The 235,086-nt window shown below is 39.0% G+C and overlaps 3 protein-coding genes across 4 annotated transcripts; all 3 read left to right on the top strand.

Moving 5' to 3' along the window:
- The first annotated feature begins 18,865 nt into the window (after positions 1 to 18,865).
- Positions 18,866 to 52,857, top strand: LVRN (laeverin). Its single transcript, XM_066339782.1, is given in 22 exon segments — positions 18,866 to 19,462; positions 19,818 to 19,859; positions 19,862 to 20,025; positions 24,856 to 24,998; positions 26,174 to 26,313; positions 28,434 to 28,560; positions 30,745 to 30,899; positions 32,147 to 32,260; positions 33,863 to 34,003; positions 34,337 to 34,402; positions 34,537 to 34,602; positions 35,667 to 35,836; positions 37,280 to 37,356; positions 39,257 to 39,390; positions 41,656 to 41,711; positions 43,207 to 43,360; positions 44,237 to 44,331; positions 45,014 to 45,121; positions 48,844 to 49,014; positions 50,501 to 50,641; positions 51,876 to 51,951; positions 52,622 to 52,857. Coding segments are annotated over 22 exon segments (3,084 nt in total). The 3' UTR covers positions 52,769 to 52,857.
- An 11,908-nt stretch (positions 52,858 to 64,765) lies between these two features.
- On the top strand, positions 64,766 to 67,276 carry ARL14EPL (ADP ribosylation factor like GTPase 14 effector protein like). The gene is made up of 3 exons (XM_066339161.1): positions 64,766 to 64,876; positions 66,283 to 66,422; positions 66,792 to 67,276. The coding sequence occupies exons 1-3, from the start codon at positions 64,766 to 64,768 to the stop codon at positions 67,012 to 67,014; spliced, it is 474 nt and encodes a 157-aa protein (XP_066195258.1). The 3' UTR covers positions 67,015 to 67,276.
- A 19,575-nt stretch (positions 67,277 to 86,851) lies between these two features.
- On the top strand, positions 86,852 to 194,612 carry COMMD10 (COMM domain containing 10). 2 transcript variants are annotated; one of them, XM_066338517.1, is made up of 7 exons: positions 86,852 to 86,903; positions 87,047 to 87,137; positions 89,930 to 90,040; positions 91,746 to 91,901; positions 108,966 to 109,076; positions 193,378 to 193,437; positions 194,068 to 194,612. In XM_066338517.1, the coding sequence occupies exons 1-7, from the start codon at positions 86,872 to 86,874 to the stop codon at positions 194,104 to 194,106; spliced, it is 600 nt and encodes a 199-aa protein (XP_066194614.1). In that variant the 5' UTR covers positions 86,852 to 86,871; the 3' UTR covers positions 194,107 to 194,612. The 2 variants fall into 2 exon arrangements, with proteins under 2 accessions (XP_066194614.1, XP_066194615.1); XM_066338518.1 differs by lacking the exons at positions 193,378 to 193,437; positions 194,068 to 194,612 and adding an exon at positions 130,450 to 130,529.
- Positions 194,613 to 235,086: the final 40,474 nt, after the last annotated feature.

Raw genomic sequence — 235,086 nt, 5'->3', positions numbered from 1 at the left:
GGCATCAAAACAGGTGATTCCTGAAGGTTCTGCATACTGTGAAGCTCCTACTGGCCTGAGGCTTTTTAGGGTTCACTAAGCATCCTGACTTGGGGTTTGGTCCCTTGCAAGGCCGACTGACAGTTGTGAAGGTAAACAAAACAGATTGGTTGGAGTGTCATATGAGCACATTAAAGGTGAACTAATATTTCTATCCCTAAATTAATATGAGTACATCTTAAAGAAATTATTCAAGTTGAAAAAGGAATGCAGACCAGGTGCATGATATTCGCTGTTTTCCTGTTAAATAGTAGTAAGTGAATGTCTGCAAAAGGGACAAGAATCCCTCTGGGGTTTTTTAGGAGTAGGAAGGCAGCTACATGTTGCAACATGCTACATGTTTTTTTCAGCTGAAGCCTTCTTTATTTGGATTTTTAAAATGTATTTTCCTCCTACTTTCCACACAGCAGGACTCGTGTATTGTTTCCTGGAACCAGAATATCACCCATTCTTATCCAGACAGATTTAGCCAAACTTTACTTTCAAGCAGCAATATCCCATGACAATGTAACCTCAAGAAAAAGAGAACCTGCATTAGAATGCAGTTCCTAAAAGATCAGAAATTGCTATCAGAACAGCAACATTCCATGTGCTTGCTGAGACACCGTAAGTAAACTAGAAGGAAAGACAAGCTATTCCATGAGCAGCAGAACTAGTGAAGCCTGATTTCCTCCAAAACCATGCACTCTGTCATCCAACACCAAGCCAGTTTCCCTTCCAGTATCCCAGGAGATGTGCATCTCAGTAACTTGAGATCTTGCCATGCTCAGAGTGTTTCCAGTTCACCACTTGCCTTTATATTCTTGTCTCTTTTCCCACCCCCTGTGTTCACCCTGAGGTAAGTGGACAAACACTGGCTACAGCTAAGAACATGCCAATGAGCCAGGCAGTGCCGGGTTCCCAGGGAACAGCCAAAGCATGTGGGATGGATGGCCTGCCATGCCATGCCATGCCAAAGGGTATGGTTTATAACAGTTCCTTCAGCAAGAATGCTGTATTTAATTTTCTCTCTGTAGATACAGACCACCTGTGTAATTTAATGCCTTGTGATGTCTGGTTTTGTCACACAGGCTGAAATGGATCAACAGATTCAAAGGTGAGAAGGAGAAACTGAAAAAGCTTTCTTCATTAGGTATGTTGATATTAGTGTATCTGCCATTTAGCTTTGGTAGGCATAGCTTTAGCTATTTGAGACATCTGGATGGCATGTAATGATTGTAGTATGGAAATCATGTAGATAAATAAACAATTAGTAATTTGGGTAACTCAGTGGGTGTGAAGTTTAGCATAAAAACCAACTGGCAACTTTCTTATGTTGTAGAGCTGTAGGGTTCCTTTATAAATCAGTAAATGTATGCAGTGTCAGCTCTTATTTCCTTAGACTTTATTATGTGATGTATTAAGAGCAAAAGTTGAGCCCTACAGATTCTCTTCTTCAGGTTTTTGGTCTGTTTAATAGAGCAACCAAATCTATCTAACTTCCCAAAAGACATATTATTTAGAATTGTATAAATGTATTTAGGGTTGGAGAAGTTTTATTTGCATGCCAACTGTGTTCTAACAAATAAACACAGATATATGAAGAAATTATTTTAAAAATTCTAATATGTTGTGTTTGTGGGAGTTATGATGTCATTAGCACGTTGCATATATTATTAAGATGAGACCATCTAGAGAAAAGAGTTCTTTAACCCTTACATAAATACTAAACCAGCTTCTGTTATGATTTTATTTCCTTCCATTATATGTCATTTTTCTTTCACTGTGGATCCTCACATAAACAAAGTGGCTTAAGTCCTTTCCAATATTTCTTACTAGGATTTAAAACTCACAACGTTATATTTTATACAATCCACATCACTGCAAGTGTTGTAACTTGATTACTTTCTAGAAGTCTTCTCAGGTTGGTCACATTGGGATAGCTTTCTTCATGTGGCTAGGTCAATTATATTAGTCTCAAGAACCAAGACTGTATGCTTTGGAAAGTGGCTGTTTTAACTGGACCTGAAATTATAAGCTATTCTGTACAAGTAAATGTCATTTAGTGGAAACATAAAAATAACAACTTGAAAGATTCAAAATTGTATGTGCTTTTCTTGCAGCTCAGAATAACTTTTACTAATTGCTGGTACAGCTGTTACAAATAAAATATGTTTCTGAATCAGTTGCTTACTTTTTTTGGATGACAGAGTTACTTAATAGACTGCCCTTTGCTGTCAATGAGATTAAAAATTCTGGCAAATTAAGTACCTATCTACGTATTTATTGTAAAGAAAATTAAGCATCTGTCTGTTTCAACTGAGATGCTTGATTCACTCTCTGAATGCCTACGGCAAAGTTTACTACTTTGTGGAGGTAAAAAATTCTGATTTTTTTTTCTATTCTTCAATCCCCTGTTTTATTCTTTCTTGTGCAGAATGCAAAAGGTCCATTTGTCTTTAACAAATGAATGAACTATTTACTGTGCATTGTGTATGTCCATTGTGCCTTTTTAGTAGCCGGTAGTAGTTTGTAATTTTAGTAGTCTCTAGCTATTCTTCTACTCATTATTTCTCAGAATCTTTAGTAGCCTTTAGTAAATGTTGCTACTCATTATTACCTTACCTTACCTGCCTGGAGAAGGGCTCTGTCTGTGTCACAAAAAGCTCTTGAGAGCTGGATAGACTATCAAACATGACATCACTCCTTTACAAAGCCTCCTTCTAGGTCTTGTCATTTGTGCATAATGGATTGCATGTTGTTCATCAATCTGAGATTCTGTGATGACTGCTTGTGGCAAAGTGTCTCCTGCCTCTCTTCTCCTGTCTTGGGAGGACTCAGCCTTAGCAATTGTTCTAGGTTGACCTGCCTCGGATCCCATATATCCCGTATCTTGGATACATTGTTGTGTCTGGCAGCTGCCCCTCTGGCGGGGCGGGGCTGGCTGGCTGGCTTCTTGCTTTGCTGCTGCTGGCTGCTGGCGCTGGCTTTCTGCTCTCTGCTGCTTGCTTCTGCTTTTGGCTTGGTCTGTTGTGTTTTTTTTTTGTTTTTGCTCTTTTTTTTTTTTTTTTTTTTTTTTTTTTTTTTTTTTTTTTTTTTTTTCCCTGTTGTTTCTCTCTCTTTTTTTTTTTTTTTTTTTTTTTTTTTTTCCTGCTTCTGTTTGGTTTTTTTTTCCTTCCTTCCCACCCCCCCCCAAGGTTTGAACCGGCTCCGGACCTGACCTGACCTGAGAAGCTGGAGAAGTCCTGGGTCTGCAAGAGACGTGTCACCGCACCCTCCTCATCACAGTAACCCCCTTTTCCCACTTTCAGTGTTGGGGAGTGTTCTTTTTCATTGTCAATAAACCGGTTTTTCCACTTTTCCTCCAAGGCATTTTCCTTCCTGAACCCAGGGCTGGGGGGGAAGGGGTGGTGGAGGTTTTGGTTTAGGGGACTCCTTTTGGAGGTTCTTCCCTAATTTATTCCAAACCAGGACAGCAATCCATTAAAAAGGGCAAGGCTAAGACAGATAAGCTGCAAGACAAAGCAGAAGTGAAATGGGCCTCCTGAGATGAGTTGCAGAGACAGATGCAGTGTAGAAAGTGTGAAAGTGTAATTCAAAACAACAACATTATGCTGCTTTTCATTTTTTTAGGACTTGGAGCATGCCAATACACCCTCAAATAGTATCTCTGCTTTTCCCTGACCTCTGAGCATAGAAAAGGGTTGCTGGCCAGTGAAACTGGCTGTGACCTACAACTGTATAGCTTAGCTGTGTTTTGATGGGTTTGGCTTTATTGGTTACTGACTAACAATAACAGAACATAAACCTTGGTCTGTGCTTTCTCCCCAAGGCTCTCTATTACCATGATTCCCTGTCTGCAGACCCAAGATGATGGTCTTACCCTCACTTGTCAAATGCAGATAAATTAAATACAGAATCACTGAACCCAGAGACCTCATGTCTTTCATAGTATTACAGTTGAATAAACCTGATGAGTACATCAGGCATTTACTGGACCAGTCTTCAGGTGTTTTCTAGATCATCATCTGCCCTGTACTCTCTGTTGTAAGCAACAACAATTTAATATGTAGAGTACCAAATGACAGGCGTTTTTGGATGCTCCTAGGCAGTATATACTGTATAATCTTTCTGAGAAGTTTGGGCATGCAGCCAGTTTATGTAAAGGCAACAAAGACTAGTATAAAGTTTTCCCTGTTTAACAGCCTAACATGATAAATGCTAAAGTGGTAAAATGCTAAAATTAATTTTCTTTGGACCAAGTGTCTCCAAACACATGGTAAAGTCAGCATTAAGTCCCTGCAAACTACTCTGTTTTTCTTACCATGTGCTGGCAAGGAGTCTGTGGCTCTTTCAGTATATCCTGTCTCTCAATCAAAAACAAAAGCTTGCTATGGCCTCTACATTGTGTAGAAGCTTTCTCAGCCATTCCACAAATCCTTTACATTTTTTTGCTTGCAGATGGTTTACATTTTCCATTCTCTCTTATATCTGCATTGGATAAAGCTTTTTATCTTAGAGTGACTTCAATTCAAAAAAAGGACCTATCTGTTATACCATTATACCATGTTTCTTTCTTTGAGAAAGAGTCAGAAAACTCTTCTAAGTTTATTACCTTTGCCTTAGAAATCTTAGGACTTTGTAAACTCTTTGATGTGAAGTATTTGTTGGAGGCTCTCTAAGAGTTAAGAATCAATTTATGTGGGATTTCTTCTTCACTTTCTAGTCAAAAACCTCAGAGGTGGAGGATAGTATTTTTCTGGGCTCAGAAGATACTGCAAATGATATGATTCAGAAAAAGATGGTTTAGTTTCCTTCCCATACACTTGTCCAAAAGTGCTTTCTTTGTTTTCATGCTATAATGAGTACCTTCTTCAGTCAGTGCTGTGAAGAAGAGGGTGTAGCCCCCATGCAATTCATTAGTTCATTAGTTTGGCAGTCTAGACACAAAGTTTAGAAGGCAAAGTCATATCACTTGCGGTTATTTGGCTTTATCCCAATATTCATGATAAGAAACAGTTCTATTATGCTAACCCAGAGCTTGGCCTGGCTTGCCAACCTTTGAAAATCTAGATTTTAACTAGGAAGAATACCATGCTAAATTTCACTCACAAAATGATACTGCATAGGCATTGACAATCTTTACATGGAATTTAGAGAACAAGTAATTAATTAAATATTAATGGAAAGGAAGCAACTATCACTTCATCATTGCTTCTCTTTTTCCACTCTCTGTATTTCTTATTCAAGGGGATGGGGGAGGTTTATATTAATTTTCTTTCCTCTCACAGACCATAACATTGTCTCAGCACAGGAGGGGGTGAACAGCTACATGAAGGCAGGAATAACTAGTCAAGACTGAAGAAGGACAGGAAGTTTTAAAACCAGTGCTGTCACTATAGACATGTAAGATGAAATCTCACCTTCCACAGAGCTAAAGATTTGCTAACATACCAGAACTCTTACAGAGATATTCTGTATATGTGTGTATAGCACAAGCCCAGAAAGCACAGAGCTGGCTGCAGCAAAAAAATCCAACTGGTGAGAAGTTCCAGCATTTCTACATATTTTTCTTTTCACATTAGTTGAAGGTTCTTTGCTGAATTCCAAATGCTTCACTTTTATTACCGCTCTGTAGATTTTTTGTGCATTTTGAAATAGTATATCTATTTTAAGTTATCATTTTATTGTATATATGTTAACAATTATTTTTTATTATACTGTAGATATTTTAGTAATAAGTATATTAAACTTTATTCAGTAAGTTAATGACAGAGGGTAGGAAGTTGTAGTAATTATTTAATTGCTCACTGTTTCATAACTGATGTTAAAATTATAATATGACTATATGAAATTAAGACATGAACAATTTAAAACACATTTCAAAATTAAAACAACTTGGAAATTATACAGTCTGATAATTTTGAAGTGGTTTGCTTCACATTAACTCAAAATAATCACTTTAATATTTCTCATCAATATTAAAGTTTCCTGTGTTTTGCTCAAGATACATGCATATTCTACCTCTGCCATGTAGCAAGATTTGCCTGGGTAGGTGTGCTAGCTAACAGCTCTACTTGTGAACTTCTGTCTGCAGTGGGCAAGAGTAAAGCTAAGGATACAGCCTTGAGCACACCATCTCAGTTGTGAGAGGCTTTTGAAGAGTAAGCAAAGAAAAAATAGAATTTGAAAAAAAAAAAAAAGTCAGACGAGAAGAAAAAACTGATACCAGCATGCTGGATGCAACCTCCTAGTATTGTTTTGCTACTTACAGTCTCTGTTGCTGTTTATTTAGTGCTTCCTTGTTTTTCTGGACATAAACAATCTGTGCACTTGCACAGCTTTTCTTCATTTCACCAGATGATTCCAGTGAATTGTATGGTCAAGATCTGATTCCCAGGGCTATTAGAGGGGCTGGTCCTTTCTGTATGGTAAGATGCTTACTTAGGTCTACCCATTTTCTGATACTGCAGTCATTTTTTTGTGGTAATCAATTTTATACAAAAGAGGTTTGGAAATGACCACAAAAACTTACTAGGTTAACTAGAGAGAAGTATGTTTACACAAAGCATTCAGTTTAAAAGTTAACATTCAGCCTCTAATAATATTTCTTTTGGTTTTGAGGCAAGAGTCTTTCTACGAACATTAAAACATCTAATGCAAAAAGGGATCAATCTTTCAGAATTTCCTCTTTTTTTTTTCCACTCCTCCTGTTGGAACTCTATGTTTCCAGTTCTCTGATCATTTAGACCATTCCTGGAATTCTTGCTTTTAGTTTAAAAAATCCAGAAATATTGTTGTGCAGCTTGTCTGTATCTTTTTTCATAATTGCAAATGAAATCACTTTGCTGACAGAATTTACAATAGAGAATAAGAGAATTTCTAATTGTCCTAACCAGCTGTGTGTGTTCACATTCAGTGTTTTTCTTTTGAATAAAAAGGCATATGCATAAGTTGTAGCATTTTGTGAAGGTATCCTGAGATCTATTTCCGTGTCAGATGACAGAAAAGTAATAATGTGCATATACTTAGTGCAGCATGGTGCCAAACTTATAAGGGATTATGAGAAATTTATACTCTTTTAATTGGTGATATATATTATATTCCTCAACTAGAGATAAATGGACGCCTTCCTTTTACCTGTAACAGTCATACTTTTACATGCCTTCATCCCACACTTCTTTCCAGTTCCAAGTCTGTCACTTCCCACCACATGACCTCCTTCCCCTGCCGCTAATTTCAGGAAAGCTTTTTTTTTTGGCACAACAATCATGACAATGGCAAGTGTTGGTGTGGCAAACCACTACACTGTCATGACTGGTGCCCTCAGCTCTCTGTATGTGAGGCGTTCTTACCTGTAGGTTAGATGGAAGATGAGGCAATAGGCTCATTTTCTTCAGACTGCTGATAAGTATCATAATTTCACAACTGCTGGATAGATATGTGAATGATAAAAATTGTGAGGTCCTCTACAGTACTGGATATATAAGCAACACTAACGAGAGTTCAGGCAGGAAAACGAATGGCTGCGGAAGTGATAGACGTCCCTCTAAGGAGAATTTTATCTTGGCCCTATCTCCCCTATGCAGTGGTTATTTGTCTCATTGAGCCAGGAGCCTCTGGGGTAGTGGGGAAACCTTCCTGAATTGGCTCTCTCTGATGGTACTAAGGGACACAGTGTGGCAACAGAGGTATCAATAAACACAGTTGTTAGGCAAAAGTTAGCAAAGTTAGCTTGTTTGCAGTTTTATGAGGACAGTCATGATGTTAAAATGAAGTTACCATTCCCCATGGAGGTCTTTTGCTCTTGCCTGCTATGATCACATCACTTTGTTTTAGGGTTGACACAATGAATTTGGGAAGAGTACTGAGATAATTCTTGGGATACACTCCAAACTTTATTATTTCTGCTACATACTCAGAGCTAGGAATCATTAAGATATTTGAAGCAATCCCTGACTGGCATTTTATGATACAATAAAATATGTTTCTGCAACTGAAGTGTCTATTATGTGAAAGAGGGGAAAAGAATTATTAAGTAGTGTAACAAAAGTGGCATACTTCCAGGACTTTGCCTCACTTGCACTTTTTATAAATAAAACTAAACTTTGAAAGTTAACTAAACTTTGAAAGTACTTTCAGTTTGAGACGTAAACCCCCCAAAAAGTGACTATATGCAGTACTTCTGGTTTTGAGATGGAGTCCTGAATAGTTGCCTTTGGTTCAAAAACTTTGTTTTGGATATTCCCCCTAATATTCTTTTGAAAAACTACTTCTTGTTGTAGAAGATTCTCTAGCAATGGGATTAACCCCACAGTATACAGATTGTGATTGGGGGAAGTAAAAAAACTGAGAATAGAGTAAGCCATTATGGAATTGTAACTTATTGTGTATTACCATTCAAACAGAATTATTTAAGGAAAGTTAATTACCAAGGAAAAAGAAGACGTGTGTCAGGAAAAGCAGCTACTGAAAAGGTAACGGAAGGGGTAGTGCTCATTCTTTAGAAGGTATATTGTCTACCGTGCTCTACATTGCTTTTTACACTTGTCAGCATCTTCCTGGCCCAGAGAAGTAGTGGTTAAATACTCTACTCCCGTGTAACACCAAATTAATTTCATTACTCTCTATAATTTCTGGACTAGGAGGCACCCACTCTGTTTTATGACAGCATTGGCCAGGGATTTTAATCCAGAGACTCACAGAAGGATGTGGAGATGAGATCTGCATTTTGTGCTTCCTGAGTCTAAATGCAGGCAAGATGATAGGGTTCAACATCTTAGATTTCCATGTATTTTGAAATTAAATTGGACAGATTGTTGCAAAGATTTGGGTTCTAATGTACTCTTGATTGGTCCAGCTTTAAGAAACTGCTCACAAATGTCTCTGTTCAATACAGGTGAGATGTCTCAGGCTTCATCTGCACAGTACTTGGGAGAAATCTTTGCTGAATATATTCAATTGTAATCTGCAATATAGGATTGTCCCAATTAAATGTTATGTGTCATCTTTACTTTGAAATGTGTTACCACTAGTCTGACCAAGGGTGCAGAACAGGCAAAAGGGGAATTAAAAAAGGTGTGTAATGTTATTCTGCACAGTGGTTTCTGAAAGTTTGCTGCAGTAGAAGACCAGCACTGGTGTCAATTTTTGGCAGCCCTGGAATTATTTTCTTGCCTTTCACAATTAATGCAAAAATCATTCTGTGTTTCAGTACTTTCACTTTCCTTTCTTCTGCATTTTGAAATGTCTTGATTTATGGAAGAATACTCTACTAAGGCTCAGGGTAGTTATAAAATATCTTAAGATGAGTAATTGTTGCTGATATGTACTCTCTATACTAAGCTTCATCTTTGTCTATCAACCACAGCAGGAAAAACCTTTCCTGTGAAGTATCTGTTTATAACCTCTAAGGTGCCATCAGCTGAAGCAGAGTATGGAACAGTAGTCAACTGACAAGGAAAGAGAACACTTTGTTCTGTTACTGAAAGGAACACTTTAGAGTTCACATTTTATTGGCACATACATTATTTTGTGCACATGGTGAGGGAAGAAGTCATGCAACGAGGGACCAAGGGAATATTAAATGAGTCAACAGATTGAGGAGGTGCTTGAAAAGGGTAATCAAAACCAGGAGGGTTTTTTACTTCAGAAAAGGAAACACTACAAAGAATATACTGTTCATCCTGGACATTATTTGAAATGTGCATGAAATGGGTGTGGGTTTGGTAATAAAACCTGAGCTTGCTTGACAGTCTTCCAATTGCTTCCCATTAGTTCCCAGAACAAAAGTTATTTAAAACTTCCTTTTTGTAAATGAGCCCATGGTAATCCTGGTATAATTATGTTGGACATCTGCTTGGGCTTTGAGATTTGTCTCTCCTGAAGTGTCAGTTTAGGGGATGGGACATGGATCTTGTGAGGTCCAGTTTTAAATTCTGGTTAAAATTGCCATTGGGGTCATTCATTCATTCCAGTCAGAAGTGACCTCAGGGAAGAAAATTAAGGCCCATTCATAATGCAAGGGACAGGAACTGAAAATGTGTGCATGTCCTATGATTCGTGATGTGTGCAGTGGTCCCTCCAGAATCAGGTGGACTGATGTGAGGATGAACATGGTACATGATGGCTTCAAGTGAGATTTAGTGATATGCTGGTATTTAAGATGACTGAGTCAGTATGATACCAGGATAGCATAAGAATTACAGTGAGCCAAAGAGTTCCTTCAAGATGTGAATGAAACCAGTATCAGACCACTGTGAGTTAAGAGTCTTAAGGATTAAAGTTCACCAAAAAGACATCAAGAGTTTTTCTCTCCAAGTTACTGAGTGTATTATATATTTTCCAGAAGTCACTAGCTAATGCTTTAACAAATAGTTCTGGCATGTGAGGTGCAGTCACCACAGCAGATCATCCTAAAAGCCTGCCAGGTGGTGGGAAGGGAAGAATCCTGGGGCCCCTCTTCTTTTGAGTGGCTAGCACTACAAAACCATGCTCTTTTGGAATGTCAGCATTGAGCTTCTCATGGCCTGAAGCTTTGAATACTTTGCCAGAATATCCTTGCTTTTCCATGGTATTTGTTTCAGTTTATCTGCCTGCTAGGCTCCTCTCTTCCCTTACCTCACAACTAGATTTGCTAATTTCAGTGAAGAATGTGGCTAGCAGCCCATTTCTGTACTTTATCAATGTAATTCTTTCTGTTTCCAGAACAAACTGATAACATATGTTGCATGCACCCAAACTTTCTCAGGTTGAACTTGTCTTAGTTTTTAGTCATTTCTCAGTTGTGGATTAGGTTTTCTTGGCATGGAGACTATTTTTGTCGCCTTTGTACCAGACATGAAGAGTGGGATGTTCCTTTTTGTGACACATCCCTCTGTCTCTTGTAGGGATTTGATAATTTCGTGGTTTAAATGGATCATAATGGCACAAGTTTCTCAAGTTGACTTTATAATAAAACGAGTATTTCTGCAGTTTGGCTTCGATGATTCAGAATTTATCCCCTGAATGAACTAGTGGTGTAGCCTGCTGTATTCTATGCCCTGTGCCTTCCTACCATTTCTCCTCACCTTGCCATCATCTTGGAGTCTTCTTCTCACTGATCTTTATGTCACTACTGCCATCCTCCTCAGAAGTGCATCCTGATTGTGCTCTCCTAAGATTTTGCCCATATCATCTCAAAAACGACCAGAGTACACTTACAAGTTGGTGGCATGGGTCAGCCTGCAGTCCCACACAACTCTACCAAAAGAAAGATCAGAAATACTTCCCAACTCAATTATTGTTACTGAGCTGTTCTCACAGGCATCTACTGTATCTTTACTCCTGAAAGAAAATCCTGCTTTTGCAGCTTTTGCTTTTCCAACACAGACAAATCCACAAGTGGTGTATTTGGTTTCTTCTGTGTTTGATTTTGGGGGTTTCTGTTGTTTCATTGGTTTGATTGTTTAATATAAAGAGATATCCAAAGGCTTACCCCCATCCTTTATTCTATTATCATATTTTCTGCACTAAAGACAGGGTCTAGTAGCTAGCAGCATTATTATTTTACACACATTAATTATAAGTGAAAATTGTATTCCTATTTGATTATGAGTAACGATTTCCTATTTCTGTATCTTATTGTATGCCACATTCTTTGTAGAAAACTGGTTTGTACAAGAACTCAGGGTACATTCCCTCCTCAGGTCCATCCATGGAAAAGATTCATTAATTATATTTTGTAATTTATTTACTTATTTAAACCCTTCCATGATACATGTTTTCTTGAGACAGGTCACATGTCACAAAGTGTAGAGATTCGACAAAAATATTGAAACTTTTTACCAGACAATCACATAGGCTTCAGAAGAGTTTTTTTTTTAATTGTCTTATAAGATCAGAGCATTTGGAGATCAGATGTGATCAGATTTAAAGTTTGTCAGAGCACACCTAGCAAGTACAAATGAAGACTGCAATGGGATTGCAAGCTGCACCACAACAAGAATTCTGAACAGGTACTGTGCTCTGAGATGCCAGAAGAACATACTAAGGGGTTAAATGGGAAACCTGCTTTGTTCCATTTATAAATCAGGCTCAAACCTTAGTACACTTCCGCCAAAGGCCTGCCAGAAAGAGGCCCTGGAAAAGAGGCTGTCTACGGTCTGTAGGGATATACAGAGCTCTGGCCAATTTGATCTCAAGTTGACACGTAGCCACATTCTGCAGTGAAGCACAGGTTTGTTGGACCAACAAAGAAGTGAGTGTTTTGTGAACTTCTTCAAGAAGTCTGTCTTTCAAAATATAGTACCTGGAATCTAGGGATAAAGATGATGTATAAGCTTTATATCTGTTAGAGTCTTCGGAGATTAAGTCTCTGTCAGCATGGGAATTCCCACCAGTAATCTTCAGGTCTGACTGGTTTAGTGAAGATCTTAATGGGGAAAAAAGATGGCAGGAATAATTGTACAAATTTCTCAGTAATTTTTGAACATTTGACACATCTCAAAATGTGGCAAACAGTTTATAATCTTATAGCACAGATTTAAAACAGTATTTTGAAATGTGAAATATATATGTACATTTTTATTGGTTTTTTGATGATGATGAGCCAGCAGAGCTTGCTGTAGATGTTTAGTAATAGGGCTCTGTTCAAAGCTAACTCCTAGTACAGAAAAAATCAAGCTTTTTCTTAGGAAAATGGGCTAAGTAAGATTAGCCCATCTGACATTTACAGATATGATGACTCTAAAGAAGCAAAGCAATCAGTGCAGAGGACCCAGTCCCCAAAGCCTGTGCATTTCCAGGGAATTAACTTTAGATTAGCTGTGATGCTCTGGACCTCTCTCTTCTGTGTCCTGGACTGAATGCCCATCAGTGGCTGGAGTGCACAGTGTGTCCCACGAGAGAGGGAGAGGCTTCAACAGTCCTGACAAAGACTGAGCATAGCCCACTGTTCTGGAGAGCTGGACTGGCTGGCACCAGCCTATGCAGACGAAGAGGTTATTTCCAGCAGGAACAGCCATGGCTTTCTTTTCTGCTATCATCCTGTCCTAACAGGAAAGCAAGCTGGACACACTGAGGTTCTGCTTATTTCCCTTTCAGCTCCCTCTGCAGCTCTAGGGCTGAGGTAAGCTTTGTAAAGCATTTCCTGTATTTGGCTGTTGCAATCTTAGGCTTGCACACCATCCAAGAGCCCTCCTTGCAATGATAGCAGATGAAATGAGAAGAGACACATGAGTTCTTGATCCAAATCCATTGGTCCAACTCCATGGGTGAAAAAAAGTTTATAGTATCCCAGTGTGTCAATTTTTCAAAGTTATACTTGATATTCCTTCTAGAGAGCTGATAAATTTCAGCACTCGGGGGACAAGTACTACATTCCTGGTTAATTTCAGTGAAGTTCCCAGAAAAATAATGGGCATCTAAAAGCTTGTAAAACATAAAATAAAAACAGCCAATGATTAAAAAAATGACACCATTCATCATATTAAGCAATATCAATCTACTAACCACTTCCATGCAGTCTGACAGGATGCAAGCCTGAAAATGGTTAGAGAAATACTTGGGGGAAAGCTGATACCTCTAAAGTTGTTTTTAAGTGCAGTAATAATACATTAAACTTCACAAGAGAAGAAATTAAACGGTGTCTAGAACAAAATTTCATTTCACTCATCCTTTTTTTATTAAATCTGCAACAAAACTTCATTCCAGAGTGCATTGTTCCAATGGGGATTTTTCTTGCTAAGCCGACTGATGAAAATGTGATGTTTCTTTGCCATATAGCCTCAGTTGCAACACTTAGTTCATCAGTACTATCCTGCCAAAACTTCAGAGCCAACTGATAGTATCACCAGCTATTAAAAAACCCAACAAACTTAGAAAAATGCAGCTTCTTTAAAGGTTATCTGCTCATATTCTGGTTAGCAGTTTTCATGTCAGCTATGCATCCTTCTTTTTTGCTTTCCATACTCTTCTGTGGATCTCTTCATGTTTCCTAGAAATGCTTTCCTGACGCTCTCTGAGGAGGAAGTGCTTTCCCTGTATATCCTACCTTCAAACAGGGCTTCAGGTCTTGCTGGCTTCTTTGAGCACCCTCAGCTCTTTGATTAATAAAACACCAAGGAATATATTTGAATTAAAGCAGGGGTTTTAAAAACCCTCCAGCTATAGATCATACATCATTACAAATAATGGTAGTATTTCAAGCGTGCTTCCCTGCATACAACTTTTAAAATAGATGTATAACTTGTGGTGAAAGCACTTGATTTGCTCATATAGTGACCACTACACAATAACACCTCACTCAAAACCATTACCTGTATTTTAAACTTTATGCTTTTTGATGACATTGCAATGCTTGGTCACATGTGACCACTTTAAATTTGAAATCTCCCAAACATTGCCTTTCTGTATTGCACTGTGCAGGCCAATTAAAACAGTCTTGTCAACACAAATACAGATCTATGTTCAGTTGCTACTGTGACAACTTTTAAACTTTGTATCTACTCACAGTTCTGTACCAGGAGTGTGCAAAATCTCTTGAAGGCAGAAAGAGTGGAAGGAGTCTGGTGATGGGCTTGGTTTCTGCGCATTTTTTGGGTTACTTGTTTGTTTGCTTTGTGGGTATTTTTGCCTTCGTTAGGTTTGTTGGGGTTTTTTTTCTCATTAGGGAAGAAGTGTCATTCTTTCAAGTATAATTCTAGTGACTTGATAACAAGTATCACCTGTGTTGAGTTTGGTATTGAAGATACATACTCCCTAAGGAATGACATAAAGTATTCATCCTGAGTCCATAGGAAGGCTGAGAACTTCTTAAACGTGTCTGGACAGAAGATAAGGTCCTCAGCTTCTCATGCTTTGTTCATCTGTATAAAACTTATTTGCAGCTATGCTAAATGTGTATGGACACCTGTAGCTCGCACTTCCTAATTCAGATACCTGTGAAACATCCTGAACTACATTTAGTTCTGCCCTTATTCAGACCTCCAGAGCGATGGTAAAAGTTTGAAACTTCAGCATCTTCCATGAAATAACTCCTACCACAGATGCTTCCAGGCATTACAACATTTTTTGGCTCTGATACATTATTGTTAAAGAAGAATAAATGATGCAAAACAAATTACACTTTGTGAAATGGGTAGACCAAGTTTAAAAAAAATGGGGGGGGAAGGGAGGGGGAAATTTCACCGTGCACATGGATTCCTCATGCCTAGAAGTTCTAATCTTGTAAATACAGAAGAAATAAGGCACTTGCCTAAAACCTGAAGAAGAAACATGATCAGATCTATTAAAAACAAAATTTCCAGAGTGCTGATCATCCTCAACTGAATGCTGGAATCGCCATATAAGCCATCACTCGTTTTCAAATTAGAATGAGCAAACCACTAAGAATGTGATTGAGGGGATAATCTTTCAGCATAAAAATTACTTCTGATTGCTTAAACATGTTATTGTCCTTTTTCTTGGTATTCAATAGACATGATTTATGATGACACTACAATAATTTTTACTAAAGCAATACTATTAACCTTAAAAAATTGGAAAACCTTAGGGGAGGGTCACTGTAACATTTTGCTACCTGAAATATGTCAAATTTCCTGGCCAGCTCCTGCCAGAAGCATTGTTTACCTTAGAGCACCTTAATAGATAGTAGATCCCATGCTGTCAGAGGTGACCTTTCTCTGTTGTTCCAAATATAGGGGACATCAGTAGTACTTTGAACAGCTAGTGAGCATGGCTCAGACCCCATAATCTGAAACAAGATAGGAAAGTTTGTCAGATGCTTTGGTGCTCTTCAAAGCAACAGAATTGTCTGACTTCAGGTGATTTGTTTCTACCTTCAGATATGTATTAAAGGTTCTTCTGACTTATAAATATAAGCATCCTGTCCCTGTCCAAGGTCAAGATTTGATCTGTGCTGTGGCCTGAATAAAAAATTGCCTCACTTGCCATGGTCAGAGTTCCTGGGTCAGAGTGTCTAGGACCTCCTGCATCTTCTGCTCCAGGAGCATGTCATTCAGCTGTCTTAGCTTTGCAAAGTTCAGCAGAAAAGATAAACTGTGATATTTGCACCAGAAGCTCTTCACATGTTTTGTACTGCGTGCAAACTGTTTTCCCAGTTCTAATATTCCTGGTGTATGTTTTCTCACCAGGAAGGGAATGTTCAGTTGTGGCCTTCACCCATCAATCTTCACTTTGTGAGATTATAAATTATTTGAGAGGAAAAAGTAGCTAAACAACATTTTTTAAAAAATTTATTCTAAGTCATACCCATTGTGGGTTTATTACGTGGAGGAAAGTAGCAGGTTTGGATTCTTCATTGAAAATAAGAGAAAATAAAGTGTGTTTTACAGACATGAATTGTAAACTTTAAAACATATCCCACACTGTTAATAAGAGCAGCCTTCCCATAAGGTTTGCACTACTTATGACTGAAAAGCTCTGCTTCTTTTCACAGGTGTGGAATGAAATGCCTCAGTTTTAATTTTGCCTGTGCATTGTTTTGAGGAGTTGAGTGGATGAGAATGGCTTTACTGAACAGTGTTGAAGATTAATAAAAAACATTTGGAAAACAGGACATGGACATCCTCCTTTATTTTCTACAGTATCCGTGCACTTTTTGCCATCATGTCCTTCTCTGCAGTGCTGTCTTTTCTATGCTGATCTTTCTGGGAGCACATTCTCCTTACCTAGTTTCCCTGGTGTGTCAGTGCTGCTTCCATGGGGTGGACCAGATCTTTGGACTGGCACAACGACTCTTCCCCAAGCTTACAATGTCAACAAAAAGGAAAAGATACTTTCCTATACACTTGAATACATTTTCTGTGAAATATTTAAGTGACATGCAGCAGGTCATACTTTTTGGAGGACAGTTAGTTCAGGGCTGCAGGACCGGCAACCTCCAAGGAGTTGGCTGGAGATTATTGTAAAGTCTTAACAGGAGAGCAATGACGAATATTGCAAAATATGCTAGAAAATAAGGAAAAGGCTGGTGATGTGTGCAGGATGAAGAGTAAAGTTATGTGAGGCATATGCAAGGATGATGGTTTAAGTGGAAAGACTACAGAGGCCTAAACCACGGAAATATAAAAGTCCCAGGTGTGGGTGGGGAGGACTGGGATAAATGAAAACCAAATGAGAAAAGAAACATCAAAACAGAAACGGAAACATACAACTCAAGCTGTGTGAAAAAAGGAAGGTGGGTGAGCCAGCACCAGAAGACAACATGTCATGAATCTAATGAGCAACAGCAGCAAAGGCATTGGGACTGGCAGTGGGTGAGGCAAGAAGAGTGGGAGAGACGCAGCCAGTGGAACAGGCTGTCAGAGGGTATTCCCCCATCCCTCAAGCGACAGGAAAACAGGTTATAGTCTTCTGCTGGAACATGGAATTTTCACAGTGCAGTGGCTTGGAGTTGTTTTCTAGACCTGGAGCAGCCAGACCAGCTGTACCCAGCATAAGGAAAGCAATACCTGTATTCTGTATAGGACAACAGGAAAAGTTATTTCTCCCGATTAACAACTAAATTAGCAGGAGGTCATTGGAATTTGAGTTAAATCTGGTGATCAAACAGGCAGTAATACCTAATCCAATGCCTTAATTTTGCAAACAGAGATGTTTGGTGTTGAAGGTGGCTCTTGCGCAGACTGCAAGCCCTAGGAAATTATCTTGGGTTCAAGAAAATGCAGGGGGTGTGTGTTGGTTGGAAGTAAATTAAAAGGAAGGAAAAAAAAAAAAAAAAAAAAAAAGACAGGAGAACCCTACTTGTAATCCTATTTACAAAGTGTCCGAGGCAATGGCACCCAAGAGCCACTGTTCCTGGTTTCTTCTCCTGGTAATGCATGGCTCAATGTGATTTAAAAAAGGCTCTGCAACTGAAAAAAAACGCCAGGAAATTTTACAAGGTTTCCAGTTCAGTCTTGCTGGCAGTCCGGCCCCAACTGGCAATCCCTTTGAGTATGTGTTTAAATGGGAACATGAGATTAATCCTATTGGTTGTAATTAAGTTAACTATGTATGGACAGCACAGTGATGTTTATAGCCTCAACTGAACTATGCAGGAAATGAGACTCTAAACTATCAAAAACTCACTTTGCTGACGCCTTTATGTACCAAAGACTTTTCAGACTCAGACACCTAACTTCGTAGATTTCCCTCAAGAACAGATAACAACACTTGTGGTCCTCAAGGAATGACCCCATCATTTTCTCATCTTTTCTCCTGACGCTGTGGTAAAAAACGAAGGAATATATGTGAGTTTTGTTGTTGGTTTGTTTGTTTGTTTTGGGGGGGAGGGGGTTGGTTGTTGGTTTTGTTTGTGGTTTTGGGGTTTTTTTTTCTGACCGGTGCATGGGGAAACCCCCATCACTGGCCCGAGGGTCACCTACCGAGCTTCCTGCAGCCCGAGCCGCCTTCTGCGCTGAGGCCACGGCCGCGACCGCCGGGGGCCCATTCCGTCTGTCCGGGCAGCGCCGTTATCCCTCATTCTCGGGGAGTCCTCGGCATCCAGCGTCTACCGCCCACGCCCGCCGCCGGTACGGCCACCCGCACGGACACAAGGAGTGGCTGCTCGGCTGCCCACCGTGGCGTTTTCCCCGCCACGGTGCTGAGGCAGACGGGACGGGAGCAGCCGGCAGCTTCCCTTGGCTAAGGCTCCCGCTCCCCCTCTGCCCGCCGCGCCCCGCTCCCCGCATGGGGCCGGTGTCCCCGGGCCGCCCGCCCCGCCGGAGAAGCCCTTGGCGGAGAGGCTTCCCCGGGACGGGGGAGAACCCGACTCCCTGTCCCGGCTCGTCCCGCCCTCGGACGCGCTCACTCCCCCGCCCCGTAAGTAGCGGCGGCCGCGGCCGTCGGGCGCAGAGCGGCGGGGATGGGGACCCGCGGCGGGGGGCTCTACGTGGGGCGGAGGGCGGCGGCCGTGGGGGCCGGGCTGCTGCTGGCGCTGCTGGTCGCGCTCCTGGCGCTCGCCGCTCTCTACGGGCGCTGCCGGCAGGAGGCGGCGCCGCCGCCGCCCTCGCCCCGCGCCCCCGGACCCACCGCCCCTCCGCCGCCCTCTCCTGCCGCCGGCTCCGTTCGCCGCCTGCCCCACCACCTCCTGCCGCTCCACTACGACCTGGAGCTGTGGCCGCAGGTGCGGCCGGGCCAGGCGGGGCCCTTCGCATTCAGCGGGCAGGTGAACATCACGGTGCGCTGCCTGCAGGACACGGACGCGGCGGTGCTGCACAGCGCCGGGCTGCGCAGCCGCGGGGCCGCCGTGCGCGGGCCCTTGTCCGAGCCCGGCGCCGCCGTGGAGGTGGCGGGGCTGCGGCAGGAGGAGGAGGGCGAGGTGGTGGCGCTGGAGCTCCGCGGCCGGCTGCGGGCCGGGAGCCGCTACGTTCTGCAGCTGGGCTTCAAAGGCCGGCTGGAGGAGGACCTGGACGGGCTCTTCCTCACTCGCTACACCGACCGGGGGCAGAGCAGGTAGGCGGCGGCGGCCGCTGCGAGGACCCTGAGCCCCCGCGCCGACGGCAGCGGGGATGCTGCGGCCTCGGGTCGGGTCGCCCGTGCCGTGGAGGCTGCGGGAGCTGGTACCGCGCCGTACGGAGCCGCTTGCCGCCCGGGCGCGGGAGGGGGAACTGCTCCGCACGGCGTGAGCACCTCCCAGGAACCTCAGCGCAGGCTCCAGAGGGAGAGCGCCACAAACTCCGGGCTGTGCCCCGTCCGGCCGCTCTGCTCTCCGGAGAGCAGCGGGTTGGTTGCCCTGGCTCTCCGTCGGCAGGTGACTTCACCTGCAGCACCCGCTGGACAGCTTCTGGTCTCTCAGTGCCTTTGACTGCAGCCAGGGGGTCAGACAGTTCCTGCGCCCAATGCCTGGGAGACGGACCCCGTCTCAGAATCTTCATCCCGGCTGCACACTTGTCCGTGTAGCGCTGACAACTCCCCACCTCTTCCACCTCTGCCTGTGGGGAGCATGTCTTTATTAAGAACTCGGGATTCTGGCTGTGTATTTGGGCGTGAGTTTAGAGACACTGACCACATGCAATTTCAGAAGCATAGTGGAGTAGGATGAGTGGCTGCTTTGAACAGATGTGCTTTGTAGGTATTACTGCACATGAACTTTTTAACCTGTCACCAAACAACCAGTGATTTGCATTGTGGTTGCTATTGGGATGCTTTCCTTCTCTTTTGAACTGCAAAATCAGTGCTGGGGCAGTGTGAGCTTATCAAATAGTCAATCATCTAGAACATTTTCACCCTCAAAATAATCTTTTCCCTTTCAATTTCCCTCTCTCTTTTTCATTTCTCTATTGTGAAACTTGCTAAAGAAAAGTTAAATTTAAGATTAAAATTTAAGCACTTCCATGGGAAGACAAGTTTCTCAAAATAGGAGTTTGGAGCAGAGGCAGATGAATTGCTTGCTTTAAAGTTACCTCTTTTTTAATAATTGTAGATGTCGTGATGTGCTGAGCAAACACTGAGTCAAAAGGAAAACTGGAGTTAAAATTTGAGTATTGTCTGCTCTTGTCTTAAAGAATCCACTAAAATAAATTCTATCTCAGCAGTTCATAGGCTTCTTGTTTGGGCAGGTAAAATGCAGTCACAAGATCCATACTTTCAAGACTCTATAGAGTAGTAGCAGTAACATGAAATCACAAAATGAAGTTAGTAATTTTTATTGAAATGGGGGATGACTGTGTGGCTGTTCTCAACAAGCTGGCATTTCAGCTGCCAGCTCTTGTGTGAATCTTGATACCATTAATTGTCTGCCACATCTGGAAAATGCAACTATACAGAACTTTTTTTTAGAAAAGGTGATAATTTGGTTAGCCTTAGAGAAAAGTGCAGTATGATAATAAGTACTTTAGGAAGCACATTCTGTTTTTCTTTAATTGCTGTTGCTTCATTTACTGATTGTTGTTCACGGGATTACTTGTGCAATTTAAGGATAAGAAAAATCTATGATCTTTTTATTTGCGTAAGTTTAAAAAACCAAACTAGAAAGGAAAAAGTACTTAATTCTTTAATACTGTGTCAGTGTGCCTTCCAATGTGTTATTAATTCAGTTAAGTCCTATCTAAAGTGATGCCTAAATATTTTTTCTTTTTAAGCATTTTTTATACATTTGTAGCTTTTTAGACCATTTATATGTGGTTATACAGATCCTGGTATTTTTCCTATCCTTTCTCTTACATTTTAGACGAATAAGCTAACCTACTAACACATTCCTGAAATACTGTTTAGTCTTATTTTTAAGTAGAGGACCTATAAGAACAACATTTTTTTTTCCAATCAGAATCTGAGAAGACATAACAAGAAGTGGGGCAAAGAAGCCCTGGACCAACTCCAGTGGGACAGTACCCAGGGGAAAAATTACCTGACCAACTGCTCTTCTAAATGGACAATATTTGTTAAATGTGATAATCTGTTAAACTTACAAAAATTGTAGAAATCCAATATTGGCGTGCCCACAGCCCGCAACTGTGGAGACATCTGGAAGCTTCTAATAAAGTGCTGCTTTTTTATCTTACAATTTTACTACTGTTGCAAAGGTTTTTGTCTTTTGATGGCAACATAAGAAACGCTGAATTAGTTGCTATTGTTTTTTTTATTCAGACTGTATAAAATTCAGTGTCTGGAAAAAAAATAGTTGTCATCGGCCTTGCTGCAACAGTAGAAAATAAGAAAAAAAGTTTTGAAATTATTCAAATAATGTGTATAATTAAATTTCCAGTTGTTTAGAGGGTTTATGACAAATGTTCCTTTTCATTCTTAGCTCATCACAAAGCACTAAAGAAATGTGAGATTGAAGTCTAGTTAAAAAAGATGACAGTGGTATTTAGACAATGGAATAAATCAAAGAAAATCCACTGAGTGCAGATGTAATGCATAGTTTTCTTACTTGTTCCTGCACACATAACTGATGTATTTAATGATTTTGTATGTTTTTTATGCTTTAAAAAAGGTTTTCTCTGAATTAAGGGTATGCAAGAGTATCTTGTTGTTTTTCCTTCACTAAGATTTAGGTCATCACTTTACCTTTAGCCATTTCCTAACTTGATGGGTTTCAGGAACACTGAAGGGGTTTTACATTCTTTTTTTGGAGAAGATATGTTGTGAATGATATGTAAGCTCTGTCAAGGTATTAATGATGGGAAAATTGGATTCTAATGGATTCCATAGATGAGGAGTGATATAAACTTTCAGTGCCCTTCAGCTGTTAATATAATGCCAGTTACTCTTCTGCAAGGAAACTTGCACCTCCAGCAAACTGTCCTGTAAATTTTTTAAAGTGACTTATACCAGTTTTCAGCGGATACTGAAGTCAGTTTCCTGCAGAGGCTTTCTGACCTCCTGACTGAAACCAGCAGAGCAGCTGTAATAAACAGTGTGACATCTGTCTGTGGTCATGCAGCCCTGTATTCTTGTGTGCAGTAGAAGCCTTTTGTGATTTCTGCTTGAGGAACTGCTGGAGACTTCTCATTTCAGAAGAGTCTGAGCAAGGCAAGCTTTGAGAAGTGGAGTCCCTGAAATGTTTGTTCCATCTGAACTTTCTTTTTCATTGGTCGTATTTCCTGGTCAGCTAATCCCACTGCTGTTGTGCTGGGTCAGAAATGTGTTCAGAGAAACAGCTATTTTCAGAAGTCTTAACCTTACCTCTGTGATAAAAGAATAAGCCAAAGTTTCAGCTTCACTGAATATTCAACACAGAAATTTTTTGTCATCTATTTGACCATTGATAACTATGTGTGTTCCTACTGTTGCTGACAATTTGTACTACCCACCTGATAATGTCCTACACACAAAAGGAAACGCCGAAAAATGGGTGCACTTGTTATGGATAAAGGATAGCCCATGTCTGCAGTGCTTGCAGGAACAAAGGAAGTGAAAAGGGAAGAAACTCACACTTCTCTAGCTTTAAGTGTGTGAAGGGTTTCCTCTTGAAATGGGGAATCAGTATTCTGCATGTAGCTGTGGTAGTCCATACCACAGCCTGAGCAGACAGAAACATGCAGAAACCAGTTTTGCTCTTCTTCTCCAGCAACGCTGGCTCAGGCCTACACAGTGCAGGGGTTTTGTTGTCCATCGTTCTGCACAGAGATCTTCCTGTGCTGCCATGAATGAGCTCATGTATGCTGCTTCAGGGTTAGAGGATCCCACAGGCTGTACTATGAAGTTCAAGCTTTATGCATGTCACTGTTCACATTAATATTTTGAAATCCTTTCGTAATTTTGTTTGGAAGCCACTCTGCACATGTCCTGTGCATGAAATACTTGACTGGATCGGGATGAACAGGCATTCCAAAATGTAACTGAACACAGTATTTGCATTGACTTTTATTAGTTGCTTCTGCACCAATTACTGGAATGCAATGCCAATCTGACTCATTACACGCTGTGGGTATGGGTATTGTCCTGATGGCTCCTGGCTTGTTTGGCATGCCTCAGTGCTAAGAATAATAATTTCTGACTGTGGTATATAAACTGTTGGGGAACACCTCAACTACAACAAGAAAAAATTTTGCCCTGCAGTAGTGAGGTCACAGAAGCAGGAGATTAAGCTGTTCTTGTGTGGCCAGCTGCTGGTGGTGCTTTGAAGACCACTGCATGTATATTTTTTCTAATTTTTGGTACGGATGCCCTCCTCTGAACAGCTCAGATGTACAGCTTGTTGAGAGTTCTGCCACAAGATGTTGCTTTAGCTTTTGCTTCCAGCAAGTGTGTGTTGCAGGAGAAGAGTTAGAGATCACCCCAGGAGTAAATTTAGGTTTTAATATTTAAAAATTAATAAGAATTAAGTACAAATAGATATTTTACTAAGTACAGATGGATTATAAGTCAGTGCTCTACAGTTAAAGTTATGATGGGACACAAAGATTATTGAGTAAGTTTCTTATAGAAGTTTTAAATACTGTGTGCAGGTAAAAAATGTCTGGTGCCAGGTAAAGGGTCTTACAACTTCAAGGGTAACCTTGAGAGCTGTACCTCCATGAGGGGAGATCACTGCCCTGCAGCCAGGTGCTGTGGAGGGAGAGCTCTACAGACTAATAGCTGTAGATAGTACAGTATAAAGTGATTGATTTGTAGTCAATTTTTCTGCTGCTAAGGCAGTTCCGGCTATTACCAGTCCAGTCCTGTCTGGTCTAGTCTCATCTCCAGTTTTGGTCTGCTGCTGAATTCTCACTGACAGCCTCACACAGTAGGATTGGACCTACTTTAACTTTGATTGGACCTACTTGCTGAGCATCTGAGTGGAGCAAAGCTCACTTGGTTCAAAAAGGAGGAGTGCATCTGTCACAGTGTGCCACAGAGATCTGCGCCAAGTGAGGCACAACTCCTTGCCTTAAGGATCCTTGTGAATATTATTCTGGGCTTGCCAGTGCACTGGGACAGCACTGGTGCTGTACTCCCAGTACTTCTCAGAGTTGCATGGCACTTGTCAGAGTTGTGCAAGTGCATGCATATGCAGTCAGTTAACAGTTATCAGAATGTTCTATTGAAATGTATGATAAATTAATAGGAGTGCATGCATTAGGGAGAAGAGCAGGTGTAAAGAGATGCGGTCTGCTGTATGAAAAATTTTAATTGACTCTGTTTTAGCAGAAATAGAAATGCTCAAATATTTAATCTGGAAAAGGCCTATGAGGAAAAAACCCAAATGCAATTAAACAAGACCAGTTTTCTCTACAAACATCCAAACTGAACTGGCTGTTGGGTATGGGGATTTAGTCATGACTTTAAATAATAGCTGAATCTTTTCCAAATCTGCGTATCTACATGCCTCACTTGCTGCTTTTTCTGATTTGTTTTCTCTATGTGTTATACATGGATTTTGATAAGCTGTAGTGCGCTGGATTAATCTTATTTGCATTTTTAATGCAGTATGATCATTGCCTCCCAAATGGAACCAACGTATGCCAGGAGAGTTTACCCATGTTTTGATGAACCTGCCATGAAGGCCACATTTAATATCAGAATTATCCATGACCCAAGTTATGTGGCTCTTTCCAATATGCCTGCTATTGGTAGGTAAACAATAAGTTGTTGTATGTTTTTTCACTCCCCGTACATTACTTTAAAAAAGGGTGCAATTCATCTGAGAAGTTCATGTCATCCAAGAAAGTATTCTGTTGTCCATTTGCTAATGTCTTCAAAAGGCACAGAAAATCTGTATCTATGAACTTAAAAATTTGGCCACTGTTATTCATAATTAATGTCTCTGATGGTAACCATTCTGTCAGACAATTTTATCAGGTGTAGGGTGCTCTCCTCTGCCTGCTGGAGGCTGCGCAGAGTTTGATTTCTGGTATTTACTGCCTAGTTAGTGTGTCTGTCTTACTGTGTGACATCATTTTAAAGCAAAATGGCAGCCCCAGCAATGCAAAGCCTGTACTTGTGAGATCAAGGGATTCCTTTAATTCTCAATAAATGTTGAGATATTTACAACAAACAATTTTTTTCCCAGGTAGAGACATTCTAGCCTCCTATGTACATGCAGAATAAGAACAGAAGGACTATAAGGCTCTGGAGAGGCTCCTTCTCTCCCTTGCTGGGATCTCATGTAGGGTGTTTCTGGGGTATAAGATTCCAAACGAATTTTCTAAATTAGTATTCCTAGAGAAATCCATTTGGTCTCTTGCCTCCTTCTTAAAAACTCTTTTTTCTGCAGTTCAATGCCATGAATCTTTATTTTTCAGCCATAAAAGTAAATGTAATAACATTTGCATGGAAACTAAGTTACTTAGGAATATGTGGGATTGCTGTGAGAATCAGTGGAAGCATTTTCTACCCCAAAGAATCTCGCCTATGTTCTCCTTGATTAGAAGGAAGGTATCTGATTAAGTATTTAATAATTCTTAGGCAGATCTGACCAATATTTTGATCATAACAGGTTGTATGTTTTAGATAGCTAGCAGGGAATAAATTGTCCTCAGCTTGCCCACAAATTAAAATTGATGGAATTTGATATCCTTCCAAAACTTCAGTTAAGAAGCCCAAGAGTGGATTTTTGCTGTTTGCATGGAAGGTCATAACTCTGATACGTGTCAGCAGCAGTGAGTCTGGCTGCTTTCCTTCTACCAGAAACATATGGCAGGAATACGCCATATTAAAGAAAGGGGTAAAAAATATAGAAAACACAAAATTCCTTGTTTATTATGGAAGAACTTTGGTTTGAATATTTCTTTGACTTTTATTCTAGATGTATCTGAACTGAAAGATGAAAATGGAAGCCTGTGGACAGTTACCACATTTAACACTTCACTGAAAATGTCAACTTACTTGACTGCTTTTGTGATTTGTGATTTCGATTATGTCACCAGAACTGAGCGGGGAAACGAGGTAGATATGAAGCTGCCTAACACCTTATAGAAATTTACAGCAGAAGTCGGATCTCTGGTACATCATGTGGTTTGAAGACACCACAGATATTAACTGTGCTAAATGCCATTCCCAAACTATCTGCTTATGTTGCAAAACTAAAAATATTTGTCCCATAGATATTTTGGCAGAAAGCTTTCCTTTGGAACAATTAGTTTATTGTCTTGTCCTGTTCATTTCATACAACTGCACAAGTAGGTATGACCTATGTATGCTAAAATCTAGGGGCAGAAAGTACTGGTTATAATTCATTATTTTCTTACTTTCTTAGTTGTCTTAGTTGGAAAACATACCCATTTCCATGAGGTAGGTGAGACAACCCATTTCCACTGCTGTGACAAACTACTGATGTCAGTTCTTCAAGGTCCTTTCAGGAGCCTCATGCTGACATCAGTAGGAGAAACACTGTGCCCCAAACTTTTTTTCTACTAGTATATTAACCTTCTATTTCACAGTGTGCACATTTTTTCGCTTCCAAAAGTGACTGTTTTGGGTTTGAAATTTCTTCATCTGTAAGTATTCAGTTTTGCTCTTAGACTAAAATGGCCAAGGCTTGTTGAGAGAAGATGTAAGCAAATGTACTGCATGGGCAGCAGTTGCTTCACTTTCTTTTTTATGCTTAAAGTCAACAGGGAAAGATGTATCAAGTTTTTCCAAAATGAATAGTAAGTTCAAGCATAAAGCTATTAAATGTACAAGTTACTTTATCTCCTTATTAAATGAGAGCACTTCATGGTTAGTTCACTCTCATCCTACTGGGGAAAGGTGGGACAATGTAAGTGTACCGTGCAGAGGTTGTTTAAGAAACACAATGTTGGCTCTTTTTAAAAGGGAAGATTGGATTTGGTATGTCAGACCTGCCATCTCCTGTGTTGAACTTGTTGGATACTTACAGCTATGGCTCTGGTGGCTTTTTCTTCGCCCTAGTTCTTGGACTGACAGGACTCAGCAGAGCAGAGTATTTAAGTGAGCTGTCTTTCAGAGGGAAAAGGCACAACCTGTGTCCTGTGAGATTGAGTGGAGGGGATATTTCACATCTTGGTTTTGGACGGAGATGCTCAGTTTATGCCTCCAAAGTATTTGTGTGAGCATGTTTGTTGTGCCTGTTTTGATGTTTCTGGTAACCTGAAACACTCAAAGGTCATGCTAGGATTAGGATTTTAAGATATTAGTTGTGTTTGGGTTTTGCAAAATGAAGTGATTGGGTCTTTCAATCTCTTCTGAAGTGTTGGCTGAAAAGATGGTTTCTGTTGACTGAATATGTTTTCTTTTTTATTGTGAATTAAATCCTGATCCTTCCCAATTATGCTCTCAGGGTTTGGCTGTGCAGCTCCTTGTGAGGTCATACATTGCATTTAGATGCAAGAAATGTGAAAGTTTTGAGCTGCTAGGCACCTGGCAGGGGGGTCTCTTGTTCAGAGATACATGATGGAGATACAAACTTTTTCTCAGGCTACTCCATCACTTTTGGGCAAGCAGCTGCCCTTTTTAGTATGAGGACAAAGTCAATGGGCACAGAAGAGGAAAGATTTCTTGCTGCTGTGGTCTTCATTACTCAGAGGTATGGATATCATCTGCTCAGATGTCACCTGTTCTCTCCAGCAAAGGGGAGGCCAGTGATCCAGGAGAATGTTCAGGAGGAGGGATGTGCATGTTAGGACTGCAAACGTTCTCTGAACATCTATTTCTCTCTCTTCAGGCTGACTAAATGCAAGCTTGCCACCCAGACACACTCACTGGAATACATGGGGTTAAGATATGTAATTCTAAATACTTTGAGAGTGTTTTCCACTTAAGAAAATAAAAACTATGAGTTTATTTGTTCCTGCAAGGTATAGTTGTATTCAAACATTTGTCCTTTTGAAGTACTGGAACTCTCTAGATTTTAGCAGGATCAGGGTTTGTGCTGCATTTTGTTAGGTCCAGTAAAACTTCAGTTGGATTTTTTTTTTAATTAAGAGTTTCATTGCATGGTCTGGTGTGGACAGACAGCATTTTTCCAACAATGACGCACAGAAGAGAAGCAAAGAAAGGGAAACGTGCGTGTTGTTTAAAAGTAACTCTTCCTTGTTTTATTGCAGATACGAATTTGGGCCCGGAAGGAGGCAGTTAAAAATGGATATGTTGACTATGCTTTAAATATCACAGGTCCAATATTTTCATTTCTGGAAGACATGCTTAATGTCAGCTATCCTCTGCCAAAGACAGGTGAGATGACTTATTTTCTGAAATGGATCAGAAATGGCTGCTGATGGTGTAATGTTCACAGAAGCTACAGGGTTTTTTCCCCCAAGATTCTTCTTTGACAGCTTACCACACGTTCTTGGAATAAATCCCCTAAATTTTAAATCACTGAATTCTCCTTTCTGTCTCATGGCTTTTATTAACCTGGAAGTCAACACTCTTACCTCACATTCCACTCATTCTTTTAAAGCTTGTTTTCCTAATAGAAGGGGTAGGTGAGACAGCAAAGTGGATAGAAAGGAGTAGTTCAGTCACATAGCTGTCTTTGGGATCATAGACCACAACATGCAAGGATGTTGCAGTTCTCATGTCCTCCTAGTAAATCCATGCTGCCTGTAGGTAGCCTGTGTCCCTGCAAAGCGTTCTTTGCTTTCTTCACTGTCTTCCTGTCTTGCCTTGGGTGTATGTACATTCCTCCCCATAAAAACAGGGAGGATTGCCCTGCAGGAAAACTTGTTTCTACTTCAAATGGATATTAGGTAAGTTGGTTCAGTCAAACTTCAGTCAAGAAAAACAGTGACACTATGTAGTTTCACTGTATGGTTCATTTGCTACTTGTACTTGAATTCCCAAGGTTTCAGCATTAATATTATGGGAAAATGGGTAGACTATTGAGAAAGCAGAAAGCAGTTCTTATCTGAAATTAATTTTGGACCTTCCAATTATATTATTGGATTGCAGGACTGGGAGAAAGGAATTTCCCTCTTTTCTTGACTGGATAGTTTGTTGATTTGTCAAATCTGTATTTTGGCACTTGAAAGAAATAGATGCTAATATGTGTAAATGTATTATCTCCCAGTATATTTCTAATAACTGGCAGAATTACTCACTATGTTTCTTTTGGGAAATGCAATACATGCAGTCTTCACTCTTTAAATTTTCTTGTGCTAGTAATCTTGCAACCTAGTCAAGGGCTGTAAATTATTCTGTTTCATGCTTGTGTTCTTCCGTTTAGCAGCAACGTTGATACATCCATTCATTAACATAAAGCTATTACACAGCAGAAGTAGAGGAACAGTGTTGTAGACTTCCTGGTAGGAAGGGTTTCATTTTCAGAGAGGGCTGTAATACCATTGCGATCCTCACTATAATGCCATGCAATATCCACTGGATTTCCCAGTGTCTTTCTTTGAAGTTTCACTTAAAAAATAGTAAAATCATAAAAATAATAAAAATAGACCCACCAAGACTGCCTCCTTGCAAATGCAAGTGATTTCTGTTGCAAACTCAAAATGTGAAATTAAGAATAAACACAAATAAACCCGGGGATCTTTAAGTGTCTACATCCAGTGTCTACACCGGATTTTAATGCAGTTGTAAGTGAGGTCTCTTGCCCCATGACTGAGTAAGAGCTGCCTCACCAAAAGTGGAATACCTTTGCTGTAAAATGGAGGCAATAATCTCATCTGAGATGCGACCTACCTGTGATAGGATTCAGCACCATGCTTGCATTAATTGTCTTGCTTTTGGACTGCAGCTTTCTTGTGGTCAGCTGCTTCTAAACGTTCTGTATACCTTTTCCAAGTTTTGATCTTTGCTGCTGAGTTTAAAAAGCATATCTTTCCTTGAGACCCTGATGTTTTGTCTGGCTCTCATATTTGAACTGGAAAACTAATGCCTGCGCATGAGGCAGAAGGGACAGTACAGAAGTGACAGTCTTACTACGTAAATAAAGAGATGATGTTCTTAAGGCACCTTTGAAACAAGGGTAGAAAAGATACCTCTGTTCACCCAGCTGAAAGAGCAAGACTTCTTTTTTATTAGTTGCCAGGCAGAAGAAAAACGTAATTATTATCTTGCCCAAAACCAGGAGAAACTTACAGAGAAAGATTTCTGACAGCCAGGAGTAAGTATATTCTCTTCTAACCTCTATTTTCATTCAGAACATTTGTATGTAGAAGATACAGTACAGATGTGGACTTTGTGGGAATTGATTAGTGGCTTCCTGAAAGAACAGCATCATAGGTGAAAAGCATGACAAGAAGTTATCATTTGCAAGTGTCGCTGTAATACCATAAAGAAGCACTACAATGTAGTATCCTTCAGTGGGGTACTGAGCCAGTTGGAGCATTAAAATCATGTGAGCATTTTATTTATGAAAATATTTACGATAACATTTTGTGTGTGTGTCTGTTTGAATCAATTTAGATCTGGTTGCACTGCCTGATTTTGGAGCAGGTGGTATGGAAAACTGGGGGCTAATGATTTTCCAAGAAGCATCATTGATGAACTTCCCAAGTGATGAATTCACAAGAAGAAAGGCAATGATTGCCTTAATTGTGTCACATGAACTTGGACACCAGGCATGTGGTAAAAAATTCTGTACAGATGTTTGCCTATGACATTGTTTCCTCTTGGTTGCTGGTGATGCAGTTACTGATTATGAAAAGCAAAATAATCACATAGCAGTATAGAGTGTGAGCACTAGAGCACTGAAAGCCTGTTTGATCATGTTCTGATTCTGAAGCAATGTTAAAAGTAGATTCTGTCATCTGACAGACTGCATGCTGATTGTAGAGGACTCATTGATACAAAACTGTTAATGGGATACTTGGGCTTTTTCTTACAGACTACTTGAATGCCATGAGAGAATATAATCTAGGGATGACAGTACTCTCTATACAATAAACTTAGTACTTTGTAAGGACACTCACACTGAGTTCATCAATATTCTTTTGTAGTGGCAATACATGTACATACTGCAAAAGGTGTTTGTTTTTCTGTAAGACACAGTCCATAGTACAATAGAACAAAATTAACATAAACATTCTATGAACTGGATCTTTTCCCAGCTTTCATAAACATTTCCAAATTGTCTATGTCTGTGCACTTGGCTAGTGCACTTTTGTGCCTTTCTGACCAGGTCTGCAACTTTGCAGACCTTCCAATAAGCAGAGTGTTTTTACTGCAAACCAATTAAATAAATGTCAGTGCTTAACTAAAATCCATTTTATAATAAACTTGTAGTTCTATTTCATAAGAATTAGCAAATAAAATATAAATCCAGAAATTATCAGGATTTTTGTTAAATATTAAATGCTAGATATGATTATACAGCAGCTGTTTTAGAAATTTTGTGCTTGCCGTGAGAGGGATTTGCTGGTTTTGGAAATGGTTATTTCCCCTGTTTTGTGTATTATTCCTCTGACAATTTCAATTTTTTAAGTGCATGGAAAAATAATTTTGTAATTTCTTGATAAATGCCGTACTTTTAATCACAGCCTGATACAATATTTTAGAAATCTAATTTATATTGAGAAGTGTTTAAAATTAAATATTTTCTAAGAATGATGTGATGTACTGATATTGACACTCACATTATGAAACTGTAGATGAAGCAATTTTAAAATAACAGCACTGAACCTCTGACTTTTTCTAAAGTACATCTTTTTCTACTGAATTTTCACTATCTGAAGGAACATTCAGCATTTTATTCAATTTACACGTAGACATTAAATAAAGTTACTTCAGCCTGTGTTTGTTTAACCTGCAAAGAACTGTGAAAACCGCACTCCAAGGAGATTTTGAGATAGTTTTCTTTCAATTTAAGTGGTTTGGAAATCTGGTTACAATGAACTGGTGGAATGATCTCTGGCTTAGTGAGGGCCTGGCATCTTACTTTGAGTACCTGGGAGCTACCTTTGTCGAACCCAAGCTTTCACTGGTAAGTGAAACAAACACTAGCAAAGTTCCATCACGTACAAAGGAAAAGAAGGTGCAGGAGATGAGAGTTAGTTAGACAGTGCTATTATAAACTTCACTCCTGGGAAAACGACCATTAGGTCTTTATTATTTCCTTATAGGTCTCCATCTATGGGGGCACTAAGATCATATCCAGCTCTCTACAGCTGGTGCAGAGGACAGGTGGACAGCTGGGATTCTGCAGTGGCAAAGAGTTGGTGTTTTGCCCTAGATCTGTCATGTAGCAAATCCCAATTTCTCTCCTGGGTCCTGTTGTAGCTGATGGTTTTCCTCCTCACCTGCCAAGCTCTTTTCTAATTAACCCAGTCCTCAGGTATCTTTACCAGGCAGAGATTAGGCTCGGTCATTTTGAGTCTGCTTACCACACTGGGTCTCTGGATATCTAGTTGTAGATAAGACAAATATAATGCACATAGCTAATCCAACAGCAGGGTAAAATTCCTTCCTATTCTGCCCAAATGGCAATTAGCATAAATCCCATAGCATATTCTAAGACTCCATCTGTTGTTAAACTCAGAGACAGATGGGTAGGGGCTGCTAATTGCAGCCATGAGATGAGGTGCACTTGCCTGTGCAATCTTAAATGTCTGTACATGGTGCCTTCAGCTTCTGAAGGAAGAAGGAAGGAAGGAAGGAAGGAAGGAAGGAAGGAAGGAAGGAAGGAAGGAAGGAAGGAAGGAAGGAAGGAAGGAAGGAAGGAAGGGCCTTAGGTCTGGGCAGTTACTCCAGGGTGCTTTTTATCTGGCTAGGTTTGAGCACCATTTGTCAATTTCCTTTTCACAATCACCAAAGCTCACCTGGTGTTCAGAGAACCTCTTGTGTTTCAGTGTGTGCCCATTGCCTCTGATCCTGTCACTGGGCAGCACCGGGAAGGCCTGGCTCTGTCCTCAGCTCAGCTTTCCTTCAAGTATAGACACTGATGAGATCCCTCTGAGCCCTCTCTTCCCCAGGTGAAGCAGTTCCAACTCTCTTAGCTTATTCTTACATGAGAGGTGCTGCAGTCCTTTCTCTGAGCTGTTGACCATGGCGCAGGTGGTGTTTACTCAAGAAACATTTTCTGAGGAGCCATTTTTCTTCCATATTTCTTATTGGGTGACAGCAGCAATGCCACACAGCTAAAGCCTGGTACCTTCAGTAGCTTAGGTTTTAGGTTATTGCTCAGGGTTGCAGAATAAGAAACAGGGAATTTAGGAGAAAAATGCTGTCATATTCATGGCAGAAATAAATGAAATACAGGCTTTAAGTTTGGCATTTGTTTGGTATTTGTTCATTTGCTGTTTAATATAGTCGATTTATTTTCGCCTGAGGATTACACTGTAACTGACTGTGAGACCCAAGCCCACAGCACTTTGAAAATGTTACATTTTCACTGGTCACATGGTGCTGCATGTAGAAAATGTTAGGATCAGGTGTATGGTCCCTTGTACTTCATGAGAAAGTTAGGGAGTGGGAGAGTTTGCTTATAGACAAATTATTCATAATAGTGCTAATTCCATCCTTCTCATTCTCTCCAGAAAATTAATATCTTCTGTTCAGCTCACTTAGATTTGTCTTCTTCTTGCAGGATAAAATCTTTTATGCTCATGTTGTACAACCTATCTTAAGGGAAGACAGTGAAATAGCTCGATCACTGTCAGAGAGAGAAGACAACATCAAAGCATCATTTTCTTTAATGTTTCTGTTTGACAACATCACATACAGCAAGGTAAAAAAAATAGAAAATTCTTCCTACTTTGTACAGATTCTAAGCTAATGGTGCAAGGTAGGTTTCAGAGGAACTGTTGAACAAAACTGTTTTGTCATTCAAAACGTGATTCTGCTGCACACACAAATTTATTGGTTGTTGCAAATCGACTTGGCTATGAAGGGAGTAGTGAAAACATTTTTAACATCTGTGAAATAAGAAGTGTGGGTGTTGACCAACTAGCATCTCTGGAATATTTGAAAAAATATTGCAACAGTAATTGCAGTAATAATTTGTTTTCTCTCTCTCTCTCTCTCTCTCTTTTTTTTTTTTTTTTTTTTTTTTTTACTCCAGGGGGCTTCTATAACTGGGATGCTATCTGGTTTCCTGACTGAAAAGTTGTTCATCAGGGCACTTACTGTAAGTTTGAAAAAACAACCCCCTTCATCTTGGTTTTATACACTTGAAAATGTCAGTTGTAGAAATTGCTTGCCTTGCTAATGATTTCCATTGAACTTCCATGAATTCTGATGTTTTTCTTTGTTTCCTCACAGTCGTATCTGAAAGAATTTTCCTTCTCAAATGCTAATCAGGATGATCTCTGGACCCACATCCAGATGGTACTCATTTTATGTCTCTAGTACTCTTTCTCTGGTGTTTGGCACGGTCCAAATTTAAGCCATAAACTATTTGCGGAAGACTGCACTGAGATGTGGCTGTTTGTAATGCAGTGTTTCTCCTGCATAGAATTTGCTTTGCTGGTTCTTTCAGCTAATAACTTCTCAAGTGTTTATTTGGCTTCTTTGCTGCACCAGAGATCAGTGGGACTGACTACAAGCAGCAAAAAGATGAGATAGGAAATCAGGACCAGGCAAAGTTTTGGGTTTCATGGTGATTACATAAGCCTACATGAAATTGCATGGCCTATTGTTCTGGAGGTTAGGTTTTGCTAGATCAGAGTGTGTGATGCCTTGAGCTTCATTATCAAAGATGCTGGTGTGTCACAGATCCAGCAAAGTCTATACCCAGGGCAGTAGCTCAGCATTTCACCCTTAAATGGTTTTGGCAGAGATCTGACTAAGAAAACAGATGATAATATTAGGTTGTTTTTTTTTTTTAAATCCACCTTTCTGGTCCTCCAAAGAAGGCTTCTGTTGTGTTGCAGACTCTGTCTAAAGAATGGGAGTGCTAGAATTTCAGATATGCAAGGTTGTCACATGTTTTAAGCCAGTGAAAACTATATCAAGTCACACTAGTTGGGACTCCAGCTTATTGTCTTTTTCAATTTGTCTTCACTAATTCAGTTTGTTTATTATATCACTTAAAAATATATCTGTGTTCCTTCAGTTTTATTTGAATGAAATGAATCAAGTCTGTCATAGCCATAGAGATGTGTAAATACATTAAAAAGGGAAAGGTTAGCAGCAGGTTGTAGAATGAAAAATGTCATCTCAGTATTTCGTAACTCCTGAGATAGGCTTATGCTTGTATTATGTCTTTATTAGAATGTCAAAAAGTTTCCTTGGACATTTTTTACATTGATTTTTTTGCACGAGTCGAAGACCAGCAAGCTGCTAAGCGTTAATTTCTGTACTATGTTATAAACATTACCAGAGATTCACAGAAGCAGTATCAGTAAGTACCTGTTCATCATAAGTATTTCTAATTTCTGCTTCTCTTTCAGGTTGTAGATGCACAGGATGAAGTTCAGTTGCCAGCATCTGTAAAGCAAATAATGGATTCTTGGACATGCCAAAATGGATTTCCGGTTTTAACATTAAATCTAACTACTGGAACAATCAGTCAGGAACAATTTTTTAATAAAAAAAATAGAAAGAGTACTGATTCTTACAAGTATGTTTAGCTTGTGTTTTTATTGTATGTTTATACCCTGTTTTTTACAGGAAATGCTTCAGCTACAACAATATGTTTTGACCATCTGATTTTTTAACTTGTGGTTTTTTCTTGTGACAAGCAGTCAAGTAAAATCTGTTTGAGATTTTGCTGGAATTTGCAGTAGTTCTGCAAATTCTGCTTGTTTTGCCAAAAAATTTCTTTCCTCTGGAATAGTGACTTTTCCAGCCACATGATAATAAATACAGATACGGGTGATGAGCGTGTTGCAGGGAGGATTTTTGCCTGGGATTTTCTTCTTTCCTCATTCCTCAGGTCTACACACTGGGACCTGGATGAACCATGCTTAACTACTTTCAGTGGACATATTCCCAGTCTCTTCTGTCTGACAAGGATAAAAGGGTTGCATTTAAATACTTAAATAAATGACCACTTTCTCAGAAAGTACTGAGACACTAAACAACAGTTTTAACTTCTTGTCAGTGAGCATTGCTAAGTGTCTGGGGCATTTGAAAACTTATTTAAATGTCTGAAAATGATCATAGAATTGCCTTTTGTCACCCACTTTGTAAACCCCTGGCTAGGGTTTCAACACTTATGAAGGAGCAGTTGATATGAGTTTTTGGGTTCATGGTTGGAGCCTGTGAGATGAGTTGTCACATGAGGAAAAAGTGTAAAGGGGAGCAAAATCCAAAGCAGTTTTTTTCTTGGAAATTGTTGCTGGTAATACACACAGACAAGAAGAATTTTGACAAGGCCCACGGGGTTTCCTTTGCTCCCGATCTCCAGGAACTGCAAAGCATTATTCCATTCAATATTCTTTGTTAGCTCAGATAAAGGATTTCAAGTCACAAGTGTGAAGTCAGTCCTTTACAGTTACCAAGCACAAATTGCCATGTGAAAGAAAAAAAGCCCAGGACTCATACTGGAGAATTTTTCAGGTGTTTGAAGTTTTCATCTCTTTTACCAAAAAGGAGTTTTACACTCCCTTGGAAAAGAAATTACAGCTGCTGGAATGACAGTTGTATTGCTTTCCTGGGACTTTCATTTTTTGTAGATATGCTTCTGAAAAGTAGCTTTAAGGTCTCCAGAAGTAGGGCGAAGTATAATAAGAAAGGAGAATAAAATTACTGCCTGGGTAAGGAAATACAGAACAGAAAGACAACGGTATTGAAATACCTAGCACTGAACAATATTCTTGTTATGAGTGTATAAAGTGTATAGAGTGGATGAGTGTATAAAGCCATGCTAAAACTCCCTTTTGGAGAAGGTAACTGCTGATCCAGCAGAAGTACCATTGTCTGATGAAGTCGTATGCATCAGAGAGGACAGAAGGTAGATGGATATTCTTGTAAGATGGAATTAATCTGCACTGTAGTTTAGCATCAGCTAAGAAGGATTTTTAAATATAAGAATTTTAATAATATAATTTTATTTGTTAAGTAACACCTGGATTATTCCTATTTCTTGGATGAGAAATGGATCATCACAACCCTTAACCTGGCTAGATAAAAGCAGCAGTAAGTAATGTAATTTTTTGCACATTCTAAAGCCAAACTGATGAGAACACTTTGAAGTCTTTTAAAAAGAGAGGATATATTTGCACTGAATAGGGAGATAAAACTTTAATACAGAAATGTCTCTGTTTGTCCATTGTAATGATTTTGTGTTACAATAGTGGTAGATTTTCAATTAGATCAATATAATGTTATTTTCTACGTTGCATCAAACTTCAGTGTAAGCTTGAATTTTTAATAATATGAATTTTTAATAATACAACACATATCATCAATAGAGATTTCCACAGAAATTTTTATTTTATAATTTTAAAATCCAAATTTTTAGGTCCTCATACGTCTGTAATATTCTTCTCCCAACAGATTTCATTGATGTTAAAACCAGCTTTTGAGTATATACAGGATCTCAGCTGTGAAATATCAGAAAATTATTAGCTCAAGTAGTAGATAGAAGACTAAAAAAATTAGCACTGGCTTTGGGAAGTGACCCAAATAATGTTACACATTAAGATCTGTAACAACAGAAAATTAATGTTTTCAACAGCATTTAATTTGTTTATTCAAATTAAATTTTAAAAAGAAATCATCATAAGAATAAGATTTTTAAAGTTTTAAAGTCTTATAATATAAAGTTATTTTATGGGCATCTCCAGCCGAATAAAAAAAAAATAGTTCTTTCTCAACTCTGCTTTCCAATTGCTTTTTTGCCTTGTTTGTTTGTTTTGGTTTTTGTGGTTGGTTTGTGTTTGTTGTGGTTTTTTTTTTTTTTTTTTTTTTTTTTTTTTTTTTTTTTTTTTTTTTTTTTTTTGCTTTGAGAAAGAAGTATAGAATTAATAGAATGGGGTAATCATTTTGCTTCGGCAAGTCTGCCATGCATCAGATTTTAGATGAGTCAAAAGAAGATGTGGTAGAATGCTTAAGAGCAAATCTTCAACATGGTGTGCACATTGCAGCTCTACACCATGTGATTGCAGTGGTTAGAAGTTACTTCCTCTCTTTTTCAGGCAGTAAGATAGCTTGAGTGATAATTAATTCGACTCTACACAGACAGACAAAAAATAAAAAATGCATGTGTATTCCTCCGAATACAGGATGAATCTTGCAGTACTTGCTCTGTCTAAATGCTGGAGTCTCAGTCTACTCTTCAGAGTAAGGCACTGATGGCTGTCAACTGCTCACCAGTATTGACTTACTGTCTTCCCAAATGAGGACATGAAAATAGAATACTCTTCTGATGAGGCAGCTTAGAGCCTTCAAGGCTGCACTGGCTCCTTCAACGCACAGTAGGCTCTCAGGAGCAGTCAGTCAGGGAAGGACATATGAATAAGTGAGATGGACTGCAGGAAGAAGCTGTTAGTGAGTGATGTAACTCAAAATGACTATGTGACTGTCTTTTTTAAAATAAGCATTTTCGATTATTTTTCTCTTGGTTAAATTTACCTTATTATTATTATTATTTTTTAATCTGCATTTATCTGAATATTGGTAGGTAGTCAGTTCTTCTGTGAGGTGCTGAGCACTGTGTTTTGGAGCTGGGAGCAGCTGTGGGTCCATGACCTACAACAGGAATGGGAGGATATTGCTCCTCATTCTGAGAGCTTACTCTTGGGTAAACTTTCTGAACTCTCACAGCTGCCTTTGAGCTAAAAGGCTGGAACAAAGTGGGTTTTCAGCCTAACCTTTAGAATCTCAGGGTGCTCAGTACCTGAGGAATCACTGGCTTGTTGAAGTCATTCTGCTGTGCAGAGCAGAGATCTCAAGTCCACTGAGCTTTTGGAGGATTCTTTTTAAGTCCAGCCTCAAACTTGGTTTCATCTCAGAGAAGGACAAAATCCATTGTTTGTAAATGAAAAAGAAGCAGTGCATGGAAAACAAAATGATACATTCTAATGTCACTTTACAGAAATCTTTCCTGAAATGCAAGTATCAGAATATGACTGGATCTTGCTTAATGTAAATTTAAGTGGATACTACAGAGTGAACTATGACCAAATAAACTTGAAGAAATTAGGACGCTTGCTTGAAAATGATCCCAAGGTAAGGTCATGTTTGTTTTCTCAAACTTATAAGCAGACTCTTTCCGTGTATTTTTTCATGCAGTTTTTACCTGGAACCACATTGATGAAAACCTGGAATGACAAACTCACCATTTCCCCACTAAAGTCACTAGTTTTTGTAGTGGAAGATGACAGGCCTGAACAATTTCACATAAGCATGAAAAACAACTTTACATGACATTTTGTCTTCAAATTCATGTTAATAGCTTGTGATTCTTCTGCTCTCTTTAAATCTGGCTCAAGGAGGTTTCAGTATGAATGTGAGACTGAGCTTTAGCTGGTAGAAAGTAATCATGAAGAAATAAAATTGTGAGAATTTTTTTTGTTTTCTCATTCTATCAAACCACATTGTTTCTGCCTGTGGAATTAAAAAAAAAAAAAAAGACTTTTTTTTTATTTTATTTTTTTATTTTTCATTGTTTAGTTGTTTGGTGGATTTTTTTGTGGGTTTTTTTTGTTGTTTGTTTTGTTTTGTTTTTGTGGGTTTTTTTTGTTGTGGTTTTTGTTTTTTTTTTTTTGGGGGGGTGGGTTTTGTTGTTGTTGTTGTTGTTGTTGTTTGTGGGGTGTTTGTTTTGTTTTGTTTTTTGTGGATAATTTTCCTAGAAGTTCAAATCAATTCTATTTGAGCTCTTTCAGTCCTCTGTAAATGGTGACTTAGAGTAGATTTCATCCCACCTTTGACTTGCCATAGCCTGACCTGAAAGTGGTACAGAACAAATGTGACTCTATATGGGGTTGCTTGGTTTCAGTGTTGCCTCATCTTACAGTGAGCTAAAGGCTGCAGTAGAGGTGTCAGTTCATAGGTTTTGGCAACAAAAGTGAGGAACTTTAACCTTTCAACCTAATAGTAATCAGTGCAATCTACCTCTAAAGAGTCTGGACACAAGACTCTCAGAGCAGGCTAAACCTTCCTACACCACAGTGGCTTCATTTCTTCTAGGCTTCTTTCTTTCATGGTGAATCTACATTATCAGGACATTGGCTGTGCGCTGACTTGAGGCCTTTTTTTTGGCACCATACAGTGTTGCAAAAATGTAACTATGAGGCCACACAGGAGGTGCAGGAAAACAATAGGTTTTATCACATTCAGACAAGACAGGTTCAAGAGTAGCGTAAGTTATTAAAGACAACAAATTAGTGATTTTGGATTGGCAGTGACACATGCATTAACTGCAAAACAGCTATTGATAGTTTTAACAATAGGACTGCAATCACAAGCCTAATTTCTTGAGTGAAAACATTCAGCAAGGATGCAAGCCTTACCATAAGGAATCCCTTCTGGGAAGGCTGAGGAGGACAGACACATCGATCTATGCATACAATTTTGTGTTAAATTGTCACAAACCCCAGTCGTGTACAAAATCAGGGTGCATTCTATGCCTCATTAAGTAACTGCAATAATGCAGAGTGCAGTGGGTGGCACTGTGGTCAAACCATCTGTACTTTGTGGTAATGCTTCCTGGTAGGAAGTGTTCTTGGCAGCAGTTGTGCAAAACCATCTGTTCCTTCTGGTCGCGCTGTATACAATATTTCTTGGCATCAAGAGATGGAACAAGAATATGCGGCTTCCACCCTGCTTCACATTCCTTCCTGGTGGGTGTCAGCCCAAGCCACCTGACCTCTGGCTGCTTTCAGCATCGTGTGCTGAGCTTTGCATTTCTGCCCTGCTTTATGCTTCCAGCTGTCAGAGGGAATGCTTGCTCAAGCAGTGTCCAAACTGCAGGGGCGTGGAACAGGGAGGAGACAAGGAGGAAGAGGCCTCTTGCCACAAGAGTGTGAGCTGTAGGCAGAGGCACACCCATGTCTGTGCCCAGTGATTGATTTCATGGTAGTGCTAGACAATCTGCTCTGCAATGAGCACTTAAACCTCAAAAGGAAATAATGTACCAAAGTTGTGTAACTAGGATATTTTTAGGAAATGTGGCATTTCCATGTTTTAATTTCAATTACAGTATCCGAGTAAGAGGGTGTTTGAAATTCTCCAGTTAATATACCACAGTTATATGTTTATATACAACATAATATATAACTATATTATGTAGTTCCATGTATAGATGTAGAAAAACATCTCTTAAAGCACATAAATAATTTCAGTTTAAAATTCAGGATCCATTTTGCAACGTTTTGTAGGCTGTTTTGATTTAGAAAACCTGCTAGGAATCCTTCTGAAACATGGTAAAGCTTTTTTGGTAAACTCTCAATGGCATGTTGAAATCGACTAACACTACACAAATGCTTTTTGCAGGCTATTCCCACTGTCAGCAGGTTCCAGCTGATAGATGATGTTTTTGCACTGACAGAGTAAGTATGTTTCCAAAATGTTACAGAAATTGATTAAACATTATGATGACACTGAAGATTTCTAATTCTGCTTCCTTCATTCCAACCTATGTGTGCCTCCTAAGAATTACTGCTTTGACAAAAGGGTGGGGGAGTTATTTAATCCATTCTTTTGTCAGCGCTGAGTGATTTACTTCAAAATTTCTTTTGTTCCAGCTCCGAGGAAATTATTTTAAATAATGGTCATGAGTTCTTTAGGGATTAACCTGCATTTGTTTTAATGGAAAAAATATTCCAAATGAAGATTCTGAATCTTCCTTCATTTATCCTGGGCTATCTCAGCTGTGCTGTGCTGCATCACTCAAAACCTCTTTAATTTCTCTTGCTGAGTCATGACTTGGTTGTTCAGGTATGTGGTGCTAAAGAGGTCAGCAGTGGTCTACAGAGCTGAGAAGCATTAAGTGTGTCTGTACCTCACATGTACCAGAGGCACCAAAAGCATCAGACAACTATGATGACCGTGTCCCTGTGATGAGGGATCTCAGGGATGAGGTGGCCAAAGCACACTGCCCTGCTTCAGGGCCTCTGGAAGTACCGCTGAGAGGAGGAAGTAAAAATTCATATTCCTCCTCCCATAAAAATGTCCTTTTTCATAAGACAGCTCAAAGCTAGTAGCTAACAAGGAATGTAACTGTGAAATACAGAACTGTGCTGCTACATTTGTACACAAAAATTTTTTTTTTTTCTGGAGGAGAGGGACTTGAATTGGAATTTTGTTGTGGAAAAATTAATTCCATGCTTCAAGAGACCTTGGAGGCCAGATCTCATGCTCTTGGCAGCATGTCTTTCAGCGTGCTAAGCCTGGTGTAGGGTGGTGTGCTGACCTTCAGATAAGGAATTTAATAAACACCTTTCAAGACTGAGCAGCAAGTTCCATTCTTCTTTCACACTCTGGATCAGGACTTTGAAAAGAATTGGAAAGAAAAAAAAAAAACCCTAATTAGTGGGATCTTGAACTTGAAATACAAGAAAGTAGTAAATGTCACAAATAGTGTGCATGTGAATTAAAGGTTTTGATTTTTACAGTATTACACAAAAGAACATGTAATGAAAATAAGTCTTTTCATAATAAAAATAAAGTTGCATCATAACTAAAGCAGTGCTTTTCTGCTTCATTTTTTTCCAGTGGGACAGATACATGTTGTTAATGTGTTTGTACCATATTCTGCAGACACAAGCAGATACAGTGTGCGTGCTGCCATACTTACTGCCATGATTGGCTATTGCTTTCATAGTGGCACAATGCTTCTTAATAGAAGCTTTGAGAGTTCATCTCCTAAAATCACCAATTGTTTATATTTCTTGTATTTTTTTCAGTGCCTTTTCTAGGTTACTTTCCACACAGAATCCAGATGTTTTATTGCCTGTTTAATAAATAAAAAGATATGTGTGGTAGATAATTAATGTGAATAAGTATGCTAAAATGTCTGGGTGTTTTTGTTTTGTTTTTACATAGCTTTGGATATGTTCCAATTGAAACAGCACTTGAACTAACGAAATACCTTGCCAGAGAAGATGAACTTTTTGTATGGAATGTGGTATTGTTAAACCTAATACCTGATCATTTGGAAAGTACATTGAAGAACCATAAAGTATATCCACTTTTAAAGGTATGACCATTTCCTTAGTTAACAAAGATGTTAGACCATGCAAATACATTGGTCTAACATTAATGCTTCTAAAATTCTCAAGGATGTAGTGGTGACTATGAGTCAGAGTGCTTGTGATTCCTTTTGCGTGACTTTATCAAGTCTGTTTTCTTTAAATAGGAGGATGTACTTAATTATACATATTAGTCAATGATAAGTCTCATTGAATCTTGAGTTGATTCTTATTGAAAAGCAGAAATATGGTCACATTCTTTATATTATGCCTCATCCTTGGCTTTTTGAAACGGTGAATCTGGAAAATAGAACTATCAGTCAGCAGTAAGTGAAAAGACCAACACTGCTATGTATAAAAGGCATATAGTATATTTGTGCTCTGTGCTTCATACTGCTTTGCATTCACCTTCATGGAATGAAAGAAATTGTGTTTAGATACTAAATTGAATTATTCTTTCCCATATTTGAGTTACTTGAGATACTACTGTCACATTTATCTCTTTGACTTGTATTTGAAGATTTCACTTATGTGAAATCCTTATAATCCCACAGTAATAGTTCTCTTAGGCTGTAAAAATTAAAGGTATGTTAAAATAAGTGAGAGGGAAAAAAAATTCCTATTAAGAAGTGGTTTTTCCTGTTTCTCTGTGAATTTGTTGTCTTTCATAAGAAGTTCAAAGGTCCTAGTAATGTGAAATGTTAATGTGCCAGTTTGAATTGAAGTACAGGTATATTGAATTTTAGACTCAGTTTATATTTTACTTAATGTCCTGTGTTTTCAAGACATTAATAGTGGTAAATTTATAGGATAAATCTTAATAAATAAAGAAAATAAAAACTTGTATCAAATAAAAGTAATTTTTCTTTCCCTTCTTTTAAAAGAAATACCTTTTAAAGAGAATGTTGCCAATATACCGTTACTATGCAGGTTTTATTTGGCAAAATGTTGATGCTTTGGAAGATGACTATTTTGCCCAGTAAGTATTCTTCTTTTCTTAAGAGTTTTTTCTGGTGTGATTGGATCTGATACGTTGCAGTTTTCTCATGTAAATTTAAATACAATATATGGGAATAATTCTCTAACTAATGTGAATGTAACTGAATTGTTATTTTACTGTCCTGTAAGTGTGTATTCTTTATGATCACACCTCCAGTCAAAGTGCTGTATCAGGATAGGAGCATAAAGGATGATAGTTTAAGGACCTTGGTGCTAGCTCCTGTTTGACAGAACAGGCTCAACAGGCTGCTGCTAGTTGAAGAAAAACTGACAGCAATGAACTTAAGATATGACTTTTGGATCAATTAATAAAAAACTTTAAAATACTTCATTCTGCAAGGCCACTGCAGCCACAGGCTTAAACATGAGAGTGACTTGGACTAGACGCAACCAGAACCTTAAAACTTCCAAGAGGAATATAAACCACACAAAAATTTACAAAAAACATGGAACATTAGTTGCCTTACTAAAATCCACTAGTATTAATGTCTGGAAACCATTATTGTTTGTTTAATTATTTTATTAAAACTCAGTTGTTCCTAGGAGAGGTTCTTGTGGATTAATGGCGTCATGTTCTGTAACTGTGGTGGTCAGGCACAGTTCAAATACTCCAAATGTGGTATGCATATCTTTTACTCTTACTGTTTTAACTTTCCTTCAAGACTGTATTTGGAAAAATTTTTGGCAACAGCATGCTGGCTGGGCCTCCAAGACTGTTTGGACCTGTCATCTGAACTGTATGCTAAGTGGAGGAGCAACCCTGAGTACAAGTAAGAATGATGATCTGCTCTTAGAGGTGGGCATGTCTAAGGGAGGTGGAAAGTTCAAAGGCTGTTAACAAGCTGAGGCAGAATGAGAAATGCCTCTGTACACTGCTCTTATTTCTTGACAGAATGACAGAATTTAAGACAGCTATGTCTACGCAACCTTCCCCTCTTCCTCAAATCCCAGCTTTATGGTGGGATAATTGCTGCTTTTTACATAGACTTTACAGGCTGGAGGTTGCAAATTTTGCCATAAAGACCAAAACCTGGTTAGCCATATAACAGGTGAACTTCCTGTTAGTACTAATATCCCATGTGGCCCAGTCCCTTTGCTGTAGTACAGCCTTGGGGTTGTCACATACACCAACTCAGCTTTTAAGCTTCTCTTAACAGTACTGAGTGAAGTGATGTTTGCATGATACAGCCACCTGCCCATGGTGACCCCATTAAAGTGCTTTGCATGTTCTGTGTTCACATAAAGAGGTGTTGGGAACAGCCGTCTGTTCTTATGCTGGCACTGGAGCCTTGTGGCCAGGGGTCTGGTCTGTGAGAATGGACTCTGGACTCTACCAGGAAGAGACTTTCTGTATTCAAGTATTGCATCATTAAAAAAAATACAGTGTATTGAAATTCTTATTCTCTTTTCCTCTCTTTCTCCTCTGATGCCTTTCTATGCAATACTCAAATAGTGTTGGCACTGGTGAGTGAATATTTAAAGTTCATTTTTATTTGCTATAGTTGTGATAAATATTTTGTTTTTATTTGGTATATGTTGATACATGTAGTTGGCTAAGTAAACTGAACTTGTATTATTATATTTGAGTTTTCTAAAATAGCTTTATAGTGATCATCCCTATAAAAGCCAAACTCAGTTTTGCAGTTGGACTGAAAAAATTAAATAGCCCACATACATTTTGTTATATTCTAGAGAGAATATTCTTGCAATTCCACACTGAAAGCAATAATGCTGTACTGAATTGTCAGACTGTTTTCAAAATAGTCATCTTTTCCTACTAATAACATTTGAGGTGATGGAATGCTACATACCTTGTTTGATTTGAATAGCTGAAAAGTCTGTGAAATAGCTGATTTGGTTTAGAATTTGATGAAGAATTATTAATTTTGTTGTCCTTCTTGGCACTGAGAAAAGTTCCAGTGGATTTGACTGCTCTATATGTGTGGAAAAAATGAAACTCTGAAAATGGTTAAATGAAAAAATGATCATGTTTCAAGGGGAAAACTCTAAAGAATTCAGGACACTTCTTAAGGTTTCAAGTGGCAGGTCACTGTTCCCATGCATTTAATGAAAAGATTTTACACGTGCTGGGTAGGAAAGGAAACATACACAATACAATTTTGACCCATATTTCAGAGACTAATCCCTTTAGATGCTCTTAGGTTCTCCATGCTGAGAGCAAATTCACAACAGCACACTTCAGCTGTTTCGCCACAGGTGGAACCCAGAAGGATTCTCACATCTGTGGAACGAAATAATGCATTTATGTTTCAGACTGGGTGATCAACTTTCAGCTGAAAATTTCCAAACTGTTCCTGGCAGAACACAACTGGACTGGATACAGTGCATTTTAATCTGTTTAGTGGAAACAATTAGAGCTATAATGCCAAGCCAGTTTCTCCATTTTACTCTTTTTTTCATTATAAGAGTGTAGTGAATCTTGCTAAATTAATGTATTCTCTTAGGTGCTGCAACTGGCTTGTCTTTTGAAAGAAGTAAACTACCCTAGGGGGAGGGATAGCATTTCTGTCCATTTTACTTTTTTACTGAAGATTCACATATACTGCTGCTACCATCAAAAATTAAGAAATCACAATGTCATTTTTTCAATCGGTTCCAAAAAAAAAAGAGTAAAAATAATGTACCTGCCCTGTAGCTTTCCGCATCTTCGCCAAGATCCAGAAATGAGGGATCCTGGCAGGCCAGTAATGTCAAATCACACAGCCACTCCCAGGAAAAACATTAAGATGAATAAGTCACCCCTCACTTAATATAACCTCAAGCTTCAAAGCCCCTCTGGACCATACTGGACACCCTCTAGGAACTACACAACATAAACCATTTCAGGGCCACCATACATGTCCTGAGCCAGCAAACCATTGCCCCACAGTACGCTGCCTGTCCAGCCTGCCTCGAGTGTTGCACAACAGAGCTGCAGCCAAATGATACACAAAACCTGTCTATTGACTCACAACAACTTTACACTTAATAATATTTTCTTTCAACTACTGGAACTTCAGTAGCAAAACAAATAGTTGTACTTCGGCCAAAATAGCTTTACCCTGCTATCATCTTACCATGACTTCTTACTGCAACACTATGAAAAGATTATTAAACAAAATACCAAACCCTGTAACTCAAATCTGTCAGAGAAGGATTCCTCCAGGACAATATTTTAGCCTGACGTAACTACTCTACATGTCATTGGTAGCAATGGTGGCAAATCCCTTATGTCCCAGCAAATATCTAGGTAAATGAATCCAAACTAAATTTTTAAGTAAACATAGAACATGCGCATGCTTTCTGTTAGTATGACAGTGAAATCCCTGACCTGCAACAGAACTGCCACAATCCCTGCATCTTGTCTTTTTACTAACAAGTGTTGTCTGTCATGTAAAACACCCAACTAGCTCCCTCTTTCCTACTAGTCCTTTGTTTCCAAAATTTATAACTTCCTTTTCTCTACCTTGTACTCTAAAGAATGATGTTATATATCCTTCCTCCTGATTGACTAACTCTGTTGGCATCATTCTCATTTTCTCCAGGATAGTCTGCTGAAACTCAGGAATTTTTCTCAAACTGTATTTAAATTTGAATTTGCTGTTTCCAGTTTTGGGCCTGAAGATTGTTTTTTCTGACCAGAAACTTATCTGTTTTTCCAAATGTATCCTCTGATCAAAAAGAAGATAATTTTTACACCTCCACTTACGATCTTGGCTTAATGTAATAGTAAGCAGACTAACAGTATGACAGAGGGAAGTCAAATGTTTTGCTTGTAGCTACAAGACCCATTCTTCTGTAGGGAATTAGTCCAAAATAGCATTATTTGAAACTGTTCTCAGATAGTCTACATAGTAGAATATTGCTATCACTGGAAAGTGTTTACAATGTCTTAATGTCAGGGACACATACTTGCTACAGGAGAAATTTCCTGTTCTGCCTTTGCATATGGAGCATTATACTGGTAATGTTTGCATTTAGTTTCTGCTATGAAATTTACTGCTGTGTTGAAGAGTCTTCCCTGAGGTGGGAGTAATACGAGGCTGCCTGTTGCACAGAAAAATGTCCCTTCTATTTCCTTCTGTGCTGCAAATGGCCGTTCCTACTGGATGCATTCACTAAATAAACTTAGAAAAGGCTTGTGTGGGATGATGCATATACACATTAATACACTATTTAATGGTGTGATCCATTTCCTAGGCTGTGATGGGGAACAGTGGCATTGACACTGTATGGCATTGACACAATATAATCTGATCCAACTGCTCTAAAAATGTTGGGGGTATTGGTTTCCTTTAAACTGCATGCTTTTTAAAAGCTTAAATCACAAATAAAACAATCGGATTTCCTATCCTTATCTACACTGCTATTTTATATTTGCACTGTTGTGTATCTTTTAAGTGTAAATAAACACTTGATTTCAGTTATGCATTAACAACATGGTTTGCCTCTACAACAGTACAGTACCTTTAAATTGTATTTTGCCTTGCAGAATTCCCTTTCTAATTAGAAGAACAGTCTGCTGCTATGGTGTTGCAGTGGGAAGTGAGAAAGAATGGAATTTTGCATGGGAAATGTACAACCATACCAACTCTGTTGAGGAAGATGATGACATCCTGCTCTATGCCATGAGCTGTGCCAAAGAGTCATGGTTACTCTACAGGTGACCTTGATCAAAGTATATATTTGTACATAGAAGTAAATACTAACAAAAATACTTTACTGTGCAAAGCTGGTGGAAGTTTACCTGTCTTGCATGTGTCTTGTCAACCACTGGTAAAGTTTTAAAGAGTTTTGTTAGGGAGCAAATATGAAAAATGGGACAAATACAAATAAATAATCCTTCTGCAAAGACAACATGTGGGTCATCAGGTCTTAAGTCCTGACTCCACATGGGCCAACCAAAAAGTTAAGAGCCTTGTCAAAAGCACAGTTTGAAACACTGTGTTTATTTGGTTTTACTGGTATTTGTCAGTAAAAAGATGTTGAATTCTCTAATCAGTCATGTTTCTATTACTTGAAGCATTGGTTAAGGGATGGAATTTTGGCAGTGATTGTCTAAAGAATTATCATCTAAACATTCCCATAAACTCCATGGGTCTAAAGGTGTGCAAGTAGCATTTTAGTCCTTCCAGCTACCTGCTCCAGTGTGGTGGTCATTTGGGAAGACAGAAAAGTATGACTGAAAATAAGACAAGAAATGTTGCAAAGAGATGCCCAACCAGCTATACTATTTTACCTCTTGAAGTACAATCCTTTATTGTCTTTTTCTTGGACAGGCTAGCACCATTCCCTGATAAATCAGGCAGTTGTGATGAGCTTTTTTTCCTCCATTTACTTAAGTAGCTGATAAGCTGATCTGTTCTTTGAATTGCCACCCAGGGTGTGTTTTGGGGTGAAGAATGTTGCCCTTTTCCTGGCCCTAACAATTCTTTGTCCATTATGTTAGGCATAGTGATGGCATGAAAAGGGGAGAAACCCAGCTCAACAACTCTACCCATAAAGCAGCTGTCTGCAAGACCCTATGAGAAAATAACTCTAAAAGGGTTCATTTGGAAGTAGGAGTGTGCAAGGTAAAACACTGAGGCAACAAAGAGAATAATCACTTTTCAAGATGCTCAGGCATTCACTGCCACTGACATCATTAGACGACACTTCTTGGAATACTTCTGAAATCCTGCCTTAGTCCTCATGAAAATCTTACTGAATCTTGTTACAGGGGACCCTATAAACAGGTCTTTTTTGTGTGAAAGTGTCTCACTCTTGGCATATTCTGTAGGCTCCATATGAGTCACAGTGAAGTGAATTGCCTGAAGGTGAGGAGAGTCTGCCCTTCCACAAGCTTGTTTGGTAGGAGCAGTTGTCTTTCTGATGCAAAGATAAGAAACACATCTATGTCTATTTGATATTCTACACCCTCACTTTACTAAGGAGTGAAGAGTCAGTGTGCAAGAAGTAATGTTAAGGACAAAACCCAAGCTGAATACACAGCTCAGAGTGACACCAACTTTGGTATAACCTTCCACATGCTGATATTTGTTGAGATAGGAATTTTTGTGAACTGGATTATATTTCCAGATTGCAATACTGTATATTTCTGTTGTAAAACAGCAAGAGACAGGTTCATTTCTTTCCTGCTTTTCTAACAGATACTTGCAATATGGACTCAGTGACACATTATTTTCTTCGAATCGTACTTCAGTCATCATCTCACATGTAGTGACTAAGGATATTGGGCAACGTATAGCCTGGGAATTTGTTATGGAAAATTGGCCACTTTTAAGTCAAGGGTAAGCAACAAGTTTTGGCTTCCTTTAATTTCTGTGGCTCTTGGGCTTCTTCCTCTATCTTTATGTTTGAGCTGTAAAATTCAGGTGCAGATTTTCCTTCCAGTGATGGCTATTTGCAATGATTGATACAACTAAGTAGGCAGAGCAGAGTTTTCAGAGGATTTGATTCTGATCAGGGTTTAATGCCAAAGAATAGCTCATCAAACACACAAGACTTTAAAAATTAGTCTGTTCATGACTGTTTCTGTACTTTTAAGTCCTCCTAGGAATTCTGACTCTAGAAGCGGGTTTAACCACTAGGATTTTACAAGTGGGTGTAAATGCTGCAAATTGTGGGTGTAGAATGCTGAAGTAAAATCCTCACCTTTTTTTCCAAAGAGAGTATGAAAAGGTGGGCTATTAGAGCATGCAGACATGCAAGATCTGCAAGGACCAACTACAGTGTTATTCCCTGACTTAGGTCTTAACCCATCACCAGCCTACCTGCACAGCTGTAAGGAAACTGCAAGTGAGCTTGGGCTATATGTTTTGAGCAAAGCAAGTATTTTGATGTCTGTTTGAAGACTCCTTCTCTCCCTGGCAATTGTGAAAAGCAGCAGGGCTATGACAGAGTACATTCCAGCTGCTTTTGATGGCAGAGGACGCCATTGTGATCCATCCGTGGCAGCATCACCAAAATCAGTAATTTAGGAGCATTCAAACGTGTAAATTATTGCTAACACTAGAAAAGGCAGGTTGTAGCAGATTTGGGTCATATCAACTTGTTCCCTTACAGAGCTTTTCTATGTTCTAAATTGATGAGAAATTTTCTGGGAAGTTGCCCCCTTAATTTCAAACTAAAAGAATAGTGCAAGTGTTTATTTATATGCCACCCAAGATAGCAACAGGAACATCAGGTTGTTAGATGTATTACTGGTTAGCCTTTTTGGCTGTATGGGCTTAGAGAGATTATCTGTTTCATGCAAAGAATTCACATTACCAAAGTACAAATATCAGATCTTACTGGGAAATGAAAATGAAAGGTAATTATTGTTTGTCATGCAGCTCAAATGTCTAAATTGAATACTAATGGTAGTTCTTTAAAAGAAGGAGAATAATCCATAGTTACAAGCTCCAGCTTAGTTAGTATTTGCAGCATAGTAAATACTCACTAAATAGTGTGAGTATTTTCAAATGAGATGAAATTTAGTGTATTTGCTAATGTATTTGAAGGACCTTTATCTCAATTTTACAGATATGGGCATGAATTATTGCATGATGTACTAAAAGTCATGGGAAGATTTGTCAAAACAGATGTACAGATCCAAGAGGTAAACCAGAGAAGCATTTAGTCTCAACTTCATTGCTAGTTTGTAAATACAAGCTTTTATTCTTTAAAGAAATTGTTAAACATAATGTTGATGTCTTTCAAGCATTCATGTTTGGAGCAGAGTGCCCCCAAATTCTATCAAAACTGTCTCATTTTCCTCAAAATCTGTCTGTAGAGACAACCTCTGCCATATCTACTGAAAATGTACCAACATTTGGGCTGCTGGCCTGTTAGGTTTTCATACTGACATCTGTTTAATTTCTCATATTGTTCAATCACTGCTTCCCCAAAATATTTATTTACTGTTCTTCAGTCCTCTCTTGTCTTTTGCCTTTTAGACTGATGAGAAGGATATCTTGTTCTGTGATTGTAGAACAGGCAGCACAAAAGGATTCTTCTACCCAGCTAGTCCTAGACAGTGTGGTGCCACCAGTACCAGTAAAGTTAGCTGCATTTGAAAGAAATTTTAGAGGAACAGCAAAAGGGCACATTCTTGATACTTAAGGAGATTTCCCAGTTAGTGTAAATCAGTAACTTTGCCCCACCCCCTCTTTAGTCTCAGTCACCTGTCCCTTTTCTGTGCACTTCTTTCTGAAGCACCTGTCAGGCACACAGTTGCTTGCTGCAAATGAAGTTACACGTGAACTAAGCTCATGTGTTTACTTCTTCAGTTGCAGGTTTTTTATAATGCCACTTTGGAAGAGGATGAGAGAGAGACTGTTACTATGCTACTGGAATCTGCAAAGATTGAAAATATTGAAAGGAGAAAACTACTAAGCAAAGTTGCCAGCTGGTTAGAGAATAATGTAGATGATTGACCAGGAAAACAATTTCCAGTATATTATATATGATTCACTATCGTATTGGTTTTCATTATAAGCTGTAATTAAAGGCAAAGCACACTTTATGAGTCCTGTGGTTGCCTTCCCGCTGGAAAGTCTGTGTAAAATAATTCACAAAGAAATCGAGCATTTAGGAAAAGAAGTAATAAACATATTTGCATCTTATATATAAAATAATTCTCTGCTGAATGAGATCTTAGAGATGCATTGCTAATAATAATCTAACAAATAGATACAGTCCTGAATCATTTGGGGGTTTTCTTCTGAGTAGCCAAATGAAAGGTATGCTTGCATGTTTGTGGCAAAAACACATAAGGAAGCTGAGTAAGTTTATATTCTGTTTTGTTTCATTTGCACAGTGCTCTATAATCTGTCTGTCTCCACTTCTATATTTTTAAATTGCGAAGATGACAATTATTTAGAACAGTTCTGTGAAACATAAACTTCAGGATTACTACACGCTTGTAGGGAGGAAAGGACTAAACAATCCCAAATTGTAATTTTAATCAATAAATTAATTCCTTGTCATTCAAACTATTTTTTCCCTCAGCAGATCTGTACTTAATGTATCTACATTTGTGTTTGATTAGGAACTGCTTTTGAAGACCCCCATTTAGCACGCTTCAGCCCCCAGAATGGTCTTGGAGTGTGTGAACTGGATTATTTTTGTATAAAATTTATCTAGGAGATGATGAGCTTCTGGTGTGTGACATTTGATGGTCATTTTGTCCGTCGCACTATTGTGTAACTAGTCTAAAGTAACCGTTCTGGAACATTGTAGCAATGGGGAACAAAGCGACAGGGGGCCCTATGCACCTAAAGGTGATGGGTTTATTGTAGAAATCGCACCCTTTTTTTAACACCTTTAATCTCCACCCGACATAAGCCAAACCCTGCTGAGGCCTAACAGAGCTCAATCGAAGGAAGGCAGCGATTGGCTGGCAAAGCTGCAGTGCTGCTGCCCGTGCGTCCTATCATCCAATCACCTTTCTGCTTATACGCTGTTCACGCGTCCCCCCGGCCAATCACAATCTCCCTTCCAGCTGTCACTCAGTGAGTCTGTCAGCCGTGCGGGCGGCGCCTGCCCACAGGGCCCTCTCCTGAGGGCCGCCCCGAAACGCTGCCAGAGTAACTCCACATCCTGCAGAACATCGCTCTTCTGATCGCACTGAGGTGCTCGTTGGTCACCGAATCACTGGATGGATTGAGTTAGAGGGGGCCATCAGAATCACAGAGCCCAACTCCTGTGTTGTAGATACACGGTTAATCACCTTGCTTACGCACCGCGTGTTGGAGGAGAAGGACATGTTTCAGTCCATTAATATTAGCAAAACGCACTAGCTTGTGCTTAAAAAGAAGAATGGGATCCTCAGTCCATGCAAGTAACTTATTTGTGGGGTAACGATATTATGACAATATTACAGTACTGGTGATCAGTTAACACGTTATGGATCAGGAAACACTATTACGTGGGAATGCAGAAGACAAAATAGATTAGAATACTGCTCTACAAAAAGACAAGAATAAACTCCAGACATGTTAATGCAAAGGAGCTTTTATCAGCATCCTCTAAATAAATTTAGGAAAAGTGCTGCCATGATGACTGCACTGAATGTCCTTTGCTCGCCATGATTTTTTTTCCAAAGAAAAATTCAATCTATTTTCAGACTGCTTGAGAAGCCCTTTACTGTATGGGAATTACAAGCTGGCGACACAAGTTTGTGCTGGAAACAATTGACCTTTTAGCATTTGATCTAGTTAAGGACAATATCAAAGAAAATTGCATGCATTCTTGCAAGTCTTCTTCAGCTTGATTGAGAAAGCAGAGGAAGTTGTCAAGGCTGTGGTGAATTACAGGGGCTTTAAGATAAAATCTATAGGACGATTTGGAAGTGACCTTAAGATGATGTAATTCCATCCCCCTGTGATGGTGGAATCTTTTCACTAGATTGGGTTGCTGAAAGCACTGTCCAGCCTGGCCTTCAACACCTGCAGGGATAGGAAATCCACAGCCTTCTTGGGGAACTTGTGCCAGTACTGAAGCTGTTTTGCTTCAGTATTTTCTGTGATTTCCACTAGTTAATCTCTGGCACTGTATATCATCATGTGAGTTAAGCAAAGCTAAAGAAACATCCCATAACTTCACCCTACGCCCAGTAGGTTCAAACCATTTCTCTCCAACCATGAGCAACCACACTGCCTTTCTAACCAGTCTTCCATGCTTTTGTCACTTTTTTCTTCATCCTGCTGAACAAAACTTTTAATTTGAACTGCCAGTACATAATTTTTTTTTCTGGAAGGATTTAAAATAAGAAGTTATTTTCATATAATGCCTGCTGGCTATGTATTTCAGAATTTCAGTGCAGTTCTCATGGCAGAGGCAGAATAGTGAAGGTGATTGCTAGGCAAACTGCCTGAGTAGGAGCAGATCTGAATCACTTCCAGAATCCACACATTTGCACTTGATGGCATTTATCGGTGGAAGCTCTTGCTGCTGTTGAGTACAAGCTGAGTGCAGAGGTTTGGAGAGTGGCAACTGGGAAACACAGGAAGAAAAGAAGAGGTGAATGGGAGAAATCTGGGGAAAGTTGCTTTATTGCAGAGAGAATTGGGGTGAAAGAAAGTTCATCAGAAATGAATACGAGGACATCAGGAAATCAGCCTTAATTGTACTTATGCAGACTGTATAGGTGTTATGGGGCATGAAATTGTGCAGGTGTTCATGCATGGGGCAATTCCCAGTAAAAATAGATGTGTCATTCATTGATAGATAAGAATGCATTCAGTAGGCCCTGGAGGGGAGGGGGGAAGTAGGTATGATATGAAGAGACCAGATTTTTGCTTTAAGTTCTGCCTTGAGAAGAGGGAAGTCAAAAAGTTACACTTATTCTGCCCATACTATATGTATGTGTGACAGGGCAGCAGACTCGTGAGCTGGCAAGAATGCACACCATGCCCAGCAGTAGAGGAAGATTTTAGACCTGTTTAAGTCAGGGTTCACTATCTTCTCCTCTGCATCTTCTGGCACAGTTGTCTTGCTTCCCCACTTTGGCTGTTCCCCCTTTCCCTCTTGGCACCCTGAGAAACCTCTCAGGCAAGTGAGGAGAAGGCAGATGGTTGTGGGGCCTGGGTGGCCAAGGCGCAAACCTCACGCCATCTTGGCTGCACTGATGCTACATTGATGAGGAGCAGCCTGCTGCTTCTTTCAGGGTTGTTGGAAGTCTCAGAAGAGTGAGTATAGAGTAGTGAAAGGGAATGTGGGCTAAAATGCCAAAAAATGGACTAGAGATATGGCCTTGCCACATTTCTGCTGTGCAGTAACTCAGAAAAGATAAAAGGAGCTGTCATCTCTGCATACCCTGTCTCAGAGATGTAGAGATTCTCTGGCAGCCTTGCAGGAAAAGGGTGATATGGTGACCATTAATGCTACACACTTGGAAACTGGAACTTTTGAATATGTGATTAACACAGCAAACAGACTCATTTGTCAATGAACAAAGGGGGTTGTGGGTACAAGGAGTCTCACCTTTACCTTTTCCATCACTTGTAATTTGATTGTGAGCCAACTGCTTTATCCCATAACTAATACAGCCTGGGTGAGCCTTCTCTCTTCTATCTGCCTGCTAAGCAGCTAATGGCATTGGGGTGATCTCCATTGGAGCTAGGACAGTTCTCAGGATTGCTTCTCAAGGTCGAAACACCCTTTACCCACTGAATTGGTAAGTACCCAGATAGTGCATAACCTTGTATCATAGCACACTAAGACTGTGCATTGGTAACTTTGAATTATTACTGTATCTTCTGTGCAGTAAATGACAGAATGAATCTATTGTTAAACAACCATTTCATAAGTTTCACTTTCACAATATCTTACTTCAATAAAACCATTGTTGCTGCTATGATTCTTTAAGTTGTGGAAATCTTCCCTGCGTCAGAAGGACAGTGGGTTCTGGTCTTTGGGGGGGTCACTATTTGTCATTCTTTGTAATGGGATGAGACAAGGACTTCAGTGGGCAAAGGGAGAGGCTGACCTTGGCTGGCTGTGGGATACCCATTGTGATAGAAGAACATGAGGTGGAGATCACTTACCGACTATCATCAGGGCTGTTGCAGTTAAGGAATGGCACTTCCCAGTTTAATGCTCCCACTGAGATTCCAAACTAAATGCTGCCTACTCACTCCCTCCTTCCTCCTCCCTCTGCAGCTTGATGAAAAAAAGGAGGCACAAGAGACAAAAATTACAGGTTGAGATAGGGACAATTGACTGCAAACAGCAATGAGATATAAAACCAGCAGTAACAGAAACAATACTAATGACTGACAGTACAAGAAAGAGGCAAAGATTCACATAGAAACACTTACTGACCTGTCCTTCCCACTGACCCTGGAAGGGACATCTTCTCTTCAGAGAAGACTCCCTTCCCTGAGTCAGAAAAGACTCCCTTTTCTTTTTCCCTAAGAAAAGCCTTACAGAATAAGGACCTTTTTCACCTTTGTTAAATCCTGTTCACTTTTGTTCACCAAAAAGCAGTCTGGGAAGTGTTCAGATGTGGGTGGGATGAATGAGTTGATAGTCACCTCCTGCGTAACGCAGTGCTCAGCTGGGGAGACACATGGACACCACGTGATCAGAGAGCTGCCTGGCTAAAGGGATGTGTGAGCAGTGACACCACAGTGTCAGCAAATGAATGCTTGTGTTGGCAATTGATGGAGACAGGACCCCATTGCTTGCATGCAAGAAATTGATTAATTGATTCCACAGATCAGTTTATATACTCTTATAACAGCTCAAATTAGTAACAATAACAACATTTATGTTTCTTAGTAACATTGCTTAATCATAGCGCTACATAGACTCAAATTATGGCACTTAAGGTCTTGCATGATTCCTTTCAGACAGATCATACCAAGCACGCTGTATCTTTTGCTTCCTTCTTCAGGGTTCAACTTTTTGTTCACAAGGCTTTAGGCCTACCAGGGTTAAAATATCCATGTTGGTTACAAGCTGAGCAGTACATTCAGTCCTCCTCTCCAGCTGTATTCCCATATGCTTATTTCAGTTAAATTTAGGCTAAATTTCCAGTATAAAAAGGCTTGGTTCTTTACAGTTAACTGTCTTCTTTGGAGCAAACATGGATGTCTGTGTGTCTTTGTTCCCTGTTGCTATACTTCCCCTGTCCCTGGCAATGAGGTGGTGGTACAAAATAACATCCATATCATCAGTGTCCTGGACGTGCCTCTTCGTGGTTATTGCAAAAATTAACCTGTTCTAGCTGGAACCAGGGCAGGGCAAAATGGACTTCACTTGGGGAAAATAATTTAGATTTGTTGCTATTAAAATAGATGCCTAATATTTGTTGTCTGTTAAAATAGCCTTTGATAGTGAGAAACAAACCCCAAAATTAACCATTCCCCCCCCCCCTTCATTTTTCCCAGGCTCGTCTTCATTCCCAACTCCCAACATTTCACCTCCGCTCATTAAGTAGACCGGCGGGAAGGAGAAAAGCGGGTTGAGGTCAGTCCCGAAGTGCTCCTTTCTGACATTCCTTCCTCCTCACTGTTTCTCTTGCTCCAGCGCGGGGTCCCTCTCACCGACCGCAGTTCCTGCCGTGAACATCATCCACCTGCCCAGCCGTGCTGCTCTCCAGGTGCCTCCCCGCAGCCGCCGCTCATCTCGGTGCTTGCACCGCTGTTCGTCCCGCTGAGGTTTCCCCTTGCTCCTCTGCTCGCCGGGCCCTTTGCTCCGCAGGCTTCCCCGGGCTCCGCCCGCCCGGCTGCGGGGCTGCAGCGGGCAGGGCGGGACGCCGGGGCCGCCTCACGAGGTGCGAGCGACCCGGGCGACACGGCGGGAACGGGAGGCAGGCGAGCGTGGGCCCAGAGGGGAGGGAGCAGGCGGGCAGCTCCCGCCGGCAACCCCGCGCAGTGGGGCTCAGGAAGATGGGAATGTGCTCCCGATGCCGAGGAAGCCCTGTGTACACGGGCCGCGGAGGGGGTGCGGTCACAGCTCTGTTTAGGGCTCGGTCGCACGGCGTGGGTCTGTCTGTGGGAGATGGAGTCATGAGGGGTGTGTCCGCAGCTGCAGATCCTCCGGCAAGGAGGGTTTGCAGCCTTCTCTGGACAAAGGGAGTTTGCTCTTCCCTGGTGCCTAGCACAAGCCTTGCACGTTTTCTTCTGGCCATCTCGGCCACTAAAATCATCTCCCGAACTTCCATGTGCTTCTCCCCTGTCTGTTCCGCCCCTTCCACCCCACCCCGTCCTTCCCAGTGACTTGCCGATTTGAACATGAGGGAAGAGGCAGAAAGACCTGATAAAGCTGGTTGTTTGGGAAAAAAAAAAAAAAAAAAAAAAAAAAAAAAAAAAAAAAAAAAAAGTAGTGTAAAGGGAGGAGGAAGAAGAGGAGGGGAAAATCAATTTTAAAATGGGAAGAACAGCACTCTGTCAAAATTTTAACAATTTAATCATAGAGATCTAAAGAACTGTTTGCAATAGGACAAGAATATCACAGGTTACTTGTTTACGCTGAAAAACTTGGGTTTTTTCCTCTTCAGCTGCCCCATTTGTCTCTCTGTAGGTGCTACTGAGGACATTGCATGCAGAGTGTGTTGGGGTGTTCGAGGAACAATTAGCCTGACCAGGAAGTTCAAGAAAAATGTAACATATCTGCTCCCCTGCACCTCCCTCACCCCGGGTAGGGGCATTTCTATTGTACGTACTCATGTGTATTTAGAGTCCCATGCTCATGGTGGGGAAGACTTGTCCCTATAGGAGCCCCTAGGAGTTTCGCTTCTGAAATCAGTCTCTCTAAATGTCACCTGAGATTTTAATCCTCCTATGTTTAGTTTACATCCTTATAGCCTGACACCTACCCAGAAAGAGTTTTTTCTGAGCATATTGCAGGCTACATGTTATCACGTATGCCATGATAAACAAATACAACTCATGCACAAGCAATTCAGAAAAAATTCAGGTATACAAGTATAATTAGCAAAATGGAAAGAGATATTAAGCATAAGATGGTTTATTTGCAGTTTTTGTACTGATAGAGTTAATTTCTGTTTTCTTCATCAAGCAGAATATGTGATGCCTTGGGAAGGCTGACCTGGAACAGAGATGGAACAGAGCTAGAGAAAAAAGTATGTATTTATTAAAATTCCTTTAAGGGTACACCTTGGACAGCACAATAGCCTGGCCAGGGCTACACTCAGGGTGGACTTAAAATGATCACAAAATAGATGACCAGTCATGAGATCTTACACTTTCATAAGTTTTGGTCCATTTGCATATTGGGTTTAATTGTCCAATTACAGCTTCAGGTTATGAAGTCCCATCCTTCTTATTATCTCTCTTCAGTTCACTGTTTATGCTTTTGGATCTGAAAGTTGCACTCATTTGTCCTCTGTCTTCAGCAGGAAAAGAATTTGTCTTGTCTACTTGCTCTGTGAAGAGAGCTTACTAACACTTTATCTGAGGCTCAGAATGACACCCCTGGGAAGCACAGAATCTAAAAACATGACAGCTGAAACTTAAGGCATCATATGGAGGGAGAAGAACCTTGGAAAAAATTATGAGAATAAAACGAGTTGTAGGATTTTTGGATTTAGGTTGTTGTTAGATAAGAGAGAGACTGTGATTATTTTTCTCTCTTTGAGTGATTTCTGGTTTATTTTTTCACAATAAAACCCCCCAAAACCACTCTGTGAAGCAAAATGAAGATGTGTAGCAGCATCTGCATCACCCAGCTAAGGTCTGATGCTTGAATGATGTATTAGCTTTTGGGTTTAAAAATATTTGGATGGAAGGAAAAATATGGTAAATAAAAAAATCTACTTGCCTCTATATGGGTTATAAAATACCTCAGAGAATGGGTGGACACAGCTAATTAAGATAAAAAGACATGTTGGGCTATTTGTCTAAGCCACAAAAGGAGAATTTATAAGACTTGACAGTTTATGAGGCTTATTAGGATTTAGCTGTGCTCTAGAGAAGAATAATAAAAGCCATTAGTGATTACAGCATGCTGAAAATTGAAATTGGCATCTGGAAGTATCAGGAGAAGGTGGAATTGTCTGCACTAGTGCAACAAATAAACTTGAAAGGCAGCAAGCTGAAACATGAGGTTGCACTTGAGTAATTGGAGAGCATATTTATTTCTGCCTAGTGGAAACAGTGAATAGAATCAAGAACATTTTGTCAAAAATGGTAAAATAATTTCTTACTACATTCATGTCCTAAAAATATATCACTTTTAAAATTTTTAAAAATAAAAAAATACAGTAGTTTATGACAGGATATTTTTCTTTACTTTCCTTTAAGAAAAAATCAAAAAGCTCTAAGAAATACATTTGCTGTGTTGTTCACAGATGCAAATGAGAAATTAGAACTCTCATCCCAGTTTATCCAATTTCTTTATTCCCACTCTTTGTGCTAAGTACTATAAAAAAGCCATAACTAATGAGACAGAGTGTGTGAGGTCCTTTAAGACACTTACCTGGCACTGACTTGAGCCTGCTCCTCTGGGAGCACTGTTTTGATTATTTGTCTTCTGTTTCAGTCTCTCTGGGGCTGATGTCATACTTCCACTATCAAAGAAATTGTGCACCAGTAAATCCAGGCTGTGCCATTCCCCTCCTCTCTTTGGTAAGTACAGTTTAAGATTATGAGGACCCTCCCTCCTCTCTTGCTGTCTGCTCTGAACTGAACACACACCCTTCAGAACCACAGGTTTTCAGAAGGTAGGTAAGTACTTTTCTGCCTATTGCATGACAACCAGAAGTTGCACATGATTTTATAGTTAACTGATTAACTTCAGCTACAGGAGCCATCACCTCCAGATACAGCGGAAAGTGTCTGGGTTTGGGAGAGAGAACTCATGAGATTTGTGTTATTTTACTTGAAGAGGGATATATTTGCTCTGCCATACCATTGTCAAAGAATGGGCCATTGCACTGTCACCATGTTTGTCAGGGTTCTGGAAAACCAGCTGAGTTACAAGAGATGAGACTTGTCTGGTCTGTGTTTCCTGCCTAACTTCAAGACTATCCTCTGAATAAACATGCACATTTGTGGCTGTGAAAGAAGGAACAGAATAGATGCTAAATATTCTTTCCACAGCTTTGCAGTTCAGTCCATGGTTGCTCTGAGAAAGATTTATTTATTTTCAGTCTTAATGTGGCTGATGTCAGATGTGCTGTAGAAATTCCAAGATCTATACTTTAATGTGCCACAAAATTGACTGTTGGTTCCTGAGCCTACAGACATCTCTGCAGAGCTAGGCTGTGAGGAATGTGGGACTATTGCAATAGGTCTATAATCCATGAGTGCCTAGGGGGATTAAAGCCATAGGGGCAGCATCTCATTTTGCCCTGGTGAAGATGATGAACATGAAAGTCAGCCAGAATGTCTCCAATGGCATAAACAAATACAACTTGAAAACAATGTGGATTCACTCTGGCAAGCCCTGCAGAGGTTTTACGCTGCTGAGATCAAACAGCCTGATGTATCTGGAATGCCGTCACCACATTTCACGCCAGCTGGAATATTTAGTGGTGTAATCTGCAGGGATTATAAACGGAAATATTAAATTCTTGAAAAATCAGATATAGGAAAATACTTCTTTTATGAAAATCATAAACAAATGTAATTCTTTCCAAATCCCAGCAACTTCTGAAACTGTTCTCTGAGCAGAAATATCTGTATATAGCACAGCCTCTGATTTTCATCTTCCCTTACTCTACTTTTAGCCTGGTCAACTGTTTCAAGGCTCTGTGCTGAAATTGCCAGTTCATAGCCATACACTGTAGCCACAATGGGATAGTCAGCTGTGGGTGATCGCTTCCAGAAAAGTACTTGCTGTATTCAAAAAGCATGGGAGAATAGAGGTTTGGGTGGAGGAAGAGTGCAGTTGATAGTTATCCTTAGAGCTGAAATTTTTATGGAAGAGACCAGCGTTCGATGTGTTGCTGCTGGATTAGCACTACAGTCAAACTAAAAATACCAGAAGAAAAAAATCTGTTTCAGGACTAAGAATATTTTCTTTTGTATAATTAGGTTCTCCAGACTTCGTAGTGGATGTCTGTGTCTCCCTCATTTCCATCTCTCCTCAGAACACACTGTGGAGGATAATCAGTCCTGCTCACTTTCCTAGACACATTCTGATTAATTTTTTGTTGTCTCTCTTGGACATTAAAATTCAACATTATATACTTAAAGTATATGTATGTGGAGACAGAAATCTGCTACTTTCTCTGTGTAGGATATTTTTGCTGAGATGCGATGGCATTTGGAACACATCTGTTGAACAAGATGCTTGTTCTTTTCTGTTAGTATTTAAAATGAGGTCTCTGATTTAGTGTGTTTGTTTCTAGATAACTGTTAGGATTTAGTTGTCAAAGCAGTCAAATTTTCACATCACCACAGTATACATGGAAACTGCATGCTTACACTGGTAGCTGCTGATGGCTTTTCTGCTCCTGAAGCTAGCATACTGTGAAAAAACAGGCATGGATGATGGTCATGCATACGTATAAAGTGCTTTAACAGTGCTAGGTGCATGGTTGGACTCAAGAGGAAATGTAGGAAGCTAATCCTTACAAGGACTCCAATTTGAGTGCAAATTAAGAGTAATGCTCACCTTCTTTGGAGTGTTGTCCTTCATTATTTATTCATTTGTGGACCCCTAATAAATTTCCAGTAGGAAAGCAGGCTCCCCCATCCAGTAAATATTAATTGCCTGGTAATAGAATTCGTTTTCTAACTCTACAATGACACTCAAGTCCCAGAACTAAAACAGTTGCTATCAAGCCTCCCATTGTGAACAATGTGACATCTGTCATTCTTCAGGTTACTGAAGAGAACAGAAATCCCCTTCTGAAACAGGCTGAAGGCTGTTTTACGTCTCTAAAAGACATCCCCTCCAGGTAATACAAAGTCACTCTCTTCTGGTTTCTATTCTCACTTTGACTGTCTCCCTGCAGGAAGTGGCTGCAAGAGAAGAAACCTAAGGCTTGGACTCCTCCTTATCTTAGAGCGGCGCTGGTCCTTCATCAGTGGTGAAATGAAGATCTTCTCTGGGACAGGGTTGGGGCAACAGTCCTGAAGTACAGGGTAAACTGATAGAGGCCACTGTGCTACCTTTCAGAGGTAATAGGAGAGACTGGGCAGCACGTGGGGAAGGTTTGGAGGAAGTCCAGAAATCTTGAATTATTTCTAGTTGTGCTTGGTGCTAAAGTCTGAGACACTGGTACTGTACATATCGCATAAAATTTTTTAACTAAATATCTACACAGTGTTGGTAAGAGGTAGCTAATATCCATCCTGAACCTATGTTGACGGCAGAGAGGTGATGGATGGCATTTGTAGGGTAGACTCACAGAACTCACAGACCTCCCGGAGGTCTGTGTGTTAACTTTGTTAACAGAGTTTTAGGTTTCTATTAAACCTAAAAAGTCCGCATTTTATTTTAAAAATCTTTCGCAAAGGAGTGAGATTCAAAACCCAAGCACCTTAGGTTTATTCCGTTGGTTGGAATCTCCGGGAAGAACGCCGTGGATCCGCGGGCAATGTCAGAGACGGGCGCAGCGCGTCCCGGGCGCACGGCTGGGGCGGCAGCGCCACCTGCGGGCTGGCGCGGGGACTGCGTGCGCGCCGCGCCCAGGAGCCCGGCGGGCAGCGGTTACCTGGGTTACGGGGCTCTGGGTTACCGAAACACCGGCGGCTCTCCGGCGTGTGCTCTGCCGATTTTGGAGTGGCTTTGATCATACAGCTTCTGTGTATGCTCGAGGAATTATTTTAATACAGTTTTAAAATCGAGCCTGTTGCTGAGCCACATTTTGTTCCGCATGTGCTGCTGATTAAGAACACATAAAAGCTTTGTGTAGACATCACCTGCTTGTCTTGAAACTTTAAATTACAAGTCTGTTTATATCATTGTATATGTTTTAACAAACAGGTGCGTATTTCGCAAGGGTGGGTCAAATGGGTGATCTCATGGAAGAAAACTGCAAGAAAAGCTATTCTTCCCAGGAAACATCTGCGGAAAACAAAGTGTCTCCTGCTGAGGACTGCTCAATAAGACACAAAAATTTGGTATGACTTCTCCAGTACTATTTTATTATCAAGATGCTTACAATTGTCTTCAATTTATTCAGACCTTACAAAAATAAAGGGCTGGAGTCAAGAGGAAAGTATCAGTAACAACAGTGAAATGGATCAAGTTTGTAGTGCAGTGATTTGGAGGGCTAAGAGCAATTCTAAGTAAGTAGGGAAATAGAAGAGTAGTCTTAGAGAAAGAACTATCACCATGTCTTATTATTCTTTTTAAACTTAAAATTTCATTATTTATGGTCGTGAATGGTGATGATGCTGAAAATTGCCCCTGAATCCAAAGCAGACATGTCTGAATAAGGTACATGAGATTGCCCTGTACATTTTCAGGAGGATGTAGCTGAAGATGCACAGCTTGTAAAAAAGTGCACTCAAGTGCATGGATATTTTTGAATCATGTATCAGCAGATTAGGCTGAACTGCCACTGCTTTCCCCTGAGAAATCAATTGTTTGTGGAAAATCACTGTGGACTCTGAAAGGAATGACACCCTCCAGGGAAGCTAAGAGATGGCAGGGCAACTCCATTTACATAACAAGAGAAAAATATTAATTTGAATGTATTTTTTTACCTTTACATAATGAATGACAAGCATATGGTCAAAGTTCACAGTCATTGTCCAACGGGAAATTGTTTGACATGATGCTTATGTTTGTTTGCAATGACTTCAGAAATGTCTGTCAACATACATGGACTATGTGGAATGGTCATACACAGAGATAAAGTTTTAGCTTCCAAAAATACTCAGCAGTTTTAGCTAATTGCAAACATGATTTCCACAAAATTGGCAGAAAAATGCATCCTCCTATTTCTTAGAAAACTGTACTCAGCTGAACTTCTTTGTTTTTGTGTGTGTGTTGGGTTTTTTTCCCTCATACTTTTCGCTTGTGCAAATGCTTCCTTATTGTATTAGTTGCTCCTTCAGACATTTTTCCTGCCCTCAGCTTATTTGGACAAAGATAGTTTCTAGGCACCTGAGCGAACAATGAAAGTAAGAATGAATCCATTTGGGATGTTTATCATTGTAGTACTTGTTTTTTGCATTTTAGATGAAGCTGAAGAACAAAACACATAGTCCTGCCTCTCACATGGCAACTTGCAAACTCCATGGCGCTGTACCAGAGTCATGTGCTCAGAGTCATGATTGTTCCATCTCCAATCAGGATGCACAGTCGGTAAAAGGAATACTTGATTAATAGTTAGACAAGCAAGCATTTTAAACAACCAATTTGATCCTATAAGTTATCAGGAATATTAACTTTAATGTCATTCAAAAGCCAGTGAGGACACTTGGCAGCATATATTTTATATATATTTTATAGCTAATATACAAAAATGTATTTTCCAATTTTACTAATTACAAACTTTCTGTTATTTATTTATTTCTAGCAAAAACTGGAGAAACAATTAAAATGCTTAGCCTTTCAAAATCCAGGACCTCAGGTAGCTGACTTCAATCCTGAAACTAGACAGCAGAAAAAGAAAGCATGCATGTCACAGATGAAACAAAATTTTTTTAATGAGTCCAAGTAAGATCTCTAATTTATTGCTCGATTTATTTAAAAAAAAAAAAGGCTGGTAGGCTGTTCAGCGACTCTAAATGAATTTAATAAAAGCATTGTATTTTGCAGAGTGATTTCTTATTACCCTGTTGGGAATAAGCTGTGTTGGGAAAACAAGATTTTTCTATGTGACTTTAAGGGAGTTTTTATTTAGGATGGCATGCATTCATTTCTTAATGCCAATGGCTGTTGTAATTAGGATATAATGCTGGTATTTAATTTTGCTGAGTTTGTTAAAGACTAAATACTTGTTATACAGATGTCTTCCACGTGTTTGGTTTAGTCTCTGAATGTATTGAAGCATTGTCTGAGAATAACTTTTTTTCTCTTTCACAGATTTACAAAGAAGTATGACAAACATGGCAGGCTGCTTTGTAATGGCATAGATTTATGTGATTGCCTGGAAGTGGACTGCCTGGGTTGCTTCTATCCTTGCCCCAAATGCAATTCAAACAAATGTGGACCAGAATGTCGCTCCAATAGAAAATGGGTTTATGATACGATTGAGACTGAAGCTGGGGATGTGATCAGTGTGCTACCATTTTTTGTCCCTGACTGATTATGTTCTGTTAGCTTTTGTGCCTGAACGTTGTTCTTTTTTTTTTATGTTTTGTTAAAGTAAATCTTGGTTTATGCATTGTCTCTAATGAAGAACCTGGCAGTGGTTTTTTAGTTGTGCTTTCTTACTGCTGCCTACCTAGCAAACTTTACCATTCCCCATCAAGTAAAAGTATGTATTTCATTCTTCCTCATCCTTGTGGACTTTGCTGAGGGACCTAGTCAATCCTTTCTAGATCCTGACTTTCTAAAATTGAAGGTGTGTGAATTGTAATGGGAAGATAAATTTCTTGCCCTGGGAAGCTGATCTGCATTACTTATAATGAGGGTTTTTTTCTGTTTTCTCTGCTTGTTCATTTACTGATGTGTGACACAGCCCTTTCTTTTCTGTAGGTTTGTCCAAGAGCCTTTTCATCTTGATGCATTCATTCCTCATATAGGTGAGGCAGGAGGCATGTGAGAAACACTGTTCTTTGAAACTAGGTCACCACTTTCCACATTCGTCTGTATATTAAGCAAAATACAGTGGAAACAACTCTCTCTCAGCAATTCTTTCTTGCTGCTTAGGCTGAAAAAATGAAACCAATATGTTCAGTCAGCACTATTTTTTATACATAATATGTGGCACATTAAATGTCCACTGGTCATTAATTATGTGGCTAAACAGAGTGGATATTTTTCCTTCTGGAAAGAAAAGTCTCTTTAGTTCCAGAGGTTTCCTCTTCGTGTAAAACATGAAAGATTTTAAATGCAGTATCTTACTCTCAGTCTTCTTATGAGGTAGGTGCTCTCATTTGTGGTAGGCATCCATACCTTTTTTGAGGAGTGAGGGTCCCTCTGGATCTTGAAGGCAAGAACACTACAGATAGTTGCAGGTGATTTCCAGGAGCATCCTGCTAGTGGGGGAATAATTCCTTGGGCCTAGTGCTTGTTTGTTTTTGAGGAGACTCTCCCAGTTTTGGATGTGGCACCATTTTTCTTTCTCCCTTATCACAGGCCATTCTGAGACAAAGACCTTTTGCTCCAAGACAAAGGTATTTCCCAGTACAAGAAACTTGGGAACACATCCCAAAAATGTCTTAATGCCAAAATCTCCTTCTGACTTGCTACCTTGGAAAGATTTTTTATTCCTCTCAACTAATTACACCTTGCATCATGCAGGCAGCATGGGCAACAAGCTGGAGGAGCTGGAAGCCATTGTGCAGTGGGAATGCTGTGACAGCATCACCACCAGTGAAATGTGGTGGGACAACTTGCACAACTGGAGTGCTGTAGATGGCTGCAAACTTTCAGAAGGGATGGGCAAGGAAGGAGAGGTGGGAGGTATCCATATATGTTAGGAAGAGGCTCAAGCTCTATGATTGTGACAATAAGATTGAGTGTTTCTGGGCAAGAATCAGAGGGAAGGACAAGGCAGATATCCTGGTAGGAATCCATTTTAGACACCAACAAGGATGGAGAGGCAGATGAAATATTCTATAAGCAGTCTCACAATCGCTTGCCCTTCTTCTCTAGGGGAACTTCAGCTTTCCAGATACCTACTGTCACTACAATATAGCAGAGGGAACACACTCCACAAAGCTCTTGGAGTATATGTAAGACCATTTTCTTACAGAGCAAGTCAGCCAAGGAGAGGCACCTGTTGTGAAATGAATAAAATGTACACAGTCTGTCATTTGTTAAAAAAGTTGTACTGTTTCAAATGTTATGCCAGTTGTAACCTGTCTGTTAAGCTGTTTGTACCAAAGTTTGTACCCTCAAAAACCTTATTCTAAGTTGTATACCCCCTCTAAAACCCTGGGTTCCCTCCCCTTCCGTCGGGCTAGACTGTCGCCATTCCCGCCGGCTCCTCGAACTGCTGGCCCCGCCTAATAGGAAAATCCAAGGACTTCCATGGTGCACCGCTCCAAAACCGAAGTGCAGTTGCCGGCAAACGGACCCAAAAGCCGCGACCCAGCACAAAATCCAGATAAAAGGGAGACACTACAACACCGAGAAGACCCTCAGCTACCTAAGGACTGAATTCTGCTTCTGCCGCCTCGCCATGACCACAAAGAGACTGGGAAGAAGTGACGCCCCTAGACCACACGAGCCCAGTTGAGTTCCTGGGGATTCCTGCGAGACAAGAACTCCCGACTCTGTGACGAGAGCAGCAGATTCGTCTGACACTTCCTCAGCGGTGGCCGGAACGAGAACGGCGATGGGATCGAGAACAACGACAGGAGCGGCGACGGCGCAGGCGACCCCTCGAGTTCCCCCTTAAAAGAGCTGACTAATAAAGGCTTTTCAAAGGAGCAGGTGTCCTGGCCCATTTATAACAATTTGGGGACTCGTCCGGGATCTAAGCCACGCCCAGAAGAGGACCAGGACGGGAAGGCGCAGCCCGACCTCGGACCTCCTGGACAACTGGACGTCCCAGACCAGAGGACAATGCTTGCCAGCCTCGTGGGACGCCACTGAGGAGCGTCGGTAAGAACAACCGGTGGCGGGAGTGGAGACGAGCGAGTGTGGAGTGAATGAGAGGGGGACCGGCAGCTCGGACCTCCCAAGCGAGTTTGGACTGCTGAGTACCGTGTTTCCGCACCCCGGCAAGGGGGCCGGCCGGGAAAAGCAGGAAGCGAGTGAACTGAGAGTGACTGAGGCATCTCCAGGGGCATAGGCGCCCCCCTCCGGCCGTGCGGAGAAATTTAGAGAGTGAGTGGCACATCAAAGAAGTGGGTGGCAGAAAAGGCTTGGGCCAATTTCAGGCGTGCGAAAGGGCTCGATCAATGTGAGGCACGCACCACAGTGGCTGAAGTCATAGCCCAAAGTGTCACAAGAGACTAGTGCTGGCTGGGGTAGCGGCTGGAACACTAAGGGCGGGTTGCCCAGGCTACTTTCGGGGCTTGTGAGTTGGCACTGGCTGGGGTAACTACCGGGGTGTGGGGAGAGGAAGAGAGCGCTGGCTGAGGCTACGGCCCAGAGCGTCTGAGTACCGGCTGGGGTAGCAAAGATAGGCTGCTTTCGGGGTGCTTTGGAGACTGGCTGGGGTAGCTGTCGGGGTGCTGGGATAAAAGAGTCTGCATTGGTCGGGGGTATCTTGGGTACGCTTTCCGTGTTCGAGGGTGTCGTATTGGTCAGGGGTGCCCAGGGAAGAGGTACGCTGTCCGGGTGCAGGGGAGTGGAAGTTAGGGGAGTCCCAAAGTGCGAGGGACTTTTAGGTAGGGTGAGTGAGTACATTGCATGCTGCATGTCCAAATCCTGGCAGTAGGTGGTGGCTGGAACCCTGGGCCCTGGTTGACTGGCCACTTACGGGGATTTGCCTGATGTACAGGAGAGAAAAGGAGTGCTGGCTAAGGGGTAGTGGCTGAGGCCCTAAGGGTGGGTCACCAGGCTACCTGTGGAGCATTCCGAGCACTGGCAGGGGTAGTGCCCAAACCCTAAGAAAGGATCCCTGGGGCTACTTACGAGTGTTCAAAGAGTGAGTGAGAGTTAAAATTTGAGTTGTCCCTCTTTAAACTTGTGTGTGTGTAGGGGCACCTTAAAGAAGTTTAGTTAAAACAAAGTCAGATAATTTTGCTTTGTGTTGCCCTGAAGTAAAGTTCCTGTCAGAGTAGGAGCAGCGTAGTTTTTATTTGAGACCCAGTGAAAATGGGGGCGTACATAAGTAGAGTGGAGCCAGTTGAAGAGAAAAGAGAGAAAAAGATAAGAAATATTCCACCAGACAGTCCACTAGGACAAATGTTAGAACTATGGGAGTTTGATGAAGCCACTAAAAGCTTGGACAGAATCAAGATGATCCATTATTGCATAGAGGCTTGGCCTAACCTAGATTTACCTGAAAAATGGCCATGGTGTGGAACTAGAGACCCCTGGATGTGTTCACACTTAACTCAATACCTGAAATCTCGAGGGGATTCAAGTACCGAACAAATACTCTATGCTGTCTGTTGGCAGAAACAAGGAGTCAAAAATGAAACAGCAAAATATGTAAGTTACAGCAAGAGAAACAAAGGAATGAAAAGCAAGAGAACCAAGAAGAAGCTAGCCATAATTTGGACCCCTTAGAACATTTGCCTCCTCCTCCAGTTTATCCCGAAGTACTACAAACTATTCGTACTAATCCTCCAACCTCATCTGAAAATCATATCCCACCTTCCCAAACTGTAATCCCTGTTCTTTCCCCAACTTGCCCCCCTCCAGCTTATAACCCCTCTTACCCTCTGCCGTTTCCTAACACTGGTCTGGCCTCCTCTCCTTCACCATCCACAATCCCTGCACCCCCTCACAGCTGGGAGCTAGGTCTGGCAACTAACAATGCATCCTGCCAGGCAATAAAAACCCAGAAGGACCTTACAGTAACACCAGGTCAAAAACCAAACTCTTTCCCCTAAGGGAGGTCCCGATGGGTGGGGCTATTGGAGGAATAGGGTTTGTAAATGCACCTCTAACAGCGTCAGAAGTCAGAAATTTTAAGAAAGAGCTGGGGAATCTAGTTGAAAACCCAGTGGGAATTGCCAACCAGATTGACCAGTTTTTGGGCCCAAATATTTATACATGGGGAGAACTAAACTCCATCTTAAATATACTATTCAATCCAGACGAGGTTCGTCTGGTTAGGGCAGCAGGAATGCGCATCTGGGAAAGAGAAAACCAAATGGGCCCCCCCGGTGACCAGAAGTTGCCAATAGCTGACCCAGGGTGGGACCCAAACAGAGGAGAAGGGAGGAGAAATATGGAAGATTATAGAAACCTAATGATAAGAGGTATTAAAGAATCAGTTCCTCAGAGTAGCAACACCAAATTAGCTTTTGACAGGGCCCAAGAGAAAGATGAAACCCCAGCAGCCTGGCTGAGCAGGCTCAGACAGAATTTCCAGCAATATTCCAATTTAGATCCAGATAGCCCAGAAAGACAGATATTATTAAAATTACAGTTTGTCACAAAATCCTGGCCAGATATCAGAAGAAAACTTGAAAAGATGGAGGACTGGCAAGACCGAGAAATAAATGAATTATTAAGGGAAGCCCTAAGAGTATACCTTAGGAGAGAAGAAGAAAGAACAAAAGGAAAAACCAGGATTATGGTAGCCGTGGCCAGGAAGAGTGTAAGAGATCTCAAAGAGGATACTAGGGGTGAAAGAAACACAAAATCTTTACCAGGAAAGGGAAGAGGAAGGAACCCACCACCTTGGGTTACTCCTCAGAGACCAAGAGAGACCTGAGCCTGTGGAGAAATAGGACACTTTAAAAAACATTGCAAAAAATTGTCATTTGATGAGACTGTCGTGGGGGAGCAAGAGGCGTTGGAAAAATTATTGAAAGGAGAGGTCAAAGAGGATTAGGGGTGTCATGGGCTCTATGCGTTAAGGGACCTCACGAAACATCAGGAAGGGCCCATAGTAAATTTTGAAGTAGGTCCCCAACATGAAGAGTTTGAATTTTTAGTAGATAGTGGTGCAGATAAATCATGTATTAACCGACTTCCAGTTGGAATTGTGATTGGAAGAAAAACTTGTAAAGTCCTAGGAGCAGAAGGGGAGCCTTTCAGAGCTTCAGTTATAGAAAATATAGAAATTAAAGGAAATTCCAAAAGATGTGTCACTAATTTAATATATCTATCCAAAGTAGACAGTAACCTGCTGGGAAGGGACCTGCAAGTTCAGTTGGGAGTAGGGATTCTTCCTAGAGAAGGAAGAATGGTGGTACAAATGATGAGGCTGACTATTGGAGACTTAAAAGAAATCAAGCCAGAAGTCTGGGCCGAGGAGGGAAAATATGGATATTTAGATATCCCACCTATAGAAATAAAAATGCAAGAAAAGACACCTCCTATAAGGGTCAGGCAATATCCTATTTCTCTGGAAGGGAAAAAAGGACTAACCCCAATTATAACCCATCTACTCACAGAAGGAATATTAGAACCTTGTATGTCACCCCACAACACCCCTATTCTGGCTGTAAAAAAGGCAGAAAATAAGTTTAGATTAGTGCAAGACCTAAGAGAAGTAAACAAAAAGACAGTTACCAGGCACCCGGTGGTACAAAACCCCTACACACTCCTGAGCAGGATCCCTAGAGAACATTCCTGGTTTACTGTAGTAGATCTAAAAGATGCTTTTGGGGCCTGTCCTTTGGCAGAAGGAAGCCAAGACTGGTTTGCTTTCAAGTGGGAGTGCCCTGAAAGTAAGAGAAAGCAGCAACTAAGATGGACTCGTCTTCCTCAAGGGTTCACTGAAAGCCCAAACCTCTTCGGGCAAGCCCTAGAAGAGTTACTAAGACAGTTTATCCCTAAAAATAATGTGCAAATCCTGCAGTATGTAGATGACCTCCTAATATCGGGGAGAGAGAAAGATGAAGTGAAAAAAACCAGTATTAATCTCCTAAATTTTCTAGGGGAAAAAGGCCTCAAAGTGTCAAAGAACAAACTGCAGTTTGTAGAATCACAGGTCACCTACCTCGGACACCTCATTGGGGAAGGGTGTAAGAAATTAAGCCCTGAGAGAATCTCAGGTATACTCTCAATCCCAGCTCCAACCACCAAAAGAGATATAAGAAAATTATTAGGACTATTTGTTTATTGCAAGCTGTGGATAGAAAAATATTCCCAAAGTGTTAAATTTCTATATGAGAAATTAGTCCAACCTGAACCTGTGAAATGGACAGATAAGGATGAAGAACAATTGAAAGACCTAAAGACAAAATTGTCTTCAGCCCCTGTCCTGAGTCTCCCAGACCTTAAGAAAAAGTTTGACCTATTCATTAACTCTGAAGGGGGAATAGCTTATGGAGTATTAACCCAAGAATGGGGAAGACACAAAAAGCCTGTCGCATATCTTTCCAAACTTCTAGATCCAGTTGCAAGAGGGTGGCCGGCTTGCCTCCAGGCTGTAGCAGCCACAGCTGTTCTTGTGGAGGAAGCACAAAAGCTGACACTGCAGGGAAAAATCATTGCACACACACCCCATGATCTCAGGGCAGTTTTGAGCCAAAAGGCTCAACAATGGCTGACTGACTCTAGAATTTTAAAATATGAAGTGATTTTAACCAGCACCAGTGATTTAGAGCTAATCACATTAAAAAGTCTAAATCCTGCCCAGTTCCTCTCAGGGGAACCCACACCAAACTTAGAGCACAATTGCCTGGAAATCATAGATTTACAAACAAAAGTAAGGGAGGATCTTGAAGATACACCTCTACCATATGGGAGGGTGCTATTTATTGATTGATCATCTAGGGTGACAGAGGGAAAAAGGATATCAGGCTATGCAATAGTCGAAGGTACAGAAAGGGACAATTTAAAAGTTATAGAAAAAGAAAAACTGCCCCCCCCCATTGGTCTGCCTAGTGTTGTGAAGTCTATGCCCTCAAGAGGGGATTAGATTTATTACAACAAGACCAAGGTACAATCTACACAGACTCGAGATATGCATTTGGAATAGTACACACATTTGGAAAAATCTGGGAAGAAAGAGGCTACCTAAATTCAAAAGAGAAAGATCTGATACATAAAGAATTAATTAAATTGATATTAGAATCTCTTATGAAGCCCCAAGAAATAGCAATTGTACATGCCAAGGGACATCAAAAAAGGGACACATTTGAAGGAAAGGGCAACCAAGTAGCTGATCAAGCAGCCAAACTAGCAGCTCAAAAGCTGGGAGAACCAATAAAAAATCTTACTTTAAATGATGTACCAGCTAACAAAGTTAGTGAACCCATGTATGATGAAAATGAATTAAAAGAAATAAAAAATTTAGGTTTACACCAAGGGAAGCGGGGGGAATGGCTGACCTCAGATGGAAGAAAATTCCTAAATAAAGCAATAGCTCGAAAAATGCTGGCAGAAGTCCACAGCTTAACCCACTGGGGCACCCAAGGGTTGTGTGATCATTTCCTGAGAGAACACCTATGTGTTGGAATCTATAACCTGGCTAAAGCAGTTACTGAAGGATGCCTAATTTGTCAAAAAGTAAATCAAAAAGTATGAAAAAGCCCACACCAGGAGGAAGACAAATAGCATTAAGACCCTTTCAAAGTATACAAATAGACTCCACAAAAATGCCTCCAGTACAGGGATATAAGCATCTTTTGGTTATAGTTGATCACTTAACGCATTGGGTAGAAGCCTTCCCTACAAAAAAGGAAACAGCACAAGTGGTAATAAAGACACTGTTAGAACACATCATCCCCCGGTATGAACTAGTAAATAATATCGATTCAGACAGAGGCCCCCACTTTGTACCACAAGTCCTGCATGGTGTTGTTAAAGCCTTGGGAATTAGGTGGCAGTTACATACACCCTGCCATCCCCAAAGCTCAGAAAGAGTTGAGAGGATGAATAAAACCCTCAAAAATGTATTGACTAAATTAATAACAGAAACTGGAATGAATTGGCTAAAATGTCTGCCCCTAGCACTCTTAAGAATCCGAGTTCGGCCAAGGTCAGACATAGGGGCTTCACCATATGAAATGATGTTTGGACTCCCTTTCTTACTAACTCCTTACAGCACTGCAAATTATTTAGAAGGGGAGGCAGCCATTTAAGAATATATTCAAACAATTGGAAAAACATTGGCCGATCTTAAAAGAAGAGGGTATCTTCCTCAAACCTCCCCCTTAGATGCAGATGTACACCAAATAAAGCCAAGGGACTGAGTCCTAATCAAATCTTGGAACACCACTCCACTAACTCCAAAATTCGAAGGTCCATTCCAGGTCCTGCTCACAACCCACACTGCAGTGAGGACCCAAGAAAAGGGCTGGACACACATCTCCCGAGTAAAAGGACCATTGCCACTTCCCAGTAACTCTGTTACCCCAGCCAAGACTCCCTCTGAATGGACTACCATTAGAGATCCAAACACACTTAAAATAACCTTCAAGAAACAACCAAAGCCCAATTAAATCATAGAAAAATGTTCTCTGTAAGTTGTTGTTCTAAGTTATCATGAAGTGTTAAAAGGTTGTGATAATAATATCATTACAGATCTCTTATAGGCCACACCACAGAAAGCCTAATCAAAAACTGAAAAAGAAGTGGGAGCACACTGAAAGGAACTCCATAAAGCCAGCTAAATAACTTCCCCAACCCAAGAGGCAAGACCAGGTGAGATCGAGATAATGGTTCATACTGGACTCTTGGGAGGATTAATTTTAGTCCCATTAATAAGCAAACACGCCAAAGGAACATGCTGTAGGGACTACCATCTCATCTATGACGGAGAGAATCTGCAGTCCCTTATAAGAGTTCACACTCATGTGAGTCCCACATGTTTTAATATAACCAAAGTATCCACTTGCCAGAAAAATGAAAAGCAATATTGGATTGCAAAAATTGCTGCGACATTTATGCAGCACCTAAGTGGAGAGTGCCCTATAAGAAAATGGTTTTACCCTAAAAAATTAGACAATCCAAAGAGAGTTGCAAATTTAATAAAAAAAAGGCCACTGATCATGAAGAATGAAATAGATGAACCCCTTGATAAAAACTTACCTATTGACTTATTTATTGTAATAAGCATTCTTGCCAGCCTTCTACTCCTTCCCTGCATACTCCCCTGTTTAATTCGACCAATAACTGCAACCGTTCAAGAAGCCCCAAAAATATCCCAAGGCCCACAAATATAATAAGACTAGAACCCCAAACTGAAGAACTAAATAAAGCCAAAAGAATATATAACCAGTACCAAAAATTAAGAAAGATATACTCCCATGAACCAAGAACTGCCAATTGATGCAGGCAAAGGCCCAATCAAAGAAATAAGAGGGGGGACAGAAATGAATAAAATGTACACAGTCTGTCATTTGTAAAAAAGTTGTACTGTTTCAAATGTTATGCCAGTTGTAACCTGTCTGTTAAGCTGTTTGTACCAAAGTTTGTACCCTCAAAAACCTTATTCTAAGTTGTATACCCCCTCTAAAACCCTGGGTTCCCTCCCCTTCCGTCGGGCTAGACTGTCGCCATTCCCGCCGGCTCCTCGAACTGCTGGCCCCGCCTAATAGGAAAATCCAAGGACTTCCATGGTGCACCGCTCCAAAACCGAAGTGCAGTTGCCGGCAAACGGACCCAAAAGCCGCGACCCAGCACAAAATCCAGATAAAAGGGAGACACTACAACACCGAGAAGACCCTCAGCTACCTAAGGACTGAATTCCGCCTCTGCCGCCTCGCCATGACCACAAAGAGACTGGGAAGAAGTGACGCCCCTAGACCACACGAGCCCAGTTGAGTTCCTGGGGATTCCTGCGAGACAAGAACTCCCGACTCTGTGACGAGAGCAGCAGATTCGTCTGACACCTCCTCAGCGGTGGCCGGAACGAGAACGGCGATGGGATCGAGAACAACGACAGGAGCGGCGACGGCGCAGGCGACCCCTCGAGTTCCCCCTTAAAAGAGCTGACTAATAAAGGCTTTTCAAAGGAGCAGGTGTCCTGGCCCATTTATAACGTGTTGGACCTGTTCTTTTTGAAGAGAAAAGAACTAGAGAGTGATATGATGGTTTAAGGCAATCTTGGGCACAGTGACCATGAAATGATAGAGTTTTCAATTCTCAGAGAAAAAAGGAAGGGAGTCAGCATAACTGCCATGTTGGGGGTTAGGTTTCTTCCTTTTTACTCTAAAGAATTCCCCCCCCCCCCCCCCCCCCCCCCGCCCCCCGTAAGTTACCAAAGAGACTAAGTGTTGTACTTAAGACTATTTAACAAAACAAAGGAGTGGTCAAAGCTCAGAGGGGGAGATAACAGTTTTGGGGCAGGTAAAGGACAGAACTTGAGGCAGCTTGGCATTCCGTTTTTTCAGCGTTCGGGGAGAGAGAACGGCTGGATTGCTGCTCCCTGCTAGAGAGCTGGGACTCTCTACTCCCTACTCACTCTCTCTGGAGGAGTCCAGTCCTGGAAAATCTACCATCATCTGCTTGCCCTGGAATTCTGAGCTTCTTTGCTGCCCTGCGAGAGCTAGGCCAGCCCTGCCTCGCTGTCGCAGCTTCGTCGGCACTGCTGCTCTTGCTGCAGTGTGACTCCACATCGCCCTACCGGCACACCCTGCCCCTGCCCTGCCGGCACACCCTGCCCTGCCGGGACACCCTGCCCTGCCGGGACACCCTGCCCTGCCGGGACACCCTGCCCCTGCCCTGCCGGCACACCCTGCCCTGCCGGGACACCCTGCCCTGCCGGGACACCCTGCCCTGCCGGGACACCCTGCCCCTGCCCTGCTGGGACACCCTGCCCTGCCGGGACACCCTGCCCCTGCCGGGACACCCTGCCCTGCCGGGACACCCTGCCCCTGCCCTGCCGGGAAACCCTGCCCCTGCCCTGCCGGGACACCCTGCCCTACCGGGACACCCTGCCCCTGCCCTGCCGGCACACCCTGCCCTACCGGCACACCCTGCCCCTGCCCTGCCGGCACACCCTGCCCTACCGGGACACCCTGCCCCTGCCCTGCCGGCACACCCTGCCCTACCGGGACACCCTGCCCCTGCCCTGCCGGGACACCCTGCCCCTGCCCTGCCGGGACACCCTGCCCTGCCGGGACACCCTGCCCCTGCCCTGCCGGGACACCCTGCCCTGCCGGGACACCCTGCCCTGCCGGGACACCCTGCCCCTGCCCTGCCGGCACACCCTGCCCCTGCCCTGCCGGGACACCCTGCCCCTGCCCTGCCGGGACACCCTGCCCTGCCGGGACACCCTGCCCCTGCCCTGCCGGCACACCCTGCCCTGCCGGGACACCCTGCCCCTGCCCTGCCGGGACACCCTGCCCTGCCGGGACACCCTGCCCCTGCCCTGCCGGGACACCCTGCCCTACCGGGACACCCTGCCCCTGCCCTGCCGGGACACCCTGCCCTGCCGGGACACCCTGCCCCTGCCCTGCCGGGACACCCTGCCCTGCCGGGACACCCTGCCCCTGCCCTGCCGGGGCACCCTGCCCTGCCGGGACACCCTGCCCCTGCTCTGCTGGGGCACCCTGCCATCCCAGCTACCAGCCTGGGATTTCTCCACTGTTCTCAGTTTGGTGCTCTGAGGATCGATCCTACAAAGGCACCGAGACCAAACTGCCCTGGGTTTTTGTGAAGCAAAGTCCTCGAGGTTCTTAGTACTGTTTTTGTTATCAATGCTGTAGTTGGGTTTTTTTTTTGTTTGCTTTGTTATACATACTAGTAAAGAACTGCTATTTCTGTTTCCAAAATCTTTTGCCTAAAAGCTTTTAACTGCAAATTTATAATTTGAAAAAAAAAAGGGTGGTGGTGGTTTACATTCTCCATTCCAAGGGAAGTGCCAGCTTTCCCTGGCAGATACCTGTCTTCCCAAACCAAGACACTGCCGACTTGGATTTAGGAAGATCTGTCAAGGGACCTGGTTGTCAAAATCCATTAGGAGGCAGTCCTGAATCGCAAAAGAGTCCAGGTTTTTCAAGGACATCTGCAGGGTGCAGTCTGTCCTCAAGTGCCAAAAGACAAGCTGATGTAGAAGAAGGCCATCCTAGATGAACAAATAGCTTTGGTTAGAATTCTGGGCCAAAAAGAGAATATATCACTTTTGGAGGAAAGAGAAGGCTTAGGAGGACTACAAGAATGTTGTGAGGTTATGCAGGGAAGGAAATAAAAGGGACAAAGCCCAGAAATTAATCTGGCTACTGCTGTAAAAGACAACATAAATGTTTTTATGAATACATGTTTTCATAAATATATAGAGAAGTGTTTGGACAATGTTCACAAGCAAGTGAGAAGTCGTGTGCAGGACTAAAAGTTAGACTTCATGAGCCTTGTGGATCCCTTCTGATTCAGCATATTCTGTGATTCTCTGATCATGAAAAAAAAAAACAAACAGGGCTAAGGAGGATCTCATTATGTCATGAATGTGGGGACATGCATTATGACAAAGGATGATGGAAAAGCAGAGGTACTTAGTGCCATCTTTGCCTCTGTCTTTAACAGCAAGACACGTTGTTCTTTGGGTACCCAACCTCATGAACTGGAAGAAGGGGATGGGGATCAGAATGAAGGCTGCATATTAAAGAGGCCATGACCATGGACCTGTTACACCACTTAGAAGCACACAAGTCCATGGGGCTGGATGCAATCTCCGGAAACTTACTGAGGGAGCTGCCAGCAAAGCTAACCAAGCCACTTTCCATCAAGTACTAGCATTCTGGATAACTAATGAGGTCCCAGATGACAGGAGGTTAGGAAATATTATGCCAATCTACAGGAAAGGTTGGAAGGAGGATTCAAGGAACTATGCACCTTTCAGTCTGGCTTTGGTGCCAGAGAGGGTCATGAAGCACACACGTTCACTTGGCCTGTTATGGGGCAACCAGAGCACCAGGCATAGCCAGTTTAGGTTTAGGAAAGGCAGGTTCTGCTTGACTCACTTGATCTTCCTTTGTGACAGGATGACCCAGCCTAATGGATGAGGAAAAGACAGTGGATGTGTCTACCTGGACTTTAGTAAAGCCTTTGACACTGTTCCCCAACAGTTTTCCTCCTCCAGCATTCTCCTGGAGAAACTCACTGCTCATGGCTTGGACATGGGCATTCTGCCCTGGATTAGAAACTGGCTGGATGGCCAGGCCCAGAGAGTGAAGGTGAATGGAGGTACATGTGAATGGAGACTGGTCAGCAGTGGTGTTCCCCATGGCTCAGTGTGGGCCCAGTCCTGTTAAAAAACTGGTTTGAATCCCTCCTGAGTCAGTTCAGAGGTGACACTAAGCTGGGTGGGAGTGCTGATTTGCTGGACAGTATGAAGGGTCTGGAGAGGGATCTGCACAGGATGGATTGATGGGCCAAGGCAAATTGGGTGAGATTCAACAAGGTGAGGTGCTGAGTCCTTGGGCCATAACTACCTCATGCATGAAAGAGTGGCTGGAGAGCTGCACAGAGGAAAAGGACCTATGGGTGCTGGTCATCAGCAGCTGAACAAAGTTGCATGTGCACAGCTGGCCAAAAAGGCCATTGGCTGGTGGTGTATCCACCAGCACCAGGACAGAGATTGTCCCCCTGTACCAGGCAAAGGTGAGGCCACACCTTTTGTGCTGTGTCCAGTTTTGGGTTCCTCACTACAAGACAGATATTGACTCTGGAGCACGTTCACACTCTAGAGTGGGTCCAGAGAAGGGCAGTGGGGTTGTTGAAGGATCTGGAGCACAAGTTCCATTAGGAAAATCTGAAGAAGCTGGGGGTGCTTAGCTTGGAGGAGGCTCAGGGAAGACCTTATCTCTCTCTACAACTATCTGAGAGGGGAATGTAGACAGATGAGTGTTGGTTTCTTCTGGGTAACAAGTAATAGAATGAGAGGAAGTGATCTCCATTTGTACCGGGGAATTTTAGATTGGATATTAGGAAAAATTTCTTTACTGAAAGGGTAGTCAGGCATTGGAATAGGCTGCCTAGGGAAGTGGTGGAATCACCATCCATGAAAGCACTCAAAATACATGTAGATGGGACACCTGAAGACACGGTTTAGTGGTTAGACTCAGTGATCTTACAGGTTTTTTCCAATCTAAACAATTCTATGATTCTAAAAAAAACACCCACTACCAAAAAAATTCATAGGAATGTCTTCTATGGTGGTTAAAACACTCTGGTAATTGTATCTGGTGATGTTCTCTCATATACTTCACCGGTCCCCAAGTGTCTTTTGACTCCTGCCAGGAGTCCAAATATCTGAGCTATATTTCTTAAGGTAGGTGGAAATCCTGCTGATGTGCCAGGAGTTAGGGATTGTTTCTTGTTCCAGATGTGCCATAGACTCATTCTAGTTTTGATGGAACAAGCAGCTCTTTTAGAAGATAAATTTGATTTATATTGAGAGGGAGATGGCAGCCTTCCTTTGACATAACCTCAAGATGTGAAATGGACAGGTTTGAATTAGCATCTATTTCTTTCTATTTTAAAGCAAAACCCTAAATTGTTTATTATGTGGATTCCTGTGGTAAGGCTACATCCTACATTTTTTGAGTAATGTGGTTAATACCAGATTGATGAAAATCCCATTGTTGAATTCATTTGTGTTACTCTGTTGTTTTTAAAATGGACTGTGACTCAGTCACCATCATAGCTAAATGCAAAGTCTAAGAGAACTCCATCACAAATACACCAATTGCAACTTGGAAATAGAGCACAAAACCTGAAAAGAAAAGAAAGGTGAAAGCCCAAATAAAGAAATTATAGGGCAGAGGCTGTTCTGCTGTGGTCTGAAAATTACTCTACCATTGCAATGATCCTGTTAACTTTTCCCTAAATTCCAAATGAGCAGTTCAGAGTGCACAACTATAATTCTATTAGGGTAGATGTACATGGGGAAGAAGAAAATGTGTTATACATATTTTTATATGGATTGTGAAAGTTAGTGGTAGATACAAATAGCAACACAGTACCCATATCTGATATTTTTCTTGGGCAATTACATAATACCACACTGCATGACATGTTTTAAATCCCTCAAGAGAAATGAAAGAGAACACTTTGTAGTCTCTTGTGAGATTGGTTAAACTCCAGATGACATCAGATCATCTTACACCTTATAAATCAGTTTAAACAGAATATGATTTTCCCTATGGAATGTGTTTACTCTAGAAAGCTATTTAAAATAAGGGAAATCAGATCAATTAATTATTACTTAAGGGCTGTGTCCTTCTTCTCTCTATTTCAAATTCCTCCCCTCCTCCCCAGATTATGCATGTTGAGCAATTTGTGACTCTCTGAATTTACTTTTCTTGTCTTTTCCTTGTCCATGTGGCAGCTTTGCTCATGGCTCCCAGTGATCCCACTGTAGCTTACGGAAAGGGAAGGGTATAGATAGATATATATTAAACTACACTCTAAACTAAGATAGTATCTCTCAATCTCTTGCCTAAAAATTGATTCAGTGTCTTTAATTTGAAACAATTGTGTCTTCCACTGTATTTCCCTTGTTTACAATCATTATCTGTCTGGAAGGAGACATTCACCCTCTGCCTTATTAGATGTTATTACTGCAAAGAAGTCAATCTCAGGGAAATGAACAGTGTCTTCTCATATGATTTTTGCATAAAGATGCTTCTTCCCCTTCTAGCTTCCTATGTACTTGGGCATTGTCTTATTGGAGTTGTTTTAGTTCCAAAGACTACACTGCCTGCCTTTTACTAATTTGAAAACTCAGAAAATAAAATAAGACCTATGCACATTATCTTGTTGTTTGCCTTCATTGCACTGGGCTAGACAACAAGCTAGAAATCTATCCACTAAAGACACTCTCTATTTAACAATGTGTCTATCTCTATATATCTGAAGTTGTCACAACTCTGAGGGAAAAGAACACAACAGCTGTCCTTTCATATTGTATTGGATACTTACAAATGCTTCTACAACAAAGGCCATTTGAAAGGAAGTATTAATAGAATTATTAGCATGTGGCTCAGAAGAAGCAAAGGCAAGAGGCATTAAATATTAGGACTTCTAAGGTGTGAAGTTATGAAAGACCTTGAACTTTTGAGGCTTTATCGGGTGAGCTAACAGATGGGAGTTTTGAATACAGCAAGCCAAAGCTGTATCGGGGCACAGGGCTGACTAGCTAGCCAGCTGTAGCAGGACTACCACTCTTGTCTACCTCTGTTTCTCTGCTACTAAAAAGGACACACAATGCTGATTTTTTCCCTTGGTCAGTATTTGCAAATCCTTAATACAAAGTTCCACAATGAAAAATTCTGCAATATAGCACTTCTGAAACATAGACTAGGAATATGATAGATCATAGCAGTGTAAAACAACAGGCAGAAAATTGAGATCTTCATTTTCAAAGTAAGCTCCCACATTTTTACATAAAAAATGTTATGAGATTCCTGTCCAAATGGGTACTTGACATTAGACAACTTAAGTACGCCACAAGGTATTCAGTTACCTTCAGTGTTTTAAAAGCTATGAAGAACAGTCAGTCCTGGGAAAAGTCAGATCTATGGTTCCAGAAAGTCTACATATTTCAGTTACAAGACCACTAAACTGTCTTAAAACTGGCTTAAAATGAACTTCTGCATATGGCAAAGTGCCACTTGGTCCCACTGCATCATTAAAAAAAAAAAAAAAAAAAAAGGAAAAAAAGAAAAGGGAGAGAGAGCGAGAGAGAGAGAAAAGAAAAAAAGACACATTTTTGAATTATTTTTCAGACAACTTTCATTATCCTTTTAAAGACCTTCTATAAAAGCACAATTGAACTTTGTCTATATCCATCCATGCTATGGTAGAATACAGATTTGACTCACTTTAGGGCAAAAAACAAAAGAGATGGACTAAAGAAATATAGATATTTTCTGAATAAAAATTCAAATATCCTTAAATACATATTTGCACCAAATGCATTACAGTTGCTACAGATCTTTTGAGTTGGTTTGGCAGGATGGGGTGATGAGGGGAGAGAAGTGGTCGTTGTTTACCTCAGCTTCAGCAAGGATTTTGACATTGTCTCCTATGGCATCCCTGTAGGTAAGCTCAGGCAGTGTTAAATGAAAGAATAGCGAGAGGGATAAAGAAATGGCTGAATGGCAGAGCTCAGAGGATCATGATCAGCAGAGTAGAATCCAGATGGAGGTCTGTAGTGAGTGGTATTCCCCAGGAATCACTACTGGGTCCAGTCTTACTCAGCTTGTTTATCAATGACCTGGATGAAGGGGTTGAATGCACCCACAGCAAGCTGGCTGATACAAAACTGGGGCGAGCGGCTGATCCACCTGAAGGCTGTGCTGACATTCAGTGGGACCTTGATGGGTTGCAGAGCTGAGCAGAGAGAAACCTAATGAGGTCCACCAAGGGCAAGTGTAGAGTGCTGCTCTGGGGGAGGAATGACCCCAAGCAGCAGCTGGGGGCTGACCTGCTAAGAAAGCACTGACTCTTTATGTCTGTGTGCATACAAGTATGCATGTGCTATACCAAATGTGGGAGAAATGCTGCTCTCCTAGATTTTCAAACTTAAGTTGTTTAAGTTTTAAATTAAGTTCAATGTTGTAAAGTTGATGTACTGTTTTAAATGCTATTAAGTTAAGTGCTGTTGGACCTCTGGTCTGTATTCCCCTTAATCCTTCCCCTTCCTATCCTCAGTGTGCCTTGACCATCTTGTAGGTAGTAGAGAGGACCTATAGAAGCTTTTTTATTAAACCTGTTTTTACTGATACTTTTGCCAGTGATTTCTTAAACAATCTTAAACACCCATTCAAGACATGGGTACAAGTGCAAACCAGTTATAGATGAATGGATGTTTGAGAAGTCACAACTTTTTAGAATTCTTTTTTAGTAACAGAAGAGGTATTAGGATAAAAAATTGTATAATGATGCACTTGACAGTACTTTGTCAGGTTAGCTTCATTATTTACTGTTTTCAATCAGGTGCTTTCTTTCCTGTGTTGCTTCAGTAAGGGTCTGAACACAGAATCATACAGGATAGAAGAAATTTCCACAAATCAAACCTCCTATGTGAAGCAGGTCCAGCTGGAGCAGGTTGCCTAGTTGACTTCTTAATATTCATTCTCCTGATTGTTCATTTTAAATATTCATTTGATGCAGCAAAGTGTGAAAGAAAGCACTTTAAAATAGGTCCAGGTTTTAAAACCAGAGAATTGGCAGCAAACCTGAGCAGCACATCCAATACCTGTATCAACTGGAACTTTATGAAATAAGTAAGGAATTGTCTAGACTTCCAATCACCCTTGCTCACTTTGCCTGAACAAACTTTATAAAATTCTGCTCTCAGGGGAGATTTCCCAGAACAAAAAGATATGTTTGGTTTCTTTTCAGCGTGGAGCAAAGCACTCATTCTTCTTTTTCAGCCAAGAAAATTTCTTGCAACAATTTTTTTTTTTCATGTTCTATAAGAGCACAGAAAACCAGATTAAATAGTTGAATATAATTGTATTTCATCCCAGAACAATAGTTTGGAAAATGTAATGGCCATTCATAACAGTGATTGTGGGTCTAACTTCTGGTAAAAGTTTGTTTCAGTTTAAGACAATTTAAAAAGTGGACACTCTGAAATTAATAACCTCCCCTTACAGTTTTAACCAGTCCCTTTCTGCCATAAGGAGAAACAAATATGAATAGATGCCAGTGAAAAAAATAACAGTTTACTAACATGCGAAACAGCAACAGGCAAAATATAACAGTGAATAACCACTGGATACAAAATTGATAAATCTTAGTTGCCTTCTAGCAAAAAGAGAGAAATTTAAAATGGCGAAGTGGCTGCTCCTCCAGAATGGCGGCCCCCCAGAGTAGATCCGAAAGCCAAAGGGCAACCCCCTCCTGAGAAGGTAGGAACTAACGAAGCAGTTCTGGAGGCAGATGGAAATCCCGGGCGTTGCTGGTGTGTGGCTGCGGCCCCGCGGTGTCAGGCTGCCAGCCGGAGGAGCTGAGGAGTGCCGCCCCGCGGTGCGGGCTCAGGGGGGTGACTCAGGGACGGGCACTCGTCCGCGCTGCCCGCCGCCCCGGGGCGGCTGGCACCGTCCCCGCCGCCGTCCGCCGCTGCGGGGAGCGCCCTCGGGCCGTGCCGAGGGTCGGCCCCTTCTCCCAGGCTGCCAGTGACAGGGAGAGAGGACATAGCCTCGAGCTGCGCCCGGCGAATTAAGGCTGAACCTGAGGAATTTCTTCACAGCAAGTGTGATTAAACATTAGAATGGACTACCCGGGGAGGTGGTAGAGTCACCGGGCCTGAGAGTGTTTAAACAAGGACCGGACGTGACACTCCTATGCCATAGTCTAACTGATATGATGGCGCCCGATGATGGGCTGGAACACAACGATCCCAGACGTCTTTCTCCACCTGGCTCATGCCGCGGTTTTGCGAGTTGGCGCTGCCCTCGCTGCGAGCGGCGCGGCAGGGGGCGGGCCAGGCCGCCGTCGGGGGCGGGCCCGCGCTGCAGCCATGGCGGCGCCCATCGTGCCGGAGAGCGACAGGTACCGGCGCTCCGGCGGCGCCGCCGCTGCCGCCAGGCCGGGCCGGGCCGTGCGGGGCGGGGGGGCGGAGTAGAGCAGGTCCCGGCAGGGCGCCGGGACGCAGTGGGGCCAAGGTTCCTCTGACCCTCCCTCCTTTCTTCCAGCATCCGCAGGGCCGTGTCGCTGCTCAACGCCGTGGACCCGGGCCGGTTCCCGCGGCTTCTCTCCCGGCTTCTCCAGAAGCTGCATCTGAAGGTTGGCGGGGCGCGGGGAGCCGGCTGGGGGTCGTGTCACGCCGGGCTGGGCGGGGTGGGAGGGAGGCTCGGCGGTGCGGAAGGGCGCGGGGCCGGGCCCGGCCGGAGCTTGGGCTGCCTGAACGCCCCTCCGGCCCTCCCCTTCACCGCCCTTCTTAAGGATTTTAGGTCTTAATTTCATGCATCACTAGTTCTTCAGAACTGTATCGGGAAGATGAAATAAAAGCGGCTTACGGATGGCGTGAGACGGGTGATGTTTGTTGTAGTCCGCTGACTCCAGGTGCTGGTGCCTCCGAGAGTGCTGTCTGAGGACATGCGAGTTGCTTGGCCTTTTGCACAAATTCGTCCTCTGCCCTCAGGAATGTCGTCCACAAAAATCGGATTTGCTGTCCGGTTTGCAAAAAGACAGTGCTTACACACTTGAACGAGACACTGATTGTTCATTTCAGAATTGTGCAGGCCCAATTTTCTGTGGTAATTCCCCAAGCCAAACACCCCAACTATCAAAACTTTTTACCATTTATACGTTTTAGCAAACAAAGGCTTTAATGTTAATTGGCAACAAGTTTCATAGTTCTTATTAGTTAAAATTATGTATTCTACTGGTTAATTACTCTCTTGCTTCCCATGCTGATTAGTCTTCATGCTCAGTCTTCCTCTTTTTTTGGGTCAGTGGGCTTCTTGGATTGGTGGTTGGTTAATTGGTGGTCCCAGATTCTGCTGCAGGAATTACCTCTTACCCGGCTGAAGCTGATTTCAGCACAGTTGCTGAATTGGCTGTGTCAGTTTATCCCTTATCTTGGGAGATCTGACAAATGTCCTAGAGGCCCATAAATTCTGCGTTCTTTGTGTTCACTATCAGTGGATAAAATATTCCCAAATTTTGTTAACCTTTCCCTAGGTCTGAGTTCACTGATGTATGTCAAGCCATAAACTTAACAAGGCAATTCTTCCAACAAGTAATTTGACTTTCTAAAACCTGCGTATCATTAGAGCTTGTTAGCTGCTCTCTGTTTCATGGGTTAAATCACCTTTCTTATTGATTAGGCTTGAACGTGTACAAAGATCAACCATCAGAGAACATCCTTTCTTAAGAAAATGTTACATATTCCACTTTTTACAACACAAAGGAAACACTAAATGGGTGTTTTATTTATTTTTCTACATTTGTGAATGTCCATCAACTAAAGACACCTGTGGAATTGAGGATAAAAGTGAAATGCAGAGATTTTCACGAGTGTTTTTGTCATCTTTGCAGAAGAAGTTTTTGATTGCAGAATTAAAAAAAAACCCAAAAAAACAGGAAAAGTAAATCAGTAGTCAGTTTCATTTCACAGTGCTCAAATGTTAAATGTAGACTAACTCTAAACTCTGTATGAAATATTGCACAGGAAACTGTAAAACGAATCATAAACCAGAAATTATTTTGTTAGTTTCATTGTCTCACAGTGTCAGATTTTGTTCATTCCATTGTTTTGTGTTAAGAAAAAAATATAAAAACAAATACGAAATTTGTTTTCTGTATACACATACATATAGACTAAATGATAAAATATTACAGGAGCAGCATGCAAAAAATGCAAATATATTAAAGATTATAAGTGTGAGAATGTAAGGATTCATTTGGTTCAACTGCTGGTTGGTTGTTTTTTTCCCTATAAGCATCACTAGCTTGGATGCTGCTGATATTGCAGAGAGTTTTCTGAGTTGTTTTGTATGGATATTAACTCTTTGGTAACTGGAATGTTTCACCAACTTTTGGTTTGTTCTTTTTACTACTCCGTAGCATTTTAGTAGCTCTTCAGTTTTAGTTGGCATTTCCATGAGCTGAAGTGAGTGGTTATTGTAATTCAGCCCACTCAATCTCATTAATAATTTTACTTTCTTAAGTACGTAACTAAATAATTAGTTAAATTGCTGGAAGCTTGAAACTGACAAAGCAGAACTACTTTGTTAAGGCAATGAAGTTCTGTGTGTTCTGTGTGCAGTGAAGTTCTCTGTGTTTCCTTTTAACAATTAATGATTCAAATAATGTTTCCATTTTGATACTCTCGTTTTAAACGTTGTGATCATTGAAAGTTTTGTATATTTGCCTTATTTTTTCTATTTGGATAGCTAAATTGTTTTGTTTGTCTAGCTTTGCAATTTTGGATTACTAAGTGATCTAAATGGGATGTTTGTTAGTAACTGGTTTTGAAAAGAAGGCAAAATCTACATTTTAAAATACTGTGTAATTTCCTGTAGTATAGTAAGTACAGCTGCTGTATTTTAAAAGTACAGCACATTCTCAATTGTCTTCAGTAACACAGTAGGCTATAGATTCAAATTTGACTTTCAAAATATACATTAGACTTTTGTTTCCTTTGCAACTGCATGGGTGGTTTTTAGAAAGATACTCAGAATGGAAGAACCATACATAACTAACTTAATTACAGTTTTGCCTTCTGTTTTCTGGGGTGTGATTTAAGTAATACACTTCAAGTAATGTACTTGCCTTATTTTTATTTATGTAAGGTTGTTGGAGATATGATCATTGAAAGAAGAATATTTCTGTAGGTCTGTGAGGTACAAAGAGAAAGCTTTTTCTTCTAATGTATGTCGGGTAATCCTGTGATATATGTTGGCTTTTAATTTTGATTTTCAATGAGAGGAATTGCATTTGCTTTGTGATTTCTATTTAGAAACAACTGGATAGCCACTGTGTTTATGAAGGTGAGGAGAAAGTTTTTATTTTGATAAGTATGTTCTTGGTCCTTAAATGAAATGCCAGGACTAACTGTTTTTGTGTTTCAGGTTGAAAGTACATTCAGTGAAGAGGAGGAAGAAAAGCTTCAAATAGCTTTTTCATTGGAAAAACAGGATCTTCATCTGATTCTTGAAACTATATCATTCATTTTGGAACAGGTATTTTGTTTCCACCAATAGGCATTGATAAATGCATTTTTTTACCCAGCTATAGATTTCAAAAAGAGGACAGCGAAGTTAAAAAGGAATTAGTGAAAAGATATCTGTGATATATTCTCTATATTTTGGGGTTATGATTTAACTGCTTTTTGTTTCATACCTTTCAGATTTGGATGGAACTAGGTGCCTTTGTGCCGTGTTTTTTTAGCGAATGTAAATATTAATACTAGAAGTGAGGTCTGCATGACTCCAGGGGAACTCTTAGTAACTATGAGATATGGTATTATCTCTTATTCATTGTATCAAGCGAAACATGCATTTTGTAAGTTCTTGTGAGGAAAATCCTAGACAATATTACTGAGTTTAAGTTATTTTAAGAGTCAGTTACAGAAAATTTTCATGCACAGAAGCAGTCTGTACTGAGGTGAACAGGTACAACTAATGTAGCTGGAGTATTTGGAGGAGGGGATTACTGCATGGTGCAGTGTCCTTGTAAACAGGGAAGGTTCTCTGATTACTACTAAAGCTGAGGAGCTGTTGTGTTACCTGGTAAATATGGTAACTGTTTTAAAAATTGTTAAGCTGATGATGTTAACCATCCATTTCGTGCAAATGTATAAAGTGGAATCTTGTGCAGAGGGCATGCATAGTTATGGTCTTTTGATGGACTTAAATTGGCTCCTTTCTTACACCTGTCAATTTATGATCAGTTCACTTAATTAACACATTCCACTTCATTAGGAATAAACAGTTCTCCTCCTGGCTCCCATCCAGCAAAAAAAAAAAAATCAAAATGAAACCCGAGGTCACCTCCAGACTGGAATTTTAATTTCTTCTCGGCAAAACAGAATTACCTGTTTACTGCCTCGTCCTGATTGCCTCAGACTGCTCAATTTATATTACAATTATTGAAGAGGAACAGGAAAAACAGTTAATTATCTTCTTGCTTCTTTTGCATTAAAAAAAAAAAGAGGGAAGAATATTAATATCTGCCAAAAAAAGGAGAGTCCCAGATGGACTACATATTGTATGAGAACTCTTTGTTTTCCTGCTGATAGCTGTGCTTCTTGGAGCAGCTGCTTATTCTGTCAGATAATAGCTGTTTTAACAGCCCTTTAGTCTGGAGGCATTATAGGTAAAAAAACTGCCATACAGTCTTTGCCGCATATGTTGTTTCCTTTTTTAACCTGACCTGGTGGTGCCACAGTGCTCTTTTCATAGAGAAGATCCATATAGAGTGTCTTCACAAAAAAATTGATGCTAGTGGGAGGTAACTCACTCAGTTTAGGCAAACTATTCTTGGTTTTTCAGAATATTACCTCCATGTTTGGGTTTGTTTGAATAGTGTGAATTTGGAAAAGTTCTCCGTTCTTGATGGTTACAATTGTCTTCAAAGCCCATCTTTTTTCTTTATATAGCTGCTTTGCCATTGTGTACAGTGGAAACATGTACATATACTCAAATCTGGCTTGTGTCTACTTTTTTTGTAGTTGTCTATCTTGAGAAGCATAATTTGTAAGCCTGCATTTTGAGATAGTTACAGTTTTCTGTCTAACGAGTAAGAAGGTTAAGATGAACAGGATGCATATAATTCCCCTAATGGAGTTTGTAGAAAAATCTTGTGTGACCACAGTGGCCATTTGTGCTAGAACATGTCTGCTATGACTTATAGAACAGCACTTAGCAGTGATTTTTCCTTCAACAGGCAGTGTATCACAGTTTGAAGCCTGCTTCATTGCAACAGCAGCTACAAAGCATTCACCTGGATCAAGACAAAGCAGAGGCATTTGCTAGTGCATGGGCGACTGCAGGTCAAGATATGATTGAAAAGTTCAGGCAGAGGGTTTTGACGCCTCAGAAGGTAATGTGTGTTGTTTTTCTTCTGAGAGAGAATGAAGTTTTATTAGTTCAGTTTAAAGCAAGCAGGTTAAACTAAGGTGCATAGCTTGTGACAAGGTACTTGGTCAGTTACAGGTACTAGATACATTTGATCAGGTTGAATTCTGTTGTGATAAAGAGATGCTACATGTTAGCTGAGGTGCTGTAACTGCTGTAACCCGGCTATTTATGCATTATTAGCAACCCGCATACTGTGTGTGACCAGGCTTTATGACATGGCCGGGGGACAATGTGTTCATGAGCGTTGGTGGTGACGAGCTCATCAGGCTGGTCATTCTCTGCACTTGTATCTGAGCTCCTGCCAACTCTGATTACAAAATCTCTGATTTTGTAAGCTGCATAGTCAATTTTGTGATATATTACAATTTTGTGGTGTTTTTCTACAATGGAGTATAATCTTGCTTCCTATGTGTATATTGCCAATTAAAACTTGCTGTATACTGTGGAAGTCTCATTGTATATTTAGACATAGATGTCTCTATCTATGAGAAGGTATAATTACATAATTTTGTTGATTCATAATAACTCTTCAAATGCATAAGGAATTGTATATAGAACACACCAGTGTCAGCCAGGATCAAATTTTTAGAAAGAATTCTGAAACACGATTCAATTATTCTTACTTTATTCTTATCATTGCTTTATATCTTGTTGGGATAAATTCAGTTTGTTAATTAATGGTTTGGTGAGTAAGAGAAACATAGAAAATAAGTTGTGTATATTAAGTATACATGATGCACTGAAAGAACTAGAACAATATAATTTCTATCAGCCTGCTTGCTCCTAAATAAATCTAGAATTTCACTTAGGTGTAAAATTCACATTTTGAGAAGAGGAGATATATCTATGGAACAGATATTAGAGACTCTGAATTGCATCACAGTTGATTTTTTCAAAGTATTTAAACTTGATCCTTTGTGAAACTGTAATTTTAGGCGCAAAACTTACAGAATTCTGATATGCAAAATTATAATAACTCATGAATCTTAGAGAGTAAGTGACTGATAGTGTAAGTATGCAAAAAAAAAATCAGCATGATATCTTGGGTTTCTTTTTTTTTAAATAATGTTAGCAATGCAAAGTGTACAAGTCCCAAAGTTTAAATGGTTTAGTGGTACAGTATGTATAGAGCCAGATATGACTGTCCATTGAAGGAGGTAAGTGATTTGAAAACCTAGTGAAATAAAGATTGTAAGGTAAACTTTTCAACATACAAGGTGTATGTGCAGAATGGAAGGCAGTTCTGAAGACAGCCTGCAAAACAGATATCTTTAAAAATTTTCTTCAGGCAGACTCCCCAGTAATACTTATTTTACCACTGACTCCTCAGCATATGAGAAACTAATAAAAACGCCTTTCATCGTCTTTCATTTCCAGTTTGTACCATACATACCTGTGGTCATTCTGGTGCCTGGTTTGGGAATGGCATTACTCTGTTACTTGTCTCGAGTTTTGTGAGCTCTGTAACATACAATGTTTCTGTTTTATGCCTTCTAAATTCAGCACCATCTGTTAATGGAGTGGTGGTTTCCTACTATATTGCATCCCATATAATGAAGTTTTAATCTGCAGTTTTAATTGAGCTTGGAGGAAAGCAACTGCGAAAATATTGTGGTGCCATTTACTTGCTTTTTTTAGTGTGGAAGTAGGTTTAAATACAGATGTGTGCCCCTACATATGCTTAAACCACCATTTTTCCTCCTGCCTTTTTGCCCAGATAACAGGTTGAGTATCAGTTTGAGTGTAATTCGAGTTGAAATATGATTTGCTTTCTCAGTTTGTTTTGAAAGTCTCTGAAATATTACTCCTGTAGACTTGAAGTTCGTGAGAATTTTCTTAAAGATTAAGTTCACAAAACTGATCGCTGGATAAAGAATTTATTCTGCTAGCAAGAAGTAAAATGTTTTTAAAATTGCATTGTGATGGAAGAACAACTTCCTGTGTCCCTGTAATCTTCTGAATCTCTTTGTAATGTCTTAGAAGTGCAGTAGGTGTCTACACTGTTTCATTCAATATTGTGAGTAATTACAAATCTGCATGTATTTTCTGTATTACCTTCAAAAATGGTGAGCAAAATATTCTCTTGAGGTACATTGCTGTACTAGGCAATTTTCTGTAAATGTTCATCATCACCCCTTCAATTGAAGGTAAAAAAAGGTTTATAATTCTGAGAAGTACTTACAGAAGGTGATTGTTTTTATTAGATTAGATATATAAATTAGGTATTTATATTGATTTAGAGATTATATTAACTTACTTTTTTTGTACAAAGAGATATGTATTGAATTATTCATACACTCTTCAACATGTAAATATGGGTGTAACATATTAAACAATTGATCCTATGAATATGTCTTCTATATCAGTGCTAGTTCACATGGCCATATATGAATTCCCAGTTTACATTGTTCACTTCTCTTCCAGAAGCAATATTTTGTACAGAAAAAGAATGACATATTATCACAAGTTACAGCAACATAATCACAGAATAGTTGAAGCTGGGAGGAACCTCAGGAGCGTGTCTGATGCACCCCCTCTGCTCAAGCAGGGACATCTAAACCAGGTCCTGAGTTGCTCAGGACCATATCTAGACAGCACCCAAACATCTGTAAGGATGCAGATTCCACAACCTTCCTGGGCACCTTTTATCAGTTCTTAGCCACCCTTGGAAGTGCCTAAATGTTTTCCTGTGTTCAGAGAGAGCCTCCCATGTTTTAGTTCATGCCTGTTGCCACTTGTCCTGTTACTGGGCATCGCTGTAAAGAGCCTGGCTCAGTCTATATAACTTCCCTTCACACAGGGAGTTGAAAAGCTCTCTTGTGGCTTCTTCTCATATATGAGGAGCTCCTATCCCTTCATCATCATGGTGTCCTTTCCAGTACCTACATGACTCTCATACTGTGGAGCCCAACACTGATTATGCTACTCCAGGTAAGGCCTCACCATTGTTGAGTGCAGGGAAGGATCATTTTCCTCAGCCTGTGGGCAGTACTCTTCCTAGAGCAGCCCAGGATGGTTCATGGTTTGACTTGGTGTCTACCAGGAGCCTCAGGTACTTTGTCACATGGCTTTTTTCCAGCTGGTACTGGTGCATGTCCTCTCCAGTGCAGGACATTTCACTTCCTCTTGTTGAACTTCATGAGAAGAACTGTCAGACCATTTCTCCAGTGTTCCAGTGGAGGCAACACAACCCTTTGGTGTACCAACCACTCCTCTCAGCTCTTCTCAGACCTTACCTGGAGTATTGTGTGAGGCGCTGGCTGAAGGGCCCCCAGCATGAGACAGACTCAGATCTGTTGAAATGGGTCCACAGGAGGGCCACTGAAGTGATGCAAGGGCAGGAATACTTTTACTGTGAAGACAGACTGAGAGTAGGGGTTGTTCAACCTGCAGAAGAGAAAGCTCCAGAGAAACATCGTTGTAGCCATTTAGTACTTAAAGGGGGCTTACAAGAAAGATGGAGAAGATGTTTTACCAGGGCATGTCTACCAGTGGTCGGGACAAGGGGCAATGGTTTTAAACGGAAGGATTATGGGTTTAGATTGGATTTAAACAAAGAAATTCTTGATGAAGATGGTGAGACACTGCAGCAGGTTGCCCAGAGAGGTTGTGGATGCCCTGTCATTGGAAGTGTTCAAAAGATTGGATGGGGCATCGATGGACCCATGATCATGATCTAATCATGATCTAATGATTAAGATGTTCCTAGCCCATGGTAGGGGAGTTACACTAGATGATTTTCAGAGCCCCTTCCAATCCAAACCACTCTGTACATTGATGAATGCTAGTTGTTGGTTGTTTTTTCTTTTCTCTTTCATATTCTTTTAAAAATAGGGCTTTTTGGTTATCACTGCATGTTTGGTAGGGACTTTTGCTGACTGTTGAGATGGTATGCAACACTACATATGAATTCAGAATTTAGAACATATGTGATTCTTCTGTAATTTCACTTACCGTGTGCTTCCTGCACATCAGTAACTCTGAGTTTTCTTTACAGCAGCTTTAGTGGGTGTGTAAAGGGATTGCTTGTGTGGATCCAAGTGCAGAATTAGGGTCATGATAAGCATTACTGAGGTCTTGATAGTTCTGTTCCAACACAAACACAGTGTCCCCTGCACGCACTCACAAGACAGAGTTTATGAAATAACTAGGAAAGATATTTCTAAAATTTTATATTGTTTTTTATTAAAATCTGTATGGCAGAATAATTCTAAATCTTTCCTGACACGTGGTACTTAGAGGTTGTCTGTTACTGAGGTATCCAAATGCTGACAGTACAGTATTTTCTGTTGTGTACACAAGAAGGACTGGGCAGTAATCTTCCATTTCTGTTTCAAAACAATAAGAAATAGCAGACAATTTTAGGGTTTATTTTGTCGGGGGTATGGTTTAGACATTAAGAAAACATTGAAACCTGTGGGATTGATTATCTTATGGTCAAAACTAGTGGGTAACTGACTGTCCAAGTTTGTTATTTCATAATAAAGCTTAAAAAACTGACTTCTGCCATTTTTAAGAGTAGGCCAGTGTGTCTTTTGGCTTGCAGAAGTGTTTAGGTTTGGACTCAAGACCACTAGTTCTTATGCAAAATAATTTCTTACAGATAATTAGTCTGTATTGACATGTTTGTTTTCTTAAACCAGATTGTTTTCTTGCCTGCAAAGTACAAGTTGTTAAAAAGTAGTATTCTGGTTTCTGGGTCTGTCAGTTCTGTGCAAAAGGTGTAGGTGGTAGTGTGCTGGTTGATAACTTCATTAGGATGACGAGTCAGATTGTGTTTGTTAGAACAGCAGAACAAGTATTTCCTATAATACTTGAGGTGAAGTTTTGTGTGGCATATTGAACACTATTTCTAATTGTTTGAGAAAAACTATTCTTTTTTGAACATAGGTTTTTGAAATTTTTTGTGCAGACTGCTTAGTAGATAGAGATGTTATTGACTTGAGAAATTAATAAAAACTGTGGAGTTAAAATAAAGCTGTACTCTTTAATACTATTTCTCATTTCGTCTTTTCATTTTTCTTTGCTGAATTATTGGGCAGCCTTCAGCTGCACAGAGTTATTAATTATGTATATTCTGCTGCTGCATTAATTGGTTCTCTGGTCCTTACTCATATGGCAGTGCCTTTATTATTTCTGCTGATGATAATACAATCATAGTTAATTAAGATTATGGTATTTGTATGATTTTTTCCTTTGAACACATTCTTTATCTGGCCTTTAGAATGACAGGCCAGTGATAATAGTTTGATATCAATCTGATCCAGTTTTTAAGTCTTTTCTTGGTAGTGTATAAGTTTAGAAGTGAGGACACACTGATCAGATTAATTTTTTTTTCTCCTTGCAAAGAAGAGCTAAATTTTTGATAGGATTCATTCTGAATTCTCATGGCAGTTTTACATCAGTTTTGTTGCTTTTCTCCACTTCTCTTCCCCCTAATATTATGTTCTCTGTATGTTTTCTGTATTCTGCACAAATCTCTCTTTTAGAGGCAGATCAAGTGAAGTCTTCATAGCTTTCTAGTTTTGGAAAACTATTCAGGGTATTTTTAAAATATATGAAAAAGATAAAAGTCCTATGTTGCCAAGCAAAAGGAGTTTTTTATAGCTTTCAGACAGCATTGCTTAATATAATGATGCGTGGGAATGCAACTAGTGAAGTTATGTACCTAAAATTCTTGACAGAGCTGTCAGTTCTGTATCTTGAGTGCGTATTTGAAGCCATATGGGAAAAAAACTCTGAAAGTGATTTTCTCAGAAACTGGCCTTCTTGATAATGGGTGTATATGTAATGTTAATATGCTAAATTCAAGCATAAATTCTGCTAAATGCTGGCACATCTACAGAAATACCCTGAAACACATGCATCGTGTGGTTATGCCAAAAAAAATGAGGGAATTGCTGTGCTCTGTATGTCATGGCAGAATTTTTTTTTCTGATAACGGAAGAATGCAAAATAAGGAGGAATACAGCTCAAACGATAAGAGAGAATTTTACAGTTTCTTGTTAGTGTGTGATCAACTAATCATTCTTACAGTGACAAGCTGAGGTCACAAAAACAGTATTTTACCTACGGGCATTGTCACAGCGAAGTGTGAACTAGCTTGCATTATGTGATGCTAATACACTCACAGAGACAAAGAGACTGCAAATGATAAAATACAAAGTAAACCCACAGTTTTTTATACCTAGTAAGATTATTTTAATTACCTGCTACAGCACAAATGAGTCTTACTCTTTTACTCAGCTTTGTTAGTAGGAATTTTAATTGTTTGCAGTTTTTAGGTACTACTACTTAAGAATTTTTTAATGAGTTGCTTCCTATCCTTGCCCTCTTCTGTCTTCTGCCAAGAAAATATAAGTTACAAATGTTAGAAGAAAGTGCATTTTGAAAATGTTTAGAAAGATCTGTAAGTTTTTTTCTGTTTCTGCATGCAAAAGAGCATTTTAAAAGGTTGTAAAAATGAGTATTCTCCTCGTCCTGTGTAACTTCCTGTATAATACAAACCATAATTTGTCCTCAATATGTAAAAGGGCTTCTGGAATAGGGGTTTGGTTGTGATTTCAAGGCTTGAAATGACAGGTAACTTCCGGATTTTTTTTATGGTTACTAAAAGTGCTTGCCTTATCTCTAATTAAAAACTCTCCAACTTAATATTTCCTCTGTTGGGTCTTGTTATATTTTCTGCTAGATAAAAACACCAGTCAGCCATGACTTATAAAAGTGGTCATAGACTGGTGCATTTTTACTGCAACTTTGTGCCCACAAATTTGGCATAAACAGAGCACAACAGGACGTTTAAATTTTGCACAGTGAACCCCTAAATGCTACAGTTTTTGAAACCGAAATACTGTTTCTAATGTTTGTCATAGAGTCTCTTTCTGTTTGCTTTCAAGCTGGCTGTTTATCAGTAAAAACCAGTTAAAGAGGAAAACTTGCAGTGTCTTTAATGCAGTCTCTTGAAGTTGTGCAGCTTAGCAGTAGTCTTACTCTACCAATTTCATGTCATGTTATTTGTTTGTTATCTTTCCTTTTGAAGCATACTGGTTCTTTTTGGAGTATGTCTTTTTCTTGATCTCCAAAGTTAAAGAGGTGAGGGGGTTTGATGTGAATATTGAACAGAGAAATCTGAAAACACTGCTTTTCTTGGTATGCATGCTAAGTAAATTTTGCTGAAGAGAAAAATTATTTTATCCTTGAAGGTAAAAATGGGAAACCAGAAGAAATTAACCACCACCTAGTCTCAATGATGACTCTAGTTAAATTTAAGTATTTGCTAGTAAGGTGAATTTAGGTGCATAATTTGTGCGTATTTTCCTTTTAGAGTTAAATCTTAGTGTCTTCTATTTTTAATATGCTCTTAATGCGTTCTCTGAGAGGTGAGTGAGATACTGGCTCTTTGTTTTGTTTGTATTGCTTTTTCTAGCATTAAGTACAAGCTGAAACAAACAGCTTATAGAGTTAAAAAACTTACTACTCTTCATTTTAATTTTTTTGCTGCTTTCTTAAGTTACTATTGTTATTTGGGAAAGTTATGCTGAGGGGTCCAAGAGCTGCATGGCAAACAGGATGTGTTTGTTCACATTAGTGAAGATCCTTCACATTCAGTGCCTCTGTCTTGCTTGGTTTAATCACTTGACAGAGTCTTTGACCTAACATGTTTTCGGTCTATTGGTCCTAACATTGCCTTTTTTTGAGGCTGAGATGCTTTTCTTCCTCCCCGGGAATTGTGATCCATTTGATCAATATTTTACATGATTCTGTAAATTCATTGTCTGTCTGCCTAGCCAAGACCAGCTCTTACCTTGCCTTTATACTACAACTTTGTAATAATAGTTGAAATAAGGACCGTTATTTCTAGTTATTCTTCTCTAATGGTGAAAAACATAGTTCCTAGTTCCTCCTTTCCTTTGTTTGTTTGTTTGCCTGTTTGCTGATGGTCTCACAGTATCTACAAGATTAAGGCAGTCTAGTTTGACATTGCATTCTAGTGTTGTGTCTAGATAGGATCCATCCAGTGATTCATACTTTCTTTTACCGTCATGACTGAGAAACAGCAAAAATATCATTACATTTTCTATGTCCAGTCTTAAAAATTTAATGAGTCACTGTAGACTATGCCACTTCTGCTTAACTTGGCTGTGCAGATGTGTTGACCGACTATAACTACAGACTTGTAGTTCATAAAAATCTTCAGCCAATTGTATTGAATCTGTTACATGTGTGAGTGGTTGTACCTACAGTTTTGTTGGTAGTTACATGCTATTTTTATGGGGACTACTCCCAATCTTGTGTTTAATTTGAAGATTTGCATAATACTGACAGCTGAAGATGCTAGTCACTTAGTTTGTAATACATGTATACAGATAAAATATTAATGTGACAATTTTTAAACCTGTCAATAAAGAGTACTTCTTGCTGAAATTGCAAAATGCTTCAGTAACCCATTTATGAAATGGAGTTACTGAATTGCATTGAAGTTGAGTAAGTTTGTCCAGTAGAGGGACAGATTTTTAACTACTGCATACTTTATTTTCTATTTTCTGTTAAAAAAATAGAAATGTTTTACTATTGCTGTTAAAAATATGGTAAAGGATTGCAGTCAGAAATTTCATGCAACCATATGAAAACCCAGGTGTTTCACTGCTGCATTGCTCACCTATGGAGCAATTGTTGCAGCAAGACCTGCTGAAAAGAAGCTGCAGCATCCAGAACTTCCTTCAAAGATGTTCATGTCACCTGAGTCCAACTGAAGTCAGTAAGAACAATGGAGCAATGGAGAATAGAAATCAATGTGTTTGTGCAGTCATCTCCCATGCTCACAATGCTTAAGTTTCACATCAGGGGAAAACTGGTGTTTGATCTAGGGCTTACCTTAAAAGAAACACACTCTTCCTGATGACAGATTATTTCTGTGATGAAGATCCTACCTGTGGTGATTGGCAAATTTTGCCTGTCAATCATTGCCTTCTCTTAAAAATTTGCCTCTTTTTTTCTGTTTTAATATTTATTTTCTATATTGAATGCACCTTTGGCTATGTCCTGCTGCTGTCTCTCATGCAGTAAAACTGTTTTCTTGAGCTGGAGAGAGTTTTTGAAGGAGTTCATAAGCAGGCATGTTTTGTCATGATTAAATCATTCTTAAATTATTTTCATCACCACAGCAGGCAAAATTTATATTTTCATTTCTATAATTTTGATTTATGATTCTGGAGTGCTGAGTTTGCTGATAGAAAGTGTAAAAATACACCTCCGGCTGTAGATTTTAGAGAGAAGAATAAATGGTTTCCTCTAGTTTTATGCTGTTGTGATTACACAGATAGGAAGTTAGAGTAATGCATTGTAGACCAAATTTTTTTAACATATGTAATACACATTTAGTCTTCTCCTATCATAGAAAACTGACAGTTGGTATTGCAACATGCATGTATAGTTTTAATGTATTTTAAGTGAAAATTATTTATTTAACTGTGACTTAGTGTATTTTTTTCTAATTAGTTATTGAAAAATGAGGGGAAGAGCTCTGTGAACTTTGAACATGAGTATTTTGGTTTTTATTTTCTACAATGAATTTTGTAGAAGGCATATTTTGTCTTCAGTGCAGGAACTAAGTATGGTAGTCACTCTTTCAAGAATTAAACTGAGTGAAAGGATGGCTCTTCTCATTACCTCTAGGTTATTTGCTTAGAGCAACCAAAAAAATACAAGTGGAAGAACTGCACTAGAAAATTTCTTACACTGAGGATTATTTATTTTCTCAAAGTATCTTGTTGAGTGGAAAACATTTTAAAAAGTTTTGTTATCAGTGTGATATGTACTGCTCTAATAATATGAGAAAAAGATTTCCTGAGGATATCTTTCATACCCTATTATCTCTTTACTGTTCATAACAGTTTCAGTTAAGATAGTATGAATGGCTTAAATTACGTAAACAGCTCTTTCAATTATTCCAGGAAATGTTTAATTCATAAAGTTGGGCCATTCCGCTCAAATTAGAGGGAAAAATAACTGAAGTGAATGAGTTAATATCTGAGATAAAATGACAAAATTCTGATTTAATTTGTTAAAATAAGATGTAATTTCTCTCTTTCTGTACTTATTGTATTTGGGATGCTATAGGTACCGTGCTAAGGTATATGTGGACAGAGACACTGAGTTGTTAATTTTCCTCAGTACTGCAAGCAGTGACATTTTGTAGTGCACTTTTTCAGTTTGACAGGCTTTATTTTTATGGTATAGTTTTTGCTCACACTGGGGCTATTAAAGGGTAGTTCCTTTTTTCTTCAGCTGTGAGAAATCTGCTTCCTCAAGAATAGGCTGAAGGTTGGGTTTTCATCTCCCTTCTGTGCACTCTTCTACAGTATTATGTACTCATCCTTAACACTAAAATAGTAGGTGGTTAGACTTTGCGATCTTAAGATGTCAATATTTACTTTTAACTATGAATTAAGATAGCCTCTTAAGTAGGGAGCAGCCAGCATTTATGTGGTGAAGCTGAACTTACCTCCAAGAGTAGGTGCTGTGTGTAAACTGATACATGCTCTTACAGATACACCACATGTAGTAGAAATAGATAAGGAGACTGTAACTTTGAAAAATAGTACCATGCACTTGTTCATTATGATGTTTTTAATAGAAAGAGCTTCAAGCGTGTCAATTTCTTTCTCAGGCTATGAAAAGCATAATCTGATGTTCATTAACACTGAAGTTAACACAAATACCAGATCATTTTGAACTAAATGCTCTCTCAAAATAAGGATTAAATTATTTGAAAATCAAAGGGGTGGATCTATATGCCAGTGGAGCATGACACTAATTTCTGTGTTGCTGTAACTGACTTACTTTATGTGTAGTAGTTTGTTAGGCTTAAGACTAATGGAAGATTGTTTTCTCTGGTACCTGTAAAAAAATGAGCCAGTAAGAAGTTATTGGCATTCTATTTCCATTATGCAGTTTCTAAAAAGCTCAGAAAAAATGAAGTCAATTTTATTGCTTCAGCTTGTCCTCAAATTAATCAGGCTGTTTGAGAATGGAAGTAACTAGATGCACTTAAACTCCCCTGAAGTTGATCTTTGAGTATAAAGTCAGGAGCCCTGTATGTTATTTCTTAGCTATGCAAGTCTACAGAAGTGTTCTGTGCCATAGAAAGCTGCTGGCAACCAAAAAGAGGGTTGTCCATGTTAGTCGAGCACCACCAGTGCCAGAAGGGGTTGACCCTACAAGAGAGCTGGAGAAGAACTTTTTACTCAGGGATGTAGTGATAGAATGAAGGGAAACATCTGAAAACTGAAAAAAGGGTAGGTTTAGTTTAGATGTTAGGAAGAAATTTATTACTGTGAGGGTGGTGAGGCGCAGCAATATGTGGCCCAGAGGAGCTACGGATACTCTGTCCCTCAAAGCGTTAGAGGCCAGGCTGGATGTGGCTCTTCTTAACCTGGTCTAGTGGAAGTTGTCCACATGTGTGGAGGAGAGGGGAATTGGAACTAGATGATTGTTAAGATTCCTTCAACGCAAACTGTTCTATGATTAGAAGCACTTAGTTTTCTGCCAAGATTTGAATTTGCAGAAGGAATGGTAGGATTTATTCTCATTTGTGCTCATGTTACTGGCTTTTAATTCTGACTGTGGGCCACAAGCTCAGTTTGCTTTAAAATTCTCCTCAGTTAGAAGGCTTTAGCAGTTCCTTAGCAGCTTTGTGGTAATCTTTTGCTACCTAAAAAGGGAGATTTGTTGCTTTAAAAAGTTCAAGCAGATGAACTAAACCATAGCATGTTGACAGTGGATGAGATACTGAATTGAAGTAATACTGTTGAAAAACTGTATTATACAGTTGATTTTCAAAGATTACAGTTATAGGTAGTGTTATCACTTTTATTTACCAGTTACATTTAAGCTATAGTGAAAACATTTGTTATTGTACTAGTAGTAGACTTCTACAAATTGGTTATGTTAGTTTGCTTATGGTATATGTTCCTTTCCCATCCAGGGCTTTCATAACCTATTGTCCTTCATGAGCATAAAACTACAGGACACTTGCTGCTAGTTTAGAATTGCTTCTGCATCTCTTGCCCACCAGGCTTCTTAACCAGTTCAGCCCAGAACTGTGTTTTTCTCTCTTTTTAGATTTCAAGAGGAAACACTGGTTTTGAGCATTTTTCTTGCTCTTTGCTAACTGCTAATCGCTCTGCCTGTAGAAATGCTCACAGTCATTTGCTTGGCAGAGAGCCCAATACTGGATATGACAGGATCTTCATACTCTTTCCTGTAGCCAGGTTATATGTAGCAGATTGTTAAGTAGCATTTAGCCTGTAATTCTGATTAATTGTCCACATATTTTGAATCAAGTATATTTTCTGAATAGAACATTTTACTCTATTTAGTAAAAGCTAGGTGTTCTGAAAGCAGCAAATCTTACCAAGAAAATGGAGAACAAGAATCTGAACAAAACAATTAGGTCTTCACAACAGGTTAAATTTGACCTGTAAGGTAACTGGGCTGTCTCATAACTGTCTAAATGCCTGATGGTTATAAAAACCTCAGTGCTGTTGATTTTATGTGTCCAAGCAGTATTTCCATAGTGTAGTTCTTGCAGGTTCATTGCTGAGCTGAGCAACTCATTGTTGCTCTTACTTTCTGTGAATCTGTGCTTAAAGTGCTTTCTAAGGGACAAACATGGTGCCATATTTGTGCTTTCTAAGGTCCCAAATCACGGCTAAGAAACCATGGTTTGCATGGTATTATGGCATACTGCTGGCACTGTGGAAAGAAGTAAGCTGCTGCATCAGTGACTTCTGAGAGCCATACAATACTAATCTTCTGTAGATTCTGTGGTGATTTGTTACGACTCTTCTGGAATCAGGTAATTCACATGAAGATTCCAGTTTTCTGCTTTAAAATGAAAAACTTCCAGTCTTTATGGGTGTGGAGACAGACAGGAGGTGTGATCTCAGTTTATCAGCCAAGACCAACTGAAAAATACCCCCTTTTCCTCATCTGGTATTGACTGAGTATTTAAGCCCCTTTTTTCTGTCATCTTTTAAAAATACTCGATCCTGCTTCAGCAGTTTCACTAAAGTTGGAGGTATTAGGTAAGAAATTTTAGGTGAGTACATATTTTCTGAAATTCTGTTCTACTTCATTGTCCCTGTTTCACAATACTTCTCCTTATTTTGTTTCTTCAAATTAAATACTTGCCAACCATTTTTTAGCGTCAGGTTCTTGTTCACTTGGGCTCTGTCCTTTCTCTTTCAGGTTAGAGCCATGCAACATGCCTGTTATTGACATTTGTTCTGCTTTCCTTCTCAAAGTTGTTGTTCTTCATTCTTAGTCTAATAACCTGGTTCTTGTGTGGTTAAGATGATTAGCCTGAATTTCTTTGCCAAAGAAAATTTACTTGATTTCTCATTGAAGAGTGTAAAATAAATACATCTGTGTAGTTGAGAGAAGTAATTTTGACAACTAATATAGAAACTTGTCCTGCTTGACGGACTTGAATTTCTTCTCGGTTTAGGTTTAATTTGTAATAAAGTTTATGGGCAGCAGAAAGTAGAAGTAAGGAACTGTGGTGAAGATATGCTGGGAAGAGACAAAAGAGTGTGTGAAAACACACTGGGCTGTAAGAGAAATGGTGGATTCTGTGAGTGTTAATTTTGACTGTGTGAACCTTGGTTTAGCTGAAGATTGTGTTTGAGGTTTATATCAGCTGTAAAGGCTGCCTTGACATTCAGTGCACTGGGCTTTCTCAAGAGAGTGACTTTCACCCAGATGTTTTACCATAGTTATGTTAGATTGGCAATGATCTTGTCTTACTGTGTAAAATACAACACTCTATCATTTAGCATTGAAAACAGTCTGCTGGACAGGGCTTGGGTTGGAAAATCTGATGTTTTACACTGGAACAAAATTACTGTGGCATCCCAGACAGACCAGAGGTGATTTTTTTATGTTAAGGTGCTGGTCATCTTGAGTTGAAGAGTCAAATCTTCTTATACTAGGGGAACTAGCTGCTTTCTACTGTGGATCTGCCCTGGGACATCTGTGGGTGGCCACTGAGAACAGTGTGTGTGAGGGAGTACAGAGCTGGTTCAGCAGGCAATGTCACCTTACCTCTTCTACAGCTGGTGCTGAGTGGGTGCTGGAAGGGAGAGGTGTGTGAGTTCTTCCCTGTCTGTTGGTCCTGAGTGCCATGGTCATCTCTTCAGAAGCCTGAATGAAACAAGATGGACGCAAGAACTGAAGGTTTACAGGGGTTGAAAGCTTCCTCATATTTTTGTTGCCCTGACTTATTTCCCAGAGGGTTCATGGAACACATCTGAAGCATTTTCGTACTTTCTTACTGCTGCTTTTGTTTAGTACCTGTGTTTATTTCCCTTAATTTTTTTCCAGCTTGCACCTGTTTGCTAATTGTTATATTTTTTTTCTAAACATAACCTTGAAGTTAAATAAGTGCCAGAGATATCAGTAAGAATTTACAGCAATAAACAGTATATTTTCAACAGTGTTTAGTGTTGCAGTGACAAAGTAGCTTCCTGATAAGAAATTGTGAAAAGAAGCTAAAGGTCTACAATAGCTAAAAACACAGCTTTGTTTTCATGCTAGGCATGGAGAAATAGTTTTCCTCTGCCTCAGTAAGTGCTTTTCAGTTAGTATATCACAGATTCTGGTATTGTTCTTCCATCATTCTTTTTTCTGTAACAAGTTATATACTAGAAGTAAAAATAATTTTATAGTCCTTTCATATTTGAAAAAAACTGCCCTGAAGTATGTACCACTTGTGACTAACAAGTACTTTGCCTTGACACAAATGCCATGCAGAACATGTCACTACTCTCAAAAGATTAATTGACATTGCAGGATGTTGAGTTTCTTCTAAGTAAACAAACACAACAATTTTTCTTTCAAGAAAATGGACCATTTTGATGCCTTAGGCATCATGCTATCTGTTAATTAAAACTTATTCTTATCCATATGACATAAACATATTCTGTGTTTAAAGTAGAAAACAGACATTAATTGTATGGGAAAACAAAGTAATTTTTAAGGTAAAGCAATATAAAACAAGAGTTACAGCTGCTCTTCATCTATAAACTCAGGTGAGTGTGCTGCCACGAGTATTATATTTGTTCCGAGCCCTCTACAGTATTCTTGAATAAATGTGTATTGAAAGTAAATTAGAAAACACAAACTTGAATTTCTTTTTCTTATGGTGGTTTGTTCTTCATGCCTCACAAAGTATTTAACAGCTTCAGAAAAGTCATAAAAGTCAGGCTCCTTTGGATATTGTTTTTGTCTCTAGTGGCCTTGTTTTATGATCTTGGGTAACCTGCTATCCTGTCTAAGGTTTGGTTTCCATACTACAGTAATAAACTGTTTAAGTAGCTGATAGAAAGTCCTTTCTGTCAGGGATTACAAGTTAGGATGGGCTATGCAATATTATTTTCAAAAAACAAGATACAATCAAGTTAGAGAAAATGAAAGCAGAATTATGATTAAAAATTAATCTGTTTTTATAAGTTATGTAACTTTTCTTTAAGGAATCTTCTACCTCATAGACTGTGGGCCTGCTGTTATTAAAGATATGCTCAAAATGAGACACCAGACCTGGAACATCTTCACTCCTTTGGGTGGTCTGCGTGCTTTCATGGATTTGATTAAATGTAACCCTCCTTATTTTTACAACAAATTGAAGTTTGAATGATGCATTGATTGCAGAGCAGCTGGCAGATTGCAGGCTGACCTGCTGAAGCTCTTCCTACTGTCCTGTTCCTACAGCTGCACGCAAAGTCAGTAGGAGATGGTGTCTTTCCCTTAACTGTGGCCTTGACTAAACTCCTTAACTGTCTGGTACTGGCCTTGGTGGTTAAGATATGTCATGATACATAGTTTTCCTTCTGGTATGCATAGTTATGTGATGGCCAGTGTTTGTATCTGGCATACAGATAAATGCAGTGTAACATACATTAGTATGTAAGTGTAAATTGTGTAGCTGCAAGAAATTTTGGAAGTTTTGTCTTTGAGGTGTGTCCATGGAAGAAGCTTTTGCCATCCTTTCCTATCTTTCATCTAGAGATTAGTGTCATTGTAGGATGCATGCCATGTATTGCTGTTGACAATACGAGGCCTTTGGCGTGGCTTTATTCAGTTTATGATTTTAGCTGAATTTCACTGTTAGATTGGCAAGAGATTAACCAAGATATGGCACACTTCCACTTTTACCAAGTTAGCCACAATATTTACTAGAAGAGGGAAGGCTCTAGATTAAAAACAATTTGTGCATAAATTTTCTTGACAGGTGGCAAGACTTTGTATTTCGACTTCCTTTTATTCACTAAGGCCAGGAAGATCATTTTGTGGAAGTCTTGTGATTCTGTTGTTGTGTACTTCATTTGTGCATGATCAGTACCTTAATAATGCTTGAATATTACTTCAGATTAAAGATGAAAAAAAGGATTTGAAATGTATTTTTTAAAAATTTTCTATTAAAAATTCTGTTGCTCACATGCTTACCTGGGTTTCGTCCTTTCAGCATTAATGATTAAAAAAGCAGAATTATTTTTGTCATTAAGATCTGTGTATGGTGTAAGACAGATGAGTAGATCTGTGAATTAAGAAATTACCATTTTTTGGTGGTTTAGTATTTATTGGTTTTTGGTTTTTTTTTCTCTTCCCTAAAAGTGAAAAAAAAAGTGAAATTGAATCTGCAGCTTTGCAGATAAACTGCCACAAGAAGAGGAAGCTAAACTATTCTGAATCCATAGTTGTGTTTTATGGATTGGGTGTATCAAATCTGAGATGTAAGAAGTTGCTTTATTTGAGTGGTTGTAGACAGTTTGAATCATGATTTTGACAAGAGAAAAGTAAATCTGCTTTGGAGTCCAGGATAATTTGAGGGAAATGCATTGTATACAAATGCTCAGCATTTGTAAAGTGTGACACTGTGTTCACTGACACAGACCACTGGCAGTTTTGAAAGTTGACTTCAGTGCTTCTGTACCATCTGATTGTCATCTAAACTTGTGTTTTATAGCTTGAAACAATTGGATGGCAGCTTAATCTTCAAATGGCAGAGTCCATGCAAGCAAAGCTGAAGTCTCCTCAAGCTGTGCTAGAGCTGGGAGTGAGCAGTGAAGATTCAAAGGTAAGAAATAAAAGTGCAGATTTGGAATAAGTTGTAGTGATGGCCTTATGATAATGTTCTATAACAGGCATCCATTGGAACTCTTTAATTGTTGTTGTTTTTGTAATTATTTTTGGTTTTTTATTTTGTAAAGTTTATAGTAAACACTTGGAATTGTGAAATACTGATACAATAGCATAGATATTCAGTAGACTGAGACCTGTCTTACCAGCTCTTTGGACTGTAAATCCAAATCAGGAGAAATCAGGAATATGGTTATTTTAGGCCTCTAGAATGTTTTTGTAGAGCGTTTATTTTTATCACATAGCATATGATTGTAGTTCTTATGCTTTTAATACATAGCAGGTTGCAGCCTTCTACCATGTGTATAGTTATGTAAGACATTGCTCATCACTTCCAATCTTTCTGTGCTAATGATGTATTTATATGAATGATGACACTACGTGAAGCCACAGAAAGCCAGTATTTGGAGGTTTTAAGGTAGAGTCTTAAGTTCAAGGACTTTAATGACTTGGTGGCATATCAGAACCCAAATTCACTAAAGAACATAATTTTTTGTTAATAAAATCTGTCTTTGTCTCTGTCTCTGTTCTCTGTTTCAAATGAGACATATGATTTGTTTTTAACCTTATTTGCTAATGGAAATTGAAGTCTTTAGTCTGTGGTATCTGTCAGAATGTTTACCTATGAAAAATACAGTATAAGGAGTTTGAGGGGAGAAATCAGAAATCAGTGATGCTTTAGCATTGCATTGAATTCACAGTAATTTTACTAATGTGAGTGAAATTTCTGATTTATGGTGAAATAAAAGAGTACACATCTTCTCACTAAGACTTGCAGCAGTTGTATTTTTTCAGCATTTCATTGCTGCAGATACAGGAACTGGACTAAATTTTATGCCAAATGTGCATTGGTGAACATTGAATACAGGTTCAGTTCTTAAGGCAAAACTATTAAAAATATAGAGGGAAAAATATCACTTTCATGTAAGACAGAAAGTTCTTCTGTTTCCTGTACAAAGAGAATTTTTCTGTTGTTTCCTCTCTGGCTTCTTTTTGTGGACATGTTTAGATACCAAGATAGAATTACTTGGCAGTAATTTTAAGCCTAGAATATACTTGTGGTGGGCATTTAGATAAAAGAGTGCAGCAAGAAAACTGATGTTCACAGTACAGACAGTACAGACTGTCACTCCACATTTGAAAATCTGGGGTGATGTGAAGATCACAACAGGATTACATCCTAGTACATGAGACGCACTAATATTTGCTTAGTGTGGGCAATTTTTCTGGTGTATCATGCATCTCTGTGATCTCTTGGTGCATTAAGTATTGTATCTGAAAATCATGGCTACTAGATACCTTTTCCTCTACAAAATTATGCATGTGCCTTTTGTATGAAATGTGGTGTGAGTTTAAAGTATAAATTCCTAATGATTGTATAATTTTTTCACTTTTCTTTTTCATAATTCATGAATTTAATGACTTGAAGACAAAATGCTGTTACAGGGGAGCTTTCATGGTCGGGCTCATTAGGGGGCAGTAGTGCTGTTTGTCATGCTGGCTCTTTGCTTTCTTTGAGATAATACTTAGTTCTGAAATCAGTCATTGTGGGAAGTGTTTAAGTGTTTACATTTCTAATCTGTATATGACAACAGAAGTTTCTCTTGTGTATATAAAAAATAAAGCCTATTAATAAAAAACCATTCTGAGCAAGGTAAATGAAACAGGCTATTATTTTCAGTTTTGCTAACTAAAATTAATTATACTATTACATTAGTGTTTACTACAAATCACACTACTTAAAGAACATTTAAACAGTTCTTATTCACAAGATGACATTTAAAATTAGTATTTAAATTGTCTCTCCAGGAGAGGTAATCATAATATCTGTGGCTATATGGATGTTGCTTGTATGTTGAGAAATAAAAAGAAATATGCTGTATAAATACTTATAGAGTGCATTTTTTCAGCTTCAGATGAAATGCAGAGTCCCAGAGGAATAAATCTATCGAAATGCAAAAGTAAGGTGCCCTTTAGTTCTTTCAGGTGGTTCAAGCTGCTAGTGATATTTGCATTTGCCAGGAAATACACTGCTTATGACTAGCTTGAATTGTGATCAGAGCTCATGATTTTTATTAAACTGTTTTTTACTGGTTTTTGTAACAGATTTGCTGTTTGCTTGTACTCAGACATGGAATTATGCTTGTGTGAGCCCCTGTGTGAGCAGGAGGGTGGATCAGGTGGGCTGCCAGACACAGCCTTCCAGCCCAAGTAGTCATGTAGTCCTGTGATCCAGGCTGCTTTGGTTGCTGCTGATGTTTTTTATGAGAAAGAAAAAAAAAGAAGCTTCCAATTAAAAATCCAATTCACAGTGTTTTATTACAATGATTAATTTTTTCAAATGTTTAATTGCATCTCAGAATCTGAGGGAAATAAAATATCTATGAACTAGACACATAAAACAAACTAGTATAATAGGAAACATATTTTTGGTTTGCAATGTCCCTTTGCTTCCCTTATGACATTTTGATGAGTTTAGGTGACATTTGGGAAGTGATGTGTAACATATCAGCTGTCTATAAGGGTTTTTTTAATAGTATATTTGGTTTCAGGTTTTTGGACTGTTGACTGCGACTTGACAATCTGGAGATTCTGTACAGAGTATCATTATTTTTATGGGTTTGGGTTCAATTGACCAGTAGAAGGAGCACAAATTAACAATGCTGACAACCTATGTTGCTAATTTAGATTTTTAATTTGCAAACAAAGACTGATCCCCAGAAGTGCTGTGTTTATTTAATATTTCTTTCCTCTGGAAATCTGTTTACTGGTATCTAGTTACTGAAATCTGGTAACTATCCACATAGACACAGCCTCTCACATTCCTTTCCACTGTTAACAGCAGTAATTCCTTAGGCTGTCTATTCCAGACTTTTTTAAACAACTGTGATAATTTCCTATAACCATAGGAAGAGCCATATAAATAAATAAATTAATATCAAAGTGTGTAGAAAGATTGAAGAGCTTCAGAAATGTCACACAATTGGTGCTGAATATCTTCAAAGAGGAATATGAGAAGTAGGAGTGTGTTCTTAAAGGGTTGTTGCTATTACTCATCATTAAGAGGATCCAGTAAGGCACATTACTATATAAGGTATTTGTTTCTGTGTATTTTCACACATGATCTGTAGTTACCATTTATGCTTGAAAATCGTTAGGATAAATAAATTATTCTTGCCCAGTGTTGTCTCTCGATAGTTATCCAATTTTCTTCTGTAAATCCACTCTGCAGATTTTATTAGATTCAGTTATCTAATTGCAATTTTTCCTATGGAAGTCTTTGCTCTTTTCTTGGTTTTCTTTCTCCTTATTTAATTTGTGAATTTATTCTTAATGATAAAGAACTTCTTGGGGGAGCTCTATTTTTCAGTACAAGTAGTACTTAGAGATGCCTTGTGAAAAATCAGTATTTTGCTTCTCTTGTTCCTTCTTTATAGATGTATTTGAAGAATTTTTGCAGGATTTTGTCTGCTAATGCAAGACAAAAAGTAACTGGTAATTGTGCTGGTTTGTTTAACCTGCCAGTGTAATACCTTTGGTGAAAGGCACATCATGTTAGAATTCTGTTATCCAGATTTGCTTTTATTTCCTTTTAAATTATTTCCCCTAACATCAAGATGCTTTAACAGGGGAATGTAACACATGAGAGACTGTGACAAATTAAAAGAGATGGGCGATCACTAACCAAATTAATTTTAATCAGGACAAATGCCAGATTCAGCATCTGGGGTGGGGCAACCCTGTATATATGGGCACGCTGAGGAATGAGATGCTGGATAGCAACACTGTGAAAGGTGATGTGGGGGTTGATGGTGAGTTGGACATGAGCCAGCAGTGCCCTGGCAGCCAGGAGGGCCAAGTGTGTCCTGGGATGCATCAGGGCCAGCATCACAGCTGGGCAAGGGAGGGGATTGTCCCCTCTGCTCTGAGCTGGGGCAGCCTCAGCTGGAGTACTGGGGGCAGTTTGGGGTGCCACAGTATAAAATAGATACTAAGTTATTAGAGAGTGTCCATGAGAGGGTAACAAGGATGGTGAAGGTGTAGAGGTGAAGTGGCGTGAGCTGCAGCTGAGGTTGCTTGGTCTGTTCAGCCAGGGGAAGAAGGGACTGAGGAGACATCTCATAGCCAGCCCAGAGCTTCCTTGTGACAGGAAGAGGAGGGGCAGACACTGATCTCTTCTCTGTGGTGACCAGTGACAGAACATGAAGGAACACCATGAAGCTGTGTCATGGTTGTTCACCCAGCAAGTATTTGGGCACTGGAACAGGCTCCCCAGGAAAGTGGTCACAGCATCAAGCTTGAGAGAGCTCAAGAAGCATTTGGACAATGTTCTCAGACACATAGTACAACTCTTGGGACTCTGAAGGGCCAGGAGTTGGAGTTGGACTTTGCTGATCCTTGTGGGTCACTTCCAGCTCAGAATGATTCTAAGGAAATCAAACTGCAGTCTAATTACATTTGAAACTGAGCTGATACTACATATTCATCCTTCTACAGAGTAATTAGAAATCTAGAAATCTGGAATTGTTTTTTACTTGTTAACAGCATATGTATTGGGCCTTTTTTTTCCTCCTGATTTTTGCAGACTTTCTATATATTTCTGGACAGTGAACAAAATTTATACCTTATTGCTCTGTTGACTTCAATAAGTACACCATTCTGCTTTCTGAGTTTTCCATTGTCATTATTTTTCCCATCAAATAAGAAAAAACACACCCAACACAAATAAATGAGAAACAAATCTATCAGAGCTCCATCAGTTACTTAATTCACACTATAGATTCTCTGCAACCTGTATGGCATGCAGGCAGGACCTGCACATTGATCAATGTTTAAGGAAATATGGTGGTACTTCCTCTTCCACCTCAGTTTAGCCCTTTGTTTTTCTCTGAAAAGAATTTGTGTTTGTGGAGTGGCACAACAGTGAGAGTTGGTGGATGCTAATAGTATGATCCCACTTCTGAAATGTAGGAGGTGGTAGAATTGAGCATGTACTCCTTTCATTTGTCATTTCAGTCCTTGCCTTTGGTGATAATGCATTTAGTTGGCCTTTTTTTTTTTTTTTTTTTCTCCAAAGTAGAGGAGTAATTTTTATCTGTGGGGCCTTCAAAATGGAGGACACTTGAAAGTAATAATGCTGAAAGAACTATGATGAGGTCCAAAGATGAAACAATTGTAAATTGCTTCCCATTCATCAGCCCCCTCTCAACCACTTTCTTTTCTGATGAGGACATTAGCCTTTTTCTCCTCTGACCACAAACAACCTTGTATGTACAACCTGGAACTGAGCTTAGTTTTCTCATCAAGCTTATTTGTAAATCTGTAACAATTGCGAAAGAAAAAAAGTAGGACAGGCCTTGGATGAATGCAAAAATGTTTAAAGGTTAGATTGAGAGAAAGGGGTTTCTTCATTCTTGTTTGGAGGAGTTATTTGGAGACCTGAATAGCCTCAGACAACACAGTCCCGATTCAAGGTTTTTCTGTGCTTCTGAACAAGCAATGTTGCTGCTTTTGGCAAGATGTACATAATGAAATGAGTTTGTTCTGAGAATTAAACCCTAATAAATAGTGCTACTGTTAAGAAAGAAGAAAGTTTCCTGTGAGGAGGTTTCAGAATATGAAAAGCGTCCTCATAGTTGTAGGAATAGTAGTTAGAATGATAGTATAATCTTGAGTGTGTGGAACAACTCAGGAAAGTGAGGCTGAAATTTATAAGTTGATTCCAGCAGTCACATTGCTGTGGAAAGATGACAGAAATTTGACTAATTTGGGAATAGTTTGACATTTTTCGTAGTAACCATTTACCAGGTAGTGTGGCTCCAGGAGTATGCACTCACCTCTGGCAATTGTTCTGCAGTGTGTAGTTAATGCTCTGACTTCACTTGTGATTTTATGTTATTTAATTATCCAGCTTATAGTAAGGATCTCTTTACTTTTTTTACATTTTTTACTTACATTTTTTTATCTGGCTATATGCACAATTTATTAATACAGACTATTTCACATAAATTTACAAATCCTGTAACTGGTTACAAGCTCTACACATACTCTGTTCATGGCAGAACATTCTTAGGACTTTCTCCCTGGCTCTTTGTGTCTTGGAACTGAAGAAGAAAATGAAGTCAGTTGAGTCTTTATAGTTGGTTGCAGCCTTGGGCAACCTCAGCCTGCAGCTAGAAGTGAAAGTCTTGTTTTGTGCAGGAGTAAATTTAATTGTCTGTAATGTATAGCTGTACTTTTGTCTGTCCCAATAAACAACAGAAAAGTAGTTCAGATACTTAAGTTTAAACTTGGTGGCCCATTTCATTGCCAGACAGGATTAAACTTCAGGGCTTTGAAGGAATTTAAAAATAGAAATATCTGGTGAGCTTTTCTTATTTAATGCAGTTGTTCATGGCATCTTTTCTTTAGAAGGCATGTTTCCTGTTTCCCCAAACTGGTTTTGTAGGCTTGGTACTTCAGTCTTTTCAGATGAAGAAGACACATCCCTGGGATTTGTGGTGCATTCTCAGGAATTTATATACTTTCTTGCCTGTTATTCTCAGAAACTGCAATGCCTTAACAGATGAACTGTTGCTTTTATTTGTGTGTAGCAATGGAAGATATCCTGTTTGTTTGGTACTTTTGCTATGCTTTTGCAGAGCCTCTGGACATTATTTTTCCCCTCTGCTTTTACTGAGGCATTAAGCTGTGTGGTACCTTCACAAATATGTTAAAAACCATCATCTCTCCTATGTCTGTTTCTTACTGACTCTATGGGAATAAAAGGTAGTCTAAGGAATGGGTGACGTTAGGGAGAGATTAATGTGAAAGTTGGACTTGCTCTAACAGTGAATCTAAGGTTACCGATTTTGCTGTTCTGTCTTCTCTTCTGTCACACTGATGTTGACTGTTACCTTTGAGAATTGGAGGTGAAGGCACAAGGTATATATATGTATATATATATATATCTTGGAAGTAGACACAAAGATAAAACAAACAAAAGGTCAACAGAGCAGGTGAAAAGTCTGGAGTCTGATGGGGAGGGGCTGAGGAATCTGGGGATGTTCATCCTGGAGAGGAGGAAGCCAAGGGGAGACCTCATGGCCCTCTACAACTGCTTGAAAGAAGGTCATAGCCAGGTGGGGGTCAGTCTCTTCTCCCAGGCAGCAAGTGATAGGACAAGAAGAAATGGTTTCAGTTTGCACCAGGGGAGGTTTAGACTGGATATGAGGAAAAATACCTTCACTTAAAGGGTAGGCAGGCATTGCATATGAAACTGCTTAATTTGGGTTAAGAAATTGCAGATTCTATTACTGTGTAAAAGAAGTAAAGTAAAAATACTGCGCAGCCCAAAGGAAAAAACTGATTTGTGTCAGAGTATTTACACCTTGTCGAGATCAGACGCTGGGACTACCTTGGGGCTGTGCATCCTATACCCAGTCGTGTTCCCTCCTTCATACACTATGTGTCACATGTCTTGTGGAAGGATACATGTACTTACCTTTTCTTCCTGATAATGTCAATACTCATATCAGAAGAGGCTGTGAAAACAGATGAATAGGTTGACAAGGAGCAGGTGCCAAACCAATTCAGTACTGTGCAGATCACACCTTGCTTTTGTGTCATGTACCTTTAAGAAACATTATGGAGGACCATTTCCAATTACTCTGTTGATTCATACCTTGCCAGCAGTTCTGTATTTAGCTTAGCCTATTACTAACTAATTAGGTGTTTTATGTGACAGGCATCTCACCAGGTCTGCTCAGAGCAGTATAGAAGGAGCTCACACTTCATCATTTGCATTCGGTTTCCATTTGTGTTCACCACTGTAATTCTCTCCTGTGCTTTACTTTTTCTTTGTGTGTTCTTTAAATTCATTGTTTTGTGAATTTTGGTACAAAATGGTGCTGTTAAGGAAAAGTAATCTTGCTTTTGAATTTAAAAGCAATTTGATTTGCATTTAAAATTTAAAAGAAAATTGATTTGACTTTGCAGAATTGTTGGACCTGCTTTCCTGTTACTTTTGGTAATTTTTTATCAGTTTGCAACTAATGTAATTGCCAAATCTGGTTTTCTGAAGAAATAGTATGTCTGTTCTTGAAAGAGTAGAAGGTTAGCATTTCCTGCATTGCTAACATCTGTCCTGCTCCAGACAGTAAGTATGCAGTACAATGCTGTTGAACAGTATCAGCAGTGAGCGTTTGACATCAAACAGGTGTCTAACAATGCTGTGACTCCCTTTCCAGTTCTCTTCAGGTGGAAGAGGGTAGGTCATCACCTCAGTGAATGCAGAGGAGACAATTTTCACTCGTCTTACTTCCTCTTGTTTACCAATGACAGGAGTCTGGTATCTGAAACTGTGTGGCATCTCAGTTTGTGCCACTTGGCTTTGTATGAATGTTTAACAAACTTTCAAAGCATATGTGACAAGTGACCTTTATCACTGGTTAAAATGAAATATCACCTTTTTCACAGGAGAGCTACAACCCACAGCATGGCCTACAGCATCTGAAAAAATCTTGTTCAGTATGATTGTATAAAATCACTACTAATGAAATTAAACATATTTCTAGAAATGCATGGTCAGTGGCAAGACAGTAATCGAAAGAGAGAAAAATATTTTTTACCATATTGAGGCAGATCCTGTTACTGAGAATACATTTTGAAGCCTTGGAGTAGTGAAAGGATAATACAAAAGGCAAAATAGAGCCAAAGCTACTGAAAATACTTGTGTATCTTTTTTAGTAATGCCTGATTTGCAGCTTTTTGTGTTACCTCTGGTGCATAGAGGCAGGCAGCAGACTTTTGAAAAGGTTAAAAATACTAGATAATTTCTCTGTCCTCTTTTGCAATGTCAGCAGAGACCCGAATTTGGGAGATGCCTACTCATGTTATGAGACTGGGAATTATACAGCAAAACAAGTTGCCAATAGCTAGATTACTATGAAGCTCTACTATACTACTACTACTACTACTACTACTACTCCTCCTCCTACTCCTCTGCTCTTGGTGTATAGTTCTTTGGTTAGGTACTTCAGCACTAAAGGGTTGACCTGTATGCTTCATGAGTTGGAGAAATATGTTAAAGAATCATAGAATCCTTAAGGCGGGAAAAGACCCCAAGATCATCAAATCCCCAATGCCACATCCACATGCTGTTTGAACACTTTGGGTATAGTGATTCCACTGTTTTTGTAGGCAGCCCATTCCAATGCCTGATCATATCAGTGAAGAAATTTTTCCTGATACCTTTAGGAGAGTTACAGACTTAAGCTTTCTGGAGAATGGGCACTGTACCTTAGGGGGCTGCCAACAGGTAATGTAGAAGTGTCATCATACCTAGTAGTTCTGGAAGGTTTGCAGCCTGGAACTGAGTATAGGATTGAGTAACTGCACAGAGGATTTAATATTTTCCAATTTTTCAAAATTTTTCAAAATTTTCAAAATTTCAAATGTCATCTTTACTCCATTATTCTGAATCCCAAATAAAAAAATTTCAAAATCTAACCATACACACATGAAAACAAATATATCTTTTGTTCGGGAACAAGTGCATTTTCAGGGAAACACTGCCTGAAAATACCTGAACTTACTACTGGAAAGTAAATGCATTTTATTAGAAGATTTTAAGAATAGTCAGTTGTCTTGGTTTAGATAGACAGGTATTTGCCAAGGAAGATTGGAATTTCCTTTGGAATGTAAGCCCCCCTCCTCTCCTTTTCCAAATTATTATAAATTTGCAATCAAAAGGCTGTCAGGCAAAGATTTGAGAATAGGTATAGCAGTTCTTTACTAGGGATTTTAAATATACAAATGTTGTAGTACAGAAGAATAAACAAGCAAACAAATAAGAAATCTTAGAAAAACTCTGAAAGAGTCAGAAATACAACCTTGACTCCCTGTTGGCCGGGGTGTTGGAAACAGTCCAAAAAGTAAGCCCTCCTGGAGAGGCAGATGTGGACTGTTGGAAGCAGCAATGATCCTGTTGAACCAAGTTTCCAGAGATGGGTCTTCCATTGGGAGTTCCATGGGAACACTGGATGTCTGGTAACACTTTTCGCTCCTTTTTATCTAGGTGAAGATGGTTTGGCTCCTCCTCCTTGGGTAGAGTGTCTTACAATAGTGTGATGTAATGTGTCATGTCGTTGATGAGCTTTAATGGTCTATTAACAGATGATAGCCCCGTGGGGGTAGTGGAAGAATGAACAGAGATAACCAGCACTGCACCATCTGATATGCAACACTGCTCCACCCCGTTTTTAACAGCTGGCCTCTTATCAGAGAAGGCAGTTACCCCCTCTCTAACAGATAAAGAAAAAAATCTCCCCAACCAGGTTTTGGCCACCTCTTTGTTTAAGTATCCAACACTTGTCCTCCTTGGTAACTTATGGGGAAAAAATTCTTTAGAGTGAAAAAGGAACAAAACTAACCCCCAACATCATGAAGAGAAGGTTTATTTGAGGATGCAGTTAGAGACAGGAGGAAAACCTTCTGTAGATTCAGGAAAGTCCTTTTGACTACAGAGAAACAATTCCTGAGCTGTTTTCTTCCTTATCATTTCTAGATCACTTTGCCTCTTCACATTCCTATTTCTTCTTCCTTTTTGTTAGCTCATCTCGTCTTTATAGCAATAAATGCATTGTTCGCCTATCAAAGAAATGCAACAGATTCCAAAATATTTTTGAAATTCTTCAAATATCAGAGTTGCCATTCAAGTGGGACAGAATTCCTCAGTTTGATACTATGTCTAATAAATTCAATATAAGCTCTGAAGTGCTGCCATGTATAACTAGTAACTTTTTTAATGGTTGTTTCTGTTTCTTGTGTTGTTGGATAATGGTGATTAAGTAATATGTAATTATAATCCTTTATTAGATAGGTTTCCTTTGTTGTTGAGGCCTTAGAGCTCTTTTTATGCTGTAGGGTATCTTTTGCTCCTAAAGGATGTGAAGCACAGTGTTCTATAAATGCAAGATGTTTAGGCAGTTTTTACACAGTTCTAGAGTTCCTGAGTGGCAGTATATTCCTGACTGTACTTTTGAATGCTAAAATTTACCAAGCTCTTGACTGAGCATTTTAGTTTCCTCTTTCTTAATTGGTATCGTGTTTAGTGAAAATGTGAGTCTTTCTTGTGAGGATCAAAATGTGTTGGTAATAATAATATTGATGAAATGAAGACCATCCAGGTTTTAGTATTGAAATTGATTTCTTTGATTTCTTTCCAAGTGCAAATGTATTTGAGACACCATGCAGGAGGAAAAGGTAAACCTTTTCAGGAGAAGTACTTTGCTGTAGCAGCAAGGAGTTGCTCTGCTAGAGTGCATTGATTTGCCAAGGGTACTGTAGCCAGGCAGATTCAGGTAAGCTGGCACAGTGATGTTTAAAAATGGTGTAATACAGAGCAGAAGTGCATGAAACAGATATGGAGAGGTGGAGACAGTAAGGGCAGTGAAGAACATAGAAGTACAAGAAAGTGGTGTTCATTGGGAGCTACCTGAAGTTGAGTTGAACCTGAAGAAGTTTTTTGGAGTAAAACTGAGGATGATTATCTTGCAGGAAAATGATGCACTCTGACAAAGGTTATGCAGCATGATGCACGTGCTTTGTTCTCATGCATTGAACAGTCATTCTGAAAAGCTCTTGAAAATTCCAAGTAAATCACAATTCAATTTTATTTTTTTAGTGGAATTGCTTTAAAATTCACATTATCTTTTCGAACTGCAATTGTGTACTTCTGTTGCCTTCAGGGAATCACAAAGCACTTGAAACCATCCTTGGCTTTGACATTGAGGCCTATAATGCTTATTTAGGATGATGTATAAGTTGTGTTTGCTAGTTTCAGAAGGGAAGAACCTGACACATTTTTATCTGAGGGACTGCATTCTAAGGATGAGCCACAGACTGACAGCAAATCTTTTGAGGAAATGTGGAAATAGTAAGGCAGAGGAAGGATATGGCAACAAAAAACTCCAAACCCCCTCCCCAAATTACCAAAAAAGGCATCTGTCTGTTCATTATGGATAAATAGATGAAACATATTTGTCAATGCACAGCATGCAATGTGCAGTGCTGTAACTTAAGCACCTCAGTGAGGCATCAGGTTCTGGATACTTGTTCTGAACTCCTTCTTTCCTTCTTTGCAACAAAGTAATTTATTTTCTAAACATTACAGTCCAACTTGACTGACTGCTGGCTTTTTACAGTGATGTGGCTTTAGACTCTGGAATAATAAATAAAAAAGGGAATTCTGTTCTTGCCTCTGTTTTATGAAGCAGTTCAGTAATGTACTTTCATCCTTAGCCTTTTCTCTTTTCTTTTTTTCTTCTTTATTTTTTTAATAAAGATGGGAATAAAAATTGTGGCTCAAACATGAATCTGCCTATAAAACTGGAAAAATAGCTTTGCATGTTGAAACCAAAGTGCTGTTATTTTAGTATGTGTCTTTATATGCAGATAAGCACGTCCCATTTGCAGAGTTATGTGAAATTGCTGTGTGTTTAATTCTGTCAATAAAGGTTGCAGAAGTAGGGCAAGTGTGAATGTCAGGAAGACTGCACATTATTACCACTGGACACAACATCCAGTTATGTGCTGTTCTAGCAACAGGTCTTGAACAAGTACTAAAATAATCAACACATGTATTTGTACATGTGTTGATACCTTCATATTACCTCAGATCTTGAAAAATAAATTACTCTTTGGCTTTGTGGAAGCAAACCTGGTTTTTTTCCTAAAAGTGCCTGTTTGCATGGAATCACTGTTTCCTTATCTGCATGTAATTCCTAAACTTCTGGTAGAATGCTGTTTTTAGTCGTGGGGTTTTTGTGTGTATGCTTTCTTGGTGTTTTGTTTGTTTTTTAGAACTTTTTTTTGTGGGGGGAGTTTGGGTTTGTGTTTGGGTTTCTTTTTGTTAAAGACTACTGGTGTCTTTACTCTTTACTGAACATAAAAGTCTTGAGAAGAAAGCCTTTGTGCCACAAAATGCCTTTCAAGCTTAAATTAACTAAATGGTATAAAAATTACCATTCCATTTCTGCAAATGATTTCTCATAGAACTCTTGGATTTTTGCCTAAACACTAGGTCATTATCACCATTCTGAGTTAAGGTTCAGCTTTGACGTCTTTAAACACCACACTCTTGAGCACTGAGTGTTGCTGAAAATAATGCACCTTGGAGCAGAAGAGGGCCTAGCACTGCTTCCTTCCTGCCTGGAATCTTAGTACAGGGAATCAGTTGCATTCCCTCCACTTCCTGAAATTGGTATATAAAATAACGTAGAAGATGATGGCTGATATTCTGATAGGTGGGTGAATGCTCTATGGAAAATAAAAACCCCTAATGTTTTCAGGGAGTATAAAATAATATAATATAAAAAATATAAAAAACACTCTCATGCTAGCAGAAAGATGGGTGAGGTGACCCAAAGGATTTTCCCTGTTCTTCTTTTGATTGTAAAGAAATAATTTCTTAACAAAAATTTAATGTGAAAGTAGTAATGGACTGTATATGTTCTAGTGACAATAAATATGTGTTGCTCTCACTTCCTCTGTCTGTGGCCTGCATGGCACCTGGAAACTAGTACGAAATGAGATGGAATTCTAGACCAAGGAGAAGACTGCCTCTGGAACTGGCATCAAGGACAATACCCATTGTGGGGGGTTTAGTTTCCTTGACTATTCTTGTTAGAATGTTGGAGATGTTTTTAATCCTTCATGATATTTAACTTAAGTGGTATTGTTTTGAATGTGAAAGTAGATACCTTTGTCAGCAGTTGTCAAGTATCCTTCAAGGCTAACACAAAAGCAGTAGAACAAACTGTGATTGTAGATAGAAACTTTGATTAGAACCTGCCGCCTTCTGGCAGTTGACAATTGCGTTGATTCTCCCTCTAAATACATCAAACCCTGAAGTGTGTGTTTTCTTCTGTAGAGCGTGAATGAAATTCACATTCTCACAGTTGTGCCTGTATGTTTGTAAAGCTTTGCTGCAAAACAGAGTCAGGAAATGAATTAGAAAATGAAACAAAACTGATGGCCTGAAAGTTTTTAGAAATTATGAGATCTCATGTTTCTGGTGGGATCTACAAAAAAATTGCGCTGGCACTGCAAGGAATAGGCTGATCTGCAGGTGGTTGTGAGTTGTTAGCATGGGGAGGGGTGTGACATAGCAAAGAAAATGTGTTTTTAACTGTTAACACTTCTTTTTCACAAAACAGCAGTCATCTCTCAGATTTTAGTAGGCATTGGAAGGCTATCATTCTGCTTTACAGATACAGATACAAGTGAGGCTCTTACATATGTATGTTTGGCCCTTTAGTATTGCTACTAATGTAAGGATTAGGATGATTAAAAGTCTTTTCAGAGGCAGGAAAGATAAATTACTTGCATGGAATTTCTTGAAGTTGATGCATTGCCATTTCTTTTTAATGAAATCAGTTAGATGGAGAGAAAATTAAATATTTTAAAAATTCCCACAAATTAAAAAAAACCCAGGAAATTGCTTGCCTTTTTTTTTTTTTAATCATATTTGTCCTTGTTTGTCTGAAGTGCTATTTGATTAGATGGTTTTTCTCTTATTAATAGTGTTGCTCATATGCATAACCTTAAAATGACGTATTTTTTTACCCCAAGCAATTCGGTTTAAAAGAGCTGTCTGTATAAAGTTTGTATATAAAGTTTTAGAGCTGAATATCTGTTGTGCTACCATAGCTGTTTTGAAATAATTTTCCATTGCATCCAAACATTAGCAAAATAATAAAATAAGAAGAATTTGATATGTAAGTGAAGTACATAGAACTAAAAGGTACAAGTATGAAATAGCAATGATAGGAAAGAAAAGCTTACGTGGTTGTAATCAGCATGTATTATGAAAGAGAAAACAGGAGAGGAAGAAGAATGGTAATTGTGGAAATGTTAGTGTGGGCCACATTTAAAGTAAATATCGGGTAAATGAGTAATGGATAATGTTATAAATTATTAGAAGCCAATGCAAAATACAAGAACTTATTTAGCAATTTTTCCAAAATCAAGTTGAAAGGCCGCAGTAAAATTGGACATCATTCGAATGCTGGGTGGGCAGAGTGACAGTAACAACGGTACCATCCAACCTCGACCACGCACACTGGGTCTTGGTGTACGGGTTTTATACAGTTTATTTATCCCGAGGCTAAGTCCATTGAAAGTCCAAATATTCGTGTATTCCTTTATTTCCAGTCGAGGTTTTGAAAGGGGTTCCTGTAAGTATGAAAAGGTGATTTCATAGTCTCCTGGGATTTCTTTTTTGGGGTGTTGATTTGATCATCCTCTGGATCCCCCACCGAGATTGATATCAGATGTCGAGGAGCCGTGAAGTGGAGGCCCATCCCTGATGAATGGGCCATCTCCAGTCTGGCTATGTCATTTCAGTTGCAGATTTTGTGGTTTCACAGCTTGCACAGTAGGCCTTGGAATCTCAGAGATGCTCTGGAGTAGCTTTTAATAGACCATACTTTTGATACAATATTATATACATGAATTTATACATTACATGTACCACAGATAAGATAAAATGAAGCCTAAATACCTTTGGCCAAAGGATCAAGAGTGACATGAAGTGTATGAAAACTATCAAGACAGAAATGAATGGCTGAGAATCAAACTCCTCTTTGAGCTGCAGAAATTAGCCTACCACTTTGTTTTTGCAGCTAATAATTGATGTGTATCGAAGCGAGCTAAGGAAATCATGTGTGAGAGGGATACTGCTTGTAATATATCCAATGATTAAAAAAAATTATAAAAGTGTCAAAGACAAGGGTTACAGTGATCAGGGCAACAGCAACTGAAATGCAGAGATTCTTGTCTATAGTGATTGTTTGATTATAGTGATTGTTATCAAAAGGATTTCAATGTACTCCTTCAGTATTTTAAGTAACATTTTCAAGGAGGGGAAAAACTGAGAACATCACTGGTAATGGATAAATATGGTTTGGAAGAAATGGTTTTAAACTGTGGAAAAGTTTGAAATTTTCACACTTTGAAAGTGCTGTCCTCAACTAAGGTGTGAGAAGTAAACATTTATGGGATATATGTTAAAAATTCTCTGTAATGGAAAATACTTGGACTTGCAGAGGTATCCCTGCTTTGGGCAGGGAATCTGGGGATGGTTGGGCCAGATGCCCTCCTGAGGCCTATTTTCAAGGTAAATTGTTCTGCAGTTGGGCAGAGATTTTATTTATGGGAATGTAATAGACTCTTCTAAAGAGCCCTGAAAAAGGCACTGAAGAGATTAATGATAATTTTGTATTTAATCTGCTCTGTTTTGCTTAAACAAGAAAAGTGAGATAGAGTGCCTGGGTTCCAAAGATGAACCTTTTGTGGATGGTTCCTAATTAGTCATGCTGTACTCGTCAGTTGGTCACATTTTCCATTTTGAGTTTTATGTTAAGATGTCCAACTGAATTTTCACTGGAAATGCTGCTTAACAGGACATGTAAAAAAACCCCATAGCATTGCAAATAAGTTCTTCAATGAAATAGAGCCTCATTAAAAATCACTCAGTCTCTATTAGATAATAGAAAATAACAAGTAGCTCATTACCTGGCAGACTTGCGACCTATGTCTAACATTAATCAGTAGTATGATAGTTAAAACAGCTTGGCGTTGTAGTAATTATGTGAAACATGCACAATAAGGGGCAGTTTGACAAGAATGACCACCAAAATGGGGTAACAGCTATTTACAGGATAAAGGACCAAGGACAATACTTGTTCTTTGCCTAGAGTGGAAATACTGTGATATCCCATATTTAATGTTATATGAAAATAGCATTTGGGTATATATTTGTGGCTGCAGTTAGTCTGGGCATGGCCCGTAGTTTAAAAAACCAAACCGTTTGAGACCTGGATTCTGATCCCTTGTGACTCTTTGTGATTATTGACTTAGTTTATTTTTACTAGAGTAATACTGGAGATTCAAGTTTGTTTAGTACCAATAAGGGGAGTAGCATTATAGGGAAACTTTTTAAAATTTCTTCCATGAACCTGTAATCTGGTTCTGCATTTACAGTGTAGGATTTGGTGAGTGAGGCATGAAGGTTAAATGTTAAAATTAATTAATTTTTTTATCCCTGAAAAGCTTCAGCATTTGAAATGTTGACCTTAATTTTTCTGCATATTCCTTTCCAGATTCTGCAATGTTCTGTGTGGAGAAAATACATTGTTGTAGTAGATAACTTACATGATTAATTTCCCTTGGAAGGTTTGAAATTACCGGTAGATTTGTTTTAACTAGTTACTTTGTGTGTAAATAAGATAAGCATTTGTAAATTCCTTGCAGCCATGATCCATTTTTTGTACTTAAAAATGGCAGATTTTTGCTGCTATTGGAAAATGTTCCTTTCAGACTACTGCTAAAGGCAGTTCTTGATTTTAGTCTAGCACTTTCATATTTCCTCATATCACTATTCTAACCTGTTTACTGTTACAGCTTGAATTCTCTCCACTGCTTTCTTTAGATGCTAATTTTAATACAGTGCTAATGCTCTCTAGAAAAAATAGTGGAAATGCTGTGGAAGCTTTGGATTCTGTGTAGCTTTGCTTCTCTTTTTTGCAAGTAATGAAGAGCAGTGTTCTTATTTAATACACTGGCTGCTAAAATTGCATCTTGAGTGTACTTCAGTTTGACGAGCTGCATACCCAGTTAACACCTCTGCCCGAGCTGGCATTGGTGGGGCAGCACACACCTGTGCTCCACTGCTGGCTCAGGGCTTTGGTTGCTGAAGCCGTCGGTGGGATGGGCAGTCCCAGCACATCCTGTGGCACCTGGCGCTGCACCTGTGTTGCAGTGCCTCCACAAGCAAGTCAGGTGTCAGGGTTGTGGGGTTGAGGTTTCTCTTAGAGGTGCAGCCAAAACACGTCACTTCTCTCAGTCCACTACAAACACCACTTGCATGAGGGTGGTGAGTGAGGGCAGAGGAGCTGGGTAGCTTGCTGGGGAATGTGGATGGTGCATGGCTTTCTGCATTTCTGTGGCTTTGCTGGGTGGTGTATGTAGGTAGGATGGCTTTTTAAACCTACTGAAGGTGTTTGTAAAATGAAAAATACACAAGCCAATTGTTGGATTGAAACTCACATTTAGTTTTTGTAAAGTATAAGGAACAGAGAGATGGTAATAGAGTGTTACATTGCTATAGTTAATAAATCAAAAAGGTTTTTATGAAGCATATTACAAAATAAAAAATATTGTTTATTATTAGGCTAAGCTTGGAAGCAGGATTTGCTTGGGTATTCTTTTTTTCTTTTACAATGGTAATCTGCCAGTAGAAGGTGCTCATCCTAACATGCAGTGCTTGCTGGTGGTAAAGGTATGTTGTCCTTGTTACAATACATAATGGTAATAGTAATGCTGTTGCCTTCCTCACTTATTTATCCTAATAAAAATTATGCTTTTATTTGAAGTTAAAAAAATCACACACTGAAATATGTGGCTTACTTCTCTTTGGGTCTTGTTTATTTTATTGATTAAATTCTGAAATTAGATTTGTGTAAAGTTTTGAAAATGCAAAATTAATCCTTACTTTCTTTATCATATGAAACAACCATTTCAGTGAAGGAGGAGTTGAGGTTTTTCCTCTCTTTTAATGTTCTTGTGAATTAGGAAGGGAATCGTTTTTGTCTGAGAATGTATTTTCATATAAAGTCACAGATTCTGCTGTAAAATTTTCTATATTCTTCCTATTTGTAAATTGCTAAAAGTTTTAAAAAAACCCAACCCAAACCAGAACAACCAACTTGAATTCTGTAATCTGAAACAGGCTAATGCACACAGAGGTAACATATTAACAAAAGGTAATGCTGCACTTTGGTGGTAAGTTCAGGAATAGAACTCAAGGTCTGTCTCCTGAGAAGCAAGATGTCTTAATTCTGCTTCTTGTGAACAGGAGGGAACAAAAATATTTGTGATATGTTCTGTAACAGTCGATGAACACAGAGCAATTCTTATATTATTAGATTCTCAGAACTAATCAGTATGTCTAAGGCCTGGCCACTTAAAATAAGAAATTCATACATGCTTTTGTTGTCTGTAATCCTGTGCTGTAACCATTCTGTAGGTGGGGACTGTATTGTTGCACCTTACTCCTTTGTTTTACTTCTAGCAATGCAAATATGACATGCAGAGCAACATCGTGGGGGAATAAAGGAGTGTTTTTTGACAGTCATGATGTTTATGGCATGGTTAAAACAGTGTAAACGAAACTTTAGATTTGCATCTCACTGGGGCTATATGTTGTAAGTAAGGTTTTATAGAAGTGAATAAACTGAAGAAATCTTAAAATCACTGGGAAGTGTTGCCTTGCTTTGTCTAAGATTTACATTTACAGAGGCCTTTTGTGCCTGCCTCAGAGCAGGAGCTTTTTTGCAGCTTCTTGTGGCACGTGAGTTGTGGTAACTTCTGACAAAAGTAAAAACTAGGCATAATTTTTAGACTATATTTAACCTAATAGTCCTGTCTTTCAGGTCTTTGGGTCCTAGACATACTCATTATTATTTGAATAATTTATTACAGGCACTCTTACCAGGATATGTTATACATTATTCTAGTAATTTTTTTGACATCATAATTTGATGGATAGCTTGCTTGTTGAAAGGAAAAAGCTTCTGTATGTTATTTGCTTTTTCTTGATTAAGTTTTTTTTTTTTTATGAGCAAGGGATTAATTAATTCTTTGTGCTTTATCAGTCCACTGGATCCTGTTTATTACATTATGTCCATGATAGCCATGACCTTGGAAAAGCCATAAAAATTTCACATGACCTCTCTGGTTTGCCCATGTCACTCTAATAGGGTAAATGGCCACAAGCAGAAAGAAATGTGCTGCATGACAAACAAATACATTTTTCTTTCTTGCTTCTATATTTAGGGTGGAATATTTAATTTTTATTTTCAGACACCAGACTTTTATAATCCAAATAACTTAAGTAAGCTGAATTCTGCATTTGGAACATCGAATTTAGTGATTGACATTTATATTCATTTCTAGACCACATTTTGGCCTTGTAGCAGGAATCAGAGAACCAAGAGCTCCTCAGTGCAACAGGTACTATGAGCGTAGTACACAATCTAAGTATATTTGTGGAGCTGGTGTTATAGCTGTGTGTTGAGGAACACTGTTTTACTTTGTCCTTAAAGATACTTTTAATTGGTGTTCAGAAGGAATAAGCCCTTGTTTCCTAAATTTCAATATTTGTAAACAGGATATTGTGATTTAGTGGAACTGTGAGTAACATGGCAGGCAGTAATTTAAATTCTGGTTTAGCAGGCATTTTTGCCTAAAGGCCTTTTTTTTTTTAATACAGTTTGATAATCAGTGATTCATAAAACATAGATGGAAGTTGAAGCAGAATTTTTGTGCACTATGGAGATACCCAAATATAATGTTATTGCTGTCCAAAATCATAGGAGTAGTCCATTGAACAGAATAATTGCGTGCAGCACTGACCCAAAAGAAGACAGTCCAAAAGAAGACAGTTGTCTCTTGTTTATCCTTTTGCTGTGGCCTCTTTTTTTCAGTAGCAGTTAGAGAATGTGTTAAAATCAAGTGAAGTGCATCAATGTAGGGCAAATATGGAGACTTTCTTTCCTTAATCAAATGCTACAGCTTAGCAACTAAAGCTGCATAAAAGATTTTGTCATTACACTGTCTCAGACTTACGTTTTAGCTTTTTCTGGTGTATGAGCACAAGACTTTACACCCTGGTTTTGTTTTCTTTTTTTTTGTAGTAGTAGTGGTAATATAAAAGGTTAAGGAACATTTTACATCTAAAATTGTGTTTCTGATGAATTCCCATGTTCCCATAGCAATTTTAGTAACCACACGCTGTTTAAGTAGAAGAGTGACTTGAGGATACTGCCTAGTTTCTCTCTACCTCCCATGGTAAACCTTCTGTTTGTTTTGTGAATTTAGTAGTCAGAGGTGCGTGGATAAAACTTGCATCTCCTGCTTAATGACATTTCACAGCCAGTAAGGCTGCCAAACTGCTATACAACATTTTACTTCATTAAGCAACATAGAGGAACAGATCACAACAATTACTTTCTACCATAATGCCTTGTGTTGACTGAAACATTTAAGTCTTAAAAATAGAGCTGTACCATAAAATAAAAGGCTTAAATGTGGCATGAACATCCTCACAACTCTAAACAGGTCTAAAGGGAGAAAAAGTGCAGAGACCCAGGTGAAGAAAATTGAGCTTTTTTGCACGAGTGAAGCATAAGTTGAAAATGGTGAGAAAAGGTTAAGCTATGCTTATCATAGTATATTAATTAGAGGTAAAAGTTAAACTTCTTTTTCAGCAAAACCACACTGAAGAAACAAAATGGAGCTAAGTGTTTCTGCTTTCCTTAGTGGCAACACTTGAACTGTAGTGACACTTAAAATTATCTCTGTGCTATTTTGCAAAGAACATGACTGTATCAAAAGTTCTTTAATAATTTTCTGACCAACTTGCATTTGTGATGTTTTAAGGGTGGGGCAGCAGTAGTCTGATAATCCTCTTCAGAGACCAAAATGGCTTGTAATATGAATTGTTTGCTTATAGAATGTGTGATTTCATATGTGTTTTTTGGTTTTCAAGAACTCTAAATAAAAACATGTTTCCTTCTTTCTCCCTGTCTTCTCTCCAGCAGCAAAAAAAAATGCCTCCCCCCCATTCATCTGTAATACTGTTTTTGGCACATGGTGTTTTTATTTGTTAAAACACAAATAGACTCATTGCTTGTGTTAGCCTGGCTTCAGGGGTTTTTTTTCCTGAAGCAGCAGATCAGAAAAAATGTTTAAGAAGAGAAGGTGGAGCAGTAAAGTGGGCAGTAAAAAAGCGTTCCATGTGCAAACCACTGTATCTGTGGAAAAGACCCCTTCTGTGGTCTTGGGAGAGCCCTGGAGGTCAGTTAGAATAAAATTTGATCTCCACAATATGTGATGGCAAATTGTTAGTACATATATGCGTTTCAAAAGTGTTTCTTCTGTTGTGGGTGGGCGTAGATCATGGTTAATGGCTAGACAGTGGTGGTGGTGGTGGTGATGTTAACTGAGCTTGTGTCTTGCTGAGAACTTAATTTGCTTGTGAGTTCAGATTTCACTGGAAATTTGGCAATTGTTGTGATGATGCATTTGCCGAAGAAAATTTGCCGCTTTCAATAGGCTTGCAGTGTGACAAGTTGTGGACAGCACTTGGGGGAGGGGTGGGAGATCCCCTGCTTTTGTTTTGTGGTTTTGCATTGCTTTGGGGATAGATAGATTGTTACAGCAGAGGATAAATACCTAATTACTTTTTTTTTTCTTTGTCTTTTGTCCTATAAGGAGAATAGGTTCTGGAGCTTTGTCCTTATAATTTTTATAATTCAGTGGTAGAAGACCTGTGTTACTACTTAATTTATATATTGATGGAACTTCTCATAAGCTGTCTTCAGAGTTAAATCAGTAACATGCAAATAACTTTGATAATACTACCTGAAAATATTCCAGAACACACTGCTGTGGGATAGAAGACACTGAATTAATCTTGCACTTGAAGTTTAGAGTGCTACAATTCTGATTGTTTCTGTCCTTCAGACAAAGCAGGACAAAGAAAAAATAGGAGAACTGACTCTTGCAGAAAGCAATTTTGAATTGTTGTCCCAAATTTCCACTATTTCTTTATTTGTGTTTGTTATTTTTAACTTGCTTATCAGTTTAAATTTAGGTGATGATTTCTAAAGTAGTGTCTAGGCTGTCGGATCCAGTTTTGGCTTTTTGATAAAATAATTTTAACTCTAAAAATTTGACATTTCCTGAGATTCTGTTACTTGTTCTGGCTTCATAAATTTTACCCTGAACCTCTGGCCATTTCAGCTTATTTTTCTAACACAAACCTGAAATAATGAAAATATTAAATTATTTGAATTGAAAATGTTGTCATTGGGCTTTGTGCAGCAAGGCAAGTCGTGATTTGATAAGTAATCAATTTTGCTAATTCTGCATTGAATTAATTGTAGAGGAAACCACTGGGAAATCTATTCTGCTATATTTTAGGATTTTCTCTGCATGATTTTCTGTAAGGAACCCACAGAGATCACTTTTTTGAGTAATGGGTTAATGTTATTAGTCGTGTAGGCATAAATTCACCTTCTGCATTTAAACGAATGAAACTATAAAGAAGCTGATTGTATTCCTCTGCTCAACAAGCAAAGCCAAAAGATTTTTTTACATGATTTTGATGAAAATGAGTAAGTGCAAAACCTCATTTCTGTTACTATAAACAAGGCATTTCAGATGCCAACTCCTCATTAGGATGATATTCCATAAAGCATACAGGTATGTCTGTGTGTGCTGACTGACCCAGTGATAACTTGGAGTATTCATACAGTGTCCCAGAGCTGCGGTGGATAGAATGGAAGAAGACAAAAACAATGGAGATTAAAAGGAGGCAAGTTTTTTTATCAGATGACCTACAAAGCTTCTCCTGTTAAAATACTTGGGTGTCATTTGCCTCCTGTGTAACTTAATCCACTGCAAAATGAACAGTCCTGCTTCTTAAGAAAACAAAAAGATGCCAAACCAGAACCAGACCTACCACTGGTAGCTTCTGGATTATTTTATTTTCTTGCTTCAGGAGGTTAAAAAAAATCAGCTACTCCTGCTTCTGCAGCAGGAAACGAACCTATGGAGACAAGTATGCAAGAGCCAGTAATAAGGTTCCGCAGTACAGTCTGTTAAGTGACATGAGAGATCAGACTGAAAATATTAAGCTTTTTAAATAGAACTTTTATTATCCCATTTTCTTGTTTCTTAATTAGACTTTAAATCAGGAGTTGTTTTAATTACCACTAGAGGTTTTAAAGAAAAAGTATGAGCTGATGCCGTAATTAGTGTTGCTGTGGTGTTCGGCAAATCTGGTAGCATCAAGGACAAGTTGTAGAACCCTATTCATTATTGAAGATAAACTTAGTAGATCATAGGATATTGTAAACACACTACCAGTTAGTTTCCTTGGTTGTAAAGTTCAAGTGTATTCATTGTGCATGTTAGAAGTGCATGTCTTGGCTTTGATTAACACAGCCTCTAAGGGTGGAAAAAACTGTGAGGTAACCGGAACAAGTATACAAGTGGTTGCTCACAGTTGCCAAGTTTTTCTCTAAGTGCTAAAGCTTGTTTTTGTATAAACTCACAGAATGATTATAAAGCAAAGGCTAAAACTGAAGGCTGAAAGGGTGTCTTCATGCTCAGACTTGGTCTTTCTTATGAATTCGTTATACTGACCTTGAAGTTTTCATGTTTTTAGAAGAGAAAAGTGGGAATTTTTTTTCCACATTTGCTGGAGTATTGCATTATCGAAGTACTTTCTTTAAAAAACCCAGCCCTATGAGAGGTAATTGGACATTGAGGACTAAAGTAACATTTGCATCACTGATTTTTTACTTCCTTTCACTGCATTTGGATTTGGAGACATTTCTGAAAAGCACTGTATCTGACAATCCTGGAATATTGTGCTCTAATCTGATATTTGTTCAGTGCTTGCACTGTGCAACTGAGTGTGAGAAGACATGATTTTGGGATACCATGCAACACTTACATTAAGAGCTTATAGTGCTGCAAGCTTTGGTGTTTATAGCATCAATTTTTCAATTTGCCTTTATTCTCACAGATTTTTTGTGAGAATCCTAGATTTCATTTTGTCTGAGAAGGAGCGAGCTCATTTTGAAATGAAACTTAAGTGCCTTTTCTTCAAACAGAGACCCTTTGCCACGGGTGCCAGATAGAAAGATGACAACCTGCATGCTTGTTTACAGTGTTTCTTTTAATGTTGACATCCACATAGCTATAATTGAATTACTAATAAAGAATAATTATTTGCTGGGAAATGCAGAATATTTTCTTTTATGAGGAGAATGGTGGGAAAAAAAAAAAAGGTAAAATTCAGATGAGGATTTATTCCAGCCTTTTTAAAAGCTTCAGTTTAGAGATTCTGTTTGTGTGTTATCTCTGAGTCGATTCAAGAAAGAAATTATGTGTTTATAACATCTATTAATAAATGTTTGATCAGTTGAGCATTGTAATGTCTGGAGGTTGGATAAAATACTGAAACATAGCTGGATAGCTATACAAACATTCTTTATTTAAAGTTTTAAGTGATGATGTTTTAAAGTGCAGATAATCTACAAAATCTGTTCTTGTGGAATAATGTAGTCTTTTTGAGAGAAACAAATTTATAGTGATGTGTCAACACAGTATTGAGAAAGATCCCAGCCACCTTCCTTGAAAAGTGAATAATAAATCACTCAGTATTACCACTTTTTAAAAAGTGAAGACAGATCTTAAACAATGCTAGTGTTCAGATCAAAGTGGGAAAATTCACGGCACGTGTGGCCTAAACGTAAACAGCATCTATTGTCTGGTTTCTTCTACTTTCTTGTATTTGCATTTAATTGGGTTTAACATTGTGAAGTGTAAAACTGGTTTAGGTATGAGGGACTTCTTACATACTGTAATTTTGAACTGCACGTGGGAATACATAAATTGTATTTAAATACATAAATACTGAACAATACATAAAGAAAACTGCATCTACAACCCATTTACTTTACTGCACCTTATTATTTGCAGATAAAAGGAGCAGTTTTCGTCTGGAAAACTGGTATTCACTCTTTCACCTCTGTGTGGTGAAGAACTGTCTGCTGTTTCATTAATGCCTGTTTCAGACAAACATTTTTTTCTCCTTGTTTTAGCCATTACTGTCACTACACCACAGGTGGTAAAGCACTAGAAAGTGAACTTTTGTCATCTAGAATCACTAAATATAGGAAAGAGAGAGATGCATTAAAAATGCTCCTCTTTAAGATATGTAAAACAGAATTAAATTTGGTTTCTTATCAAACTGTAAGGCTTCAGCACCTGAACTGACTCCAGAAGCAAAGCAGGAGTATGTGAAGCAATGTCACTTTCAGGGAGGTTTAGCAACACACATCCAAGCTTCTTATCTTGGTGTCTGTCTTTCACAAATGCATACAGTGGCCTACTTAATTCTTCCAGTTCTTTTAACAAATTTCTAAATGCCTGTAAGCAGTGGCTGCTCTGTGGGAAAAAATATTCCCCCACGGCAAACCCAGCTGAAATGCAGTTACAGGTTCATCAGCTTTTTCCTGTTGTAGCATCTTTTACAGTATTTCTGCTTAATTAGTTTCAGAACTCTGTTTGAAAGAACACAGCTATATTTCATGTCCATTGAAGCTCGTACATTTCTTTGAAGTTTTCACAGTGGCTATAAAGAGTGGGAAAGGAAATACTTAATGAAATTTTGCAACAAGAATGAAATATTAAAAAATGCTTTATAAGCTTAATAATAAGCTTTCATAGGCAAAGGGATTTTTTTTTTTCCTGTGGGGTTTTTTTTTTTCAGTTTCATGTGTACATTTGAGAATTATTGTTTTAACTTCCACAATGCTGTTATTAACAGAGTTATTAAGAATGTATAATAAACTATTATACATTAAGAATGTATAATAAACTATTATAAATTATAATAACTAATGTATAATAAACTAATTATAGTATAATAAACTATAGAATAGATTTCTGAAATACAGCAAGGACATCCAATGTTCAATACAGTACTGATTTTAATTATATAGTGTTCTTATTATGCATCTTAATCCAGTTTAGCTTCTTATTAATGGTGTATTTGTTGGGATCTAGTGCCACAGCACATTTTATTAGGAAACATGTTGTTGATTTTAGAGGATTTTTTTGTTTACTGTCTATGGAATCGTTTGGTGCTCTTAGTCAAATTTCATAGCTTCCAACTTAAATTTCGTTTGAAATGTGGGGAGGAAAGATAATTATGATGCTTTTGTTTTCAAAAGGAAGAAGCATAGGAGGGAAGCCTCTCTTGGTAGCATCCAGCAAGCAGGGAGTATTGAATGCGCTTGTTCTGTATTGTGCCGTAAACCTTTATTTGTTTTGGTATTTGTTGCCACACAGTGGTGATCTCCATCAAGGGCAATGATTTAAGGTTACTGGTCTGGATGCTGTTTGCAGCATATTGTTCATCTCTGTTCCCTGCTATCTCAAAGGTATCACACTGGTCTTTACGTCAGAGGAATAGTCCTGGTCAGTCATTGTAGGAGGCATCATGCTGTCTATGCAACTGCCTCCCAGTGAAGGAGTTGTACTGGTGCTTCTTGTGCTTCCAGGTAATGTCTTGGGGAGCTCCTCTGCCTAGTGGTTTTCTGTGCTTTAAGGCAGTGCTGTTTGGAGCAGCTTTCCTGCTTCTGAGATGAGATTTTGTCCTTTTATATTCCAGCTTAAGGAAAAGGAGTACTCCAGAGTGGAAGTAATATATATTTAACTTCAGGTTAAATACTGCACCATGATCTGTGTAGTAATTGTGAGTTGGACTCTACCACACATAGTCATGTTGGTCTTGCAGAAAAAGGACATTATGAATTCTTTCTGGTTGTGGTTTTGTGCTAAGTTATTTAACAATTGCTTTGGGTACAATAGCACTAGACCTGGGCACTTTGCTGTGTGTTTCTATTGTTCGTAACAAATTGTCATTTTATCTGGGCCACAACTTTATCTGAAAGTAATATATTTTATTTAAGCTGAGGATTGAAGTGGTATACATAAGGTGGTACCTACTTGGGTGCCTTGAGGAAAGCACTAAAACTTGAAAATTGCAGTTGAGATATAGACAGTTTCTCAGAACATTTTTCTGGAGTGTTTCAAACAGGAGTTTTGGACAGAACAAATTTTATTTTGAAAGAAGAACAAAAAAAGGCAGTTTGTTGTAAGATTGTCTGAGGTTGTCCTATACGTAGCCACCAGTAGCTAGTGGATCTTAAAAACTTGGCCAGTTTTAACAGATGCTGTGATCAGATGAAGCCGTCTTGAGGTTGTATTACAGTTTTTATGTCACTGAGAAATTGAAACACATGGAAGAAACCACCAGAGGGTGAATATCTCAGCTCCTGATGCCCTACAGATCCATACTGTGATTTAAATAATTGTGCCTAGTTGAATTTCCATAGGAGAAGCACATGTATAGCCTGTGTTTTTAACCTTGTGGTTCTTCCTCTTGTGTAAATACTATTCTTTAGTTATATTCTCTTGTACTGGTATTTTCATGTTTTCTGTCTACAAATGTGTGATATGCTTTAGGAATTTAGGGAAAGAGCTACACAAAGAACTATGAGATTTTCAATGTCACATTTGATTTAGATATATTATTTTAACCATTTTCCTCAATCATCACCTCTTTTCAAAGACTGTACCATTAAAATAAAACCCCTCTTCTTGATCTGTTTCAAAACTGATGGACGAACCGTGCCATAGGAAAATCACATATTGTCTTTTTGTAGCTGTAGTAGTGTAGGTAGTTTGTAGTGTACACACTAAGTAGTGTAGACACTAACAGGAATGTCTGCCCCAGGTTAGCAGCAGAAGGAAAAATAACAATGTAACAGAAAACTAGTGATGGTGTTACTTTTGAAAAGTAGCTTTAAAGCGACAATTTCTACAAAAGCCATTTGAATTTAAATTATTATTATATCTTCTTCATTTGTTGTCATGGAATCCTTCATGATGAAGGATCCTACTTGATGAATCAAGTAACTTCAGTAATCAAATATTTCTTGTCAAATGAGTGATCTTTAGAGAACCAGTGGAAATGCGAGTGTCTACTGAGATTATTGTATACTTCCAAAGATGAGTAAATACGTTTAAGCAGAGAATACTGTTTAGCTTGAAAGGACAGATCTTACAGTGAAAGGTCATTACCAAAGATACCTAATATTCTAGTTACAGGTGAAGGGCTGCATGCTGGCAGAATTGAAAAGGAATCCAGCATACATGCTGGTCAGTCTAATTATAACATTACAGATGGCCATTATATAAGGAATGCCTCCAAATCAATATTATCCATGCAGAGAGACTTGTAAGTGTATACTTGATCCTGAAAGAGGAGCAGCTTGCTTTTTTTCTCCGGGAACGTAGCTCTTGAAGCAGCAAGAAACACCTTCCCTTCCAAGTTACCGTCTTGGTTGTGCTGACTTGGTATTTACATTTGACTTGCCCCCCAATCACCATGCTACCTTTCTTAATATGGTTTTCTTTTTATTGAATGCATGCATCAGACTGAACCACATATTACATGGACACAGTTATGCTTTATTAAAAATGAATGATGTATACCCTGGTTAGGATATTTTCATTAGAAGGAAGAGTGTGGTGATGCAGAGACTAAATTTAGCTGAAAGGGAGTAAACCAAGCTAGCTAGGGAATAATGTACAGAAACCATAATTGTCCATGCTAAATTTGTCTTCAAGTGCCTACAGAAACTGGCAGTGAGCTTTCAATAGCAGCAGTAATTAAGTGTGTTAGCGCACTATCCGTAAGCACAAGCTCTAGCAAACTGGAAGGAAAAGTAGCTGTTCATGAGAGTAATATAACAGTGGTGGGAATTGGGCAAACAAGTTGCACAATTTACATGATGTTTATGCCTAATACAGGATTAGACATGAAATAATCTATCCTGTTTTCATACTGAATGAAAATACTTCCCCATCCCTAGATAAAGAGCTCATCACCTTTCCTGCCAGGCCTGGACAGCACACAAGGAGGATTGTGTGTCATACCAGTGGTTCAGATACTTCACATTTGTAACTAAACATATACTTCCATGTTTAGTTATGTTCAATTCTATTACCATCCACTTTTGAAGGGCAAGAATACATGCTGGTTTGATGGTGCAGTCTGCACGGGTTTGATTAGTGTGGTTTTCCACCTAGAACTAGGATACACTGCTTTTCTGCAGCTGACTGGGTAGAGAATTTTGAAGGTTTCTGAGCACCAGGGATTCAGGATGTGCCTACACATCTTCTTGCTGGATGCGCATTCATAAACTAGCCAGACTAATGCAAATAACTAATGTGCTAGATGAATCAAGGTCATGTATTGCTAGTCTGCTTGGATTTCTGGACATACATCTTTTCATAGCAGAATACTCTTCGTTAGGATAATGTGCAACTTCTGGGTAGAGAAAGCAGTATTTTTATACTCAGCTGACCCCCTATTCAAAAATAATAGGTGCCCTGCTATGTGTAGGTCCAAATAAGTATTACAGGTCTAGTATATGGACTAAACTGGGCATACGTTGTCATGATACAGATTGCAGCAGCATATTTCAAGATTTTGTCAGGTCCCAGCATGATCTCAGCTGCTTCTTATTGTGAAAAGTTACAAAACAGCTAGTATACTCCACACATGTTACAATTTTTATGCACCCTCATTTATTTATTTATCATTAAATTGGGACATGATTTTTAAAATTCATTATCTTTTTAGCATTTAAATAATGCAATTTGTTATCATTATGATACAGTCTTTATACCTAATGACACATTGCATGACAAAGTTACGTTTCTTGAAAGATTGTAAGTCTTACATAAGGTGCTCACCCTGCCGTGAGCTTGCTTATATTAAATAGTGTGGTTAGAGGGCTTGGCTAGTTGATTTAGTTTGTTCTGCTTTGCCGTACAGAACAGCTGTTAGTTTATTACTGACACTCTCTGAGATTACAGTATCAGGATGGGGAGAAGAAGATGGAATTGGTAAACTGGTTAATTATGCAAAACAGCACGAGCTACGAAGTTGTTGTCTGATGCTGGTGCATTGGGATGTCTTTCAGACATCAGAAGTACCCATGGCTTTTGTTTACACATGAATCTGACAAAACCACCTCTGTGCCTTTAGGCGCACTAGAGGTTAGGTCAGAAAAGGTTTTAGCCCTTCAACTAGAATATTCAAGCTGAGGAATACCTCAGAGTGAGGTTTTGTAGGAAAGTGTGTGCAAATGGTTTTCCACATTGTATGCATGAAAAGAGAAGATGTGAAATAAATGACAGTCAGAAAAGTGGTGTGTGAGCTTGGAATATGAGCAAGGCACAGACCTGTAGAAGAAAGGACTACAGAGATCTTCTGGCTTTCAGCAACAATAGTACTGCTTATAACCAAACAAAAAAGGCATCTTGCTCCTGTTATGTTCCTTGCCTTGACTACTGGCAAAAACCATTCAGTGTATTGTTCACCTGTTGATGAAGACTTCCAGTTCCCAGCACTGCTTGTTTATACCCACTTCTTGTGTGCCAGTGTTGCCTATAGCTTAGAGTTTTTCTGCTTCACTTTTCTTACATCCCTGGTTTGTTTATCAAGAGTACTTATTGCCTCTCAACTTTCATTTTACTAGGCTAATTAAAACAGGCCTCCTTTGGTATCGTCTTTGTACTGTCCTGTCCTCGCTTCTGTGGTTATTCTTGTAACTTTCCCCTGAACATGCTGCAGCTTAAATCATGAATTTTCTAAGATGGGTGATCAAAACTATTCACAGAGTTCCAGATGAGATCTAACCAGTTTCTTGTAAAATATCCCCATCTCTACTGAAGATTTGTCCCTTGATATTGTCTGATTGCATATGGCTTTTTGACAGCGGTAGCTCTTTGAGAGGTTGTATTCATCCCAATTGATTAATACATCCAAGTCATTCTCCTGCTCTATTATTTTGACTTGATGATTCTCTACTAGAATTACAAGTAGAAATTTGTCCCGTTCCCAGAATGCTCGATCTTGTCTTTGTGCTATTGTATTTTGTCATTACTATCACTTTGGTCCTTGAAGAGTATTCACTTCTTCCAATATAATATTCTGATTTTACTCTATATTGATACTAGTTCCAATTTTATTCTTTTTTAAACCATCATCAAGTATCATATTCATGATTCAGGGCTTTTTGTTTATTTTTGCCACGAGGTCATTTCTCACAATGGTTTGTAAGGAACTCCACTCTTAATCTCATCTTTCAATAGTTTCCTTCCGCATTGTAGCCTCACTTTTTTGAGTAAGATCCTTTAATAAGATGCTGTTTTGCATTCAGATTGGTTTTTTGTATCTTACTTATTAGTCCCTACAATATGGTATTGTAACACTTAGTGTTACAATATCGTGAAGTACCTGTTTTTATAAGAAACATTGATTTCAATTGTCTAAAATTTTAATTACCTCTACAACAACAAGTTACCCTGGGCTATTGTGCTTCTGTATGTGAACATAACTAAGTTCTGCCATTTTTGTTTGGGTGAGAATCTGTTCATTAAAATGCCATATGAAGTTGATGAAAATGCCAAATGAAGAAAATTAGGTGGTTCAGAAGAACCATTAGTGACTCTTAGCAGTCTCTCTGAATTTCTTACAAAGTTTTCTAAATGTAAAATATGCTTATTTATAAGCTTGTCTATGCTTTTTAATGAGACCTTTATTTATAAGATTCTCTAGGCATACTTTTCAAAAGTGTATTAGGTAATTGGGAAGCCTGGTGACATTTCATTTTTTTGATTAAAAAATTAATGTATAGGCTCAGAAATACATTGAGTTCCTGCTTGCTTCATGCTGTGAGAAAGAGGCAGAGCATTTTACAAAATTTTTTTGTAATATACTGAATTTTCTTTTTAATGAAGAGAAAGAATCCCAAGGATCTTAAAAGAAAAGCCATTGATGTTCCACTAGCCACAATATTGCAGAACATCTTAATGAAATACACTATTCATGCCTGTCTTTCTTGAACAGAAACATACTATGCAAATCTGTAGGAGGAGGCCTGTATTGGTGTATGCCTGCCTTAACCAACAAGGCTGTTAGACATGATTGTTAGATCTTAACTGTGTCAATCTTGCGAGCCTTCATCTGGTAGTACCTGACTGTCTCCTTTGTATTTAAAAATAGAAATGACAATCTCTCTCTCTCTGCCTTTTTAGCTTGATTAGTTCATAGTTGAAAGTGTGAGACACTTGAGGGAAAAGCTAAATTGAAGGGTTGAGGCTCCCATTCTGCACGTGGTTAAGATGCATTGTTCTTCCAGGGGCTATTGCTGCCATCTTGTCTTTTGTCACAGTCACATGAAAGTCTTAATTTCAGTGCTTTCTGTTGTTTGTCAGTTGTGCTGGTGTGGAAGATTATGGCTGTTGTGCTGATGGAGTAGGGAATGGGGAGGGAACCTAGCCTTTCAGCAGCCAGTGCCTTATGAAACACTGAGAGATGCTGAAGGCTGTGCTCAGAACACAGCAAAAGCTACACCAGAGCAATGGCTTCTCACCTTCCTGGCATTTAAGATTTCTAAAATAATTTACCTATGAACTGTATTTCTGATAATCTGTTCACAGTGTTTTTTCACCACGATGATTTAAATAATTCAAGGTGGTGATGAGGTATATGTGGTACAGTTTGTTTTTTCTCTATTGTGGGCAATGATGGAATGAAAGGTTAGTGTCTATCAATGACTGAGTGATTTTTCTCCTGTTTTTATCTTAGTGTTTAGTGACACTGACACCATCAACAATGTGTGATGCTAAGGAGCAGCAAAGAAAACTACTGTAGATGTGTCTATGAAAAAGCTGTTTCGGTGGTTATACAACAGAAATTGATGGGATAGGCTTTGTGCTAGGTAAAAAGACAGTGTTTGGACTGAATAGTATTTAAGGGGAAAAGTAATACGACTTCCATAGGGGCATTAAAATCTCTCTTCCTTCCCTATGCTGTATAGATACTATCCAAAGAAGATGAAGCATGCGCTTAGTTCTTTTTAATGATTCCTCAAAATTATTTTTAACACTGGAAATGACACTTCCGTGTCTGGCTCTCTGTCTGGCTGTATTCAGCACTATTTTAATTACTTGATGTAATTGATGTTTTTTATGATTCTATAATTCTGGGGCAGGAAGAGTCCTGTTATTTACATAATACAAGTAGTAGCTTATGAACAAAGAAAAAACAGATAAATTTATAGATAAAGCTCATTAATACATTTTGAGTCCTCTATATTGCAAAAATGTAATCCAGGGTTTTATCTTATTGGTAACTGAAGCTGTTTAAAAATACATGTTTTTACCTTGATAGCATCAGATGAGATCAAATGCACCAGGGTGAGTCTGTGCAACTTGGGGGACGTGGGGGACAGTGTTTAAAAATGAGACAGTTGTGAGAAAGAAACACTAAGAAAATGTGTATATGTCATTTCAAGCTATGTATAAAAATGCAATCTATAGAAATTCATCACCTCCTTCAACCAAATATGCTTTTTTCTTTTGCCAACAGAGGGCCTTTAAGTAGCTGCTACATTTCAGTGTTGAAAATTATCCTACCCAGGGGCAGGTTGATATTTCAGTGGCAATTATAAAATGCAGGCCAAAGAGGGAAAAGATAAAAGAAGAGAACTTGGTACATTTTCTCATGGGAGATAGGACCCAGGGCACAATGGAAGAGGCATTACAGTGATGCCAAACGAATTTCTGGAGCATTCAAGCTCGATTTATCTCCTGTAGTAACCCTGCTTCTGTGAAAGAACTCATGAGTGTAGCAGGGAGGGAGCATGGCCAATTTTCTTTTCTGGCATGTTTGGTTTAGCCACTGGAATTGAATGTTAATAGGTTAATTTGGAAACCTACTCAACCTGAAACTTCATCTAAGAGAAAAAATTCAGAACTATAATATGACTGAAAATATTTACTCTGATAAATGTTTGCAGATGCTGCAGCTTAATAACCCTCTGAAAGCGATGTATTTAAGCCTTGTATACCTAAGTTTCATACTGTCACAGACCTCTAAATAATGAGGCAGTCCTGCCCTACAGAAATATCCCTGTATTGTCAGAAACACAGGATAAAAAAAGAGAATTCCTTGAAACCATATTAGCCTCTGTCTTGTGTAAGTTAGAGGATTTTTTTTAAAGGATTTCAGAAGGCATAGGAAGTTGATGCGCAAAGATAAATATGGGGTTTTGTTTGTTTATTTTGGGCTTCTGGGCTTGGGATTTTTCTTAAAATGTGAAACTTGATGTTTGTCTCTACATTTTTTTCTACTTGAAAAAAAAAATAATCCTCAACTTAATTGCTCAAAGATGTCTTATATTAAGGGTCTTTCTTTTGTGTTGTGATGTGCTTGAAGGCTGTTATTTTTATCATTAATAATTATTGCTGTTATTATTCAGATATGCTTGAGCAACAATAGCTTAGTTCATCCCATTTCAGAGTTACCACTGTTTGCAGTTAAAACAGAAGTAACCGTATATCACTTTTTTAATACAGTAGCATCTTGAATCCTTCTGTTATACCTAGGTCATAAAATGAAACTTGTGAGAATCACACATAATGAAGAAAAAGGAAAATACAAAAAAAGAGAGCTCATAAATAAAGGAGCTGGATGTGTAGAGGGTTAAGTCTGATTAGTAGGAAGGAAATAGTGGAACACCCTAAGATTCACTTCTCAGGCTCTGTGTGCTTTGGAAGAAACTAACTTAATGGTGGTAGGCTGCAAAATTCAGGAAGTAAGTGTGGACATCAAATAAATATGGAAAGTATTTTAATTTCCCCAAATCTTCTCATTGTAGAATACAACTAACATATTAGAGTTACTGTTGTAAGACTGTTGTAGCTCAGAAGAGGCCCCTGGTATTTGTCTGTGAAATCAAGGACTAGAAACTCAGAAGTGTTGTCACTCTTCATATATCTAGAAAAGATAGAATTATATTTCTGTCTAATCCTATACACATAGCAGAGTATAGCATTTAAAATCATAACTGCATTCATAAAATCCACTTAAAAAAGCAGTACAGCACGTACTTTTATTTTTATTCCTCTTTTGGCAGGTCCCAGGATCAGTATTGTCCTTGGTCTTGGTGTCTAGTCATCCTTGCAGTTGATATTTAGGATATTATTTTCAGAAATATTTAGTAACTAGAAATACATTTCAGTGAAATTGCAGAAATATAGCATTGAGAATTAAGAGATGTAAAAATAGGGTATAATTGGAGGTTTATTTGGTTTTGGCTTAATCCAAATGTAATTAATTGTAAATCTAATATGCAGATAAAATAAACCCTTACTTAGACAGAAGATTTAATTAGTCTAGCAGCAATGTATTTATTTTCAGATAAGTGTTACAGGTATATTTGTGTATGTATTCTGGGCTGGCCATATGTTTAAAGTATTCATTAGTATTTTATATATTTAAATACTTAGTACTTGTAGGCACTGTTAAACGTTCCTATATAAATTCCTTTGTGTAAATGTAGATGGAAAAAAAAAGACTAGCTTCCAAGTTGCTCACTAAATTATTGATATTAATCTAGCTATTTGCTGATCCTGCATTGTACTGTGAATTACGTGACATGATTACTGCCTGCCATTAGGTTGGAGCTGCTAGCAGTGATGTAATTTCATCTTTGTGTCATGGAATCAGATGCAACTACTTACTTTAATTGTGGGGTTTTTTTTCTCAGTATAGCTGAAAAGTGCTCCAGGTTTGATTGCAGAAAAATGCCTACTTTCTAACAGTTTATTTTAATGCATTAAACTGAAATTTTCTTTGTTTGTTACTTGAATCTGACCACACTGATGTGGTTTCTTCATGAAGCTTCTGTCACCTAACCCTTGATTTGCAGAAGACAGAAGTACTGCTCCAGTCTTTTTTTAAAAAAAGCTTCCTAGGTTTTTAAAGTATTCCTTTAAAAAGGAATAGTGTTAAGGATTTAAACCTTCAAGGCTTTAAAAACTGCTTCCAGATTTTAAAAGTTGTCTCTGTGTTACTCATTAATAAGTTATTAACAAATAACTTTGTTCATTGCCTGTATTTGACACTGGAAGAAGAGAAACAGTAAGGATTTTTTTATGGTTATAATTTATTTTTCTTTCCTTTTTTTTCACTTCTCAGTACAAAAATACTGGTAAACTATCTCCTAGAGAGCACCAGCAGCCTTTTATTCTTAAGTACATCTCTAGATAAATAGATGTACAGCCAAAATGAAGTCAAGGTTCAAGTATAGTAGACTGATTATCAGCAGAAGGTGTGACAGGTCTAATGGGGAAAGAGAGTTACCATTTTTACATGAACGAGTGTATGCTAATTTGTCTGTGACATTTGTCACAGCACTTTGTATATTTTTTATAGCATGGTAGCAAATGTTCAATAACCTGATCTGTGGTGTTTAGGCTCGCTGCTACCAGTTTTCAGTTCAGAAAAATCAATTTCTGGTTTTGCAGTCTTGGATTTCTTTGCTGCTATGCCTTCATCCACAACACATACACAGAAGTAAAGCTTAGTCTATTGTAATCCAGATTCATCACTATTTGCGAACCAGAGAAACCAGACATTGTTCTTGGCTGAAATCACTTATGAAACTCAAGGTCCTCTTTCACCCTACTAATTTGATCTTCTATAAATGTCACCAAAACAAATGACAAAGTAAAATGCCACATGCAAGATGCACATATATGAAAAATAACTGCAGATAAGACTGACTGCAGTTTTTTTGCCACAGATGCCAGCCTTGAGAGTCAGTACACTTGTTTGAAGTGTTGCTGTTTGTGAGAAGGAAGATTGAGCTGTCATTTCATTGAATATCTAGTTGTGGATTGATGGGGGAGCAGTCTGTAAAATTGATGCATGGTTCATAAATGATCCTGAGTTAATTACTTGTATAGCATTATGGAGTTAAAGGCTGCAGATACCGGCACAGACGTTAAAGGGTACATCTGTGTAACGTTCTTTGATTACAGGACACTGTGCTTCTTTTTCATAGCATTTCTCTCTTTTGTAGAAGTTGTGTAATGATGTATGCAAAGGTATCAGTGTCTTAGTTTGGGAAGACAGGTATTTGGCAGGGAAAGCTGGAGCTTCCCTTGGAATGGAGAATGTAAACTACCACCACCACCTTTTTTCCCAATTATAATTTTTTTAGTTAAAAGCTTTTAGGCAAAAGATTTTGGAAATAGAAATAGCGGTTCTTTACTAATATATAACAAAACAAACAAACATAACTACAGCATTGATAACAAAAACAGTACCAAGAACTTCGAGGACTTTGCTTCACAAAAACCCAGGGCAGTTTGGTCTCGGTGCCTTTGTAGGATCCTCAGAGCACCAGGCTGGGAATAGTGGAAAAAGAGTCTCGGGGTGATAACTGTAGAGTGGCAGGATGTCCCGGCAGGGCAGGGGGATGCAAGGTCATGCTGTAGCAAACAAGCAGCGCTGATGGAACTACCACGGTAGGGCAGAGCTGGCCCAGCTCTCGCAGGGCGGCAGAGGAGCTCAGAATTTCAGGGTGAGCAGATGATGATAGATTTCCCAAGACTGGACAGCAGGAACACCAGTGCTTTTCACCCCGGACGTCAAAAACCAGACAGCCTGGCTACCTGAAGCTCTGTCCTTTTTTCTGCCCCAAAACCCCACCGCCCTCCGAGCTTCAACCATCTCTGTTTTGTTAAATAGTCTTAAGTACGACATTTAGTCTCCTTGGTAACTTATGGGGAAAAAATTCTTTAGAGTAAAAAGGAACAAAGCCTAACCCCCAACAATCAGAAAGAAGAATAACAGTCTTGAGACAAAGAAATTGGAATATTCTTTGAGAATTTTTGCAAAAGCTGCATCAATGTTTGCCAAAAATTAATTAAATTAATTTAAAAGCCCGAATGAAAAGCCTGAGGTAGACAACGCTATGGAAATTTTTAACCCAATAATTGTTTTGGTAATGTTGCCAAAATTCTCCTTAAAAAATTCCAGAAATTCTGTGTATATTCTTATGAAAACTGGGATTGGATGAAGTGGTGTAGTGTATATGAAGAGACTAAATAGCTTAAATGTATGTATATAGTCTTAAAGAGAGTTAACTTATTGTTTCAAAGGTCAGTGGATCTGCAGTAATTTTTAATTAATTTCTCATACCTTGGAAATTTATTTTAAGTTGTGTTAGTTAGAATCTTAGTTAAAACAAAAATGTCTTGGATGCTTGTCTACTTCCTAGGTTTACTGTTTTGGATGCTTGTCCACTTCCTAGGTTTACTGTTGCACGTGTATGTGTTACTCTGACCATTTTTGTTTCAGTTAATACCTTAATACATCTACTGTAGGAATTATCTTTGCATAGATGGCATTAAGTGGTTATCTGAAAATCAAACTGATTTGTCTCTCTTTTCCTCTATTTAAATATATAAATCCGACTTTTAAGTACAGCTGTCTTTTTGGAAACTATCCTTTCTTTATTGTTTTTTATTTATACCTTTTTCACAATTTACCACTAAAATAAAATCTGCAGTCTAACAATGCACATCATTTCTAGACAATAAATCAATATTTTGAACTACCAAACTCTAGGGACAAAATCGGAGAAATATGAAAAATTAAATAAACTTTCTCTGTTCTCAATGCAAACTCAGCAAGCATCCTACCCCTTAACTGACACTGATCTGTGTGTACCGCAAGGCAAAGGCTTTTTTGCAGAACTTTTTGGATACTTCTCCAAGGCTTACTGTGATTTGACAAAATATGCATTTTAGAGAAAGAAGCTGTTACTTGTTAGGGACAATACAACATATTCTGCTGACAGTTGGTCCCTTGTAGCTAGTGACTAAATTTCAGTCACTTCTAAATTTGTTCACAAAAAGTTTCAGAAATATTTACATCCTGTTTTTATTACTCCAGACATGGTTAAAGAAAGGCATAAGATGCTTAGTTTTAAACTGTGCTCATGTTTTATTTTATCTTATTTTTGAAAGGGCAATGTCCTGGGGTAACTATGATGCTTCTGTATCCCCAGTCATCTGTTCTGTGTGTGCTCTATGTTGTGTTCTGTACCTTTAACCGTGGTTCTGAGGGTGAGCAGGGAAAGAAGACGCACACAGTTTGTTTTGAAAAGTGTTCACTCCTCTGCATTTTTCTCTCTCTCTTCCTCGGGACTGTGTTCATTGGATACACGGACAGTGGCCAGAGAGAGGGTTTTTTTCCTTTTAGTTAGTTTAGCTAGCTGAGGCAAAAAAGCTTCCTGGATTGGTTTTTTTTCCTTTTCTTGGGATTGTTTAAATCTGCTCTGGACTGAAAACCCAGAGGAGGACCAGGATCTGGTACCCATAGCCCACCGGGGCCTGGACCTCGGCATCCCCAAAGGGACTGGGACTGATAAGGGACTGAGAGAGCTGAGCTAACTCCTGCCAAGGACTTCCTCAGTTCTGCCATCTCTCTTTGGAGCAGCAAGAGGTTTTATTGTTTCATTTTTTATTTTTTTTTAATTCCTCATGCTTGTGGGCATTTTCTTTGTTAAATAAATAGTTTTTTCCACTTTTCTCTGAGGAAGTTCTTTTTCCCAGAGCAGCTGGGGGGAGGAACCGTTTGGGTTTTGCTCTCCAGAGGAACCCCATTCAGAGGTTTCCTCCTAAATTTGCCCTAAACCAGGACAGGCAAGATTATTTTAAAAAAATTGATTGTTTTTTTTTTTTTTTTGCCTTCACAAAGGGAGTGCTATGCACTAAACAGAATCTCAGACTTTGTAAATTTGACTTAGTATACAAGAGATTTTAATTTGCCTTGTGATATATGGGATCTGGTATTTTAATGTGGTAGTTGTTGACTAAGCATTTTAAATACAAGTCTAGGATGGATTTAAAGCTGAGAGTGATAAAATACTGCCTGTTATTAAAACACTTTTTAATAGACACTTTTTAATAGATACGCACCTATAAATATAGCTGCCTTTAATTTTTTATTTCATGACTATTGCATCATTCATTTTTATGACTTTTATAGGACAATAAATTGCAAAAAGTTTATCACTGAAGTCAAATCTTCCTCTAAAACTCTCTCTGTACACTTTAAGGTAATTTAATCTTTGTTCTTGTTGTGTGCGTTTTGGAATACTTTTTTGACTGCACAATTTGTTACATTATTTTAAAACATACTAAATTTAATAAAAAGTGAAAGTCTCTCCCTGCAGAATTGAAAACCCAAGTAAATTATAGATAACATTTTATACAGAACAGAGTTAGTGATTCTGTTATAATCTGTGCATTGGCATTTTCTGACATTGGCCTGTCTTTATTTTGTATTTAAGGCCAGTGCTTAGACTTAAAATGCATTACATCACTTATCATAATTTTGCAATTATATTGCACTGATAGAGGTACCTAAAACATAAGTTGACTAACCAAATACAACAAGTTTACAAGTTACGATGTTGGATAAAAAATACCCCAGGCTTTCTTAAAAGTCTAATGGAATTTCTAGTAATGCCTGATGCTGTGGTCTCATTGATGTGACTGGACAGCTCTTACATGTCTAGAGGCAGTGTTTGGATGTTTAAAACACTTAAAACAGAATCTGTGAATTGGATGGTAATTCAGACTAAGAATTTCATAATTTCAGCAGCTAGACACTGGGATATAGAAAGACACGTTATAGGAGAGAAAAATATCTAGGGACATTCCTAGGTAGAAGAGATTACAGGAGAACGAAAATTAGAAGCTGAGTTAATTAAGAAGCAGCTCAGCTGTATTTTTGAATTGTATGGTGATGTGATAGAAATCCAAGTTATATTTGTGATCTGTAATTTCGGATTGATGGAGTCCATTGTGCTTGCAGTATCTTGGTCCTGAGTAGATTCACAAAACATTATCTTTAGAATTCTTTCATTATTCAGTTGTAACGAGTTCTTGCAAAAGCAAGGCTTTTCTTTCCAGGAGCAGAGACTACTTTGCTTAGGACAAAATGTTGTATACCAGAAAGGTACAACGCTTGTTCAAGAAATAGTGAAAGTGCAAGACAGCTCTTCAACTTCCACTCGGGTACAACTAGAAAAGCCCATAGAATCCTTTTTTAAAAACTTTTAAATTCTGTAGTGGTTTATTTTGTCACCTGTATACAGTGTGTGGGAAACACAATCATGAACAAATGCCTCATTAACACTTTTATTTGCTGATCAGTTCATATGTTGCAGCTTCCTATACTTGCAAGATGAGCTGCTTAAGCTCAGATGGTTATTACAGTGTTGGAATGATCGTGATGTTAAAAGCCAGTTTGTGAATACAACTGTTTGTGGTGCTGCTTTTTCACTGAGTTTTGTTGGAATGTAAAGGAAATGTGTTGTTTGCTTTCACTATGTTGTTAAAATAGTTTGGTTTTCTTTCTTTTAGCTACTGGTCATTCATTTAATCAAACACAGCCTGAAATTATTGCCTATATGAAAATGCATACTGATTTGGGGAAGATACTTCTCTCATAATGACTCAATTCTTCATAAGGCATATTAATAAATAATTTCTAATTTATTAACTAAATCCTTAATTTATTCAGCAAACTTTTATTTACTGTTCCGTTATGGCGGACTTTCAGTCAGGTTAGGAATGACCAAATTTGTTGAACACATAGGTCTAGCCAGTTTTGACAGTGTAAAACCTTCAGCAGGGAGTTTGAACTGTATGTTTTTCAAATTCCCTTTTGCCCTACCCAGTTTCTAAATCTGGAAAGGCTTCTTGTATTGCCTGCTTAGATGGAAAAGTGTAAGGAAGGAGGTGCAAAACAGGATCCTGCACAATATTGCTGGATTTGCAGTAATTCTGCATTACTGCAGGAAGATTACTGATAATTGTTTCTCTAGATACAGGAGTAGCTGGCTAGATGTGTTTTGGGTGCAACATGTAGTGGTCTGGCCTGAAGTGATGCAAAGCAACAAGAGTCTTTGGGCTGCATATGAAAATACCTATGGTAACTGCCCCAGCTGTTCTGGAAGCTACCCTACCTTTGCACACTTCTCTCAGAGAAATGCAGAAAGTGGCAAGTAGGAAGTAATCGCCGGCCTCACTACCACACTACCTCTGTTTGTCTTTTTGAATTTACAGTGGAAGTGACGAGCTGGAAAACAAAAGCAAATTCATGGAACTTCATGCTTAAGCCTTTATTGGGAAATAATTCTTGACTGTTGTTTGCATTTCCCAGTGGCAGAGGTTCTTAAGTTCCTTCTATACATTCTGCTGGGGCAAATTTTCTTTCCAGCTCTATGGATATTGACACCAAATCTTTGTAACTGCAGTTTTTTCTGTTTAGTAGTTTTACCATGAAAAAGGCCACAGAGCACAGATGTCTCTTGTAACAGTCTTCTGCATGAATTAAATTGTGAAAAATATGCCCTTGATCAATTTTTTTATTATAAACAGATTATTTTTTCAGTTTTTGGTTCATGGTGTTCTCTGAATGTTACTTCATGCTGCTGCTTTTTCCTGAATTTATTTTATTTTGTGCATATTTGAAGTGAAGTAACTGAAACTGGACACAGATGATGCTTTTTTCTTCTACAAATAAAAAGCCCTTAACAAAACCCTCTGGGTCTTGTATTTAGCACTTCTGTTAATGCACTAGAGGGGGCAGCATCATACCGCTGTTGATTCAATTAGTGGTCTGAAATTGGTTCAGGATCCTTTTCTACAGAAAGGGGTCACCTCTGAACATTTCAGCATTAAATTTCTTTCAGTGCTGGTGGCATAGTTCCTTTGTTGGCAACAGCTTTGTTTTTGTTTCCTCCAAATCTGGGGCCATTTTTCATTCTGTAGCAAAAGAAAAGGAAGGAGAACTATCTGCATTTGAAACATTTGATATTAGAGTTCTGAGAGGCTGATTGCTTTTTTTATGTTTTTCTTCCTGTTTCCGCTCTTCTCCATCCCTCTCACCCCTACCTCGCAAAATCTGAGACGCTGAAAAAGAGATTAAAGAACTCTGAGGAGTCTGACTGCAGAGGTCACTCTTTTATAGAGAAAAGAAAAATCTAAGTGGTTTTTTTTTTTTTCCAAGGAGAAAATGAAAAAGTTTCAGGAAAGAAGACCGTAATGCAAATCTTTCCATTGGAAAGTCTCTGAAAAGAACAAAAGCTGGCTTAGGAAGATCAGAGAATTCTTCATTCATTTTATGGGAGCAAGGATGGCTCTTTGGTCTTGGGGCCAGAGATTATGGAGAAGAATACAGCTTTTTTTTTTTTTTTTTTTTTTTTTTTTTTTTTTTTTTTTTTTTTTTTTTTTTTTTGTTTTTGTTTTTGTTTTTGTTTCCCTAGAAACATTTAAATCTATTCCTTGGGTTCTGTTTCAGATCCCATTTCCCAAAGAAACGTATGAAAAAGGATGAATACATCTACATGTAAATCTGTCGTTATTGTCATACTACCAAACTGTCATTAAAAAGAGTAAACACAATCAACCTAACAGTTTGCAGAGCATCTAGTATTTTCTGAACCCTGTGCAGGTCTTGTCTGCTGTGACTAAATGATGCTCTGTGGCTGGAACCTTGGAAAAATAAAAGTGATGAAATGTTCTGTGTTTTATAGATACTGCCTGAATGAGGGAAAAAGGAGGGAGGGTGGAAATTGCTTGTGTAAGTATCTTGTCTGGATTGCACTTCAAATATACTGTAAGCCTAAAGCAAAAACAGTGATGCAGATTTGTTAGTTCCAGTAAAATTAATATGCAATTGACTTCACTTGTGTGCAGCATTGTATTTACTTTACAAGATGTTTTTCCATGGAGAAGTGATACGAAACAGTGGTTACAAGGCACATGTCATTTTTAGTTACTCATGTTTGTACCAGTCAAATGTCTGAGACATGTCAGTGTAAATGTTGTTTTGTCTGAGCCCTCATCAGAAACTTCTGTTGAAAGAGATCACTTCAGCCCCCAGTGTGGGTGGGTAAGGCACACTGTTAAGTACTGTTAACTTAGTCTGGATAAAACCAAAATGTAATTGTATTTGGAGTTTTCATGACAATTACAATAAGATGCTACACTGCCTACTGTTATCATGTTGCCTTGTCTGTGGCCATGAGCGCAGGATTGTGTGAGGATATAAAATTGCTAGGGTTTTTTTTTAATATGGGAAAAAAATCTCTGAATACTGTCCTTTTACTGAAAAACCAAATAGCCTTATTTTCTTCCCCTCTTACAAACTCTTTGCATTTCCTAGTGCTTAAAGCTCATTATCTAGCTATAATCACTTTAGAGACTAGTATTAAGGGTAGGATAAAGAAACAATGGCATTGTTATATTAGTAAAATTGTGTTAAGAATAAAGATGGTATTTATTGTAAAAATAAACTCAGTTACTGGAAATTGTTCCCCCACCCTTCAAGCTTTTGCTGACATGCAAAACAGATTTTAAGTAAGTAAATTAATTAAAATGTAGAACAAACAAACAAACTGACATATGCCTGTGGCCTATTTTCAGTTTCAAATCATTTCTGAAATTTGAGATTGAATACACTTTCTTTCCCAGAAAATATTTAGAAAATAACTTATAATTTATCATTTGTAACAGCTGCTAGGTTCTGAATTTTCATAAAGCCTGAATGCTGTGAACAATGCAATTCTGGTTTTTGAAGGTTAATAAGAGGTGTTATTCTCTTCAGTCTTCATGTTCTTTCATTAAAGGCAATGAAAACACTAACCTAAAAGGCCGTTTAAACATTTAAAAGGCCATGAAACATTTAAAAGAATGGTGAAAAGACTTATCCTCATGCTACTATTCTGCATGTTTAATTTGCAAAATAGAGTCTTAGTCTGTTTCTCAGAGCAAGACCTGTTTTAAAAATCACATCTTTGTCTTTTTAGTTCTTGACTGTCTTTTATTACATATTGCTGTTGGACGTCCCGTCAGGATGGAGTTAAACACTTTCTTGACAAAGCTGAAGACAAATACTATCTTTCTTTACTGAAGTATATTTAACAGTGAATATTTATGGACCTATCTTATTCAATAGGGCAGGCTCATTCTGAAGCAGACTGGAATTTTCACATTTGAAGTAATCAGTGCTCTGGTTTTTGGTTTTTGGTTTGTTTTTTGTTTGTTTGTTTGTTTGGGGTTTTTTTGATTCTACATCTTCTTCTTCAAAATAACTGAAGAACACCATTATTCTGAATTCCTCTTCTACAACTTGAGTCCATTGTCAGATGTTAAACTGTGATCCTGCTGTCACAGGAGCTTTTATTGCTGTGTCTGTAAACACAGAACTCTTGTAGTAAGTCAGTAAAGCACAGCCTGGTACCTCGGGAGGGGCTGTCACACCTGGTGCTGCTGCCTGTTGCTGCAAGGCATGGGAGTTATCATGACCTTGCTGCATACTGTGCCAAGGCCAGCTGAGTGCTGCTGCTGGACGAGGAGTTGGATTCTGCTGGCAAGCAGGAATGCTTGCCCTCATCTACAGAGGTTGTTTACACAGTCCCTTGCGTGCTTCCAGTAGCAGCATATAGGTTAAACACTCTGCCAGTAATAACCCCCCACAGAAAGAGCGTGGATTACCATTGTTCATTAGTAATTATACTGCAAAGATTTTTTCCATCTTTCAGAAGCAAGTTGAAATACGCTCCTTTTTAAAATTGCTGAATTTTACAATTCAGAACATGTATGATATCCTGATAATGGAATTATTTATGTGACATCTCAAACCTTTGGTTTATGTAAATCATTTGCATTACCAACTGCTGTGGGCACAAGTGTGAGAGAAAGAGTAATACAATTGTTACCAAGCAGGGAATTATATACAAGAATTGGAGAGACTAGGAATGGCTAAGTGGGTCCACAAGGTTATTATACAAATCTTGGTCTTGAAAGTTTGTATTTCTTCACAGAAACTGACAGCAAAGAGATTTCATATGAGTTTTTATTATGACAGCTGCCACGCTTGTGGTTTCATTTTGTGAAGCCTTGCTATTTTGAACAATACTTTGTATTTTAGTTCTGAAAGTTTAACTCAATAGTGGATATTTTAGGAGCTGTTCAGCTTTTTGTATGCCACTCCCAGAGGAGAAATGTTGGCTGGTATATCTGCTGATTAATTAGATCTAAAATAGTACAGATGTTGGAATAACACTTCTCATTGCTAATGAAAATCTGTCCTGACACCTACTCTGAAGGGGAATCTTCTGGAGACTTTGGTATATAATTAGGGGTTACTTAGTAGACCTCTCTGACCTTTTTTCCGTTTTCTATGTTTAAAGTATTAACACCTCACATTTTAAAATTCATTACCAAAGTTAGAGTTTTCTTTCCTGCCCCCAGTTATTTAAGACCTGTAATTTTTGTTACTGTAATTCTGGTTTTGTAACCAGATTCAAGAGTTATTAAATCATATAGTGAAATAAGTTATTTTCATCTTAGAGACTACTAGTATAGCATTTAATTATTTTCATAGCAAAATAATATACTGTATTATTATTTGGTACTTTAACATATTTATTGCTGCAGCTGGTATGGCTATGTGTTTGAATTTTTATGCTGATTACATGAATCTATTTTGGCATATAAATACTTTGACATATAAATACCTGAGCGCAAATACAGGCTGGATAGAGAATGAGTTGAAAGCAGCCCAGAGAGGAAGGATTTGGGAGTGCTGCTGGATGAGAAGCTGGATGCGGTACAGAGAACCAGCTGTGTCCTGGGCTGCATCAAAATCAGTGTGGTCTTCAGGGTAAAGGAGGGGATTCTGTCCCTCTGCTCTGCTCTGATGAGACCCCACCTGCAGTGCTGCATCCAGCTCTGGGGTCCCCAGCGTGGGAAGGACATGGACTGCTGGACTGAGTGCAGAGGAGTGTCACAAAAATTGTCATGGAGCACCTCTCCTGGGAAGAAAGGCTGAGAAAGCTGGGAATGTTCAGCCTGTAAAAGAGCAGGCTCCAGATAGACTTTAGTCCAGCCTTCATGTACCCAAACAGGGCCTATAAGAAAGCCAGAGAAAAACTTTTTATGAAGGCATATAGTGACAGGACAAGTAGGGATTGTTTTAAATGGAATGAAGGTAGATTTATATAAGATATTATCAAGAAGTTCTTTACTGTGAGGATGACCGGGCATTGGCACAGATGGATGCCCCACCTTTGGAGATGTTCACGTCAGGTTCGATGGGGTTTTGAGCAGCCTGGGCTGGTGAGATGTTCCTTCCCATGGCAGGGTACTTGAAACAAGCCATACCATTTTAGGATTGGATATTGAAGACAAAGTGTCATCTAAGGGGAAAAAAATAGTAGGTGTGGAATGAAACTGAAAGACAACTTGAGCTGTATGATTATTGTTATTATTATAAGTTTTATTGTACTTAGATGGTTTACCTTTGCTATTGCAACTAAGTTTTTGACCACTATCTGTGCTCTGAGAACAATGAAATTTTTTATTTGATCTCTTTTCAAAGTCTTCCCTCCTTGTTTTTGTGTATGTGTAAGACTTATCTTTCATCCTAAGACTCTTCTGTAATGCTTCCTCTGACATTTTAAGAGCAAATTTTATTCCCTAATTGCCATTGTATTGTAATCCTATGCAAGACAGGCTACTTTTGTTGCTAATGTAAATAAGCTTTCCATTCCCAGAAATTCCTAGCATCCTTTTCCTGTTTTTCTGCCAACTTGAATCATATTTTCTGCAAATGGATCACCGGATTTGCCTGTCTCGATTCTGATGAGGTCCTACTGGTACCCTGTGCTGTGGTTTGCAGAGTGTTCCAGCAATTTAATGGCTGCATTCCTGCTCTTGTCCTGTCCTTTATAAGACAGTAAAACTTGTGTCATCTGTGTAGTCAGTGTCTGTGTTCCCACTGCCTAGCAATCTGAACTTCTTATTTGTTTACTTCTAACTTTGGGAAAAACAGCAGAGGTATCAAAGATGATTACTTTCCTGCTAATCTTGAGAGCAGGATGTAAAGCATTCTGTAAGTCCTTGACTGGATGAAAAGCTGCAGAATGAGTTTACATACCATTTGGCAAAGAGAGTCCACGTAAGAAAGAGAAGTCATAAATGCCTTATCTTACCTAGACCACACAAGTGTGTGCACACTGGTGCATAGCCTATTAAGGGCTGTACTTAATTATTATCAGTTCATTAGCTTTCCAGGTTTTGTTTTGTTTTCTTCTCCAAGAAAATTACATACTCAGTAATATGAAAGATCTGTTTCCTTTGACTGCCATACAAGTTCTCAGATTTTTTGGTTTTTTTCCTGGTATGTTTTAAGATAGTGTCTTGCCTTTCAAGTCCTGAACTATTCAATAGGATTTCACTGTTGTTCTTACATGTTACTGTGTGGAGCTCTGATCCAACAGACTGTTTATATGTGGTACAAGTTGCACCTGTGATACTTCTGTTTCCTTTCATGGGACTACTCAGATATTTGAAAATTATTGGATTTGTATATTCTGTTGAGTTGGAGCAACCAGGGTCAGAAGATAAAACTGCATCTGCCTCAAAATTGCATGGGGAATTTATGTTCGTATTTTCTTAAAAGTTTATCCGTTCATCACTGCAGTGGAGTACTGAGGAAGATGACTTACACGTTCTAGCTTGTTAAGTTTTGTTTTGCTTGTTGTTTTGTTTTGGTTTGTTAGTTGGTTCTTTTTATTTTGTACTCTTGTTGGTACAGCTTGTTGGATGTGAGTTTACTTCCATGCCTGAAAGGCAAGGAGTCTTGCATGCTAAATGCATATACTTCAAAGCATTCTAGGGTCACCTGAATCGTTAGTTTAAGCAAGTGACAATATTAAATAGATGTATACTTTGATAAAAGTGGTTTATTAGCTGGTAGAAATCTTGGAGTATTGAAATCTGTCATTAATATACAGTAGTATTACAGGAACAGAAACTGCATTTTTTGAGTTCTTGCACATTTTGTCACTTTTAAAATGATCTTCTGAAACTATGGAATAGCTTCATTTTCAGAAAAAAATGTCTTCGAGTAACATGTCTCTTGATAAAATTCTAGTTGTGCGTGAGCCTGTATTGACTCATCAAAGACATACAGAGACTCAGTTCTTCTCTCTGAAATTGCTGAATAAATGAACAGTAATAGGTGACTGATCTTGTTTAGGGTTTTTTCATCTTTAGTAAATGGATCAGTATGTAAAGTCCACTTGGAATATATTGTAAAGCAGTCTAAGTAAAGAAGTTAAGCCATTTAACTGAAATGTGACTGAAACTGTTTACTTCAAGTATAGACAAAAGGGATTATTTTTGGTCCTAGGAAAACAGCCTATATGTCAGGCTGGCAATTTTACAGAAGTGACATTTGTGAACAGTAATGTTACAAGAATGCCCTTACGAAATAAAGACATGTTAGCACATATGTATTTTATGGGTATCATAATGTTTAGGGAACGCTTAAGCATAAGTGTACAATCAATGTTTCAGATTTGCCCTATCACCTTACTGAAAGAAAAGTGGATAACAAAAATAGCCCAGTTATTTTAGTGTTAAAGTAATATATCCAGTGTCCTCTGAATGCTTTCCTTTTTTATTCTTAGCATTTCTTTGTATTCTTTGTTTTTGACATTTTGTATATTGACATGATATTATCGGTATTAAGACCTGGATTGTTAAGAAACATGAATTTACCTTTATGGAGATGTTATGTTAAGAAATAACGCCTTTCTTTAATAGCTGTAAAACCCAAGATCACCTGATTTCTAGCACTTAAATTGTCTTTCACTGTGCACTTCAACAGTTGTAGGTTCCATGATTCTCATGACATATTTTGTTTTATTTAAATCTGAACAGAGGCTAGAGGGCAAAACTATTATTTAACTTTATGGGGTGATCTTAAAGAAGCTGAAGCAGACTGAGTAGACGAAGTGCTATTGTTACTTGTTCTTGAAAAGGATACCTCTTTAGTTTTGAAGATAAAAGATACAACAAGGTGCAAATCCAAAGAAACTTACCTGTGTGGAATGAATGATTGGTGTCTGTTAACTTTTCCTTGGATGCTTTCTAAGAATGTTTTATGAAAGGACCACCTTTCTAAGAATGTTTTATGTGATGGGCTTTGTGATAAAATGAAAATGGAGATCCAAGAAATCCTACTTTTAGTGTGCCTTGCCAAAGTGTGAAAAAATTCCTGTTTCTGAATTCCTTTGGAATCCCCATTGTGATTCCTCCAAGTAGCTGGAGACACACATGGCTGATGGCAGCAGCCTTTGGCTTCAATCCGGCTGTCAAGGAATGCATCCAAGTTCATGGGATAAAGCAGTAGGAGCAGTATTTCATAAATACAGTGCCGCTCCTGCCTCAGCAAGCCTGAGTGTCCCCTTCTGTGTTTCTTCACTCCTTCTTAGCCACCCAGCAGCTCTCAAGCCTCCACTGAGTAAACTCAGGCACTGGGATTTTCATCTTCCTCCAAGCCCATGTATTGCTTTATAGTGCTGTGATGATGAATCAAATCTTGATGGAAGCTTTTTTATAAAAGTGAATTTTAGACTATTACTGACATGCTGAAATGTAGTAGACCAAATCTTAGAATTGGGTATGACTGAGTGATACAGAAATGTAGCCAGGACTATAGGGATGGCCCTAAAAAGACAACTTTTTACTCAAGCAGTTAGTGTTGTGAAGTAGAAGAAAAGTACCTTGGGAACAGAAAAAATTTCCCAGATTGAATGGAAGAATAAAGGAATGAGAAAAATAATGAACATTTCTTTAATGAATTGCATTTTGATGGCAGTTTTGCATTTTTATAATGTGTCCAATTGTGACTTAAAAAAGGACAGTAATCTTCACAGGAGATAAGATTTGGTAGGTTCTATTACGTGTAATCTTTTTCTAGAATTGTGTCCTTTATGCTGACCAAGTGGAATACTGCTTTCCATAATGCTATTTTATAATGGTAATTATAAAAGTTTTCTGGAAACTCTATAAAAGAAGTTATCATTTGGATGAATGTGCCATATTTTACAGGAATTATTCTTTCTTAACTATTCTCATTTGAAAGTTCAGGGATGCTGTATCCTGCTGAGCGACTGGGGTTTCTATTTTCAGTACTTTGTGTGCTGCTTGACTCATATTGATTTCCAAATACTTTTATAGTGTATAAGACAGGAAGAATGTAATAACCTCATATGGCAGCTGAGATGTTGGTAGATTATTTTCCTAATTTAACTATTTATTAAAATTGCAACAGGAATTGCTCAATGTAACAAGAAGCTGCATTTTCTCTGCTTGCAACCCAAGATACTGTTTGAACTGATTCCTGCTGTTTCTTGTTCTTGTTCAAGTGCAAGCATTATCTGCTGTGGAAGAAAAGTAAGGGAGATGCTTTATTTTAATGCCTTTTCTAAATGTAGGAACACACAGTTTGTGCAGATCAGAAGTGGTGAAGTCTAACAATACCAAATTACTGACAAAATAATATTTTTTCCTTGTGTTATCATTATTTGATCTATTTATTTGAATGTTATTATAAGAATTAATATTATGGAACATCAACCTCCTGGTAAATAGGGTACTTTTTGTTCCCTAATTTTTTCACTTCCTTGAATATTCTAAAATACACAACTTGGATGGAATTTTGGTTGTGAAATAGTCTTGCCAGTTCACATTTGCATGTGGGATTTGTTTTGGTTTTTTTTAGTGAGATTGCCTGCAATATTTTTACTTTTAAAGTAGGTTGTGAAAGGCAGGAACGGTGTTTTGTGCTTCTCATATATATGGGTAGCAAATACTTCCCCTTTTTTAGGGGAAAAAAAATATCTGTACAGCACCTTTTTGGTTCCTTTCACGAGTTTTTTAAGTTCTGAGATTTGATGGTTCTGTGTAGCTGGTCACGTCCTAAGAGTGATCAACAGTCTGCCGGATTTCCTGCACAGACATTAACAAGTCTGGTGGAAATCATCCGGTAGGATTTATTTTTGTGCTCGTAAGAGACTTGATTCATTTTTTCCCCTCATATACGCCTGTCATTTCTCTGAAGGGCAGGGACAGATATCAGAGGCTGAAGCCATCCTCATCACATCAGTGTTCACCTTCCTCCTGGAGTACAGAAAGCTTGCCTTTGGCTGGTTGCATGGTCTCCATGCTGGAAGAGAAAGGTGGGTTCACATGTGACGCTCAGTGTTTTGGCTTACAGCATTTTGCAAATGTTCCTCCAGTTTTCACATACAGTTCCTGCACTGAGTCACATGGGGTTAAACATATCTATTGCATCCGAAGAAGGGCATCTGAAATCATTGCCTCTTAGAAGCTTAGGTCCCACAGAACTTATCCTTTATTATTACTGATGGAATTCTTGGTTTAAAGAAGGAGAATATCAGCAATAATGCTATTTGTCAATATATAGGCTTTCTGAATCAGAGGAGTGCAGGGTAGTTTGGACCTTACCCAAAGCTTGATAAGGTGACTGGGTTATTTCTGTAGTTGCTTGTGAACTGTAACAATAGCAGCTTAAACACAGGCAAATCACAGGATAATTTTGGGCATAGGTAAGTTTTAAGCATTTTGCCCCAAACTGCATAATGAACTTGTAAGAGCAGAATACGAAGTCTGAATTTCATAAGGCATAAGCCCTGCCTTATCCATCTTCCTCTTGTGCTTCTGATTTAATTAATAACCTTTTAATTACAGCCTTTTTGCCAGCAGGTCCTTTGCTATTTTTGCATTCTCTGCTTTTCAGTTCTCCATACCTTTACTAAGATCTCTCTTTCTGGGAGAATACTTCAAGAGTGTGAGCCAGGCTCTGCTGAACAGCAGAGAAATGGGAAGATGATGTAAGGGCAAAGAAAAGGGTAATTAGAGCATTCTGTATTCAGAAGTATCTCCTCAAAGAATTCACATAAATGGAAAGAAGGATTAGGCTTCTGAATTAAGGGTCTGCCAGGAAATCTGTTGCTTTGAAGACCAAGGAAATAAATGAATAAAAGCTTCACTAACATGGGGTTAAGATTATTCATTGGTGCTCTGTAGTTTTTGAGGATGTAGAGAATAGCTAATACAAAGACTCTAGAAACCAGAAAGTGCATGATTTAATATGTTTGGCTTCCACTACAGGATTTTAATTCTGAATTTCTGGAATCATGCCTTGCTCTGTCTTCACAAGCTCTACACAGCCTCTGCAGGTGCTCTAACAGCTCTGGGCACAGAACACCTAGGCTCTTTGCCTGACAAAATTTGGATTTTTAAATAGGTATGGTAAGTAGAGGCTTTTCCCAGCACTGAGGTTACTTTTCACAAATTACAGCTGGCTTGCCTGGGGTTTCATTCTGAGATGCTCCTTTCATTTACCCATTGCTATACTTTCAGGATTCATTGTCATATATGCCAGTAGGCTATTAGTAATTCCATGACACGGAGGCATTTTTGTTCATCTCTAGGGAACTTTTCCCACACAATCAATTCAGTTCAGCCCTGAAAGGAGGCATTCTTGATTCTTTGGAATAAATATATACTCTTTTCAAATCACAAGATGCAGCTCCTCCAGGCTGCTCTCACTAACGACTCCACTGGTTGCTACACTGAGTGTTAACATAGTGAATGCAGCTGGAGTGTTTGCAAATATGTGCCGGGATGTAAATGTGTGAATACAGCATAAACAATAACACATTCGTTCTAGTTCATTCACGTATCTATTCATGTATCTTCTAGCAATTTTCTGGCCCCTGAGAACCGTCATCTAGTCTGGCCTCCTGGCTATCTGTTCTGGCTGTGGATTTCTCAGACTGTAGCTTTCTTCAGAAGTTCATCTTCGAGCTCCAAAGAAATCAAAAGATGGACAACCTCTATTAATAGCAGAAGTTTTCCTATCCATGGACACTTGTCACTGAACCATTCCAAGAGACTGTTAGCTGGTCCTTGACTTCATAACCAAGATCTCGTGGCTGGTGATAATTTTTCATTGCCTAAGGCATAGTTTAAAAGCACCTGAGACACCAGTGGCACATTTGAACTGCACTAACTAAGCTTTGTGAAGAATCAAAACATACAGAGTTAAACAGTGTTGTTCTTTTGTCATATTTCTTTCTGTTTTAGCTTTTCATAGAAGAATGTGGAAGAGAGCACTAGGCTTCTTAAAATACACATTTTAGGTCCAGGTGTAAGATTGCTGAGGTTCTCCTGCTTCATTCCTGTGTGCAGGACTCCGCAAGTCCGTACAGGCTGAAATTCAGATGAAGAGGAATTAGCACATGAGTTGCATTAATGGCAGATCTTAAGAGGAGCCAGCTGAGGAAGAATACTTTAGTTGAAAAGTATTTGAATACTCACTAATGCCAAAATATAACAAGGGTTTGTACATTAACTTGTGGACTGTGGTTTTTTCAGAGTTTTGGCTGTGCCCTTCCTCTGTTAATTTTCTGTGTGTGATTGAGCTGTGTTTTGGGAGATCCATAGTCTCTAAAGTGTTAACACTTTGTGTTAATTTATCCGTGGTACTTTACCAGCTTATTATGAGAACAGCGCTTGCCAGTGCTGCTCTCTATTAACTTTCATAGTTATCCTTGCAAACAGTAATTGATCTTTTGGTGAATTTAAATATTCTTCTTCAAAGGCATGCTGGGAGATTTTTTTTCTGTAGCTGAGCAATAATCTTTTTATATTTACAATTTTTAACAAAGCTCTGGTTTCTCAGCTAATTAAATTGTACAAGGTTTCTTTCTTTTTACTTTTAATAGAAATACTTTCATCTTCACTGCTTTTTTACCTCTTGAGATATTTTTAAAATTAAAATGATAATATGAAAAAGCCACAAGACATATGTGATCCAATCTTGGTTTAGACATTTGTAATGGATTCTTGAGCCTCAAGTGAGAATATATCAAGAAAAGTTTAATTCACATAACCAGAATGCTGAAGGAAGTTTGTTCATTTTGGCACAATAGTAGTCACATTTTAATAGAATTAACTTACGATCTGTTGATTGTGAGTTAAGATTGTATTAATTTCCACTTCCATTTCCTCTATTTCAAATACAATTTTTAAAAAGTAGCTGGTGAGAGGTGCTATATCATGCTTCTCTTCTTTCGTCCTGCATGTATGCTGCAATATAAATTGCATTAGTAGAACTTCCTTTATTTGAAGTAGTGTCTTAAAATCTAGAGTAGCATACCTGTGTTTCAGAATGCTTATTTATATATATACATATATATTTTCTTTCCTTTCAAATCATTGCAATGATCACTACTGTCAAACCAGGTTAAGTCAGTAAAAGTTTTTTCAAATTTATTCTGGGAAGAAAATGTAATTAGTGATTCTTTTTCTAGATAAGAAAACTATTTCTTAGTGCAAATGTGAGTTCTGTCTCACGTCAATATTCTTGTATCAGTTTTATGTGGATTCAGCAATCTAAATACTTTCTTCAGCAAAACAAATCAAAGGTTTTAATTAATAGTCTTTAGGGCCTTTTCAATATTCCATCCTCAGAGTTGTAAAGTGGAAGTGTTTTATTGGGGTTTTTGAATTAAGAAAATTAATTTTGTCTTAATCTGACAACATATTTCACCCATGACATATTGCGTAATTCCATTTTATTCTGCTGATAAGTAAGACATTCCAGAACTTTCTTACGTGGAGTCATTTGGCTTTGTTAAGCTAAATACTTTGAACATATCAATATGTGCTTTGTTCTCCCTGTTCTGTATTTTGAGGAGAAGTTCAGAAGCTAAGGCATTTATGGGCTCCAAAAAGTAGAGACAGTTTTCTCAGACTTTTCCATGCTGGGTAGGGCATAAAGATTTTGGTTGTAAGTATTTGGAATGCTTTAATTTCAAGGGTTAAATTTTGTTGGTGTGTTTGGTTTTTTTTTTTTTTTTTAAAATGAATTGTTACATGAGCTGGATAAACAGTAGAAGGATGATGGTATTCCCTTTCTGGAAGCTGCATTTGAGAAATTTAGTGGAAATACGAGCCAAGTTTGCTTATGTTGGGAATGGAGGAATAAGATTTTTTTGGTGAATTGCATTACTGAGGGATAGTGAAATGTTGCATCATATTAAAGAAAGAGTGCTAGAAATTGGAGTTTTTTTGTATTTGGATGAAAGCATATTAATGAGGGCTAAGCTGCAGATTTAAAAGAAGGGACCCAATTTTGAAATGCTTTGAGATAAGTTGCTCTTTACCATCATGTTCCAGGTAAGCATGCTTGCTAAGGACAACAACCCCTGTGGTGTAAACAAAAGTGTGTTGTAATTAGATATACATATAGATATACCTTGGACTCTACAGTTCATAGCAATAAATGTGCTTTTCCTGATCACAGGACAGTGATAACGTGTTAAAAGCTATTCACACTTGTCTTATAGAGCGAATTCATTTATAAGTAGCTAGAATTTATTATTCTTCTGCAGCGTTGGATGGGTGTCTGAGTAATGTGATTTAGTTGGAGATGTTGGTTCTCATTTCCAGGGGGTTGGACTAGATGACATTTAAAACACCCTTCCAGCACAAACCATTTCATAATTCTATGATTTCTTCTCATCAGTAAGGCTAGAATTGAAAATATTTAAAAATCAGACTCAACCAGTCTGACTACAGTATACTACACTACTTTCATCCAAAAGAAGCCTGGAAATACCTTTTCAGCATCTGTAGAGTGTAGGGTGGGAGAGGGAATGAAGAGACCACTGTTGTTTGTTTGCTTTTGGAGTTGGTTTATATTTTTTTTGATGGTTAATCCATGAAGACTGTGTTATGATACAGGCTTTGTATGGGCTGCTGAGAATGTATGGCTTGTGGGATAAGCAAGTGTGCCTGATCTCAGGCCCTGATTGTACTTTGCAGCATGTGCGGAGAGTGTACTGTCTCAATTTGAACATGTGCAATGCTTAAATAGTTGTATTTTGTGTTTATTTTGTTTTCTCAGAGAAAGAAGAAAGCCTTTTACCATTTTTATGGTCTTTATTCAGAAATATTTTGAGGGAAAATATAGTCTGTGATCAGCTGTCACCTAGGCAGTGTACTGGAATGTTCTCACTCATTGTATGGATTTAGAAGTAAAGAAACTGAAGCTGAGGGAGACTTTGAATTTTATCAGTGCAAAAATATTCAGCGGTTTTTAGCCAGTGTACTCTTTTGAGCTGCTTTGCTCAATTTGATAAGTTATTTACAGATGACTGCAGATTCTGGCCAAATTGCTTATCTCAGTGCATCATTACTGGACACCACAGCAGCATCTCATCCATTTTCAACACAGTGTACTTCTACTTCGTTTCAAAGCTTATTTTGCTTAAGAAGCCACTCTGTTTTTCCTGGTTTACTGGCTGTGCTCAGAAACTTACGATTTTACTACTCTTTTAAAGCTGTTTATGTGTTGCTCACATTGGAACAGATACAATGGTTGACTGTAAGGCTTTTTTTATGCTTATTTGGACCAGTTTATATGATAATGTTTAAAGTAGTCTGTTATTTAATGAACAGTTGTTTATTTGATTTTACCCTTCAGATTTGGTTGGTAGATGTTTTATACAGAATGGGTCGGTATTTCTGGATCCAAGATATCATTGTATGTGTAGTCTTTTGCTATTCAAACATTTTAGCTATAATGTAAGTAAAAACAGCCTGAATTTTGTGTCCAAATCCAAATTTTAAGGGGCAGACTGATTCTCTTGGGTAATACCACAAATGTGGTTAAATCAATAGCCTTACAGAGTACAAAATCAAGTCCCAGTGAAGGGGCAAGAGAAAGAAAAGATTAATTTATTGCATTTTATTTTAAATTGGTTTTGGATCGTTAGAAACCCCACCAGCAACACAGATGAAAACCAGATACTTACTGTGTTTTGTCCTTTGCAACAAAACGCCATTGCCTTTATCAAACAGGCTGAGGCTGTAATAACTACAAGCCCTCCCACACCTAACAATAGATGTGGGAAAGTCATATACGGATAGGGATCTTGGTTTCTTACAAAGGAACTTATCAGATGCCAGGACAACCTGGAAGATATTGTAGGCTAAGCAGTCCGACAGACTAGCATTTGGCCAGCTGCCACCCAGAAGCACTGGTAATCTTGAGGATCCATCTGGCCACCAGACAACCTGTTGGCCAGAGCTTCCAGCAGGCCCCAGAGGTGCTGCCTTCAGCTCCAGAGCTCAGAAACCCCAATATCTTAATTTTCCACAAGCCAGGGCTGGCACCAGTTTGGAAATCCCAACCTGCAGGTGTGTCAGTATTTTTTGCTCTGCAGCAGTCCTCTGGACAGACCAGTGGTAGAAAATGTGAGAACCCTTGTGTCCTTGATAGTATTCAGGCCCAGAGAAGCAGGCAGAAGAGGAGGCATGTTCTAGTTATACCTTTGTTAGAATTAATTTTTTTTTCAGGGACATGTCAAATTCAGCATTTTATACCTGAAAGTTACTGTAGTGAAACATTCTTGACTGGCTGTATTGAAAGCTTAAATTCTTTCAGCCTGAAAAAGAAAAAAAACAATTAGGGGGTTGGAAGTTGGCGGTATCTTGGCATCTATGTGTCTACAATACTGTTTATGAAGTCAGGTCAGAAAACTAAGTTAACCAGAAGAAATAAAGATTTGGATATTTGGTTTCCAAGAAGGAGCTTGAAACAGTATAAAATGTTTTGGAGTTAATTTAGATTTTTTTTTCTTAAATTTGAGGGAGAAGAAAGATACTGGGCATAAGAAATAGTTTGTAAATAATTTCTAATTCTTCTCACATTTCAGTCCTGAGGTACCCTGTAATAGATCACAATGAACAGTTTGCAAAGCAGTGTGCCACCGAAGTTTTCCTGTATTTAATAGTTAAAACCTCAAAACATCTTCACGCTTATATTTCTATTCCTGAATGTTTGTTCAACTTCTAAGCTGCTGGTTTCATTTTTTTAAAGCTACAGAGCTGATTAGCGTACATTTGATCCCAATTAAATATTTTATTTACTAGCATAGCCGAGAAGGGGAGAACAGTTTGTCCTGTTTCCAAATGCACTGTGAAGCTTGATGAGACTTACTGGCAATCAGAGAATGATCAATATGCATGTTCCTAACTGAATTTTTACAAAGATTAATTTAAACACAATTGTTGTCTTTGTGTGAAATTAATTAAACAATATATCCCAAAGCACATCTAGAGTGAGCAAATAAAAACCGATGTGGATTGCTACTCTCATTAGATTATCTTCCTTTCTTTCTCTTCCTTTTTCTGCCTAGAATTGATACTTCTGTTTGGAAAGCTAGATCTTAATGTGAATGTTTTGAAAAGTTACTGCTGTTAATGTGGTAGAGCAGGTTTATCATTTACAGAAGGAAATATAGCTGAGAGGAGGCAAGAACAGCAGGTGGCCAGAGGCCCTTTTTCTGTTGTGCTTCATTCTTGTGTGTCTCTTTGTAAATCCAGTACTTTAATACTAAGATTGTAATACTACATCATCCATTGTCCTGGGGTTATGGTAGTTATGCAATCATCCATACGTAGCAATAGGGTAAATTTTGATTTGGAATGAAGGACAATGTTGAAATTACAGAATTTGTAATTTCTTTGTAAAATCTGTAATGTCTGTTACAGAAAGTAAAAATAATAACAGAATAAAATCCTGTAAGTCCTCACCACCAACTGCTGGAAAATATTGACCATTTCAAGACATGCTCAGATTTTTTAAACTCTGTGTTGTTCATGTTCATGCTCCTTTTTTCCATATCAAATCTATAATGTAGATTTTACACGTACTGCCTCTTTTTTATCTCCTGTTCTCAACAGAGAGATCCTTGAAAGTAGCATGTAAAGATAGACATTATGTTTAGTGGCTTTATATTGTGGTAGCTTTTGACTTGTGCTGAAAAACACTGCTCTTTTTCAAATATTTAAAATAAAAAGCATAATGTCCCTTTTCTTTTCATCGTAAAATAAGCTATTCAGACAACCCTACGCTATGGCTTCTGTGAACCACTTAGCTTGAATTTGCATAGTCTTGTATTAACTTTTTCTTAGGGATGTGTGAACTTACTGTTTACTCCTTTTTTGTTCATACAGACATGTGCCTGACAAGGAATTTGCTTGCTTTGTCTTTGTTTTTTTATGGGCCTTCTTTCTTCTTAAGAAAAAAAAAACCCAAAACAAACCAAAACAAACCCCACAAAAACAAAACAAACAAAACACCCCACCACCACAAAAAGAACAACCCTTAAAGATGCAAAAGATTCTGCTACACGTTACTTTTTTTTATAAATTTGCTTTTAGAAATCAGATTATGCCTCATACACGTCCTCAGTTTTCAAAGCAGTTTTTGAGGAATGAGAAACTTGAGCTTTTGTTAAGTACATTAAACTTTTTTTCATTCAAGTGCAGATTGTTTAGTTGTATACAATTACTGAAGTGTGACAGGATCCTTCTTCAAAATCTCCTAAATTCAGCTTTACAGTTTAAATGTTCTTTTTATATCCATTAGCTGAATGAAAGCACAAGAAGAAAGTTAAAATTAGTTTCTTTATGTATCTGAAAAAAGCATCAAAAGACTACATTTAAAGACAAATTTGAATAAAGAAAGCTTCAGGGTTTTTTTTGCAGAAGCAATAGGCTGTAGGAGATGAGATGATATGAAAACAGAGAGATTGGAGATTTTCAACTTGGACAAGAGCTGACTGAGAATATTTTCTTTCTGTTGTGTGGAAAGCAGTGCTATGATGGTAGCAAATTTAAATATTCTTTGTGTGCTCATTTAGCTACAGATTAGCCCTTTTGGGACTTGTCTCAAATACAGGAGTAGAATAAACAGCTTCTGAGAGTTTTGAAGATTCTCTTTCCTCTGTGCCCAAGAGAATTAATGGGAAAAAGAAGTAAAACATGGATCAGTGAACTCCTTTATCAATTATTTTACAAAACAATACAGATTGCAGAGAATGAATCATCTGATGATATTTCACTTCTTAAAATTTTAATGAAAGAGATTATTCTCTGAAGTAACCTGCTGTGCCTGTTTCACAGTGACAATACACAATATTCCCTGAAGCTATTTCTGACATCACTGAGTCTAACATGGTTTAAGATGTTTGATGGAAAATTCGGTGTGGGAGAGATGCTGGTTAGTGTACCCAGTATCTCGGGGGTTGTAGACAAAACTGAGGGTCTGGACAGAGTGGATTTTTATCTTACAACCTGTCACATATACTGAAGCAAAATAAACAAATGGACTGACAATCTGATAAACTATTTTGTCACTTCACAGTAGTAAAAAGCCTGCCTCTGAGATTTTGTAGGTCTGATAAAGTTAGGGTACCTGTTGCTATTGACGATGTGTTGGATGTAGAACTGAAAGCTTTGTGTCATGTTGGGTCAAATTAGCAACAGTGTTGCAATCAGTGGGCAGAGAGTGAGGTGTGTGGGTGGCTGCTTTTTTGTTTTGAGCTTCGTGAATTTAAGGTTCAGAGGCTTATGGCACTAGCTGATCTTAGCTGTCAATATCCAGTGGATATTTTTTGTTTATTTTAATGTGGCTTAAGATGTATCATACTTTGAGAAACTAATATTCTCTAATGCCTCTGAATTTACTTTGTTCTAATATATTGGGTGATATAGCACTCAGAGATACCTTCTGATTTAGGGTGCATTACTCTTCAGATGAAAATTCAAGAATCTGAAGCTAAAAATCTGCTATTATTTCCTTGCTTTCATTAGATTGAGCTGTCTTATAGCACCTTTGTAAGTTCTCCGATCTTCATTGTAAAATTAATACAGATTTTTTTCCCCATTACTTTGATGGCAAGACTCTTCCAGGCTTCTCTGTCACAGTATTTAGAAACCTTTATTTCAATTTGAAGTGAATATTTGTCTAATTTATGTAGATTGGTTTTCATTCCAATGTTCTTTTACCCTCTTCTTTCTCTCTCAGTCATATTTAAGCTCCTGTTGTATTTATGCTCTGTAATAAATTTAAAGAATCCTGCACTGTGAAAGAATTTGGGGGAGCTGAGGTAAACTCTCACTGCCTTTATACTGGTGACTCTTCTCTCTATTTAGTGGTGTAGCATTATACCACTGACATAATGTTAAATGCAAAGTTTTTAGTATTCCTTAGGATCTGTATTCCCTTTCTCTTTCTAGATACTCTGTATGCTTAATGATGTAGAATACTATGTATAATATTTCCTGCATATATGAGTGCTAGATTGACTGAACTTTGTAAACTGGCCATTACAATATAATTTTAACATGATATTCCTTGCAGCATTATGTTTTCCAGCTATGATTATGTTGATGTCATCAGCACAGATTGCTTTTGTTCAGTTCCTTTTATTTGGATGGACCTCAGAAAAGTATCTATTATGTATGACCTCTGCAGATGCACTGTGAAATCATAAGCTGCCCAAATGTTGAGCTGCTTTGTGTTGCACAAGTGCCAGTAAATTTGCAGAGTTATCAAATGTCAAATGACTTCTGTATGGAAGGACCAAGGCAGTAATGTGCATTCAACAGATTGTTTTCTTCATTGCTGTAAAGACAAAAATCAAAAAAACAAGTTGTCTACAAGGAAAACTGGCCAAATGAAGAGCAAAGATTGTCTCTGCAGCTGGTGTTTGAGATTCATACAAAGGAAGCTGAGGACACAGCAAGACCTTCAGCTAGAACTGCGCTGCTGTTATGCTGAATTTTATAAGGGTAACAGGCTAGAACAGAAATGAGTTTAAATAACTGTTACACTAGTGTTAACAGTTGCTTAGGTGTAGATACTGTTCCTGAAAAGTGCTGTTACACATACACGGAGAGAGAAAAATCACTTTCAGCCTCTTTAAGTATTTCTCTATATTCAGGGTACATGTCTTGTAGACTTTTTTCTCTTTTATGTCTCAATTCTCTGCTTTCCTGCAGAACACTAAATATTGAGTATTATTTTATGACTAAAGATTCATCAAGTCATTAACAGTAAATGATGGCTTTATAGTGTTCTTCTTTTTTTTTTTTTCTTCTTGTATTAGGAGAACAATAAGCTTGCCTATTGTATATGTGTCTATTAAAAACCTTAATGTTAATTAGAGTTATGTTAATACAACTGCCTGCAAAAATCACAGAATTCTGGTAAAGGTGATGAAAATATTTCTCTTGTTCTAATTAGAAGTTCTACATGATAAGCAGAAGCCTTGGTGAAACACATCACATTATTTTGGCAGAGAAAAAGATAATAGAAAGTAAATGAATTGTTTAAATATTGACATATGTGAATGCTACAATATTATTCTTGTTTAGCTTACAGGAAACTCCAGCTAATCCTAAGAAATTTGAAGGGTCTACCCATATGTCCTGTGGATAAAATTTGAGCAGCTTAGGTCCTCAAACAAAGAATCAAACAAAGAAACCAAAGGAACCCCAACAACAAACAAAACAACCGCCAATCCAGTAATAAAGTGTTCTTGGTTGTTGTAAAAACATAAAGCGATGTGATGGGTACTAAAGCTCTAAAAAGTATTTTGTGTGCTATAAAGGGTGTTGGGGATTAAATACTTTTCAAGAAATATGAGGGTTTTTTACTTACTAAATTCAGACAGGTTGTTGCTTTATTATTGAAAAAACTCTCTGAAAGCTTGGTAGAAGAAGGAAAATCAGCTGCATGTTCGATTTTGGGTTGGTTTATGCTTCTTACCATGCATTTGCATACCAGTTTTGCAATGGTTAGAAGAGGCTAAGCTGTTATGAGAATGTAACATCTAACTTCATTCTTCTGCCTGAAAGTCTTTGCAAATTTGAAAAACTGACTCACATTATCTAGTTTGCTCCATATGGATAAAAGCAGGTAAGCTGAACTATCCTGAACTGTGCTTTAACCAGCTGCATATGCACAGAAATCAGCTGTCTTTTAACATAAGCTGATAAACAATTGACAACTATAGTAAGTCATTATCAGATTTGTCTGGGTGGAAATCCTTTTTTACATTAATGTGCTGTCACCTAAAGCTGTATGAAATCTTGAAGCATATTTAGACATGTTTAGGCAGAGTCTAGTGTTTAGCAGCAGGCTCTACAGTAGAGCAGCAGGTTACATTTTAATGAAATAAAGGGATTGAGTAGATGAAGTGATATCTTGCATAGGGGGTTGCACAAGGAAGGAAAAATATTTTCTAGAGAAGCAATAGGTGCTTTGGCAGCTAAAAACCTAATCAAGTTTTTGTAGTCTGAATAAGATTTTTAGTATTTTTATTGTAAATTTAATGCTTATTCATTGCTGGCACATTTATTTTTATCCAATATTTGATGAAAAAAGGGATTATGGGGTTCTTAAATTGGAAAAGTGTGAGTGTAGAAGAAACAATATGTACTAGATCTGCAGAAACAGTAATTAAATCAATTACTGTGTTTTGTATTTACTTAAAAATGTTATAATATTCTGGAATTCCTAATTTTAAAGGAGAACCACCATTTTATAAAAAAGAGGGCTTTAAAAATGGTAATGCAAAATTTAAGGAATTATCCAAGTGTTAAAAAAATACTGTAGAAAAAAATGCATATTTGCAAGACAGTTGATGGTGAGCAATTCTATTTCATTATGATATAATGTAATAATATCAATAACAATAGCAATAATTTTTTTCAGAATCCACATTGATTCTTACTTTTAAAAATAGAACTAAAAGCAGAACATCATGCTTTTCTAAAGTGCATTCACATTTCAAAGTCATATTTGGCCTATTCCTGGAGTTAAGCATGGGGGGTTTTTTGTTTCATGAAAGAAAGTGAAGACCTCACAAACTGTGAGTTCTGGAGAAAACTAGGGAGTAAACTAGATTCTTTAGGAAAGGGGAACTGGAATAAAGTGGAAAAAATGGAACTGAGATTCAAGGTGCTTTGGGAGTTAAAGCAAATTTGTCCTTACTGCGTTATAAAATACATCTTTCTAAAGCTGAGTGGATAAAATGCAGTATAACCTTTAAGCAGCAACTTAATATACTCCCCTTAATTTGACAATGGCATGATAATTAACAGATGGAGGGAAGACATTTGCTGAGATTAGCAATACAACTGTCATTGAGTCATACTGACTTTATAAACTGAGCTGATACATCAGGAAGTGTTTTTAATTGAAGCTAAAATGTTGGTATGGTCACGGAAGTAATAATCCTATGGAAGCTGTGCTCAAAAATGTGGTTGCAAACTTTATGTGAGTGTAAGGAAGGATGGGACAAGCCTATGAATAGAGGTCTGTTAAAGGTTATCAGACAAATAAATTCATTCGAGACTCAAGAAATCCAGCTGAATTCTGAAAAGGTGTCTGATGGAAATGCACGGATACCACCTTTAAAATCATTGGTTTCAGAGTGTGCAGTCAGAGGAAATCTGAAAATATTATGTGTTTTTTTAATCTGGAAAGCAGATTATCTTTTAAGGGAAGCTCTGCCTGCACATTCCCTTTACCTTTTTCATTCCAGATCTTTGTTCAGTAGTTTCTGGCATTCTGACGTGGGGTGACTTGCTTGAGAATTTGTCAGGTTTTATGTTCTGAGCTAGAAATAAACTGAAATGGCAATTTGGTCTAATTCTATAACACTAAACAAAAACTGTAATGACCCGAGAATGTGTTTACAAGTTTATTTTGTCAATTAAATGCGTGCACAGAAGAGTTCTTTTGATAATGCAAGTAGATTTGTGGAAAATAAATTAGCATTTGATGACTTTTGAGGGTTAGACACATTGTTTCAAGAGGTAGTTTCAAGGACCTTTGACAGCAATATCAAAGTGTTTGAAATACTTACCCTGCAAATGCATGAAGGGAGAAGAGAGAGTCTGAAGAGCTTTTACCATTTGAAGTTTGTGGAATTTAAATGGCGTTGCAGTTCTGGTTAGCAGAGCATGACAAACGGTGTTTCTTTCTGGGCCACTGAGTTGATTTCAAGTTTGAAAAGTTTGTAGAGGGCTTTAGGATCAACTTGGATTAGGAATGGAGTTAAGCATCAAATATGCCATTGTTTTTCAGAATTCTTTGATTTTCTGATATTGCAAAATCAAATTTGTTGCACTTTTCATCCCTAGAAGTGTTCAAGGCCAGGTTGGATGGATTCCTGAGCAAGCTGATAGAGTGAATAGCATTCCTGTCCACTCCTGGAACTAGAGGACCTTTAAGGTCCCGTCCAACACAAGTCAGTATGTGTTTCTACAATGAAAATATCTTCCTTCTCCAAGATTGTATCTCTGGCTTCCATGGTATTACTAGATATTCCTGTAACATACCTCAATCTCTTGTTGAAATAATTTCTAAAGCAGAAAAAAAATGCATTTCCTAGCTTAGTTTTGTTAATGGTAACTTTCCCCTCATTTACTTTATTTTTTCTGTCCTCTGACAGTTCTACTTGAGCAAAACCAAATACAGCTATGTATTTTAAAACTAGTAACACTTACTTGTTTTATTCTGACTGTATAAAATGCATTTGTCATAATTTTCAAAAAAGTAGTTTGGGACAAAAGATTTGCATATTGGGAAAATTTGTCTTGTCAGTCTGCTTGCTGTACAGACATGTGACCTGCTCATGTTAAGACAGGCATCCTGAGTCCATGCTAATAGGCCCACTGTTGTTAGTATATGCTGCCTGCTTCTGATCTACTTCACTTAGAATGCATGTGGGTTTTTAGTGTGTGTGATAGTTAAGAGTTATGGATTTAAAAAAAATAAATTTTCCAAAACAAAAAATATCTCATACATTTTTGGCAGAGTTTACAAAAGAACTGTTCTACATTTTCTCTCTAGCAAGATGATACAGTACTGAATTAAGTGTTAGTATTTCTATGGCCATGTAAGATTTAACATTGTGGACAAAGATATTAATTGTCTTTTGTAATGGACAGATGGTTTTGTCTAAAACCTGCTTGTTAATTAATTTGATTTTTTGAAAAGCAATTTTCAAATGAGTTTTCAGTTTGAATTTTTTGATAGGGACTTTTTCATATTATAGGCATGAGGGTTTTCTCAAGAAATACATTGTGTGACGTAACATTTTCTATTGGACTATGAAAGTAGAATCTAGGTGGTATAGGAATTCACATCATCTCCTGTGCAAAAGATGTCCAAACCTGGATTGAAAATAAAATAACTTTAGAGTCAAGGTGCTACAGCTCTTCATTACAGCATGGGGAAACTGAATTTACTGATTTATACAGATCTGCACTTTACTCTTAGTAAAAAACATGAACTGCTGTTAGGAAATGATGTATGAGGCAAGTTACCACTCTTAGAGTCTCCTAAGCTTTTTCAGAAGTGCCACTTTTAAAACTTCAGCTGTTAGTGTTGGGGATCAAGAGGAAAATGAAGTCAGCAGAAGCGTTTGCAAGTCATTTCATCTTTTTACAAAAGGTAGACCTGAACATCAGAGCTGTGGCTAGATAAACTTATCAAGAAAGCATTACACTGTATAGCCAGTTTAATCTCATGCAGTGCTGCAGATGACACACAAACCTGTGAACAGATGTGGTATATCTTTGGTCAGTTCTCAGGAATGCTGGAAAGCTCACTTGTGTACATTTTTATACACTTGTGTACACCATTGCAGTAATAATACACTGGTTTATTAATAATTCAGTGAATACAATAAAAACTGATACTTTTACCCTGTTCCATTCCCCCTTTTTGTCCACTGATACTTATCTTAACCACAGTAAAATCATTTTATGCTAAGCATTTACATAAAATGTGGATGCCCTTGAGCATATTTCATTTTTGTTAAAAATTATCTCTAAAATGAGTTTATTTATTTCAGGTGCATTGTCCCTGTTGGTCAAAAAAGCTTGAAGTGAAAAAAAAATGTTTTCAAGAACAGAATACAAGATTTTAAGTAATGAATGCTCTATATATGCACTCTATATATTTACCCATACGTTTTAGGGCAAAACCGTCTACTAGGTAATGGTAGTGTGGAAAGAACCATTTCATGGGTAGGCTTCATAATACAGGGCCCCCTCCAAAGAACTTAAAAAGCCCAAATAACATGTTCACTACAGTTCACTGGAAAGCAGCCACAAAACCCAACCAAACAAATTAAATAATAAAGCATTTATTATAAATAATACTGTAGTTCACTGAGAAGTAGCTATACTGGCAAAAATAGTTGGCATACTCTGAGACTTTAACATCAAGTGAATGAGAGAATCTTCGAAGTTGCTTACTTAATTAAAGGCATTAAAAAATTATTGCACTGATGGAGAGGGAAGTTTTCATCACTGCAAAACCTAAAATTTTTACTTTTTAAAATATATATTTTTAAAAAAAATTTCTTTGTTACTACTGAAGCACTCTAGTAAAATCCTTATTCAATAGGAACAAGTTGATTGTAAGTACATTTTTTTAATAGATGGACTTTATGGTGGTCTGTAACTGTGGAAATTGTTTTTTGCCGTGGAAATACAGGGGACAGACTGTTACTGAAGTGAGGTATCAGCTAGTGGGGTATTGCGGGGATGGCAGAAGAAGGACTGCCTTTTCCTGCTTGCTCCTAGAACACAGAGTGATGGCAAGGCTGGACAGAAGCCACTCTTGCAGACCCTTGATTCTGAGGTCCATTATTTCCAAGGTCTGTGTTGATTTTTAGACTGAGCTGCATGAACTAATTACTTTCTTTGTAATCCCCAGTCACAACTGATTTCACACATTTTCGTGATTGTGAAGCTATTTAAACCACAGTGGTCAGGGTGGAAAACATTACTTGTGACAAAGTTATATTTAGTTTTAAAATATTGCATTATTTTGTGCTTTTAACTTTAGTCATTCAACTAGAGAAGATTTTTGGAACTTTTTGTAGTCCGCAACTAGAAGCAGTGGGATGCTGGTATTATCTGAGGTAACAAAAGTAAATTGCCTTAAAAATTTATTAATTTCTGTAAGTTTTGATTGTGAGTCTCTGTCAGTGTTACTTGATTTCCAGAAATCAGTGTTAGAAAAACATATTATACAGGAAACTGCAGCACTAGGCAGATGATGCCATGCTGCATTAAAGAGTTATGTAGTAAATACAGCATTTTCTAGTAACCATTGTTGGTATTATTGTCTGAATAATGGCCTGTGAGATTGATTCTGGTATGGCTTCAGAGTAGTGAAATATTCCAGGCAGCTTTGAGATTGATTCTGGTATGGCTTCAGAGTAGTGAAATATTCCAGGCAGCTTTTGGGTAAGAGCATTCAGCAAGGTAATTTACAGCCCCATTTTGATTTCTATCTTCACTTCTTCAGTCTCTTGTTTGCTTGGAAGTATTGCCACATACTGACCTGTAAATAGCATTTTCATTTCAGTGCATAGCCAGTCAGTACCCAGCTGTGAAATAAAGTCTAATTTCACAATTAAGTTAAAGCCATGGAGTCAAGGCATGATTTCACAATCATTAATACTATATCTCTGCACTGCTGGGTTGCTCACAGAAGAATTGTAATGTTGGGTACAAGATAGCCATTCTGTCACATTAACTAGAATATATGCAGCTAATACAGAGTTTATGCCAGCCTTGTGTTTTTATGCTGTCTTAGAGTCAGAGAGAACGGGCTATGCAATCATTAATGCAAAATTAATGTATTGACTTCCTATTAAGCATGTTTCAGCAGTTGAAAGTAATCTAGCTCCTTGTATTATCTGAGCATATGTTGCAGTTTGAAAACAAACCAAGTGAGAGGCTCTAAGTCAGAAATAAAATTTAATGAGGAGAAAAGGAAAATAAAATAAAATAAATACAAAAAGAAAAACCACTGACAGAGTCAGAATACAACCTGATCAGGGTGATGGAAGCACTCCACACGAGGTGGTCTTCCTGAAGCAGTGATCTCGTAGAAAGGTCTGGTAGCTCCAATCCTCTGGGAATCCAGTGGGTGAAGGCTGCTTCTACTGTCCCAAATCCCAGCTTATATCCAGGTGAGAATGCTTGGCTCCTTCCCATGGGCGGAGCATCTCACAGTGGGATGATGAGTCATGGAAGAGAGCCTTGATGGCCCATTAAAGAGAGAACTCCCGGAGGGAGTTACCTCTGAGTCATGCAAAAGGCATTGATGGGCCATTAACTGAAGATGGTGATAGAATACATCCTAAACTACAACCCAGGACACCATAGCATTTTGCCGCTACACCAAGAGCCCTGTGGCCCAGTGATGCTCTGAATGGTGGTGTCTAGAGGTATAGCTGACTAATAGTGGCAATTTTTTACCCAAGAGCTCAGGACCTTTTGGGTATTCACTCTTACACTTGCTCTTTTGGGATGTTTTATACCCTCTCTATAATTTCAGAGGTATTGAAGTTTGTTCTGGAATTCTTTAATCACACTCCAGTTGCCGCACTTTCAAGCTTGTGGTGATAAACAAACAGGAGGCAGTTAGTTTTTGGATCCCAAGACTTGACTTGGGATCAAGTCAAGTTCAACAGCCTTGTCTCTTGTGAACTTCACTGGCCACCTACCAAGTTGTCTAGATCATCTTTATGGCCCACTCTCACTGCTTATCAGTCAATATCTCTTAAAATAACTTGTGCATCCAGATCTAGATCTTCTAAGAGTGAAGAACAGTGGCCATCTAAAAGATGGGGTTTCCAGCTTTTAGGGATTTTGTTTGGATCAGCTCCCTGTGAAATTCGGAGAAATTGAGTGGCCGTGAATGGATTGAAATGGTATTCCTTTGGAATACTTCCACTCAGGGATGGTTATTATTTGTTGCCAAACATGATTCTTTGTTATGAGGTGAACTCCCTTAACAGAAGTATTCAACAAAATAAACTGTAATCACCTGTCACAGAGATACATTTTAGTGCTACAATTGTTACATATAAGTATATGGATTTGAGACAGTTTAAAGAGACAGGCAGTCTGAAATGAGTAACTTCCTCCTTGATTCAAACTAATCCCTTCCCACCAGTAATGAATGAGATACCATCAGATATAAGTGAAAAAAGAACATTTTAGTAACAAAGAAGTTGGCAACAGGCAAGAATAAAAAAGGTAACAGCAAGTTACAGCTAGATAGCTACAAACTCACAATCTGCCACGCTAACAAAGAGACCCGAAATGCTGGAAATGCCCCTCCTGAGACCCCTCAGGGACAGCCTCGGCTGTGTAGGGTGGAGGGGCAAGGCAGCTCATCCCGGGCTCCACTTGGTGTTTCCTGTCCCCGGCGGGGCGCGCTGGCCAGGGACCCAACTGTGGGCAGACACCTCCCCAGGGCAACCCGAAACCACGACTGCAGCCTCTCATAGATAAGGAAAACGAAAAAACTGAAAAGAGAGCCCACAATCGAGAAATTCACTGCCTAAGCGAAGACCAAAGAACCAGTGATGCAAATACCACATGGCAAAAACCAGGAAAGCACCTGGTGATAGCACACTCCCCCTCACCCCAGGGTTCTCATTTGTAGGGTCTTAAAGATACGGTGAGAATTCATGGGCACAGATAGATATGGAATAAAATAACATTAAGGAATTACCCCAGGACAATTGGACTGCAGGTAGATTCCCTACGCTTAACCCTGTTAAAAACTAAGCAAACCTTCTTCTAGTATCTCTTCACATCTAGTATACCCAGATGATAACCCTTCATATCATCAACTCCCCCCAGTTTCCAAATATCTGTCCTGTACTGGGGCTGTGCGGGAATGGATGCAGTGTCTCAGATGAAGCTTTACAAATGCTGAACAGAGGAGAATCACTGCATTGTGGCTGATACCTGTGTTTTTGCTACTGGAGGTAAATGCTCTCTTCTCTTCTTCTTACAATGGAATATGTCTTAAGAATCTCTTGTCATTCATAGATTAATCTTGAAGTGTGTATTTCAGAAAGGAAAGTTTTAGTTCCCAGAAGAAAAAAGGAATGGTAAGTCTTCCTGGATCTTCAGTATCCTGGATCTTCATTCACTGTTGTAGCAAGGATAGCTATTGTTAAATGGCTTATAGCTTTTGACCTCTCATGTGTTTATTTTCACATTTCAGTGTTTTCAACAAATAGAAAATATGAACAACTACTGGAGAAACATTTTAGTTCAAATACAAAACCTTGTTTTGAATATTTATCAAAAGTTTTTGCTGATACAGACATGCAGCTTATTCAGTTGGCTCATTCTCTAGTAGTATCAGGCTTTGTTACTACATTCTAGAATTTCATATCTCTGTAGGCTTCAGCTTTAGAAGGTTATTATATAGAAGTATTTAGAGGATATTACCAGTGCCACAAAATCCCAAGTACTGTGTTTATCAGTTTGAAAAGTAGATTGCCAACTGTCAATTCAACTGTTGGATCTATGTATTCCTTAGTTAGCCTCTAATCCCACAGAGCCATTGCCTGACCATAGAGTCCTGGCTAGTTTATGGGTGTAAACCAGTTAACCTGTTTATCTACAAAATAAACAAAACAGTCCAAATAGCATTACTTCTCTTTCACAATAGTGTTTTAATCCTTTAAAAATAATGCTCCTAAGTATTTTAGACTGTTGTTCTCATTAAAGAAACTGGTTTGCAATTTGGGCAATTCAGTCTTCTGTTCAGGGTTGTAGAATTACTTTCTTCAACAGATACAAAACATTTCTCATGCGTGGAACACAGTGGGCATCTCCCTTAAGTGTGTGTTCAGCTATTAATTCTGTCACACCAGTAAGAAAGCACAGATACCCTTAATATGCTCTTTTATTAAGACTGCTGTTACCCATTCATTCTTCTGGTTCTTCATTCTGCTGCTCAGTGGCCAGTTTTAGACCTCAAATGCAACTGGACACTGCCTTGGTACTAACAGCTACCTCAAAGGAGGTTGCAGAAAGGTAGGGAGCTAGCAGTAGAACAAGAGGAAATGGCCGCCAGCAGCTCTAGCTGTCCATTTGGACATCAGGAGGAAATTCTTCCTGGAAGGGGTTAAACATTGGAGTGGACTGCCCAGGAAGGTGGTAGAGGAAGTGTTCAAGAAATGACTGGGATGTGGCATTTAGTGCTGTGATTTACTTGGCAGGGTGGTGTTTGGTCAAAGGTTGGCTGGGTTCAATGATCTTGGAGGGGTGTTTTCCAGCCTTAATGATGTGCAATTCTAAGAAAATAGTAATTACAAACTGACCTTTAACATCTTACTATTCCATTTTTCCCTTTGAAGAACTCATATGTTAAAAAGATAAAAAAGACATTAAGTTTAGTTTAAATACTAATTTCATGTCTATCTTTGTGAAAAGATTATACTACATACACTTTTTATTGCTTGCTCTACCATTTTAGTTTGGCATCATGAAGTCATGAAGTGCTGTCTTGAAAGAGAAAAATGTAATTAATTGAGAGCTAAGTGGATTCATTTTGAGAGAGAAGCATAAAAAGTATCTTCATTTTGATAATTATTAAAACCATTGCAGCTGGCCTGAATACTGGATTGTGCTTCTGCCATCTGTAAAATAATATGAATTTTGTACTGTATTCCTTCATATTACTTGCTTTTAAAATAGGTCTTTTAAAGAAACCTGGATAAACTGTAGTTCAATAGCTTGAAGAAAATAAAAAGGGTTTTGATAGCCTTTTTTGAGTTGCTTATGTTAATAAAAATAAAAATAGTTTTTTCCTTTCCTGAGAGGATATTACTTACACACTTATGTACATATTCTGGCTTTGGAGGAAACTGTGGGTGAGAGAGCTCATTTCATCTTTGGTATATGTGAAAACACACCGAACTTGTACTTTCTGTCCTTAGCACTTTGTCCAGTTTTCAGCAAGCAGTGAGAATTCACACCACTCCACTGCATCAAGGTTTAAATAACTTGTCAGCAGAAGTAGTAAAGCAAAATCATTGAAATCCCATTGTCCGAAATGCAAAACAGCTCATTTTGTGTCATTAGAATATATGTAATCTTCAGTGACAAATGGGAAAGTTGTTGCTTGATTGCTTCGTAGTAAGTGATTGTTTTCACGCTTGATTGCTTTGTAGTAAGTGATTGTTTTCACACTTACCAATTTTGTGGAGTTGTAATAAGAGAAGACCATGTAATCTATATGTAATTCTTGTAAAAAGGCAAAGCTTTTTGTCCAATTTGAGAAACTTAGGTTTTAATGACCTCTTCCAGTTTTTTACTGTGCCTTGTTGCCTGAGAAATGTTGATGTTTACTTGGTCAGGCTAGTGATGCAAAGTAATTTTGTTTACACTCAGTAAACAAAATTTTCACTCTTGATATCAGTGTGTCCTTGATACAAACAGGTAGCACTGGTTCAAGGCTTTGCTGGTTGCTTGTGGCAAGGAAGAGATACCACCACTTATTTGTAGATTGTGAGCATTGTAGCAAAAGCTGTAGATATATTACAGCCCTCTAGAATACAGTAAAAATAGTAAGTAGGTGACTTCCTCATCAAAACAAGTACATTTTAAAAAAGGATAAAATATGCATTACTTTACAGACAACCTTATTCCCTAAGAGTTCTGTCTTTGATCCTGCTGGGGACTAGACTGCTAGTTAACATCTCTCATTTCTGCATGACTTCCTTGTCTTTCAGCAGCTGAGATTTGTGTGCAAGCCCCCAGTTGCTAGCTGCTGGAATGATTTGCCCACTGGAGATCAAAAACATACTTTCTGACAGTTGCTGGCATCGTTGTAGCACCAAAGAAAAAAAGCCCCAAACATTTTATCTTTGCTGATCTGCCTAATAAAATCCAAATTTGTGATACTCTGAGTGACCTATTTCAAACAAAAATAACTAATTTTCAAATTACCTAATCTCAACATTTTGTAAATATTTAAGCATATTTAAACATCAGTTGCACTGATTTCATGTGGATCTGAGCTTCCTTAGACCTTTCCTCGTACTGCTGGCATCTCTTATCCAGCCCCTTTTCTTGTGCCACAATAGAAACAATAGATACTGTCAGGCATACCAGTGATGAAGAAAGAAAAGCTCTTTGTGGTAAAAAAATACAGGATTGCATTTTCTTACTGAACCAGGTAGGTTCAGAAGGTAATAATTCAAAAAGATGCCAGCTTCCTCCAGTCTTAAATGTAGCATAAAGCCTTCTTAAAGTGTTAGTCATCTGCATGACTTCACCATATAATATTTCTGTTGGATCTGTAGCTCTAGATGTGGATACAGATGATAACAACCCAGGTTTCTTCTCTGGACGGAGGAGGCTTTATCTGACTTTTAGATGAGAAGAAATTCCTGGCTTTCTGAGTGGTTTGGATGACAATTTGAGCTTCCTCTAAATCCAGCTTCACACCCAACATTGGATGTGTAACTGATTAGAACAGAAAGTATTTGTAACTCCAGGTTAATTACATCAGCTGCAAGCAAGCTGTGTGAGGAGGTGTTTAAAATACTCTGTGCATGGTGTTGAGCTGCTCTTCTTGCTAATAGGGGTTTTGACCATTGTATATCTAGATGCAAAGGGTTCTCAGTATGCCTTTGATATTGTAGGCTGAGCTTCACTGTTCCAGGACATTTACCCATGGTGCACTGTTTGCCATTTAAGCTCATAATCTTAAATCAGTGAATGACAATACTAGGCTAATGCTGCACTTAATATTTACAATCAGTTCTGTTAGTTTCCTAGAATTTGACTGTTTTCTGATCTCAATAATGAAAATATTTCACAACTGTAGCTGTGTGACATCTTTTTGATATGTAGTTCATAAAATTTAATGTGATATCAGATCAAACTGGCATCAGCTGTCACCAAATCCGGTGAACTTGTGAGGTCAGAAAAGCTTGAGAGTGTTCCTGGTGCCAGAATGCGTAGGCGCTTCCCATTTCTTCAGCAGAGGTTATCTGTGAACACAATAAGTAAAAGAAAAGTGAATTCCTTGTCATTTGAGGTGAATGTAAGACTGTTGTGCCAGTTTTGATGTGAGCTATCATAAGAATGGAAATGTGAACTCACTGGTCTTTAGGGTTTTGAAGACTTATACATGCTAGCCCCAGTGGAAATAAAAGAAACACAGAGTCACAACTATCTAGTTTTCCTTTCAGTGTTCCTGAACTTGATTTTTTAAATATCGTAACTTCTGTGACAAATGAGGTTACCAAAATATGAAAGACAAGAATTTCATTTCTTCTGAGGAATAAAACCAGTTATCACAGTATAGTTCTGACTAAAGAAAAATGTTGTATTTTGATAGTTACAGACAGTATAAGAGGTATTCAACAATTAGGGTGTAAGTGATTTCCTGTAAACTCTTCCTTCCAAACTTGATACAGTGAAATTTAATAGGAAAAGGAGTATTTGGGTTTGGTTTTTTTTTAATTTTTAGTAAGATTGCTTCATCAGAGAGCTTTCTGCACTATTTGGAGTACAGTAGAATTTGCAAAATTTGGTGAGAGATGAAACATATGGTGATGAGATAGTGAGAGAAGGAAATGATTATTAGGACCTGTGTTCCTCAGATTAATTTGTGACATTTTTAGTAATTGTGGCAGCCTTTCAGTGAATAAACCGATTTTTAAACACGTTTGTTGGATATACTGTTTTTGGAAATTATACATGTTTTGCTATTGCATTGTGAAAATACAACAACATTCATGGGCATAGATGCTTGTTGCTCTTAGTGACTGAATCCATGTGAGTCTACTGAGGAATCAACCAGGAGCTTGTGCAGTGTGTGTAGTTATCTTCAAAGAAGGAAAGGGCATATGAAGGTAAATACAAAATACAGAACTGACATAAAGCAAGTCAGCCTTTCAACAGACCTTCTATGAGCCATTTTTCTGTATGTGCAACATACAGGGAAGTATCAACATAAAATACATGCTTTTAAGTGATAGGCATACACTGATACACATCTACCACTCATCTTTTCAAAAAGCGTGTTTGTTCACTGCGATGTTTTTCTGAACGTATATTTAACATAATCTGCACAGAAGTGTCAACCCTCATCTCTAGATTTCTGGTTTTGAGAGGTTTTCCGTGCAAAAGTATCATTAAAAGGCCAACTAAAATAATACAGGTACTTATAGGAATGTAAATTCCTAGGAACACTTTTGCTTGGATACAGCTGCTGGAAAAAAGGCTTTTCTGTCTCTCTTTTCTTTAGCAAGATGGTATTTACTCTGACACGATGCACTGAGGTGAAAACTGTAGTTTTAGGGGTTTTTTTCCTATATAATTCTCTCAGTTTTAAAAGCATTTTTCTTAGCTACTGTGAAAAATGAGATCTGTCTGCCTCTAATGCTCTGTGATCTTCTCAGCCTGTGTCTTTTTAGTAGTTGTGTCTCATTTCCTGTCTATAGGTTTGCATCTGTTCGTTCAGCCAGTAATGGATATTTTTCTGAGGATGGAGAGAAACAGGAGTAATGAAAATGGTAGTGACTAAAAATTGTTATTGCACTTTGGGAGTATGTCAGGTCTTCTGTAGGTCTTCAAGTGCCTGCAGAATGTGTTGCCTTATTACTAGACTGGGCAATAAATTAATTCTTGCAATTTTCCATGCAAACGTGTTTAAATGATCCTGAACTTCCTGAAGTGAGTTTCAAGATATAGCTGTATGTACCTCCAGAAATTCCAGTAACACATTGGTTAGGTCTTACGAGTCGACACAGACCTTGGTTAGGATGCCTACATATAGGTTGCAAAGAGAGGGAAAGACATCTTTAATATGATGCAGGTCTTGATCTCCCTGAATCCACAAGGAATTTGAATTTCTTAAGCTTATATGAAAAAGAGATGCAACTTTGTAAGGTAGAACGCATTATGTTTATGAACTAGCTATTATGTTGGTCAGGAAGAGTGGATTAGTATCTTACATTTTATAACACTGAAACTTGAAATGCATGTAATTCAATTGTGAAACATGATTTTTCTCCACAAAAATAGTAATTTGGTATTGCAAATGGAGATAAGCGTGGAAAAAATGAAGTTTGAAGGTCACATTTTTTGATGACATGAAAGAAGTTTAATTAGGAATATATTAGTCTGTATTTAATTCCCTGTGTTTTGCTGAATCCCTGAGCTGAATCACATGCATCTACAGCTGAAAGAATATGAAGTTTTAATTACTGTTTCTTATATGCAGAGAGCTAAGAAACAGCTGTGCTTCCAAGAGATGCTTGTTTGTTTTAATGCATATACGCTTCTTAAAATTAATCTTCCTGACCAAGCAGCTCAAACTTTCTGATAAATTCTGTGAGATGCAGATGGAAAACGGGCTGTAAGTTGTAAGTGCCTAGGTGAATGCACAGTTCTCCAGGATCCATGCAAGTTTAAAGGAAGCCTGTATTAATGTAGCACAAAAATTGATAAGTCCACAGGGAAATGTAGGCTAGTAAGAATGCACTCTTTAGGAATGAATCTGAATTTGTCTATAAACTGATTAGCTTAGTTATCCATATCATTCTGTTATATCTGAGATTTTAAGGAAATCTAACAGGAATAAATTGGAGAATGGATAGTAAATGTGAGAATAGTCTTCTCTCAAAACTAATGAAGATGTGGGCTTGAGACAGTATTAAAGGTAATATTAGAATATGAAGACTGGGATGTATGTTATTTAACTTAGTTACTATTAAAAAGCTTTGAATATACTTTATTTTTTTACATACATCTCAGTCACAGAACATTATCATTATCAGTAGATATTTATCTTATAAATATATTACATAATTCAGCTTATCCCTCCGTTTGCTTTCAAATACTTGGCATTTATTTTTCAACATCATTTAATGTAGAGGAATGGTTGGCTGAGAGAGGTCATGTAAACACACTGCAGCTGTATAGCAGCAGGAGTCAGCCCTTATCTATATAGTCAGGGGCACCATGTCCTTGAGTGTAACTTCTGGACAATATCAAAATGTGTAGCAGGAGCCACAGGAATGCAGAGGTGGGAGATAGTTAATGCTTTATCATGTAACCAATAGTGAGCTTGCTTTAGTACTATGCATGAGCTTCATTAGGCATGCTATAAATTGTGTAAACTTTTCTAAATAAACTGAGTCTTGCTGATCAGTCGTATCGATTGCTGCATTTCTCCTGCCGACCACGACAAAAATTTAAGTAGTTATGGCTTTGTAGTTGAGAACAGTAATATCAATTTCTTCTATTCAAGTTAGCTTTAAACCAGAAGTTTAGTTTTTATTTAAAACTTCTGGTGCTTTACTCTGTGCTTACACATGGGGTTGGGGACTTAAATGTGTGGAATAGCTGTGTAGTATGTAAGGTTGCAAAACTATGTCATTAGTAATAAGGCTTTTGCATTATTAAAATAGGAGTATCTAGAGCACTGTATTAAAAAAACCCGACAAAAAACTATAAGCAAATAAACATCCCCACTGTAAAACCAACCAGTCAGCCAACCAACCCCCTAAAAGGAAATCCCAATCCTTTGGTTATAACCAGAAATTTGCATCTGCTTTCTGAAGTATTTGAAGGAGACAATTTTTGCTTAGAAGGCACTAGCTACCTTCTTGCTGCAAAAGTTACTACCAAAATAGTTAACCAAAATAATGGGAAATTTTTTGGTTAATTTGAAATAACAGGAAATTGGAGACTCCTACATATCTTGTATACCCGTATCTTCATAATTTTATGCGGATGATTGTGTCCAGCTAAAAATTTTCCTAACTGTTTGGTGGTGGTTGTAAGCTAAGTGCATATTAAAAGACTGTGGCTATTTCATCAAATTAGCCAACCATTCAGAATGGCTGTTTTGGTTAGGATAATGTATTAATATTGACTGGGAATACAAAGGTTTTATCTTCATTTTCCTCTTGTTTCTCTTTACTCTTCCCTGCCCCTCTTTATCCCCAAAGAAAATTTGATTTTAGAAACTGATGAAGATGTTATGATTTTTAAAATAATAGCAGACAGTAAGTGAGAAGATACCTGAGGGGAGAAAACAACCCTAATCAGTTGAACTTATTAAAATTTAACAGTTCTCAGGAGGCTTTTAGTTGTAAATAGATACAACCCTGGGGTGAGAGAAGAGGAGGAATCAAATCAGATTTCAGCTGGATGTATGAAGGCAAAATGGCACTGAAACCTAATTTTTACGCTTAAAATACATTCACTAGTGATACATGGCCAAACATGTAAAACTACACATTTCTTGTGAAAAGCTTGTTAATGTATTCCTTGCGGTGAATTCAGAGTAATAAAGACTTTTCTTGGTGACACCTGCAGTTCAGACAGACCTTTCCAGTAGTAAATGTAATGCTTTGTCATCTTTTACAGTAGATGAACACATTGAACTTAACAGCAGTTTTGTTTAGCTAATGTGCTGCACATACTCTTTAGCTCAATACTCATTGAGCATATTGCTCCGGTGCAGTCCCTGCCACCCTTCATGGGTATTGTGTCAGAAAAAAAGCCTGTCTCTGTATTTTCAAAGCAGCCCAAAGAGTGAACGTGTGGTACTTTAGAGATTCCTTTGTCTTCATAAGAATAGCATGTTCAGCTGTGTTTCTCTGATGCTGTGAAACTGTCACACTCAAGGTTAAACTCTTAAAAGTAGGAACTAGGAATTAACACTGGCACAGCAACAAAATTTGGGATGTAATTAGAAAAGCTGTCGGAGTTACAGAGTATGACAGTGGGAATAAATTCAGTTTAGTTTTCTGGTTGCTCAGTTTAGTTTTCTTTCACATGAAGATGATAAAAAGAAAGAGAAAATGAGATGCCAAAAATGAGAGAGAGAGTAGTGTGAAGGTGAGGGATGGGACGATATTTATAAGGAAAGAGGGAAAAAATGATACATTTGATAAAAAGAAGAAAAAGTTAGACATCCAGCCAATTGCTGTTTTCTTATTTACGTCTGGTAAACACATACTAGATCAGAGGCAACATCTGAATGTATGTGCAGATAAAAGAAGTCAGTTTAGCTGTACTTTTCATAAATAGGTTGAGGCTTTGTCTGCCCACAGTGATATTTAATTAAGTAAGTAAGCTGAAAGCGATTTTTTTCATCTCGTGTTCTAGTTACAGCTGAAATATTGGTGTTTGTAATTTTGTATGTTTATCTGAGTAAAATTCCATTAAGCATATTAGGAATTTGCCTGCTCTGGGAGGTTTAGCAATATTCTATCTATACAGTAATTTTAAAGACAATTTTACTGAGTAAATGAAGAACTGGATGTGGTGCACAGTTTTAATTGCACTTGTTTATATTCACACAGAATAAAGCAAATAAGTGAATTATGGATATCTCAGCTAAAAATAGGGGCCATCAATTATCTGAGAAGTAGGGCTTTTTGGAGGGATCTAGTTATTATACAATCCTTTTGTAATTTATATAGGAACTCTTGCCCACATAATACAGATAATTTGTCACCTTCCTTAATGGACTCATGCTAATGAGAAATTTAATGTGGGAAAGTAACATTTTTAATTGGTGCCATACTTCTGCATGGGTTCTTTTGTGACACTACTCTGTTGTAGTGGTGTAGTAGATGTAGCAGGTTTTTGCACATACGAACAAATGTGTTTTAGCAGACGATTAAGTGTAGATAAACAACATATTTCATACAAAATTTTTACACCTCTCTCCCATTGACACTCCTACTCCCACGCCAGATCAGAAACATAGATTAGCATGGCATAATTTCTCGTAGATCTCCACAGACATTTGCCTGCCACAGTCGTAAGTTTTGTCCTAGTTATCCAGCTGAGATTATTAAATTATAATGGAAAGAGAGATCTCATCCTGTTCATAAAGCATAGTGGGTTTTTTTATTAAGTGTAAAGAGAATATGAATCAAAAGGTGTGCACTTTTTTTATTAGCATACTCTATCTTCAAACTAACAGTAACTAATGTAGTTAGAAAACTGAAAGACAAGCAGTGAGACAGAGAGAGAGGGAGAGAAAAAGAATTGATTGTGCTTGCTGATCTCAAGTAGTACCAGAAGATGTCCATTTTGAACTAGACACAGAGATTGGAGACATGAGATCTGATGGTCAGATGTCTTTCTCTGCTCCTTTCTGGAGCCGTTGCAAAACTGTCATATCAAAATCCAGCAGACTCCCCTTCCAGAAATCATTCAAGAAATGATCCTAGCTATTAATTGTGACTGATAAACTTTTAAAATACATTATATCTTCCTTTTGTTGAACCCCCTCTTTGCAGTTCTGATTCCTTCCATTCTGTCACCAGAATCCTTCTAGGAAGGCAAATGCCAAACAAATGTTTCAGCTGAAATGGTAGATCCCTTTGCTATTCGTGTATCTTTCTTCTTACTTCTACCCACTTTCTCTTCTGAAAAAAAACCCCTTGTTTGCTTTCTTTTTTTGTTTCTTTACTGTTAGACAGCCTTTAAAATGCTTTTACTTTCCTGTCATGTCATTATGCTCTTTGGAGGGAGGATCAGCTGGAGTCATGGCAAAGAAAACTGCTGTCCCGGTAGTTTTATTTTGTATTCACCATACAATTCACAGTATGGCATTGTTGCTTCCCAGAGGAGGAAGAGTGGTCTCTCATGCAAATCACTGGTCCTTTTCTAGGCTTTTGTAGCTGTCCTGAAATTGTTGGAAGGGATCCTTCTTTCTGCATTACGAGAAGGAGGAATTGCACCAGACAGGCTGGCCCCAGTTATTTTATCTCTTTCCTGTGTGTCTTACAGCTCCTTTTGAGGAGCAGGCACCAGGCAGTAGCTATACTGTGTTCCCAGGCCTTCTGCTGCTCTTGTGCATTGGGTGTGCCAAATTCAGTGACATTATTTGGCATAACTTGAGACTTGCATTGCTTTGAGTACACAGAATCTGGCCTACAGCCCTGTCTGTGTGCAAAAGTCCTTGCTCATTTGAGCTGAGTGGATAAACAAGTGTTTTTCTGTTGACCCATGAGGTTCATGAATTTGGTACCAGTTAAAAGAAACGTGGTGTGTGTCCATTATTTCAGCTGATAATATTTTGTGAGTAGAGGTGTCCAGCGATTTGGCTTTCACAGAGCCTCATTAGTGTTTATGGAAGTGCAGTTTGTATCCTCAGGAATGTCTCCAAGCCTCGAAAAGTCTAAGAAAAACAAAGAGAATGTGCAGAAATAGAAATTTACTTCTAAATAAATAAAGTCACAAAGTGAAATAAGAGGAATGAGGCTGGGAACCGTGTGGGTAGATCTGCATTGTGATTGAAGGTAGAACGCCCTAAGCAAGTTATGCAGGACAGAAGCTTTAATTTAACCCCCATCTCCACAGATATCAGCGTATGCATGCAGAGGATTATTACCACCATCTGTTTTATCTACAGTAGTTTTCATCAGTTGTGTTATTTTGTGGGGTTTTTAAGTGCTTAAGCACTGCTTTGAAGCTGTTATGTTAATTGTTAACTTGGGCTGAATCTGCATGGATGCCTATAGCAGTGTCAGCACGCTAAAATTGGAACTGTTAGATTAATGAATGGAAGTATCAGCTCTCTGTGCCTATGCAGTACATTAATAGCTGTGTCTGTTCAATCAAATACACTACTGACTTTGTCACTGTGAAATGGTATTTACCAGATCTTAGATGGACTGCTGAGAAAGATGAATGTAATCTTTCATTTTTGTCTGACTTAAAAATAATGTAACTAAATTCTTTGCATAGATTACTTTGTTACTGTTCTTCACAGGAGGAGAATGGATATACTGGTAGATTTGAATTCTTCACTTAAATGAAATATACGTGTACAATGAACATTGTAGTAAATTGAAGGAAACTAACCATTGTCTTTCATATAGATTAAAATTTACTGGAGTGAATGTTGAAAAGAGAAAAGAGAAATGAAGAAAAGAAGAGAAAAGAAGAGGAAAAAAAAAGAAAAGAGGAAAGAAGTATGCTTATTACTATTTTTTTAAAATTTGTTTTTTCTTTCTTCTTTACAGAGCCTGAAGAAGGTGTTTGTAGAATTTAGCCATCAGGAGCTATTTGAGTTCTACAACAAGGTCTGTGGATTTTACAATATTATAGTTTCTTTGTAAACACCTTATGCTGCTCAGCAGGAAGTGCTGCCTATATGAATTAAATCTAATAAAACTGGAAAAAAGGAATGCAGCTTAAATCAAGGCAGTTTGATTTCTTTGATAGAAGAAATAGACATAGACAATTTTCAAGAAAAATCTGTGCATTCAGCTCTGGAATAGGCAGGGCTTGGGTCACTGTAAGCACACTTGGCAGTTAGATCAGGAGGACAAGCTGCTGATTGACAGAGGGGATCTCTCTGGAAATAGCATCTTCATGTTACATCTTCAGTCAAGATGCTTGGCCCATAATCCAGTCAAAATGAACTCTATTTTTTTTCCTTGTTATTAGACATTAGAAATTCTCAGAAAAACATCTGTGCATGCTAAAGAGGTACTATTTAGACAACTGTTTCTTTAAAATTTGAATATTTAAACTGCAGCAATGAATTCTAATAGCTTCATGTGAAAACAAATATTCATGAGTACAGGATTTTTATATTAATATGCAAATATATTTTGTATGCGTAGTTGAAGATGCTGGATATTTCTGTTTGCATGTTTCTAAACAACATTTTATGATGAAGGTTTTTTTCTCTTTTTTCCTTTAAATAGCTGGAAACTATACAAGCACAGCTGGATTCCCTTATGTGATGTTTTTGAAGACTTATTTCTCTATCATGCTTCTGCCACCTCATTATTTTGAATTGAAGATAGATTGCCAAGCTGTGTTTCCTGAAGGATTCAGCGGGTTGTTTCTTCTGAAATTATATGGCTTATCTGCTATTTAGACCAGTACAATTAGCCAGGAGTATTTTTCAAGGGTCTAAAATTCTAATGGACTTTCTCTTGTTTGCTTAGCAGTTGTGAAAAATGTCTTCTTTATTTCCAGTGGGGAGACACCCTGCCTACCCCCTCCCCCCATGAAAAGAATGCTACTCTGAAATATTTTTTCATCCTGTTATGCATGTTTCTTGATTCTGGTAGTAATTTGCATGTTAGTGACAGAACAGGAAAAAACCCTTTTTTGTAGACATAAATGTGGAAATTGTAAGAAAATACACAGCTAATCAAATATCTATCCTTTTTAAATATTATTCACACAACTGTTAATGCTTCTTGCAAATTTGTCAAAATAAATTCAGAATTTTAAAAGTTTATTTTGGGGCTAGTCAAACTTCATTTTGTTAGCTTTGTTCTATTTTAGTTTGGTGGGGTTTCTTTCTTTGAAATAATCAACAGTACCTCTCATTTCAGTGTTTACTGGTGGCACTGAAAATAAACATGGCTTCTTAGCACTGCATGCCCACTAGTGAATCTAAGAAGTATGGTGTGTAACTGAGGGGAAAAATCAGATTTCTGAAAGCTATGTTGATCATTCCTCATGCTGTTTTTACCCACCTGTGTTTTTACACTGAACAGGAAAAATTGAAATATAGTGATTGAAGGCCAAATTAGCCATACATACACCCATTGGTTCCATATGATTCATGAGCAGCAGGAGAAAGGTAAAAGTCATCTTAGTTCTTGTTTGTTGCCATTTGTTGACAGGCAGCTTCACTGCTGCACACTATATGCCTCTGGGCTCTGGACTTATAGAAGGTGAGAGGAAATTTGCCTGTTGAGAGATTTAAGAATTTTTTCTTCCCGATGGCTACATCAGGGATGGTTAATAACAAACCAGACAGTTTCCTTCTGTAGCTTGTTTGCTGATAACTGTAGATAAAAGTATAACCACAATGTATGTTTTGAATAGCTGGTTCTCCTGAATAGTTTACGTGCTCCTGCACCAGATTTCCCGCTTTGTTGCTTTTGCAGGGACATTTTGTGCCTTTTTGTTGCTTTTTTATTAGGGATTGTGCTGTCAGCTCTAAAATACTGTGAGGTTTGCACAAGTTGTCCAAGCTGAAAATTAATAGATTCAGATGATAAAGCCATTAACAGCCTATGTGTGAGTAAAGGGCACTGAAGAGAAAACACAAACTTACCATAGTTCTTAGCTATTAAAGGAAATGCCTAATGATACTCTACTGCTCTGGTACAGTAATACTGTTATCCTGGAAGAAGAAATGAGTCACCAGTGCACTGCAGAATATCCTCAGCTATCCACTGTAGGTCATGAGGCTGGCTGCCAAAATCACGTCTTGTCATAAGCCCCTGTCAAACGTGCCATATCTTGTGGAGATACAGTGACACCCACATCCTTGGTCTGGCTGTTCCACAAGAGCTTGCCAGCTCACTCATCTCACACTGCATAGACTGGTGCATATCTGCAGGTGGACACATCCCCACCATTACCTCTGCTTGCTGACAGTAGCAGTGCTTCATACTTAGTGCAGCTGAGGCTAAACCTTCTGCATGACATGTCTTCCTCCAGCAGTCCTGTGGCACAGTATGCTTTGTGCAAGAACATTGCTTTTGAGCCTGTTCTCTGAGTGTCCAGAGCTTATGTTCTGGAAGTCAGGTCTGAAGTGAGTTCAGACTTTCCTGTTTGGATACAGGACATACTAAGGTGGTTAATTGAGGGGGTTAAGTCATCTCTGCGAGTGTAGGCACTCATAGAATGAATCACTTACATGAATCGTGCAGGAGGAGATGAAGGCTGGGCTAGTTTGGAGAGCCATAGCTGTTGGACAAATCATCAGGCACATCTGAAAAAAAGAAATCAGACTAGGAAGAAATGGAGCAGAAGAAAAAGGAAGGAGGGGTAAAGAAATGGATATTCTCAAGGATGGAATTTGACTGTTGGAAAATACCAGAAAGAGAGCAGAAACAATGGAAAAGATGACAAAAGTATATGTACAAAGTAAATATTAAGGAGAAGGAGAGAAAACCTTATAGGAGGAGGAACATTGAGGAATGAAAGTAAACCAGAATTAACTGTGGAAACTAGCCAGTTGTATAACTGCATCTAGTATTTCAAACTAACCCAGAGGTGTCAACCCTGGTGCAAAGTTGACCAAGATCAAAGTGTGGGATAATGAAAAACCGATTTGTAATCTAACTTTAACAGGAATTCTTTTGAAAAATATAAAATTATGTTGAAAGGGAAGAAAAAGCCAAAGATTGCAATAATTCTGTACATTTTTTAATGTTTATCCTTGTCTGCAGATAAAAGATTTATGATTTGTTTACAGTGGCTGCCTTTTTTTTTTTTTTACTAACTGCACTGAATTCTTACTGTCGAAAATTTATTTTAAGTACAATGGTTACCTTTAGTCAAGGGCTGCTGAAAAGTAAACATTTAGTTTAAAAGGCTTTTCTGTATGTAATGGGAAGCTTTGGGGTTGTACATTGTTATGGAGTGAGGGCATAACCTGTAACATCTTAGATAAGAACATTGTCACTTAAATTTAAGTGCTCCCGGCTAAGGAGAGAAAATTGGCTGAGAACGAGCAGAAGAATTTTGAGGGTTTTTGTTAGGTCTTGCAGAAAAGGCTGTTATCCTGGTTGCTTCTCTCTGGGCCTAAGTGGACCTGGAGAGGGGAAGTTTAGTCTTCCCCTGAGAGGCTGCCTCTACTTCGTTTGTATCAAGTCCTGGTATCTCAAAAGTGTCAGTGAACAAGAGGAAAAGCAAGCACTGGCACAGGCTGGGTGATGCCTGGGTAGATCTGCCTGGAGCAGGGACTAGACCCAGTGCCTCAGGGGTGTCAGAAAGAAAGACACTTTCTGGGAGAAAGGCAGTGTGCAGACTACACAGAGCTAAACACACCCAGGCTGGTGTGGGAGCCTAGACAAGTGTGTACATTCTGAAGGTGTTCAAGCTTTGGCTATGTGTACTGGTAAAAAACTGAACAATGAGTCTTGAGGGTATTTTGAAGGTTTTATTGCAGAAAACAAAAGGGGTGCATCCCATGCTCCTTCCAGTTCAGGATCCTAGCATACTGGCCAGTGGTATCTCTTGGACATGATCCATATTTGAAATTACCAATGCTTCACATAGTATTGAAGGAAGATATTTGCAGAGATTTATTGAACTCTAAAACTGGAAATTGGAATGAGTGAGAATTACTAAATCTTCTTTCTCATCTTTCAGTGCATGTTAAAAACATTTGATTCATCTTTGTTCAGACATTAAAGACAGTATTTTTTGTGACTGTACTTCTTTTAAAACTATACTGTCAAAATCTGCCTCAAATGGACCATTGGAAAAGAAGATCTTTTGATTCAGGTGTACCAAGCATCAGTAATATTTTGATATGAAGATTTGGAGTTCTGGACCTAAGGGAAAAGCCAGTGTGAGAACTGCCTCAAAAACACCAAATTACTGGTGAAGAGCTACCTCTTGTACATCACTAAGCAAAACCAACACTAACTGCACATTAATGCTTGTTGAATACAAATACATTAGATTATCTCTGCCCAGTTCAGACTTGGATATGTAATTCCTGTTTTTTAAACAAATATGAAATATCCGTTATTTTTTTCCATTTTATTTTTGTTGAAATAAAAGATATAGTTAGACAAATGTAGCTTTCATGTCTCAAATTTTGACTAACTGCTGAACCTGTTTTGGCTCTCCAGAAGAAGCTTTCAAATTCTTCTTTAATTCCTAGGTTTACTGACACATACATTTTGAGTAATAACCTGCAGCTTCATTTCTACAGTGTGATTTTAAGGACTCCAAAGTCTTGTTCTTTCAAAGCATAAAGAATTTACTGACATGCTAATTCTTACCTTGGTCAAAGGAAGAAAAATGGTTATTGTTATAAAATAGTACAACCTTCCCTTTCACACTTGTTCATATTCTCATAGGCTTGTTTCCAACATTAATAACGTTTCATTGCTTGGCTGTACTGGCATATCATATCTTCAAAGATTCTCTCACATTACGGTAAAATAACGACGAAGTTTAATAATGCCTGCTGACCAATGATTAAGTATCATAGCAGTTTGTGTTATAAGCTCTTATAACTTATTTGACCAATGAAAATGAGTAATGTTTTCAGGTACTGTGTGGAAGTTCCTTTTCTATGGAGCAGATAAACTGACCTGAGTAACAGTGATTTTGAGTAAAACCACAGTGCTGCTGTCTAATACTCTGTTGATGGTGTCTAATTAAGTTAAACTACTGAGATCTGCAATTGAATAAGTTGATTTCTAATTTCCATAGAAATTAATCAGTTTTGTTGGATCTTCCCTTGGTCTCTTTTATTGTTGATCTGACCAAATTATATGTTGTGATTTTAACTGAAATGAAGTGTTACACCATCCCTTCATCCCTTCATTATTTTGTTTCTAAAGAGATACAAACTACTGATCTGTTACAAGTCAGGTAGTGTTCATCTGTGTCCACTTATGCATCCAGGAAGTGCTTGTCCCTCTCACTTAGAAGGATTAGTCTTTTTTCTTTTGAGGTCAAAATATATTTCATAGTTTTTTGTGATTATTGAAATCATAGGAAGGCAATTTAGAGTCCTACACATACTGGAAGCATAACTGTATTGACCAGCTGTTCTAATAAGATGATCACATTTTTAGACCACTTTTAACTTATTGTCATTGGTGTTAAACATTAATTACCCCTTTATGGTTATATAAAACATACATTCAAGAAAATGTGGATGAATGTAATACCTGTCTCTGAGATGGCTGTGCACACAGGCCAGCACAGGCAGCTCTAGAGTACTATTTCTGGTATTGGTCACACTGGAGCAGCAGATCAGCTCTTTGGAATTCATCCTCTGGTCATTCAGGACAAGGGAAGGGAAGAGAAAGCAGCACTCCTTGGACAGTGCTAACAAGATTCCTCACATCTGCGCTATATTGGAAGGGTCATCCCATGAAGGTTGATACGAAGAGCTCTGCATACAGGTGAGCTGCCTGTATTTCATTTAGTACCCATCCATAGTGTCAGTAAGTAGGGCAGCTCTTTAATAAATTGCATTTCTTAGGCAGCATGAGAATGCTGCACGTTTTCTGTCATGTACTTGTCTGTTTTTCTCTTTCCAAGGTTAAGAAATGCTTCTTTGTTAAAAAAAAAGAAAAAAAATTAGTTTGATTTAAGAAATTATGCAGTTAATGTATGTAGTAAGCATTTTAAATAATGTTTGCATTCTTGTGTTTGTTTCTAATTTCAAAGCGTTTGTCACAGCCAATATCCTTGCAGGCAGCACAGATGAATCTGTGAGGTCAGTGAAGCTCCAGGAGTGAGGACTGGACCATGTCTCCTGTTCCCTGCACTTCTCCATGCTGAGTTCTACCTCTTTCCTGGATAACAGTGCATCAGGGAAAGGTCAGAGAGGCTGACTGGAAAAAAGTCTGACATTGGATGCTGACATTGGAAAAAACAAGTCAGACTAAGTGTTGTTAGCTTAGCTCTTCACTCTGGAAGGGTTGTGAATATTTTCTTCATGCAAGCTGCAGTTCTGCTCAGGTCTCCTGCATGTAAGGAATGAGGTCAGAGTAGTGCTTTGCACATAAGATGAATCACTGATACCTCTCTCAGGAGCCAGGCCTTGTGAAGGTGGATCTCCACCATCTTCTGCTCTTCTAATTCCTAGCAAATTCTTGCCACTTCTAGCTCATAATCAGTTTGCAAAGAGGCTTCAAGAACAGAAAAGTTTCTTTCTCTTGCTTCATCTCTGCTCCCAAGAGGATCTCTTCTCTCTCAGGCTAGTGTTCTGTACGGTTCCATGTAGTACCTTACCTACAAGCTTTTGTTGAGGTTTTCTCATCACGCCAAGTTTGAAACTCACTTTGAGAAAGGTCCAGAAAAAATCTGTACAAGAAGAGTAGTAAAACAAGACCAGCCTTTCCGGATATCCCCTTTCAGAGATATTATTCACTATTTGGCCATTTCTGGAGAAAACACTGTGTTCAGCTCATCAATGATACAATTTATTCTTTACAGCCAATCTGCCTATATGAATAAAATTACCATTGTTTCCCCACATCATCCTTATGGATTGCAGCAAACTAAAGTATCCTTGGAATCAGATTTAGGGCAACAAAAGTGAAGTACATCAGATGAATGTAGAAAAAATGAAGCCTGTAAGTGTGAACTGATACCTTCAGAGCTGTGTTCACTCACTGTCTGACAGGATGAATGGCAGTGATCCCAGTTTCTTAGGTAATCTGATACTAGAACATAATAAAAAAACCACCCTAGTTAAAATACATATAAAGAGCCAAAAAGGACACAAATAACCAAAGAGTCTCCTTTAAGCAAGAGAGCATAGTATGTCACTGAGGATGCTTAAGGTGAGAAGTTTTCTCAGGTCTTCCTTGGGGCAGTAGAGACTGTGTAATCCTCATTGCAGTGTCTAGTTAATGTCCTCCTGCAACACAGCTGCATCTCCATGTATCCTGTCAAATGTCACTCCTGCATCTACCCGTTAAAATCTGGCAGCCTACTCACTGTTTGCTTTTGATCTGTAGTCAGGACAGTCTGGGCACTCTTCTGTATGTGAAGACAGAAGATACAAGGTCCTGAATGACCTCAAACACTACTGGGCAGTGCTGCTCTTAACTGCTTCTGCAAACAGCACCCAAATGGGAATGCAAAGCATCTCAAGTAATTTAAGTGTCTTTCTATCTGAACAGGCTGTATTTGCTAGGATTCATAGACCAGGTTTTGGGTGGGTGAGTGTCTCTCTCAGCACTGAATTTGGTAAGTTTTAAGATCCATCTTCTGTCTGAGAACAGAGAAGTTTAAAATTAATATTTAGTTGAAATACTCAGTATGAAAGAGAAGCCAAAGGTGGAGCTTATTCTGGTGCCTGGAGCAAAGTTCATGCTTTAACTACTGTATTAGATGAATAAAATCTGTGCTTGAGTTCCTTCCAGATGGGCCTGGATATGAATGTGTAAAAGTATCTGAGCAAGAGGTCGTATCCCTCTGGTATAATGATTATAATGATTTCAGCATGGAAGAAAGGAAATCTCCTATTAATCAAGGTCACAAAGCATGAACTTGGTACCTTATTCTGCATTTCATAGCCCTGCCAAAATCAAACCCAGGCTGCAGACATGACTGTACTTTCTACTTGGCAGAGTAGCCCCATTGTCATAACTATCTTCAGTCAAGTGATTTCAGTGGTTTCAAATCAGAGAAAGCCTTCAGCTGCCACATTAGCCCACTTGTGCATCCAAGGTATTAGCCCCTGAAAATTCAGCCCTTGAGAGTTCTGTCAGCCTCCAGATAAAGTATCCGTAGCTCTTGTATAAAGAAATGCAAGGTATCTTCTTACCACTTGTATGAAGATTATCAATATATATGTATATATGCACTCATCTTTACAGAGTACTTCTGATGACTCGGTGACCTGTCAAAGATGCTACGGATTTATTTTCTCTTTTCTTCTTATTTCTCCCTTTCTCCTTATATTTCTCCTGTATTTAAAAGCTGATTTTTTTACCCAGTCTGGAAATACATTGCAGCAGTAATCCCCAGGTATATGGACATAAGGATGAGGAAGAACAGGAAAACAGCTGTGCTGACCTGTAAAAGACTTTGTTTTCTTGGAAGAGCCTGCTTAAAGAGAAAAAAAAAAAAAAAAAAAAAAAAAAAAAAAAAAGGTTGATTTCCATAGATTTAGATTAGCTTGTTTGAAATGGAATAGCTGTCCATGCCTCTCCCCAGGTACAAGTTAGCTGAAATCCCACTGTTATGGATCATGCTAACATCCCATTATCTGAAAAATGCAGGTATCTGTCTGCAGTCTCTAGTCTTTAATCCATGAGATTTCAGGAACATGATCTCTGAGGACAGTTATAAGCCTCCGTAATAAAAATTATACATCCCACTAAATCAGGAACTTGAGTTCTGGTTCTCCCTTGGATTTTGTGAAAACCTTCCTCCAAACTCATCAGTTTCTTCTTTGACCTCTTTGCTGATAGATTCTATCTTTTACTGATTTTACCTTTGCTTACTGAGCTAACTGGTTTTGCTCACAACTTACCCTACACTCTTTAAGTTCTAATTAATGTTTTTACATGTTCTTCTCCTATTTACTACATATGCACTCTGTTGACTTTTCAAAAGAAGTGTCAGGAGTTGCCATTTTTCTGTCAAGAGTCCTCTGTTGGTGTGCACTTTTGAAGGACTCAGTGCAAATCTTAAAGTCAGCAAAAAATCATTCACAAATAGATTATACTTTATAAAATTGCACTATCCGTCACAATGACACCCAAGGTCACTACTGGTGATATGGGGAAGTGGCAAAATAAACCAGCTAAACAACTGAGAAGATCAGAAAATGAGGAGGGGAGGTGAGGGGAGGGGAGGGGACCTCTGGATCTTTGGACATGCGAGGCACATATCTAATCCACCTTTATTAGATAAATGGTCCTGCTATGAAATGAATGTTTCCCTTGCTTCTTTAAGTGATCATGTAAACTTTTACTCTACAGATGTTTTGCTGCTTTAGCAAGAAGATCCTTCTGTTATCTGTAAGTACAGTCTGTTTATTTGAGTACACAGTGGTTTTCAGTAACTTCATTGAAAAGCAAATAGGTCTGAGACTGTCCAAGACAATGTAGAACAGCCTTATAAATTAATTTTACTACCCATAAGGAATGATGGGAGCATTATGTTCAAAAGTAAAGAAGATTGAAAACATTGATGCTTCAGAAATACCAATACTTGAAACAAATTTTTTTAAGCAGAAGGAAAAGGCCAGCCTGAAAATAGCATGGCAAAAACCACTTAGAGTCTTGTCTACAAGTCTGATGAGATTTATGATCCATGGTTCTGGCCCAAGCATTTTTGCAATGCTGAAAAAGCAAACACAAGGTAATGGAAAACAATTATGAGTCATTCCTTTACTTCAGAGGTGATTAATGTGACACAGTCAAGTTAAATCCTCCAAAGAGACGTCAGCTGTATTTTCAACTGATGGGTTTTGTAAGCATGGCTTTTATACTCTTCCACAGGAGATTTTAATTTCCTGCTAAAAGATATGGTTCATGATCAAAATCAAGGTGTATATAAATATTAGCTGCTCAGCTTGTAAGACTGATGGTTTTCTTATCAGCAAATGATAAGAACACAGAACACCTTTAGTTTTATGAGACTAATAACTCCGTAGTACCAAAATCATGCAGAAGTGAATTGAAATATTCTAATGGACTATGCTGTAAAGGATCTAATAGCATCTCATAAGACTACCATGTTCCTGGTCTGTGTGTACTTGCATTTGAAATCTGAAAATATTTGTTGCTTTAAGTGAAAGAAACAGTGGCACTCAGAAACACAGGCTGCAGAAAGGATGAGCTCAAAAATACAGAGGTCCTTGGAAATGCTGCCAAATAAAGCTATCTAAAACCCACATTCACACACCTGGATTGTGACTTTGTCACTGTGCTTGCAAGCATTATTGAACCCTGATATGGCTCCCTGTGCATATTTACAAAGCTACTTGGAATGGCTGCAGAGGGCACAAAGCTACATTTAATCCCTCAGTAGTTTCCCTTGATGTGTGTCACTTAAGGTGCTAATCCAAGAGCCGAAGATTGTCTTTCATCCAGTTTTTCTGCAGTTCCTAATGGGAAACATGTCCTAGGGATGCTCTGCCACTACCCCCAGCACTTCAGTCCTAAAACACCTCAACTGAGACCTTTGATTCCAGTTTTTTGTGTGCTAAATTGGCCCAGCTCTTCTATGGCCTTTCTCAGTTTCCGCAAATCCTTAGTCGGACCAGCCTCTCCTCTGGATGGGAGCTGAGCCCAGCGGTTCTATCCAGTGTAACTGAGCCTAGTTTTGTGGCTAGGCTGGAGGGAAGTGTTTTGCAGAAGTTATTTCAAATTTTGTCTTCTCTTACCTGTCATTGGGATGTCAACTCTCAACTCACATCCCATTTGTATGCTCAAAAAGGCAGAAGATTGGTTATATGAAACTAATTTTTGATGTATTGAGTGCAGTTGTATTCTAAGGTCACAAAGTACTAGACAGTAAGGTTCTACCTTACCACTTAAAGCTTGAAGTGAATGTGTTCCTTGGAATATGAATGCCACCCAGGCAAAGTCTGCTCCCTCCTTGTTTCCCTCCATTTCCTTAATATCAGAGACAGGTGAACTCAGGGCCATGTACATCCACATATGTATCTTGATTCATCATCCTGCTGCAGAAGGATACATCTGCATTGAATTAACCATTTGCAGAAGCATTTAGCCCTTTTATGGTCAGTTTGTTCCTAGGGAAATATTGGATAAGCTCAGTGATCCCAGTGTTCACCTGACGCTTAATGAACAGTTTTTTGGACACAGCCATTTTGGCATTTGGAAATGGATGACTCATTTAATAATAAATTTTTAAGGGTGCTTCAGCATCTTGTTCCCACCCCATCAGCTCTGACTTTATTGTTCTTTGCATCTTTGCCCCCTCCACTTTTCACAGTTCTCTTTTTTCCCCATTTTTTTTTCACCTATAGCTACCTATCTCCATATTCACCATATAGGTATGTGTAATGGCTGCTTGGGTTTCAAAAGGTCAATGCTGCTCCATTCCGTGTGGCAGATGAGGCATTGGTGGCACTTCAGAAGCTGAATTTAGGGTTTGGTGGCCCTAGAAAGGAGAGAGCAGAATAAGCAGGTGGGGCTCAACTCCTTCTGGCAGCATTCTGTTATGTATGCTGCAGTACTGTGACGCCTGCTTAAACTCCTACTAAAAGCCTTTGTTTATCTTGTAGGTAAATTCCTTTTCCAAGCCACCATTTCTCAAATTGTTCTCTGACACCTACTTGTTCTTCCCCATGGAGAGAGCTTCTGATACTAAATTTCTCTCAGTCAAGACATGTCATTTAGTACATTTTTTACACCAGCCCTGAGTTTATTGTGTCTTCACCTTGTCTTGTTCTCACATTACTCACTTCCAGAGATAGTTCTTATTTTTTATCATAATTATTTTTCAGGAACATATAGTGTGACACATCTCTCAGGCTTAAATTCCTGTGTAGTCTTCCAAGGTTTCCTGGTTTCCCAGTTCTGTGTTGTAAATAAGGATCAACATGCTAATCAGCTTTTTTCTCAGGTCCATGTTAATCTCAGCTCTTGGGCACTGCTTTGTTGGGAAAGTGTAGGGTGGGTGAGTATGTCCTCCTTTATCCACCCAGCTGTTTCTCTTATATGTTGTTTTGGCATCCAGACAGCATAACTGGAGTTTTTTGCTATCCTCATTTCTCTCCGTTGTGTTTTTGTTTTGTTCTGTAGTGTGGGTTCTTGTTTATATGTGTGGCTTTTTTTTTCTCCCATTTTGTTTGTTTGGGGCTTTTTTTACCAGCTTTTAGTGTTACTATTTGTACAACCTTTATTCTTAGCTTTGATCTGATTGTTAGGAAGTTTGCCCTATTTTTGTAGGATCCCAAGTATCAGATATTAGACTGTACTTATTCCTCTAATACTGCTCTGTTACACTGATGATCCATAAAGGAAGAATTGCTTTATATGTGCTGCCCACTAAGGATAAAGATAGCTCTTAATTCACCTTTTTCCCGAGAGACATCTTCAGGCTGTGAAAACTTTTACAGAGATATAAAGTGATAGGGAGTTTCTCATAAAGGAGAGGCCAAAGGCTGTTTGAACTAAAGCAAAGCAACATGGAATTTCAGGCCCAAAGATTTTTGCTTCTCCCTGCAAAGACCTGAAATAAATTCAAAGGATGAAGCTGAATCTTAAATTTATAGACACATGGTTACTCAGACAGAGTATAGAAAATGGCCTTGTTGATAAAGTTTGAAGATAACCAAGAAGCATCCCTCTGATGGGATGTCCAAGAGGGATAGCTTTTATGCTTGAGGAGTGTTTGAAAGTACTTTGGTGCTTCTGTCTTTTTTGAAGGGCAGATAGTTTCTTGTGATCACTTAAATTGGTTTCTATATCTTTTCAAATTTATATGAATTCATAACCTTAGTCCTTGGGGTCTATTGCTGATTTGTAGTTGGGAGTGGGGTCAGAGGTGGGAGGATAGAGAAATTTTATTTGAGTGGAGTTCATTTCAGCACAAAGCACTATCAAATTATTTATCAAGTGTCACATATATGAAGTGAAAAGGACTGTAGTGTTTCAGGGACCTGGCAATATCTAAGAGGGTGAAGGAAAAGTGATAAATTGGACAGGGAGCTAAACTATTACAGAATCCTGTCTACTGCCTCTGTTAAGATCCATTCTAAAGGCATTACATCAGCTTAAATAGAGGGAGTACTTGCTCACATCCCCTGTTGGGTCTAGAAAGTTAAATGGTCAGCAGAGGCAGGAGGCAGATGAAAAATTTTTTGCTGCTTTGAATTCCACCAACTTTCATCTGTGGAGTTATCTGGACCCATTTTAAAAACCTTTAAAAGTCAGCATGGGACAGTGGTGTCTAGTAATATAAGTAAAAAAGAAGAAGAGGATCTATTCTCTGACGGTAATAAAATCCACATGCCAGGGAATTTTTATTCTTTGATCCATAAAAGCCAGGTATTCAAAATACAGCTTCATAGTCTGCCTCATTAGCTAAAATGGAGCCCAAATTGAAAGGGAAACAAAGTGTTTGTGTGTTTTGGTACATCTTTTAATATAGATAATCTATTCAAGGGAAATCAACTAAGCAGGCTGGCTTTTGAGAGTGGATGTCTGAGAAAGGAATAGCACTCACTTCCCAAGACCTCTGTTTTAAAATCATACCCCTCCTTGAATACTATAAGTGAAGCTAATTGTGATAGTAAAAATTACTGTGTAAGAATTTGCATTGTTACAATATGAATAACAAGATTATGGCCCTTAAATTCAGTTGAGGTCTAGATTTGTTATGTAAAGTCTATTCTTAATAGTTACGTCTTTTGAATCCAATTTTGTCCTCATTAGGGAACCTGGGGCACTTCCACATAGGATTTCTTGAAGAAGGGATATCCAGTGTCTGTTCCACAGCAAATTAAAATAAAAAATGGGAACACCAGCAGATCAAAGCAGTGGTATGCAGAGATACCTGGGCTAGGTGGGGTGCTGAAGTAGCCACAGAAGATCAACCCACTACACAGGATAATGTATTTTGCTTCTCAGCAGAGCTGTGTATACAGAAGCAGAAGCAGGTGAAGGTAGCTCTGAACAGGCCCTCAGTGAACCATGAGGATGTTTCTCATTATTGCAATTTAATAAGAACTTTTTTCTGAAATTGTTTCCTCTGCTGTGTTGATGTCTTAGTCTTGGCAGTCTGGAAGATGTTGAAACAAGAATACTGTTTTAGCTAAAATAATGGTTTAAGATCACAAGATTTTGGTGACCAGTGGTGACAAATGATTAATTTAAAACTTTAAAAGAATAATTTGTATTCTTGTCCCTCTCCTCTACAGGCCTCATTTTCTAGTACTTTGTAAGTAATTCTAAAACAATTTCCATTTTCTTTTCTTATATAACGGGTCACTCATACAGGACTCAGAATTCTGTGTGCAGCAGTTTTTATTTGCACTTGATTTTATCTGACTTGTATCTGACTTTTTATACTTTCTTTAACTTTTGTGATAGGATTGCTTGTACAATGACAGGGTAAGGCAGTCCAGATTCTGAAACAGGCCTGTGAGTACTACTCTCCTATGAACTGAAATAATTCTGGTTTGCAATGAGACTACTTACTTATTTGTCAAGCTTCTAGGAGGGAGGTGGCAAAATCAAATGCTCTGACTACTAAATTTCAGCTGGGTGCTATTCTTCAGGATCATGTCATGCTAAGAGAGCTCACTCTTAAGGTAACTTCTATACCCATTTATTTCCAAAACAGCACTGTCATAATTTCTGTCTGGACCATACACATGGGAAGGAATAATTGAGGTGTGTATCGGCTGTCAGAAAACTTTTAAGTATATCTCTAAAATGTACTTAAGGAAGAAAACTTTCAGATGTTTTTGACTTCCACTGGCTGTGTTTCTATATCTGCATGCCAGATTTTCTCCACACTACACAGCGATTTAGCAACCACCTATTTGAAGCCTGTAAGGCAAAGGAGAAATCTCCAGCAGAAATTACTGCAGTTCTCCATCAGGCTTTATTTCCAGGTGCCTAGACTGGCGGAATGTGCTCTTCCTCAGAAGGAACCTGAACGGCAGTTACCTATTTTATAGACTAGTGTAAGTCCGCAACGTTCAGCAGATGTGATGTCTGCAAGTAAAGACTCCTTGCTATGATGTCTGTAGTCACAGTAGATGTAACCAGCAATCTTCAGGGTGCTTGCACAACTACTTAGGCTTATCTTTAATAGGAGGAATAACAGCTCTATTTCTTCTCACTCTTGTCTGTTACCTCTGTGTAAACCTAATGCATGGAAAGAAGCTAAGTTAGGAATACAGATGAAAAAGTGCAGGAGTTCTTCCAAAGGGCTTTTTCCCCCCTCTCAATCTATTTTTTTGAAAACTCTTTTTTCCTGGAGAGGGGCTGATGTGCATTGTCAGTAAAATTGCACCTCTCAGCATTGAACAGGAACATGAAGGAGGCTCATCTGTCGTGTCCCTCAAACATCACTGAGAAAATATGATGTACAGTTGCCTTGGCCATCAAAGGGAAGGGATGCTTTTCATGCTGTGTAACTCATGGGCAGCTGACAAGGTTAAAAACATGGTTTCAAATCTGCCATGTTAGATTACAGATTCAATACTCACTTTTAACTTTTAATCCAGAGTTTTCAGGGAACTTTCTTCTGTAACTTTGCTGTGAACATCCTTCAGACTCTTTACACAGTCTGGCAGCTTGAGTGAGACAGTACCCTGTCACTTGAGGTCATGAGTACATTAGGCAGAGCAATGAAGGAGTATATGTATATTTTTTGTCTATATTTACTCTTTTGGGATGTTTGCTTTCTGTTCTATAAGCATTCTTTTGATCAATCTCAGTTGCATTTTCTTGTAAAATATAAAGATCAGAAAGCTGACTTGTATTCAGATTCTTTGTTGGAATGAGATTACCCAGGTTGTTTCAGAATTTCCAGAAATTAGACAGATTCCATTTGTTTCTTCTCATAACAGATGGTGGAGTAGAATTTGAACCACTGAAGTGATAGTGGGAAAGAAATTACAGTGGAGGGAAAAAAGGGAATTTAAGTGAAAATTTCACACTTTCCTTTTTTTTGCTGATTCCTAACTTTTGTTTTTATATGAAGAGTTTAATAAACCTAGCTTTCACATTTGTCTCCATTATTCAGAGAACTATGAAATCAAATGGATACAATCTAGAATATTCTATACTTTTACTAGATACTAAATAAATAATCATAAAGAGTTAGACTTTCACCTCATGACTTGAGTTCAGATCTATTTTGGTGGGCTGTTTCCTTCTTCGTTCCTGGAAATGACAGAGCTAAAATCAGGATTAAATCTCCCACTCTTTCAAATGAGATGGATGTGTGAATTTAGCATGGAGTCTGAAGAAGGCACATCAAAGCCACCATCACTATGAAAACTGAAGCCCTGGATGAAAACTCATTCTATTTCTAGATCACTTTTTTCAATTATTTCTGTGGGGATATTTTTTTATTTATGCTTCTGTATCATCTGCAGTTTTAAGATCTCAGACCAGGCTAGCCTAAGGAAATAGCTGGCACAGGGCAGTCACAGAGATGGAGGACTACACTCGGGATACCAGCAGAAAAGGCAAAACTGAACCCTAAGCTGCTCTCTGTTGGGTTTGATTTCTTTTTATCAGTAGCTCTTGTACATGGCTCAAATGATCCTGAGAGAATACATGGATTAGTGTGCCTTGAGCCTCTGTGCCTGCAGCTCTCTCACTGATAACAAAAAACCCAGAAATGCCTTGGTGCAGATAAGATGAATGAGAGATTTCCCCACTCCTCACACCATAAACCAATAAATGCAGTGAAGGTTTTATTGTTGGCTTCTATCATTACTGTTGTGCTGAATCGCCCCTCTTAACGTGCCACGCATGGAGCTGCAGAGGGCTGAGAACTCACGTGCCCCGTTCAGGAGGCTACAAGCCTTTCACAGGCTTCCCTGAAACACATTGTGGGTGGGCTCTGCAGGACGACCAGACATTCACTGCACGTTTATTGTTTTCTTCCTTTTTTGTTCATGTCTTAGTCGGCTCTCTCTGCTATAATATGCCCAACCTCGGTACCTCAGGCTCCTGCTGAATGTCACTTCACCACTGCAAATGTCTCTAAGATGCTGGCTGGGATACAAGGTTAGAATTTCACCCTATTGGAATTTTTATCTTTCTTCACTTCATCTGTCTTGACTTCCATCTGTGCTTTAAACTGTGCTTCTGGGTCACTTAAGTGGTGCTCAGGTTGTTAACTGAACTTGTCAAACTATTGTGTGGGGTAAGAGGTCTACACATGGTTAAAAATATATATATAAACTTCCAGGGGCAGATTCAGCAAAGTACTTAGAGAGAGTGCCTAAATGGAGAGATGTGAATAGCCCTACAGACTTCAGTGGGATTATGGATGCAGTTAAAATTGTACCTGTGGTAAAATACCTGGCTGCACTGAAGTCTAGTAATGGGTTTCTCAGAGCTTCACCTGACTCTCTGGAGCCCAAAGCTCTGGGTGGTTTCCAGGGGCTCATCTGCAGGTGGAACTGCTAAAGGCCACGCTGTGCCTTTGGCCTCCCCAGCAGCCAGATTTCATCTCAGAAACCATGGATCTAGGCTGGAAAGCACTCAGAGGTGGGAGCACGGCTTTGCACATGTCTATTCTCTTTTTCTGGTGATTGAGCAGCACTGCCTGAGTTGCTCTGTGACCTGTGATGTGCTGACAGATGCAGCCTCGGGGCTTCAGATCTGAGTTAACCATGCTTCTCCCTTGCCACTCTTCCCAGTGGTTTTTCTGACAGGGAAGTAAAGTGAGTTAGATTGACAAACTTTTAGGTAGCATTCACTGCAGCTTCAGTAAACACGGTTGTGGTCAGTTTTATCTCAGTGCCATCCAGAACATGAAACAGCATAAAAAATAAGGGCAAAAATGTGGAATCATAAGAGGACAATGTAGTAACACAAAAAAGGACAAAATTCAGCGAAGGACTATAATAGGAACATAAAAATAAAGGTGTCATATTTCATCACTGTCAGAGTAAAATGTGAAATTATTTAGTTTAAGCCATTGCATACTGCTTACATGATTTTCTACCTCTCAGATGCTTCAAATTGCTTTTCAACCTCTTTTCAAGCACTTCTGATGATAAAACATTTATTACAAGGCTGTTTCCTTATAGTTAAACTTTCTGATTGCATTATTGAAATGCTTCAGCATACCACTGTCACCTAAAATACCCACAGTGCATTAAACTGTAGGTGTTTGTGGGTTACTGTAAACGTCTCTGCACATATAGGCTTAAACATCTCCCTGTTGATTCCCTAATTTAGATATCAGAAACCACTGCTTCCTCCTCCTCTCCTTGTCTCTGGTCTCTCTGATTCCTCATTAGTTACTAACCTTTAGGTCCAGGCCACTCTCCACTAAAAGTGACAGAGCAGACAATTGGAGGCTTTTTGCAAGAGATGAAATTATACTCTCAACTCCCCTTAGTTTCATTTCCACTTAACAAAAAAAGCAGCCTGAAGACACTGGAGTCACCAGGAGTCTTGCTGTGATGAGTGGTGGCATCTTAGGTGGTTGGACTGTTAATGGCAGTCCCAGATGGTCATTTAGGAGACCCAGGGCTTGGCTTTTCCACTGAACAACTCAGTACTTCTGAGTATCCTGTCTGCTCCTCTGTTCAGAGCCATGAATCATCTCTGAGGAGCAAGATCTGAGACCCCCATTTCACAGGCATTTCCTCAACATCTAAGGCGAGAACTTAGTCTTACTTGATATTTTTTAAATCAATATTTCATTAAGCAATTCTTTTATGGCATTTCAGGATTCATCTATAGTAATTAATATAAGTCTTTTATCTGTGTAAATCAAAACACTTCAGGAAAGTTGAAGTGCATAAAAAGTCTGTATTAAAGATGAAGAAATATGAATCATTCAGAGGGATTATGTACTTTGCCCAATTGCCCAGCCAATTAATGGATTAATTCTTAATCCAGTTCCATATCCACAGAGCCATGTTGCCAGATTTTATCTCCTAAATGTAAAATATTCTACATCTGAAACAAACCTAATGAAGTTAATGACACAGCCACTTTGCAATTCAAGTAATACTCTATTTTTAATGAACTTAATGAAAAAAAAGTGTTTGATTAGGCTGTTTTTCTGAAATGTCTGTATTTCAGCCCAGTGTAAGATTTTCAGTTAATGACATGTTTAACACTCAACTGTTTGGCAACATGTTTATTTTTCATTATTTTAATGTTTCACTCAGGTTGTCTGCACATGCAGCTGAGAGAGAAGTCTGTGTCACAGAAGTCTTATTTCTAAGGTGTTTCATCACTAAGACTTAGGTGAAGAATACAAGTGGAAAGCAGTGTTTACACAAACTTGATGTTCTCTGGTTTCCCTGTGCTTTTTTTCCCAAGTGGCTAGAGGCTTTCCATTTCATAGCAGGAAAACAACTAAACCAGAGGGACTTCACCTACACAAATGCATTTTGTGATATAATTATTCAACTGACATTACAGAGCTTAAAAACTCTCAGACTTCATGGTCTCTGAAGACTGAATTCATTATATCTTAAACAAGACAAGATTCTCCTTTGAGAATTTTCTGTCTGTCTGTTTTTCTTGTATATACAGTTTATCTGCTTAGGAATGAAGCAGGAAGAATAGATCAGCTGAAATTAGTTGACACTTCTGACATTTTATTTTTTCTCCACAAAAAAAAAAAAAAAAAAAAAAAAAAAAAAAAAAGTTGCTTGTTCTTAGAAACATAACCCACCTACTTGTCCTTATGTAGGCAGGCACATGCTTCTCTCCTCAGCTGAGACACAAGGACCTATTCTTAGCTCCACTTTCGTTTATGTTGTGCCTTGAGGCAAGATGCACAGGATATAACAGCTCTGCAGTTATGACTGGTTTAAACGATGCAAAATTAAATTAGAGCTCTCTCAAACATTACAGCAAATTTTAAGGAATATGAAAGGATGTTATAAACCTGGTATAGAAACTCTATCAAAGGATATATAACCCCAACAAGCAAGAAAGAAACTTAAAAATATTTGGAAACACTTGCATGCAGTCACTCAGATGGGTATAGAACAAGCCTGCTGTTTCAACCTCATGTCAACTGAGAATCTGGAAATGTCTGCAGTAAAGGGTCAGCTCCCCAGTGGATGGAGCTCACTTGGTTTCACTGATGTTGATTTGCACAAATTGACAAACTAGACAGATCTGAAAAATTGACAGACTCAGAGCATTCACCTGTGATGGACGCACTCAACCTCCTTAACCAAACTCGCAGTAGTCTGGTACAAACTCCAAAGAAGGTAAAGACCTGGGCCATAGGCAAGACAAAATCTCCCCAGAGAAGCCAGAAAGGGGCAGTGTGACCCAGAGAGCAGTTATGCACATGGACTTGGAACACCAAGCTTGTTGTTAATGCAAGGAGAGCAGGTGGTTTTGCCAAGACTCATATGTGTGGGTACAGGGAGTCTCACGCTTACCTTTCTCGCTGTATGCACTTGAGCTGTGAGCCAACAGCTTTATCCCCTAAATATGACAGCCTAATTGAGCTCTCCCTGCTAGAAAGTGTGGCTGCGTAAATGTGATCTCCACTGGAGCTGGGATGCTTCTCAAAGTTTGAGATTCTTTACCTGTGATCAAGATATCCTTCCTTACCCAAGACAGAGATTCCTTCTTTGCAACAGATCCTCAGTAAGTCGCTGACAGCATGCTAAATTAATACTAGTGAAATTGTGTGATTGATTCCTTTATAAACAAGTTGATTCCTTTGATACAAGCAATTGTCCGAGTCTGAGACTAAGATTGGCCCTAGGTTAGGCTTCGTCACAAGTTCAGAAAGCAAGGGGGTTCACTCTGAGCTTCATGACTCAATGGGAGAGCCTCCCATACCCTGTTGTATTACTGGTCTCTGTCCCTCTACATGGATTCTAACTTGATTTGCCTTTGTATGTTTCATCCATGTGGTAGGTAATAAAGTGAACTTTGCCATTGAACTTTGTTAATGCACAATTTTATAAAGACATACTAACCCCATTTTTGCTGATATCTTTGATGATGATTCCTTGAGTGGCCCTGAGGTATTCATCTGTGATGTCACCACTTGTTAGTCATCCACTGTTGCTTCAGCACTACCTATTACTCCTTTCTTTAAGATCTGCACTCACCTATCTCTCCCATCTCTGTACATGGATGAAAGAAAAGCAGACTGTCCTTGGCACATGGCCTTCACTATCCAAAAAAACCCCCAAATTAGTTAATGAACATCATAGAGTATTTGGCTCTTGGTAAGAGTCAATCTTCCCAATAAAAATTCAGCCCACAAGGTGTTGAGCAGAAGAAACAGTATGGAGACAGTTCTTCAAATCCTGAAAAGTAGCTTGGTTGGCCATGGCTTTGCAGTCCATCCTACAATATCCAAACCAGAGGTTTGCTTCTGCAGAAACTTAGCTAGTTACTGATCATGTTTGGGAAGTGCTCTTGGGAGGTAATGTCCAGGGTGCTTTTGCCTGTGATATGTGCAGGGGCCACATTGCCCTGCTGGTGGAAAGGCTGCACTGTGGAGGTGCAGTCTGTTCCCCCTAACACCACAGTGAACATCCATTTGCTTTGGAAACTATATATTTCTTTGTAGCCCAAAATGGGTGGCAAGATCCCTCTCTCTTCTCATGAACTTCTTGAAGCTTCCCTTGAAGGCCCTGAGCAGAGGAGCAGCTCCTCCAGGTGCCTTAAGGGGACCTCACCCCATTCTGAGGGGAAATTATTTATTTCTCTTTCTCCCTCACCATCTCTCCAAGTATGCTGAGGAGGGCATGGATGAAGCATTAGTGCGCTCAGGCACAGCTGGTGCAGAGTTGGCACAAGGCTGAGAGCAATGGCCTTGGCTTGAAATACTGACTAGTTCAGCACTGGTCCCAGCAGCAGCTGATCAGGTTCCTAGCTTAGGGATTTGGAAATAACTTCCTCCAGGTGAGGAATCTGTCATAAAACATTTTTAGCCTTCAAATGATGGGCATCTGCATTTTGAGTGTTGGATGTGTAAAGAGTTGGAGGAGGCTTGATCCATGACCACATATATCAGAGGGCTGATTAAGCCAGTTGCTGCAGTGGCATATGTCTCCATGAGGAAAGACTCTGGCTTCATATCAGTATCCCTGGCTGTTACTGAGAGTGAAGATAAAGCACTGATTTCATCGCCACAGCAAGGTTTTCAGCAATTAGAGCTATTGGCATGTCTTGTAGCTTGTGCTGCAGCAAAACTGCCAGAGATCTGGACATTTCCCACCTCTGGGTAAGTAAAAATGATGGATAAAGATATTAACTTCATAATTGACCAGGCAGGGATTTATATGCTCACTGGTCTTTGTTCACTACGTTTTCTTGCACAGCACAAAATCATCATCTGTTCTCTGCTTGCTCTTTCCCTCGCTATACCTTGAAGATCTGTCAATGCCGTACCAATACCCTGCACTAAAAGGAAGCAAACAGAACCAGTACCATTTCTGCTGCCAGGACATATACATAGAACCTGGGGGATCTACATGGGCCAAGTCAGTGATTTGACACAGCTTTGCAATGACAAAGACATGGTCAGACCTTCCTTCCCTGGACTTTATTCCTTCATCTCTTACTGAAAGCACTTAAGGAAAATCTGTGCTGTTTTGTATTCCTTAAGTAGCTCTCCCCTTCTATGTTAGCTCAGTGCCAAGACTGCTGAATGGTGTGGGAGGAACCATTCCACTAGAAGGAACCATTCCATTCATTGTTCGGGATGTTCTCTGACAGATCTGATAAACTAAAATTTTAGTTTTGGTAGCACAGGTGTAGAGTCAAAGTTCAAGATGTCAGGTGAGCTGATATTGATGTACCTTACATCTTTTTTTTTTATGTTGGTGGTTCCAGAGTCTGTTTTTGGTTGCTAAAAATAGCTGTACTGCTACAAAAATGCGGTTTTCAGGAAGTAATTTTATCAAGCGTTAGAGTGGCTCTGCTCTGAAAAAAACCCAAGTAAAAAGTGTAGTGTAGGGGTCTCTATTTATTGTTTTTCATAACTTGTTGTGATCCATACTTGAAGCTTTGTCTTCTAGTTCATTCTGAGGTGTCCCTGGTAAAACAAATGTGAAAGATGATGAAATAGAGAAAAACCTTTTTCTCTTTTTCTTGCTCCCAATGGTGTCAAATTTATGCAACTAGAAAGCAGAAGGTAGTAAAAATCTATTTCAGTCACCTGAAATCAGCACAAGTGATAATTTGCAGACTTATGAGAAGGTTGGTTATGTGAGAGGGAGCCACATTTGCAGTCAGTTTGCAATGTGGAATTTCACCATAATTTCTCACTCATGGGCACACAAGACAATTTGGAAGAAAGACATGCATTTTCTTCCCCCTGGAGTGACAGCTGTCCAGATATGGGGAGGTAACTACCAAGGACCTGACTGCTGTTCTCTGGCGATTTTTAGGTAAAGAACCTTTACTGCTTGTTAATCCTCCCAAACTGGAACTCAGCCCCCAGACTTGGCTGGCCAGATGTTGTCTCTGGTACAAGCATTCCCTGAAAGCTATAAGTGAGATGCCACCAGAATGGTGCAACCTCTTCCCCATCATGACCCCATCCTTCCATTTCCCTGATCAGTTAGAAGACCCTCCATCTTTCTTGCACGTTTAGTCTCAAATATGAATTTGCTTGCATGATGGAGCTCCTCAGTTTTCAAAGAGGGAAGCTCCAAAATAGTCTTTATTAATTTGGGGCAGCCAGAGTGGAAGGGGTCAGTCTTGGTTAAGGGCAGTTGTAATTAGCCTGAATCAGAAGTTAAAACAAAAGACAGCAATACATTTAACTGCAACCTCTGTTTCTCAGTGGCTACTCTGCCTCCAAAATGCACGTGATCTACAGGCAGAGGTGGAGATATGACACCAGTGCTGGGTTCGCCCTCTGTCCTCTGACCCACCAACACCCAGGTCAGTCCTCAGGGACCAGGCCCCAGCCTGGACTTTGGCAATGTGGGCTCCCTCCCCTCTCCTACTCACAACTGAGGTGCCATTTCCCCTGCTCACATCCACTCTGCAACAGTGGTGATTGCTGGGAAGCACAAATGTATCATTGTTTCCACAGAGCCATGGGATGCTCCAGGAAAAAAGAAATTGTAGACTGGTGCCCTGGGAAAAAAATTCCAAATTAGACTTCAAAGCTGGAATTGGGCAGGGCTGCTGGCAATGACAAATAGAAAAAAAAAAAAAAAAAAAAAAAAAAAAAAAAAAAAAAAAAAAAAGTGCTCTGTTTCCCTGTATGTGTAGGTTGAAGTGCTGCCTCTTGGATAGTAAAATCCAGGTTATTTTACTATTTCTCAAGAAAAAAAAAAATCCTTAAAAATATGTTTTTTGTGCTAATCTGACACAGTGGCTGTCCTGAAAAGAAGTAGTTACCTCCAATTTATTTCCAGCAATGAATTATAAAACGATTGTGGGATTTTTTTCCCCCTGACAACCAAGCAAAGTGGTCAAAAAATAAGTCAGTCCTTGGAATTAATTACTGGAATTAGTCTTGACTTTACATTTTATTAGGCCTAATTAAATATTCATATTAGGTCATTCTTAATTGTCATTTTGTCATTATTAAAAACCTTAAGGTTTAGTAAGTGATTTTTAATTAACTATTCTATGCAAAGGCTTCTGTCAAAACTTAAGTGTAATTTTGCTGGTAGTTTATTTAAGGCATCTCTGTAGTGCTGAATATTACATCTGAATTGACCAGTCTTTATATTTGTTCTTATCATTCTTCATAGAATCACAGAAGCAGGGGATGGTTGAAAGGGACCTTAAAGATCACTTTATTCCAACCCCTCTTCTATGGAGCACTTCACACTAGACCAGACAGAGCTCAAAGAGCTATCCAGCCTGGCCTTGAACACTTCCAGGGATGAGACTTCCACAGCTTATCTGCGTGACCAGTACCAGTGTCTCACCACCCTCACAGTAAAGAATTTCTTCCCAGTATCTAACCTGAATTTCCCCTCTTTCAGTTTGTACCCATTACTCCTTGTCCTGTCCCTGCAGTACCTGATGAAGAGTCCCTCTCGAGCCTCCCTGCAGGCCCCTTCAGATCCTGCAAGGCTGCCATGAGGTCTCCACACAACCTTCCCTTCTCCAGGCGGAACAGCCCCAATCTCTCAGCCTGGCTTTGTCGGGGACGTGCTCCAGTCCCTTTATTGACTTCATGTTCCTCCTCTGGATTTGCTCCAAGGATTCCATGTCCTTCTCATGTCGGGGACACCAGAGCTGGACACAGCCCTATGGGAGGGGTTTCACCAGAGGTGAGCAGAGGCAGAATCCCCTCCCTCATCCTGCTGCCCACACTGTTTTGAATGCAGCCCAGGACACATTTGGTTTTCCAGGCTTTCTGGGATGCTCCCCAGGCCCTCATCCACCAGCAACTCCAAGTCCTTGTCTGCGCGCCTGCTCTCAATTACTTCTCCATCCAACCTGTAGGTGTGCCTGGGGTTGCCAGATGCTATTATAGCTTGATAATGAGCCTGGTGAGGAAGCCCGGCAAATATGAGATAAACAGGCCATATACATATTGTCAAGTCTGAAGCTGAGAAATAGCTAATTAGACATTTTTCCTTTGCTAAAAATTGCTGTAAATTTGTTGCTTTATCCTGGAAAATAGTTGGTGTTTTAAAAACAATGCTAGCTGAACTCAGTATAGGAGGACTTCCTCAAGAAATAGAATATAGGGTGTGTTTGAGAGGAAAAGTTACAAAGCTTGAAGCATTCTTCAGCTTGATAAAAAAGTGAAAGGCTGCACAATTTACAGTACTATATTGACCATGCTCCACTGCTGCTTCACTCATAAATACCTGTATTCAATGTGATTTTCATGCAGAAACAAACCTTTGCGTAAGTGATACCTCACTGGATGAGCAGCCAAACTGAGTTTAGAGTTCTCAGAGCAAAAACAATTCATGAATCTCTCTGGGGTTTCAGGACCCTGCTGGACCTTTCTGTGTTTCTACAGGGCTCAAACCCAATGGTGACTTAGAGAGAAAGAGAGAGAGAGATAAACTCACTATGGTTGCCCTGAAAAGGAATTTTAATAATCCAAATGCAACTAACAGGAAGGTGTGCACTGTTACAAGGACAAGCTGGAGCAAGCGGGCTAAAAAATCAAGAGGTAGGGTCAGACACAGGCACTCATATAACTTAGTGAGGGGAGGGGTTAAGGCAGGATTAAAGCAGGGTTTGAGGGAAGGGTCCAATGGGAAAGAGTATTAAAAGTTTGTACCAAAAGGTGACCTATAACATCAGAGAGAACTAAGAATTTTCTGGGACAGATTGGCAAACTCAGAAAGAGGTTTCCCAAAGCATTAATCCAGGGGTTTCTCACATTTCAGGGAAATCATCCTCTACAAATTCAAGTTTTTGAAGGAAGCTGAGGGAAATGCACCACTCATTGCCATTGAGTATCTTGATACCAGTTCCAATTTCAAGCTGACTATCCACTCAGCAGGAGATATATTTGTTTAAAATTAAATGTGCCAAGAATCAGACTTAAAGGGGAACAAGGCGAATTTGTTGTTTCCACACTGGAAATGTCTATGTCTGCATCAGTGAATTTTGGCTCCCTATTTTTCCTACTTAAATTAATCGCTAACCATGCTAAAATAGAGCAATTAGGGCCTGAATGCTCTGATGCAATCGTTCTTGGTGAAGGAACTGGGGAGTGGGACAGGGGAGGGTAACTAGCTGCAAACCAGCCTTTATCAGGGCTAGAAAAATAACTGGAATGCAAGAGAGCTTGGGAAAATGAGGCCTGGTCTTTTAGAGAACAGACTGTTGGGCTCGGATACAAAAGTTTACTGTGTGAAAACCTGGGATTATGCAGTGGGATGAGAGAGACAAGCCTTGCCCCAGCACGACTCTTGCAGCTGCGAAGGACGTTGTTGCTTGAGAGGTATCTGCCAGGAGGTATCTGTCATGTCTGTGTTTACAACAGGATTAGAAACACCCATTTTAAGGGGTCTGCAAATCAACTGGAAAAATTGGCTCACATCAGGAGCCTGGCTTGCAAAGCTATGGTCTTAAAGCAATTGTAAAAAATCCAGATCATCTGCTTTTGAAATCACAGCAGGAGAGCAAACAAATAGGCCTGTTTTCTCTTTGGTTTTTCTATTTCCCTAGTTGTGGTTGCATAACACAGGATTTTTTTTATACTTTAAATTAAACCATTGGTTGTTGTTAACTAAAATTTGAGATGTGTGAGAAAGAAGTGTGAATGTATTTAGTAAAAAACAAACTGATTGATACTACAGCGTAAGCTTTTTTAAATGCAGAGCTATATTTCAATGTTGTAGCCAGATTGCAATATAGTATTAAGGTCAACATAATTTGAAAACATCCAAATAGATTTTGAGCAGGAGTTGGTGAGTGAAGCAGTATTCCCAGGGTATTTGGAAGATCACAGTACATCTAATGATGGTCTCTCTGGCCTTAAAATGCACATTCTCAGAAGTTTGCCTTCCCTTGCACAGAGCCCTGTGACCCCAGAGGGCTGGCCGGGTCTCTGGCACGGCCATATCATGCAGAGCAGCTCCCCTCTGCCCTGAACCCACAATGTGTTCATCCGGAGGATCCTCCCCCAGGCACGGGGGCTTCCCTGGTCCTGCCAACACCCTGCGAGGGACACGGCCCGAGGAGTCACCAAGCCTGCTGAAGTGCTCCCAGTGCCCCGGTGTGCTGGAGCCCGAGGCTGCTGCTGAACTGGTGCCCTCCACCTCGGCCATGACTGTGCTCTGTGAGCCCAACATCCCTGGATGTGCACCTCAGGAGGTCCATACCACGGACATTATCTTTCCCGAGGCATGCACTGGGCTGGGCAATGAAGTGGGATTAGCATGGAGCGCTGCCCAGCTGACATTACAGCTCCTGCTGCAACGGCGCCTGGGGCAAATGCCCCTGTGTATATGCACTTGTTTTTCCATCACAATAGATGTCTGTAACTATTGTTGAATAGCTGTTTTCGAATGAGTAAATCTCTTTGTTCATTTAAATTATCTGTGTGAGACCCCAGGTGGGCTGTGGTGGGATGTCTGAATTCAAACAGGGTCTCATGACTCAAACAGCTGACTGCCTGCAGATGGATTTTCTTGCGAGTGAAGTCTCCTAAAAGTGTAGCAGATTACTCAGCTCTTTGGTTTGGTTTGGTTACCTTTGGAAGAATGCAAGTCCAGGAGGCTGCAGCTTGTGGTGTAGCAATAGTAAGAAAGTCTCAGAGGGCCACTCATCTGTGAACTGAGCATAACTTGTGCCATTACCAACAGCAGTGAAATCTGGAACCTTGAAACAAAGCCAGCTGTTTCTCCCTGTTGTTGGCTGTGGATTGTTTGTACAGGGAGAAGAATGGCAGCATCAAATGAGCAGGATTATTGAGGAAAGAAACATAGCAACAGCACAGCCTTGTCACTTAGTAACAAGGTAGAATTATGATGAAGAGGGAAGGAACATATATAAATAAAATATTCAAGAATATACATATTCATTAAAATGATACCCAGAAAACAGAAAGAAGAAGGTCAATAGCCAAGAATCTAAAAATGTTCTTTAATGAAAAAGAATTTTAGATATCTGTCTCAGCTGCTCAGAGCTCTGTAATGATATTACCTTCCCACATGACACTATGCTATTTCAGGTTCCCCTGGTTTCCTCCCCCCATCTCCTCACCTCAAGTACATGAGAAACCTGACAGATGATCTTGAAAGTGTTGCTTTTTGTTCCCAGACTTGTGTTGCTGGTTTATTATCCATACTGTGTCTATGTGAGTAATGTTTTATGTGTCGCCATGCCCAGTGCTGATGAAAACACAGTGATATATTTCAGTTCTGAACAGCTTCCCAATTAATTTGCCTGCTACCAGAGGCAAATTTGCTGTGGGACCAAGACCGTGTTCCTCATTGTTTTGATTGCTTTCCTTACCTCCTCACCAGGACCAGGTGAAGTGCAGAAGATGAAAAAATAATGCTGGAACCCAAATAAAACTTAAAACTCTCTGTCTTTCCACACCTCTATGCTTAAATGTATTTGTGTAATCTTTATTCAGGGAAAAAAAAAAAAAAAAAGAAGAAGAAGAAGCCAAAAACCCCCACCCCAAACCCAAAATCAAAGCCTCAATAATCTAAAATTCAAGCCACTTTCACAGAAGAAAAAGTGAAAGCTTGAAAGCTGTTGCAAAACAAGGTTTTGTATTATTAGATGTTGTTGTTCTGCCTTGAATATTTAATCAAATGCCCAAGTATGTTCCCACATAAAGTGAAAGATTAATCATTGCCCATATAAATCATTCTCCTCATCTCCCTTTCACTTGCACTGAAGGTGCTCTCTTGTCTTTCAGCACTGTAGAAGCTGCTAGCCCTTATCACCAATTTCACTTTTTCTGAGGGCTTCAGCTGGGATTGTAGGTAAATGTTAAACAGACACCTTTATTGCTTACTTTAGGTATGGTAAATTGATTGCAGGGCTTTTGTCTTTCAATCCACTGTTTTTAATAAATATTTTACCTTCCACTATTGAAACACTACTTATGAATTTTCATGAGCAGCTTCACATAAATGTTCTTAACAACTCTCCACATGAAAAGGGGCTTCAAAAGCACTGTGCTGGCCAGGCAAAGGTCATCTTGTATTTGGTTTCCCTCTCTCCAGTTGAGTACTTTTTCAGGGACTCAATGAAACATTTAACACAAAGAAAGGTGTTGTTCCAGGCTTCATTCATCTCTGTTGATAACGAATGTTTGACATGACTGGAGGCTACACTGTGTGCTTGTGTAGCAGTTAGTTTTGGTAGATCCCAAAGATAAAAATTGCTCCTGTTTGGGAAATACTCAAAAGAATTCACATTTATATTTGGACGTGTACCAAGATCACATTTGGTGTTTTCCATCTGAAGTTTTCACAGTAAACTTAGCAGCATGTATTTGAAGTATAGATGGATTTAAAGTTTATCTGATGTATAAATATTAATGTGATCAGTTTGTCTGTGCAGGACTTGTCCATGGTTCACAGAGATGATGAGGAGCTTCTGGGGCCAATAAATGAGTCCTGTGTGAAAAGATCCAGTGGCAGACAGGAATGGCATTGTCAAAAAGCTGAACAAAATCTTTGCATGCATTGGCATTCACTGTGATGGAGATGCCATGAATGGGTGAATGGGGAGGGAGTCTGAGGAACCACCTCAAATGGAGGTGTTGGGAAACTGCATGTTAGGACAAATTGATAAACTAAACATTAACAAATTCTCAGCACCAGATGGTGTTTACAGAGGAGTCCTGAAAAAATACACACCACAAATAAGAATTTTCTGAATTGCTAACTATGTGTAATCTGGCACTATCAGCTCTGTGTTTAGAGGGATGCAAGTGGGAACATGGTGCCAGGTTTTGAACAGGGCTTCAGAAGGAATCCTGGGAAGGAATGGTCAGTCAAAGATTTCATTTGCAGTGGTCAGATTTGGTTGGAGGTTTGAGAAGAAACATGGGTGTGGAGGGGAAGGTCAGGCTTGAAAAACACAAGAACTCTCAGAAAGATACCATGAGCATACATATTGTGCTTGTTCAGGCTATGTAGCTTCCAACAGAACCTTAGGGAAGTAAGAATGGCTCATAACAAATGACACTTACTATGGAACAGGAGAGGTTACTTATGGGCTAGATCCCAGAAAAGTGGAGGTTGGAAGAGACAGGCACCTTGTACATCAGGATAAGGTCCTACAGACATAACATCTGGGTCTGGTGTTCAGCATCTTCCTAAGGGGCCTGGAGAAGGTGGTACAAGCTAATAGTGACAATGTTTACAACTGATGAAATATTATTCAGGATAACCAAAACTGGTGTTGACTCTGAAAAACTACTGAAATAGTAGACTTCACTAAAACAAAATTCTGTGTCAGAGATGTCAGGGGGAAAGTGACTACTAATATAAATTCATGATATCTTAGCTCAGAAAAAGTGAAAGACAGCTTGAGTCACTGTGGAATGTTTACTAAAAGCATCCAAGCACTGTTCAGTGGGCAAGCTGGCTGTTGGAAATGGAGTGGAAGCAGAGAAATGCCTTTTCCTGTTTGCAGAATTGCGCTTTTGCTCCTGTGTGTTGGAGATGCCAGAGTACCAGTGGGGCATGGGGGCGAGTAATCTGAAGGAAGAAGACTGTGGGGAACAAGTTGAACCAGGCAGCATGTCTTACACCTTCTGGCACAGCTATGTCCCAGACTGACAGCAGCACAGCAGCAAGGCAGAGGCACTTGCCCTGTTTCACATGGCCCCTCTGAAACCCTCGCTGCAAGCCTTGGATGGCTGTGTTTTTTGGGCTAAAAGGGACTTTGGTATGACATTTCTCAAGGCAATCCCAAAGTTATCAGGCTTTCAAGGGTTTGAGGTGAGTTATTATGCCCAGGAGAATGGAAGCAAGTTGGTAGTGGGTAGCAGGATGTCTGTCACAGCTTACATTTGTAGCTGGCCAGTTATGGTTGAGACACACCGCAGGAGCTGCTAGTCAGAGGGGGTTTTTTGCAGGACTTGTTTTATGTGCTGATGTTTCAACATTGATTAGGTATACTCAAAGTTGTCCTGTCTTATCTTGCTCCTTCCCCTGTCTGAACATAACCTTTTTTCTTCCCCTGGAGAAGTAGGACTTGTCTATCTGTTGTCCTAGAATTGCCCACAAGAAGAAAACATAAAGACCAAAATGAACAATGAATATAGCGATTTTTCCCAATTATTCTGTGTATGATTTATTGCTTTATTTTCAAGACATGAAGAATGCTGTTAATGCAAATATATTGGATGGAACACCTTATTATTTTTATCATGGTGACTTTCTTTTCATGTGGGAGAGCAGTGGATTTGCATTTACTTGACATTTGAAATGTTCTGCCTTTGGCTGATCCACAGCTCTGTGCAGCATGATCCAGACTAAGAAAACCCAATTTAAGTTCTTAGGACAGGTGCAAGATTAAGGATCAAGCATCTTCCTTCTGAAATTGCTTGTGATTGTTTTTTCCTCCACGAATATCTGCATAGCTAGCAATTAACTGCATCCAGAGATCAAAAGCTAAATTGTCTCAGGCAGAAATTGCTGTATCAGAGCTCAGTGCTCCTCGCACTGCAGTTTAACAATCAGGCACTTCCACTGATCTTTCTTTGCTTGAAGGTGAAACAGGCAGGCTGGGCTTGCTCTGCAGCCGGGGAGGACAGAAAGGGAAAGAAAAGACTACATGTTGAGTTGAGGAGAAGCATAGGTTTATGGCCCTGAGATTGTAACACCACAGAAAAATGCTGCTGTTTCCTCTGTAGGGCTAGAAGAGTGAGAGAGAGTTTCTCACTGGACTGGCAGACCAAAGTGCCACAGATGCCTCCTGGGTGATGGTGCAGGGGGAAGCCCTGCACTGGCTCCCTTCTGGCATGGCACAGAGCCTGGGGCTGGCCATCTCCTTGCAAGATAGGAGGTGACAGCTTCATCCACCCAGCTGGTGGAAGACAGGACCCAGCAGGGAGAGAAGGCTTGAGTGTGGCCCTCCTCACGCTGCAGGCAACATAGACTCATGGAAGCAGAGGGCTTGGTGCATTGGTGACTTTATTCCCTGTGATTTGTAGAGAAGCTTCTAATGCCTTCACCCTTAATTGCCTTAATTAGTCCATTATCCTCCTCTAGGGGAATTTTTCACAGAAAAAGAAGATGTCACTCCTTGAAATGTTTGACTGGTAGACCAAAAACTCCACTGTCAGCTTTTTTCTTTTATTTTTACTGTATTCTAAGTTGAGCTATATTAACAATTTACATCTAATATTATTGCTCTAATTCAGTCATTTTCCTCTGCATTAAGGTAAGAATGATTTGCATACCAGCCTCCAGTTTTCTGTTTAGCAACAAAATATTCTGATTTTTGCTTATGTGGGATCAAACTGCGAACAGGCTGGAGTGTGATCCCAGGGGACCTGCAGTGATTCTGGCACTGCTGGGGAAGATGTGGCTGCTCCATTTTCCTGCAGGCTGCCTTGCAGGAAGCTGGGGTCTGCTGGAAAATGTCCCTTCTTGGGAAATTTGAAAAAAGAATAGGAAAATATCTTGCTTGCCCAAGTCATGCATGGTTAGATTCCACTTGCCTGTGTTTATCACTTTCTGCACCACTGATAAGGATTGTTTTAGCAAGCTGGCCTTTATGTGCTGTTTTTCTTCCTTAGAGCAGAAAAGGCTCGTAAATGAGTTGTAAGCCTTCCACTGGACTGGCAGGACTGATAGTTTTTTGCTTTCAAGGAGATAGTCCCCAAGGAGAGATCTGCATCAGATTTTCTTAGTGAGAACTGAAAGTGTTCATTCCTTGTTTGAAGACTGGAGGGCTTGGCATGCTTAGAGTTGCTGTAGATGTCCCCCACAGGCGATTACCGAGCTGTGAATGCACTTACCCCATTGCCCACACAATCCTGCTCCCACATGCTAAAGCACAGCCCTCACCCCACATTCCCTGTACAGTGCTTTGTAATTCAGAGATGTCATTGTTCTAATACGCCCAAATTTTCAGATTGTTCTGCCAGGCATTTTTATTTTGTTTAGTCACTAGGGTTTATACATGGATTATTCTGTAGAAATTTTACATTCATTTTCTGTGGCTGGCAGATAACATTTTCACAATTGATGAAGTATCCAGACTTACAAAGGTAGAGCTGCCGTATGTGACTGTAGGCACCTGGAAAGTTGTAACCCACTGTGGCAGATCATTAACTTCAGATCAATAGGAAAATCACTTTTTCCTTGCCTTTTTTGTAATACCTTTTTTTTTTACCCCCTGGTGTCCAGATGCTTCTCAGGGAGGTGTTTTCAGAGAGAGCTGTCATTCCTCTAACACAAAATTGCGTTATCAAAGAACTTCTGCTAGTACCATGAAAATGCTGAAATGAAATGCAAATCTAGACATTAAAGACAACTTCCTTAATAACTGAGGTAGATTTCTTCAATATTTCCTCTTTTGAATTGTACTTCTTTTCCTGAGAAAGAATGTGGAGATAAAGGAATGTTTCTACAAAGAGCCTGTTTTTACAACCCGCCTTCAACTTTGGTGCATATCCTCCTGAGGGGGGCTGTGGGATCATCCCATTTGCAAATGTCCATGTCATGTGATATTTTCCATTGTATTTTAATATACATATTTTTATTAGGATGTGATCTATCTAATTAAAATTGCTATTCTGTGAGGGGAAGAACTGTGGACATTTTAATTTTCAGAGGCTGTAGGTAGGCTGCACATAGGCTTGATGGAAGAATGGATTTCAATGTTTTCTCCTCTTTTCTGATAAATTATATGCAAACACTCCTTCTGAAGCTAAGCAAAGTCCATTTTCAAGATAATGCTAGAGTGTCCCTGCATGTCATCTCTTCCACAAATTCCCCATGGCCCTATTTTATCATCTCCCCATGCTGTGAGATGGAGGTAAGAGCAGCCACTAAGGTGACTGGGCACCCTGGAGAAGGCAGGTTGGCTCAGGGACTGCCCAATCCTGGTGTGGTACAGGGCATTCTGAGCTTCACCCCACTGCTGGCTCCCTCAGTGCTCCTGAATGAGGGGAGAAACAGAGAAAGTAGTTGGTCTCATATGAACCATGGGATCTTTAGAATGAGTTTGGTAGCATTTAATGCCTCCATCTCTCATTTATTACCTCTGGTGCTTTCAGACTAAGGAACTGGCATGCTTGGACAATGGGGAAGCCATATCTGCAAAAGGTTTGGGTCACTTTGGTGCTGATCCTGTTCATTGCACAAGCCACTGCCAATGGCATGTGCTAGCACATCTCACCACCCTGGCTGGGCAGCAGCCAGGTCCCCATCGTGCCCCAAGCTCAGGCCTCTGGCTGCATTACGTAAATTAATTCTTCCATTAAGATCATGTTTTTCTTCTGCACTAGAACCTCCTCCTCAAGACAAAGTGGTCCCTCTGGTTCATGAAGGGTTAATATTTTCAGTCCCAGGCCCTTTATTTTTATTTTATTTTCATAGCCTTAGTCAATACCCCCCATAAAGCCCCCAAATCCCTGGCAGTCTTTGCCACAGAGATAACCACACAATGAACCTATCTGCACATCACAAAAAGCCGAAAGTAAATTTACAAGTACTCTGTGGGATATGGGGCCTCGTTGCTGATAACCAGCTTTGGCACTGAATAAGAACTGTACGCTTGTGCCTGCTTTATTGTGTTGTGTTTTTCCCTGCAGATAGCAGCTCATTGTGGGAAAAGGCAAGGACTGCTGCTGGAGCACATTCAGCGCCCTTGAAAACACATCTGTGCTCTGTCTCAGCTCTCCTGCTCAGTTTAGTCAGCGCTGGTGTTTGTTCCTCTTTCTCTTTTTGTGCCTCCTATCCCTTGTCTCAGCTAATAATTTCACAAATTCTCTCTGTCTTATGGGCCAGAGATAATTTCTATTGAAACTGACTGAGTTGCACAAACTGTGAGATGTTTTTCCATGGTACTCAGGTTTTTTAAATCTGTGTTGACCTTAAGATCCTCTTCTCTGCTGAATGCTTGCTGGGGTGTGAAGCATCTGCTTAGCTGTTATATAAATAAATTTATTAGGTAGTTAGTGTAATCACATAATCTTGACAGACACCGGTGGTTGCAGTCACAGTTCAGTATTTTATGAAGTGGGAGGATATATAAGCAGGCAGTCAGCAAAGCAAAAGTAGGCACATTAATGCTGCTGAGGGACACCTTTACAAGATTATGTTTCCAAAGTCTGCTTTCTAGAAAAAAACATAGAGTCATTAGCTCTCTGTGAGTGCAACAACTGAGGCAGGGGTGGAGTGACCACGCTGTGCCCGGTGTTTCCCAGCTGGATTGGCACAGGCAGTGTTGCAGGTGGTGCAAGATAGGGGCAAGGACAGGGCTGGTCAGCTGGAGGAATGTTGCAATTCTTCAATTGCAAGAAGAATTCTGAATGTTGCAATCAGAATCTTGGCTTGTGGGAAGGGGTGATATCCACGTAGGAGGTGGGGACGAAGCAGGGCCAGGAATCATTCCACAGCATGCCAAGTCTGGTTGGAAGAGTGTGGGTGGTCAGAAGGAGTTTTGGAGCATCCTTGTTGAGATGTTCAGCAGTGAGCAGCTCCTTCAGGCAGACTTGGTGACCCACAGGCCATCTCAATTTGTTACTGTCCTTGAATGGAAAGGAAATATTTCAATCCCTTCTGATGATCAACCTGCAGCACAGTTGATTTCAAATGTACACAATTCTTAGCAAGGTGTGTGCAGGAACTGGCAGGGGTGGGGATGAATGTGTATGGAGAAATCCCTGTTCATGGATTATTGGCAGGACTCCCTCTGCCTGCACTGCCCAGCACTGTGGTGGGGGCTGTTGGGAATCAATTCCACTGGAACAAATCCGAGAGATTTTGGGCTAATGGTGCACAACCCTGGGGGAGGAATTTCCTCAAATTATTTCAGTGCAGAGAGCTGATGGAGGCCACAGGCTTGCTTTGTTTCCCTTGTTCAGGAAAGAGCCAGATGCTGTCACCCACAGATCTCCGGGTTCACTTTGCCCACAAGACTCCAGTCCAGCAATAGGAATAGTCTGCATTTGTGGGAGAGGTGCAGGCTATAAATCTCACTAAGCTTTTTAGTTATGCAAAACTGCCACCTTTGATTTTCAGAAAGCTGCTACCCCCTTACCATCTGCTCCTACCACTTCCCTCCCTGGAGACACCCAACAAAATAATAATATGAATTTCTGCATGTGAGCTGGAGATGATCAATAGCAATCCTTCCCACAGCAGCAGCACAGTACATGAAGCAGAGTCCGTAACATTAGAGTACAGGAGGCTCAAGAGAGACAGAAGCAAGGCCCTGTAGTTCCTTGTTGACCAGCTTGTCGTCCCAGTGCTCCAGTGACCAGAAATTCTTGCTGCTGTGCTTGTGGTCGGTTTCCTCAACTTAAAATGAAAGTAGGAAAGGCTGAACTAGCTGCCTGCTCTGGGGAAAGTGGTTGCTTGTGGCAGACAGGCTAGAAAGTAGTTTTATTTCTGTTTCTTTTATTTCTTAATGATCTCTCTTACACTGTCAAGACCTGCAGTGATTTGCCATCTCAGTGCTAGTCAGGCCAGCTAAATCTGTTGACTGCTTCACTATATATATCCAGGGTGTCGCCCACCCACAAAGGATGCAGGCAATTTGTATAAAAAAAGTATGAGTGACTTCTTTTGGTCCATTCCTGTATTTAAATATTTCTGCATCACCTGAACTCTTAATATGCATTGCCAACATTTCAGAGATTTCTGGAAGGGGTAACATCAGCGCTGAATAATTCCAGAGAAAATCAAATTTGTCTGTACATTTTTTTAATTATTCAAGGATGTAAGAGTGTTTCATGCAGCATGAGTGAGCTCTGAAACTGTGCATATGTGAGCTTGCCGACATGATGCAGTAATGGTGTACAGAGATTTTGGAAGGGTTTCTCCTCTTTTCCTTAAACGGTCACTGTTGATGAGAATGCAAAAATATTTCTAATTTCTTTTTCACTTTGCTGGTGGTACAAAACAAGACAACCCACTACCCCATGATACTTTTTATGTGCTCTCTTGTCACAACAGAGGAATGAAAGCGAAATACCTTAAATGGAGGTAGGAAATAGTCTGTCTCATGTCACATGGTAGTCAGACATGGCATCCAATTCTTTCCTCATACACCATATTAATCTCTTTCTGAGTTTGGAATTAATTGTAATAAGATGACAGAGCTCTAGAGATTTCTGAAAAATACATCAAATATGTTGTCAGTTTGCTCTGAATTTTCCATGTCTTTATGCATGTTGAAGCAAAACCCCTTTAAGCACATTGTAATCTGGTATCAGACATTTCTCAAATAAGCATTTTCTGTAGCATCATGTATGAATTAGAATTCTGTTGCTACTTAATTTTATACTAAGCTAGTTATGTGATACATTAGGTGCATGCCATTTTGTCTATTAGCATGGATTTATTTTCAGCAAGTAAAATTTATGCAGTTTGAAGGATTGTGCTATCTGGTGATGTTCACTTTGGTATGCATGGATGAATGCACCTTCTTCAATGAAAAAGGTGTCTTTTCATTTAAATGTGTTACCCTTTGGATAGATCCTAATTAGCTGCACTCTGTTTACAGGGTGTAACTACATCTCTAAGTAATTCTTTCGCCAATCAAATCCTCTTTGGAGCACAAAACCACATAATGAAATAATGGCAATTTCAGTAAATTTATGTTAAAATTAGTACTGTAATTTCTACCATATCTTAATATTTTTTGGGATTTTTAGGTGTCACACTTCATGCCATTTTTTTCCATAGTCCCACTTCTACCCTCCCAATAACATGTGCTGTTGTTCTAGTGAATGTTACAAACACATTACAGGAGGATCTGTACTCTCAGTTCACCTGCCACATGCTGAGTAATAACATCAAAACAGACTAATCTTGTGGAAGTAAACTGACTTTCTGTTTAGAGCAATGTTTACAGAGATGTGAAAACTGCAGCCAGCGTTCACACTGTGTGTGCGAAGGATGAGCTTTCTGCTGCCTCTAGTTCCTCCCCTGCAGCAATTTTGGCTCTGTCCTCCAAGTTTTACCCAGTGAAGCTACAAGAAAGGGGCTTTCCAGCTCTTTGAGTCTCGTGCTTGTTTGTGCTGTGTGGCAGAGCAAGCTGCTGAGGGAAGGTAAGCTCACACTGCCAAGTGGCTGACAAACACTGCGGCTGGCTACAAGCCAACAACTACAAGATATGCATCTATCCCACACAGATACTGAAGTTTGAGTACATCAGTGGACATATGGACTAGTTTCAAATTTTAGTTGCAAGTGGAGAGGGGCACTGCATTTGGAGAGGTGGATGCTTTGGGGGTAAGGATGTGCCTGCCCTATTTAACTAAATGAGCACCTGATTAACTGACCAAGTCCACAAGACAGTGCTTGGCTTTGCAAAACCTTGTTTGTTCCTCTGAGGAGCTGAAAAATATTTATTTTGATTAGAGGGTGGCAGGACCACCTCAGGAACACATCACAGGGACGAGGAAAAGAGGCATAGTTGTATCAAAGGGAAGGTTGAAGTCCCTTGGAAGAGATTGACTGTAGGGGTTCCTGTGTTTTACTGTTTTACCAAGCTTGAGTGCCCTCCAGACAGCTCTGGAGAAAGGCCAGAAGGAAGGGAGAAACACAGAGACCTTACATATTTTTACTAGCTTAATCTTAAACATGGTTTTCCTTTGTGTCTTTACTTAGGTCCTCAAAAGAATAAATTATCCCGTCCATTCTAAAGGTTGTGATTAAATGTTTTTCTGTTCATGCAGCTTGATTTAAGGATGGTGTGAAAGTAATTGGGCAGTGAGCTCTCTTCCAGCAAAGTACTGCCAAATCCATACAGTGATGCAGCAGCAAGTGTCCATCTTCCCTCTCTGTGGCTTTTGCTTGTTCCCTGTTGCATTATCAGTTTTAGGGGGAGAAATGTCTCTCCCTGTGTGGTACCTAGGAAGGCTTTGGCAGCTCCCCACGTGTGTGTGAGCATCCATACCCTGTCATGGCACTGCTTGACCACAGGAGCTCTCCCCAAGGCAGAAACAGTGAGTTTCCTGGGTTGAGAGCCTCAGAAAAACCCAGCCTGGCAGGAATCTCCATTTATGTCTGGATGTTATGCCTGTGCCTTGCACCAGCTCCTGCACAGCATACCCTTGCTGTAGGAATGTCTGCCCTCTTATTTGGCTGTCCCTAGGGATGTGTGTTGGCTCATATGAGGCACCAGTCACAATACGAGCATAGGAATAAATTTTGTTTATCATGAGGTAAAGGTCAAAACTGCACTGGCTTTGCCAGAGCAGTGCTCATAGATTGATCTGAGGAATGTATCTGTGTAATTTTCCCTTCAGAAGAATCTCTCAGTGCATATGTTATCTGCTAATGCACCTTGCAGTTGTCATTGGTAAGCTGAAATCGTGGTCTGCTGTGGAATGTATGAAATGATAGTCAAAAAAATAAGTCAGGGACCTAGGGTATAAGGTGAGACCCTGTGGAGTAGGTAGGAGAGGATCCCTGCAGCCCTCAAAACAGTCTTTAGGAGTCACTGTCCAGAGCTGATGGAATGCTGGGAAATAACTCCTAGAGACTGTTCAACACCTATTCCAGGATCTCCATAGAGTGGGTGTGAGGATGGGCAGGCTTTATCATTGGGGAAAAATCAAGAGACAGAGAAAGAGGATCAAGGATGATTGAGAAGGAACTGATCTGGGAAAATAGGGGGTAAGGGATGAAAGGGGACAGCTGTAAGTGGACAGGAACGGCAAATGTACTTTTCACAGTTGATTGACTCTTGTGAATGCATATGCATGTGTGTGCTTTCAGTGCCAGCCATAGGAGTCAAGCCCTGATCAAGAGGTCACCTGCCCAACTAGGATCCTGGTACCTGGGAAGAGCACACTGTGTTCCCTTTTCCTTGGGGACTTGTGTGTATGTTTGTCTGTGTCTGTGCACAAGAAGCTGTATAGGAGCTGGAGTTGGGCTAGGGCTTGTAGGGGAGCCAGAGAAGCTGGGGATCCAGAACCAGCTACAGCAGAGATTGCCTAAGGCCACTTACTGGATGGAGAGGAGAACCACAACCGGGCCATATGCACGCTTCCCATTTGGATGAGCACTCTATGTGTGTTGGGAATAGAAGCTCAGCCTTGCTGCTGGGTGGATCTGGGGACACAGAGCAGCAGCAGCAGCCTCACATCTGTCAAGCCACCTCTTCAACAGCTCTGAGCACTGGGATTATTCAGTAATTCACTGATTACTTGGATATTGGAGTAGGGATCATGCTTATTAGTGCTGCTGTAAGGAGCTTGAAAGTCTGGATTAACATTCCACATAATGTTGACAGCAGAGAAATGGACTGCAAAAAGATAGGATATAACTAAATCATGAGGTGGGTGAATCTGAGGTGGGTGAAAATATAGATTTAAATGGAAATAGACAGCAGTACACAGACACAGACAGTATTAAGTGACAGCCCACCTGCCTACAGCACATGAATGGGTCTGTAACATGGCAAGGAGACATGATACACATTTTCTTCCTCACACATGGTGGATGTTCCTGAAACGACTGGGTCCAATTTTGGACACTGCATCTCAAAAAGAGGGTATCTTACTTGGTTAAAGCCAAGAGGACTGTGGGAGTAGTACAGTAGACTAGAAAATATGAAAAACTTGGACAAATTTCTTCTTTAGCCAGAGAAGAAAATTCCAGCTGGACATAAGATGACTTTGAATCCAAAACAAGTTGTGGCAAAGGGGCTGTTTGCACTTAATGTTCCTGGACAGGCAGAATCTTGACTTGCACCAACACAGACATGGAGATCCTGGAGCAGGTCCAGCAGAGACGGGATATTGGTCAAAGCTCCAGGGTATATTTCTCACCAGGAAAGGCTGAGAGAGTTGAGCTTGTTCAGCCTCAAGATGTAAAAACTGTGAGGGGACCTCATCAGTGTCTCTAAGTATCTGCAGGGAGGGTGCCATGAACATGGAGCAGGCTCTGCTTGATGGTGCCCAGCACCAGGACAAGAGGCAAGAGGCAGAAGCTGATGCAGAGGAAGTTCCATCTGAATATGAGCAAGAATTTACTGTGC

This window comes from Sylvia atricapilla, chromosome Z (assembly GCF_009819655.1).
Source record: "Sylvia atricapilla isolate bSylAtr1 chromosome Z, bSylAtr1.pri, whole genome shotgun sequence".
In the NCBI taxonomy this organism is placed as follows: Eukaryota; Metazoa; Chordata; class Aves; order Passeriformes; family Sylviidae; genus Sylvia; species Sylvia atricapilla.
The sequence above is the reverse complement of the archived record's forward strand: the minus strand, read 5'-3'. Positions and strand labels throughout refer to the sequence as shown.

Coding starts and splice junctions, on each gene's coding strand:
- COMMD10 (XM_066338517.1), top strand. CDS start 86,872: ATGGCGGCGCCCATCGTGCCGGAGAGCGACAG. Junction 91,902..108,965: donor GGGTTTTGACGCCTCAGAAG/GTAATGTGTGTT, acceptor TGTGTTTTATAG/CTTGAAACAATTGGATGGCA. Junction 193,438..194,067: donor TATTTGAGTTCTACAACAAG/GTCTGTGGATTT, acceptor TCCTTTAAATAG/CTGGAAACTATACAAGCACA.
- ARL14EPL (XM_066339161.1), top strand. CDS start 64,766: ATGGGTGATCTCATGGAAGAAAACTGCAAGAAAAGCTATTCTTCCCAG. Junction 64,877..66,282: donor CAATAAGACACAAAAATTTG/GTATGACTTCTC, acceptor ATTTATTTCTAG/CAAAAACTGGAGAAACAATT. Junction 66,423..66,791: donor AATTTTTTTAATGAGTCCAA/GTAAGATCTCTA, acceptor TCTCTTTCACAG/ATTTACAAAGAAGTATGACA.